We start from the raw sequence: 263,745 nt of genomic DNA, 5'->3' as shown, positions 1-263,745 counted from the left end.
GTTGAAAGGAATTAAAGAAGATCTAAGTAAATGGAATAATATCCCACGTTCATAGATCTTATGATTGTCAAGCTGACAGTTCTCCCCTAATTCACCTACAGATTCAATGAAATTCTATTTTTTTTCTGGTGTGTATGAGATATTTGATTACAATTAGAAATCATTTCCGATACTTGCTTCTATGCCTGTTGCTCCATGCACCAGACAGGGGGGTTGGATCCAGGACAGGGTGTGGTCCTGCCCGGGGGTGGGTCCCAAACAGATGATCAGACGGGACCTCCCCTCCTTGCCAATGCCAGGGATGCTGCTGAGGAGAACCACAAGTTCCATAATAAAATAATGATTTTATTGGAATAAGCCACAGTGGAGGGTGGCTCATTCCTTGTAGGTAGCTGCTTTCCTCATGGCAGTAAGGATGTTGCTCAGCTCCTCTTGCTTCCTGTTGGCACAGATACGTGTCCCCACCCTTTTCTTGATGAACTTAAGGGCCCAATTGTCCTTGGAAACCTCAAGCAACTCCATGGCATTCTGCTTGTTTGGGGCAAAGCCATATCCCTCTCAGGCCAGGTCCACACAATCTCAGTGTGCTTGGTGAGGTGCCCATGGTGGTAGCAGCTGAGTCTGGGCTTTCTCCTGCACCCCATCATTATGTGGACCCTTGCTGAGACCCCAGTCATGGGGTGGCACAGAGCTGTGGCTGCTACCTTTCAATCTCAATGAAAGTCTTACAAGAATCCTAACTGGTTTCTTTATAGAAATTGACAAGCTGATTGTAAAGTTTACATAGAATTTCAGTGGGTGAGGAATAGTCAAAACAACCTTGTAAAAGAAGAACAAAGTTGGAGGACTCAAACTTCCTGATTTCAAAACATTATCGCAAAGCAACAGCAACTAAGACAGAGTGGTAGTAGCATAAGAATAAGCAGAGAGATCAATGGAATAGAAGTGAGAATTCAGAAATAAGCCCATGTGTCTATGAGAAACTGATTTTGGCAAGGTATCAAGAACAGCTAATGAGGATACACTAGTTTCTACTAATGGCAAAGGGACACCTGGATATCCATATGCAGATGCATGAAGTTGGACCCTTATCTCAAATCATATACAAAAATTAATTTCATATTAACTGATTACCTAAATGTAAGAGCCAAAGTTATAAACTCTTAGAAGGAAACAGAGGAACTAATCTTTGTGGCCTCTGATTTATCAGTGGATTATTAGATATAACTCCAAAAGCCTGAGCAACAAAATAAATAATAATAAACCGCACTTCCACAAAATTAAAAACTTTCATACATCAAAAGGCATTGCCAAATAAAGTGAAAAGACAACCTACAAAATGGAAGAAAATGTTGCAAATTATACATTGGTAATGGTTTACTATCCAGAGTATATAGAGGATTCTTACAACTTGGCAACAAAAAGACAAAGAAATCAAGTAAAAAATGGGAATAGGGCTTGAATAGCCATTTCTCCAAAAATACACAAATGCCTGAAAGTACATGAAAAGATGCTCAACATTATTATCCATTAATAAAATGCCAAAAACAAACACCCAAATTAAAACCTGAGCAAAGAATTTGACTGAACATTGCCACAAAGAAGCTATAGAAATGCCTAACAAACATAAGAAAAGATGCTCAAAATCATTGCCCATTAAGGTAATGAAAATCAAAAACAGAGAGAGGCTAGGCACCGTGGCCACACATGTAATCCCAGCACTTTTGGAGGCTGAGTTGGGCGGATCATTTGAGGTCAGGAGTTTGAGATCAGCCTGGCCAAAACAACGAAACCCTGTCTTTACTAAAAGTGCAGAAATTAGCCAGGCATGGTGGTGGGTGCCTATAATCCCAGCTACTTTGGAGGCTGAGGCAGGAGAATCGCTTGAGCCTGAGAAGCAGAGATTGCAGTGAACCGAGATCATGCCACTGCACTCCAGCCTGGGTGACAGAGCAAGACCCTGTCTCAAAAAAAAAAAAAAACCCACAATGAGATACCACTTCACACTCACTAGTATAGCTCAACAACAACAACACACACACACACACACACACATAAAATGGAAACAATTGTTGGCAAGAAGGTAGAGAAAGAGGAACCCTCATAATTTGTTGGTAGGAATGTGATATGGTGCAGCCACAGTGGAAAACAGTTTGGCGGTTCACCAAAAAGTTAAATTTATTGTTGTACTGGCCCGAGCATAGAAAGTCAACACCAAGACAAAAGTATGCCAAATTGCAGGGTCTTTATTGCCGGCAGCCACGGAGGACTCACGTCTCTCCAACCCGTGGCCCCGAAGGAGGGTGTCAAGACCGTAAAAATCACCTTGGGAGTGAGGGTGAGGGGCGGAGGTTGGGGTGAGGGGCTTCAGACATTCCGAGGGCTAGTGGATTCTGTAAATCACTTTCTGGATGGAGATGAGGGTGAAGGGTTCCGGACATTCCAGTGGATTCCTGGGCGAAGATGAGGGTGAGGGGCTCCAGACATTCTGAGGGCCAGGGGACTTTCTGACATTCTGATTGTTACTTACAAAAGTCAGGATTAGCATTTGTTTACACATTGTCTGGGTAGGGTGGCGATTACAGCCCTTAATTACGTATTCACATCTGGATTATAGAAAGCAGTTTCAACAGAAAGCTGAGGTATGGTTGAGGTATGCGGTTTTATGGGGCTTTTTACCATGTCACAATATAATTATTTTTTTCATATAATCCAATAATTGTACTCCTCATTATATACCCAAAAGAATTGGAAAGGCATATCCAAACAAAATCTTGTACCAAAATGTTCATTATCAACACTATGCCCTCTAGCTAAAACATAGAAATGATTCAAGTGTCCACGAGTGGATAAATGGATAAACAAAATGTGGTCTACACATACAATGGACTATTATTTAGCCACAGAAAGTAATGACCTCTGATACATGTTACAACATAGATAAACCTTGACACCATTATGCTAAGTGAAATAAGCCAGACACAAAAGGGCAAATATTGTATGATTCTGCTTGAGTATCTATAATAGGCAAGTTCACTGAGACAGTAAGTAGATTAAAGGTTAACAGGGTCTAGCAGGAGAGGAGAGAGGGAGTTATTTCATAATGAGTATGGAGTTTCTGTTTAGGATGATGAAAAGCATTGAAAATAGTAGCTATGGTTGCACAATACTGTGAATGCAATTAATGCCACTGTATTTATTATACACTTAAAAATGCTCAAAATGGCAAATTTTATTTTAAACAGTAGTCTATAAGGTTTTTTCTATTATATATATATATTTTTTTACTTTTTAAGCTTCTTTGTTAAAAACTAAGACACAACTACACACATAAGCCTAGGTCTACACACAGTCAAGCTCATCAACCTCATTGTATTCCACCACCACATCCTGTCCCACTGGAAGGTCTTCCAGGGGCAATTAACAAGTATGGAGCTGTCATCTTCGTGATAAAAATGCCCTGAAGGACATGCCTGAGGCTGTTTTATGGTTAACATTTTTTCTATGTAAATAGAAGGGACACACTCTAAAATAACAGTAGAAAGTACAGTAGGCTGGGCTCAGTGGCTCACATCTGTAATCCCAGAAGTTTGGGAGGCCAGAGATGGTGGATCCCCTTAGTCCAGAAGTTCAAGACTAGCCTGGATTACATAGTGAAACCCCATCTCTAAAAAAAAAATATACAAATTAGCTGGGTATGGTGGCATGCACCCGTAATCTCAGCGACTTGGGAGACTGAGGTGGAAGGATCGCTTGGGCCTGGGAGGCAGAGGTTGTAGTAAGCTGAGATCATGCCATTTCACTCTAGCCTGGGCAACAGAGTGCAATCCTGTCTCAAAAAAAATAGAGTGAATGCATAAACTAGTAACATAGTCATTTATTATCATTATCGGGAATTATGTACAGTACATAATTGCATGTGCTATAACTGCACTTTTATTCAACTTGCAGAGCAGTGAGTTTGTTTACACTAGCATCACCACAAACACTGAGTAATGCATGCACTATGATGTTACAACAGCTATGATGTCACTGGGCAATAAGGATTTTGTTTTGTTTTGTTTTTTGTTTTTTAGAGATGAAGTCTCTGTCACCCAAGCTGGAGTGCAGTGGCATGATCTTGGCTCGTTGATTTAAGCAATGATCTCCACCTCCCAGGTTTAAGCAATTCTCCTGCCTCAGCCTCCCAAGTGGCTGGGACTACAGGCGCACGTTGCCACACCCAGCTAATTTCTTTTGTATTTTAGTAGAGTCAGGGTCTTTTTTTTTGAGACGGAGTTTCGCTCTTGTTACCCAGGCTGGAGTGCAATGGCGCAATCTCGGCTCACCGCAGCTTCCGCCTCCTGGGTTCAGGCAATTCTCCTGCCTCAGCCTCCTGAGTAGCTGGGATTACAGGCACGCGCCACTATGCCTAGCTAATTTTTTGTACTTGTAGTAGAGATGGGGTTTCACCATGTTGACGAGGATGGTCTCGATCTCTTGACCTCGTGATCCACCCTCCTCGGCCTCCCAAAGTGCTGGGATTACAGGCATGAGCCACCATGCCCAGCCTAACTATAGACTATTTTTTCATAAATATGAATGCAAAAGTTCTCTACAAAATACTAGCAAACTGAATTCAAAAGCACATTAAAAGGATTATACACAATACCAAGTGGGATTCATCTCAGAAATGCAAATGTGGCTTAAAATAAGACAATCAATCAAGGTAATATACCACATCAGTAGAACAAAGAGGAAAAACACATGAATATCTCAATAGATGCAGAAAAATCATTTAACAAAATCAAACATCCTTTCACAATAAGAACATTCAGCAAAATTGGAATGGAGGGAAACTTCCTTTAATGATAAAAAAACATTAATGAGAAACACACAGCTAACATCATATTCAGTAATGAAGGACTGAAAGCTATTTCTTTAAGATCAGAAACAAATCTAGGATGTCACTTTTTTTTTCTTTTTCTTTTCTTTTTTTTTTTTTGAGACAGAGTCTCGCTCTGTCATCCAGGCTGGAGTGCAATGGTAAGATCTCAGCTCATTGCAACCTCTGCCTTCCAGGATTCAAGCGATTCTCCTACCCCAACCTCCCAAGTAGCTGGGATTACAGGTGCCTACCACCATGCCCAGATAATTTCTGTATTTTTAGTATAGGCAGGGTTTCACCATATTGGTCAGGCAGGTCTCGAACTCCTGGCCTCAGGTGATCCACCTGCTTTGGCCTCCCAAAGTGCTGGGATTACAGGAGTGAGCCACCATGCCCAGCCTAAGGATGCCACTTTTACCACTTCTATTTACTACTGTACCAGAAGTTTTAGCCAGAGAAACTAGGCAAGAAAAATAAATAAATAAAGGCATCTAATTTGGAAAGGAAGAAGTAAAACTGTATTTGCGTATGATATGATTCTATAAATAGAAAATCTCATAGAATTCACAAAAACACTATTAGGGATAATAAACAATCAGGCAGTGTCAGACTATAAGATCAACATACAAAAATTAGTTGTTTCGCCGGGCGCGGTGGCTCACGCCTGTAATCCCAGCACTTTGGGAGGCCGAGGCGGGTGGATCACGAGGTCAAGAGATCAAGACCATCCTGGTCAACATGGTGAAACCCCGTCTCTACTAAAAATACAAAAAATTAGCTGGGCATGGTGGCGCGTGCCTGTAATCTCAGCTACTCAGGAGGTTGAGGCAGGAGAATTGCCTGAACCCAGGAGGCGGAAGTTGCGGTGAGCCGAGATCGCGCCATTGCACTCCAGCCTGGGTAACAAGAGCGAAACTCCAGCTAAAAAAAAAAAAAAAAAAATTAGTTGTTTCTATGTAATAGCAACTTAAAATCCAGAAAGGAAATTATGAAAATAATTCCATTTACATGTTTCAAAAAGAATAAAATACCTTGGAATACAATTATCAAAGAGATTAAAGCCTTATTAAATGAAAACTAGAAAACATTGCTGAAATAAATTAAAGAACACCTAAATAAATGGAAAGACATCCTTTCAATGTTTATGCATTGGATGACTTAATATTGACACAGAACAATTGCATAGAATTAGAGCCCAGAAATAACCCAACATCTATAACTGATTGATTTTTAATAAGAAAGCCAAGATCATTCAGTGGAAAAAAAGAAATATCTTCAAAAATAATGCTGAGACAACTGGATAACTAATATGCAAAAAAAATTACATTGGACCCCTACCTCTCTCCACATACAAAAATTAACTCATAATAGATTAACAACCTAAATATTAGAGCTAAAACTATGGAACTATTAGAAGAAACCCTAGGGATTAATCTTCATGACCTCTGATTTGGCAATGAACTCTTAGATGTGACACCAAAAGCATGAGCAACAACAAAAAAGTTGATAAATTGGACTGCATAAAAATTAAAAACTTTGGTGTTTCAAAGGACATTATCAAGAAAGTAAAAAGATAATCTATAGGGTAAGAGAAAATTATGAAAGTTAAATATTTGATAAGGGTGTAGTATACAGCATATATAAAGAGCTTTTACAACTCAACAACAAAAAAGACAATCCAATTTTATTTATTTATTTTTTTGAGACAGAATCTTACTCTGTCACCCAGGCTAAAGTGCAGTGGCATGATCACAGCTCATGCAGCCTCCACCTCCTGGGCTCAAGCAATCCTCCTGCCTCAGCCTCCTGAGTGCTGGTACTACAGGTGCACTCTAACACATGCAGCTAATTGTTTTTATTTTTAGTAGAGACAAGGTATAGCTATGTTGTTCAGGCTGGTCTCAATCCAGTTTTTAAAAAGACAAGCAACTTGAATGGCCAGTCCGCCACATAGGCTATTCAAATGGCTAACAAGCATGTGAAAAGATGTTCAACATCATTAGTCATAAAGGAAACACAAATTAAAGGCAAAATGAGATATTACTACACACTCACCATGCTGCTATAATGATGATTTTTTCTGAATAAAATAACAAGTATTGGTGAGGATGTGGAAAAACAGGAACTCTCATACCTTGCTATTGGGAATGTAAAATGGTGCAGCCACTCTGGAAACAGCTGGAAGTTCCTCAAAAAGTTAAACATACAATTACCATATAACCCATCAATTCCACTCCTTAGTATATACTCGAGAGAAATGAAAACATATATCTACACAGAAACTTACACACAAATGTTTATAGCAGCATTATTAATAATAACCATAAGGTGAAAATAACCCAAATGTTCACCAATGAATGATGGATAGACTGTGATATGTACATTTAATGGAATATTATTCAGCCAAAATAATGATACATGCCACAACTTGGATGAAACTTAAACTAATGCTAAATAAAGTCAGACACTGGCCAGCCGTGGTGGTTCATGCCTGTAATCTCAGCACTTTGGGAGGCCGAGGCAAGTGGATCACCTGAGGTCAGGAGTTCAAGAACAGCCTGGCCAACATGGTGAAACCCCATCTCTACTAAAAATACAAAAATTAGCTGGATGTGGTGACTGACATCTGTTATTTCAGCTACTTGGGAGGCTGAGGCACGAGGATCACTTGAACCTGGGAGATGGAGGTTGTAGTAAGCCAAGATCATGTCACTGTACTCCAGCTTGGGTGATAGAGTGAGACTCTGTCTCAAAAAAATAAAAATAAAATAAAATAAGCCAAACACTAAAAGTCACATACTGTTATTGTTTGGTTTATTTTATATAATATATCCAGAATAGGGAAATACATAAAGCCAGGAAGCTGCTTAGTGGTTATCTGGGGAGGGCAGTGGGAGGAATGGGAAGTGATTACTTAATAGGTATGACATGTATTTTGTGCATGATGGAAAAGTTTTGAAACTAGAAAGAAGGGATGGTTGCACAACAGTGTGAATACACTAAATGCCACTGAATTATACCCTTTTTTTTTTCCTTTTGTAACGGAGTTTCTCTCTTGTTGCCCAGACTGGAGTGCAGTGGCACTATCTTGGCTCACTGCAACCTCTACCTCCTGGGTTCAAGTGATTCTCCTGCATCAGCCTCCCAAGTAGCTGGAATTATAGGCATCCACCACCATGCCTAATTTTTATATTTTTAGTAGAGTCAGGGTTTCATCATGTGGCCAGGCTATTCTAGAACTCCTGAACTCAGGTGATCCCACCTCGGCCTCCCAAAGTGCTGGGATTACAGGCGTGAGCCACTGTGCCCGCCTTGTCGCACAGGCTGGAGTGCAGTGGCACGATGTTGACTCACTGTAACCTCCACCTCCCGGGTTTAAGCTATTCTCCTGCCTCAGGCTCCCAAGTAGCTGAGATTACAGGCACACACCACCACACCTGGCTACTTTTTGTATTTTTGTAGAGACAGGTTTTCACCATGTTGGCCAGGCTGGTGTCAAACTCCTGGCTCAAGTGATCTACCTGTCTTGGCCTCCGAAATTGCTGGGATTACAGGTGTAAACCACTGCTCTTGGCCACACTTTAAAATGATTAATTATGGCCGGGCGCGGTGGCTCAAGCCTGTAATCCCAGCACTTTGGGAAGCCGAGGCGGGTGGATCACGAGGTTAAGAGATCAAGACCATCCTGGTCAACATGGTGAAACCCCGTCTCTACTAATACAAAAAATTAGCTGGGCATGGTGGCGCGTGCCTGTAATCCCAGCTACTCAGGAGGCTGAGGCAGGAGAATTGCCTGAACTCAGGAGTCGGAGGTTGCGGTGAGCCGAGATCGCGCCATTGCACTCCAGCCTGGGTAACGAGCGAAACTCCATCTCAAAAAAAAAAATGATTAATTATATGTAACATGAATTTCACTTCAATTAAAAAATTCAAAAAGAGGAAATGAAACTGTGAACAGTTACAAACTCCTCTAAGTACTACAAGCAGGATGTGTAGGGAGATGTTGAGGCTTAGCAAATGCCTGGCTCAGACTAGACAGCAGTGGGATCATCACAGAGGTGACACTGGAGCTGGGTTTTGAGGAATATGTAGGAATTCAGGAGATTGTAAGTGCAGGAAGTGAGAGAAAAGAGGTTCTTTTTTTGTAATCCCAGCACTTTGGGAGGCCGAGGCGGGTGGACCATGAGGTCAAGAGATCGAGACCATCCTGGTCAACATGGTGAAATCCCGTCTCTACTAATACAAAAAATTAGCTGGGCATGGTGGCGCGTGCCTGTAATCCCAGCTACCCAGGAGGCTGAGGCAGGAGAATTGCCTGAACCCAGGAGGCGGAGGTTATGGTGAGCCGAGATTGCGCCATTGCACTCCAGCCTGGGTAACAAGAACGAAACTCCGTCTCAAAAAAAAAAAAAAAAAAAAAAAGAGGTTCTTTTTTAAAAAGAAAGAAAAGGAATAAGCAATGTTTCCATGCAGAGGAAAAGAATAGGCAAAGCCTTGGAGGTGCAAGTAAGCAATTCCCATACTGAGTACTAGGAAAGTTGGAGACCTAGTATATATGGAGAACAGAAATAGTAGAAAGGAAGGCGGAAGCCACACGATGAGGGGTCGGCAGTCCATGCTGATGCCTTCGGACAAGGAATTAAGCCGGATTTATTTCTTGTGGGAACAGCATGGCAACATCTTCTTGCCTAAATTAAACTTTCTATATGTTGACCATATTTTATTGTATTCAGTTAAAAATATTCATTAATTTACTGCTTACTATGTGCCAGACACTGACCTAATGCTTATTATTAACTCACTTAATCTCATCAACAGTTGTTCTCAAGCTCTAAACTCCATTGGAATCTCCTAGAAGTCTTAAAACACAGAAACCAGAGTTTCTGATTCAACAGGTATGATGAGGCCTGAAATTTGCTTTTTAATTCAATTATTGGGAGATGCTGAGACTGCTGGCACAAGGAATATACTTTGAGAAACAGCTTTAAGTCATCCTTATAAGGAAGGCAGCATTATCATCACCATAGTTTCCATTTTACAGACATGGAAACTAACACATAGAAGATTGAGCCACTCGCCAAAGGCAATACAGCTCCTTGCAGTGCTGCTGGGATTAAACACTGGTAACCCTAGCATATCCCCAGTTCAGAGGCTGCAAATAAGCAGACTTTAAGGCTGGCATTTTAAATCCTTGTTTGCAACCATCATATATGTTACACGAATGCACATGCATACAGACACACAAAATCAAAACTGACATCTGAGATGAAAGAATTAGAGATATGAGCTGATGCTATCGGTGTGGCAAGGGAAAGTCCATAAGGAATTCTTTAGGCCCTTTAATGAAGTTTTATTTTGGTCCTATTGGTATAAAGCTAGGATTTAGAAATATATATATATATATCTCAACATACAAAATGACTGCTAAATGTATAAAGAAAATGACATTGTGTAAAACCAGACGCAGTGGCTCATGCTTATAATACCAGCACTTTGGGAGGGTGAGGCGGCTGGATCACTTGAGGTCAGGAGTTCGAGACCAGCCTGGCCATCATGGTGAAATCCTGTCTCTACTAAAAATACAAAAATTAGCCGGGCATGGTGGCAGGCACCTGTAATCCCAGCTACTCTGGAGGCTGAGGCAGGAGAATTGCCTGAACTCAGGGGGCAACGGTTGCAGTGAGCTGAGATCGCACCATTGCACTCCAGCCTGGGCAACAGAGCAAGACTCTGTCTCAAAAAAAGAAAAGAAAACGATATAAGTAAAAAGGGGCAAGATTATATTGCACATGAATAGTCAATATCTGTTATTTTAAATTTTTATAAGTGATGAAAATTAACAGTATCTAGATAAGACAACCTTGTTATACATGCTGTTTTAGATATGCACTAAGATGGAAATGACAGTTCTTTGATACGCTCACTTTTCACAACTTGATCTACTTTGTAGCACCTTCCTGGTTTCCTCTCAATAAAGAACTTCTTTCTTTGAAAAAGTATAAGCTAAACACAGAGTTACCATATGACCCAGCAATTACACTTCTATGTCCAAGAGAAATGAAAACATGTACACCCAAAAACTTGTACCCAAAGCTTATAGCAGCATTCTTCATAATAGCCAAAAGGTAGAGTCAACTCGGATATTCATCAAATGAAGAATGAATGAACAAAATGTATGTCCATTCGTGTGTAACAAAGAATTTGGCCAGCCACTGTCCCTGGTTCCTGGCAGGTTTTGTCTCTTTGGCTTTTTCAGATTTCTATCCTTTCCTATAATAAAACTGTAATTGTAAGTTCAGAACATTCCTGAGTTCTGTGAGTTGTTCTAGTGAATTGTTGACTTGAAGTGGGCAGTGAGAACCTCCAAATTTATATCTGCTGGTCAGAAATGAGAGTAGCCCGGGAACCCCCAAGCTTGTGGCTGGTGTCTGTAATGAGGGCAGTCTTGTGGAGAGTTGTATCCTTATCCTGCAAAGCTTGGTCCAACTCGAGTTTGTCAGTGTCTGAAGCCATTGGAGCTGGTGTGAGGAGAACTACAATTGGCCAAACCAGCCTGGACTCACTGAAATATGTACTTTGTGGGGAAAAAGACTGGGGGGCGTAGAATAAATAACCTGTGATTCCTGGGTGGGTGGCCACAGGGTTACCAATAGTATGGAACAGCAGCTGTGCTGTCATCAATTATGGGAGGTAAAAGTTACCAGTGGAATTTAGAAATAATTTATTCAACTCCTGGATGCATAAGGAACTATAAATCAACAAGAAGAAAACTAAGTATACAATCCCTTGGTTATTGTTATCTGTAATAGCTAAAATGACAATAAGAGACAAGCCAAGGTGATATTCTGGCCAGTCCAAGCTATAGCCTCTAGTCTCTGGGTCTTACCAAAGGAATGTGTTGGGGAAGATCCTGATGCTAGGCTGTTAGATTCTGGCTGGCCTGAGGTATAGCCGTTAGCCTGAGGGCCATTTTCAGAGGGAAAAGTTATGCTGAAATAGCAGATAACAAACAGCACTAGACTGATTCTCAAGAGAATGGGGAAAGAACAGAGGGAGGAGTGAAGGACTCCTCCCAGCCCAGTGGAAATCTGTAAGCAGTTGTTAAAAAAATAAAATAAAGGCCTGGGTGTGGTGGCTCTTGCCTGTAATCCCAACACTTTGGGAGGTTGAGGGGGGTGCGGATCACCTGAGGTCAGGAGTTCGAGGTCAGCCTGGCCAACATGGTGAAACACTGTCTCTACTAAAAATATAAAAATTAGTTGGGCGTGGTAGAGTGTGCCCATAGTCTCAGCTACTCGAGAGAATGACGCAGGAGAATCACCTGAACCTGGGAGGCGGAGGTTGCAGTGAGCCAAGATTGTGCCACTGCACACTAGCCTGGGCGACGGAGAGAGACTGTGTCTCAAAAAAATAAATGGAAATAAAGCTGACGTGAATGGGGTCAAAACAACAGTCTTAGAGCAGTACTCTGAGAGGCTGAGGTGGACCAAGGGGGGACCCTGCTGGTGTCCCAACATGAAGGGCCCTGGACACATGATTTATCCAACCTAATGTTGAGGAATTCAAGAAACCTTACCTTGAATCAGCTGGGGCAAGAGTCCCATAACCAAATCAGTATAATGATTGATGACAAATGGATCAGGGTCCTGTGGTTCACCCCCATCACCATCCCACACCCCCACCACCATTGTAGACCCAAGGCCTTATCCACATCAGTGAGAAAAACCATCAGGGTGGAAAAGGGGCATTTGTAGGACTCCTTAACATAGGAGCCACATACACCACAGTACCCTGCTAATAAGCCCTCACTAGGACCACAATTAGGACAAAAGTGTATAGAAATCAAGGGTGGATGGGACTAAGGGAGAAAAATAGAACGTTTAGATGGGATTTATGTGAAGTGGTTGTAGCTCCTATACATGATGTTTTAAGAGAATGAATATTATGTCTTAATGGGGCACACTTTCCCTATCTCGTTTTTTTTTTAATTTTTTTATTTTTGAGACAGAGTCTTGTTCTGTCGCCAGGCGCCAGGCTGGAGTGCAGTGCAGGATCTCGGCTCACTGCAACCTCCGCCTCTCAGGTTCAAGTGATTCTTCTGCCTCAGCCTGCCGAGTAGCTGGGACTACAGGCACCAGCCACCACACCCGATTAATTTTTGTATTTTTTGTAGAGACAGGGTTTCACCATATTGGCCAGGATGGTCTCAAACTCCTGACCTTGTGATCCACCCACCTCGGCCTCCCAAAGTGCTGGGATTACAGGCGTGAGCCACTGTGCCCGGCCCGTAGTATTAATAAAATGAAAATCTGTTGGTAAAGTCCTAGTGGAAGCTTCAGTCAGGGATGCAAGTGTTGATGAAACTGTGAAAAAAGTTTGGATTAAAATTCATGTGTTTGAACAGTTTTTGTATGTGAATAGCATATCTTTTTGTTGACTGCAGTATGGGATATTGTAGTATTGAATGTTTGCGGGAATATTGTAGTATTGAATGTTTACGGGGACATTGTATCTGACAGGGGAATATCTCCCTTTCCTACTATTGTAAACAGAAGGCACATAAATTCACCCTTTGGGCCTGGGTGCTGTGGCTCACTCCTGTAATCTGAGCACTTCGGAAGCCCGAGGCAGGTGGATCATGAAATCAGGAGTTTGAGACCAGCCTGGCCAAGACAGTGAAACCCTGTCTCTACTGAAAATACAAAAATTAGCCGGCAGTGGCGAGCACTTGTAATCCCAGCTACCTGAGAGGCTGAGGCAGGAGAATCGCTTGAACCCGGGAGCGGGAGGTTGCAGTGAGCCCAGCCAAGATCGCACCACTGCACTCTAGCCTGAGCAACACAGCAAGATTGTCTTAAAAAAAAAAAATCACCTTTCGGCAATATTAATTTAATATGCTAAAATGGGAACAAATAACATGGCCCAGGTCACACAGATTATTAATTTCAAACAAACAGTATGAAATAGAAGCTGAAGTGCCAGTAGGGACAAATTCTCTGTACAATAGCCCTGTGTGAAGTATAGGCTGGGGCTTATGGCAAAAGTCTGTGGGTGCCAACCAGCAATAACTGCTGGAAATTTGGACCAGAGAATTTCCATTTGTGGGAAATTACTTATTTGCTATCAGACCTTAAGTAAAACTTCCACTGTAACTGAAAAATATAAAATAATCTTAAACATAAAATACCCATAACATTTTGGATGATGTTGGAGAAATTATCCAATGGGGAGAGAAGTGCCTAGAAGAGCTCTATGACAAAATGGAAGTTCTTTGTGCCAGAACATACTACTGGGGGAATGCCAGGAGAGATTCACCATATTTCCAAGCAGATAGACTTTTTCCCCTAGAATTGACTTTCGAACCATCTGAGGAGCTGCCAGCTTATTTTATTTATTTATTTATTTATTTATTTCGAGATGCAGTCTCACTCTGTCATCTAGGCTGGGGTGCAGTGATGCGATCTCAGCTCACTGTAACTTTTGCCTCCCGAGTTCCAGCGATTCTCCTGCCTCAGCCTCCCGAGAAGCTGGGATTACAGGTGCACACCACCACGCCTGGCTAATTTTTGTATTTTTAGTAGAGACAGAGTTTCTCCATGTTAACCAGGTTGGTCTCGAACTCCCGACCCCACTCATTTCATGGACCCAGGTGGCCACCTCAAGTGAGCACACTGGGAAATTCACTCACTGGTGCCAATCACTTTCCAATCCAGGAAAGTGATTCTTCTATTGGGCATCAATATGTCCTACTTTAATGCATCCCTCAAATTTCCATAGTGATTTTCTTAGGGAATCCCTTTAAGAGGCCAATTTTCTATTGCTCTTCAGCCTGACCATATGACCAGGTCGGTATCCACCACCCATGAGTCAGTAAAAACCCAAATGTAGTGGCAAACAGAATGCAATTTAGCCTATAAGCTAAGTTGTTTTTACCTTCTTAGCCTTCCAAACAAGATGCTGCACATTCACCTTGGAACTGCCATTATAAACCAAGAAGCTCTTTGCTGTTCATAGGACACTCTCCAGGTGGTGATAGATCTGGCAGCTACTGCTAGGCACAGTGGCTCGCACCTGTAATCCCAGCACTTTGGGAAGCCAAGGCAGGCAGATCACCTGGGGTCAGGAGTTCGAGATCAACCTGGTTAACAACCCACCTCCCAACTGCAGCCTCGGCTGGAGGAGGCTGCCCCACTCCTCCCCTTAAGAGAGGCACCACCCCCACCAGGCAGCAATCATTCTGCCCCGTTTTTGGTCTATGTCCCTTTTTCTACTTCTAACCTGTACAACTGGAAGGCTCAAAAACGCACCTTTCTCTGAGAAACCTCAGGTCCTAACCTCACTGGTTGAGTCCATATTCCAGACTCACCAGCCCACCTGGGATAATTGTCAACGGCTTCTCCTAACCCTTTTTACATCTAAGAAAAGGGACCATATTTGAAGGGAGGCCAGAAAGTTTTTTCCTCAGTTCAGCCAGTATGCCAGAGGAGGGAGCCTGAGACCTCGTAGAGGAAGTTTTTTCCTTCTACTCAGCCTGACTGGGACCCAAATACCTTGGGGGCGCGGAGTGGGGGGAGTAGAGCTTTGAACAATTTCCACCGGTATCTCCTTGCGGATATTAAAGGAGCCTCTTGAAAACCCATGAATCTGTCTAAGACAACTGAAGTTGTCCAGGGGCCCAATAAGTCACCTGGAGTGTTTTTGAAATGCCTCCAGGAGGCCTATTGAATTTACACCCTGTTTAATCCAGCAGCTCCCAAAAATAGCCGTGCTATTAAGTTGGCATTTGTGGCCCAGGTAGCACCTGCCATTCAAAAAAAATTACAAAAACTTGAAGGATTTGCTGGGATAAATATCATCCAGCTCCTAGAAGTAGCTCAGAAGGTTTTTAACAATCGAAACCATAAGAAACAGAAACTGGCTGCTCTGGCAGCTGAAAAGGCAGCTAAAAAGGTTTCAAAAAGGCAGGCAAAAAAATCTTAGTGGGTACACTAAGTTAAAGTTAAACACAAGCATTCCAAGTTGTCTATGAGCCGTGACAGCAACTGCAAGTCTGGTCCAGAAGGCTAATAAACTAACCCTGGGCCAAAACTTAACCCTCATGGCTCCTCATGCCGTTAAGACATTGCTGCACAGTGCCTCTGGTAAATAAACGTCAAATGCTCACATATTACAGTACCAGAGTCTGCTGTTGGATCAGCCTCACCTAACTTTCTCCCTCACAAGGTGTTTAAATCCAGCCACTCTACTCCCTAATCCAAATTTAACTGTACCTGTCCATGACTGCCAAGAGCTGTTAAAGACTACGAAAACTGGCCAACCTAATCTCCAGGATGTTCCCCTGGAGAAGGCAGATGCCACCATATTTACAAACGATAGCAGCTTCCTTAAGTAGGGAGTGCAAAAAGCCGGTGCTGCTGTCACCACAAAAACAGACCCACTGTGGGCCCAGGCTCTGCCAGCTGGAACTTCTGCACAAGAGGCTAAATTAATTGCCCTCACTGAGGCCCTCCAGTGGGGTAAGGACAAATGCATTAACATCTATACCTACAGCCAGTATGCTCTTGCCACTGTACATGTTCATGGAACTATTTACCAGGAGAGCGGGCTACTAAACTCTGGCCCTGCTCAAGGCCGTTTGGCTTCCCCTCTAGATGACTGTAATCCACTGCAGAGGGCATCAAAAGGAAACACAGCCATTGCCCAAGGAAACCAAACGGCCGACTCCGCTGCCCAAGAGGCAGCCTGGTTTCCAGTCACCCCTTTAACCCTATTACCTACTGTATCTTTCTCACAGCCTAATTTACCTGATCATTTTTCAAAATTAAAAAAAGCAAGCGTCAAATCTTCAGGCTAGTAAAAACTGGGATGGATGGTGGATTCTCCCGGATTCCAAAATTTTCTCACCCCGTGCCCTCGGTGAAGCCTTGGTTGGTCACCTCCGGGCATGCAGCCCAGAAGAAAGATGGGAAATAAACTTCACAGAAATAAAGCCACACCAGGCGGGATACAAGTTTCTCCTGGTAACGGTAAACACTTTTTCTGAATGGACTAAAGCATTTGCCACCAGAAACAAAACTGCCTCTACCGTAGTTAAATTTCTTATTCAATAAAATCACCCCTCAATATGGGCTGCCATTTGCTACAAAATCTAATAATGGGCCAGCCTTCACCTTGCTCATAGCTCAATACCTCAGAGCTCTGGACAGGTAGAATGCATAAATCAAACCTTAAAACGTACTCTTACAAAATTAATCTTGGAAACTGGTAAAGGTTAAACAAACCTCCTTCTTTTAGCCCTTCTTAAAGTTAAATGCACCTCTTGCAAGGCGGGGTTTTCCCCTTTTAAAATCACGTGTGGGAGGGCTCTGCCTATCTTGCCTAAGCTAAGGAATATCCATCTAGCAGAAACATCCCAAGCTAATTTGTTATAGTACCTGCAGTTTCTCCAACAGGTTCAAGACATCCCAGCCACTTGTCCAGGGAGCACATCCTAATCCAGTTCCTGACCAAACTGGGCCCTGCCACAGTTTCCATCCTGGTAACCTGGTGTATGTCAAAAAGCTCCCCAAAAGAGAACTCACTCTTGCTTGGGAAGGACACTCCCCCGTTCCCTTCCACTAGGGGACGTTGCAGGAAATGCCATCTGTCTAATTAGCAATGGGTATAATCTATCTGCTTCTCCTTTTAACCAGTCTCTACTTACTTCCCTAAACCCCTCAGACTCCTACCAGGCACCTAACAATACCTGGCTGGCCTGTACCTCAGGCCTCACCCGCTGCATCAATGGGACTGAACCTGAACCTCTTCTATGCGTGTTGGTTCATGTGCTTCCCCAGGTCTATGTGTACAGTGGACCAGAGAAACAACTTCTCATCTCTCCCTACGAACTGCATTCCAGGACCCGACGAGCTGGTCCACTCCTTGTATCCCTCCTGGCCAGCATCAGCGTAGCTGGGTCAGCAACTATCGGCACTGCTGCCCTGGTCTGAGAAGAAACTGGACTAATGTCCCTATCTCAATAACTAAATGCTGATTTAAAAAATCTCCAGTCAGCCATAAATATGTTACATATCCAGGTAAAATCCCTAACTAAAGTTGCTCTCCAGAAGCACCGTGGACAGCGTTGGGGGAAAGCTGTTGTTTTTATGCTAACCAGTCTGGAGTCATAAAGGACACCCTTCACAGATTCAAAGGAGTTTAAATAAACGCCAACAAAAGCGGGAAAAAAACAAAACAAAACACTCCATGGTACCAAAACATGTTTAACTGAAGCCCTTAACTAACTACTTTAATAACTGGGCTAGCAAAACCTCTTCTTCTCCTCCTGTTAGGCTTAATCTTTGGGCCCTGTATACTAAACTGGCTCCTTGCTTTCATAAGGCAGCATGTAAATTCTGTCAAACTTATGGATCTCAAAAGCCACTGTAACCTCCTTGTTGTAACTGAAGAGTTAATGCTTTGACTCTCCAAAAACACAAGTGGGGAATGTAATAACCTAACTGACTCCATCTTGGTGGTAGGCTCCAGCTTGGCTTCCCCCTCCCTGCCTCAGCCCCCTCAGGTGCATTACTGGGTCACGCCACACTCAAAGCTTTAAACTGTTAAGAGTGGTTCACACTGTTCACAGTACCTGTAACCACTGTAACCGCATCCTGCTTGGCAAGTCTGCCTGCTATTGTGAATACCTTCCTTGGTGATTGATTGTATGAAAAGTTCCCCCTGCTATCCCCCTTGATAATTGTATAAAAATACCCTTAGCAACCAACAATCCTGGGTACCTGCTGCCCCCTGGTTCTAACTTGCTTGTTCTGCTTCTGTAAAATTCCGCTTCAGCTAGGCTCCCCCTCCCCTACCTAAATCAAGGTCTAAAAGATAAGCCACTTCCTCTGGGCCAAAAGAATTTTAAGCGTTAGCCGGTCTTGGTCTCCGGCTATAAAGGACTCTCAATTTAAAACTCAGAGCATGGCGTTTCTTCTATAACTCACTTAAATACAACAATATGACTATTCATTTGTATCCTTTATAATAAAAAGGTAATGGTAAGTAATCACTTTTCTGAGTTCTGTGAGTCATTCAAGTGAATTGCTCAATCTGGGGTGAGGTCGTGGGAAACCCCTGAATTTGTAGCCAAGTCAGACAAACTTGTGAATAACCTGATGATCCCACTTGCGGCTGGCATTTGAATTAAGGGCAGTCTTGTTGGGGATGTTTTGTTTTAATTCATGGGACCTGACACTAACTCCACGTAGTGTCAGAGTTGAATTGAATCATAAAACACTCAGCTGGTGTCAGAGAATTAGTGTCAGACACAGTAAGTGTAGCACTTACTTGAGTTCTGCAAGCTGTTCTAGTGAATTATCAAGCCTGAAGGAGTAGTGGGGACACCAAAACCTGCAGACAGCTGGAGTGAGGAAGGCCTGGGGACCCCTTAACTTGAGACTGCTCTCATGGAGGATGATGCCCTTTGTGGTGAAACTTGGCCAAACTCCAGGCAGTTGGTGACAGAGCTCTATTGTGGAACATTATCCACCATAGAAAGGGAAGAAGTACTGAGACACGCTACAACTGAAAACATTATGTTAAGTGGAAAAAAACAGACACAAAAGGCCACTCAGTATATGATTCTATTTATATGAAATGTCTAGAATTGGCAAATCTGTAAAGGCAGAAAATAGATGAGTGATTGCTTAGGGTTGCAGGGTGCAGTGGGTTTGGGTTAGGGAGCTAATAGCTAAAGGGAACCAAATTTCCTTATGATGTGATGAAAACATTCTAAAATTAACTGTGGTATACTGAACTAGTTATAGATGAAATACTAGGATGTCTGAGATTTGCTTCAAAATAATCCGCTAGGGACGGGAGGAGAACAAAAGAAATAAGACTGGCCAGAATTTGGTAATTGCTGAAGCTGGGTACCTGGAGGCTGATGATACTATTCTCTCTCTCTCTCTCTTTTTTTTTTTAATGAGAGAAAGAAAGAAAGAGAAAGAAAAAGGGGGAGAGAGAACAGGATTATTGCTCTATTGCCTGGGCTGGAATGCAATCTAAAAATAGGTATTAAAAACCTCTTTCATGCCAATAATTGTGCTTAACAACGGAGACAGGAAGGAATAAGGGAAGAAAATAACAAACAAATAGCCAACCAATATTTCATGTAAGTCTGTGAAATGCTATGCAAATGCTGAAAAATGATTTACTTCCAATTTTCCAATTATGTGGTCACTTTCAAAATAGGTGTAATGTGATACTGAGAAAAATGTATGTTCTGTGGACCTGGGGTGGAGAATTCTATACATATTCACCAAGTTTACTTATTCCAGGTCTAAGTTCAAATCATAGATGGCCCTATTAATTTTCTATGTCGTTGATCCGTCAAATATTAACAATGCGGTGTCAAAATCTCCCGCTATTATTGTGTGGGAGTCCAGGTCTCTTTATAAGTCATTAAGAACTTGTCTTATGTATCTGGGTGCTCCTGTATTGGGTTGCATATATATTTATAATGATTAATTCCTGTTGTTGCATTGATCCTTTTACCATTATGTAATATGTAATGTCTTTCTTTGTTTCTTTTAGTCTTTGTTACTATTAAAGTCTATTTTGTGAGAGAACAAAAGTTACAACTCCTGTTTTTTCTTTTTCTTTTTTTTTTTTTTTGCTCTCCATTTAATTGGTGAATCTTCCTCCATCCCTTTGTTTTGAGTCTTTGTATGTTGTTGCTTGTGAAATAGATCTGGATACAGCATACCGATAGGTTTTGACTTTTTATTCAATTTACCTGTCTGTGTCTTTGATTGGAGCATTTAATCCATTTAAATTTAGAATTAATATTAATATTTATGAGTTCAATATTGTCATTTAATGCTAGCTGGCTATTTTGCCCATTAGTTGATGTAGATTCTTCATTATAGAGATACTCTTTATGTTTTGGTAAGTTTTTGGGATGACTGATACTGGTTGTTCCTTTCTGTTTGTAGTGCTTCTTTCAGAAGCTCTTGTAAAGCAGGCCTGGTGGTGATGAAATCGCTAAGTGCTTGCTTGTTCGTGAAAAATGTTCTTTTTCCTTCGCTTATAAAGCTTAGTTTGGCGGGATATGAGATTCTGGGTTGAAAATTCTTTTCTTAGAGGATATTGAATATTGACCCCCACTCTCTTCTAGTTTGTAGGGTTTCTGGTGAGAGGTCTGCTGTGAGTCTGATAGGCTTCCCTTTATGGGTAACATGACCTTTCTCTCTAGCTGCCCTTAGAATTTTCTCCTTTATTTCAACCCTAGTGAATCTAGCGATTATGTGTCTTGGAGTTGCTCTACTTGAGAAATATCTTTGTAGTGTTCTCTGGATTAACTGGAGTTGAGTATTGTCCTGCCTTACTAGATTAGGAAAGTTTTCCTGAATAATATCCTGAAGAATATTTTCCAACTTGGATTCATTCTCTTCGTGACATTCAGGTACACCTATCAATAATAAATTAGGTCTTTTCACATAGTCCCATATTTCTTGGAGACTTTGCTCATTCCTTTTTACTCTTTCTTCTCTAATCTTGTCTTCTCGTTTCATTTCATTAAGTTGGTCTTCGACCTCTGATATCCTTTCTTCTGCTTGATCAATTCGACTGTTAAAACCTGTGCATACTTCACGGAGTTCTCGTATTGTATTCGTCAGTTCCATTAATTCACTTATATTCCTTTCTAAATTGTCTATTCTCATTAGAATTTTGTCAAACCTTTTTTCAAGGTTCTTAGTTTCTTTACATTGGGATAGAACACGTTCTTTCAGTTCACTAAAGTTCCTTATTATCTACTTTCTGAAGCCTAAATCTGTTATTGGAACACACTCGTTCTCCATCAGGCCTTGTTCTCTTGTTGATGAGGAACTGTGATCACCTGTAGAAGGAGAGGCATTCTGATCTTGGGTATTCTCAGCCTTTTTACGCTGGTTTCTTCCTATCATTGTGAGTTCATCCACCTGTCGTCTTTGTAATTGCCTACTTTCAAATTAGGTCTCTGAGTGGACCTCCAACTTGTTGATTCCCAGCGCCGAAATCTGAGCAACCCACTGCCCAGCCAAAACAGCGGCATCAAGATTCCTGGTGCTTTTCTGCCCAGGAATCTCCAGTCTGGCTTCCCTCTTGAGTCCCTTCTTCAATCAGGTAAATGGGCGACTCTGCCTTCCCGGAGCTCCAAACATTGATCAGTCCCGTTTACTCTGCACCAAGAACCGCCGCACCGGGGGGCCAGCAAAACCGTGACTCCAGCCACAAGAGTTGCCCTGGAGACCCATGGGACTCCTCTGCTGGGAATCTTCTGGTCCGTGGGTAAGAAAAATTCGTCTGAAAGTGTGGCATCCTCTCGTTCTGTGCGTTTTCTCTGGGAGCTACAATCCCGAGCTGCTAGTGATCAGCCATCTTGGATCTCTCTCTGATGATACTATTCTCTCCAGTGTTATACATGTTTGAACATTTTCATAAAAGGAAAAAAAATGAAAGAACCCTATGCAATGTTCTCTCACAAGAGAAGGGAATGTCACTTCCCTTAGTAGGTTACCAGGTCCAGAGCCACCCCTCCCGAGTCCTCAGATGGGATTCATGAATTATTGAGGGGAAGCTGAGAGGTTGAGAGGCCATGTACTGTGGAGAGGTGGTGACCACAGGGTCTGGTTTGAGCCAGGCAGCTCAGCCTCCCTGATGGGCCCTCATGGTCTCTCGCAACTCACATGCCATGCTGACTGTGGTGGTAGAAGTGGAGTCGGGGAAGGGATCAGGTAAGAAGCCCTCCACATTTGTACTCCGAGGGAGTGCAGCCCAGGAAAGCCTCTTGGAAGAGGGGAGGGCTGGGCCTGCTTGGGTTGGGAAACTGAAGCAAAGGTTGAGGGCAGGACTCAGGAATCCTGGAGCCAGTTTTCCTTATGACAGCTGATATGAAGTCCTCCTTTCTCAGGCCCTGTGGGTACCTGTAGCCCCACACTCCTGGTGGAGCCCACAAACATCCGTTTGCTTCAACTTGGGACTCTGGAGACTCAGGTGGATGGGCAGTGTGTGTTGGGGGCCGGGGGCTGAAGGGGTGGGGCGGAGGGTGCAGGGGAAGATGGGAATATCACAGTTGACCCCAGCCCTGCCCACAGGAACAAAGCTTCACCTTTGACAGAGTCCTGGGCCCTGATGCTGCTCAGGTAGGGAGGTCTGGGAGGGTGATGAGAGGAGATTGGGAGCCCTCAGGCCCCTGGATCCTGGGGTACCAGCTGCCTCCAGAGCTCCTTTGCTCAGGGCACCTGAGTCAGTGGAATGTGCCTGTATTTCCCTGTAGGAGGCAGAGCAGGAGCTGCTGGCACGTGTCCAATCCACACTGGGCTCTGTGGGCTGAGGGTACAGTGTGGCCCTGTTGCTCCGAGGCAGGGAAACAGAGGCACCTCGACTCGTGCCTCAGGTGAGTCCCAGAGGAGCCACCAGGGCACAGGCCGCATGCGGCACAGGGATTACCTCTCCCAGAGACTTCTGAGAATCTTCCCTCTCCACATCAGCTCTCAGTAGGGCTCCTACAGCAAGCACCCTGTTGATCAAGGCAGGATGTTTTGCCAGGGTCAATTTACGCAGCTATTGGGAAGTCAAAGAAGGTGGAAAGGAGCCAGGTGTGGTGGCTCACACCTGTTATCCCAGCTCTTTGGGAGGCAGAGGTGGGTGGATCACCTGAGTTCAGGAGTTTGAGACCAGTCTGGCCAACATGGCAAAAACCCATATCTACTAAAAATTTAAAAAATTAGCTGGGTGTGGTGGTGGGCAACTGTAATCCCAGCTTCTTGGGAGACTGAGGCAGGAGAATCACTTGAATCCGGGAGGCAGAGGTTGCAGTGAGCTGAGATCATGCCACTGCACTCCAGCCTGGGTGATGAGAGCAAAACTCTGCCTCAAAAAGAAAAAGCAAAAACAAAAAATAATTTTTTTCCTTGTTACTGATATCCTTCCAAGGAAAAAAATTTTTTAATTAAAATAAAGGAAGGTGGGAAGCTGGCGCTAATAGGTTGAGGGTTAGAGAGGGGTTGCATGAAAACATCAAATATCCAAGAAGATCTGATTTTCACATTTCCTGGTAATACTAATGGTAAGCTTGGAAGTTTTATTGTGGGGACTTCATCAGAATGCCCCCAAATCAAAATAGCTGCCTCAGAACATGTCGTGAATCCCTGTGCAGCAAACAGCAGGTCCCACTGAGAATGTCTGCTCACTTTCCGGCTTGCTGTGAACATGAAGACTGGTGCTCTTTCTATCCTGGATGCCATGTCCCCAGTATAGGGCATGACACGGACTTCACTCTCAGGAAATGCTGAAGGACAGATTTATGCTTTCTTAATCCTCGTTGAACGCTTCTCCACTTTAGCTGCTGCAGATGCTGTTTGAGGAAGCTCTGCCCCAAAGCTGTTCTGATCCTGTGCTTAGCACTCTTAGCCTGGTGCAGGTGAGACCCTTGCAGGAGGGGAGAGAGTGGGATCTGGGAACCAGGGCCAGGGCGATGCTGCAGAAGGAGCCCGAGGTTTATGGGGAGCCAGAAAGCGTGGGTCCAGCCTCACTCTGCTGCTTACCAGCATGGGTGTACCTCTCTGAGTTCTCCTCTCCTCTGACTGTGAAAAGGCTGAATTCTTGGTGCCCTGTTTGGTCCCCAGGAGGATCATGTGAGCTGAAGGTAGGGAAAGGCTCAGTTTGTAACATGTGTGCTTGTGTGACCCCCAGTTCAGCCCCAGAGGAAGGACCCAGGACTTGCTCTCTCCAGGGGTGGAGAACCTGTCAGTACTGGATGTGGCCCCTCTGGGCTTGTGAGTGTTCAGGGCCCAGTGGAGTCTGAGGGTGCTTGTCTTAAGGCAGGGCTGCCTCTCCCAAGCTGAGCCTTTGTGGGTCTTCGCCAACTGCCACCTCAGGGAAAGGAAGCTCTGAGTTTGGGGTCATGCTTACAGGGTGAGGGACTGCTCTCAGGATCACCCTCGACCCTCTTCCTTCATCCCATGTGCCCATTCCTTTCACTCCCTTCACCCCACTTAACGCCTCTTCAACTCACACCACCTCAATTCTATTCCCAGCCCCATGTCCCGACTCTGTCATTGTCATACCGGGTAATTTTGAGCATCTCACTGAGCAGGACTTCAGTTTCTCCATCTATAAAATGGGAGTGATCCCAACTACCCTATTCGCAGGAAGGAAAATAAAATCATGAGGATGAGAAACGTTTAGAGAAGTAGACTGAACCTGGAGCCTTTGGTTGATTCTTACAGGCTACGGGGATCTCCATGGGCTCCCCATGTAGAGGTTCTGGGGGGCTGGGGAGAACCCTGTTACTTAGGAGCTGAGCTCAGCCTCCCCTTCCTCTAGGGTGGTAGAAGATGCCACTGAAGTGGAGGTGTCTGACTTAAGAGCTTCCTCAGAGCTGTACTTGCAGGCCACAGCGGGTGAAGGCAGGTGAGGACAGGAGAGTATTTGTCACCCCACCCCACTAGGCATTTGGCCTGAGTCCACCCTCTCCTCCACAGGGCCTGCTGTCTGCTCACTCTCACCGTGTCCTGCCGAGGGCCTGACCCTCCTGAGGGTCCCAGGACCCAGGGCATGTGGTGAGGGGTGCTACGGATCCTGCAGCTCCCAGAAGCCCCGTAAGTCTGAGGGAGCCTTCTGACTGCATTGAGGGGTGAGGTGGGGAGCTGAATTATAGATGTAAAGGCCCAGGGTAGCATCAGTCTCTCCTATCCTCAACTCCATAATAAGAGCATTCCAGAACACAAGTTAAGCCCCATTGTTGGCAGATGATGTGGTCAAAAGCAACTGGTTAGAGAAGTGAAACCAATAAATAAAAATAAATATTTCCTAGCCTGGCCAACATGCCAAAACCCCATCTCTACAAAAAATACCAAAAAAATTAGCCGGGCATGGTGGCGCACATCTGTAGACCCAGCTACTCAGGAGGCTGAGATGGGAGGACTGCTTGAGCCCAGGAGGTTAAGGCTGCAATGAGCCATGATCGCGCTATTGTACTACAGCCTGGGCGACAGAGTGAGACTCAAATAAATAAATAAGTAAATAAATATCTCCAGGCACTGTATTTTTTTTCATATGTTGATAAGTGCACTAGGGACAGTTTTGCAAATAGCATCTTCAAGCATTTTTCAGATTTTTTGTTTTCTACCACTTTTTAATTTTTACATTACTAATTCCTTTTCAGCTACTTATATCTCTTTTGATCTATCAGACTGAAAACTTGGAAAGAACCTAAATATTCAAAGCCAAGACTGGGAAATTCCCAAAAAATCATATCTTCATGTCCCACATTACATCCTTTGCTCAAAAGTTATGAAAATATGAAGTAATAACAGGAAATAGTTATTTCAAACCAGCTCATGAATTTGGTAATATCATGGAAATGTTGCCAAGTTCAGAAGTGCCTGAAAACAAATTACAGTAAAATAGAAAAGAATAGGAAAATGTATCCTAAATTCCAAACTATTCTAAAGTCTTTTCTTTTATCATGTATGTTTATTTTTTAAAAAATAACAGCTTTATTAACATATAACTTATACACCCTGAAGTTCACTCTTTTGAAATGTACAATTTGGTGGTTTTTGGTATATTCACAAGGTTGTGCATTGATCAGCACTGTCTAATTTTAGAACATTTCATCACCTCAGAAAGGAAACCTGTTCCCATTTGCAGGTATTCCTCAATCTGCCCCCAACTCCTGGCCCAAGGCAATCACTAATCTATTTTCTGTCTCTGTAGATTTGCTACTCCGGGCTTTTCATGTCAATGAAGCCATACAATATGTGGTCTTTCTCTCTGGCTTCTTTCACTTAGCATAATGTTTAGGTTTATCCACTTGGGTGAATCAGAACTTTATTATTTTTTATTGACAAATAATATTCCATTGTATGGCTATACCACATTTTGTTTATCCATTCATCCATTGATAGGCATTAGGGTTGTTTCCTACTTTTGGCTATTATATGTATTTTTTATTTTTCTTTTTTTCTTTCTTTTTTTTTTTTTTTGAGACAGAGTCTCGCTCTGTCACTCAGGCTGCAACCTCTGCCTCCTGGGTTCAAGTGATTCTCCTGCCTCAGCCTCCCAAGTAGCTGAGATGACAGGAGCCCACCACCATGCCCAGCTAATTTTTGTATTTTTAGTAGAGACAGGGTTTCACCCTATTGGCCAGGCTGGTCTCAAACTCCTGACCTCAGGTGATCTACCCGCCCCAGTCTCCCAAAGTGCTGGGATTACATGCATGAGCCACCACGCCTGGCCATCTTTTATTTTCTTTCTTTCTCTCTTTATTAGAGATGTGGTCTCACTTTTTTGCCAAGGTTGCTCTCAAACTTCTGGCCTCAAGCGATTCTCCCATCTCAGATTCCCAGGCACTGGGATTACAGGCATGAACCATTAAACCTAGCTACACTTTTGGTATTTTAAAATAATGATGCTATGAACATTCACATGTAAGTTTTTATTTGGACATGTGTTTTCAATTATCTCAGACATATACCAGAAGCGGTATTGCTGGGTCATATGGTAACTGTTTTAAAAGTTGTTTGTATGTTTGTCTTTGTTGAGATAAAGTCCATATAATATAAAATTAACCATTAACCATTTTATAATGTACAATTTAGTGATGTCTAGTACATTCACAATGTTGTGGAACCATCTAGTTCCATCATTTGGCTATTGTGAATACTGCTGCTATGAACATTCATGTACAAGTATTTGTTTGAATACTTCTTTTCAATTCTTTTGGGTATTTACCTAGGAGTGGAATGGCTGGGCCATATGGATATGGTAAGTCTATGGTTAACTTTTGAAGAACTACCATGCTGCTTTCTTTCTTTCTTTTTTTTTTTTTTTTTGAGACGAAATTTCGCTCGTTACCCAGGCTGGAGTGCAATGGCGTGATTTCGGCTCACCACAACCTCCGCCTCCTGGGTTCAGGCAATTCTCCTGCCTCAGCCTCCTGAGTAGCTGGGATTACAGGCACGCGCCACCGTGCCCAGCTAATTTTTTGTATTTTTAGTAGAGACGGGATTTCACCATGTTGACCAGGATGGTCTCGATCTCTTGACCTTGTGATCCACCTGCCTCGGCCTCCCAAAGTGCTGGGATTACAGGCGTGAGCCACCGCACCCGGCTACTATGCTGCTTTCTACAGCACTGCACCATTTTGTATTTTTTCCAGCAATGTACAATGGTTTCAACTTCTCCACAATTACCAACATTCGTTATTTTCCGTGTTTTCTATTATGGTCAACCTAGTAGTTATGAAGTGGCATCTCATTTTTATTTGATTTGCATTTCTCTAATGACTAATTATATTGAACATCTACTCACGTGCTTGTTGGCCATCTCTAGATCTTCTTTGGAGAAATGTCTGTTCAAATCCTTTGCCCATTTTTAAATTGGGTTATCTGTGTTTTTCTTGTTATGAGTTCTTTATATATTCTGTATACTAGACCCTTATCGGATATGTGATTTGCAAATATTTTCTTCTGTTTTATAGGTTATCTTTTCCCTTTCTTTCTTTTTCTCTTCTCTCTCTCTTCTCTTTCTCTTCTTTCTTTCCAGGTGCCTGCCACCACGCCTATCTTTTCACTTTCTTGATAGCGTCCTTTGATAGAGCAAAAGTTTAAAATTTTTATGAAGCCTAGTTTATCTGTTTTTCTAAGCAACCACTGCAAAATCCAAGGTCAGGAAGATTCACCCCTAAGTTTTCTTCTAATAGTGTTATAGCTTGATCTCTTACATTTAGGGCATTGATCCATTTTGAGTTAATTTTTTGTATTAGTATGGAGTAATGGTCCAACTTCATTCTACCCATTTCTCCCAGCACCATTGGCTGAAGAGATTATTCTTTCCAATTAACTGGTCCTGGCTCCCTTGTGAAAAATCAGTTGGCCACATATGTATGAATTTATGTCAAGACTCTCAATTATATTACATTGATTATATAGCCTTTATCATATTGTGAAACTTCCCTTTCCCTTTTATTTTTATGTTGTTGACTATTTTTAATCATGAAAACGTGTTAGTCTTTTTTTTTTTTTTTTTTTTTTTGAGAAGGAGTTTCGCTCTTGTTACCCAGGCTGGAGTGCAATGGCACAATCTCAGCTCAGGCAACCTCCGCCTCTTGGGTTCAAGCAATTCTCCTGCCTCAGCCTCTCCAGTAGCTGGGACTACAGGCGCGCGCCACCATGCCGAGCTAATTTTTGTATTTTTAGTAGAGACGGGGTTTCACCATGTTGACCAGGATGGTCTTGATCTCTTGACCTCGTGATCCACCCACCTCGGCCTCCCAAAGTGCTGGGATTAAAGGCTTGAGCCACCACGCCTGGCCACGTGTTTGTCCTTGTCAAAGGCTATCCTTATGGCAATGCCACACTGTATTAATTTAATATAATTTTGTTTTATAGACAGGGTCTCCCTCTGCCACCTAGGCTGGACTGCAGTGATGCAATCAAGGCTCACTGTAGCCTTGACCTCTCAGGCTCAAGTGATCCTCCTGCCTCAGCCATCCAAGTAGCTGGGAGTACCGGTGCACCACCACACTTAGCTAATTTTTAAAAATTCCTTTTTTTTTTTTTTTTTGGTAGAAACAAGGGCTCACTATTTTGCCCATGCTTGTCTCAAACTCCTGGGCTCAAGCTTCAAGCTATCCTCCCACCTCAGCCTTCCAAAGTATTGGGATTACAGGCATGAACCACTGGGCCCAGCCTGACACTATTTTATTTACTGTAGCTTTGTAGTAAGCTTTGAAATGGGAAAGTGTAATTCCTTCATCTTTGTTCTTTTCAACATTGCTTTGGCTATTCAGGGCTCCTTGCAATTCCACAGGAATTTTAGGATTTGGCTTTTCCATTTCTTAAAAAAAAAAAAAAAAAGGCCATCATTGGGATTTTGATAGACATTGTATTGAATCTCTAGATTTGTTAGGGGAATACTGCCATCTTCATGGTATTAAGTCTTCCAATTCATGAACAATGAACACAGGCTGTTTTTTCATATATGTAAATTCTCTTTAATTTATTTCAGCAGTGTTTTGCAGTTTTCAGGGTATAAGGTTTACACCTCCTTGGTTAAATTTATTTCTTAGTATTTTATTATTTTTGTGGAATTTAAACAATTTCCTTTTTAGACTGTTCATTTCTAGTGTATAGAAATGCAACTATTTTTGGCTGGGCACTGTGGCTCATGCCTGCAATCCCAGCACTTTGAGAAGCCATGCTGGGAAAATCGCCTGAGCCCAGGAGTTGGACACCAACCTTGGCAATACAGTGAGACCCTTTCTCTACAAACAAATAAAAAAATTAGATGAGCATGATGGTGTGTGCCTGTAGTCCCGTCTACTCAGTAGGCTGACATGGGAGGATCACTTGAGCCTGGGAGGTCTAGGCTGCAGTGAACCTTGATCACATCACTGCACACCAGCCTGGGCAACAGAGCTAGACCCTATCTCAAAAAACAGAAAAAAAATACAACTGATTTTTGCGTGTTGATTTTGTATTCTGCAACTTTACTAAATTTGTTTATTAGTTCTCATAGTTCCTTTTGGATATGAATTTTTTAGGATTTTCTGTGTATAAAATTATATCATTTGCAAATTGAGATAGTTTTATTTCTTCCTTTCCCATTTCAATAATTTTGTTTCTTTTTCTTGCCTGATTGTTCTGGCTAGAACTTTTATTACAAGGCTGAATGGCAGTGGTGATAGTAGCCATACTTATATCGTTCTTTTTATTTATTTATTTATTTTTGCATCTCTCCCTCCCATTTCACTTATATTGTTCTTGATCTGAGGGGAAAGATTTTAATCTTTCATGATTGCTTATGATATTCGTTGTGGGTTTTTCTATATGTGCCCTTAATTATGTTATGAAATTTCCCTTTTATTCCTGTTTTGTTGAGTATTTTTCTCATGAAAGGATGTTGGATACTGTCAAAGGCTTTTCTGTATCTGTTGAAATTATCCTCAGATTTTTTCTTCATTCTATTAACGTGGTATATTATATATTGATTTATTTTCATGTTGAACTACCCTTGCATTCCTGGGATAAATCTCAGTTGATCATGATGTATAATTCTTCTAATATTCAGCGGATTTCATTGGCTAGTATTTTATTGAGGGCTTTTGCATCTACATTCAGAAGGATATTAGTGTGTAATTTTATTTTCTTGTGTTGTCTTTGGTTTTGGTATTGGGGCAATGTATGTTGGTCTCATAGGATGAGTTAGAAAGTCTTCCTTTTTCTTCTATTTTTTGGAGCAGTTTAAGAGGATTTGATGTTACTTTTTCTTCAACTGTTTGCTAGAATTCACCAGTGAAGCCATTTGGTCCTGGGTTTTTCTTTGTTGGGAGGTTTTTGATTACTGATTCAATCTCTTTACCTGGTATAGGTCTATTCAGAATTTCTATTTCTTCTGGAGTCAGTTTTGATCATTTGTGTCTTTCTAGGAATTTGTCTATTTCATCTAGGTTCTCTAATTTGTTGATATATAATTGTTTGTGGCATTCTCTTGTAATCCTTTTTATTTCTGTAAGGTTGGTAGCAATGTCCTCACTTTCATTTCTAATGTTAGTAATATGAGTCTTCTGTCTTTCTTAGTCAATCTAGCTAAAGGTTTGTCCATTTTAAATTTTTTTAAGAGAAAAGGATATGAAAACTATGTATTTGGGCACAAAAATGCAATGAGCAGTAAGAAACCATATTCTATCAATTATGACATTCTGTAATCTAGGAACACAGAAAATTTTGTTATTAAGACATGCCAAGAGGAAAAAGAACTCTGTAAAGTCCTATTCAATTTACTTTGTTAGGGAAAAGATGTTTATTTGGCTCTTGTCACAGTTCTATTATGTCTACTCTCCTTCTAAGTTCAGCTTCAATTCTATCTAATTCTCACTTTGCTTCTTCAATTTTCACCTGAGCAAGAGATGGATTAGGTATTAAGTCTAAAAAGGACTTCAATTTTTTCTTCAAAGGTATAGTCTATTATAATTTTGCCAGTTTCTCTGACAATGCTACTAGGGACTGATGAGACAGAGAAGCATCCATGCCTCTGGCTGAAAGTTGCTCCTCTGCAGCTTTGATTCCAAATCTGAATTCCTCTGACTTTGCTTTTAGAAAGTCCATATTCTGACGATGATGATCAACTTTGGCCCTTTCTGTAGAAAGAAGTAACTCTGCTTTCTTGAAATCCTCTTGTAGACATTTTCTAATACTAAAGTTGCAGTTAGATTTTTTTCAAGTTTTTCCAGTTCAATCTTGATTTCTTCACTTTTGGATTTGGTATGAAAGACATCGGAGGTCCAATCATTCACTGCAGAGATAAAACTAGCTAGTGGGGTCTCCTTTGTTTCAAAGACCACCACACTGTCAGCCAAAGAGTTCATATACCTGGAACCAGTGCTAGACAGACTGGCAGGGGAAAAATTCACACTCTCCATGAAAAGATCTTGAAGATACTTCTGACTCGTATTCACTTGCTTTCTGCTTCAAGTCCTCTATTATCAGATAGACATCCCTGTCCCAGACCCTGTTGTGTTCTGAAAGGTGATGTAAAATCTCTGTGGTTCATGGGTTCACCTCATACTGTGGAATGGTGTGATCTTCAATTTTTTTTTTTTTTTGAGACAGAGTCTCACTCTGTCGCCAGGTGCCAGGCTGGAGTGCAGTGGCACAATCTTGGCTCACTGCAACTTCTGCCTCCCCGGTTCAAGCAATTCTCCTGCCTCAGCTTCCCGAGTAGCTGGGACTACAGGCGCACGCCACCATGCCCAGCTAATTTTTGTATTTTTAGTAGAGACGAGGTTTCACCATGTTGGCCAGGATGGTCTTGATCTCTTGACCTCGTGATCTGCCTGCCTCGGCCTCCCAAAGTGCTGGGATTACAGGCTTGAGCCACCATGCCCGGCCCTCTTCAAATATTTTTTAAACCATGCAGCAACCTGCATTTCTCTCTCCTCCAGTGGATCCGTAGTTGCCGCTCCCACCCATTTTAAAATATTTTTCAAGAAATCAACTTTGGTTTCATTGATTTTCTATTATTTTATATTCTCTTTTTCATTTATCTCTGTTTGGATCTCTATTCTTTTCTTTATTCTGTTAGCTTTGAGTTTATTTCTCTTTTTTTTTCTAGTTTATTTTTTTGAGGTGTCTAGTTAAATTATTGGTTACAGAGCTTCCTTTTTAATGTAGGCATTTACACTTACACATTTCTCTCTGAGCACTACTTTTACTTCATCCCATAAGTATTGATATGTTGTGTTTTTGTTTTCATTCTTCTGAAAGTATTTTCTGATTTTCCATGTGATTTCTTTTCTCATCCATTGGTGGTTTGATTTCTACATATTTGTGAATTTTCCAGTTTCTCTTCTGTTACTCATTTCTAGTTTATTCCACTATGGCCAGAGAAGATACTTGGTGTGATTTTAACTTTTAAATATGATTGACACTTGCTTTGTGGCCTAGCATATGGTCTACCTTGGGGAATGTTCTGTGCATTTGAGAAGAATAACATTCTGTTATTTTGGGATTGAGTGTTCTAAATATGTCTTTTAGGTCTAAATGGTTTAGTGTTACTTAAGTCCTCTACTTCCTTATTGATCATTTGTCTACTTGTTCTGCTTAGTATTGAAACTGGGGAAGCTGGGTGTAGTGACATGTACCTGTAATCTCAACTACTCAGAAGGCTGAGGCAGGAGGATTGCTTGAGCCTAGGAGTTCAAGACCAGCCTGGGCAATATAGTGAGATCTTATCTCAAAAAAAGAAAAAGAAAAGCAAGTAGAGTACTGAAGTCTCCAATACTCTAGAACTATCTATTTCTCCCTTCATTTCTGTCAACTTTTGCTTCACATAGTTGCTCTATTGTCAGGTGCATACATGTTTATGTTTGTTTTATCTTTTTGATGAATCGAACCTTTTATGAATATGTAACGTGCTTCTTTGTCTCTTGTAACAGTTTTTGACTTGCAGTCTATTTGGTGTCATATTTACATAGCCACCACAGACTCTTTTAGTTGCTATTTGCATGGAATATCTTTTTCCATTTTCTTACTTTTAACTTATTTGTGTCTTTGGATCTAAAGTGGGTCTTGGCTGCCATGGCAGCTGATGCCTATAATCTCAACACGTTGGGAGGCCAAAGTGGAAGAATCACTTGAGTCCAGAAGATTGAAACCAGCCTGGGCAACAGAGTAAGATCCCATCTCTACCAAAAAATAAAAATATCTAGATATGGTGGCACACACCTGTAGTTCCAGCTACTTGGAGGCTGAGGCAGGAGGATCACCTGAGCCTGGGAGGTTGAGGCTGCAGTGAGCCTTGATCACATCACCATACTCTAGCCTGGGCAACAGTGAGAACTTGTCTCTTAAAAAAATAAAGAAAATAAAATGAGCCTCTTGTAGACAACACATAGATAAATTATGGGCTTTTTTTTGAGATGGAGTTTCGATCTTGTTATCCAGGCTGGAGTGCAATGGCGCAATCTTGGCTCACTGCAACCTCTGCCTCCTGGGTTCAGGCAAGTCTCCTGCCTCAGCCTCCTGAGTAGCTGGGATTACAGGCACGCGCCATCATGTCCATCTAATTTTTTTGTATTTTTAGTAGAGACGGGGTTTCACCATGTTGACCAGGATGGTCTCGATCTCTTGACCTCGTGATCCACCTGCCTCAGCCTCCCAAAGTGCTGGGATTACAGGTGTGAGCCACCGCACCCAGCAATTATGGGCTTTTAAAAAAACCTATTCTTCCAAACTCTGTTATTTAATTGGGGAGTTTATTCCATTTACCTTTAAAGTAATCACTGATAACAAGGACTTACTTCTGCCATTTTGCTATTTGGCTATATATTTTTGTTTCTTAAATCTTCTAATATTGCCTTTTGTATTAATTGATTTTTTGCAATGTGCTGTATTGATTTTTTTCTCATTACCTTTTTGATATTTTTTTCCTTCTTTTTTCCTTTTTTAATTTCTTTCCTCTGACAGGATACAAGACACTCAATTTGCTTGAGTTTTAAAATGATACTTCCTTTGCCCCAGTTAATGAGCAATAAAGACGTAAATCCATTTGGCCAAGTGAACAGGGTTTTTTTCTCATATTTTAAAAAGTTCTTTTTCTATTGGCCAGGGATAGTGGCGCAGACCTGTGGTCCTGGCTACTCAGGAGGCTGAAGTGGGAGAATTGCTGGAGCCTGGAAAGTTGAGGCTGCAGTGAGCAGTGATCATGCCACTGCACTCTAGCCTGGGTGACAGAGTGAGACTCTGTCTTAAAAACAAAACAAAGGGCTGGGCACGGTGGCTCATGCCTATGATCCCAGCACTTTGGGAGGCCAAGGCGGGTGGATCACAAGGTCAAGAGATCGAGACCATCCTGGTCAATAAGGTGAAACCCCGTCTCTACTAAAAATACAAAAATTAGCTGGGCATGGTGGTGCGCACCTGTAATCCCAGCTACTCGGGAGGCTGAGGCAGGAGAATTGCCTGAACCCAGGAGGCGGAGGTTGCGGTGAGCCTGGATCGCGCCATTGCACTCCAGTCTGGGTAATAACAGCGAAACTCCGCCTCAAAACAAACAAACAAACAAAAAAAAAACCCAAAAAAAACTGATTTTCCTTGTGGCCACCTTGGAGATTACAATTAATATCTTAAATTTAAAACAATCTCTCTAGGCACAATGGTATCCACCTGTAATCCCAGCTACTCAGGAGGCTGAGGCAGGAGGATCTTTTGAACCCAGGAGTTTGAAACCAGCATGGGCAATACAGTGAAACCTCATCTAAAAAAAAAAAAGCCATGCACAGTGGTTCACACCTGTAATGCCAGCACTCTGGGAGACTGAGGCGGGCAGATCATGAGGTCAGGAGATCAAGACCATCCTGGCTAACACGGTGAAACCCTGTCTATACTAAAAATACAAAAAATTAGCAGGGCGTGGTGACACACACCTGTAGTCCCAGCTACTGGGTAGGCTGAGGCAGGAGAATCACTTGAACCCGGGAGGCAGAGGTTGCAGTGAGCCGAGATCACACCACTGCACTCCAGCCTGAGTGACAGAGCAAGACTCTATCTTAAAACAAACAAACAGAAAACATCTAGCAATCTAGCTTGAATTAATACCAACGTAGCCTCAATATTTATAAAGATTTTACCCCATATATCTGCATCTTTTCTTGTTATGTTGCTAATGTCACAAATTATATCTGTATACATTGTATGCCCATTATCATAGGTTTACAATTATTATTTTATGCATTTGTTTTTTAAATCATATAGACAAAAAACAGGAGTTACAAACCAAAAATGCAATAACACAGGCTTTTATATTTACACATGTAGTTACCTTATTATTGTTCCTTATTTCTTTATATGGCTTCAAGTTACGTCTACTGTCCTTTCATTTCAGGCCGATGGACTCTCTTTAGCATTTTTGGTAAGGCAAGTCTACTAGCGGGAATTACTTCAGCTTTGATTTATCTGGAAGTGTCATAATTTTGCCTTCATTTTTGAAGGATAGTTTTGCCAGATATATAATTCTTGATTGGCAGCGTTTTTTTTAAGCACTTTAAATACCATTGTCTCTTGGTATCTTTTTGGGGATTGGTTCCAGGACCCCCCTGCGGATATCAACATTCACAGACATTCAAGTATCTTATATAAAATGGTTTGGGCGAGGCACGGTGGCTCACGCCTGTAATTCCAGCCTTTGGGATGCCAAAGCAGAAGGATTGCTTGAGCCCAGGAGTTTGAAACCAGCCTGGGCAACATAGTGAGATCTTGTCACTACAAAAAAATAAAAATTAAAAAAGACTGTAAAAAAAATAATAGTAGCTACTCGAGAGGCTGAAGCAATAGCTTGAGTCCAGAAGGTGAACGCTTCAGTGAGCCATGATCACACCACTAGCCTGGGTGACAGAGCAAGACCCTACCTAAAAAAAAATACTAATAAAAATAGCCAGACATGGTGGCTCACACCTGTAATCTCAGCACTTTGGGAGGCCAACGCGGGCAGATCACTTGAAATCAGGAATTTGAGACCAGCCTGGCCAACATGGTGAACCCCTGTCTCTACTAAAAATACAAAAATCAGCTGTGAGTGGTGGTGCATGCCTGTAACTCCAGCTACTGGAGAGGCCGAGGCAGGAAAATTGCTCAAACCCAGGAGGTGGAGGTTGCAGTGAGCTGAGATCACGCTACTGCACTCCAGCTTGGGTGACAGAGTGAGACTCCATCTAAAAAGAAAAACAACACATACAAACTAATAAAAATAAAAAATAGAATGTTATAATATCCGCCCAAAACCTACGTACATCCTCCTACATACTTTAAATCATCTCTAGATTACTTATAATTCCTAATGCAATGTAAATGCTATGTAAATTGTTGTTATACTATACTGTTTAGGGAATCATGACAAGAAAAAGTCTGTACATGCTCAGTACAGACAAAATCATTTTTCTCCCAAATATTTTTGATTCATGCTTGGTGGAATCCACAGATGCAGAGCCTATGGATATAAAGGGCCAACTTTATGTTATCTCCATGGTTTCTGGGGATAAATCTGTTTTTAGTATTATTGAAGATCCATTGCACATAATAAGCTGCTTCTGTCTTGCTGTTTTCAAGATTCTCTCTTTATCTTTGTGGGTTTTTTTGTTTTTTCTCTTTCTTTTTTTTTTTTTTTCCAAAGACGGTATCCTTTATATTCACGGAAGCCTTCATTTTGTTATTCTGGTGGTTAGCCAGTGACCTAACATATAATTACTTAAATTCCTGGGACCAAAAAAGAAGTTTTGTTTTGTTTTTTAAAAAAGAAGAAGAAAGAAACAAATAAAAAGAAGAAAGAAGAAAATGAAAATTAAAAAAAGGAAGGAAGGAAAAAAGAAAAAATTCTCCATTTCCTTGCAGATTGGCTCTGTACGGAGTCACTCCTAAGCTTAGCTAGGCACTTTACAGCTCTGTTTTAGCCTTCACTTCCTGCTTGTGCTGAGCCCAAAGACCAGACAGAGATGAAAGTTTATTGCCTTACTGGGCCTTTTCTGCACATGAGTCCTACCCTGGGTGTGCTTTCTAGGATCTCTAGTACACATGGAAACTTTTTGAAGCCCTTAGTCTCCCAAAAACATCACTTTCAAATTTTTCCCAGTTTTTCAGGGTGTCAGTTGTTTGCCGCGACTGTTATTTTTGCTCCAGGTAGCAGTGCCTTGTTCTTTTGTTCTTCAGCAATTTTCAGGAAACAACCTCTGTGTAGCGGCTCTGCCTTGAGAGAGTTCTGAGATAGGTGAAGCAAAGAGAATTCCCTTTCATCAGTTCTTCAGGGGAAAACTCCAGACAATCAAAAAGACAAACACTATTCATTGGGAACAAGATCTTCTCTGCCTCCTCCCTAACTAGGAACCCCCACCAGAAATTTGAGCTGCTGTCTTCAAGACTAGCTCTGTGCTGGGGAAGGGGTTGGAGCTAGGGTAAGTTAAAACACCAGGCTGGGAGTGGTGGCTCACTCCTGTAATCCAAGCACTTTGGAGGCCAAGGCAGGCAGATCACCTAAGGTTGGGAGTTCAAGACCAGCCTGACCAACATGGAGAAACCCCATCTTTAAAAACAATACAAAACAAAAAACACCATAGAGATCTCTTCTGTATTTAAGTTGCCTTTCTCCTGGTTAAGCATTGGTTGCTGTAAACCTCTATCTTTCAGAGTTAAAATAAAGTTGTTTCTGGCATTTTTGCTAGGTGATTTTGGGGATGGATGGATTCTTGGAATTCTTTCACTGATGTCATCTTCTTTTGCTCATTTTATTTTATTTTATTTTATTTTTATTTATTTATTTTTTTGAGATGGAGTTTCACTCTTGTTACCCAGGCTGGAGTGCAATGGCGCGATCTTGGCTCACTGCAACCTCCACCTCCTGGTTTCAGGCAATTCTCCTGCCTCAGTCTCCTGAGTAGCTGGGATTACAGGCATGCACCACCGTGCCCAGCTAATTTTTTGTATTTTTAGTAGAGACGGGGTTTCACCATGAGGCAGGATGGTCTCGATCTCTTGACCTCGTGATCCACCCGCCTCGGCCTCCCAAAGTGCTGGGATTACAGGCGTGAGCCACCGCGCCTGGCTTGCTCATTTTAAAATTGGGTTATTTGTCTTTTTATTATTGAGTTGTAAGAGCTCTTTATATATTCTGGGTACAAGTTACTTGTCAGGTACATAATTTAAAATTTTTTAGCATGAGAATGTATTACTTCTTTTTTTTTTTTTTTTGAGACAGAGTCTTGCATTGTTGACTAGGCTGGAGTTCTGCCCTATGGGTTCAAGCAATTCTCCTGCCTCAGCCTCCCTAGTAGCTGGAATTACAGGTGTGTGCTACTACACCCGGCAACTTTTTGTATTTTTTGCAGAGATGGGGTTTCACCATGTTGGTCAAGCTGGTCTCAAACTCCTAACCTCAAGTGATCTTCCATTCTCCTCGGACTCCCAAAGTGCTGGGATTACAGGCGTGAGTCACCATGCCCGGCAAGAACGTATTACTTCTGTAATTGAAAAAATGATATTAATAAAATAAAGATCTACACAATGTTGCAGATCTGTCTAGTGATGCACAAACGTTTCTGGAAATAGTTGCCCTTTTTATCAGAGTGTAATTCTGTCCAATTTCTTTCCCCATCCACCAGAGGATATCGTCTTTCTTCCTCTCTCCCTCTTGCAGAGACTGCCCCCTGCTGCGGGTGTTGGCTGGTGAAGTCGTTGGTGAGGAGGCGGAGGGCTCTTTGCCCTGGATTGTCTCACGGCTCTTGGAAGGTAACAACTACAGTGGCCTCCTTCTTCATCTGGACCCTCAAGGTGGCCGGGGGGAGTGTGGGGTTCTTTGGGAAGCTCTGAGATCTGTCCTTGGGCCTGCCTCTCCCATCACCCAACCAGCCTCAGCCCCAACCCCAGCCCAGAGAGAGAGTCTGACCCTTCAAGAGGGCCTCAGAGTGCCTAGGCTGACAGAAACTGGAAAGGCAAAGCAAGGTCAATAGTGAAAGTAACTCCTCACTCTTCAGAGGCCTTACACCACTTACCAAGCATTTTTGCACAAATACCTTTGATTCTTACCACAACCCCATGAGGCACATATAATTTACAAATGAGGAAAGAGAGGCAGGCCTAATTTATAGATGAGGAGAGAGAAGATAAGAGAAGGGAAGGCACTCTCCTATTTTCACACATTCATTAAAAATCAAGCCTTAGCTGAGCACAGTGGCCCATGTCTGCCTGCAATCCCAGCATTTTGGGAGGCCGAGGCAGGTGGATCACTTGAGGTCAGAAGTTGGAGACCAGCCTGGCCAACATGGTGAAACCCTGTCTCTACTAAAAATACAAAAATTGGCTAGGCATGGTGGTAGGCACCTGTAGTCCCAGCTACTTGGGAGGCTGAGGCAGGAGAATTGCTTGAACCTGGGAGGCAGAGGTTGCAGTGAGCCGAGATCATGCCACTGTACTCCAGCCTGGGCGACAGAGCGAGACTTCATCTCAAAATAAATAAATAAATAAATAAATAAAGCCTTTGTGTCCTTAATGTAGATGCTAGAGAAAGAAAAGAAAAAAAAATCAACCCTCTGAAATGTTATGATGTCAGGGATTTGGGGGAGGTTATGGTGGAGGTATTGATCAACAGAAATGGCATGAGTTGATAACTATCAAAACTGGGTGACAGGTAGATGGCATTTCCTATACTTTGTATATGTTTGAAATTTTCCATAATAAAAGAGTAAAAATATGCCTGGCTCTTGTCTCCAAAATCAACAAACACACATTCATTTGGCTAGCAAGTTCCCAGACCTTCCCCTGTGCTAGGCCCCTTGGAATGAGGAAGATACATTAGAGTAGTTCACACCCACAAGGATAAAGCAGTGAGGGCCAGACATGTTTATCTTCAGGCTAGTTTGGTATCATGATGAAGGGCATGGGCTTGAGTTTCGGTTATGCCACTTGCCAAGAAGTAGCTTGACCTCTTTGAGCTTCCATTGCCTCATCTGGAAAGTGTCGGGGGAGGCAGGAGAGATTAGAGCTTTGGCCTGATTGGAGTGTTGTGTGGATAAAAGAGGCAATCCATGAACAGCCTTAGTGAAGTGCCATCAAGCACGTGTAAAAGCCTGGTGGGGGTTAGATATTTTTATGAATAATACTACTAATAAAAACTAAAAGTATTATAGTCCACAAGAAGGTGTAATTCACTTGGAGTGTCCCCTTACCAGGTAGCTCTCTGAGTTTGCTCCAGGCTGCTCTGTTGGGGGCCTCAGGAAGAAGGATGCAGGTGAAACAGGTGAGGCCCACCCTGTGGGATGCAGTAGAAGAGGCTGCCCTGAGGCCCCTGCGTTTAGGCCTCCTTGGGGACACCCTGACGGACAGTGGGCTAAGTCAGCTGGGCAGGGCACTGCGGGAGCTACAGGTAAGCAAGGTGAGGCCTGAGGGCACCTGGGCCTGCCATGGCCAGTGCCTACCTTGAACCCTTTCTCCATAGGTGGTAAAAGTGTGAAGCCAGTGCCCAAAAAGCCAGATGCTCAAAGGAGCCAGAACTGAGGTGGTGGGGCTTCCAGAACCGCAGGTATGTCTTCTCATTCACCCTTTTAGGAGCCTCGTTTGTGTCTGCCTTCCTGTCGTCTTTCCAGAGCACTTTGAGGAAGACCTCCATCCATTCATTGACTTATTGATTCCCAAACACTTATTGACCACCCACTGTGTGCTGGGCACAGTGCCACATAGGCCCTGGGAATTCCCTGTACTCATAGAGCTTATAATCTCCTGGGAAGAAACAATTACACCACCATAATCGGTGCTCTGAAAGGCTTATAAACACAGAGTTCTATGGGGCATCTAAGTTAGCCTTGGCAAGAGAGAGAAGGAAGACTTCATGGAGGAAGCGATCCCTGAAGGAGGTCAATAAAGATGAGTGAGGAACATTGCAGGCAGAGAGAATGACAGGCAAAGACTCAGAGGCAAGAAAGTGCTTGGTCCCCTTGGGGAAGTGCAAGCAGCTGATTTATTGGAGAAAGAACTTGAGGAAGAGTCAGGAGGGAAGGACTGGAGAGGGCAGCAGGGGGCAGGTCACACAGGGCTTTGTAAAACAGAGACATTTGGACTTTGTCTTAAAGGTCACAGGTGAGCCACAGAAGTATTCTAAGCAGGAAAGATAACACTGTGCCCACTTTTCAGATGAGCAAACTGAGCCTTCAAAAAAAGATATGAGGCCAGGCACAGTGGCTCATGTCTGTAATCCCAGCACCGAGGTGAGTGGATCACCTGAGGTCAGGAATTCGAGACCAGCCTGGCTAACATGGAGAAATCCCATCTCTACAAAAATACAAAAATTATCCCTGTGTGGTGGCACACGCTTGTAGCCGCAGCTACTCAGGAGGCTGAGGCAGGAGAGTTGCTTGAACTTGGGAGGTGGAGATTGCACTGAACCGAGATTGTGCCATTGCACTACAGCCTGGGCAACAAGAGTGAAACTCCATCTGAAAAAAGGAAAATAGAAGAAAAGAAAAGGAAAGATGTGAGAGGGCTGGGCACGGTGGCTCATGCCTTTACGTAATCCCAGCACTTCGGGAGGCTGAGGTGGGTGGATCACCTGAAGCCAGGAGTTCGAGACTAGCCTGGCCAACATGGTGAAACCCCATCTCTACTCAAAAACACAAAAATTAGCCAGGCGTGGTGGCGCATGCCTGTAGTCCCAGCTACTCAGGAGGCTGAGGCAGGAGAATCACTTGAACCCAGGAGGTGGAGATTGCAGTGAGCGGAGATTGCACCATTGCACTCCAGCCTGGGTGATACAGTGAGACTCTGTCATAAAAAAGAAAGAAAAGATGCAAGACCCATGAGCCTGGGTCACAGGTGTAATCAGAGGCAGCAGAAGTACAATCCCACTCAAGTCCTTAGACTCCTAATCTAGTCCTCTTTCATCTCCTTAGGCTGCATGGCCTTTCTGCTCTTCCATGATTTATCACAGGGTGGTTGAAACCCTGCCCCTGTCCAGCCTCTCCTGGTCTTTCTCTTTTTTTTTTTTTTTCATAATTGCTTACAACTTGTTTTTACAGCCTTAGGCCTTGGGAGTCGGGCATGGTGGCTCCCACTTATTGAGCAAGTGCTTACTGCTCAGTGCTCTCGGCGCAGTGCTTCATTTCATGCTGTTTACAACTTTTATCAGCTCAATTTGATAGAGAAGAACATGGAGACTAGGCTGATCACCTGCTCGAGGTCATACAGCTAAGAAGAGGAGGGACTGGGACCTGTGATCTGTGTGATTTTCAAGCCCTGATCTTAACCTACACTGTCCTGGGAGGAAAGGTATGGAACTGTCACTCCTAATATCTTCTCTGCAGGTGACAGATTCACCAGCAAGCCAGAGCCCATGCCTCGAGGGAGAGCCCCAGGGTGGGTCTGGGACTTGGGGGTGAGTTGGGAGTGGGAGGTCTCCTCCACCTTTAGTGTGATTAATTACGTTTTCCTCTAGTGGCAGGAACAACAGCATCCCTAAGCTGTGAGCTCCACCAAAAGAATCCTCTCAGGCAGCCTAAGGAACAGGTAATACCTCATGTACCCCAGGAACAACTGGAAGCTGTAGGGGGAGTGAAGAGCCACAGAGCCCAGCTAATGTGTCCCTGCTTACCCTGCCCCAATGTCAGGGAGAAATGTGAAGCTTTTGACAAATAAAGGACCTGAGGGTGACTGGACCCCTAAGGGAGGGCCATGGGGAGGGGCTGTTTTCCTGTTGATTGGATTAAGGGTACAGGATCCTGAGGACCACTATGGCACCTCTTGGCAGAGCCACTACCTTCCCCTCCCCACCATGGCCTCCTGAGTCTCTGCCCAGGCTACAGGCTCTTCCAGCTCAGTTAGGTCCTGGATGTTGTTCTGGGAGCAGCTCTGGTGATGAGATTCCATTGGAAAAGCTGGGCCCTGGTCCTAAAGCTGTGCACGCACATGGACTTCTGACTGAGCCCAGCAGGTACCAGATGTGGCCATGCGGTTCTTCTTGGCCCAGGCCCAGAGGCAGAGACTGAGGGAGCAGCACCAAATTTGGATTTGAGAGAAGCTGAAGCATTTGGAACATAAGGAGGAGGTGGCAGATGACCAGGTCAAAGGCCTGGTGGCTGAAGAGAAGGTGAGGAGGGTCAACTAAGGGTTTGAGGTTCTAATTGGTCCAGGTACTGTGCTAGGGGCTGGGAATCCATCATCAATCACAACAAACTGGTTCATACCCTCTCTCACGGCCCTCACAGCCTTGTCAGGGATAGATGAGGCAATTCTCAGTGCTAAGTGCCGGGATGGGGTAGCTAGGGGCTTGTGGGACCAAAAAGGCATATCTGACCCAGGCTGGAGCAGATCAGAGGAGATGGCATGTAAGCTGAGCCTTAAAGAACAGGCAGAAATCAGCCAGGGGAATTCACTGGACACTGAGCTTCACAAGGGCAGTTACTGCTCATCACATCAAGGCACTCATAGACACAACTTATTTGAACAAATTAAGAAACATAACATGGATATGTGGTGGGGGTGGGTGGAGTGGGGACATGTTCTCAGAGAAGACAAAACAGTATGAGCAAAGGTTCAGAGGGAAGCACTGGCAAAGTGGGTCTGGGAACTGCAAATTCTCCAGTCTGGCTGGAGCTGAACAGGTGTGTAGTCAGAAGCAAGGCTAAAGAGACAAGTGTGTACCACATCTCCGGCTTTAGACTTTACCCCAAGGATAGTTGCAAACCATTGAAAGGCATGTGCCATGTCAGCTCTGACCTTCACTAGCCATGAGAATTTGGGCAAATTAGGTCACTTCTCTGATTCACTGTTGCCATATCTGTAAGATGGCAGAGTCACACATGGTTGTTTATTAGATAAAATAATACACTTGAAGTATTTAGCACAGAGCCTGGCACATGGGTGGCACTCAGCAAAGAGTATGTGTTATCACTGAAGGTCTGCGAGGAGAGGCAGAGATGGCAGCAGGAACAGATGGTGCTGAGATTCCAGCTGCAGGCCCTTCACGAAGAGCGGGACATGGCAGAACAGGACCTGGCAGCCCTCTATGACCTGCATGTGCAGGCCACCCGAGCTCAGACACACCGTGTGCTGTGGGTGAGTGGGGATGGAGGGCAGGCCTCAAGCTGGCTCCAAGGCTGGCCGAGTGACAGACACCTCTGAATCTGGTCACAGGTATTCCAAGCCTGGCAGGGCCTGTGGGAGAAGCGGGCCATGACCACAGAGCATCGTCACCGCAGCCTGCTGGCTGGCATCCTGGAAGATACCATCAACCTGGCCACACAGAATCAGGAGCTCCAAGCTCAGAACCAGCAGCTTCAGCAGGGTGCAGACTAGGCTGGGAGCAGTCATGCTGGACCTCTGCCCTGGGGAGAAATGTGATCAGGAGCCCTATAGAGGAAGCTTCCTCTCTCCTAATGTTTGAGGCTCATAGAAGGGAGAGAAAGGTGGGACAAAACCAAGCTGATCCTCAGTATGGAGAATTAATAACATGAACCATGTCTCATTGTTCTAGTCCTCACTAAGTGCCTAATATTAATTTATTTAGCCTCTACAGCTACCACATATAGTAGGTACCACTTGATCCTCATTTCAGGGATAAGGCAACTAAAGCTGGGAGAGGTTAAGCAACTGCCCAAGAACACTCAGCTAAGTGGCAGAGCCAGAATTCAAATTCAAGTCTGTCCATAGTCCTACACTGCATAGTAGTGGCTCACAAGCTTCTGTGTGCATCAGAACCACCTAGGGAGCTTCAGAGAAGAAAGAAAAAGATTCCTAAACACTGCTCCCCCCGTCCCCCCAGGCTTTTTTTTTAAGAAACTCACCATGTATTCTACCATAGAAGCAGGGTCTGACATTCCCCTGGCCATGACTTTAAGACAGATGACAGGCAGGAATTGTCTGTGAGGGAGCCAGAGGGAATGAAAACCACATCAGCTTCTAGAGTCTCGTTCATCCTGCTGGGCCCAGTACCTTCTGTTCCCAACTCCCTCCGTGTTCCCCAGGACTCAAATTCTGTGCTCCAGGGAAATTTCAAAAGCTCTGTGACACGGAAATGTCTCAGCTCCAAGGAGCTCTCAAAGGAAATAAAGCCACTGGTAATAGCCTGGAGAAAACAATTTTCTTAGTCTAAAAGTTACCCCAGAATTAAGATACTCAGGACCCCAGAGGAACAAAATTGTTTGAGGGGAGTTGTGTAAATAGAAGACACAAGACAATCATGGCTGTGGTTGTAGGAAGCACCCTACAGCCTAGAACACTTTATTAAGACCTTATTGCTTATGCAGTTAAAGAGACACTGATTGAGCTACAGGTTTCCTGTACCCTGTCCCAGGTCACTCTGTGCAGAGCTTCCCCAGGCTGTTGGGAGCTGGGAGACTGCTAGGCAGGGGCAGGCCCCAGAGTGGGAAGCATGGTACCTCCCAGGAGCCTCAGAGTGGGTAGCGGGATTCAAGACGGCCCTCAGGGTGAGCAGAGAGGTCAGGAGTGTAGGCTTAAGCCAGGGCCCAGGGGCTACATTCCCTGAGATGAATCAAGTCCAGCCCTCTCTGGGGTTTCCAGAACAAAGGCTAGGTGTGGGGAGCAGCACTGTGGGGAGGGCAGGAGGCATGTCTCTAGGCATTGCTGGAACTGGGGGAAAATTGTCAGAATGGCTGGGGTAATGTTTGTATAATCTGTGGCAACTGGGCATGAAAGTGGGAGGTTGAGTATCCTTTATGGAAGAGTCACGCACCAAGGCTAGGCTGGAGTAGCCAGCTCCGGTGGCTCTACTGGGGTGACCAAAGTAGGCAAGGAATGCCACATGTTGCCCACACCCCACCTTCATCAACCGTGTTCATGCAGGATGAGGCAGTGAGCTGCCCAACAGGAATGGGGTCATTTCTCAGGCCTAGGTATTGATGTTATCTTAATTCTTTAGTCTGGAAGAACTTGGTTGCGGATGGGGAATGGTAAGCATTTCCTTAACCAAACCCACTCTTCGCATCTCCTAGGGGTATCTTTTCATCGACCTATCTCCAGAGAATAACCTGGCTGCTCTCACTTCTCCAGCTTTTCCCAAAAGGCACTTGTTACAGGGCTGCTGAGGGGAGGGGGAGGGTCGCCTGGGAGGGGGGTCTGGTGGTGGCACCCAATATACGGGGTCCAGAGTCAGGGTGGAAGTAGTCAGGGACTAGCGGCTGCCATAGTACAGGCGCATGGCCAGGCCAATGAGCAATGTGGCCAGGAAGAAGGTGGCTGTGAGCTGCAGCCGCAGCAGGACTGCTGAGAGCACGGCGTTGACCACCAGTGAGCAGGACACCACAAAGAGGCGCGTGATGCTGCTGCCGTGCTTCATGACAGCAGACATGAGCAGTCCATTTAGCGCCTGGCTCAGCACCACGAGTGCTGCCCATCCTGAGAAACCTTCCAGGAGGCCTGGGCCGGGGCCGCCGCCAGCATGCAGACCTAGATTCAAGAGCACACCAAAAGTGTAGAGGAAGAGGTTCTGAAGTGCCAGGGGCAGCCGCTGTCGCTTCATGAGCAGCTCTGTGTACACTGAAGACAAGCCTGAGATGAGGCAGTACAGGATGAGAAGCAGCAGGCCCAGTGGAGTGATATGCAGGGGCATGGGGCTGGCACCAGCTGCTGGAGGGGGACTGGGAAAGGTGTTCCCAGGAACTTGAAGGCCCCCTGCTGCATAGCAGGCTCCTGCAGCCATCAGCAGCAGCAGCGCTAACCCCTGACGCACAGAGAGGCGGTGCCGGAGGCAGAGGCAGTAGAGCAGGGCTGTGCTTCCAATCTTGAGATTGCTCAGCACCTGGTAGGTGCTGGGGTCCATGTAACGCTGAAGATAGATCACCAGGTTGTTGTTAGCGCCATAGAGCAGGGCTGATAATGCGAAGGGAGCAGCCTGGCGCCAGGGTGGGGCCCCCTGGGGCCATGCTTGCCAGCCCACCAGAAGGGAGAAGGCGCATAACAGTAGTTTGGTCAGTTCAGTCAGCAGCACGGCTGAGGAGGGCCGGAAGGGCACACGGCCGTTCACATGGCACAGCGCCAGCAATGGGGCATGGGCACCATACATAGCAGTGGACAGGAGTAGCATTAAGGTCCAGCGGGCCTGCCTAGGACGGCCCAGGCCCTGCATACCCCCATCTTCTACACTCATACCCACACCAGACCCTGGGTGGCCAAGGGGCAGTGGGGATTACAACACATTTGGGGAAAATCAAGTGACGAAGCCAGCTCCCTGGAAGGAGGAGCTATGGAACATCGCCAGAGAGAATAAGGATCAGAGTCATCTACCAACTCCGCAGTCAGGGCTTGAAAAGTAAGGGGCTGGTGGCCCTTGAAGCCGCAGTCTTGGGGCCAATCCCATGGAGTTGGGAAAGGGAAGAAGGAATCCAGGGTGCAGGCTGTGGAACTACTGTCCACACTCTGCAGGAAGGGAGGCAAGGATAAAGGTGGCAGGAAAGTTGGAGACAGCAAATGGATGACAGCTGGGGAATCCAGATAAAGTGTCTCCACCTGCAGGTCAAGCTGCTCATTCTGCCTCTTCCATGCCACCCAGAGCTAGTCAGGACCCTTGCGTAGCGACTGCAAATAGTCCTTTAATGTCTTCTCCACGTTGGGCACAGCATATGCCTGAGCTGCATAGATGCCAGTGCAGGTGCCCACAGCAAAACCCAATACTGCTGATGCCCTCAGTTTGGCCACCACATAGCCAGCCAGGAATCCCTTGAGGAATGGGGAGGACAATAGCGAGCCATCCTGCAGAGAAAAATGCAAAAGGAAACTCAGCTAGGCTCTTTCCTGACTCTGTTCAGGGGCTACTCAAGCTGGGATTACAGCATTCCACCACTTGCTCCTCTTCACCCTGGACAACCGTGGTATTATCTCCAGATTTTCCCCAAGGTTCTGGGACCAGAAAAAGAACCTAGCAGTTCTGATCACACAATCTCAGAACCCTGGGGTCAGAAAGCTCCAATCATAGAACTCTACTGCCACACAAGGTCAGAGATGCCCCTAGCCCTGCTGGTTTCTCTAGCCTCATTTCCTAGCATGCTCCCTGACTACTGTAGCCAAGTGGACCTCCTTTCACCCCTCATGTTGATAATGCTACTCCTATCACAATTACATATGCTGTTCTATCTGCCTGGAATGTTCTTTCCTCCCCTCTTCACCTACTTAACCACTATTTAAGATGTTAGTTCATGTGCCATTCAGAAAAAACTGTCCTTAGGGTGACTGAAAATAGGCCTTCAATAATCATTTGCTGAATAAATCTCTACCATTCATTCAACACTCTCAACAGCGTGTTGGGCAATAAAGCCTAAGGCAGGGGTGGAGTGAGACAGTCTTTACCTGGCCCACTCCAGTGTTGACTTCATCTTCCACACGTCGCTGCAGGCGTTCCAGCTGGTTCTTGAGAAATGCCAGGTCCTTAAGCTTAGGCAGAGAATCCTAGGACAAGGGAGAGGCTGGCTCCAGCAATCTGACTCAGCCCCACCCCTTGCTCAATTCCATCAGAAGCTGGGAATTGGGAGGGGATGGGATGAGCCAGAAAGACCTTTCCCTATAAAGGCTTCCTGAGATGGCAGTGGCACAGGAAGAAAAGCATTGAAAAGCACAGAGTTCAAATCGGGGCCAGGAAGGGACTGACAGATGGGATCTGAATTTTATATAGCAAGCAGTATGTAGGAAAGGTAGGAAGGTCCATCAGAAAAGCACTACTGACTCCATTATGAGCTCCTTGAAAGTCGTGACCAGTCTGTTTTGGCTACTATGTCCTAGTGCCTGACATTTTGTAAATGTGTGGGTAATGCTGAGATTCTAGATCAATGGTGAGTACTGGATCGAGGCGGCTTCCTGGACAATTTGATTGTCTTGGTTCCTGCCTGGGTTTTACCTCTTTCTTCCCAAGGCCATCCCAAACTGAATGTGAGTGACTGGATGCAAGTGAGAATGACAAAAAAAAAAAAAAAAAAAAAAAAAGAGAGAGAATGACTGTTGACATGTGTGTAAGTAAATGAATTGGGTGATTCTGATCGCATATAAGTATGAAATTTAGAGTGTATGCAAGGGAGTGTTTGAATGAGGGTGGTGTGAGTGTCTGTGTGATTGGAAACATCATGTCACTGGGAAGGAAATTTCAGGGGCTAGGGAATGGGGTAAAGTGAAGAGTGTTTCAGGGTGAATGTGTTTGAGTATGTGCTAGTTACTTGGGTTCGTGATGGTTCCCAAGAGGGGACATCGGGGGGATCCACGGTTCCTCCCGCCTTGTCGAATGCTCTCCCCACACCACTCCACACTGTTAAGACAACTGACAGGAGCCTCAGAAGAAGCAAGTGCATCCTCACTCCTGAGCCGCTCCAGAGTCGCTTCTACTTGGAACTATAAAAGTCAAGGAGAGTGAAGACCACGCCCGGCTGCAGATCACCCCCAAGGCCACTCACCTTGTCATCCGCCATCTTCCCCGCCGAACTTGTTGCGCAGGCGCAGCCCCGCCTCCCTAGTGCCGACTACTCCGGCCATATTTACTGAGGGCGAAGGCACTTCCGGAGCATTTTTGTAAAGGATGAGGTGCTTTCCTAGTAACCAAGCCCGCCTCTCCCAGATACTTCCACGTGACCCCGTCCATCGAGTCCCCGGCTGCGTGTGAGCTTATTCACGACGCGAGCGCGATGATCTCACTCGAGCGTGCGACGCATGTTCGCCTTGGCGGTCTTCGGGCGCCTGATGAGCTCATAGTTGCGCGGTGGTGTCAGCGGGTTCGCTGGCGTTCGTGCGCCTCCCCCGGACCCACACACGGAAACACGCACCCATTCGGAGTTCCAGACGCCTGTTTACACGCACCACCCCTCAGCGGGCGGTGCGGCTCAGGCCCGCCCCCAGGACCGGCCTGTGTCCCGCCCAGTATTTGTGCGGCGCCAGCTGGCCCGGCAGCTTCCGGTGCAGAGAGGCTGGGCTTGCAGGCGCAGTAGCTCCGGAGGTCACGCTGGGCTGAGAGTGCCGGCCGGCAAAGGCCGGCGGAGAGCGGCAGGGGTTATGCTGGGCAAGGATTACATGCTGGCCATCATTCTGGTCAACTGCGATGGTGTGCACGGAGGGGCCTGGTGGGAAGACCAGGAGCTGAGGGAGGACGAGGGAATGCGAAAGGCTACTCTGGGGCTCAAAGACAGGGTGGGGGATACGTCTCTGAGTAGGGACCGGGGGAAACGAATGAACCCGATCTTTATGTGTTATGCCTTCAAGATTGGGGAGCTTGGATCTTCAGCCTAAGAACTGACCCATTTTGTGGATGGAGAGTGGATTATGATAACATATTATTGTGAATTCACAAATAATATGCTCCCTTTTTTCTAACCCGGTGTTCCTGTAGATGACTTGTGGGGGGACCAGAGTCTGGAGGGGGAGCCTGGCCTGCCCCCGGGCTGGAGGAAGATCCACGATGCTGCAGGTACTTACTACTGGCATGTACCCAGCGGTAGCACCCAGTGGCAGCGCCCAACCTGGGAACTAGGAGATGCGGAGAACCCAGGCACGGTAGGTGGACTGTGAGGATGAAGTCTGAGTCCGTATGTGGACCTAGGTCTGCTGCTACACTAACTAACCCCCACTCCACAGGAAACGGAGGGGATTTGGGGACTGCGGCCCCCCAAAGGGAGATCCTTCTCCAGCCTGGAGAGCTCACTGGACCGGAGGTAACAGGGGTGGCCCAGGCAAAATGAAAGGCTTGGGGTTCCATGGCATTCAAAAATGCAGCTGGACCCACGGCCTGCTTTCCAGCCTAGGGTCTGGATTCTGTCCCATGTTTTGGGTTCTGTTGTGTTCTCGACTCTGACCCATGTTCTTAACTGTCAGTATTTTGAGTTTTATTCCTTGTTCTAAGCTCTTTTTTGTAGCTACGTGTTTTTCATATTCTTGGTCCTAAGCTATCATGTTCTAGACCTTGGACATTAAGTCCGCGTTCTAGGGTCTCTTGTCCTAGTTTGGGGTTCTGGTCCACATATTGGACCCTGCTCCATTTTGTGACTTTTATTCTTTTTTTTTTTCTTTTGAGATGGAGTCTCGCTCTGTCACCCAGGCTGGAGTGCAGTGGCGCAATTTCGGCTCACTAAAACCTCTGCCTCCCGGGTACAAGCGATTCTCCTGCGTCAGTCTCCCAAGTAGCTGGGATTACAGGCACACGTCACCATACCAGGCTAATTTTTGTATTTTTAGTAGAGATGGGGTTTCACCATGTTGGCCAGGATGCTCTCAATCTCCTGACCTCTTGATCCACCCGCCTTGGCCTCCCAAAGTGCTGGGATTACAGACATGAGCCACTGTGCCTGGCCTTGGTGACTTTTATTCTATGTCCTATGTCTGGGTCCTCTGTCTTGAATTTTCCCTCAAATTCTAAGCCACATTTTATGTTCTGTTAATATGTCCTGGGCTCTACCATGTCCTGGTTTTATATTTCTGGGGCTGTATTCTGGGTCTTGCCCCTAAGCCTGTGCTCATCAAGTAGTCTAGGCCTCACAAGTGTCTCTACTGTAGGAAATGTGGTCCTCTTAACAGCTCTGCTCTGTTTCAGTAACTCTCTGTCCTGGTATGGTGAAGAATCCTACATCCAGAGCATGGAGCCAGGGGCTAAGGTAGTGACTTGGGCCTCAGGGCATTGGGAGGTCCCAAGGGAAAGACCAAGGGTGGGATTGGACTGAGTAGAGGTCATCAAGGATGAAGGCAGGGCGTTTGTATTGTGGCACCTGCCACCTTACTCCATCCCTATTCCTTTCCCTTCTCCCAACCCATCAGTGCTTTGCAGTTCGCTCTCTGGGCTGGGTAGAGGTACCTGAAGAGGACCTGGCACCGGGGAAGAGCAGTATTGCAGTCAATAACTGCATCCAGCAGCTGGCCCAGACCCGCAGCCGGAGCCAGCCCCCAGATGGTGCCTGGGGTGAGGTAAGTTGGCTGGGCCCCACGGTGGGTTTCGCCCAGGGCCCAGCAGAGGTAGTTGTCCCTGAATTGCCTGTTTCCCATGGCAGTGACCTTTATCTGAGCTCTGGACTGACCTCTGTCCTTGGCAGGGCCAGAACATGCTGATGATCCTGAAGAAGGATGCCATGAGCCTGGTGAATCCCCTGGACCACAGTCTGATCCACTGCCAGCCTCTGGTGCACATCCGAGTGTGGGGCGTGGGGAGCTCCAAGGGTCGGTGAGGACTCCTACTTTCCCCCAAGCGAGAGCTACTTCTCCCTCCCTACTGCAGGCTGTGATCCCCACTGATGCTGATCCCCAGTACTTGAACCCCTGGACACAGACCCTCTGATGTGGACCCAGGACTGCCTCCCCTGCCTGGTCCAGCCCTGGTTGGGGAGGGTGGGCCCAGCTCAGCAGGGACAGATGGGGGAGAGCCCGAGAGGCTGGGCTGATTCCCTTCTGTGCTCCTACATGCTTCCGGAACAGTGACAGGTGAGTGAAAACCAGGTACCCTGAGCCCCAACCCTGACCTCCCTACTCCATCCCTGCCATATCCCTAGCCTGACTTTCCAGCCTCCTGCAGGCTCCTGCCTCTAACCAGCCTCTACCCCAGCCCCATCTCTGCCCCTGCTAGGGACTTCGCTTTTGTGGCGAGTGACAAAGACAGCTGTATGCTCAAGTGCCATGTGTTTCGCTGTGATGTTCCTGCCAAGGCCATTGCCAGTGTCCTACATGGGCTTTGTGCCCAGGTAAGGGTCAGGGGTGGGGCAGGGAATGTGGGTAAGGGATTGGGTCTGAAGCTTCCAAGGTAGTTGGAGGGGTATTGGCCCTTTTACCCTAATATCCCTCTCTCCCTATGGGTCATGCTGGCTTCATTGTGTTTTAGATCTTGTCAGAGCGAGTAGGGGTCAGTGGTGATGCCTCTTGCTGCTCCCCAGATCCTATCTCCCCTGAAGACCTGCCACGGCAAGGTATGGGGAGGGGAGTCCTGCATTGCTGCATCGGGCTGCTTTGGTGCTGCTTTGTGGATGGGTGATTTCTGGTTCTTTAGTACTTCTGTGGAGAAATTTCTGAGGTGTCTGGTCTCAGGGATCCCAAGCTGTGAGTTGGAGGAGCATCTATGAGTCTTTCTTCTAACAGGACCAGCTTCGACCTGAGTCCTGGCCCCATCAGAAGGGTGGGGAAAAGGGTAATTGAGAGAGCTGCCAGGCCAACTTTATGTTTATATTTCAGTGGAGTTGCTGGATGCAGTGAGCCAGGCTGCTCAGAAGTATGAGGCACTGTACATGGGGACACTGCCAGTCACCAAAGCCATGGGTGAGGACTGAGGGGGCTGCATATGGTGGGTTGTGTAAGGCAAGGGAAAGGTGAATGAGGTGGGTCTCACTACCATTTCTCAGAGTCCTCCCATGGCCTTGTTATGGCCTGGAATGTACCAGCCTTCCCAACTCGGAATTCTAAGGCTTGCCCCAGCTATCCTGTTCCCATATCTCTGAATCCCAAGTCAGTGAGAGGGGCCTAGACACTCCCTGCAGACTCTTTGTTTCTTTACAACTGGGAGACATGCTGGGCATGTTCCCCTAGGCATGGATGTGCTGAACGAGGCCATTGGTGCCCTCACTGCCAGGGGGGACCGGAATGCCTGGGTCCCCACCACGCTCAGTGTGTCTGACTCTCTCATGACTGCATACCCTGTTCAGGTACAAGAAGAGGGTGAAGTTGGGGGCTTTGGAGGGGTGAGCAGGGATGCTGAGGGGTCACTGCTTGCTGCCAGAAAAGTTCAGTGGGTCTGGCCAGTGCTTGGCCCTCTAGTGACTAGGCCTGGTGTGGGCAGGCAGAGGCCAGTACAGAGGAGGAGCCATTGTGGCAGTGCCCTGTGCGCCTTGTGACATTTATTGGTGTTGGCCGCGACCCACACACCTTTGGCCTCATCGCTGACCTGGGCCGTCAGAGCTTCCAGTGCGCAGCCTTCTGGTGCCAGCCCCATGCAGGGGGACTCTCCGAAGCTGTGCAGGCTGCCTGTATGGTGAGTCAGGGGTGGGAATGGGTGGGTGGGATTGCCCTGCAGGTGCTCTCCGCTATTTACTGGGGCTCAGGGTCGGCAGCCTCTTCAGAGATCATAAACCTGGGCTGATTCTGGTTCATTAATGTTTTGGCCCTCATGCTGTTTTTAGTAAGTTTTAATTAGTTGCCAATACTTACAGGCCAGGACATTTCACATAATAATCACTGTCTTCTTTTTGTTAAAATATCAAGAGCTCTGGCACTGGGTTCACACGTATAAATGTCAGCATGCAGCCAGAATTGTGCAGAAGCTGTGCTCTAAAGAGTGGACATTGTTGATCCTGTTTGTCTTATTTAGGTTTATTTCCTGGCACCTGTGGGCATTTGAGTGTGGGTTGCTTACACTTTGTTAGTTCAGTTCACTCATTCATTCAACAAATTTGAGTGCTTATAGGGTCCCACGCACCATAGTTGACCCTGAGAATTTAGTGCTATAAAGGGCACAGTCCTTGTCTTCACAAAACACTTAGGATAGAGCCAAGATAGACCAGAAATAAGTTGTACACCACTGGTTGATGGAAGAGGTGGTCCTTTTAGGGGTCAGGAAGGTTACCTGTAAGAGCCGATAGAAAACCAAGAGTCTCAGATATAGGTGAAGGGGAGGAAGGTAGCAAATCACACTGCCGCGTATGCACCTATGCAACAATTTTGCATATTCTTCACATGTACCCCAAAACCTAAAATACAATTAAAAAACAAAGAAAACCGAGAGTCCAAGAAGGAAGTTAGCCAGGTGAAAGGGAGTAGAGCAGGTGTGCCAAGCACGGGAGCCTTAGGTGTGAAGGCAAGAGATACTGGTGGATGAGAGTATCTGAAAGAATCTAGTGTATCTGGCATGCAAGGGGGATGTAGTGAGATAGGAGATCAGAGAGAATGACAGAAACCAGGTTATGGGGAACCTCACAGGTCAGGGTGATGAGTTCATCTGGAGGCACCAGGAATCATTGAAGTTGGACAGTGAAGTCAGGTTTATGAATTAGGATGACCACTTAAGCTATGGTATGGCTAAAACATTTGGAGGACGCGAGAGGAGGTAGGAAGGATAATTAGGACACCTTTGAACCTTTCAGATGAGATGACTGGGGGCAGTTGCATTGGGGCTGGAGTTTGAGTTGTAGACCCTTACCCTTGACTAGGGAATCTGCTTTGGCAGGGACTAGTCCACACCAGTGAGAGATGGAAAAGAGGCAGCATAGTGGTACATGTAATTGGGAGTTCAGGCTCTGTAATCAGAAAGAACTAGGTTGAATGCCATTTCTGCCTTTCTCTGGCTGTGTGACATTGGGCAAGTCATATAGTCTCTGAATCTCAATTTCCTCAATTTGCAAAACAGGGATAACACCTCATAAATAACTGAATTATACAAAGCGCTTAGCAGTGTCCAGCCCTCCTTAAGTTCTTGATACACGTTTTATGATTTTTGAGCTACCTGGAATGCTCTAGAAACTTCACATGTAGCCAACTACCAACCTTGTTATCAGATAGAAGATTTGGCCAGTTCTCTGTCCAGCAGAAGCTTTTAGGGAGTCTAGGGGCAGAAAGTAGCTGGATCCTCAAATTCCCCTTCTCCCTAGGTTCAGTACCAGAAGTGTCTTGTGGCCTCTGCAGCTCGAGGCAAGGCCTGGGGTACCCAGGCCCGTACCCGCCTGCGGCTCAAGCGGACCAGCTCCATGGATTCCCCAGGAGGACCCCTGCCCCTCCCTCTGCTCAAAGGAGGGGTTGGCAGTGCAGGGGCAACCCCTCGAAAGCGGGGTGTCTTCTCTTTCCTTGATGCCTTCCGGCTGAAACCCTCTCTGCTCCATATGCCCTAAACTTACCTGGGAAGGCTGGGGAAGGAGGCTCTGGGTCCATGCCTAACACGGTACCCCTTTATTCCCCAAGGCCTATAGCCTGTCACCCCTTGGCGCCTTCTCTGTCTGTCCCTCTGATCCTTGTCCACCGTCTATTTATTGTCCAATTTATTGTTTATATGGATGACTGGGAGGCACTGCCCCACAACCTAGGACCTTGGCTCCCCTTTCCTTGGGTCCTTGTGTTCCTTGCCCGTCCAACCCTGGACAATTGGCTCTACCTCAGTAACACTTTATAGCAAAATCAGTGCAAATAAAAATCCCTCAGTGACCTCACTGGGTATGAATATATTGGGCCTGGGACAGGGCTGGGGGCTAACAGCCTGTGTGAGATCAGTGTCTTTGTGTCTGTGCTTGATATTGGTGGCTCTCTGTAGTCACATGACAGTATGGGTGTGATGGAGATCTGACTTCATTCATTCAACAAACATATTTTCTAAGGACTTCTCTGTGCCAGGCACTAAGCTAGGCACTGGGGATGTAATAAAATAGTCAGGGTCCCACCTTTTGAGACTGTCAGACAGGGAGATGAACAAGAGTCAAGACAGATGTGATGTAATTCAACTAGGAAATCTCAGCGGGTTGTAGGGTTGTGGGAGCTCAAGTGAGACACTTAACCTGGCCTGAGACATTCCAGAAGGCCTCCTGAAGAACTGACATCTGAGCTAAGTACTGAAGGAAGATGAGTACTAGTTAGTGAGGCTACAAGACGTGAATATGTAGATTGTGCAGGGCAATGCACAGAGGAGGCTGTAGAAGTCAACCTTGCTAGATCACAGTGGGGCGTATGTGGGAGCGTCTGGTTGTTTGAACTTGCTCCAGTGAGGATGAGGGCTCCTAGAGCGCTGGCTCCTGGACAACAACCTCTGATGCCTTGAGACCAGGGCCCCAATACATTAGATAGAGCCTTCGAGTCTTGGGGAGTTTGGCACAGGGTCCCCACGGCGCCTCCCGCCGGTTGTGAACTCCAGGCAATCGCCTGGCCCAGGACGCGGCTCACCTGGCCCTTGTGAGCGGCCGCCCCGGAAATGACGCGCTGCCCTGCTGGCCAACCGGAAGTGGAGATGGCGGAGCTGTACGTGAAGCCGGGTGAGCACAGCCGGCGGGCTAGGGCGTTAGGTCCTCGCCCCGGCCTAAGCTAGGGGAGGTGGCGGCGCGGGCTATGGACCCTCTATCTCCCAGCCCTAATATAAGCTAACGGTGGAGTTCTGGGCTCGCTTCACACATCCCTCGCCTCCGTAGGCAACAAGGAGCGCGGTTGGAACGACCCACCGCAGTTCTCATACGGGCTGCAGACCCAGGCCGGCGGACCGAGGCGCACGCTACTCACCAAGAGGGTCGCCGCACCCCAGGATGGATCTCCCAGAGGTGCGTGGGGCCCCTGTGCTGGAAGACCGGCGGAGAATGGGCGGTGTAAGGGATAAGCCTGTCCTCAAGGCTTTTTTCTCTTCGCCGAGGACTCCTTAAGTTAAGAAGAGAGGTTTTGGGGCTCCAGTAACGGTCTCAGGGCAGGTGCTTTTCCGAGCCGCTTCTCTGCTGCTTAGATTAATAAATGGTATATTGATTTAAAAAGACTATATTTTCATCCTAGGTGATCTCATCCAGACCCCGTGGCTTTTAATATAGTTTTTATCCTCAAGTTATTTTGTTAACCTGTATCTCTTCCCAGAAGTTCATAGTAGCATATCAGTTTGTTGATTCCGTCTTCACTTGGGTATATGATAATCGTCTCAGACTTCACAGTGATTCATTTATTTAATCACTGTTATTTACTGAGCACTTAACTGTGAGTCAGACATCGTTTGAGGGCTAACTAGGCAGCAGTGAGTAAAACATAAGATCTCTGCTTTCAGGGAGTACACGTTGTAGCACTGGAGATGGACTGAAAGATGAAATAGTGGTGAGGGTGTACAGAGAAATAAGCAGTGATGTAATATGACTGGGTAACTAGGTGTCTGAGGGGCTGACATTTAAGCCACACAAAGATCATGTACAAGAGCATTCCAAGCAAAAGAAACAGCTGCAACAGGAACAAGTTTGGCCAATTCAGAGACTGATGAAATATAGAGTGGCTGGCTACAGCATTGTGGGCTTTGTACACCAGGATAAGAAGTTTGTATTTTAATCTACGTAAAGTTGGAAACCATTGAAAAGTTTAAAGTAGAGGAGAGCCACTTTTTCCCCTGAGAATTTTCCAGGCCATTAAATGGACTGTGCTGTGGCCCCCAGAAAGGGACTCAGGTTTGGTTCTTTCAGTTGCCCTCCATTCTCCACACCCTTTTTGCTGCAGAAGAATGATACAGGGCTTGTTTTTTTTTTTGTTTTGTTTTGTTTGTTTGTTTGTTTGTTTTTGAGACAGAGTCTCACTCTGTGGTCCAGGCTGGAGTACAGTCGGGTGATCTTGGCTCCCTGCAACCTCCGCCTCCCCAGTTCAAGGGATTCCCCTGCCCCAGCCTCCTGTGTAACTGGGATTACAGGCATGCGCCACCACACCCGTCTAATTTTTGTATTTTTAGTAGAGACGGGGTTTCACCAGGTTGGCCAGGCTGGTCTCAATCTTCTGACCTCTTGAGCCACCCACCTCAGCCTCCCAAAGTGCTGGGAATACATGTGTGAGCCACTGCGCCCGGCCCAAGGCTTGGTTCCTTAAACTCAGCAGTATTGATAGGTTGTGGCCAGATAATTCTTTGTGAGAGACTCTCCTGTGTGTTATAGGATGTTTATCAGCAACTCTGACTTCCACCAATAGATGTCAGTAGCATCCACCCAGTTGTGACAGCCCAAAGTGTTTCCAGACATTTGATATTGTGGGCACTATCTTCCTAGCTTGAGAACCAGGGACTGATTTACATTCTGGAAGGATCACTGTGTCTGCTCTGTGAAGACAAGATTTTAGGGGAGTGGAAAGACAAATTACAGCTATTATGGTAATATAGGCAAGATTTAATGATTTGCATAAGGGTGGGAGTCAGAGTGTTAGGAGTTGAATGGATATGAGATGGAGAAAGTCAGTAGGAATGAGTAGATATATGAGGAACCCATATAACTAAAATGTTTTGCTTGATATAGGAAGACTCGGGGATAGTGGTTTTGGGGAGAGGGGAGTTTTTTATGGGCGGGGGGCTCTGCTAAGTTAGGCTATTATTTTTGGGGAAAGGTCTAGGCTAGAATTAGAGAAATAAGTCACCATTATGGGGATGGCATTTGATGTCATGGGCTTGAATAAGGCCAGGGACAGAGCCCTAGGGCTTTCTAGCATTTCAAGGTTGAGTAGAGAAGGAATAAGCAAAGGAGACTGAGAAATGGCCAAAGAAGAAAACAGGAGAGGCCAGGCACGGTGGGTCACGCCTGTAATCCTAGCACTTTAGGAGGCCAAGGCGGGCAGATCACCTGAGGTCAGAAGTTCAAGACCAGTCTGGCCAACATGGCGAAAATGTCTCTACTAAAAATACAAAAATTAGCTGTGTGTGATGGTAGGCACCTGTAATCCCAGCTACTTGGGAGGCAGAGAATCTCTTAAACCTGGGAGGCGGAGGTTGCAGTGAGCTGACATTGCGCCATTGCACTCCAGCCTTGACAACAGAGCGAGATTCCGTCTCAAAAACAAAACCAAAACCAAAATTAAAAAAAAGAAAATAGGAGAATGTAAAGTCATGAATCAGTAGTGATGAATGCTGCTGAGACATCAAGATAGAGACAAGGAACCACTAGATTTTAAAAACATAGCAGTCACTAGTGATCATAAGAGCAGTCTCTGCAGTAGTGAGGATAGAAACTCAGCCGGAATGGGCTAAGAAGAGAATGTGAAAAGTAGAGAGAGTGACTATAAACAGCTCACTCAAATTCTGCTGTGAAGTGAATATAAGAAATGGGACAGTATCTGAAAATGGATTGTGAAGTAAGGGAGTGTTTTGATAGTAATATACTACAGCATGTTTGTATGCTGATGGGATGACTCAGGAGAGAGGGAGAACTGATTATGTAAGAGAAGAGAGAGAATTACAGTAGGGAAGTCTAGAGAAGACAAGAGAGGCTAGGATGCAGGGTACAGGTAGAAAGATGGCTTTTGATAAGAGCAGGAACCTTTTCATCTATTAATAGAGGAAGAAAAGTGGCCACCAATGCAGGTGGGTTAGGAGGACTGGTGGTTTCTGTTTAATGAGAGAGTTTCTGTTTAATGACCTCTACTTTCTCGGTGCAACATCAGGCAGTGTCAGAAGTAGATAGCAGGGAAAGGAAGAGAAATTCTGAAGAGTGGAAAAAATGAGGCAAAATATCCAGGCAGTGTTTGGTGCCTTTTAAAATCTAGTAAAACCATGCTGATAATAAAGTATCAGCATGTTTCTGTTTTTCCTCCCAAGTGCAGGCAAGTTGGGTTCAATCAGGAAAGTGGGACAATGGGAGGAGATAAAGGAGGTAAGAATATTTATAAGGGAGTGATTTTAATGTACATTGAAATCAAAGTAGCTGAGCTGGAAGGGGTAGGAAGGGATGATGAGATTTTAGAGGTAACAGTGTTGTGAACAAGGCAGGGGGATGAGAGGCTGACATAGGGTTGGAAAAAATGATAACTGGAGGTGAACAGGTCAACTGAAACGACAAATTACTAAATGAATTAATCATCCTTGTGGATATTGATACCTAAAAGTAAATTTTTGACTTTTCTCCTCCAGTCTTCTTTCTGTTAGTGGTTCCCATTACTAAAGTCAGAAACTAAGAGTCAACTTGACTTCTCTCTTCCTCACTCCCAATCCACTCCTGTTGCTACTTCCTCCTAAGTAAATCTCAGACTACTCCATTCCCCTCATCTACTCTTTTACCCTAGTCCACACTAGCATTATCTCTTTCCTGGACTACTCAACCTCCCAACTGGTGTTCCTGCCACCATTGTTGACCTGTTTCCATCAGTTTTTCACAGAGCAGGCATGTGTAAAAATAAGTCTGGTCACATTGCCCCTTGCTTTTATAAACCTGCAGTGGCTTCTCAGTACCCCTGACTCAAGACCAAACACTCCTAAAGTCCTGCCGGGTCTGGACTCCCTGCTTAACCTCTCTAGTGATAGCTCATACTACTTTCTTCAGTGATAATTTTTAGCCGTACAGGCCTCATTTCAGTCTCTTGAATAAGTCAAGACTTTTCCTGCTTCTTGGGCACTGCTCTCACCTCTACCTAGTACCTGTTCCTTCAGCTCTCTCTTTTTTTTTTTTTAAAGACAAGAGTCTTGAACTGTTGCTCAGGCTGGAGTGCAGTGGCACGATTTCTGCTGACTGCAATCTTCACCTTCCAGGTTCAAGCAATTCTCCTGCCTCAGCCTCCCAAGTAGCTGGGATTACAGGCTCCCACCACCACGCCCGGCTAAATTTTTTTTTTAGTAGAGATGGGGCTTCACTATGTTGGCCAGGCTGGTCTTGAACTCCTAACCTCGTGATCTGCTCACCTTAGCCTCCCAAAAGTGCTGGGATTACAAGCGTGAGCCACCACGCCTGGCTCCTTCAACTCTTCATAGCTGCATCTATCCCATCCATTAGTTCTTAATTTAATAAAAACAGCTCAGTTTGTACTTTTTGCTACATACTAGTCTAGCAGCTGTATTTTTTTTTTTTTTTTTGTAAGAGACAGGATCTTACTGTGTTGCTCAGGCTGCTCTCAAACTCTTGGGCTCAAGCTATCCTCCTGCCTCATCCTCCCAATTTGCTGGGCACCACACTCAACCTGTACCTATATTCTGAATCTTCACTGCAACCCTGTAAAATAAGTGGCATTATATACATCCCCATTTTAAAGAAGAGGAACCCAAGCTCTGGTTGAAAGTAACTTGCTAAAAGTCACATAGCAAGTGAGCTCAGATAAACTTAAATGTACCTCAGAAGGCCTTCCTTGAACACTTTAGATAGGCTCTCCCATAAACCATTTTCTTTGTAGCATGTAACATAATTTCATAGTTTTCTTGTGTTTTTTTCCTCCCTCTAGAATTAAACTCTCTAAGGTCAGGAAATTAATCTGTCTGGTTTACTTCCTCCTGAGTAGCAAGGACTACAAGTGTGTGCCACCACACTCAGATAATTTTAAAATTTTTTTGTAGAGACGAGATCTCACTATATTGCCCAGGTTGGTCTTGAACTCCTGAGCTCAGGCAATCCTCCTACCTTGGCCTCTCGAAGTGTTAGTATTACAGGCGTGAGCCACTGCACCCAGGCCTGGTTTACTATTCTAATCTTTTAGTGCCTAGCACATTGTCTGGCATAGAGTGGGGACTTCATAAATGTGTATTTTTGAATGAGTAAGTTGTCTCAGAGAGTAGGCCTTCTTAAGAGTTAGGCTTCTTACCCATTTAAGCCACGTTGCTTGATCCTGCTGTACCTTTTCAGTCCCCGCCTCAGAGACTTCTCCTGGGCCTCCCCCAATGGGGCCTCCACCTCCTTCAAGTAAGGCTCCCAGGTCCCCACCTGTGGGGAGTGGTCCTGCCTCTGGTGTGGAGCCCACAAGTTTCCCAGTTGAGTCTGAGGCTCTGATGGAAGATGTGCTGAGACCTTTGGAACAGGCATTGGAAGATTGTCGTGGCCACACAAAGGTAAGCCCTAGCACATCAGAGGTTAGAGAGGGCTCCCATCCACAGCCAAATCCAGAATGGCTCCCAGAGATAGACACTCTGACCCAATGGACAATAGCTCCTAATCCTTTGAGAGTTATGGACTTCTTCAGAATCTGCTAAGGCCTTCTCAGTGAAATGAACACAGGATTTCAGGAGCATTAACAAGACTTTTGAAGACCAATCAGTAGAAGTTGCTGTGGGAACAAGAGTTGAATTCAGCTCCTATTAGTGAACAACCTGATTTTCTGTACTTCCATGCCATTCAGAGCAGATGTTGCTGATTTTGTGCTCAGGAAATTTATGTCGTGCCCATTTAGGGAGAAATAAACCTCTTCTAGGTACAGTGTTTTCTTAGTTCTTAGAAAAAGAGATCTGAAGAATGTCAAAAGAAAGGGAAAGTAGCATGGCAATTTCACCTTTTTGGCTCTTAGTTTTCTTATTTGTGAAGTAACACTATAGGATGAGCTTCTGAGAGTCTGAGAAGCCCCTAAAATTTTAAAATTCTAGTCACAGGAGGAGCTCCATAGGTTTCATCAGCTTCTCAGTGGGGTCTCTAATCTTTGGGTAAAGAACCAGAACTCTAAAGACTAAAGTATGGGCCAGAGAAAGCAGGTGCTTCCTATATGGTGCTGCCTTTCCCTCTCCTCCCCTCATTGGGCTGGCAGCACTGAATCGGAGGCCGTCTCTTAGAAACAGGTATGTGATGACATCAGCCGACGCCTGGCACTGCTGCAGGAACAGTGGGCTGGAGGAAAGTTGTCAATACCTGTAAAGAAGAGAATGGCTCTACTGGTGCAAGGTATGGGTGGGTTCTTTGGTATAGCCTAAATCCCTTGTCCTGCTGTGGTTGGCTGTGCTGGAGCAGGTGCTGAGATTATGATCGACTGGGAGGGGAGACATGGAAGCTCTTTTACCCCAGGCTGCTTGCTTAACCCCCATCTGTCTTCAGAGCTTTCAACCCACCAGTGGGATGCAGCAGATGACATCCACCGCTCACTCATGGTTGACCATGTGACTGAGGTCAGTCAGTGGATGGTAGGAGTTAAAAGATTAATTGCGGAAAAGAGGAGTCTGTTTTCAGAGGAGGCAGCCAATGAAGAGAAATCTGCAGCCACAGCTGAGGAGAACCAGACCATACCGGGCTTCCAGCAGGCGCCATAATCGTCAATTCCCCAGACTCACCTGACACCATCTCCTACGCCTTGGAGGCCTTCTCTTACTTGGCTCCCTCTTACCATCAACGAGACTGTCCCACTGGGCCTGACCCACCTATGAGGGAAGAGGTCCCACCTGGGCCAGAGGGAGTTCATGTGTTACTCATAACATGCATTTCAATAAAAACATCTCAGTGGTGGGTCTTGGATAGATGAACCCTTCCTAGGCCAAGCCAGTCCCCTCTGGTGTCCTTGACTGCGCTGCTCCCTGTGCATCTGCAAACTACTGTTTTCCCTTCTCCATTCATCAGGAAGGGATCTGCTGGGTACAACCAGACTACTGCCTACCACTTTTTCCCAAATTAGACTAAAAGCACATCCTGTGCTGGGCAGAACAGCTCTGTCTTTGGATGGTTTCATTTCAGCGTGAGAATAGACTCAAATAGAACAGGGAGATTTCCCCCTCAACAAAAGGAAAGTCCTGTTTGCACTGTATCACCCTTGAGATATAGGTGCTACAGAGATTGGAACCACATTGAGTGGGGTTTTTGCTGTATAAATTGAAGGAAAAAAATACCAGATTACTGAGATTTAGGATTGTAACTGACCAGACAAGCTGCTGCCTCATTTTGGGCTTCAGTGTGAACTCTAAGGTCTCCTAAAGGTGCTTGGTGGATTCTCATGCTGTGAGAAGTGAGGGTACAAGGTTTTTGGTGTTGGAATAGAGGAACTGGTACTTAGAGGTGGGAAGCAGAAAAGGCATGGGGAGAGGCTGGGACAGCACCTCTTTTCCAAGAGTCCTGCTTTGGAATGGATAGGGGAGGGGCTGCTGGGAAGGCCTGGTTCCAGGAAGGCTGCTTCCTGGAAAGACAGGAACAGCCCTTGGCAGAGGCCAGGCTATTGCTGTTTGTGGTTTGGAGGCTCATGTAACCTGCCACTGTAGTCTCTAATTGTCGCTGGAAGTGGGCCTGGTGGGAGCTGGGAATGGACCTGGGCCCTCTGAACTTGACCAGGCCTGCCAGGGCCCTCAGCTGTGTGGCTGAGATGAGAAAATCCGGAGTCAAGGCATTTCTTTGAATGTTTACTAAGCAGCCAGAAGGTGACTTACTCCATTCCCCGGTTCCAGCCCCTGAATATAGAGGGTTTAGGGCTGGGAGAAGTACGCACAGACCAAAGAGGAAGTAGAGTTAAGGGCTTGGCAAGTTGCCCACTCCTATCCCTGGTCTATGCCTCATAACTAAAGAGGCCTGGAACTAACAAGTCACTCCCAGATTAGATGAGGCCAGCTGGCCTTTGGATGCCCCAGGAAGAGTGAGGCCAGCTGGCCTTTGGATGCCCCAGGAAGAGGTGGTGGCAGCAGGGATTCCTCTGTAACTCCACACACAGGGTCATCTGCACAGGATTAGATGTCCATTTCAAATTGTGCGTCATCTGGAGAGAGAAAAGGCAGGAGGACTGGTTGCTGGTCTGAGGATCTGCAGGCTCAGCATCAGTGCAGAAACCCCTCTTGGACTTGAACCCCCACACTGTGTCACGGGGGCATTTGAAAATAAGAGGCTGGGACGATTCTTAATTCCTGCTTTCCTTACCGGGTATCTCTTCCTCTGTCTCCTGCTCCTTTAGCTCCTCCAGCTTGCAGGGTGGGGCTGTTGGAGGAGTTGTGACCCCGGGAATCTGAGGGAGGCAGCAGGGGGGTGTCCGGGCAATGGGTGAGTTCTTGCACTCCAGCAGGAACTTTCGGTCGTAGATGATCCTGGTGCCTGTCAAGGGGTTGGGACTGAGGTAAGAATCAGGAGCTTGGGTACAGAGGTGATGGGTCCCAGACTCAGGCCTTTTGGGGCTTGGAGGTGAGGGGGTTGTTGAACTTTCCTGTGTATCAAAGGACTTCTGCTCTGAAGCCCAGCTAGGTTCTCAGCAGACAAGCCTTCATAGTGCTTAAAATCTTCCATGCCTAACCAAGATGTGGGTATAAAGCAAGTGGGCCATCCCAGCTGGTACAGGCAGGGGCTTTATGTTTGGGGGAGCTTCAGATCTTGGCTGGAACACTAAACTTCGAGTTCCGGTACTTCATGCTGCTCCTCTACCACTCTGGAACCTCCTTGCTTTGGTTCACAAGGTGAGACCTAGACAACAGCCTCAGGTGGTTCAAGAAGTGAGACAGTTGTGAAGGGTTTCACCCTGCAGGGAGGAGGAACATACTATTCTAATCCTGATCCCTCACAGGTCCTATAAGGCTCATACTAGCTCAGAGGAACTTGGCCCACATAATGTCCTCGAAGGTCCCTGCCCTGTTCCTCCCCTTCGCTTCGTGTGGCAGGAATACCTGGGTCGGGAGCCCAGCAGCTTGTGATCCTAGGCTGCTCGCCCACCAACCAACCAGACGCCACGCAGCAGCACATAAACGGAGCAATGGCCTCAAATGTTCTAGCCACTCCACTTCTCAAGACCCGGTGCTTCCGGCTGAGGTCACTCTTGGTTGGGGGCCCTGGCTCCTTTTCCTAGGCAGCAAAGTCGCAAGGGGTGGGAGCGTATGTAAGACGCCAAGAACCCAGGCCACAGTGAAGGATTACAGCCCAAACACCCGGAAGCTAGGCTCTTGGCCTTGCTGCATCACTTAAAAGTTTTTGGGAACTGAGCCGCAGCTCCAAACAATCTCCCCCTAAGCTGCAAACTGTAGAGGGGCCTACAGACGAGTCCTAGGCCCGTACCTCCCTTACCCCCGCCCCTCAACAACACGTGTCCGCAGTCTGCCGACCCCTGCCCAGCCCGCTGACCTCCCGGGGTAGTGGCGTATAGCGTGCCCCCCGGCGTGGTGCTGTAGCAGTCGGGCAGCTGGTGCCGGCCCCCGGGAATCGGGAAGCTAGACGACGTTGACATAGCGAGCGGGAGGAGCAGCAACGTAACCGCCTGGCGTTGAGGTCGAGGAGCTCAGCTCCGAGTCTGAGGCGGACTCAGCCGACCACGTGCAGCCGCTGGCAACAACACTAGGCCCACGTCACGCCCGGGGCGGGCCACCGGCCCGTCACTCAACCCGACGGTCCCGCCCTAACTGCTAGGAAACCAGCCCGGTTCAGAGAAAGCTGGAAATGCGTCCAAAGTCCCAGGCCCCCCACTGGCTTCCAGTTCCTGCTGGCCCAACGCTGGCCAACCTGCCTCTCAGTGCTGCAGCAGCTCAGCTATTTACTGTTTATAGCTGGAAGCTGGGGGCAGGTGAAGTGGGGCAAGAGTTTTTATCCTGTATTAGTTAACCCATTCCTCTCAATAGTTTTGGATAGTAAAGCACTGTGATTAGCCAAAGTCACACATCTTGTAGGAAGGGAAACTGGGATTCAAACCTGACTGCATCTGATTCCAGGACTGTGCTCTTTAGCCCAGTTGTGTACTGCTTTCTTTTTCTTTTTTTTTTTTTTGAGACGGAGTTTTGCTCTTGTTACCCAGGCTGGAGTGCAATGGCGCGGTCTCGGCTCACCACAACCTCCGCCTCCCGGGTTCAAGCAATTCTCCTGCCTTAGCATCCCGAGTAGCTGGGACTACAGGCGCACGCCACCATGCCCAGCTAATTTTTCTATTTTTTAGTAGAGACGGGGTTTCATCATGTTGACCAGGATGGTCTCGATCTCTTGACCTCGTGATCCACCCGCCTCGGCCTCCCAAAGTGCTGGAATTATATGCGTGAGCCACCGCACCTGGCCCGTGTACTGCTTTCTATAAACAGTAACAGTACAAGGCTGAGCGCGGTGGCTCACGCCTATAATCCCAACACTTCGGGAGGCTGAGGCAGGTGGATCTCTTGAGCCCAAGAGTCTGAGACCGGCCTAGGCAACATGGTGAAACCTTGTCTCTACTAAAAATACAAAAATTAGCCAGGTGTGGCAGCATGCACCTATAGTCCCAGCTACTCAGGAAGCTGAGGTGGGAGGATGGGTTGAACGCAGGAGTCGGAGGTTGCAGTGAGCCAAGATTGCGCCACTGCACTCCAGCCTGGGAGACAGAGCTAGATCCTGTCTCAAAACAAATAAAACAGTACGGGGTGAAACATGCCTTGATGGCCTGGAGCACAGCAGGAAGGGGAAGGTCAGGCAGGGCTGGCTGGCTTTCTGAAGAAATGGTACCTGGACTAATAAAAGGATGAGTCAAATTTGGGGGGTACAATTGAGGCATCACCTGTCGGGAGGCCTGCCCTTTGATATCTCTGCCAGTTAACTCAGGAAGGGCAGGGGGCTAATGAGGAAGACTTGGTCTTTAGCTGATGGGAAAGAAAGGTCAGAGAGTTTGGCCTTGGAAATAAGAGTTTTTTTATGTAGACACAGTGATATGAGAGGCTGGAATGAGGTGGTGGTGTTGGTACGTACTTAGCTGAAGACATACATACACTGAAAATCTTGAACTCATCCGGCTGTCCTCTGTTTGGCTTCCTCAAAATCAGTACTGCCTCCACTCTCCTTTTCCCTCACCAAAAATTAAGTATAGACCACCTGACTTACATCCATTTATCAATATTACCTCAGCTCTGGCTTCATCAGATTTCCCCTTAGCTCTGATTTATTCACTCATTTAAAAATATATTGCTTCTCAAACTATTTATTTTTTGAGATAGGGTTTTGCTCTGCTGCCCAGGCTAGAGTGCAGTGGTGTAATCTCGGCTCACTGTAACCTCTGCCTCCTGGGCTCAGGCCATCCTCCCACCTCAGCCTCTTGCGGTGGCACCTGCCACCACATCTGGCTAATTTCTGTATTTTTTGTAGAGACAAGGTTTCACTATGTTGTCCAGGCTGGTTTCAAACTACTGAGCCCAAGTAACCTACCTGCCTCAGTCTCCCAAAGTGCTGGTATTATATTATATATTCTCAAACTTTCATGTGCATATAAATCATCCGGAGATATTGTTAAAATGAGAATTCTGATACAGTATTGATCTGAGGTGAGATTTTTTTTTTTTTTTTTTTTTTTTTTTTAGACAAGATCTCACTGTCACCCAGGCTGTAGTGTAGTGGTACATCATGCTCACTGCACCCTTGACCTCCTGGGCTCAGGTGACCCTCCCACTTCAGTGTCCTAAATAGCTGGGACTACAGGTGCATGCCACTGTACCTGAAAAATTTTTAAATTTTTTCTAAAGATGGGAGTTCTCACTGTGTTGCCCAGGCTGGTCTCAAACTCCTGGGCTCAAGCGATCCTCCCACCTTGGCCTCCCAAAATGTTGGGATTATAGGTATGAGCCACCGAGCCCAGACAATTGTGGACTTTTTTTTTTTCTTTTTTGAGACACAGTTTCATTCTTCTTGCCCAGGCTGGAGTGCAATGGCATGATCTTGGCTCATGGCAACCTCCGCCTCCCATGTTCAAGTGATTCTCTTGCCTCAGGCTCCCGAGTAGCTGGGATTACAGGCATGAACCGCCACACCCAGCTAATTTTGTATTTTTAGTAGAGACAGAGTTTCTCCATATTGGTCAGGCTGGTCTCAAACTCCCAACCTCAGGTGACCTGCCCACCATGACCTCCCAAAGTGCTGGGATTACAGGCATGAGCCACTGCACCCAGCCAATTTTTGTGGGGTTTGTTTTTTTCTTTTTTTGAGACAGAGTCTTGCTCTGTCATCCAGTCTAGAGAGCAGTGGCACAATCTTGGCTCACTGCAACCTCTGCCTCCTGGGTTCAAGTGATTCTCCTGCCTTAACCTCCCAAGTAGCTGGGATTACAGGCACTCACCATCACACCCGGCTAATTTTTTGTATTTTTAGTAGAGACAGGGTTTCACTATCTTGGCCAAATTGGTCTTGAACTCCTGACCTCAAGTGATCTGCCTGCTTTGGCCTCCCAAAGTGCTGGAATTACAGGCATGAGCCACCAGTCCCGGCTGCAATTGTGAATTTTTAATACAGTAATGCAAATGCTTCAGGGCCTCAGAAACACACTTCAGGTAGCAAGGGTATGTATATTTTATTGTTCCCCAAAGGTTTTCTAGCATCTTACAAAGTGGTGCATGCCAAAATGAAGTTTTAGCAGTGCTGGAGGGTAAAGCTTGGGAGCAGACTGTAGTGAATCACTTATAATAACTCACCTTTTATGCAAGGTGAGGAAGTGTCTGACAGGGGGAATGGGAGAAAAGGGTGGAGGATGATGAGATTTGAGGGTGGAGACTCCAGCCTAGTGAAACCAGGTGGGCAAAAGGGTGGTGGCTGTGAGGATGGAGAGAAGTGGATGAGATTCAGATATACAGAGGAAGAATAAAATGACTGATTAAGAGTAGGGTGAGGAAAAGTGAGTTAAACTAGAATAATTCTCAGTCTTTGGCTTGAAAGTCTTGGTGGCTAGTAGCACCAACTAATATGATAGGGAAAATAAGAAGAGCAGCATATCTTATATGAAGGAATGAGTATGTATCCAGATGAAGCACAGTAGGAAGCTAGATATACTGGTCTGAAGCCATGAGGAGAACTCTGGATTAGTGGCTCAAATTTGGGTGGTGTGAAATTCAAGAGTGTGGGGATGGGCTGGGATCGGTGGCTCACACCTGTAATTCCAGCATTTTGGGAGGCCGAGGTGGGAGGACTGCTTGAGCCCAGGAATTCAAGACCTGGGCAACACAGCAAGATCCTATCTCTATTTATAAATAAATAAATGAGTGTGGGATGAGATCATCTGGGGAGAAGATACAGTGTAGAAGCCTGGGCACATCAACATTTACTTATTTAAAAGGTAGTGGAGAAAAAGAATTCACCAAAAGAGACTGAGAAAGATGAGTCAGAAATAGGAGAATCAGGAGAAAAGTGTCAAAGGTTTTCAAGAAGGGTCATTGGGAAGTGAGGTCATCCTTCTACTAATCTCTATCACAAAATAATAGCCACAGTTACTACTACTGTAATGACTACTGCTTGCAGGTAACTCTTTGGGAGTCACTGTGTTCTATAAGGGCTGGAGAATAGGTAGTTGGCTTTAGAGAGAAAGCCAGATTCATCATCCATGCAACCTGGATGAAGAAACAAGAATTTAAATCTGAGGGTCAATACTAATTACTGGTTGGGCAAGGTGGCTCATGCCTGTAATCCCAGCACTCTGGGAGGCTGAGGCAGGCAGATCACTTGAAGTCAGGAGTTCAAGACCACCCCGGGAAACGTGGAGAAACCCCATTCTACTAAAAGTACAAAAATTAGCCAAGTGTGGTGATAAGCACCTGTAATCCCAACTACTTGGGAGGCTGAGGCAGGAGAATTGCTTGAACCCGGGAGGCAAAGGTTGCAGTGAGCCAATATCATGCCACTGCACTCCAGCCTGGGCCACAGAGTGAGATTCCGTCTCATTAAAACAAAACAAAAAAACTAATTACCTATTAGAATATGAAAGTGTTTAAAAAAATACCTATGCCCAGTCCCCACTCCCAGAGATCTGTTTAAACCTGTAAGGAAATACCAGGCCTCTGTTATCAGGCAAATTGCTTTGGATTCACACTAATACACCATTAAGATCAAATAGGATGTGACAAGTAATCACAAAATAGGTTTGCAAACAGATAATTTGATTCATGATCTTCTTTTCTAAATTAGGTGTTGAAGCCCAGGGTCATGCCTTTTATTGGAGGTGGTCTTAACACATTTAAGTTTTTGATACTTAAAACTACCTTTCTCTCACCCATTGCCTAAAGGAGAGGATGGAGGCCCATGAACCTGCCTGCTAGCAAATGACAAATCACTGGGGATAAATAGAAAATGCAGCACTACCAGAGCCCCTCACTATAGCAAAGGGTCCACTGGGAAGACATCGTAACCAGCTATATGTCTTGGTAGAAATGCTTCTTGCTAGTCAGAGAACAAGATGTTCATTCAGAAGCTGTTTTCCTACAGGCTTGTTTTCCTTTTCTTGGGTTTACAATGTGGTCCAAAGGTCTTAAACAGTAGGACAGAACCACATATATAGTAAGTACTCCTCTCTCTGGCTTGAAATTATAATGTAGCCAGACTTTCCCCTTCTATAAGTTAACTAAAACTGAGGATGGTCCGCTCTTGCACTAGTTTTGGGATTGGGAGGAGGACTTGGCCAGAAGCTACATGAAGAGAGGGAAACCATAGTTCCAAGTCCTGAAATTTCTTACCTCTGGTTAGGAGAGGCCACCATTGGCCGTCCAACTCTCTTCTTCGGTCTGGTTAGCTGAGGTGATGGGATTTCCCCTTTAAGAGCAGGGACTGAAGGAAGCAGACTGGCCTATAAAAGGGCAAGTCAGCACACTGTAGCCATAATAGGTTTAAAGGGTCTTAAAACATCAATAATTTTATTGGTAGTGGAATTTTATTACATTGAACACAAGCTGAAATAAGTGGGTCCAGAAATAGTTTCATTTCTTGAAAGAGATGTTATTTTCACTGGATTTGATCTAAGCCTTAGCAGGATGTTTCTTCATGACTTGAAGGCTCACTAAGGATGTGCAAGGTTTTTTTCTGTCTCCACTAAAATCTCAATATTGGCCCCCATAATAATAGCAGGATTCATTTTGATTCCTTATCAGAACCAATGCTAGGGGCTCTCAAACCTCAGCACTGTAAACATTCTAATGGCTTCTAATATTTCCATATCTTATATTCTCATTCACAAGAAGAAATCCTGTGTTAGAACTAGAAGGCTCTTGAGTTCAATTTCAGATGAGAAAAGTGAAGCCCAGAAAGGTGAGATGATTTGCCTAAGGTCATAAAGCTTCAAATGGCAGAAATGAAAATAGAATTTAGGCTCTGACTATTGTTCCACTGTACCCACGCTGTCTCCTCCCCATATCCCTTGTATATTTTCAAAGTAATTCAATTCTTACCTGAGCTAGGTTTTATCCAAATGTTCAGGTTGGTAAAATAGCAGTAAAGTAGTGCCAGAAAGAAGCAGGCAGAGGAAGAAGAGATTTAGCGGACGAAATGAGGTTGGGAGCAGGCTACTGGGATCCAAATAGTCAGAAAGAAAGGAAGGAAGCGCTGGTAAGAGGGAAGGGAGGAGCGTATCCTAAAGAACTACTCCCAAATGCACAACTGTTGTTTTCCTCCCAATTCTCCTAGGGATTCCTCATAATTGCCTCCTTTCTCTTCATGAATTCTAGTTACTGACCCGAAATAAAATTTCTCATTTGGTTGTCCTCAAGATACAGAATATGGACTTAAGGGTTCCTCCAGACAATTCAAATGTATTACAGATAGTTAAGATAGAATAAAACTCACCTTTCTGTCCCACTGAATAATTTATTTAATATTATTTCTCACTAGTCTATATTTTATCAAGAGTAGTTTCATTAATTTCACCAATTTTAGGTGATTTTTCTTGTTGCTGTTAATGGTAAGTGGAAACACCAAGTTTTGCAGGTGATCCAAGGAGTCTTTTGTGCACCCCCAACTGCCCCTCACAAAGGTCAGGGGACCTCTTAATGATACTTGATATGGCAATCAATCACTACAAAGGTAGTAGCTTCAATATAAACAACGCTTTCAAAATACATTCAAAACAGAAAACAAGAAATGAACTTAATTAAAGAAGCTTTCTTATATGTAAGATGATATAAAAGATAAAAGAAGCAGGTATATCTGACATAGAACAAACATGGTGTGTCTAATGTGGTCTTGGCTTTAGGACCTGGGCAGAGAAAATTAAGAATTCCTGTTGGCATGAGGGTAGAAAAGTGCTGCCAATATAGTTCTGTCCCTAGTTACTATTTTTCTGTGCAACCTTCTTTGCCTTGATAATGAGTTTTGGCTTCTCTATTAGCTGCAAACATTTTCTCATTTTCTTTTTTGTACTGCCTATACAGACCAGGAAAAAATTCAGCTATATTAAAACACAAATAAGTTGATGACTGTACTTTTCAGTGGGATAACTTTTCCTTCTCTATGCATCCAATTCTTGGCATGGCCTATGATTTGGCCAAAGCAGCCCATTCCACGGTTCCTCTGTTTAGCTTGTTAAACATATTGGCTCTCCATGTTTAGGGCCATGGAACTAAGCCCAGAATTACTCACATATTTATAAATATTACTCGGCTGATTCAATAATACAACAGAATGACAGGTGTCACCTCCCTCTTATGTCCCAACTCAAATAAAGCTTAAAATATCTATAACTGGATAAATCTTTCAGATAAAAAAGGTCAGGAAGCACGGAAGGAACCTGAAGTTGATAATTTGGGTGTTCCTACATTTATTTAGTGCCATTTGATTTAAATCCAATTGTTCTTATTGACATTCTCATGATCCATAAAGAATAAAACCTGCCGGGTACGGTGGCTCATGCCTGTAATCCCAGCACTTTGGGAGGCCGAGGCGGGTGGATCACGAGGTCAAGAGATCAAGACCATCCTGGTCAACATGGTGAAACCCCGTCTCTACTAAAAATACAAAAAATTAGCTGGGCATGGTGGCGTGTGCCTGTAATCCCAGCTACTCAGGAGGCTGAGGCAGGAGAATTGCCTGAACCCAGGAGGTGGAGGTTGTGGTGAGCTGAGATCATGCCATTGTACTCCAGCCTGGGTAACGAGCAAAACTCCGTCTCCAAAAAAAAAAGAACAAAACCTATCAGTGGCCTATCTGCTAGCTAGCTAAAGTCAGATAAGACACATTGCCAGAGCTTGAAACTTTCTCATATATTAAAGGAGATGAAAGACAACAAGGGAACAGGGAATGTTTAACACAGAATAAATAGGTAAATAGTCTTAAAAGTGCTTTTTCAAGGCAGTCTAAGAAGGGACTCAAGTGTTAAATGTGAGAAGCCTTTTACAAATATAGTATTAACCATCTGGTTCAATATAATGTGGATTGGGTGGTACCTGCATGACCACTGAAAGGATCACACCCCACTTCTAAACACTGTTCATCTTTTTATTGAATATTCTGGTAAATATTTCACATTAATACAGGCTACATTAAGTAGAGCCACTATATGACAAGAAATTTACTCAACTCTTTTAAGTATGTAAACAATTATACATGTATTTATCACCCTAAAAGGTTGAAACATGTAATCAACTAATTATCTTCTGCATACAAGTAGTATTCAGTATGTTTAGCCAAAAGCACTAAGGTCATATGATCTTAAGTTCAAAATGGCTAAACTAACCAGAGAACATAATCAGGTGGATAGGAAATCAATTTGTTCTTATACAATGGGCAATCAAATTTCCATTGCTAAAGCCTCAGAGAAAATTTCTTAGGCACATTTAAAAAAAAATCCCCATGTTTCTTCCAAGGTCATAGGTTTCTCAAACAAGGCTAAAGAGTAAAGACCTTCTAACTTAGTTGACATATTTGAGATGCATGTTTCCAATATGAGGTGCCCACGTGCCAGGCCAAATCTGGAAAGGGGGAGGAAAAATTGGAATTTCTAATTAGGAATCTTTAGACATTTACAAAACGAATATATAAATGCAATGGCAATTCACTGTTTCTGCCTAGGAAGAATACACATATATGAAATAAAGTGTTTATAGTAGCATCATCTTGATATTGAAAAATGCAATCCAGATCAAAATGGTTAGATATGACTTTCGATATTCAGTACTTGCACTATTCACAAAAGAAAAAGAATGACGTGACAAATCTAAAAAATAAAAGAGCATTAAGCCCATTTTACCTGCTGGGCATCAGTGCATTCAGTTGAATTTTGGATAACTTTTATCATAGGGTTCCAAGCAGGATCTGGGTTGTGAAGTCCATTAAACAGAGGGCCTCCTGGAACATCAGCAAGCTGAGGATGAGAGGGTATTATGGTGCCTCCATACATGGAAATTGGCAGACCCTAAAACAGCAGAAAAAAAGATTTAATCATAACATTACTATAAATTATCCCATAATACCAGCTTAGACTTCTCTAATTTGCCTCATTTAAAGAACTCCAAAAGATCCTATAAATACAGTATGGCAGTGTTGAGAAAAAATAATGTTTATCTGCATCTACAAGACTTTTCAACGAAAAGGAGAGAAAAAAACTAAATCCAATATGAACTCATCAGGAAATTTCTCATCTTTGATAAAAATATCCTCAACTTTCCCATATTTTAGTTTCTGAATAAGCTTATGCTAAGAAGAAAATGGGAACTCTACATGATTGCTGGCTGACAAAGCTGTCAGAGCAGACAAGAAAGCATCAGCTTTTTTTTTTTTTTGAGACAGAGTCTCTCTCTGTCACTCAGGCTGGAGTGCAGTGCACAATCTCAGCTCACTGCAACCTCCGCCTCCTGGGTACAAGCGATTCTCCTGCCTCAGCCTCCCAAGTAGCTGGGACTACAGGCATGCGCCACTATACCTGGCTAATTTTTGTATTTTAGTAGAGACGGATTTTCACTATGTTAGCCAGGATGATCTTGATCTCCTGATCTCATGATCTGCCCACCTTGGCCTCCTAAATTGCTGGGATTACAGGTGCGAGCCACTGCGCCTGCATAGCCAGCTTTTAAGAGCGGTAGAGGGCTCCCTCAAAGCTGTGGCAGCAGAACACAAAGCAGCAAAACTCAAATCCATCAGATGTTTTTGGGAGATGGGGACATCTTCAGGACAAATGACTGTGGATGCTACCCATTCTTGAAATTGAGCAAAAGATCTGGCAAAGCCACAGAAACAAAAGGGAGCATTAATTCAATACAAAGTATCCCTTAACATGTGACTACACTGGCTAACAAAGTGTCAAACAAGTTACAGTGATGTTTGTCAACTCACTTTAGAAAAATCCACAAAACCGCTTGCCATAGGCTGATGAAAAATGTTAGAGGGGGCTACCATTCCAGAATCATCTCTCTCCATTGGTTGATGTTGGGAGAATGTGCTTGGGTCTGATAATTGTTGATGCATTGGATGGTTCCCCATCACAGATTGTGACCAACCTGATAAGCCTTCTGGAAAGAATAATTGAAAACAAAGTTTGATATTTATTTGGATAAAACAATAAAACATTACCACTGTTATTACCAAATGTAATTAAAACCTTTCCTCTGAAGAGTTCAGAGCATGTTTATCACAGTTTTGCAAGCCAAAAAAAAAAAAAAAGTTCCTGAAAAACCAGGTAAAGTCCTCTGAATACTCCACTTTACCCTGTCTTTCAAAAGATGAAGTGCTCTCTGAAAGAACTCAAATGATTACTTAAGAGAGAAAGGACACACACTTGGAATCTTTTGTTTCTGGTCAACTCTATATATTACCTCAACCAATATTCCAGACTCTGAGATTGGATTGAACTCCTCAAAGCTGTAAACACCCTTCCCTGATTGAGTGTTAAACACAGGAATTAAGTTTTTTTGTTTGTTTTTCTAAGGAACTAAGTTTTAATGGCAAACCCACAACTTACTTAAGATATCCTTCCAGAGAGAGAGAGCAAGGCAATTGTACCTGACACAGCATTGACACCAAATGACCAGATTCCACTGTGTCCAACAGGAGCGACAAAACTGGTCCCCACCGGGGCTTGTGCAACAGACCCTCCTTGCCGAATCCGGGCCAGTCTCTCTGTTCCAATTGGGGGAGGTATCTTTCGATCCTGACTGGCACTGCCTCCTTTTGGTTGGCCCAATGTTGGTGGGGCAGAAGTGGCTGAAAGAGGTGAAGATGATCCCGAAGAAACAGATGGAATAGGAGAGTCACCTGGTGGCAAAATATTTCTCTATTGTTTTATTACATATAAAAACTATTAAGAATATGAGAAACCTTGTTGGAAAGATCTATTCCACACGTAGGTTCTGTAAAGAAAATTTTCATTTTAAAAGAACATTTAAATAAAATATCATTTCTATAAATATTATTCTATGTTACTTCTGCCTATAGTAAGTATAAAACAGTAGTCTAAAAAATGTTTTCCCAATTGAACTAAACAATGCTAGAAAGGAAGTGGGCCACATTTGCTTTTATTCTCGCTCTAAATAATCTTCTCAAAACACATATTGTCACATTTTTAAATTAACTAAAATGTGGCAATATTTGGACAATACCTAGCATATTTTCTAGAAAACATCTGGTGACCCTCTATACTTGTTAGTCTTTTCTTTTTTCCCTTCCCATAGTCCTTTTTTTCCCATAAGGAAGTAAGGTCAAATGTTAGCAAAGCATTACATTATTTTGATTCACAGCTTTGTTTCTTAATGGAACTCTTGGGTGATTTGGGTAATTTTCCTTGTCAAAAAAGTCAATAGTCACTGAATACCTCATAATGCTCATTAAAAAAAAAAAAAATTCAATTCTGTTCAATTCCACATACTTCATCTGTTCTAAACATTGAAACAAATAGAATAAAGGGGCCAGGCACAGTGGCTCATGCCTGTAATCCCAGCACTTTGGGAGGTTGAGGTGGGCAGATCACCTGAGGTTAGGAGTTCGAGACCAGCCTGGCCAACGTGGTGAATACTAAAAATACAAAAATTAGGCAGGCATGGTGGCAGGCACCTGTAATCCCAACTGCTCCGGAGGCTGAAGCAAGAGAATCGCTTGAACCTGGGAGGTGGAAGCTGCAGTGAGCCAAGATCACACCACTGTACTCCAGCCTGGGAGACAGAGCGAGACACTCTGTCTCAATCAATCAATCAAAAAAACAAAGAATACTTTAACTTATAAAAGGCAATACCGTTTCATAAAATGTAAAAATACATGAGAAATCATACCAAACTGACCATACATATAAATTTAACTTTTTTCAGATTTAAGAAATAATTTCACAACACCACTTCCAAAGGGGTCCTTTTGTAAAACTACTTGTAATACATCATTTTTTTTTTTTTTTTAAATAGAGACAAGGTCTCACTTTGTTGCCCAGGCTGGTCTCCAACTGCTGGGCTCAAGTAATCCTCTCTCCTAGGCTTCCCAAAGTGCTGGGATTACAGGTGTGAGCCACTGCACACAACCTAGTACCTCTTTTCTTGACCCAAGTCCTAGGGTAAAACATTTTTAGCTTGAAAGAATAGTTTGACCATTCTCAAGTTTTCTATCCTACAGATGACTGACAATTTTTTCATATGATCACAGAACAAACCTTGGGCATCTGTATACCATCTAGTTTACTAAATTTACATGGTGTTTTAACTGAAATAAATGATTTAATAACTTATTCAAAACTCTTTGAGAAGAGTTCCTCCAGGATTCCTACATGAGTTTGAGGCGCTTGTCCAAGGATGGGGAGAAAAATGTTGTCTGTTGAAACTAGGAGTCCCAACAGGAGCTGGCCCTTGCAGGAAAACCCTTGTTCCTGGTATGCCGGAAAAACTTGTCAGAGGAGCAGAAGAGGAAGATGGGGAGCTGCCTGATGGGTCAATGGATGGTAACCCTGAAATAAAACAGGTCCAAGACATTCAATTAGCCAAAACTTTAAAATCGAAAGCCCAAGATTTCCACCAAGGTGAGATAAGCTGTAAAAATAACCAAACAAAGAACTAAAAGATAGCATGTGGCTCATTTTCGTAGCCCACAGCAAAAATCATCCATCCATGTGATACCATATGGCCAAATCCAGTTTTTTCTTACATTGCAGAAGAATATTGCCAAACAGCACTAGATACAGAAAAATGGGCTCAATGTTTAAGAATGTCAGTCACCTGGAGTAATGTTCTAAATGAATCTCAAAGCTTTTAACTGGAGGGGATATGAAATGAGAGTATGTTCTAACTAAAAGTGGCACCCAACAATAACTTCTGCATTCCCTTTTGTAGTCAATCTCAAAGTACAGCTTTTCATCTATATAACTATAGTCACTTCCTATAGAAGATGAGTAACAAAACCTACCAATATTTCCTTCTTCACAAGGAGGAAAAGCATACTACTAAAGATAATTTCAGTATTTTATCTGATAAAAAATAACAGTTGCAAACTATATCAAAGTTTCTATCTAGTTTGTATAAATCTGAACTTAGCCATCTTCTCAAATTCCATTGCTTTCTCTGGAGAATGTATTAGGAAAAGAGGACGAGGGTCTGGAAAAGGATTATGGTTTCATGTTTCAGGAAAAAGTTGTCAATATCAATATCAACTGTCAAAATTTCTTTCAAGCAGGTCTTATTTTCAGAGTTTGATTTCCCCATCATTAAAAAATATGATTTTAAGCTATAATTCACATACCATATAATTCACCCATTTAAAGCATATTAAAATTCAATGGATTTTAGTATATTCACAGGATTATCATTCACTGGCCCCTCATGCTCATATTTCCATTTCTAAGCAATCTTTCTTTCTCTATAGATTTGCCTACTCTGGACATGTGGGTAACTTAATGCATTTCCTACTTATTTCAGACTTTCATTATTGTTGTAGGCAATGGCAGGCAATGATTACCTTGTGCTTTCCTGGAAAAAAAAAATTAAATTTTCTAGTGCTAACCAAAGTAGATGTTAGCAAAACCTAGAAGTAGTGAGAATTCTGAATATGGCTTTAAAAAGTCTATAAAGTAGGAAATGAATCATTACTTTCTTTTTTTAATGAAAATGAATCATTTCCATAATAGCCTCTTTTTTTTTTTAAGACAGGGTCTCGCTTTGTCACTCAGGCTACAGTGCCATTGTGTGATCATGGCTCACTGCAGCCTGGACCTCTGGGCTCAAGCAATCCTCCTGCCTAGGCCCAAGTAGCTGGGACTACAGCGAGTGCCACCACACTCAGCTATTTTTTTTTGAGATGGAGTCTCTCTGTCACCCAGGCTGGAGTGCAATGGCGCGATCTCGGCTCACTGCAACCTCTGCCTCCAGGGTTCCAGCGATCCTCCTGCCTCAGTCTCCCGAGTAGCTGGGACTACAGGCATGCACCACCATGCCCGGCTAATTTTTGTATTTTTAGTAGAGACAGGGTTTCACTATGTTGGCCAGGCTGGTCTTGTACTCCTGACCTTGTGATCGGCCCTTACAGGCGTGATCTGAGCCACCGCACCCGGCCCTCATTTTTTAAATTTATTTTTTTATAGAGATGGGGTCCCACTATGCTGCCTAGGGTGGTTTTGAACTCCTGGGTTCAAATGATTCCCCTGAGCTGGCCTTCCAAAGTGCTCAAATTACAGGTGTGAGCTACCACACCTGGCCACTGCCAATATTTTTACAGTGAAATCCATCGGTCTTTTGTAAAGATCAGGATAGCTTTTTTTTTTTTGAGACAGAGTCTCACCCTGTTGCCCAGGCTGGAGTGCAGTGGCACAATCTTGGCTCACTGCAACCTCTGCCACCTGGGTTCAAGTGATTCTCCTGCCTCAACCTCCTGAGTCACTGGGATTACAGGCACCCGCTACCACGCCCGGCTAAATTTTGCATTTTTGGTAGAGATGGCATTTCACCATGTTGGCCAGGCTGGTTTTGAACTCGTGACTTCAAGTGATCCACCCCACTCAGCCTCCCAAAGTGCTGGGATTACAGGCACGAGCCACCGTGCCCAGCCGATCATGATGGCTTTTAAAGAACATGATGTGCATTTTAGGGACATAAATGTAGATGCCATATAAATGTACTTTTTAACAGCTTTACTGAGATTTAATTCATAAACCATACAATTTACTCATTTAAAGTTATACAATTTAGTAGCTTTTAGTATATTCACAGAATTGTGCATTATTGACCACAATCAATTTTAGAACATTTCCATTATCCTAAAAATAAACTCTGAAGCCAGGTGTGGTGGCTCACACCTGCAATGCGATCACTTTGGGAGGCCAAGGTAGAAAAACTGCTTGAAGCCCAGGAGGTTGGGGCTGCAGTGAACCATGATCATGCCACTGCACTCCAGCCAGGGCAACAGAGTGAGGTCCTGTCCCCTGCTCTTCCCCCGAAAAAAGAAACTCTGCACCCCTAAGCTACCCACCTTCCAATCATCCATCCATCCTAGGTAACCACTAATCTACTTTCTGTCTCTATGGATTTGCTAATCTGGATGTTTCACATAAAAAGAATCATAAAATAAATATTTGGTCTTTTGTGACTGGCTTCTTTTATTTAGCAAATGTTTTCAAAGTTCATCCAAGTTATAGCATGAATCAGTACTTTATTTCTTTTTATACCAAATACAAAATATTATGTTTTACAGTTATACTACATTTTGTTTATCTGCTTGTCAGTTAATGAACATTCGTCTGTTTCTACATTTTGGCTATTATGAATAATGCTGCTATGAACATTAGTGTGCCAGTTTTTGTACAGACATATGTCTTCCCTAGGAGAAGAATTACAGGATCATATGATCACTCTTATGTTTAACTTTCTGAGGAACTGTTTTTCCAAAACAGACGTACCATTTCACATTCCTATCTACAGTGCATGATGGTTTCAATTTCTCTATATCTTTTCCTATCTTCTTAAGTATTACTTTTTTTTTTTTTAAGTAGTTTTGCTCTTTTGTACAGGCTGGAGTGTTGTGGCATGATTTCAGCTTACTGCAACCTCTGTCCTCTGGGTTCAAGTGATTCTTGTGCCTCAGCCTCCCAAGTACCTGGGACTATAGTTGTGCACCACTACGCCTGGCTAATTTTTATATTTTTAGTAGAGAAGGGGTTTCATAACATGTTGGCCAGGTTGGTCTCAAACTCCTGACCTCATGTAAACCACTCGCCTCAGCTTCCCAAACTGCTAGGATTACAGGCATGAGTCACCACACTTGGTCAGTATTACTACTTCTTACTTGAAAACTAGGAAAGTAAACTATATTCATGAAAAGAGCATCAACAAAACAAACCATACAAGCAGTTAAGAAATGGGGCTAAGCTTATTAATCCCAGGCCCTAGAAGGAAAGTCAAGGATTAATGCTCTCTATCACATCCTGGGTACTGGCAATGAGCTCTTCTTTCACCCTGGGGCTTCTCAAAGTCTACACTAGTTTCCCCTAATGAAAAGTCATAATAGATGTCTATTTACAGAGAGGAAGAGAAAAAAATCTAGAGAACATTTTGGACCATAGATAGTCATATGCAGGCTTCTATTTCTATTTGAAATATAACATAACAGCTATGTTTTCCTGAAAAGAGAAGTCAATGGAAACACATCTGAAATGAAAGCTAAGGCTATGGCATATCCATAACTCACAAATAATTAGCAACAAGGTGGCATGGACTATGGGGGAGTTTTCCAAATGGAAGAGAAATGCTAAGAGGCAATAGTTCCACATTCTGGGTCAGCCGCGTTTTTAATTTGTTTTTCAGAACAGTGCAGATTAGACTAAATTTTGGCTCCTAAACTATGAAAAATAGATTCTGGTTCTCCAAATATCTCCAAGCCAAAACTGACCTCAAATCTGTCTATATCTTTCTCATAAAGCCTCGGCAGCTAATTTATAATTTCAAAGAAGCAATAGCTAAATCTATGTTGGTTTTTCAAAAATAAGAGCCTGACTGGGTCTCTTCAAACAGCTATATTTAGGCCAGGTGCGGTGGCTCATGCCTGTAATCCTAGCACTTTGGAAGGCCAAGGCAGGAAGATTGCCTGAGCTCAGGAGTTCTAGACCAGCCTGGGCAACATGGCGAAACCCTTTCTCTACTAAAAATACAAAAAATTAGTTGGGCATGGTGGCACATGTCTGTAGTCCCGGATACTTGGGAGGCTGAGGCATGAGAAATGCTTGAGCCTAGGAGGTGGAGGTTGTAATGAGCCAAGATTGCATCACTGCACTCCAGCCTGGGCAACAGAGTGAGACCCTGTTTCAAAAAATAAAATAAAATAATAAAATACATAAAAAATAAACAAATAGCTATACCTAAAGTAGATAACAGAGTACTATTAAACAATGTAAATTATGGACTGGTGCCTAAACACCTTTACAATTTCGATTTTTTTAATCTAAGAAATGCCAACAATCACTATGTTTTTTTTTTGAGACGGTCTCGCTCTGTTGCCTAGGCTGGAGACCAGTGGCACAATTTCAGCTCACTGCAACCTCTGCCTCCCAGGTTCAAGCAATTCTCCTGCCTCAGCCTCCTGAGTAGCTGGGATTACAGGCATGCGCCACCAAGCCTGGCTAATTTCTATATTTTTAGTAGAGACGAGGTTTTACCATGTTGGCCAGGCTGGTCTTAATCTCCACCCACCTTGGCCTCCCAAAGTGTGGGGATTACAGGATTTTCTTTTTTTAAGTCTGTAAATTTAGAATCCTGCAAACATCCCTGGAGTCTTTTTTATTAATAGGAATAGACACCAATTCCAAGAAAATAGACTGACACCATTGTTATAACTTCCTTACTATGAGGGACAGAAAGATCATAGAGAGAATATAAAGCAGCTCATTATATATGAGTTATTTATTACCTCTTGCTACTTTTTTTGCCCACTTAAGGTGAGATTAGGGCATAAGAGCTCCGAAGTGAGCTGCAGCATAGTTAATAACTTACCAACTGGACTAGTAGAAACTCGCTGGGAAGGTGGTCTGAAGCCAGGTGCTTTAGAGTTGTCAGGGTGCACGTTTTCCAAGTGTCCAAGCACTGAATTACCCAGGAACGCTGACTGAACAGTGAAAGAGGCATCTGCAGCAACTCGTGAAGACAGTGGACCATCTCCCCAACCCTGGTTAGCTGGCACCTGACTACTATCAAAAAGACTGCTGAAGTGATTGAAAAGTGTGGCTGGGCCAAATGCAGGTGGCAAAGATTTATTTGCTGGATTTATGTGCATCTGAGAACCATTCATAATGTTCACAGCTGAAGAAAGCTGCACTGCAGCTGGTGGGCCTTGAGGTGGTGTTAAAGGAACTGGATTTGTAACAAAAATAGACTGGGGATCCTGGTGTATAGTTGCATTTGGTACCACGGAGTAAAAAGAACCTCTGGGCTGCATTCGATGAGAAACTCGAGGTGCTGGTGCAGCTAACTGAGGTAAATTACTGGTGTCCTGATTATCAGCAGCAACCATTCTGGGTGATGTCAAACTCAATGGAGCAGGTTCTGAGTTAGATGCAAAAGGCATTGATGTAGGACTTACATCAGACACATTGGATGGCTGTGCCTCCTCTTGTGTGTTACTGGAAGGAGGAGTGGGACTACTGGAGGGGTGAATTTCAGGAGCTCCTGGGGTGTTGCTGGCAGAGTTACTGCAACTATTTGCAGTTGAAGATGGGGTGCATAGGTGTGCCATGGGCTGGTCCTGTATGGACACTTTCTCTTTGGTGGGTGGCACAGCAGAGAAAGACTCCATCTTTTGTGAAGAAAGCTGTGCTTGAGAAGTACTTGTAGATAAAAATGTAGTGGGCGCCTGCCCGCTAGTGATAGGTGCAGAGGAGACAGAAGGCAAGGAACTACAAGTGCTTGTCACAGAAGAAATCACTGTTGCTGGAGGACTCGTCTTAGGCACACAGGCAAACAACTGCTTTCTGACTGATGAAGGAGTCCGGGTATTAGTCATACATAGTTGCTGATTGGCACCAACTACAGAAGAGACAGTGATAGGACAACTGGCAGTAGCTAGTCCAGCAGACTCTGAGGGTAAAACAGTCCCATTCTGGTTAGGTAGACGGCTTGTGTTATTATGCTTTGGAGAGCTATTTGTGTTGCCAGGATTCACAGGTCTCACTGGGAATGGTCCCCATGTGTTAGGAGAAGGTGAGAAGGTTCCTCCAAACTGGGCCATGGGTAAGCGAGGATGCCGAATCTGTTGCATAGTTTGAGCAGCCAGCAGGGCAAAATGAGGGTGAGGATAAGCCAAGGGGAGAGAAACTGGGAAAGAAGAACGTACATTTGTTGGAACATTCTTATTAAGTTTATTAGTGGGCTGGAACGTAGATAATGTTGTTGCCTGTGAAGTTACAAGAGTTGGAGCACCCAAAGGAAATGCATTTTTACTTGAAGCTGCTGTGGTACCTACTCCAGATGAGAAGTTAGCATGAATAGATTTGGTGCTAGCAGGTGTTCTGATATGATTTTTAGGAATCAAGTCTTCTAATTCCTTAGCAGGGTCTTGAATAAGAGCATTGATGAGTTGAACTGCATATCTTGTTGATTCTGTACCACCCCTGGGAAAAATTTAAAAAAACGAAAACAAAAACAGAAACAAGACCAAAAACATTAAAAAAATAAACAACCAGGTAATTTTAACCATTAAATAAAGTTCTTCATTATACCATACCTAACAAAGGTATGCTTCTTATAATTTCTACTCAAAACTAGCAGTATACATTTTGCACAATTACCTTATTGTGATCATTCTCTCGCCATTCTTATCTTTTTGTTTATCTACATCAATATGGGCACCAGTAACATCTTGTATTGCAGTGATGTTGCATCCTCCTCTTCCCATTATCCTCGACACCACTGAGGCTGGAACAGACAATTTTTTTGACCTATAAAATGAAGAATACATACGAGCTTATGAAATTAAATGTCTCCTTATTAAAAAAGATGTCTCATTAATATGTCCATGGACATTTTGTAGAATAACATTTCTCAAATGCTAAAGAGGAAATTATTAAAAGTTTTTATTTTAGAAACTGATCTCTTATGGTATTGAATTGAATTTAGTAAAGTTAAAAATTACATTGCCTCTGCAGTTTCAGAGAACCTAATTTAAAACAAAAATTATATTTAAATCACTCACAATCTAAGCATTCAAATCTGCCCAAAATATTACACATCAACTAAACTGCAATGACCATGTGTGTTGACTCTTTCTAAATTAAAATAATGAATACTATATTATTAAAATCCACACAGAATAACTATGCTAGCTTATTCATTTTAAACCAGTATCAATAGCTCATACTTAGCAATAAAAAATAAAGCCTCAGGTTAATGATGAGCTGACTTGTACTCTGAATCTAAACTTGATTATTAGTACTTTAGTTCTAGAATTATTGAGACATAAAAAAGAAATAAAGAAAGAGAGAAAGTCTTTACATTTGAACTATATAAAAAGCAACTTAGGTTATCCAAAAAAAGCCAAAATTTCTTATGTCATATAAATATGCTTGCAAAATGTATATACTGCTTCTAATTGAGCTTTAGCATATTCTGGATTTAGTATGGCATTGTAGTTTAAAATAATAACCACATGCAAATTATTCATTTATTAACTAGGTAGCCATCTCACATGAGAAAGAGAAAATTTATGAAAGTTAAAAAGATGGAACTAATTTTATTTACCTTCGTACAACTTCTTTCCACCCTTCTTCTCTTTTCTGACCCCTTTTAGGGCTAGTGAGATTCAGCTTTATGTTTGGAGAGCTTAATGGCAATGACACTGACTTGTAGCTGGTTGACAAGGAATTAGGATTCACTTCACCTTCAAGTCTAAGTAGAGACAAATAGCAAGTACAATAAAAGATAAGTTTTAAGATAGAAACTCAAGAGACTATTCCTTTATAGCCAGAGTTACAGTGAAATATTCGTATTAAACTTTGGCATATCAAATAATCAAAAGTCAGAAAAACAGAAATAGAGCAAAGAGAGCCCATCATTTATTTTAGTATTAAAATGGATTCAGACATCAAAAATTAGACCATAATCAATAAAAATGACATAGTTAGATAAAATCAAAGCGTGCAAATATTTTCAACTTCAGACTTTGAATCCTATAAAAATTTCTAATAATCTCATTTCCTAACTAGCACATGATGAAAAGGACATGGGTGAATTTCAGTTTTGAATATTGAAGACAGATAATGTGGTAGACTTAAATTGTTTAACACAACATGTACTTGGGTAATATACTTCAAATTCTTGTGCCAGGCATGCAGGAAAGGTGGAGGTAGAATTAACAAATCAGAAAAATTTACCGTGTCTGAGTTTTGGAAATAGCAGTACTCGTCTTTTCTTCTTGGGAATGAAGGAGCAGTGAGGGGTATTTAGAGGAGTTCACATCCATCACAAAATTTAACTCTTGGCTTTTACCACCACTGCTACTCTCACTGTTGCAATCTGTGCTGTCCAAGTTATCTGAATCACTATTCCCACCTGTACCACCACCTCTAGGTTCTCCATTTATTTTATTTTTATCTGCCTTTTGTTGTGCTAAAGACATATGTTGTTCTGGTAAAATTAAATGTGCTGTAGGAGGGGTTTCTTTCGTTTTGTTCTTCTTATTTTTCCGATTGGTGCTGGGAGTTGTCACCACATTGGCCCTTTTTTTCCCAAACACATTTGTAAATGTTGCAGATGTTGCAGAGATTCCAATTGTGGTGGTGGTGGTTGCACTAGGAGGTTCTATGGGAACTTCTTGCTCCACTGAAATTATTAAAAAGAATAAAAGTCATACTGAGAGTCACAGAACTCAAATTCTGACAGAATATATTTGACAATTCATAATAACTCAGTCTTTTTTTCCTTTTGAGACACAGTCTCGCATTGTTGCCCAGGCTGTAGCACAGAGGTGAGATTTAGGCTTACTGCAATCTCTGCTTCCTGGGTTCAAGCAATTCTCCTGCCCCAGCATCCTGAGTAGCTGGGACTACAGGCATGCACCACCATGCCCAGCTAATTTTTGTTGTGTTTTCAGTAGAGACAGCGTTTCACCATGTTGGCCAGGATAGTTTTGATCTCCTGACCTCGTGCCGCCTGCCTTGGTCTCCCAAAGAGCTGGGATTACAGGCGTGAGCCACCGTGCCCGGCCATATTAACTCAGTCTTTAATATCATATTTTCCTTTCACCAGTATTCACTAAGACATTAAGAAAATACCCCCTTTTTTTTTTTTTTTTTTAGATGGAGTCTTGCTCTGTTGCCCAGGCTGGAGTGCAGTGGCACGATCTTGGTTCACTACAACCTCTAACTCCTGGGTTCAAGCGATTCTCCTGCCTCAGCTTACCAGATAGCTCAGACTATAGGTGCACCCCACCATGCCAAGCTAATTTTTGTATTTTTAGTAGAGACAGGGTTTTACCATCTTGGCCAGGCTGGTCTCAAACTCCTGACCTCATGATCTTCCTGCCTCACCCTCCCAAAGTGCTGGGATTATAGGTGTGAGCCACTGTACCCAGCTGAAATAAAGAAATCTTTACTGTGGCCAGGCACAGTGGCTCACGCCTGTAATTCCAGCACTTCGGGAGGCCAAGGCAGGTGGCTTACTTGAGCTCAGGAGTTCAAGACCAGCCTGGGTAACATGGCAAAATCTTGTTTCTACAAAAAATGCAAAAATTAGCAGCGGGTAGTGGTGAGTGCCTGTGGTCCCATCTACTCGGGAGGGTGAGGTGGGAGGATCACCTGAGCCTGGGAGGCATAGATTGCAGTGACTTGAGATTGCGCCACTGCATTCCAGCCTGGGCAGCAGAGGGAGACTGTCTCAAAAAAAAAAAAAATCTTTACTGTTGTTAGCCTAACAAATATTTACTATTATTTGTTATCAGAACAAATATACACTATTATATTTTATTGTCTAAGGTGGTATAGGACATGCATACTAGCAATATTCTTAATTCTAGTCTCATGAACTAACCAAAACCACAATATAGTTTGAATTTAGGACATTTTTCAAATAGTATTTTAGAATTAGAATTCAAGTAGAACAAAATTATTTGCCTACTATAAGCACTGCCAGACAGTACAATAAACAACTCTTTGAGAGTACTAAACCCATCTCTACTGAAATTTCAGGCCTCTATATCCTTGAGCCTGAATCTCAGCTGAAAATAAACTGAGAAACTGTACTTCTAATCAGGGGAGGAAAAGTTAGAGAAAACCTTGAAAAAAGCTGGCAAACCTCTTACTATATTGCTTTTAGTATACATGCAATGTTTTATAAGATGATTTAAATTACAGCTGAATTTCTTCAAATTACGTGCTTGGTTTACAATGCAAACCACTTTTCAGATTAATAAAGTAATCAAATGTTTAGAGTTAACTAGAGCAAAAAAGACTCAAAATGAAGTTGATAAAGGAGAATTTTATCACCAATTCAGGTGGTTCGTTTCTCACCATCTTCATCATTCTCTTCATCTTCATCCTCTGGTAGTTCTGAATTCTCCTTAGGTTTGTTTTCTTCATCTTCTTCCTGTTTCCTTTTCTGTTCCTCTTTTTTCTTTTTTCTCTTTTCTTTTCTTTTCTCTCTTTTAGCGGCAAGAGCCTGCTTTCTGCTCTCTTCTCTTGACTGCAAATAAAGTAGATTTCTAATTTTAACAATAAGGCAGTAATGTAAAATAAAGAATGAAATGATATTTTTGTTTATGATATACAGGAATTTTCATGGATGTTACTCTCAAAACACATTTATAAATGTCACCAAGAAAAAATAAACTGGACACCATCAAAATTAAAAACTTTTGTACTTCAAAGGAATCATCAAGAAAGTAAAAAGTTGGCTGGGTGTGGTGGCTCATACCTGTAATCCCAGCACTTTGAGAGGCTGAGGCCGGTGGATCACCTGAGGTCAAGAGTTCGAGACTAGCCTGGTCAACATGGCAAAACCCCATCTCTACTAAAAATACAAAAATTAGCTGGATGTGGTAGCACATACCTGTAGTCCCAGCTAATGGAGAGGCTGAGGCAAGAGAATCACTTGAACCTGGGGTCCTGGGAGGTGGAGGTTGCAGTGAGCTGAGATCGCACCACTGCACTCCAGCCTAGGAGACAGAGTGAGACTCTGTCCTTAAAAAAAAAAAAAAAAAAAAAAAGAAAGAAAGAAAGAAAGCAAAAAGTCCATGTTTAAAATGGGAAAAATATTTTTGCAAATCATACAACTGATAAAGGACTTGTATCTACAATATATAAAAAAATCTTAACTCACTAATGAAAAGACAATCCATTTAAAAAATAGATTGGGCCGGGCGCGGTGGCTCACGCCTGTAATCCCAGCACTTTGGGAGGCTGAGGCGGGTGGATCACCAGGTCAAGAGATAGAGACCATCCTGGTCAACATGGTGAAATCCCGTCTCTACTAAAAATACAAAAAATTAGCTGGGCATGGTGGCGCGTGCCTGTAATCCCAGCTACTCAAGAGGCTGAGGCAGGAGAATTGCCTGAACCCAGGAGGTGGAGGTTGCGGTGAGCCGAGATAGCGCCATTGCACTCCAGCCTGGGTAACAAGAGTGAAACTCTGTCTCAAAAAAAAAAAAAAATAGATTATGGAAACATGAAGTTATATATAGGTTGGGTGTGGTGGCTCACACCTATAATACAAGCAAGAACTTTGGGAGACTGAGGAGGGAAGAGGGAAGACTGCCTAAGGCCAGGAGTTTAAGACCAGCCTGGGCAATATAGCAAGATCCCACCCTCTATAAAAAATAAGAAAATTAGCTGGGCATGGTGACCTATGCCTATAGTCCCAGCTACTTGGGAGGCAGGAGGATTGCATGTGCCCAGGAGTTTGAGGCTCTGGTGAGCTATAATCATGCCACTGCACTCAGCCTTGGCAACAGAGTAAGACCCTGTCTCTAAAAAAAAAAAAAAAAAATTAATTAAAAAAAAAAAGTTATACACTTCAAATATACACAAAATTTTTATTTGTCAAACATACCTCAATAAAGCTATTTTTTTTTAAATAGAAAAAGGATCTGAATAGACATTTATCCAAAGAAAATATACAAATGACCAATAAGCACAGAAAGAGATAGATGTTCAATTAGCTATCAGGGAAAATAAAATCCAAGTTACAAGATATCCACTTCACACCCACTAGGATGGCTACAACCAAAAAGACAGATAATAATATCGGTGAGGGTGTGGAGAAACTGAAACCTTCATATACTGCAGGTAGGAATGTAAAATGATACAGCCACTTTGGAAAATAGTCTGGCACTGCCTTAAATAGTTAAACACAGAACTAGCATATGATTCAGTAATTCCATTCATAGGTACATACTCCAGAGAAATGAAAACATTTTCTTACAAAAACCTGTATACTTATATTCATAGTAGCATTATTTATACTTGCCCAAAAGTGGAAACAACCCAATGTCCATTAACTGATAAGCAGATAAACAAAATGTGGTCTATCTAGAGAACAGAATTGTTTTTGTATTTGTCAATAAAAAGAAATAAAGCACTCATTTGGGCTACAACATAGATGAATTTTGAAAACATTTCACTAAGTGAAAAAGCCAGACACAAAAGACCAAATATTGTATGATTTCATTTATGTGAAAAGTCCAGAACTGGCAAATCTATAGAGATAGAAAGTAGATTAGTAGTTACCTAGGACAGAGGGATTGCAGCAGGGGAATAGGAATGTGATAGCTATGGAGTGCAGGGTTTCTTTTTACAATAGTCATAATGTTCCAAAATTAACTGTGCTGATAAATGTACAATTCTGTGAATATACTAAACACCACTGAATTACATAACCTATTTTATTATTTTATTTTATTTTATTTATTTTAGAGATAGACTCTTGCTCTGTCACCCAGGCTGTAGTGCAGTGGTGCGATGTTGGCTCACTGCAGCCTCCACATGCATGACAGGTTCCAGTGATTCTCCTACCTCAGCCTCCTAGGTAGCTGGGATTACAGGCATGTGCTACTATGCCTGGCTAATTTTTTTATTCTTAGTAGAGATGGGGTTTCACCATGTTAGTCAGGCTGGTCTCGAACTCCTGACCTCAGGTGATCTGCTCACTTTGGCCTCCCAAAGTGCTAGGATTACAGGTGTGTACGTAACTTTATATGGATAAATTGTATTGTTTGTGGAGTGAATTTCACTAATGCTATTTAACAAAAACATTTATGTGGCATCTATTTATGTGCCTAAAATGCAGCTATCATGATCTTTACAAAAGACTGATAAGTCTCACTGTAAAAACACAGATAATGCTGGGCGTGATAGCTCAGGCCTGTAATCCTAGCACTTTGGGAGGCTGAGGTGGGTGGATCACCTGAGGTCAGGAGTTCAAGAAGCTATTAGAGAGATGATTCTTTCCTACTTTATAGAATTTATTTTTATTTATTTGCATTTTTTTTTAAGTAGAGACAGGGTCCCACTATGTTGCCCAGGCTGGTCTTGAACTCCTTGGTTCCAGTGATCCTGTTGCCTCAGCCTCCCAAAGTACTGGGATGACAGGCATGAGCCACAACACATACCCAGCCTGTATTTCTTTTTCTGTGAATTGCCTATTCACATGATCATTTTTTGTTAGGGGTAAGTTATCTTTTTTTTTTCTCCTCAGTGATTATAAGCAATATTTTCTTCTTTCTTTAGCTTACTAAATTTTTTAAGCCAAAATTTGCTATCAAAATTTTATCATCTCTCAATGATCATACTTTTTCTCTTCCTTTAATCATCAACAAAATATTTTCATGTTAAGCTATCTCTTGCATTCCTAGAATAACTCTACTTGATTGTGATTTTTTTGTTTTGTTTTGTTTTTTCCTTTTAATATAATTTCTGAACTCAATATCAACACTCTCATTTTCCAAGTGAGCAGACTGAGCCTCAGAAAGGCAAAGTTATAGTTTCTTTTAATTTTTCCATTATACCGCACATCCTAGGATACTAGACGGTCTTTAATTGAGAATCTAATAAATCACTTGTAACCCAGATCTTAAGATAAACAAATGATTTCCAATGCTTTACAAAATTTCTCTGCAGACCAATGTTAAAACAACGTAAGTTTTTTTTTTTTTTTTTGAGACAGAGTCTAGCTCTGTCACCCAGGATGGAGTGCAGTGGTGCAATCTTGGCTCACTGCAACCTCTTTGTCCTGGGTTCAAGCAATTCTCCTGCCTCAGCCCCATGAGTAGCTGGGACTAAAGGTGTGTGCCACCATGCCCAGCTCATTTTTATATTTTCAGTAGAGATAGGGTTTCACCACGTTGGCCCGGTTGGTCTTAAACTCCTAACCTCACGTGATCCGACTGCCTTGGCCTCCCAAAGTGCTGGGACTACAGGTATGAGCCACTGCGCCCAGATAGGATCTTTTTTTTTTTTTTTTTGGTGCCAGGGTCTCGCTCTGTCACCCAGGCTGGAGTGCAGTGCCAAAATCATAGCTCATTGCAGCCTCAACCTCCCAGGGCCAAGTGATCCTCTCGCCTCAGCCTCCTGAGTAGCTGGGACTACAGGTGTGCACCACCATGCCCAGTGAAGTTTTTAAACTTTTAGTAGAGATAAAGTTTCACTATGGCCTATCCTGGTCTCCAATCCTGAGCTCAAGCCATCCTCCCTCTTAGGCCTCCCAAAATGCTGAGATGACAGGTGTGAGGTACCGCACCTAGCCATAAATTGGGATCTTGCTCAAAATCTAGTCCCTCACTTATATTTGGGCTCAAAATATATTTTTTTGAATGACAGGTCAGAATCAAGAAATTGATGGTGGTACAAGAATCTATTACCCATTATCTTTGCATCATATATTGTTAAGAGTATTGGTCATACAGGTGACAAGTTTATTCTAGCAGATTTTCTTTTTGTCTGAGACAGGGTCTCTGTCACCCAGGCTAGAGCGCAGTGGCACAATCACAGCTCACTACAACCTCTGCCTCCTGGGTTCAAGCCATCCTCCCATCAAGGCCTCCCAAGTAGATGGGACTCTAGGTGCCTGCCACGATGCCTGGCTAATTTTTGTTTTTTGTAGAGATGGGGTTTTGCCATGTTGCCCAGGCTGGTCTCAAACTCTGAGGCTCAAGCAATCTACCCTCCTCAGCCTCCCAAAGTGATGGGATTACAGGCATGAGCCATGACATCTGGCAATTTCTTTTTTTTTTTTTTAAAGTAGAGACAGAGTCTTGAACTGTTGTCTAGGCTGGACTGCAGTGGTACAATCATGGCTCACTGGAGCCTCGACCTCCTGGACTCAAAGTGATCCTTCCACTTCAGCCTCCTGAGTAGGTAGGACTGCAGGCATGCACCACCATACCCAGCTGTTTATTAAAAATTTTTTTTGTAGAGACGAGGTCTCACTCTGTCACCCAGGCTAGAGTGCAATGGCAGAATCACAGCTCACTGCAACCTCTGCCTCCTGGGCTCAGTCCTACCTCTCTTCCTCATTATGTTGCCCAAATTGGTCTTGAATCCCTGGGCTCAAGAGATCCTCCTGCCTCAGCCTCCCAAATTGTTGGGATTACAGGTGTGAGCTACCATGCCTAGCTGTAGGGGAGAGATCCCATAAGCGCCAAGACAGGAGCAAAAGGCCTCAACCTATTTCCATATAAATAATGAAGAAGAAAGTAACTAGAAATATAACCATAGTAGTTATTAGTTATTCATATGTGATCTTAGTTATTCATAGGTGATCTTAGTTATTCATAGGTGATCTTAATTCCTTTACTAATGCCTATCAGGTAAGAAGTGTGAACCTGGGGTGACACTGTGAAATGAATGACACTAAGGCAAGATGCTTTAAGCCCTCTGTCACGCCCTGCTGGAGAGTGCCTTGGCTGTGCCACAGCGCCAGTGCTGTGAAAGCGCCCGCTGTTTAGCCAGCTAGGGAAGGAGATGTCCAAAATGACCAAGACATCTCCTTCCTGGGGAAGTTTGGAGAAAACTCCGCTTCTCCAAGCTCTTGTGGTAAGGCCTGGCGGCTGTCAGGTAGGCCCACAGACATCCAGGGGCTTAACTGTCTCTACGTGATGCTGTGCTTCAGTGGTCACGTCCCATGTCTACTCTCATGTTCTACTTCTGCACTTGGTTCCTCTGTTTTAGAAAAGATAATCAGTAATAGTAACATAAATCTTAATGTTTTAGTTCTTTCTTGATAAGTATGGAAAAAGTGCTGATGCATTATGCTCCTTACCTCAATTCGGGTGCCAGAAATTCCTAAGCCTCTACCTGAACGACACGTGATATACTTGACCCTATCACTGCCATGCCCTATCTAGCCTGCCCCCAGTTACTGACCACCAAGGCCATGTCCTACCTACCCTGCCTCCTAGATTTGCAACTCAATAAAAGTGAGAGCGCGTCCCGCGGGGCCACTTCTGGTCCCCCGATTTGGGTAGCAGTGGACCCCTGGACCCAAACTCTCTTTTTTCTATCTCTGTGTCTTGTGTCTTTTATTTCTACAATTTCTCATCTCCGCACCAGCCGGGAGCGGCTCACAGAACCCTGTAGGACTGGACCCTACACCTAGCCTCAAAAATTTCTAAAAAGGACATTATTTTTCCCACTCACCTTTTCCAGATCAAGTTCCTTTAAAAGAATACTTGCATTCTTATTTGCTTCTGCAGCTTGCTGGTCTTTGGCCTTCACAATTGTCTCAACACATTGATGACATTTTTTCAATAGTTCCTATAGCAGACAGTAGAATTATGTAAATATATAATGTAACATAATATAAAGAGGCCAAATAAAACTTAAGCTGATGAGCACCTTTAAAGTCCAGAGGTTAAAGCTCAAACTGAAAAGTCACTAAACCAAATTAAGCTATCCTTTGAGTCCAGGCATGTATCAATCTTTCACAAAAATAAGGCACCATTTCCCTAAAAACCTGCACGTCCTTAAGAAGCCTTCTAATCAGGCTAATAGTTTAGTACCTTAGCTGTAGTCACTGTGACTATGGTCCACAGTAGAAATCTCAAAACAGTTTATCAAAAGTATTATACCCATCTATTTTGCAAATGGAGAAACAAAAGCATAAAGAGATCTGGTGATTAACCTTTCAGCATATAAAAAGAACAAGTTCCTAAATGCACACTTTGGCATATCATTCCACAAAGAACAAAAATGTGCTTCAGTAGCATATTAAACTTACCTTATCTGTAATTGTTGCTATGTATCTCATGCATTCTATATCAGAAGGGAATTGATTTACTTCCTTTACCAAATATTGAACAACTTTTACATGACCCTGTAAGAAGTACAACAATCTTAGACAAGGTAGCAGGAAAATATATTATTTTTAAGAATAAAAATAAAAGAAAGTACACAACAACAAAAAATACAAAGGAATCCCTTGAAATTTGGCATATATGCTTACCAATTTAAGAATAAAAAGGCAGATTATAATCCCAGATAGTTTACTAAATTTAAAATTAAAATTATGAAAATAAGATCAGTGTTCAGTTTATAAACAGAAAAGCATAAATACAAGAATGTGTGCTCAGGAATGCATGCTGGACTAGAAGACACTTATCCTGAATTTAATTCCACTGTAAGTAGAAAAAGGTTTTGTAGAAAAACAGTATCTCCTAGAATAAATCTATTAATAAAACAAACATTGGTAATGTAAAATGAACCTCAGTGTAAAAGGGTAATAAGTCCTAAAACAAAGGATTTTTTTAAATTTCAAAGCCTCACTAACTAAACAAGATGAACTATCACATCTTTCTGAGTCTTAGGACTTGAATCTAAATAAAATACTTTATAAACGCCATTATCAAGGGCTGAAAGATATGTAACCAATTCTAAGCATATCTTTTTTTTTTGAGACCGAGTTTTGCTGTTGTCGCCCAGGCTGGAGGGCAATGGTGCAATCTTGGTTCACTGCAACCTCCACCTCCCGGGTTCCAGGAATTCTCCTGCCTCAGCCTACGGAGTAGCCGAGATTACAGCACCTGCCACCATGCCTGGCTAATTTTTATATTTTTAGTAGAGATGGGGTTTCACTATGTCAGCCAGGCTGGTCTTGAACTCCTGACCTCAGGTGATCCACCCACCTTGGCCTCGCAAAGTGCTGGGATTACAGGCATGAGCCACTGTGCCCAGCCAGTATATCTATTTTAATATAACCAAACTTGCATAGGTTCTCTTCCTACTAAGGTTCTAAAACATCCTCAAGAATTAGTGTGATGGAGATAAAAATCTGAGAAATGCTTGCCTCTGAGGCAGGAAAGTGACTAAAAGTGGGCAAGAAGGAACCTTCTAGGGTTACAGAAATAATTTGTATCTTTATGGGGTAGGGGTTACATGTATGTATACATTTATCAAAACTAATTAAGCCACATACCTTGAGATTCATGCACTTCACTATATGTAAATTGCACTGTGCTAAACAACTGGGTATATACACAGTGCTGAAAAAGATAGTCATGACTTGTCCTCATGGACCTACCAGTCTAGTTGGCTAGATAGGCATTAAAATGGTAAGTATATATTTGAAGATATAATCACAAATTGGGATAAGGAAAATCAAAACTCAACTATAAAAGAGAACCAGAGGGACCTTTTGTGGATCAGGTGTTAGGGAAGTACTCTTTGAGAAGTGACATGTAAAATTGGAGCTAACGGACGAGTAGAGAGGTGAGCTAGGTGAAGAGCAAGGGAAAACATGTTAGCAAAAGAAAACCAGTGAGCACATGCCCGAGGCAGTTGAAAATTTAGTGCATTCTAGGCCAGCATCTATATAACCCTGTAGTGAGCAAAGGGGGATACTATCATAAATGATAGATTGGCCTGGAGAGGTTGACATGAACCTTATTATGCAGGTCTTTACAGGTCCTAATAAGTAGTTTATAGTTTGGGAAGCTATAGCAATGGGAAGGCTTTTAAATATATAGCAGATAAGTGAACTTTAATATATATAAGAGGAGCTGGGCATGGTAGCTCACGCCCATATGTCAGTACTTTGGGAGGCAGAGATGGGAGGATCGTTTGAGACCAGCCTGGGCAACATAGCAAGACCTCATCTCTACAAAACATAAAAATAAAAAGATCTGAGCATGGTGGTGCACGCCTATGGTCCCAGCTACTCGGGAGGCTGAGGCGATAGGATCACTTGAGCCTGGGAGGCTGAGGCTATAGTGAGCAATGATCATGCCACTGCACTCCAGCCTAGGTGATAGAGTGAGAACCTGTTTCTCTCTCTCTCTCTCTCTCTCTCTCTCACACACACACACACACACAAGATACAGTAACTTTTTATGAAAGTCTACTCCTTTTTAGGTAGGAAAAAAAATCTATCTGCATATAATACATTTCCTTAAATCTTCTATTTTATGAACAACATATCACAAATAGTCAAGACACCAAGTGATTTAACAACCAAGTTGCTTATAGTGAACTACCACATAGCTCTTAGATTTGGCCACAAAAGAATGGAAAGAAGGCCGGGCCCAGTGGCTCATGCCTGTAGTCCCAGCCTTTGAGAGGCAAAGGCAGGTGGATCACTTGAAGTCGGGAGTTTGAGATCAGCCTGACTAACATGGAGAAACCCCATCTCTACTAAAAATACAAAATTAGCTGGGCGTGGTGGCACATGCCTGTAAATCCCAGCTACTCAGGAGGCTAAGGCAGGAGAATCGCTTGAACCCAAGAGGCAGAGGTTATGGTGAGCCGAGATCATGCCACTGTACTCCAGCCTGGGCAACAAAAGCAAAACTCTGTCTCAAAAATAAAAAAAAGAATGAAAAGATAACAGTGATTTTTGTATGGAAATATATTCAATTCTCCAACATCAACTTATCTTTCTCACATGGTTTCAACTTAGAATTGGCTGGAAATTACTAAATTTGACCTTTCTTCCCCCATATCAAATTACCTTGCGAAATGCTGACATAAGGGGTGTGATTTTCCGGTTATCTGCTGCATCTACATCAGCACCTGCTTGTACTAGCAACTGTACAACATCAAAATGACCTCCGTTGGATGCCAGCCAAAGTGGTGTATTTCCCTTTTTGTTACGAACATCAATGTGGGCTCCCCTGTAAACAAAGAATATTAATACAGTTTGTTTCCTGTAAGAAGAGGTTGGCTTTTTCTAGTTTTTTCTATCATCTTCTATCTTTTACAAAATAACATGCAAATAATCTTAACAATGTCAATAAAGTAAAATAATGTTATTAACTTTAAAAGCACTGAAACATGAAAAGGACTATGAGAAGTTCTATGTATAATAGGAAATTACTCACCTATGAATCAGGAGTTCACAAAATTTGTAGTGACCTTTGTCTGCTGCTATTGTTAAAGCAGTGTCTCTTGAGGAAGGCACAGGGGGAGCATTAACATCTGCTCCTTTATCAAGAAGAACTCTTCCAACCTCTGCATACCCTCCAGAAGCTGCTTCCATCAAAGGGGTAAGACCAGTCTGTTTAAACCAATAAATTATGCAATTAAGTTACATAATTTCTTTTTTCCTTTTTAACTATTCCATGGACCAAAACTAAGTTATATAATTTCTCTAAAAAATTGAAGCAATTAACTTTTAAGACAATTCGAATTCTGATTAGCTCTCAAAAGAGCTAAGCAATATTCAGCTTTGAATTTTACTAAACAGCAGTAAAAATTGTTAGATTCAGTAAGACATGCTAGAATGAACTTAAAACATGTTATCTCAAGCTAAAATAAATCCCATAATTTCTATACTTTTATGAATTTACTCAGCTAATTTCCTTGCACAATGAATAGAGACATTAAAAATAAAGAGATTAAAATCACTTTATAAATTTTTTGCATATGTGCCTTTGGTATATTAGTCTCTAACATTTTTTTCGAAGGACATTTCGTATTGGTACCATCCAAAATAATGTAGATTTCTCTAGGACTTTTAATGGTTAAGTGGCACACAATGAATACTTGTAACAGAAAATGACAAACTGAGTAACAGGAAAAACTCATTTCTCTTTGTGTGGTAAAAAAAAACAAAAAAAAAACAAAAAAAAAAACAAGAAAAAACTACATTTCCTCATTATTTAGATTAAAAGAATGTAAATGTCACATTAAACTTTAAGAAGTAAAAGGAGGCTGGGTGCAGTGGCTCATGCCTGTGATCCCAGCACTTTGGGAGGCTGAGGTGGGTGGATCACCTGAGGTCGGGAGTTTGAGACCAGCCTAACCAACATGGAGAAACCCCATCTCTACTAAAAATACAAAATTAGCTGGGTGTGGTGGTGCATGCCTGTAATCCCAGCTACTCAGGAGGCTGAGGCAGGAGAATCGCTTGAACCCATGAGGCAGAGGTTGCCATGAGCCAAGATCGCGTCAACGTACTCCAGCCTGGATGGGCAACAAGAGCAAAAAGATTTCTGTCTCAAAAAAATTTCAGGGAAAAAATATAGGATTTCCAGTCAAACCTTTCTAATTTGAAATGGCCATTAGATTTGCTGTTGGCTGATTATTAAAAATTCTACCCAACTTACATTTTCCCAGAGTTCTAAGAACCTTGCAGTTCTAAGCAAAGAAATTCAAGTCAATGACATACTAATTCCTATTTTCTTAATATCAAATAGTCATGAAACTGTCAAAATCTGCCATGGTCAAATTAGATGTTAGCTGCCTTAATTTTATAACTTATGAACTGAAGTTTTGCTTGGAATTTTTACAATAATAAGCACATGCCTCATTAAAGGAGTTCTTTAAAAGTCTACAGTGTAAGAGTTAATACAAAATAATCTTACTACATTCAAAAGTTGTAAGCTATAGTATTAATAGAAAGCTATTCAAGGCTGAGTTGGGAAAAGTACTAATTCTGTTTTCTTCACTGTCCTTAATAAAAGTCATGATAGTGACGGGATGTCACTCACTACTACATAGCATAATCCCCCAATTCTGCATTGGGGTATCAGTTTTAACTTATGACAATTTAAAATATTACATTCAATTTGAGTTAAACTGCCATATTTTTTCCATTAGAAATGTATCTGAAATAGTTGACAAGTTATAAAATGCTTACCTTTGCCCTATGTTCAACATTGGCTTTTCGGTCCAGAAGCAAACTCACTACTTCTGCTCGGCCCTGGAAACAGGCCAGGGTGAGAGCCGTGTTCCGATTGGTCTCTATCTGGGCATTAATGTCTGAACCCATATCAAGCAGCAGTTTTACTGCAGGAACATGTCCATTCATTGCAGCCAACATCAGGGGAGAAATACCTAGTTTACTCCCAGTCCTAAGGGGGGAAATGTGCTTAGAAAATTAAAATAATATGTTGCCTATTATTTTAGAAAAGCATTAAAGATGAAAATGTTTCACTAAAAAGAGAGGTTTCTAATATCAATTAATAGATTTTATTTGTTTTGACCAATAATAAAGAATAAGAAAATGCCACAATTTAAAACATAATTTCTGGCTGGGTGCAGTGGCTCACACCTGTAATCCCAACACTTTGGGAGGCCAAGGTGGGTGGATCACCTGAGGTCGGGAGTTTGAGACCAGCCTGACCAACATGGAGAAACCCTGCCTCTACTAAAAATACAAAGTTAGCTGGGCGTGGAGGCGCATGCTTGTAATCCCAGCTATTCGAGAGGCCAAGGCAGGAGAATCACTTGAACCAGGGAGGTGGAGGTTGCAGTGAGCCGAGATCATGCCAATGCACTCCAGCCTGGGCAACAAAGTGAAACTCCACCTCAAAAAAAATAAATAAATAATAAAACATAATTTCTATTTAGGGATTATAAATTTCCAACTACATATATAAAGTACTGTTTCTGAGATCAGATGAGATTGGGTAAGTTTAGGGTGGTAGGGCCACAGAACAAAATACTTTTTGAAAAGAGACCTCTTTATAAGCAGCCACATTACTGAGATAAGCTGAGATTACTTATAAACATATTATAGGTCTAATTGTTGGCTTTGCAACTTTAGTACTATCTTAATTTAAAATGGTATCTGTCTAAACGCTTAGAGGTAGACATTTATCTCCAAAGTAGTAACTTAAGAGTAACTTACAAAACATGAAAAATAAAATTAACAGGTTAATACCTTGAATTAATTTCTGCCCCAGCATTAAGCAGAATCTTAATGATATTAACATATCCTCCAGATGCAGCTAGACTCAGTGGTGTATAATCAGATACATTCCTATGTTCTTTATTTGCACCTCGAGCCAGAAGCAAGTCTACCACCTACAAAGTAAAATATGGATAGAGAAGAGTGTTTACACCAAGGGCTCAACTTATAATGAAGGAAACACAAAGAAACAGGATTTATAACTTCCTTATCTAAATATATGATATTTTAATTACATTTCATTAGGCCCTAAATATTGAAATGTCAGCACTAGATAAATGGATTCAATTTCAGGAATTCCGAGCTTTGAAATCCCAATTATACTGCAATAACAAGACGTTCCCCTTTCTATTTGTCATTTATTGGGCAATAAATTTGCATCTCATGTGTTAGAATTGTGATTCATTCAATCCAAATAAATGTAAGGATTAAGATAATTTTTATTTGGCTTTAAGGGCAAGAAACAGATTCTTTAAAACAGCATTTGGGGCCAGGCATGGTGGCTCATCCCTGTAATCCCAGCACTTTGGGAGGCCAAGGCAGGAAGATCCCTTGAGGCCAGGAGTTCAAGGCCAGCCTGGGCAACATAATGAGACCTGATCTCCACCCTTCTGTTCTCCCCACTACCCCCTGCCAGAAAAGGGCATTTACATTCCCATAAAATGTAACAGAAGTATCCCTTTCCTCAGAAAGTATATGGAACATGTCAAAACATGTGCAGGGTCAGGCATGCTGGCCCATAACTATAATCCCTGTACTTTGGGAAGCCAGGAGTTTGAAACCAGCCTGGGCAACATTACATGACCCCATCTCTACAAAATAGCCCTAGCTGCGTAGGAGGCTGAGGACTGCTTGAGCCCCAGAGATCAAGGTTATAGTGAGCTATGACTGCGCCACTGCACTCTAGCCTGGGAGACAGAGCAAGACCCTGTCTCAGAAAAACAAATACACAAAATACATGCAAATTTTATTCATGTAGCTAAAATACTAATCATATGCATATTTTAAAATACAAGCAAAATATGTACAAAATGAAAATTAAATTAACATTAACACACCTCCTGACGTCCACCAGAACATGCCAATGAAAGTGGAGTATCCTTAGTTCGTTCAGACTGTGCTTCTATATCTCCACCTTTATCCAAAAGAATTTCAACAACTCCAACATGCCCTGCTGTTGCTGCCAGGATTAGTGGTGTGAAACCTAAATCAGAAATGAAAATCTTAAACAAATTTATGTTTCTTGTTTTATTTTAAAGCCACTGTTTTCCATTCTCTAGCATTTTAGCAAAATAAAGCCTTCAGGGCAGATACTGATAACAATTTAACATAGAACTACTCTAAATCCTAATTTGTTATCAACTAAAAACCCATAAACACCTAATTAAAAAACTAAGTCAGTAAAAATTATTAAAGTTTATACTCATAATTAACTTTGATGCCTCTGTATGAAATACCTTTGGATTAAGAAGGGCAACCACAACTTGCTGTTTTTCACTAATGATCTATAGTCTAACTTTTGGAGAATTATTTGGCTCTGCAGAATAATGAATCTGGATATTCCTAATTGAAATATTCTTATCTATCTTATCACTAAGATAGTCTAGGAACTATTTATCAATAATAAAATTTACAATTGTTTTCTGATGTAATTACACTCAGATTTTATTTCTGACTTTTACCTTTTTTGTCTCTGTGTTCAATTTTGGCATCCCGTGCAATGAGCACAGATACAAGTTCTTCATGACCACCTGCACAAGCTAGTGTTAATGCTGTGTCATGATTGCTCTCAGTCTAGGAGAAGAAAAAAATAAGTTAAATTTTTTTTTAACAGAAGTTATCAATTGAAGAGCAAATAATAATTCTTTTCACAATAAATGTAGAATGATAATTTTCCTTTCCAAGGAAAATTAGAATGTGCAAAATAAGTTTAAATAAAGCAATCTACTCACATGTGCATCAATGTCAACTGAAGGATATACAGGAGGCATAGACTGGGAAGCCACATTGCTTGTAGTCTGTGAACAGGATTCAGGTGTAAGACACTCTGTGGTCTGAGAAGAACTGTTGGAAGCAGTGGGCACTCTGGTACTTACAGCTGAAAAACAATATTCATATTGCTAAATTTCACTTTAAAGAGTAAGGTTATTTGTACACAAAAAAAACACAGAAAACAGAAATTTCCATAGCAGTAATATATAGTAATAGTAATATCACAAGTTTTGGAATCAGACAGACCTACATTTGAATATTAGTTCCAACACTGACTTTCAGATCTTGGGCAAGTTATTTAATTTCTCTGAACCTCAATTTTCCTTATGTGTAGAATGGGGATAATAATGATACCTGCCTTGGAAGGTTATAGGAAAGACCTCTTGAGACAATGCAGATAAGATGCTTAACACAGCGCCTGATATTTAGTGCATATACTAAATATAAATAGTAGCTTTTTACATTGTCAGTAGGGAGGAAAAAGTTTTTTCTAAAAATAAAAAGAAATAAAAGGAGCTCTATATTTTAGTTTGTAAAAGTCAATTGGATAAAAATATCCTGTGTACAATTCAAAAAAAGTGGGCCGGTCATGGTGGCTCACGCCTGTAATCCCAGCACTTTGGGAGGCAGAGGGCGGGAGGATCACCTGAGGTCAGGAGTTCAAGACCAGCCTGGCCAACATGGCAAAACCTCATCTCTACTAAAAAAACAAAAAGTTAGCCAGGCATGGTGGTGCATGCTTGTAATCCCAGCTACTTGGGAGGCTGAGGCAGGAGAATCGCTTGAACCCGGGAGATGGAGGTTGCAGTGAGCTGAGATCATACCACTGCACTCCAGCCTGGGTGACAGAGCTAGACTCAATCTCAAAAAAAAAAAAGGTGGGGGAGGGGGAGGGAGACATGTATTTCTCACATAAATAGCATAGAGTATGTGTTTTCAAAATTCAATATTTATTTTGAAAATCTGTCTAAAAATCAGTATCTGAAAGCCCCAATATTTTTTAAATGAACATTGAAGTTCTATTTGAGATCTCAAAATGTAGTTTGAAAACTGAGTTAAGGCTGGGTGCAATGGCTCATGCCTATAATCCCAGCACTTTTGGAGGCTGAGGTGGACAGATCATCTCAGGTCGGGAAATCGAGACCAGCCTGGACAGCATGGTGAAATCCCATCTTTACTAAAAATACAAAATTAGCTGGGTGTGGTGGTGCGTGCCTATAATCCCAGATACTTGGGAGGCTGAGGCAGTAGAATTGCTTGAACCCGGGAGGTGGAGGTTGCAGTGAGCCAGGATCATGCCACTACATTCCAGCCTGAGCGACAGAGGGAGACACTGTCTCATAAAAAAAAGAAAAGAAAACTGAGTTAATTGAAATTATGTATTTTATCTCTCTGAATATTTATGTTTCATAAGAGATGGAGTTTGACCATAGGGGGAAATAGGAATGTTGTGAGTAGTATGTGAGATACTATCTCAGATCCCTATCTCAGGGATGTTGTGAGTAGTATGTGAGATATTGTATATAAAGCATTTAACACAGTGTAACACAGTGTTTGGCACATGGGGTGAGTGCTCAATAGATGTAACTATCAGATATTTTATAGGATTGTCAGTACTATTATTCACTGTATTGAAAAATAAAAACATTACTATTCACTCAAGAAAGGAAAAACTCAGAAAAAACATACAATCATTAATAATACACAAAAAATCAATAAAACATCAGTGATGGCAATAATCTTACATCCGGATTAAGAGTCAGTCAAAAACATACAAGACTTAAAGAAAAATGTAAATATTTTAAGTGTTGGAAAATATTTCCTGTCTAGAATTTTTGATATGACTAGATTCCATTCAAAGATACTATTCACAAGTGTGAATGACTCAGTTTAGTAGGCTACTAGTTTAATTAACTTAGCAAAGTTTAAGATTCCCAGATATGTTTCCACATGAGCTACCCCAGCTCATGCCCACCAACATATATAACCATCTTGGCAATACAAATTCCTCCAGCTTCTGTCATCACATAAATAATATAACTATTTAGTTACAAATAGGAATAATTACTACACGTTTGTTTCACCAATAAGAATATGCAAAATAGAAACAAAGCCTTAAAAATTTTTGTCATTTTTTTCCTGGAAGAAGCAGCCAAGAAAAAATAATAGTAATAATGAAAAATTGTTGTCATTTGATAAGTTAAAAGTATATAGTATTTTGTTACACCTCCTAGAAATAGCTGATGTTTAGAAAACTGCTTGAAAAAACAAGACACTGAAGATTAATGTTACAGAACTTTTCTAACAGTAAGACTTTGACAGTGGTCCCACAATTATTAACATATACTTTAGTAAAGAACTACTTTTCTATCAGTATTTTATTTATGTTACCTCATTTCTCTTTTTTATTATGAAAAACAGGTATATAAAATTTTTTTTTGAATAGGTGATTAGAGTGCTATGCCAGAATGTGATGGTTATAAGAAATTTCTTTACAGAGTTGGCTTTTAAAAAGTAGTTGTGCATTTAACAGCTTTGTTAACAAAAATGTGTTGTTACAATAATTACTATACATTTTTGTACTACATTATCCTAGAAGCATTTTCTCACTCCATGTAATAATGACAATAAAAAACATTCCATAGCAAGTGCTTTTAACAGGACTAATTACAAATGGAAAATTATAAAACTAGAAAGTAGCAAGAGATTTAAAAGGTGCATGTGGAATAAAGGTTGTATTAAGAGAAAATTATACCAAGACTATGACATTTTCATAAATCCTAAAATATTTCCTACCTCTGAATGAAATATCTCTGAAAGTGCCTAAGACAGACTGCTATCACAAATTCCTACATATAATTCAAATTAAACTTATACGGTATGCTTTTTGTTTTTTTTTAAAGAGACAGGGTCTCTATGTGTTGCTCAGGCTGGTCTTGAACTCCTGGCTTCAAGCAATCCTCCTACCTTAGCCACCTAAGTAGCTGGGATTACAGGCGCAGAGTCACTGTGTCTAACAATTTATACACTATTTTTAAAATGAGGTGGGAGAAGAACTAAGTGCAATATTCTACTTGACTTTTTATGAAGTTGAAAAAAGTTTTGTAGGCAATATGGAAGATAATAAATCTTATTATTAAAAAATCTCACCGATACTAAGTCTACATAAAATACTTTGTGAGTTTTTAAGAAATCTAATTGTTATAATCTGTTTTATGTATTAGTAACTTTATTAAATAGTTCCATGTAAATAAAAACCTATGGCTGGGTGTAGTGGCTCAACGCCTGTAATCCCAAAACTTTGGGAGGCCAAGGTGGATGGATCATGAGGTCAAGAGTTCGAGACCAGCCTGGCCAACACAGTGAAACCCTGTCTCTACTAAAAATACCAAAAACTTAGCCAGGCATGGTGGCGGGCTACTGTAATCCCAGCTACTTGGGAGGCTGAGGCAAGGAGAATCGCTTGACCCTGGGAGGTAGAGGTTGCAGTGAGTGGAGATCACAACACTACACTCCAGCCTGGGTAACAGTGTAAGACTCCATATCCAAAAATATATATATATATATGTATTAAAAGTTACATGTACATCAAGTCTTAATATACAAATAATAGAAATGATTAATGGAATTTCAAAATCTAAGGAAACAACAATACTTAAGGATAAATCAGAACTTTATAAGTTGACACATATGCATGCATATTACATCTTAAGTTCTTAAACTTGGCTGAACTGAGTTTGAATCTTGGTACTTACTAGCAACTTAATTTCCCTAAGCTTCAGTTTTTCTTTTTTTTTGAGACAGAGTTTCGCTCTGTTGCCCAGGCTGAAGTGCAGTGGTGTGATCTTGGCTCACTGTGACCTCCGCCTCTTGGGTTCAAGCAATTCTCCTGCTTCAGCCTCCCAAGTAGCTGGGATTATAGGCATGCGCCACCATGCCTATATTTTTGTATTTTTAGTAGAGATGGGGTTTCACCATAATAGCCAGGCTGGTCTTGAATTCCTGATCTCAAGTGATCCGCCTGCCTCTGCCTGCCAAGGTGTGAGATTACAGGCGTAAGCCACCATGCCTGGCCAGCTTCAGTTTTTCAACAGAAAAACAGAGGTAGGAAAAGGACTTACCTAAAGTATTATAATTAGCCCATGAGATAAAGTATATTTAGCATTTAACACATAAGTTGGTGCATAGTAAATGCTCAATAAATGTAACTAATTGATATTAGTTGATTTTTAACCAATCTTCTTTCTATATTAGAAATGAAAATTGTGGCCAGGCATGGTGGCTCACACCTGTAAAACCAGCACTTTGAGAGGCCGATGCAGGTGGATCACTTAAGGTCAGGAATTTGAGACCAGCCTGGTCAACATGGTGAAACCCCGTCTCTACTAAAAATACAAAAATCAGCCATGTGTGGTGGCAGGTGCCTGTAATCCCAGCTACTCAGGAGGCTGAGGCAGGAGAACTGCTTGAACCCAGGAGGTGGAGGTTGCAGTAAGCCGAGATAGAGCCAATGCACTCCAGCCTGGACAACTGAGTGAGACTCTGTCTCAAAATAAAATAAAATAAAATAAAATTTTACTGAATATTTCTAGAACTGCTCAATGGTAAAAGCTATTTTGAATTTCTTTAAATTACTTTATATTCCTAGACATTTGAATTTTGAGAATAACTTGCTATTATGGTAACTGCTAAAAATCCAATGCTCACTTTCAGAAGGACATGAGGAACCATGCTCCTAATCAAGAGTTTATATAGTCTGTTTGGAACTATATCATGTATGACACATATCAAACAACACACTAAAGGGCTAAGTTAGTCAGCTAATCAAGTCGCAAAATTAATAACTTATATATGTAAACAACTCATTATCACACAAATATTTTTACAGAACAGCAATAAGGAAATAATACTCCTATATTTAATGAGTGAAATGTATTGTTATCATACATAGGTATTCTCTAAAGTAGAATTTTAAGATGTACAGTATTCTCTCCTTTACTACTATGAGGGGTAAGAACTAAAGTAAAATTAATTTTACCTTTGTCCTACTCTATAATCTTACCAATATGTTAATATATTTTACAATTGTAGGATTAGGTATTAACCTAATTCACCCTTGCCTAATTTCTTTTACCTTCAACTAAGAAAATTAAGACAAATCTGGACTTAGAAAAATATATTTAAATTTTAAAACAGGTCCATCATGTTGAATAAAGAAAATACAATTATTGCCATATCGTTCAAAACACATAACCTTCATAAAAATGGAAATTTTTACATGAAGATAATTTTGTACTTGTTGGCTGATTTAAAAGTTAAAACATTAATAAAAGAATATTGTACAATGTGGTAGGTATTAATGTCTAACACAAATTAAATTTTGTTTATATTAATATTATATATAATTAAAAGATAATTTCTAAGCCAATTTTCTAAGTTTCATGCAAAAGACTAATTCAACAAATACTTTAGTGAAATAAAATGTGATGTTCCTTAACACCTACAAGCTCCCTTTAGAGCTGTTTCTACATTATTTTAAAAAAAGTTGTAACATAACTGAACTGATCAGTAATATAGGTTTCATAACTGCAAACTGTGCACTTAATAAGGAACATTATAATGCTAGTTACAGAACCCTACATCTTAAAAATGTTATTCCCAGTTTACCCGTTTCATCATTATTATTCATAATCATACTTCACATTCCAAAATCTGTTTTTACCCAGATTATAAATTAGAATTGCAAATGAACTACAAGAGTTTATTCGTAATTTATAACTTTCAATGCTAATAAATACAAAATTAATTTGTGTCTACCAGCTGAAGATATAAAAACCCAAATTAAAGAACAAAGAGTCTAACTCCTTAAAACATTTCCCAGCATTTTAATTTTCTTTAAGGAAACTAAGACATTCCTCCTCTGCACAATGATACTTATTACATATCAGAGGAGCCTCAAAGGCAATATCACAATTATATAACCACTGGAAGTCATACACATGCCCAATAAAATTCCTGATTTCAGTAATCTTATTCCACATTTAAAAAGACTCAGTAAAGATCAGGAAGACTAAAGGCTCACAAAAGAAGAAAGGAAACTGAAATAGGATAATTGGGATGGGAGAAGGGGAGGAGAATATGACAAGAGGCAACAGACAACAGTAAGGAAAAAAATGTTGCAATCAAGAGACAGAGGACTGGCCTGCCTTTGAATATCACTCCAGCTACATCTTAGTTCTTGGTCTTCATCCACTGTCAACAGCCATTCTGGCTGCATTTCTGAACTGGGCTCTCATGGAGGTGATACATTCACCAGCCATCTTTAGGAAGGTAAATGATTAATTGCACTGTTTTCCCACTGCTGCAAGGACAATGAAAGGGAAAGTAAACTTGTGCACCTCATTTCATATCTAGTTGTAATTTTCCACACAACAATAAACAGAAACATATACTTCAAGGTTATCAGGCCTTTCTTTTTTCTCTCTCTCTGTGTGTGTGTGTGTGTGTGTGTGTGTGTGTCTGTGTATGTGTGATGTGGCTGTGTGCTTTAAGAGACTTAATGCAAAAATTCCAATCTTCAAATCATCAAGTGACAATAATTTTAATGTACCTTAATCTTCTAACCACAAATATTATAACATGGAAAACTTAGTTTTCTCTGAACATCCCATTTAATTGGAAATACGTAAGTTAATCTAATAAAATTATAAATAACAAAGCAGTGTGATTTAAAATTTCCAGACATGAAAATCACCAGCAGCAAAATTTTAATTATAATCTTATGTGAATACCTCTAAAGCCTACAAAGCAATTCCACTTTGAGACCTCCTTACCCAAGTCACAGCACAGGGTGGTTTCAATATCAAAGGCTTAAAATAAAGGATTATGGCAATTTTATTTATTTGCCTTTGCAATATGATAAAAAAGAAGAGGGGAAACACACTTTTGTGTGTTAGTGCTATTGAATTTAGTTAATTCACTTCCAAAAGACCTCAAGAAATGAGTAATTTTACAAAGATAATTCTAAAATGGAAAAGTACAAAGTCTGTTTTTGGAGGGGTGTATAAAGAAGTTGAGCACACAGATTACAGAGAAATTATTACAGATATATTTCTTAACCCACCTGCTATCAGGTCATCAAGAGTGTCGGTAAGCGTCTGAGCTGGAGTTGCAACCATTAGTCCATCTGGTTCTTGAACTAACAGCCCCTGATCATGTCCAGTAATAGCAATCTGAGGCTGTCCTACAATCTGCTGATTACCTGATACTTTCTGAAGTTCAAGAGAATTTGTTCCATTAGAACCTAAGTCACTGGAAAAGTTACACTGTGGAGATGATAAAGGCTGGACTGGGACAAAATCAATCTTTTCTGCCGATGGTGGAGATTGTTGCTCATCATCAACATCATTATCTTTAAATAAGATTGTGTCAACCTGTGGTAACTCTGAAAAGTGATCCTCTGGGAGACTACCATCTCCTTCCCCTTCTGGGAAGACTCCTCTATGAGAACACTGCTGGTGTAGAGACACTGTGTCTTTCTGACCTTTGGTTTCCAAGTATTCTTTGGTAAATTGCTGCTGTGTTTTCATCTGCAGCTGCCTTTCCACTTTCTGCAGTTCTTTTAATATTTTCTTCTTCTTCTGGACTTGCTCTTCTCTGTTCTTTTTAAGTTCTTCTATCTTATCTTTGTTCAGAGGTTCACCTTGAATTAACTCCAGTGACTTAAGCTGTGCTTTTTCAATAGCACTAATTCTTTGTCCCAGTTCATTGAGCTTGCCTTCAGTCTCCTCTACTATGCACTCCAAAGGCTGGTATGGGTGAAAAGATGGCAGTAGGTCCTGATCTGCTACCTGGAGGGAACTGGACTTCTGCTTGGATGTACCTAAGCACATGAAAAATGTTTGAAAAAGTGCCATGCTAAAAAAAATAAAATAAAAAGAAAGACAGAAAAAAAAGAAGAAAAAAGAAAACCAGCCTCCCCTCCCACACACACAGACCTCCCTCCCAAAACCCTTATAACTAATGTTATAGAATGAATGTTCAGAGTCACACCAGGGTTAGTCAGGTTAAAACCTATACTCATCTATTTCACACAGCACAAACTAGGATGCTGCTAATTCAAAAACTGTTAAGTTTTAAAAATCTACTCTTTAGGATATGCAAGTTTTAGAAATTAAGTCAGGGGCAGGGAAAAGGAAAACAAAGAGGCAAGAATCTCAAAATTCTGCTGATTAGATTGGACTTTTTAAAGAACACCAAATCCAAAGCAGTATCAAAATCATGTTGAAAATACCAGAAATGTTAACTACCCATTTAGAACAATCGTTCTTTTAGAAATATTAACTCTGCAAGCAATGCAAAGTTAATGCAAAAGACCAAAACTTACAGATCAAAATAGGGGAAAGTGTTTTGCAAATAGTCAAAATATTTTTCTTCTTATATTGAAATATAATGTGAAATCAGTTTTTTCAAGACATGTCTTTCTAAAATTCTCCATTAAATATACCTTTGACACGTTTGTACCAGAACACTGTTAAACTTACTACATTGCATTTAAATGAACACTTCAAGAAAATTCTACGAGAGAAACAATAAATGATCCTAGGAGAAAAATCAGACTTCCCATTTAGGGTTACTCATACTGACAGTATATGTTAACAAACAATGGCAATGTATATTATTTTAAAGTTTTAAATTACACTTAAGTTACATCCTTCCTAACAAATCAGCTGAAAAATAACTATCAATATTAATAATCCTAACATATGGACATAAAATGAAGGACACAAATTTTTTGATGTACGATACCTACTCTGAGGCAAATCCAAGGCTTAATCTTGTTTAGAAGAAGCAGGACTATTCAGCAACAAAAAGGAAAAAACTACTGATTCATGCTACAACATGGATGAACCTCAAAAACATTATATTAAGTGAAAGAAGCCAGACACAAAAGACCACATATTGTGCAATTCCACTTATATCACATCTACAGAGAAAAGGCAAATCTATAGACAGGGACAGTAGTGGTTGCCTGAGGTTATAACAGTGAGAATGAGGATCAATTGAAAACAGGCATAAGAGATCTTTTTGGGGAGATGGAAAAGTTCTAAAACTAGATAGTGGCAATGGTTACACAACTCAATAAATCTACTAAAATTCATTGCATTGTACATTTAAAACAAGTAAACTTTATGGTATGTAAATTAAATATAAAGCTGTTTGAAAAAAGGAAAGAGCTGGGTAAAAAAGTAATCTATTATTTTGAATTGCAGTCAGTATATATGAAAAATATAGGTAATTTGGGAATTTTTAAAATAAAATCATGCATTGTATTCAAAATGATTCTCAAGTCCAAAGGAAAAAAGGTCATTCAGAGATATAAAATGTTCTGAATTGCAAGGGGGTGACAAAACTACTGAAGAAAAAAAAAATTAGAGCTTCATCTACTTTTTTTGCTAGAATAGAGATCTCAAAACTGCAGGTAGCTCAAACATATGCAACATGTGTCATTACTAAAAAAGTCTCAGTTTTTCTCCTATATACTGTCTTTAATAGGTAAGATGACCACAATTTCAATACCACTGCAATCACTTTCAGAGGCTTATTCCTTAAATTGCAAAGCAATTGTCTATATTCAATTTTATATTCATATATATATATATATATATATATATATATATATATATAAAAAGAGATGGGGTCTTGTATTCCGCTCAGGCTGGTCTTGAACTCCTGGCCTCAAGTAATTCTCCAGCCTCAGCCTTTCTCAATTTATATTTCTATCTGAGCAAAATGATAGAAAAAGACTATTCTTTCAGAGCAAAAGCTATTAGATTTGTGAGCTAATTTTATTACTACTTTCCTAACACCATATAGGAGTCCCTGTTTTGATTTACAGTATTTGTTTAAAGTGCCTAATGACAACAAGGAAGGCAAATGGTCACAAATAGCAATGTACAAATCCACAACAATAACAAGGAAATATTTAGTCATGTAATAAATTCAATGACATCATTCGAGTACATTTAGAAGTTCTACAAAGACTGAATGGTCCTTTAAATATCCATTAGTTTCAAAACGCCCTTGTATAGCTACTAAGTAATTTATATTTAATATTCAGGAAAACTAGGTAAGAGTTTAACACCAACCAGACTGGTTAGTAATTGTGTTATGACCCTGCTGGACATTCACAGATTTAAAATCTTTATAAATAGTATAATCCAAAATAAGAGTAGAATTTTGAAGACAGTAACAGATAGGAATGGCCCTATCTTGTTAACAAATAATATGCAAGAAGCATGGAACACAAGATTACTGAGTAACTTATTTAACTCAATAGACGAACTATAAGCCCAGAATGTATGTAGCATTAAAAATGGAAGATGGCAAAAATGATGCATAAAAAGTGGTTCATCTCAAAATAGCCATTGGCTGAGTGTCTGTAACCATGGAGTTAGTGGAATTACCTAGATACACGTCAAAGCACTAACAGAAGCTATAACATCAAGAATAAAACAGATTGGTGAAAAAGATAATGTCGCCTAATTTTTCCTAGAAGCTAAAGCAGTATCTACACTTTTTGTGTAGAGATTATGTCAAGTATTCTTTTAGCAACAAAATTTTCAATAGTTAGTAAGCAGTATTATAAGATACCAGAATATAAAAAGAGTTCTATCTCCTTCAAATATCTTACATTGTCAGATACAAAGAAATCTATTCACTATTATCAGTGAATGATATCATAAAGTACTGTTCAGAAATATAGGTGGCCAGGTGCAGTGGCTCACACCTGTAATCCCAGCACTTTGGAGACAGAGGCAGGTGGATCACCTGAGGTTGGGAGTTCGAGACCAGCCAGACCAACATGGAGAAACCCCATCTCTACTAAAAATACAAAATTAGCTGGGCATGGTGGTGCATGACTACAGTCTCAGCTTCTTAGGAGGCCGAGACAGGAGAATTGCTTAACCTGGAAGACAGAGGTTGCGGTGAGCTGAGACTGCACCCATTGCACTCCAGCCTGGGCAACAAGAACAAAACTCCATCTCAAAAAAGAAAAAAAATATATAGGCAAAGTCACCATTTCATCTTTTTGGTTTGGTTTCTGTCCTATTCCTTTGCCTCTCACTTTCCCTCCATTAACAAAACTAGAAAAGGTCTGTAGTAGTAGATGCCATGATCTAATGACAGCTTAAACATGACCTTTATTTTTTTATTGGCAGAGAGGGAATGAGGTGGACATACATTTGCCAAATATTTAGTTTTTATTGCAACGAGCTTAATTCTATCAATCATTTTTGTGTCTAAAATAATTAGTGAATTGTACAATAGAAAAATAATGGTCAATGGAAAAAATACATGATATACAAAAGTATCTAGACTAGATTCCATATTTCCTTACTTGCTTTTATCTATAAAACTTAAACCTTGTTCTGCAATTCCCTTGCTTACATCATTACACAGCACCCTAGTAGAATGATTTTTAAACAGCATTCCTAACTGGGTCTCAAATAGAAAATCAGGTTGAAAAAGTAAACTGAAAGTAACACAGTGCATCAAATGTAGTAGAGTGTTTATTATCCACTGGAATTTGTTTTGATAAACAGATGTATGATGTGTCCTGGGCGTCAATATAAAACGTTTCTGTGAGATACAGCAAGGTTTCTCTTCAAACAGCCTAATTCTTTTCTTTTCTTTTCTTTTTTTTTGAGACAGAGTTTTGCTCTGTCGCCCAGGCTGCAGTGCAATGGTGTGATCTCGGCTCACTGCAACCTTCACCTCCTGGGTCAAATGATTCTCCTGCCTCAGCCTTCCGAGTAGCTGGGATTACAGGCATGTGCCACCATGCCCAGCTAATTTTTGTATTTTTAGTAGAGATGGGGTTTCACCATGTTGGCCAGGCTGGTCTCGAACTCCTGGCCTCAGGTAATCCATCTGCCTCTGCCTCCCAAAGTGCTGAGATTACAGGCGTGAGCCACCGTGCCTGGCCAGCCTCATTATTTAATACCCAGTACTCCTTCCACCCTTTCTTTTTCTTTCCTTCTTTCCACTTTTACTACATGCCCAAGCAGGCCACAGCACCAATAGCATTATCAGCACCAGCTAACGCTCCTTTCCTTATTTAAGAAAAGACTGGCCCTCTAGCTCACCGCAGACAACCCCTTTTCCCTCTCCCCTCTCTCCCTTATGTGCCCACCTTAACTGAGAAAAAGTTTAAATGTCTAGACAATCAAGTCTAGTTCAGATTGTACGGCCCGACCCCAGCCAATGGGGAAAGGGCACAAGAGCAGGATTTGCAACAATAAAAAAACTTGCGCTCTCCTTTGTTCTATGTGCTGCTCTCTTAGTGATATGAGGGGCACCCCTCTGCGCAGAAGTAAATTTGTTTTGCTAAGAAATCCTTTGCCTTAGTGCTCATTTTCCTTACGACTCCGAGCTTTATAACAGTTTCTTATTGTGGTCATAGTCAAAAATGAAAGCCATTAACCTAGAATTGACTCATTTTTCCTTTATGTCTAAATATTTGTCTAAAAATTTCCCAAACTAACAGGACACATTATACAGCTTTAACACAGCAATCTCTTAACCAAGGGTGTCCAAAGAAACAGCATCTGTGTTACATGTTAAGAAAGTAATTCAATCTTCTTCCTTTTACTATAAGAAGTTATATGTTAAAAGAGATTACCAAATTTGGGCATGTGTAAATCCATATAGGAATTATTATATAATGGAAAGTGACTAAAGAATATTAGCAGTAAAGTTTCCAGAGGAATACTCAATACTATTCATTGTATATACGATTTTTCTATATAAGTTTAATGATTTGATAGAAAAATATGAGAACTTTTCATGTCACCTACTCCAAAAAACAACTCTAACATATAAAAGCGGCATGCTAATTTAATTCTTACTTTACATTTACACTCAGATATCCTATCTCTTTTCCAACATTCTGGAATGCTACTTCTTAATTACTCTTTTTAAACATCTCTTTAATCTAAATGTCTATCTTAAAAATTCTTAAGAATTTTCTTCTGCCTTCAAAATAATCTATATTCTTAGCCTAGCACTCATTAATTTATTCAATAAGTACTTGAACATCTATACAGCAAAGCATGGTGGACCATATAAAGATGAGCAACATAAACCACCCTTAAGGAGCTTACAGTCTAAGAGGGGAGATGATGTTCCAAATAAATTCTTATACAGGGACTTTACAAAGATTTTCATCAAAGCATTGTTAGTAGAGGTGAGAAAATAGAGGCAATCTGGATATTCATCACTGGGAGAAAGGACACATAAAACATGGAAGATACACAGGGTAAAGCACTATGCTATAGGTATAAACAATCTAGAGATAGACATGTGGATAAATCTTAAAAACAGTGTTGAGTAAACAAAGGTAAAAAACAATTTGCTGAGATTAGCTCCTTTGCTTCTTGGAAATCCACAGCCAATAGTGATGTGACCGTGTCTGGTGGTGAACCTACCCTGATACATGACTTCTGCACAAAAAACGCGACCAAACATCAAAGCTAAAGCAATGTTTATAAAGTTTTATGGTATAAGTAGGGGGAAATGAGCTGCACAAACCTCAGTGTATTTTAAATCTGTTGCTGTCATCATTAACATTATGTGATATATAAAAGTTAAAATTTACTTTTGTAAATAAAGTTTTTGGTTTGTTTAAAAAAAAAACGGGATCTATACCAGCATACTATTTATGTAAATTAAAAATACAAAGTAATGGCTGAGTGCAGTGATTCACATCTGTAATCCTAGCACTTTGGGAGGCTGAAGTGGGCAGATCACTTGAGCTCAGGACTTTGAGACCAGCCTGGGCAACATGTCAAAACCCTGTCTCTAACAAAAATACAAAAAATTAGCCAAATGGAGTGGCAGGGCACCTGCAGTCCCAACTACTTGCAAGACTGAGGCAGGAGGATTGCTTGAACCTCGGAGGTTGGGTGGGGCTAAGGTTGAAGGAATGAGCTGAGATCACACCACTGTACTCCAGCCTGGGTGATAAAGTGAGACCCTATCTCAAAAAAAAAAAACATACATACACACACACACATAATATATATACACACATACACATATATGTATGTATGTGTGTGTATATGTACATATATGTATGTGTGTATATATATGTATGTGTGTGTATGTATGTTTTTTTTGAGATAGGGTCTCACATATATATGTATATATATATTTGTGTGTGTATATATATACACACACATATATATATACACACACACACACACATACAAAACAAAAAGAAAAAAACAAACATAGAAAATAAACAACCTCGCCCCCCCGCCATCAACACAGTGGCCTGTAAGTGTTCAATTGAAAGGTAGTCACACATCTCTCACTTTAAATCAAAAGCTAGAAATGATTAAGCTTAGTGAGGAAGGCATGTTGAAAGCCAAGATAGACCAAAAGCTAGGCCTCTTGTGCCAAAATTTAGTCAAGTTGTGAATGCAAAACAAAATTTCTTTAAGGAAATTAAAAGTGGTATTCCAGTGAACACACAAATGATGAAAGTCAAACAGCCTAATTGCTGATATGGAGAAAGTTTAGTGGTCTGGAGAGAAGATCAAACCAGTCACAGCATTCTCTTAAGGCAAAGCCTAACCTAGAGCAAGGCCCTTACTCTTTTCAATTCTGTGAAGGCTGAGAGAGGTGAAGAAGCTGCAGAAGAAAAGTCTGAAGCTAGGAGTAGTTAGTTCATGAGATTTAAGAGAAGAAGTATATATACATATAAAATAAATATTTTATAATAATTTGTTAAGAATAAAAGAATATACACATCAAACACATTAAAATGATTACCTATAGGGGAAGCAAGGAAATGGAAAAAGAAATAAAAGGGAATAAATGAAGCAAGAGAGAAGTCATGGTGATAAAGCACCAGAAATTGAGTATGATTAACTCAATCCTCCACACTTGAGGTCCCAAGGGGAGGGGAGCAAGCAAAGTGAGAAGAACTGGAAGGAAGATCCAATGAAGTACTCTAGAAGTTCAAAGAAATTACTTCTCAGGAGGGCTTGAGGTATACACAAAAGATGTGTTTTGTTTATCCTGACATAATTTTAAATGCTTTGCAGCAGATTAATTCTAAGTTACACAACTTGCAGATCAAAATGAATCTTCTCTTAAAACCTCTGTAGAACCAGTTATAAGAAGGCAAAGGATTTACATTACTTATGTATTCTTTCCCATCTGAATATTTGTAACTGCAGATAATAAAGTTAAATAATGCCAGAAAACTGAGCATGTCACTCTGAGTTTCATATTTTGTTTACAGACATGATTCTGAGGCCTCTGTTAGATGCCACCTAGAATCTTGACTTCTTGAAAACCAACAACAGACAAATGAGATCAAGTTGTCTAAATCAGGAGACTATAAATCAAGATGGACGGAGCCTGTACAACTAGTACATATGGGGCATGAAAAAAAGAATATCTGAGTAGAACATATATCAAAAACCTGGGTAAGATTTATGGGTATAAATACATTTTTTAAAGGATGAGGATATGAAAAATAAAAAGATTTATTGAAAACAGACAGCAGTAAAATGTTACAAGAACTTGAAAAGATGATTGCTGGAAGATGGAAGAGGAAAAGAAGAGAGACCTAGAGAATAACTCTTTGTCCATCCCTAATCACATACACTACACAGTAGTAATATATGGACTTAGAGGAAACAAAAACAAAAGGGTCAAACAGCAATTTCATCACTCAAGGGAGCTTTTTCAGAGACATAAAAGAGAAGCTTTAAGAAGAAAAAGCAGCTTTAAGTATAAAAAAAAATTTTGTCTTTAATTGTATAAGATAGGTTTTCCTATCTTGGTAGGAACTTCAGTGTGCGCTTTTCCATAAATGATTTTTCCTAATTCACAGTAACATAATATTCTATCATATGTGTGGTTTATACTAACATGACATTAACACAATGCATTATCACAGTTTGATCCTGCATAAACAAGTGTCAGATTGGCAATGCCATTTGATTGCTAGCAATAGCAAGTCCCCAAGTGTCTAAACACAGTGTTAATTAGGGATAACCCTAGTAATTTAGTAAAATGAAAGATTCCTTAGAAAGGCAGTTCATGTTTACACTATTTAGTAAGTAATAAAACAACAAAATGCAGAAAATAACTAAATAGTCCAAGATATTTCAGTAAGCAAAAATATGGTTACTCACTAGAGTAAAAATTTTAAAAATCACTAACTAAACATCTCAGATTACTTACATATTAAATCTAAATTTAAAATTTTTTAACTTTATTTCCTCTTGGCATACATTCTGTCCAGCTTATTTCTCGACTGTTTTGTGGATCTACATTATTTATTTATTTATTTATTGAGACTATCATCCATGCTGGAGTGCAGTGGTACAATCATAGCTCAATGTCTGCTGCCTAGACTTCCTGGGTGCAAGTGATCTTTCTGCCTCAGCTTCCAGAGTAGCTGGGACTACAGGCACAGGTAACCATGCCTAGCTAATTTCTAAATTTTTTGTTTATAGAGACAGGTTATCTCTATGCTGGGCAAGCTGGTTGATCATTCTGCCTCAGCCTCCCAAAGCACTGGGATTACAGGTATGAGCCACCGTGCATGGCCTAATTTTTTTCTTTTTCCTTTTTTTTTTTTTTTGGAGACTGGGTCTCGCTCTGTGGCCCACACTGGGGTACAGTGGCACACTCATGACTCACTGCAGCCTTGGCCTCCCAAGCTCAAGTGATCTTCTCACTAGAGTCACCCTAGCAGCAGGGACTATAGGCATGTGCCACCATGTCTGGTTAATTTCTGTACTTTTTTGTAGAGATAGGGTTTCGACAAGTTGTCCAGGCTGGTCTCAAACTCCTGGGCTCAAGTAATCTGCCTGCCTGGGCCTGCTAAAGTGCTGGGATTATAGGTGTAAAAGCCACTGTGCCTGGCCCTAATTTTTTTTTTTTTTTCTGAGACAGAGTCTAACTGTCACTCTGGCTGACTGCAACCTCTGCCTCCTGGGTTCAAGTGATTCTCATGCCTCAGCCTCCCCAGTAGCTGGAATTATAAGCATGCACCACCACACCTGGCTAATTTTTGTATTTTTAGTAGAGACAGGGTTTTGCCATATTGGCCAGCCTGGTCTCAAACTCCTGTCCTCAAGTGATTCACTTGCTTTAGCCTCCCAAAGTGCTGAGATTATAGGCGTGAGCCATCACATGTGGCCTATATTTTCTAAATAATTCTTTTCTTTTCTTATTTAATTTAATTTTTTTTTTTTTTGAGACAGGAGTTTTACCCTTGTTGCCCAGGCTGGAGTACAATGGCATCACCTTGGCTCACTGCAACCTCTGCCTCCTGGGTTCAAGCCATTCTCCTGCTTCAACCTCCCAAGTAGCTGGGATTACAGGCACCCACCACCACCACGCCCAGCTAATTTTTTGTATTTCTAGTAGAGACAGGGTTTCACCATGTTGGTCAGGCTGGTGTCGAACTCCTAATCTCAGGTGATCCACCCACCTCAGCCTCCCAAAGTGCTGGGATTACAGGCGTGAGCCACTGTGCCCGGTCAGTAGTTCTTATTTAGTATTTCCAAAGCCAAAGTTACTACAGTCCTCTACAGGGTGTAGCCAAATAAAAACAAAACACCAAAACCAAAACCAAAAAACAACAACAACAAAAACAGAGGCATTTAGCTTTAAATATTTGACTGAAGGTTAAATATCCGCTGATTATGATATTTATGAATGCATGTTTGATTTTTAATTATTAACATTAAAAACAGGAAATTTTTGAATAACTAAGTGTTCCATGAAAAACTGCTAGAATTAGCTTATGTCAGAGAAACTACAGATATTTCATCTCTGAAATTAATAGCTTAGCCTTGGCGAAGGCCCCTGATACTTTCAATTACTAAAATTGGTATAATTTGAAAGAAGCTTCTGCTTGCTGCTGTAATAGTCAACCCAAACCAACTTTTCATAAATCACAGTGTTATAGGTATTAATATACACTTACATACCTCGTTGTTATTTCAGTATCTATGACTTGATCATATTCTAAATGAACTATGTTCGTAAGTTTGTTTTTATATAGTTTTAAACATCCTACATATTAACTATTTTCTTTATTTCAGATAACTCAGATATTACAACTATACATAATTATCAAGTGAAGGTACATTTATCCATGAAGGTACTTTTCACTTACAAATGTAAAGATAGGAGAAAAATATCAGAACTCATAAACTTGAGTTTTTTAAGTAGAATACTCTCCTTCTTAATAGTCATTTGGATATTACTTATATATATTTTATTTTGATGGTTATTTGTCTAGGTTCACATAGTGACAGACAATAATCTATATTCAGCATTGCATGAATGAAACTGAATGCAATTCTTAAACTTCTCACTCATTATCTGAATCAATGCTATAAAGACTTAACTAGATAGCAAATATACATTTTCATTCTTCATATACTAATGGATAGCTAAAGAATTGTCAAATGAAAAATGAATGTCTGATAAACTTGGTTACTTTAATATAATCAAGAACTTGGCTTGTTAAGTATTTTCATCTATGTGAGATGAAAGCTACATCTATCAGTATGTTAACAGGAAAATAATAAAAAGTCATTTTTCCTAACACTTAACGTCTTTTTGGCTTTAGATAGTAAGACTATTTGCATTTGTCAGAATTATCTAACTCAATTAACCATGGGTACACAGTAACCCTGTACCATTAAAGTACATTTCTAGATTTATCAATTAGGTGAAAAAATACCCATTTTAAGAAAAATAATTCAATAACTAACCTTTTTGGACTCCTAAAAGGGCAGGAGAGTTCTCCTGTGAAGTTCTGTCAGGTTCCTGGGGAGGTACAACCATGGCAAGCGTATGCATTGGTACACGTGGAACCTAAAAAGTCAACTCAGAAAAAAATCATCTCAGATCAAAGAATAGGACAAAGGCTCATAAATGAAACAGATATCCTGTTTTAGGGTACCAAATGCACTTTTGTTTCCTAAAGCTTTTTTTAAAAAAAGCTTTTACCCAGCAATAATTTTTGAGACTACTGATCAGACAGTCAGGCAATCTACAAGTAGTCAACGATTTTAAGCTAAACAGAAATAATATAACTTCCTTGCCGAATAGAACGGCTTGCTGGTTCCAATTATAGCTAGAGGTACAATTCACATATTCACTATCCAGTAGCCAGTTTACCCTTGTTCAAATTCTACATGGATCAAAAGAAAACAAAAATCTAATATATTTCTTCAATTGGGGTATGCTAGCAGTTCTCAGGATGACTTCGTAGAAAAGAATTTAGGACTTCACCAACTTAATATTCTTAGTAAAATCTCTATATTTTCTCCATAATTTAAGATAGGTTTAAAAGTTACTTTAATGAATTTTTAGTGCTTATGTTACCTATACTTTCATGGTTGACAAAAGTCACTATCTCTAGGATAATTAATACTACCTTGGGAGGTATTAAGAAAATGATTTCTTGGCTAGGCATGGTTGCTCACGCCTGTAATTCCAGTACTTCCGGAGGCTGAGGTGGGCAGACTGCCTGAGTTCAGGAGTTTGAGACCACCATGGGAAACATGGTGAAACCCTGCCTCCACTAAAATACCAAAATTAGCTGGGCATGGTGGCGCGCGCCTGTAGTCCCAGCTACCCGGTAGGCCAAGGCAGGAGAATTACTTAAACCTGGGAGGCAGAGGTTGCAGTGAGCTAAGATCGCGCCACTGCACTCCAGCCTGGGTGACAAACCAAGACTCTGTGTCAAAAAAGAAAAAGCTTTCTCTTGATTCTCTTGTTAAAAAACAAGCAAAAAACCTGAAAAACCTAGTTGTAATAACAACTTGGAATAGTCATGTTTATATTTAATATTAAGTGGTTTTTAAAAACCACTATTTTCAATAAATAAGGCAATAAAAAATTTCAGTGTACCTTTAAAGAAAACAAATCCTAAACAATTTAGAATCATGATTTTCACAATATATAACAGAAAATAAAAACCAGCCCATTTTGCTTAAAACAGATTTTAAACAAAAACTTCTAATCACTTTGAAGAATATTTATATTAACAAATAAGCTCCATTTTACTTTACCTGAGACTGATCTTGAGAAGGTGGGGTGAGCTGAGACACATCTGTGGTGGGAACTGACAGAACATTATTTGGATAATCCAACAGATAAGAAACTACGTTAGTATGGCCACCCTTTGCAGCTTCAATGAGCATTGTTGAACCATCCTGAGAAAGAATTGCCATGACAATTAATTCTTTGTAGTTTCTTAGCAGCTCATATAAAATCAAAATTCATTTGTATTAAATATTAAGCACTAAGATAGATCAAACATATTTTATAACTATATAGGTATTATTTATTTACTTATATAAATTATTTCCTATAAAAACATATATTGTATCTGTGTGTGTGTGTGTGTGTGTGTGTGTGTGTGTGTGTGTGTTTTTCCCCCTAGCGATGGGGTCTCCTTATGTTGGGCACAAGTGATTCACCCACCTCAGTCTTCCAAAGTGCTGCGATTATAGGCATGAGCTACTATGCACAGCCTATTTATTTATTTTTAAGTAGACTACCTTGAGTCGATGAGTAGGGTCAGCCCCATGAGCCAAGAGTAGCTCAACAACTGCCAGGTGGCCTCCTGCACATGCCAGCGACACTACTGTATGATCATTATTGGCTGTAGCCCTGTTAACATTGGCACCTTTGAAGAAAAATAAAAAAAATCTTAGCAAAGATTGAAATCAAGCCAGTTCACACTCAATATTATTTAAAAAATTTTTGTGAAGTATAATGTAGATACAAAAAAGTATATAAATCATAAGTGTACAGTTTGACATTTTTTCACAAAATCAACACACCTGTGTAACCAGCACCCAGAGCAAGAAACAGAACATTATCCACATACCAGAAGCCCCATCTTGTGCTCTCTTTCAGTCACTACCCAGCCTCCCAATGGTAACCACTACCCTGACTTCCAAACTGGTTTTACTTTTTGAACTTTATATGAATGGAATCATACAATGTACTCTTTTGCGTCTGGCTTCTTTCACTCATTATTATATTTGTGAGATTCATCCACAATGTTGCATGAAGCTGTAGTTCGGTCATTCAATATCACTTTTAAAATGGAAAATCTAGAAGACTAAGATTAATAAATATATATAGGTTAATGTAAGCATCAAATAACACCACTGTATATAACTCAAAATGTTTGAAAGACATTTTTGATCTACTTCTATAAAGTGGCAATATAGCCAGGTCTCAAAGTAGAGAAACCAGATTTTCTTAAGCAATGTTTAAGAAACATGTCATTCTTTATATTGTGTATTTTAAGAGTCAGGGCATCTGGATATGGAGAGAAGACAGAATATTATCCAGATATGTTATTTGAAAGGCTACTTCATAAGTTGTTCAATAGCTTTGTATAATATGACCTGGAAAATGTCTAATTACAAAGTCTTAATTTCTTAGCTTCTTTTTTGATAAATTATTTTTGAACCCTGGAAAAAATAACTTCAGTTCAGCTACTTTTAACAATTCCAAAAGATCCCAACTAGAAAGTTAAGACTATAGAAATATTCATTCTTCCTTCAATTCTACCTATTTTATTTAAGAGAAAAATAAGTCAATGGGTAAAACCACTACTGTTAATTTGTCTAATTTTCAGAAAATATTCAGCTGAATCTAATCCTAATTTGCATAAAAGTACTTTCTGGGAAAGGTAAAACACAGCAATAAAAATCCTGAGATTAGCAACATGAAATTATCTTAGATGACAGGATTATTTAACCTAGAAAGGATATAATCAATGTGTTCCTATTCCTGACAAGCCTGATTATATTCTTAGCAGGTTGTTGGGTATGATTAGGATTCTCTTTAGTAAAGAAGCATAAGAGAACTCCAGAGGTTATCCATCTACTTATTTCTGTGTGGTTGAGCTTTTACAGACTATATTATATAAATACATGACTTACTTGGCGGCAAAAATGCAATATGAAGAAAATAAACCTAGTTTTATCAAATTCAGAAGAAAACAAATACATTTAAAATGATAAGATCTGGCCAGGGGTGGTAGCTCATGCCTGTAATCCCAGCACTTTGGGAGGCCAAGATGGGCAGATCACCTGAGGCCAGGAGTTTGAGACCAGCCTGACCAACATGGTGAAACCCTGTCTCTACTAAAAATACAAAATTAGCCGAGTGTGGTGGTACGTGCCTGTAATCCCAGCTACTGGGGAGGCTGAGGCAAGAGAACCACTTGAACCCCAGAGGCAGAGGTTGCAGTGAGCCAAGACAGTAGCATTAGACTCCAGCCTGGGCAAAAAGAATGAAACTCCATCTCAAAATGAAATAAAATAAAATGATAAAACCTTACCCTGCATTTTTAATGTCACTAAATGTCAGAAATCTATTAGAATATAAATATGATTTTTATCTTAATAACATTAACACTACCTGAATGAATCTTCGTTACATTTTTATCATCCTATCCCAGGATGTTTCATCAGCTGCCACAGTATTTCTGACACCATATGAAGAGTTACACTAAACCAAATGAAACTGCTGACATTACCATTTTTGATTCATAATATGACAATTATATATGGTTAAACTAACACTGGCTCCACAGCATTTTATTTTTCTGCAGTAAACAGTCTTAAACTAATTCTTCATCCATCAGTTGAAATTTTTTGCCTAAATATATAATTCTAATAATAGAATTTCTAAGGGAATATAAAAATTATAAATAAGAACCTTACAGACTCAGTTAATTCAACTGTACCACAGACAAGTACCACAGTAGCAGACTTCCTCTCTGTCCTCCACCCACATCTCCAGGAGAACAGACATCATAAAGCTGCTGAATATCCACCTAATCATAGTCAGACATTTTACATCTGGTTTTTCTAACTTTTGGGAGCAACCACATGTTGTCTGGTTAATGAAAACTTAAAATTCAAAACTAATAAAGAAAATTCTCAGTAAGCAATTCACAAACTCCATGCTTACTAAATAAAATACAACAATAAAAGGCAAAAATACTTTACTATATGTAAAGTAGCCATAACATAAATTGCAACAGTTTAGGATTTTTTTTTTTTCATAAACTGTAGCCTCTTGGAAATGATAACTTGCTCTTTCTTTACCTTTGCTAATAAGAAACTGCACAGTGCACAAATGACCAGCTCTTGCAGCTTTCATCAAAGGTGTTCTTCCACCTTCAGATTCATGTTCCTGTTAAAGAAATGGAAAAAATAATCCATTAATACCAACTGTCTAACCAACTATTTTAAAAACTTAGTACGGATAAAATGAGAAATAATGAGTATTTAATATACTTACTCAATGTAGACACTTATACCACCTACCTCAATTCCCCCAATACACAGGATTTTCAGTCCACACTAGATAATGTAACTTTTTAAGGGCAAGTTCAGTTTTCCACAGCAAATAATAACCATTAAAGATAATGTTTAGTTTGGTTCCCAAAGAGAAATCACTGAATTTTTCTAAGTTTTAAAAGATGTTTCCTATTTATCTGGACTATGAAAAAGGAACCTCAGTCCTGTGAAGTGATTAGAAGAATCTTGATCTTATAGCAGAAGTCAATAAAAGCTCTATAAAAGGATGCAAATGAATCCCTGAGGAAAAACACTATGGTATTTTAGGAGTAAAGGAAAAATAAAGAAGGAAAATACACCAATGGGTAGATTTTTGTTTTAAGTAGAAATTAAATACATGAATAGTCAAAGGCAAAAGATACAAATCCTAATAGCAGAAAGACTGTTCTTTCTAGGAAGTTTGCCATCGAGAGGAATGAATGATAAAACAGCTTCTAACCATGCATGCCTCATATCAAATGCCACTAAAAAGAGCTTGCTTATATGGTGAGTAATACTATTTGTTGGGAGAATTATGAACTCATTACATTCATCTAAGTATTAAAATGTAGCTTATAAATTGCTTCTTCGAAAAGTTCTCTTACCTATCCCTTCTTTCACTATGTATGTAAACACAAATTTCTATTGTTCTGGTTCTCTTTTGTTACTAGGAAAAACCTGATACAGACTGGTGGTTAAGTTAAGGCTTTATTTCAGCTATATTATTCTAATTAACTTTGAAAATCTAATTAAATCTGAAAATTCTTTAATTACCATATGATCAATTCAAAAAATATGCTCTCTCAATAGAATACAATTTAGTTTATTTACATGTTAACTATACATGTTAACTGATCTACAAAAGGCAAAATAATAATGAGAAATAAGTAGACTGTCAACCCAATGGAAACCTCACAGAAAAGTGATAGGAATCCCTCCCTAAAATAGGTTTTAAAAAAATCTTGATAGTGTCGTAATAACCTGCTTAAAAAACTACCTTATGCTTTGACTTTTTAATTGTTATACATGTTAATTAAATAAGAATCTTTTAACTGTAGGTTACAGAAAAATGAATAATTATAGATAATGCCAAAATAAATTGGCTTTAGAATAGATCTTGAACTTACATTCAAATTTAGGTAAATCTAACATTCTGCCAATTTGCTTCAAATAAAACATAATACATATCACAAAGACCTCACTCAGAAACACCTAAAAAGTTGTTTGTCCAGTTTTTCTATCCAATTTATTTCTGAACTATCATTACAAGCAACCACATCCTGGAAATAAATTCCCCATTTAGCAACTTGTTTTTCCCCTTCCTGTCTCACAACTGTTGCACATACTGGTACTGGTCTCTCTTCTCTGTAATGCTTTTTCTCCACTAACTCATTTTCATCTTTTACATCTCAAGTCAAGTGTTATTTCCTCAAGGAAGACTTCCCTGAACTTCCTGATGAGATAATTCTTCCTATTATGGACATACATCTCTATAAACCAGTCCTTCATAAACTGCAATTACATTTTAGTCTGTGTAAGATAATTAGCTAACCTGTCTCCTCCACTAAATGGTAAGCTCCATGAGAGCAATGATCTTGTCTTTTCTGGCTCGCCACTGTACACATAATGCCTAAAACAATGGAGTGATTAAATATTGTTTAATCATGCAGGAAACTAAGCATAACTGAACTCTCAAATCTTCCCTCTCATAGCACTAAGGTTTGAAGTTTTTATTATTTTCTACTAGGTAAATAAGAGAAAGGAAAGTCAATTAAACAAGAAATTAAGAGCAGTAGTTAAAACCTGAGAGTAAGACATTTATTATGCTATTATGAGTAAGACATTGATTATGTTATTATTAGAACATAGTTGGGCAATATTAATGTCACTTATCCTTTCTTTACCCTTTTCCTTTTGTTATTTCTTAAGCCTGGCAGTGACATATATCAACATAATTAGGTCCCATAAGTAAAGCCAAAGACAAACTATTTCAAAGCTTTCAGCCCTGATTTAGAATAAATTTTTAAAAATAACTGTTAATTCTGTATATTTAAAATATCAGTTGTTAAAAGACAAGAAATCAGAAAGTATAGTCTCAATATCCTCACACCAAGTCGTTTCAAAATTCAACATATTAATTCCTTAAATAAAAGGGGTGAAAAGCTATCTATTTTATTTCCTCTCTATAAATAAATATACATTAATTCCTTTGGTTTTGAATAACATAATTACATTTAAAAAAATAGTTGATAAAACAATGCCACAACTCTGAATTCACAACATTTTATGTGTTAAAATGAATAATGTATATCCCACAACACACAATATTTGCCTCAAAATATCTGACTACTAAATCCTTCTTTTAAAATGGGAATCGGGCTACTCTGGGCACACTCCCTATGGGTTAGCCCTGCTCTGAAGCAAGAAAAAGAAAAAAACAAACAAATAAAAAATATGCGTGTGTGTATATACATATACATGGAAAATCCCCATTATATACATACACGTGTATATGTATATACATATATATTCCCATGATTGATTCTCATATACATATATGTGTTCCTATTATATGTATGTATTCCTGTTATACAGATATATTCCTATCATATGTATATAATGGGAATCAATAATGGGAATATATGTGTATTGTATGTGTATATAATGGGAATCAGTGTATATATGTATATAATGGAATCAAATTTGTATACATCATATTACTTACGCACATTGGATTTAGTCATATAGCCACTAATTGTTCGATAACAATAAAATTTTAGGAAACAAATTGTTTCTGATTTTTTTCCCTTCATAAACACAGAAAATTATTTTCCAAGGCTACAAACTTAAATATTGTACAGTTTAATGTTTCTTTTTCTGTTCTTGAGAACAGCTAAAATAATACACATTACCTATTTCTTGAACATTTGGTAAAATTGTCAACCTTTCCTTGTCACTTTGCATTAGATTTGTCTCCTGCAAACAGCATTTGCTACATTTCGATTCTGACTCTAATTCAGAAGTCTCTTCCCTGAACAATTGAGTTAAATAGGTTTATATTTGTTCTGATAACTATTCTATTTTTCTTTAAAAAAAAAAAAAGCTTTATTCAGTACCTTTTCCTTCTGAACAACAAAAAAAGACTCTAGCATGGCTTTTAAACTAACACATCCTTCTGAATTTCCTGCTATTGTTTTCTAGAATTTTAGTACTACTTTGGTTTTAAACATTAAATTCGGGTTTTTAAACTCAAACATTTGTATTTGTGTTTTATCAATTTCTTTGCTTACCGTAGTTTCTTGTATCCCACGCCTTCCTCCAGGACTCACTTTTCTTCTTCTTGATGTATGTATCTTTTAGTAGTTCTTTTGGCAAGGGTCTAATAGCGGTATACTTATTTATTCTTTGTAGATTTGAAAATGTTTACTTTTTCCTTTTCTGGAATAATACTTAAGTACAGAATTCTGTATTGTGTTATTTTATCTTGGTATTTTGAGGATATTACTTCCCATCTTCTGTAATTTATTATTGCTGATGAGAATGTCAAAAATTTGATGATTGTTCTTTTATAGGTAATGCGTTTTTTCCTCTGATAGCTTTTAAGACATTTTTCATCATCCTTAAAGTTCCAGAGTTTCATCTGTTTTGCTTAGTGACAGATATGATTCTTCACTCAAGGATTCATGTCTAGCTACAATGTTAGAAAATTCTCCACCATTATCTCTTCAAACATTTCCTCTACCCTCCATTTCTATCCTCTCATTCAGGAACTTCTAACAGATATATGGTAGAGCTTCTTACTCTATTCTCTTTCTCTCAGTTTCTTTTTCATATTTTCTATTATAAATATATTTTACTGTATTATTTATCACTCACTTACTCATTCACTAGTTTATTCAACTTTGTCTAATATGCTGTTTTACCCTATATATTGAGGTTCCCCCCAAAAAATTTTCCTTTGTTTTATTCTAAATCCACCTGTTCTTAACACATAATTATCAGCTTTTGCTTTATTATCTCATATTGTTTTATGGCTTTTGGTCATAGTTTAAAAGAAACATGTTTAAAATTCTCAAGATTAAAGTTTATTTCAATTTCCTTGAGTATGTATTTTATTTTGCTTTTTGTTTGTTTGCTTATATTTTGGCTATCTTTCTTGATACAAGATTTGCTCTTTGGCTTTGTTATTTTTTATTTGAGAAAACTCATTTTGATGGGAGTTGTTTTGTTTTGGTTTCTTTCCATCCACAAATGTACCCATTCTCATCAGATGTTTTGGAAGTTGCCTCAGTCTGGCTCTTGGGAGTCCAATTCAGAGGTAGATCTTTTGCTTCTGAACACTTAAGGTTCTTGTCCCATAGAGATATTTCACTTCTGTTCCCTAAGTCAAGAATGTTGTCCTCCAAGTTTTCAGTTACACAGTTGTCTCTACTTCTTCCCTCTACTAACAACCATTTGCTAATGTCTTTTTTCCCCTTCTTTTAGCTTTTTGGGTTTATTTTTTACATACAACCTGGATGTGACAATTTGCTAATTTCTAACCATAACCCTAAATAGTTGCTCAGTTTTTTTAATCAATTTTAGTTCACAAGTAGGGCAGTAAGATCCCAGTTCCTTGCTTTATCCAAGTAGACTAGATCTACTGACCTACTATATGTGAAATGCATTCATTCTCTATTCCCCTGTACATGTTGAAATCTCAGCCCCCATTGTGTATTTTTTTTAGCCCTTAATTCTCCTTGGGACTATAGCTTAAACTGTGTTTATGGGCACAACTACATAGTTTTAGATTCATTTTTCTATATACTAACAATGACTATTTTTTTGACTAGAAGTCATTTATACATATATTTAAACAACCTGGAGAGAGCTGAAAAGAATTCATTCAATACATAATAACACAGAAAGAAAGAACTTTGCTTAAAAAGAAATGTATTAGGAGTTTTGTGTATTCCGTAGGTAGTTTCCGATTTTTAACAAATTGACAAAATTTCCTAGTTTTAAGTAGTAAAAATTAACAATATGTATATATGCTATTCCTTAATTAAAAAGTTTGTATTTAAAAAGTGGAAGGTAAGGTCACATTTAAAATTGATTAATATAAGGTAATTACTAATAGTTGAAATATATTGATAAGTGGATTACTAGAGCTCATAAGCCCCCTAAAAATGTATCTATGAAAAATATACTACAAGCCTGGGCAAGATACCAAGACTCTGTTTCTGAAAAAAATTTAAAAATTGGCCAGGCATTACGGTGCATATCTGTAGTCCCAGCTTCTAAGGAGGCTGAGGCAGGGGGATGCCATGAGCCCAGGAATTCAAAGCTGCAGTGAGCTATAATCACACTATTGTATTCTAGAGCCTGAGCAACAGGGTGAGACCATGTCCAAAAAAAGAAAAAAAAAGGTTCTGATGAATGAGCACTATAAGAAAAAATGTGGAATTTCTTTCTATTTGGCTTTAGATAACAAAATTTTATTTTAAATTAAGTTTATTTTAGTTAAAATAAGTTAATTTCCCTTAAAAAAAGAATCACAGCCACAGGGCACCCAAGACATATATTTAAGGATTCCAACTATACCACAAGGCAATGTCTTTTGGAGTTGGAGGGAGGGCATTCTCTAGAGAGAATGACCAAAATCATAGAGAAAAGGAGGGAGCCTGTTGAATACTGTATGTACTAGAGGATTCTGATACTCCTCCATGGGGAGTATGTTCTTTCAACCCACTAGAGTATATTAATCATTACCTTAGTGATCTACTATTACTGATTGGATTCATATCCCTCAGGAGAACTAACATGGCAAAAAGGTTAAAAGGCACTGTTTCTAAGGCTTGTGTTTAGCACGTTTTCTAAAAATCACAAGTAACCGAGAAAAACAAGTTTATTCAATTTGGATGAAGGAAGAATGACTAATTATAAACCAAACATGGAAAAAGAACAGAACTCGACAATGATGCAGAATAATCTGTATAGCCTCTAGCAATGTCTCAAAGTGTAAAATATGGAGAACTGGTTGTGACAATCTCCTGAGATATTAGTTCAAATGCAGACTCCCCATTTCAGATCTATGGAATCTGAACCTGTAAACATGGGGCTGCAAAACTAATTTTTTAAAAAATCCTAAGTTTTGAGACTTGCAGCTAGAAAGACTGACAATTACACTTCCTCTAACAAATCCAGGAAAAAAATAATTACTTTTATCTGAAATAACACTCAGCTTTACATTCTTGTTAAGTGCCTGTAATATCATACAAACTGAGTAGAAGCTCACATGTTCACACCATATTTTGTGAAACAAATTACTTACTTACTTCAAAATATAATAAATATACCCAGCCTGGACAGTACAGTGAGACCTCATCTCTACAAAAATTTAAAAAAATTAGTTGGGCATGGTGGCACACGCCTGTAGTCCCAGCTACTTCGGAGGCTGATGAAGGAAGATCATTTGAGCTCGGGATGGGGAGGTTGCAGTGAACTGAGAGCGTGCCACTGCATTCCAGCCTGAGCAACAGAGTAAAACCCTGTCTCAAAGAAAAGAAATTAAAAAAACCTAAACAGAATAAATAAAACAGCTTCGTATTTAACAAGCAAATGATAAAGACACTTAATAAGCATCATGATTAAGAGGGATTTAGTATTAAGAAATTTAGATGGCCTAAGTTATTTGTGATCCAATCACAATTCATTCCTAACTTTAAAATTAAAAACTGCTCCTGACTTTAAATACATCTCTTTGGATTATCATGGATATTAAATTTTTTTGACTTTTAAAACCACTAGGCACAAACTTCACATATTTTTTTCATAAGAAATGTTTCCTATGAAAAAATATCCACCTTCACTGGGTGCAGTGGCTCACACCTGTAATGCCAGCACTTTGGGAGGCCAAGGCGGGCCTATCACGAGGTCAGGAGATCGAGATCGGCCTGACTAACACGGTGAAACCCCATCTCTACTAAAAATACAAAAATTAGCTGGGCGTGGTGGTGCACGCCTGTGATCCCAGCTACTCAGGAGGCTGAGGCAGGAGAACTACCTGAACCTGGGAGGTGGAGGTTATAGTGAGCCAAGATTGTGCCACTGCACTAGCCTGGGCGACAGAGTGAGACTTCGTCTCAAAAAAAAAAAAAAAAAAGAAAAAATAACCACCTTCTAAAAAACCAATTTCAGAATGAGATAATAGGAGACAATTTTAAGAAGAAAATTTTAAACTTCTAGTTTATAGAAATTAGGGCATAAGCGATACAGTAAATGTTCCGCTAAACTCAATTTTTTTGTTTATTTGAGGATTATTTTTAAAACAATACAATATATTAATATCACTCTAAGTCTGAATTTCAGATTTTTGATGAACAAAGTTGAATCAAAAAACTTTATTACTGAGACTTTCTCTCTGCAGTATACTAACTCTCCCAGTAAAGGAGAATGCAAAGGAACTATCTGAATAAGAAAATCTATTTTCACCTAAGAAACTTTTTTTTTTTTTTCGGAATACCACGTAGAAAGAAGACTAAGGAAACAAACTACCAGTAATACAAATCTCTTTTTATTGGGACTTCATAATCTTTTTTAATTGAAGAAGATTTCCTTTGTCACCCAGCAGGGTCCTGGAACTTCTTGGCTGGAATCAGATATCCAGAGTTCTGGTTACCTACAACATCTATTGTTTATGTAGTAGCTTACAAGCATCAAAGGCCACCCTCACCTGATGCTTGGCCGGATCTATGCCCTCCAAAATAGTCTTCATGTCCTCCTGCTTGTCCTGCGAAAGGAAAAAGAAGAACTCACGGATCTTATTCCAAAAATGAAAATCACATTTGGCCATGAAGACCTTGTGACTGATACTTGAGATGCTGGGCTTTGTTAACTCAGGATCTTCAACTAAAAAGACTCTCATCTGTAAAGACCATAATATCAGGAGCTGAGTATAAATTTTTTAAGAGGATGATAATATGGTTTTTTACAAAAAAAAAAAACTTTAACATAAACCTTAATATATGTAGAAATATTTTTGCAGAATTATTTAAATTCATGCCTTTGTCTCAAAATACAACTAAAGCCACAAAAACAGAGCAACATTAAAAAATATCTAACCAAGGAAAATAATGAAATCAAGAGATTTGGGAATATCAGAAGCTGGGAAGACAGAGGAAAACACTGTAAGATAAATAGTGAAACAGCTTTTCCCCTCATTATAAATGTAATTAGTGTTTACACTTTTCAACTAAAACAAAAACCTTCAAAGAACTCGAGTGAAGGAATGTTTGTATTTTCTCTAGATCTAGACTCTTAACAAAAGAGAGAAACTATCCAAAGGTGAGACAGGGATACAACTTAGAAAACAGTAATAAGCTTTTCAGTCATTGACCAGGGTCAACTAAGTCTCCAAATAAAGAAATGTGGCCTAGAGAAGGATTCACTGTAAGTCATTCCAATTTCCTACCTACATGATGTTCTTACCCGAGGAGAGTGCATGCTTTTATGGTATAGATTCAGTAAGAAAGTATCTCGAGACAACTATATGATATGAAAAAGCTAACTGTTAAGGCTCACTTCCTCTTCCCTGCCACCTCACCTCATATTTCAATAGCAAGCCCCATTCAAATACGAATAAAAAGCACAAAGTATCCAAAGTGGAACCTATCAAGAAGTTCCTACAAAACAAACAATAAAATTTTAGTAAAATATTCCCCATTATCCTCAAATAATTAAAGAGAACGGGGATCTTTACTTAAATAGCTGAACAAAGTGATATAACAAAAGACTGGAAAGTGAGTTAGAAGAATAGAAGAAACAAAATACAGGGTGAGCATCACTAATCCAAAAACTTGAAATCTGAAATGCTCCTAAATCTGAAACTTTTTGACTGACATGACACTGAAAAGAAATGCTCATGGATCATTTCAGATTTTGGATTTACAGATTAGGAATGCTCAGTGGGTATATATTCTGCAAATATTCCAAAATAAAAAAAAAAAATCTGAAATCCAAAACACTTCTGGTCCCAAGCTTTGCAGATAAGGGACCTGTAACAGTGAAGCCATGAAAACCACATTAGAAGTAGAAACAGGCCAGTCATGGTGGCTCACGCTTGTAATCCCAGTAACTTGGAAGGCCAAGGTGGGCAGATAGATCGCTTGAGCCCAAGAGTTCAGGACTAGCCTGGGCAACATGGTGAAACCCCGTCTCTACAAAAAATAAAAATAAAAAATTAGCTGGGTGTGGTAGTGTGCGCCTGTAGTTCCAACCATTCAGGAGGCTGAAGTGGGAGGATTGCTTAAGCCTGAGAGGTCAAGGCTGTAGTGAGCTGTGATCATGCCACTGCACTCCAGCTGAGGGACAGAGCAAGACCCCATCTCTTTTAATGAGAAGGGGGAAAAAAAAAAAGCAAACACAAGCATACAGACAAAAAAAAATAGTGACCTGGATAACAGGCTTAAGAAATAATGCAGAAGAAAAGGACAAAGAAATGTAATAGACATAAAGACAATACAAATACAAATAAGGGAGATGAGGGAGACCATACATATGAATAGTAAATATCTTAAAGGACATTAACAGAATAGAAAAATAAACAGTCAAAAACACAGCAGAAAAAACCCTTCTGTTAAAAAAAGAAAGTATTACCCCACAGTGGCCACTAAAAAAATAAAAATTAAGCCAGGTGCGGTGGCTCACGCCTGTAATCCCAGCACTTTGAGAGGCTGAGGTGGGCGGATCACCTGAGATCAGGAGTTCAAGACCAGCCTGATCAATATGGTGAAACCTCGTTTTATAAAAATAAATAAATAAAAATTAAAAAAATAAAAGACGATGACAGCTTATTAAAGACTATGACTTAGTAAAATCTTTAGACAGAAAGTATTCAGTTTCCCAACAAAAATTAATATAGGATAATTAACAAGATATATTCTGATGAAATCACAGATGTTTAAATATAATGAAAGAATCTTATGATAATCCAGACAGAAAAAGGAGTCAGTTACATATAATGGGGAGTAATCTAGCAGGCTTTGACAATATTCAGTACCAGAAGACACTAATATAGTGGGTTTAAAATTTTGAGGGGAAAGAACAAGTGATTCAATAATTTCATACATGAGCTACATTCATTTATAAATACAATATACAGTATTCTAAAATATGCAAGCACCTATTTACTCCTTTTTTGAGGGGGAGAATAAATTCAAATCAAAATACCAATACTAGCCGCCAACAGATAAGTCAAGTTGAGAACTCAGGAATCATGAAGCTATATAGTAAGAAAGACTAGCAATGTACAAACTGAATTCACTTAAATATTATATATATATATATACACACATATATATATTTAAAGTTAAATAACTATGAGAAATAGTTATTTCATAACTATTTCATAAATCAGAATGTAAATGTATAACCAAGAGAATATTAAAATAATTCATGAAAATTCTGTGGTGGAAGATGTATTACTCTCCGTGTCCTTCAGAATGAAGTCAATAGATACTGATTAAATATTCGATTTTTAAAAATCTGTTTCTAAATGGTGTCTTCACACACTGCCAGAAAGTAATTTTACTCCTGTGTTTTCTATAGTTCACCAAAGCTTTGGGAACAATTAATAGGGCTAATTGTAGCACACTATGTTGTTGTTGTTGTTGTTTTTGAAATAGGGTCTCCCTCTATTGCCCCAGCTGGAGTACAGTAATGCAATCTCAGTTTACTCTGCCGCCTGGGCTCAAGCAATCCATCTTAGCCTCCTGAGTAGCTGGGACTACAGGCACATACAACCATACCCCGATAATTTTTGTATTTTTTTTTTTTTTTGGTAGAGAAGGGGTTTCACCATGTTGGCCAGGCTGGTCTTAAACTCCTGGGCTCAAGCAATCTGCCCACCTTGGCCTCCCAAAGAGCTGGGATTATAGACACGAGCTACTGCACCAGGCAAGAAGATTTTTGTAGATAATGCAAACGTAGGAACTGTGATCAGAAATTAGAAAATTAAACCGTTTTAAAAAAGAAAAAAAGGAGGAAGGGAGGGAGGGAAAAAAGGAGAGGAGAAAAATTTACATTTGTGAGAATGTGGGAGAGTCAGGAGGGCTCAATTGTTAACAGAGATGTAAACTGGTTCACCATTTTTGAACAGTCTGACAACAGCTATCAAAATTTGAGATGTGGACCTTCCTAAACAACAAAATTTTAGTCAAATATTCCCTTATAACCAGCAATTTCACTTCTAGGAATTTATCCCTATTATATATATTCACAAAAGTAGCAAGGATACATAAATATGCCTAGCAATATTTACTGCAGCACCATTTGCAATATTTAAAATCTGTTAACTCAGGTGTTTATGAGTAGATAGTTAATAAATTATACAGAACACTGGGTACCTATGAAAAAGAACGAGAAATCTATTGGAACACAGAAAGATGTTATATCATATATATGTATTTTGGGTATACAGAAATGTCTAGAGAGATACACAACATATTCTTTAAATTTTTTTAAAAACCTTATAAAAGAGGACTTAGTCTACATTTTCTTCTTACAAGATTTAATATAGATGGCCGCTTAGGAGGAAGTCGGGATTGCAGCTCCCAGAGAAGGCGCAGAGGGTGAGTGGACGCCGCATTTCCAGATGGATTTTTACTGCCCACAGACCAGGAGATTCACAGCAGGAGAAGCCCCACGGGTCGCCAGCACCGCTGGTTTGAGTGGCGTGGCCGCTCAGCCTACGCCCTGGGGCAGGGGGCAGTGGCTTCTTATGCAGAGCGAGAGAGACAGAGTTCCCTCTGAGCCAGCAAGGGGAGCTGAAGCAGGGAGCCAAGCCAGGAGACCCTGGGCAAGGGAGCGCCACGAATCTCAGAGCCGCTGCTTCAGCTGAGGCAGCAGCACACAGGGCAGCAGATTTTAACTGCCCACAGACCAGGAGATTCACAGGCAGAGAAGCTCCACGAGTTCCCAGCTCCGCTGGTTGGACCGGAGCAGCCGCTCGGCCTGCACCGGGGGCGGGGAGCAGCGGCTCCTTGAGCAAAGTGAACGAGACTGTGTCCCCTCTGGGCCAGCAAGGGGAGCTGTGGCAAGGAGACAAGCCAAGAGATTACCGGGCAAAGAGGGCCCCTCTGGAAACACGGCTGAACCCGGGACGGTCCAGCTCTGTATGGGAGGGGCGTCCTCCATCGGGAAACACCCTGCAGTTCCCGGGGCAATTTTCCGTAACCAAGACAACCCGCCACTACAGAGACTCCGTCACTACAGGGGCGGGCCAGCATAGCGGAAGCAGTTCTAACTACACCCACAGGACTGCAGGGAAGCTCACATGGAAGCTCGGCGGAGCCCAAAACAGCTCAGCGAAGCCTCTGCAGGCTGAGTGTGACTAGACTGCCACCTTGTGGGCAGGGAAAACGGTAGCAACACAGCTGAAAAGCATAAAGCGCTAACCCCCTGGGCCAGAACACCTGGGGAGAAGAAAAGGGGGCTTATGAGTTCAGCTGCTGCAGACTTAAAATTACCAAAATCAGAAAGACAGCAACTACAAAGTCAATAGGCGGATAAATCCACAAAGATGGGAAGAAACCAGCGCAAAAAGGATGAAAACACCCAAAACCAGAACACCTCTCCCCCTACAAGGCAGCATAACTCCTCACCAGCACGGGAACAAGACTGGACGGAGAATGAGTGTGATGAAATGACAGAATCAGCTTTCAGAAAATGGATAAGAAACTTCTGTGAGCTAAAAGAACATGTTCTAACCCAATGCAAAGAAACTAAGAACCTTGAAAAAAGACTTGATGAAATGCTAACGAGAATGGACAACTTAGAGAGGAATATGAGTGAATTGATGGAGCTGAAAAACACAACACGAGAACTTCGTGAAGCATGCACAAGTTTCAACAGCAGAATTGACCAAGCAGAAGAAAGGATATCAGAAGTCGAAGATCAACTCAATGAAATAAAACGAGAAGGGAAGATTAGAGAAAACAAGGTAAAAAGGAATGAACAGAGTCAACAGGAAATACGGGACTACGTGAAAAGACCTAATCTACGTTTGATAGGTGTACCTGAATGTGACGAAGAGAATGCATCCAAGCTGGAAAATACTCTTCAGGATATTATCCAGGAAAACTTCCCCAACCTAGCAAGGCAGGCCAATATTCAAGTCCAGGAAATACAGAGAACACCACAAAGATATTCCTCTAGAAGAGCAACCCCAAGGCACATAATCATCAGATTCACCAGGGTTGAAATGAAGGAGAAAATACTAAGGGCAGCCAGAGAGAAAGGTCGGGTTACCCACAAAGGGAAACCCATCAGACTCACAGCAGATCTCTCAGCAGAAACCCTACAGGCCAGAAGAGAGTGGGGGCCGATATTCAACATCCTTAAAGAAAAGAACTTTCAACCCAGAATTTCATATCCAGCCAAACTAAGCTTCATAAGTGAAGGAAAAATAAAATCCTTTGTGAACAAGCAAGTACTCACAGATTTCATCACCACCAGACCGGCTTTACAAGAGCTCCTGAAGGAGACACTACACATAGAAAAAAACAACCAGCACCAGCCACTCCAAAAACGCACGAAATGGTAAAGAGCAGCAACACAATGAAGAATCTGCATCAACCAATGGGAAAAACAGCCAGCTAGCATCAAAATGACAGGATCAAACTCACACATAACAATATTAACCCTAAATGTAAATGGACTAAATGCCCCAATCAAAAGACACAGACTGGCAAATTGGATAAAAAGCCAAAACCCATCAGTGTGCTGTATCCAGGAAACCCACCTCACATGCAAGGATACACAAAGGCTCAAAATAAAGGGATGGAGGAAGATTTACCAAGCAAATGGAGAGCAAAAAAAAGCAGGAGTTGCAATTCTCATCTCTGATAAAATAGACTTTAAAGCAACGAAGATCAAAAGAGACAAAGAAGGACATTACATAATGGTAAAAGGATCAATGCAACAAGAAGAGCTAACGATCCTAAATATAAATGCACCTAATACAGGAGCACCCAGATACATAAGGCAAGTTCTTAAAGACTTGAAAAGAGACTTAGACTCCCACACATTAATAGTGGGAGACTTCAACACACCATTGTCAATATTAGACAGATCAACGAGACAGAAAATTAATAAGGATATCCAGGACTTGAACTCAGACCTGGAACAAGCAAACCTAATAGACATTTACAGAACTCTCCAGCCCAAATCCACAGAATATACATTCTTCTCAGCACCACATCACACCTACTCTAAAATTGACCACATAATTGGAAGTAAATCACTCCTCAGCAAATGCAAAAGAACGGAAACCATAACAAACAGTCTCTCAGACCACAGTGCAATCAAGTTAGAACTCAGAATTCAGAAGCCAACCCAGAATCGCACAGCCTCATGGAAATTGAACAACTTCCTCCTGAATGTTGACTGGATAAACACTGAAATGAAGGCAGAAATAAAGATGTTCTTCGAAACCAACGAGAACGAAGCCACCACATACCAGAATCTCTGGGACACATTTAAAGCAGTCTCTAGAGGAAAATATATAGCAATAAGTGCCCACATGAGAAGAAAGGAGAGAACTAAAATTGACACCCTCTCATCAAAATTGAAAGAGCTAGAGGAGCAAGATCAAAAAAACTCAAAACCTAGCAGAAGACAAGAAATAACTAAGATCAAAGCAGAATTGAAGGAGATAGAGACACGAAAAACCCTACAAAAAAATCAATAAATCCAGGAGCTGGTTTTTTGAAAAGATCAACAAAATAGACAGACCACTAGCCAAACTAATAAAAAAGAAAAGAGAGAATAACCAAATAGATGCAATAAAAAATGATAAATGGGATATCACCACAGATAACACAGAAATTCAAACCATCATCAGAGATTATTACAAACAACTCTATGCACATAAATTAGAAAACTTGGAAGAAATGGATAAATTCCTGGACAGTAGCCTCCTCCCATGTCTAAACCAGGAAGAAGTCGAAACCCTGAATAGACCAATAACAAGGTCTGAAGTCGAGGCAGCAATTAAGAGCCTACCACCCAAAAAAAGCCCAGGCCCAGATGGTTTCACAGCCGAATTCTACCAGACATACAAAGAGGAACTGGTACCATTCCTACTGAAACTATTCCAAATAATCCAAAAAGAGGGAATCCTTCCCAAATCATTTTATGAGACCAACATCATCCTAATACCAAAACCCGGCAGAGACTCAACAAGAAAAGAAAACTACAGGCCAATATCCATGATGAACATAGATGCAAAAATCTTCAATAAAATACTGGCAAGCCGATTACAACAACACATCAAAAAGCTTATCCACCATGATCAAGTAGGATTCATCCCAGGAATGCAAGGCTGGTTCAATATACGCAAGTCTATAAATGTAATTCACCATATAAACAGAACCAAAAACAAAAACCACATGATTATCTCAATTGATGCAGAGAAGGCCTTCGACAAAATTCAACAGCCCTTTATGCTAAAAACTCTCAATAAACTAGGTATCGACGGAACGTATCTCAAAATAATAAAAGCTATTTATGACAAACCGACAGCCAATATTATACTGAATGGGCAAAAACTGAAAGCATTCCCTTTGAAATCTGGCACTAGACAAGGATGCCCTCTCTCACCACTCCTATTCAATATAGTACTGGAAGTTCTAGCCAGAGCAATCAGGCAAGAAAAAGAAATAAAGGGTATTCGATTAGAAAAGGAGGAAGTCAAATTGTCTCTATTTGCAGACGACAGGATTGTATATCTAGAAGACCCTATCACCTCAGCCCAAAATCTCCTGAAACTGATAAGCAACTTCAGCAAAGTCTCAGGATACAAAATCAATGTGCAAAAATCACAAGCATTCCTATACACCAATAACAGACTTAAAGAGAGCCAAATCAAGAACGAACTGCCATTCACAATTGCTACAAAGAGAATAAAATACCTAGGAATACAACTAACAAGGAACGTAAAGGACCTCTTCAAGGAGAACTACAAATCACTGCTCAACGAAATAAGAGAGGATACAAACAGATGGAGAAACATTCCATGTTCATGGTTAGGAAGAATTAATATCGTGAAAATGGCCATACTGCCCAAAGTAATTTACAGATTCAACGCTATCCCCATCAAGCTACCGATGACCTTCCTCACAGAACTGGAAAAAACCACCTTAAACTTCATATGGAACCAAAAGAGAGCCCGCATAGCCAAGTCAATTCTAAGCAAAAAGACCAAAGCGGGAGGCATCACACTACCGGACATCAAACTCTACTACAAGGCTACAGTAATCAAAACAGCATGGTAGTGGTACCAAAACAGAGATATAGACCAATGGAACAGAACAGAGGCGTCGGAGGCGACACAACATATCTACAACCACCTGATCTTTGACAAACCTGAAAAAAACAAGCAATGGGGAAAGGATTCCCTGTTCAATAAGTGGTGTTGGGAAAACTGGCTAGCCATATGCAGAAAGCAGAAACTCGACCCCTTCCTGACACCTTACACTAAAATTGACTCCAGATGGATTAAAGACTTAAACATAAGACGTAACACCGTAAAAACACTAGAAGGAAACCTAGGCAAAACCATTCAGGACATAGGCGTAGGCAAGGACTTTATGACCAAAACACCAAAAGCATTGGCAACAAAAGCCAAAATAGACAAATGGGACCTAATCAAACTCCACAGCTTTTGCACGGCAAAAGAAACAGTCAATAGAGTGAATCGGCAACCAACACAATGGGAAAAAATCTTTGCAGCCTACCCGTCTGACAAAGGGCTGATATCCAGAATTTACAATGAACTAAAAAAGATTTACAAGAAAAAAACAAACAAGCCCATTCAAAAATGGGCGAAGGATATGAACAGATATTTTACAAAAGAAGACATACATGAGGCCAACAAACATATGAAAAAATGCTCACCATCACTGGTCATTAGAGAAATGCAAATCAAAACTACATTGAGATACCATCTCACGCCAGTTAGAATGGCGATCATTAAAAAATCTGGAGAAAACAGATGCTGGAGAGGATGTGGAGAAATAGGAACACTTTTACACTGTTGGTGGGAGTGTAAATTAGTTCAACCACTGTGGAAAACAGTGTGGCGATTCCTCAAGGACCTAGAAATAGAAATTCCATTTGACCCAGCAATCCCATTACTGGGCATATATCCAAAGGATTATAAATCGTTCTACTATAAGGACACATGCACACGAATGTTCACTGCAGCACAGTTTACAATAGCAAAGACCTGGAACCAGCCCAAATGCCCATTGATGATAGACTGCACAGGAAAAATGTGGCACATATACACCATGGAATTTTATGCAGCCATTAAAAACGAGGAGTTCACATCCTTCGTAGGGACATGGATGAACCTGGAAAACATCATTCTCAGCAAACTGACACAAGAACACAAAATCAAACACCACATGTTCTCACTCATAGGTGGGTGTTGAACAAGGAGAACACATGGACACAGGGAGGGGAGCACTATACACGGGGGTCTGTTGGGGGGAGGGGGGATAGCGGGGGGGTGGGGAGTTGGGGAGGGATAGCATGGGGAGAAATGCCAGATATAGGTGAAGGGGAGGGAGGCAGCAAATCATACTGCCACGTATGCACCTATGCAATAACCTTGCATGTTTTTCACATGTACCCCAAAACCTAAAATGCAATAAAAAAAATAAAATAAAATAAAATAAATAAATAAAAAAAATAAATAAATAAAAAAAGATTTAATATAGATAGTAAACTGATCCTGAAGATATTTTTCTTTCTATTAAGGGAGGTCCATATCAAATCTTATTTTAAAGGAAATAAATTCCAGGAAGAACTACAGAATACTAATGTATCTATGTCTAAATTACCTAGTTTCCAATTGCTTAACTATTTTCTGAAAATGCCCAATATAGTTCACTCAGTCAGCAGAATACAGTCCAAAGAAAGCAACAAAGGTCAGAGAGCTTACTTTATGGTTAGGGAAGAAAGTCAGTGATAAAATACTATTTTTTTTTTTCTGAGACGGAGTCTCGCCCCGTAACCCAAATGCAATGGCGTGATCTGGGCTCACTGCAACCTCCGCTTCCTGGGTTCAAACGATTCTCCTGCCTCAGCCTCCCAAGTAGCTGGGATTATAGATACATGCCACTACGCCCGGCTAACTTTTTGTATCTTTAGTAGAGATGAGGTTTCACCATGTTGGCCAGGTTGGTCTCGAACTCCTGACCTCGTGATCTGCCCACCTCATCCTCCCAAAGTGCTGGGATTACAGGCATGAGCCACTGTGCCCAGCCCTACTACACTTTAGAATGAAAAGTCTTAAAACTTCTCGGTTTCATCTCAGGAAACAATACAAGAAAACGGAATTGCTGCATTAAAATATTTTAAAACCATAATCAATATCTGAACTGATTCTAATGCAGAATATTCTAAAGAATGGGAAACAACGGTTTTTAATCTCCTTTAAAAATAAAAATATACTATCAAAAACAATAAAATTATGGCAAAAGGTAAACTTTATAATCTAACAAAGCACAGAGGTTGATCCAGATTGTGTTCCAAAGACCGATTTATATATTATTTAAAACTGAGGGTAAAAAGAATTTCCAAAAAATAAAGCTTCTCAAACAACCAACAAAAGAAATCTTTTAAAGAATTAGAACATACGGCCAGGTGCAGTGGCTCATGCCTGTAATCTCAGCACTTTGGGTTGCCTAGGTGGGTGGATCACCTGAGGTCAGGTTTAAGACCAGCCTAGCTAACACTGTGAAACTCTGTCTCTACTAAAAATACAACAATTAACCAGGTGTGGTGGCACACACCTGTAATCCTAGCTACTCTTGAGGTTAAGGCAGGAGAACAGTTTGAACCCAGCAGGTGGAGATTGCAGTGAGCTGAGACAGAGCCACTGTACTCCAGCCTGAGCGATAGGGCCAGACTCCGCAACAACAACAACAAAAAAAATTAGTACACTTAAACATCAACAACACACCTATAAGATGCCAGAAATTAAATACATCTCCACTGCATGTGATGGGAGTGGACAGTCCTCTATCTGTAAACTGCTGGAGAAAATTATTATAGCCCAAAACAGGTATCAGAAGATAGCAGCAAAGAATGGAGGACAAGTAAGATGGTACTGCCTTGTAAGTTAAAGTTAGTAAGAAATACCAGTCGCTTTTTCTCAGGACTCAGGGAATAATCTGCCTGCTTTACTCTCTGAGGTTTCCCTGTTTTTGACTAGAACTTTTACTTTCCTCTGGCCTACGATAAAGTCTGAAATTATAAAATTTATTCATAGATTTTATATTTTTTTACTGTGACAAATTTTACTCACAAATATTCATAGGTTTTAAATATAAAAATTATTGTTCTTTCCTATACGCTCCACATTTTCTTTTCCCCTTAAAATTTTTTTTTTCCTTTATAGCAATGTGAGAACAAAAAAATTTTTTTTTTTTTGGTTGAGGGTGGTAGCTCACGCCTATAATCCCAGCATTTTGGGAGGCCAAGGTGGGTGGATCACAAGGTCAAGAGTTCAAGACCAGCCTAGCCAACACAGTGAAACCCTGTCTCTACTAAAAATACAAAAAAATTAGCTGGGCGTAGTGGCGTGCACCTGTAGTTCCAGCTACTCAGGAGGCTGAGGCAGCAGAATCACTTGAACCCGGAGGCAGAGGTTGCAGTGAGCTGAGATCATGCCATTGTACTCCAGCCAGGGTGACAGAGTGAGACTTGGTCTCAAAAAAAAAAAAAATTTTTTTTAAGAGAAAGGTCTCACTATGTTGCCCAGGCTGGCATACAGTGGCTATTCACAGGCATGATCATTGTGCAATACAGCCCTGAACTCTTGGGCTCATGCAATCCTCCCAACTCAGCCTCCTTAGTATCTAGGACTACATGACCAGCATTTCCACATTTTATATGAAGAACAGTATTGCTTTTCATAATGAGGAAAAGAAATAGTATTAAAATTAATATATCAGTCCATAGATAGCAAAAACATGGAATAGGCTATATATTTTTAAAATTTAAAATCGGCCAGGCATGGTGGCTCACACCTGTAATCCCAGGGAGGCCGAGGTGGGCGGATCACCTGAGGCCAGGAGTTCAAGACCAGCCTGTCCAACATGATAAAACCCCATCTCTACAAAAAAATACAAAAATGAGCTGGGCATGGTGGTACACACCTGAGGCAGAAGAATTGCTTGAACCCAAAAGGCAGAGGTTGCAGTGAGCCAAGATTGTGCCACTGCACTCCAGCCTGGGTGACAGACTCCGTCTTGGAAAAAAAAAAAAAAAAAACAACTTAAAAACAATAATATAAAATAATTCAAAATAATAAAAAGTAAAAAGTTATACATATAAAGTTATTAAATCTAATAGAATTTATAACAGTGAAAAACAAAAAGCAAAAGTTCCATAATTAATGAATATGGTTCATCAATCTGATGAACTATGATGCAAGAGTTATAAATGTAGACTATATAGTAATATGGTAAAGATTATGATAGAACACATAGTGAAAAAATAGAAAACAACTGTATTATATACTGTGTCTATAATTTTGTGTAAATATGAATATAAAAAGATTGTAAAATAAAAAATAATGTTAGAACAATAGCATTACTTCTGTATTGAATAATTAAGATATGTATTTATCTGAGCCTTTTTTTTTTTGAGATGGAGTTTCACTCTTGTTGCCCAGGCTGGAGTGTAATGGCACAATCTTGGTTCACTGTAACCTCCGCCTCCTGGGCTCAAATGATTCTCCTGCCTCAGCCTCCCAAGTAGCTGGGATTACAGGTACCCGCCACCACGCCTGGCTAATTTTTTTGTATTTTTAGTAGAGACGGCATTTCACAATGTTGGCCAGGCTGGTCTTGAACTCCTGACCTCAAGTGATCCACTCGCCTCTGCCTCCCAAAGTGCTGGGATTACAGGCGTGAGCCACCACGCCCAGCCTGAGCCATATTTTAATCTTACATTTTGAATGTAAGTAAATATGGTAAGTTCAAATAGTTCTATCTGTTCAATTAACGTAGTTTTTCTAAGGAACTAAATAACACTCTATTTCAACTAATTCCAGAAGACGGTAAAAATAAAACATTTAGGCCGGGTGCGGTGGCTCACATCTGTAATCCCAGCACTTTGGGAGGCCGAGGTGGGTGGATCACAAGGTCAAGAGATCAAGACCATCCTGGCCAACATGGTGAAACCGCATCTCTACTAAAATATACAAAAATTAGCTGGGCGTGGTGGCGTGCGCCTGTAGTCCCAGCTACTTGGGAGGCTGAGGCAGGAGAATTGCTTGAACCTAGGAGGCAGAGATTGCAGTGAGCTGAAATTAAGCCACTGCACTCCAGACTGGTATCTGGCAACAGAACAAGACTCTGTCTCAAAAAAAAAAAAAAAAAAAAAAAAAAAAAAAATTAAAAACATAACATTTTTAACTCAGTCATAATCAGTATGGTTTTGTTATACATTAGAGTACATTTACCAGATAGTTCCTCTTTTTTCCTATTTTTTTTTTTTTTAAGACAGGGTTTCACCATGTTGATTAGGCTGGTCTTCAACTCCCGACCTCAGGTGATCCGCCTGCCTTGGCCTCCAAAGTGCTTGGATTACAGGCATGAGCCACTACGCCTGGCCTATTTTTTTTTTTAAGACGGTGTTTTCACTCTTGTTCCCAGGCTGGAGTGCAATGGCGCAATCTAGACTCACTGCAACCTCCACCTCCTGGGTTCAAGTGATTCTCCTGCCTCAGCCTCCCAAGTATCTGGGATTACAGGCATGTGCTATCATACCTGACTAATTTTTCTGTATTTAGTAGAGACAGGGTTTTACCATGTTAGTCAAGCTGGTCTCGAACTGCTGACCTCAGGTAGATCCACCCACCTCGGCCTCCCAAAGTGCTGGGATTACAGGCATGAGCCACTGCACCCAATCCTATTTAATTTTTTAGCAGAACTCGCAACGGGTTAAGAGAGTGACTTTGTTGTAGAAAATACAAGGAAGAAAGAATCCAGATAAGAATTCAGAGGATAAGAGTATTAAATTTTGCTTATATTATCAAAGCTTTTAAGTTCTACTCTATTTCTTTATTTTGAATGAAGAAAGAACTTCAATTCCTAATTTTTATAGATGACCAAAAGCAACTCTAAAAACGGAAAAAGATACAGAAAGAAGTCAAAAGACTAAGATGTACTTAACATATCCTGCTGTCATGATTCTCAGACAAAAAGCATACCTCCCAAAAATTGTAACTGATAGGGCAGGTCCTAATTAATAAGAATGAATGATAGTGTTATCATTACAGTATTTAGTATTATTAGAAATGATAATAAACAGCATAATCATACTGTACATTTATTTTGGTCAATAATTATTTTCCAACAATGTCCTAAGGTATTCAAGTAAATTGGATACCAGATTGGAAATGATTTAAAAGGCAATATTGGAAATGATTTAAAAGGCAATACTTTTCAGAGTTTTTTCTAAATAAGCGAAACCAAGAAATCTAATTCTCTATAACATTTACAGCTATATATGTCACACATAGGTTTTTAAGAAATATGTAAGAGAATTCTGGGAAAAACTCTAGAAAGCAGTTTAAAGTACTCTCACAAAATCAAAGCTAGGCAAATGACACATTTCAGCAAGGGAATATTATTTACAGATAGATTATTACATATATGAACCTCCCATCTAATTTGAAATTTTGAAAAGCTAAAACAGAACACATAAAAAGAATAGAATTTGTAGTAATGTACTAGGGGGATGATTAACAACAGTAGCTTTGTTTTTAAATGTCTAATCAGAGAAACAACAGAAATAACTCAAAGTCATGATAGATGTACTACTTACTCTGATTACTGATTACACATTATATACATTATTGAAATATTGCTCTGTACCCCATTAATATGTTCAATTATCCTGTGTCAATTAAAATAATAAGAAATCACTCAAAATACTTGACTTGTTACTCTATTCTATAAACACATCATTGAATTTATGATATGTCTAACAAAGCGCAGTTTAAAAAGCAGAGGAATGTCAAATGGGGGTGGAGTGAAAGGAAGAAACAGACTAATAATTTTACCTAGGAAAAGAAACATTATGCCCTATTCAACACTAAGTATTTTCAAATACATTTAATACATACAGTAACTAGAACAGGTAGCCGAGCTTTTTTTTTTTAAATTATTGTATACAAAGTATGTAAACTATTGATCTTTACTAGTGTTTTCTAAACATTAAGTATGAATGGATATTAACATTCACGCAAAAATATTTGAAATTTAAAGTATCTTACTAAATCAGCCCCTGCTTGAAGTAAAACATCTGCAACATCCGTATGTCCATTTTCACAAGCATAGGTTAAGGCTGTGTCTCCTGTTGCTGTTGTAGCATGCACATTAGCGCCTAGCAAACAAAAAAGCATACATTTACTTTGTGAACTGTAAAATTCTATTAGATAGTCCAATTTTGCAATCTAGTGAAACTGAAGAATTCAAAAATGAAAATATCAAAATGCATTGAAGTATACTAGTATTCCTTTAAATACGCTTTATAAAAATACTTCGAGCCACACAGAAAATAACTAAACCAAGTAATTTTAAAACACACTAATTTGCCCATACATCACTAGTAAGTATACCCTAAGGAATAAAAGAGCTGCAAAACCAAAAATTATAAGCATTTTTCAGAAATTATATTGGTGGTACGTCTTGTTTGTATTTAGAGATAGTTCTATGGATAGTGCAGTATAAATCAAATAAGCAATTATTTTGTGAGAACAGAAGTTTTGGGCATGGTTAAGAGAAAACACAGATAAAAGATTTTTTTTTTTTTTTTTTGAGACACAGTCTCACTTTGTTACCCAGGCTGGAGTACAGTGGCATGATCTCGGCTCACTGGAACCTCCACCTCCTGGTGAGAAAACACAGATATAAGATATATATATATATATATATATATATATATATTTTTTTTTTTTTTTTTTTGAGACATAGTCTCACTCTGTTGCCCAGGCTGAAGTGCAGTGGCATGATCTCTCAGCTCACTGCAACCTCCGCCTCCTGGGTTCAAGTAATTCTTGTGGCTCAGCCTCTTGAGCAGCTGGGATCACAGGTACATGCCACCACGCCTGGCTAATTTTTGTATTTGTAGTAGAGATGGGGTTTCACCATGTTGGCCAGGCTGGTCTTGAACTCCCAACCTCAGGTGAGATATAAGATTGCTGAACTTAAGTAAAAATCTTGTTCTGTCCAGGTCTGGTGGCTCACACCTGTAATCCTTATACTTTGGGAGGCTGAGGCGGGTGGATCACTTGAGCCCAGGAGTTTGAGATTAACCTGGGTAACATGGTGAAACCCTGTTTCGACCAAAAAAAAAAAAGGCACATGCCTGTTGTCCCAGCCACTTGGGAGGCTGAGGTGGGAGAATCACTTGAGCCCAGTAGGCAGAGATTACAGTGAGCTCAGATCATACCACTGCACTCCAGCCTGGGCAACAGAGCAAGACTCAGTCTCAAAAACAAAACAAAACGAAACCTTCTGGTTCTGAATTAGAAGTACGGAGGTGGTCCCTTAGCATCTGAAGGTGACCAACGAATTCCTGATATATTTAATCTATAAGAAAAATACATATTTCCCAGCCCTGACCAACTACAGCCTAGACACAATGCTAGTAAACTAAGCAGAAATAGCATCTCTAGCTTAGATCATGGTCTCTAAGTACTATTTACTACTAAATGAAATTAGAGTTTCTTAGAAAAATGACTGATCCCAAGGCGGGAGCAGGAACTGTATAAGATGAGCCTGGAAAATCCTTGCCATATCAGGAAGCAAGAAAACTATCAGAGACTACAATGAGGTCATGACAAAAGGATTTAGGTGCTAACCTTATTGATCAAAGATATTCAGACAGTCCCATCTTCTGACGATTTTTGCATCAAAAAGAATAATGACAGCGATGAAGTAAAAGCCATCTTATATATTTAAATCCAAAAGTTCAAAATGATATTCAAATAAAAAACAAAACAACAGGGCCAGACATAGTGGCTCATACTTGTAATCCCAGTGTTTTGGGAGGCCAAAGTGAGAGGACTGCTTGAGGCCAAGACTCAAGATCAGCCTATGCAACAAGCAAGACCCCACCTCTACAAAAAAATAAATAAATAAATTAGCCAGGCACGGTGGTGCATGTCTGTAGTCCCAGCTACCTGGGAGGCTGAGGCAGGAAGATCCCCTGAGTCCAGGAGCCTGAAGTTTCAGTGAGCCACGATCACACCACTGCATTCCAGCCTGGGTAACAGAACAAGAGTCTGTTTCAAAACAAAACTAAACAAAAAAACACTTCACTGATCACCTTTGAAAGATGCTAAGGGGCTGCCTCATCACTTCAGAAACTGGTAGATAAAGGGGAAAAAAAGAGACAAACATTTTTCTTACCATTCCTATATGATAATTTGTACTTAATTTAAGGGCAAATCGTTGAGGGGAAGTTTCTCTTTGTAGATATTCAAGGAAGGTATAAAAAGACGGAATAAAAGAACTTAGAATATCACCTCTTTGTAACCCCTAATGAATTAATGGATCTAAGCAATGCTCATCAATGGCTAATAATATCACAAAAAGAGAGACAACTATATGCTTATTACCTCCTGAAGAAAGTATACAAATACTACCTATGAAGTAGTCCCATTAAAAAACAAAAAAGTCAAACCTGAATACAATCAAGATTCTAGATCTAACTACTAATTTATAGAAAATCCAAAGGATAGAAAAACAAGTTAAACAAAATCATGGGGATATCATCAGCAAAATCCATACTCTGAGAAGCCTAAAGGACAAACATTCCATTTCTTCAACCAAAAATTCCAAGAAAAAAGATAAGAAAAATGAAATGTAGCCCATCGATTAAGAGACTTAAGAGACATAATGATTAATAGTGATTGTATGAATCTTATTTGAATCCTAATTCAAACAAGTCACTAAATACACACATACAGATTTATAAAACTATCAGAGAAATATGAAAATGGCTTGGATATTTGCTAAGGAACTCATTAAAATTTTTTAGGTAGGAAAATTGTATTGTGGTTATTTTTTAAATTATCTTTTAAATACTGAATATTAACATTTTTATAAAAGAATACTTTTAATCATTAATTTTTAATTTTTAAAAATAAAAAGTTAAAAATGTTTCTTTAAGTAAAAATAATTTTATAAGAATGGGAATGTGGAGAAGTACAGATGAAATAAGATTGGCCATGAATTTAGGACTCGAATACTACATTCTCTATATGTTTGAAAAAATGCCATAACAAAAAGATTGTTAAATTTGTTTTAATTTTATAGCCCTTATATGAGTTTTCTTTAGTGCCACACTATAAGAAGAGCTTCATGTAAATAAATCACACTTAAAACTGGGGAGAAAAAAACACCTTTAGGTAGTGATCACATAAAAGTGATTCTCAAACCCTGGGATAGTTCTTCGAGCTATCTACTTCAAATAAGCAAAAGGAGATAAATCAATGGTAATGCGGTAGAAAAAACAATGTCAAGAGTTCTAAGTTTCAATGCTGGCTCTGTCCCTATTAGCTTGGTTACCTTAAAGGGTGTTAGTTATATAACATCACTGTGCATCAGTTCCCTCATCTATAAGAATGCATTTAATATTACTCACTACACAGGAACCAGTGGCAATTAATAAAGATAACACAAAAGCTAAGCAAAATGTCTGTATTCAAGAATTTCTTAATAAACATTTATTCCTTCTTTTAAAAACATGTTACAATAGCATGACTTTAGCTTAAGAGAGGGATGAGGGAAGAATGGACAAAGATAACCACTAGCAGAGAAAGACACTTGAATAGGACACAGTCACTAAAAATGATAGGGGCAAAATGACTGAATATATATAATTTGGTACCTTTAACTAGAGTGACTAGCAGTATTTGATTCAGGAAAGAAGTTAGCTTTTATGATTGGTTTGTCCAAATCATAATCATCCAAACCATTCACAATCTGCTTTAAGGCCAGGAGTGGTAGTTCACACCTGTAACCCTAGCACTTTGACAGGCTGAGGCAGAAGAACTGCTCGAGCCCAGGAGTTTGAGACCAGCCTTGGCAACATGGCGAAACCCTGTCTCTACAAAAAATATAAAACTTAGCCAGGCATGCTGGTACACGCCTATGGTCCTAGCTACTTGGGAGGCTGAGGCGGAAGGATCACTTGAGCCCAGGAGGCTAAGGTTGCAGTGGAACATATTCACACCACTATACTCCAGCCTGGGTGACAAAGCACAACCCTGTCATAAAAAAAAAAAAAGAAAGAAAGAAATCTGATTTAACAAATTATTTCAATAATAATTCAAAGAAAAAACTGAGGTTGAGCTATATTAAAATTAATGTTAACAATGAAAGCCCAAAAGGATAAAATTTTGCTAAATATTTTATTTTCTTTTACATATTAACTTTTCTATATATTAATTTTTAAACAATGTATCAGACCTAGAAGAAAAGAAAAATCCTACTATTACTTTCAAAGAATATATTTACATCTGTTGGGACTAATTTTTTTTTTTAATATGTTCTATAAAACTACAAATATTCTTTTTTTGTTTTTTTTTTGAGATGGAGTTTTGGTTTTGTTGCCCAGGCTGGAATGCAATGGCACGATCTCGGCTCACTGTAAACTCTGCCTCCCAGGTTCAAGCAATTCTCCTGGCTCAGCCTCCCAAGTAGCTGGGACTACAGGCACCTGCCACCACGCCCGGCTAATTCCTTTTGTATTTTTAGTAGAGACGGGGTTTCACTATGTTGGCCAGGCTGGTCTTGAACTCCTGACCCCATGATCTGCCCGCCTTGGCCTCCCAAAGTGCTGGCATTACAGGCGTGAGCCACCATGCCCAGCCAAAACTATAAATATTCTATGTAAAAGTACTTACTGTTTACCACAGCTTAACAATTAATAAGGCAAAAATATTTTTAAAATTAGTACTCTGCAAAAAAAATTAATTCCCTCTTTTTTCAGATGACTTAAAAATGTCAAGAAATGAACAGACTTAAAGGTACCAAATTATACCCTCAATAATATCATTATCCCCACCTCCTCTTATTGAGAGACTAGGAGAAACTAACATCTCCCTTCCACAAGCCACAAACAATTAAATGGAGAAAGAAGGTGAACAAAATGTCTTATGGTCACTATGTAAACGTTAGTAACAGTACGAAATCTTTTTAAAAATGAGTTTTAAAGACTAATGAGTGTAAGACCAGTTAAATTATTGAGCTGTCTTTCAACTCTTATAGAAATGAAACAGTTAACAGTTAATCGTTAAAGTTAAGAAAGCAATGTAAGTCTTTTTCTAAAAGGCATTTTAAATTTTTAAATTTTTATGTTTTATTTTTAACTGACAAATAATAATTGCATATATTGATGGGGTACAATGTGATGTTATGATATATGTATATGTTGTGTAATGATTAGATCAAGCTAACAAACATTCATCACCTCACATATTTATTTGTGGTGAGAACATTTAAATCTACTCTTTCAGCAATTTTGAGATATACATTATTGTCAACTATAGTGACCTTACTATGCAATATATCATTAAAACTTACTCCACCTATCTAAGTGAAACTCTGTACCCTTTGATCAACGATTCCCCTTTCCTTGTGTATCCTCCTCCCACCCTCATTCCCACACTCTAGTAACCTATGAGCACAACGTTTTTAGATTCCACATATAAGTAAACTATTATTTGTATTTGTCTTTCTGAGCAATAAGGCATTTTAAAGCCACATACCAGAAGCCAGCAAATATTTAACCAACTCCAGGTGTCCCTCCTGAGATGCCTCCATCAGAGGTGTCGAGCAGCCAAGTTCTATATCAGCTCCTGCCTTAATCAGGAAGTCTGCAACTTCAGAAAATCCTCCACAGCAAGCCAAAGTAAGAGCAGTTTCTTGAGTTTCTTCTGTCTGGGCATTTATATTTGCTCCTAGGAAAGTATAAAAATAGATAAAGCTAGTTGCAAGAGACTTATAATAAAGATACTATTTTTCTGAATTGCAATAATCATCTCTGTCTTCTCTACTTCTATGGCCCTGCAGAGTGTTCAGAAATTATCATCAATGCAAAATACACACACACACACACACACATATATATGCACTAGTTGCAGTAAACTAAACCAGTACTAACATGAAACATCTAAAGAAAACTGACTTTTTCAAAAGAAAGAAAACTGCTTTACCTTGTGCTAAGAGCAGTGCCACCATCTCTTCGTGTCCTTCCCGAGCAGCTTCCATCAAGGGAGTGTATCCTTCATCATTAACTTCTTCAAGATTTGCTCCCCTTTCAATAAGTAGAGCTGCCAGTTCAACATGTCCTCCACAGGCAGCTAGCGTCAATGGAGATTCAAATGAATCTGCAGGCATGTTCACTTGAGCACCACTATCCAAAAGCAAACGTGCCACCTCTACATGTCCATCCTGCAGATTTTCAGATGTAAAGCAAGGAGAGAAATTTTTTGTTTAGAGATTTTTTAAGTGGGAGAGAAGAAAGCAAGAGATTGGAAAACAATAGGAAGAAAAAAGACAAGATTAGAAGATTTAGCACAGACAGCATATATATTATCATGCTCATCTGAGCCTTATCAAAAGATCATCAATATTGTTTTAAAATATTTTTAAAATTATTTTAACCAACTTTCGAGCAAGCCCAAAATTCTCCAAAAGAATGAGACTTGGTGACATTAACAGTCACAAATCCAAATAATTTTAAATTTCCATATTTTTTGAAGTTCAAAAAACTGAAATCTATAGTCATCAGGACCTCAAAATAATCAGGTTATACTACTGCCAGGACAACTATAGCCATATACTCAAATTCAGGTTTCATATTCAAATGCAGAAACTGTATGAGATCTATTTCAGAAACAAAGGCATGGCAAAAAATAACACAACAAATTATGTGAAGTCATTACCACTTGGGATTATGTCACCAACATAAACATCTCTGGATTGACACTATCCTATATTTTTCCTAATCACAATGCCTTGTTGCAATGAGGTAAAGACATAAAAATAAAGATTCATTTGGAAAAAACTTTTACCATAGGCTATCTGCATAGATAGTAAGGCAATTAACAATAAAATATTCTCATGGTGGGTATCAATTCTACTTACCACCATAAATATCCTTCTTTAATTTCAAATTCTTAATGTCAAGATTTATGTAGGTCTTAATGCTTGTTGTGGCACATAAGGTCAGAGGCTATGTTGTACTATATTTCAAAAATGACCAAAATGTTGCTAAGGAAAAATAAATACTGAGTAGAAAAATAAGGTTCAGTAGTTCTTTTATTAAAGAAATAAGGCTGGGCATGGTGGCTCACACCTGTAACCCCACCACTTTGGGAAACAGAGGCAGGCAGATAGCTTGAGCCCAGATGTTCGAGGCCACCCTGGGCAACAGGGTGTAACCATGTTTCTACAAAAAATACAAAAATTAGTTAAGCTAATGGTGTGCACCTGTAGCCACAGCTACTTGGGAGGCTGAGGCAGGAGAACTGTTTGAGCACAGGAGGCAGAGGTTGCAGTGAGCCAAGATCACGCCACTGTACTGCAGCCTGAGTGACAGAGACCCTGTCTCAAAACCAAAAAAGAATTAAATAAAGAAACCTTAATTGTTAAATTTCAATATCCATCAAGACTTTTATTATACTTAACTAAATGACTAGCCCAGCTTTAATCACCTTTGATATAATGCCAAAAACAGATGACTTCACATTAAAATTTTAGTTTTACTAATACTTCAAATACATGTAAAATAAAATATTTTAACCAAATTACTGTACTGAGTTATTTGGTAGTTGAAATGTATTTCTAATTGAAAAGAAAACAAGGATTTTTAAGTGTCTACAGATCACGGAATTGCTTTTGTGCCTGTCTCCTCTAGGCTCTCAACAAATTGTTTTACTTGAATTTACTTGAATTCTTTTTTTATTTAAAGAAAGAGTCTTGCTCTGTCACCCAGGCTGGAGTACAGTGGTGTGATCTCAGCTCACTGCAATCTCCACCTCCCAGATTCAAGTGATTCTCGTGTCTCAGCCTCCCAAGTAGCTGAGATTACAGGTGCACACCACCATGCCTGGCTAAGTTTTGTATTTTTAGTAGAGATGGGGTTTCACCATGTTGGCCAGGCTAGTCTTGAACTCCTGGCCTAAAGTGATCCACCCGCCTCAGCCTCTCAAAGTGCTAGGATTACAGGCATGAGCCACCACACGAAGCTGAAGTTTGAAGATTTTTTTTTATAGATTCTGCTAACATATCTTCGGTACGTATACTAAGAGAGGAATTGTTAAAAAAAAAAAAAAAGTAAATAAATAAATACAACTCTTTTCTTAAAGCCTAGGCAACATAGTGAGATATCATCTCTACAAAAAACGTAAAAGCTGGGCATGGTGACATGTCCCTCTAGTCTCAGGTACTTGGGAAGCTGAGGTGAGAGGACTGCTTGAGTACAGGGGGTACAGGCTGTAGTGAGCCATGACAGTGCCACTGCACTCTAGCCTGGGCAACAGAGTGAGAGTCTGTCTTCAAAAGAGAGAGAGAGAGACAGAGAGAGAGAGATCAACAGAAAAACCACCCAATCAACCGACAGAATCATATGAGATATAAGATAGTGTGAGATATACGTGGGAGGTTTGGGAAGCTGAGGCACGAAAATCACTTGAATCTACTTGGGAGGCTTAGGCACAAGAATCACTTGAACCTAGGAGGCAGAGGTTGCAGTGAGCTAAGGTCATACCACTGCACTCCAGCCTGGGCAACAGAGCAAGATTCTGTCTCAAAAAAAAAATAGCGATAATACGTGGCTGCTGCATTAAGCCACTATGTTTTGAGTGATTTGTTACACAGCAATAGTCAACAAAATAGAAATTAACATATGTAATGATGAGCTTATTTAATCACATCTGAAAAACGTATCTGTATTTCCAGGTAATTTTCTTGCCATTAAATCTGTCTTAAATATTTATCAGAATGCGTTGAGTTTCTCTGTATTTGCACTCTCTTTTAGATGCATATATGCATAATATATATGTGTTGACAGAAGTAGAAAAAGGATTTCTGGATTGACAGCACTAAAGGTGATTATTATTCTCTGTGACACACAAGGTTTGTATTAAAAATATTCTAGATTATCCCTAAAAAAAAAAACCAGTTAAATGTTTCATAGGCTATCCATATAATTTGAGTCAATATATTTTGAAGTTAATTTGCTATATATGATTTTAATATGAAACTGTAAAAACACTAGAACTATGTCTACTACCTGCAAAATTAAAGTTTTATTAATAACAACCCTAAGGCCAAATACTTTACTGTTCTCTTCCAAAAGCAGAGGCATTCAAGCATTAACTGTGTTTAATTTAGCATCAAGTTAAGAAATTATACAAACCCAACACCAATTAATAACTCTCAAAGGCTTAAACACATATGAACTTTTCTTCCAATAAAATCTCAAGTGAGTGTAATTTAAAATTACCATGCAGGCCTCCATTAAGGCAGTGTGCATCTCATCTGTTTTGTGCTCTTGATCTGCACCAGCTTCAAGTAGAAAGCGAACCATATCCAAATGGCCTTGAAAAGAGGAATAGAAATTTTAAAATAATTGACTATCAGTTTAATACTTAAGTATCGAAGCATGGATTCTTTTTCTTCAGATGTCTATCCAAGAATTTGACAACTTATTTTGCATTCAATAAATGAATCAGTTAACAGTTTTACAAAGCCCATTCAAAGCAATATATAGGCTTTTTTCAAGGTCTTATTATCTAAGCTTTAAAGACTACATTAGTCTAAGGCACATAATTCAAGGTAAGTAAAGCAATAATGCTTTTACCTTGGTTGAATATACATAATTATTTAGCTAATGAAAACACTGAGATCAACAGAAAGCCAAGTAAAGTATCTTTGGATCATATATTCCAGAAAAACAGCTTTAAAGTAACCATAAACCCACTGTGGCAATAAGCAGGCACAGAAAACTCCATTTAAAATAATTTCAATCTTCTTGATACAGTCAATAAGTAAAAAGCCTTGATGGTCAATAAGAAAAAGACAAACCCTCCAGTAGAATAACGGGTGAAGGATATGAAATGATAATTCAAGAAAGAAATGCAAGTGAATATTAAACTGATGAAAACGACCTTCCTATTAAAGAAATGCAAATTAAAATAAGACACCATTTTTTTTTTACTATCAAAATGGCAAATATTAAAAAGAATGATAATACCCAGTGTTGGTAGGGGTGTAGGGTGGGGTAAAGGGCACTCTCAAACATTGCTGGTGGGAGTATAACTTGGTTGAACCTTTCTAGAAGGCAATTTGGCAATATGTATTAAAAGCCTTAAAAATGTCCATACCCTTTGACCCAGCAATTCCACTTCCAGGAATTTATCCTAAGGAAATAATCAGAGATTAGGCAAAAATGTCTGCACAAGGATGTTATCACAGTGTTTTAAATAATACTGAAAACCTGGAAACAATTCAAGTGTCCAACAATAGGCAATTATGTGCATCTACCTGATGTATTTGGCAGAGACTGCTAGTTCCCTACCCAGTATCCATTCTTTTATTCTTTCTCTTTTATAAAGACGGGGTCTCTATTAACCAGGCTATAGTGCAGTGGCATGATCATAGCTGACTGCAGCCTCGAACTCCAAGACTCAAGGGATCCTCCCACCTCAGCCACCCGAGTAGCTAGGACTGATCTAGGCCTCAAGAGACCCTCCTGCCTCAGCCTCCCAAAGTGCTGTGATTATAGGTGTGAGCTACTGCACCCAGCATTCTCTTATTGTTTTTAAATAACAGAACTCCAATTTCATCTGGGCAACTTACCTGACTAGAAGACTGTATTTCTCTGCCCCTCTTGCAGCTATGTGTAGCCAATGAGATTTAAGTGGTAGTTATAAGGCTGCACACCTAGGAAGACTCTTTAAAGGAAGCTTGCTAAATTGAGAGGCACTCCTTATTTTGCCCTTAACATCTTTATCATTCCTAGAATGTGAACTGCTGGGGTCCTAGCTATCATCTTGGTTTATAGGTTTATTGTAACCTTGAGGATACAAACCACATTATAGGATAGTAGAGAAAAAAAACAGAATTATGAGCTCTTGATGACAATGGAACTGCCATACTAGCGCTAAACAGCTTACCCTTCTAATTCTCTTTTGTTCAAATCATTATTAATTTAGAATCTGTGATATATGCAACCAATTTTAATCCTAAATGAAATAGTAAAATAGTACATGATCATCAAAAGTTACAGTGTACAAATATTTATTCAGGCCAGGCATGGTGGCTTATACCTATAATCCTAACAGTTTGGGAGTCTGGGGTAGAAAGATTGCTTGAGGCCTGGAGGTTCAGACCAGCCTGGGCAATAGAGTGAGACTTCCATCTCTACAAAAAAATAAAAATAAAATTAGCTGGGTATGGTGACATGAGCCTGTAATCCTAGTTATTCAGGAGGCTGAGGCAGGAGGATCACTTGAACCCAGGAGTTTGAGGCTACAGTGAACTCTGACAGTGCCACTGCACTCCATCCTGGGCAACAGAGCAAAACCCTATCTCTAAAAATAATAAAAAAAAATAGGCCAGCTGCAATGGCTCATGCCTATAATCCCAGCACTTTGGGAGACCGAGGTGGATGAATCACCTGCAGTCGGGAGTTCAAGATCAGCCTGACCAATATGATGAAACCCTGTCTCTACTAAAAAAACAAAAATTAGCCGAGCGTGGTGGCATGCGCCCGTAATCCCAGCTACTCGGGAGGCTGAGACAGGAGAATTGCCTGAACCCAGGAGGCAGAGGTTGCAGTGAGTTGAGATCATGCCATTGTACTCCAGCCCGGGCAATAAGCACGAAACTCCGTCTCAAAAAAATAAAAATAAAAAATAAAGACTATTTATTGAGATGAAAAATGTCTATGATATACTGCTAAATAAAAGAAGTAGACTATAAAACTGTTGTATAACTTTTGTTTAAAATATATATGTTTGCATATAAACATACTTAAAAACACACCAGAAATATGTACACTAAAATATTGTTTACATGCTTCTTTATCTTTAGATGGTAGCATTACACGTCATTTTAAAATTTCTTTTCTTTAGCTGGGTGTGGTGATGCATGCCTGTAATCCCAGCTCTTTGGAAGGCTGAAGCAGAAGGATCATTTGAGGTCAGGAATTCAAGACCAACCTGGTCAACATAGTGAACAGCTTTAAAGTAACCATAAACTAAAACACAAAAATTAGCTAGGCATGGTGGCGCATGCCTGTAGTCCCAGTTACCTGGGAGGCCAAGGCACGAGAATTACATGAGCCCAGGAGGCAGAGGTTGCAGTGAGCTGAGATTGCACCATTGCACTCCAGCCTGAATGGCAGAGTGACACTCTGTCTCAAATAAAAGAAAAAAGAAAAAAAGAAAAGTTTCTTTTCTTTGTGTTATTCTGTTTTTCAGGTTTTCAGTATTGTGTGTATTACTTTGGCATGTACTATTTTTTAAATAAACACTGGAAAAAGCATATAAAACAAAACATTAAATAACGGAAACCTTCTAAATCTATGCTAAGTGTTTGGGTTAACTTCACAGTTAACCCAGTAACTATGAATTAAAATAATAAACATACACTGGAAAACTATATTATAGGCAATATAGGCTAAAACAGACTTTCTATATAATCTCTTTTAAACTAGGCAATTTTATAGTACAGGGAAAACATAAGCAATATAAAGTTAACTCAAATATTCAAAGTGGTTATGAAAAACATTATAAATATTCATACATATGTTAAGTACCTTTATAGCATGCAAGCGTAAGAGCACTTTCTTTGAATTCATTAGAATGGGTGTTGATGCCTGCGCCATGATCTAAAAGAACTCTTGCAACTTCCACATGACCTGCACTGGCTGCTTCCATTAAGGGAGTATGTCCATTTTCATTATGATCTTCTATATTTGCACCTTCATTAAGGAGCACTTTAACAATGTCAACAAATCCTCCAGCACAGGCGTAAGTTAGTGCAGTGTTTCCTAAAAAGAACAAAGAGAAATATAATACATAAGCAGAATACATATTAAAAAAATAAAAGATTAAAAAAGAACATTATAAAAAGAAATAAAATCAGAACAGATACAATTATGATTATACTAATGCGCTAGGTATGCCTCTTCAATTCCCTTACACAAATCACTACAACTACTATCTCAACTTTTTCTCATTATCATTGGTTAGAAGCATCACCTTAATTTTCTTTTTCTTTTTTTTTGTTTCACCTTGTTGGTCAGGGTGGTTTCAAACTCCTGACCTCAGGTGATCCACCCACCTCGGCCTCCCAAAGTGCTGGATTTCAGGCGCCCACCACCAGGCCTGGCTAATTTTTGTATTTTTAATAGAGAAGGGTTTTCACCATGTTGGCCAGGCTGGTCTCAAACTCCTGACTTCAGGTGTTCCACCTGCCTCAAGCTCCCAAAGTGCTGTGATTACAGGCATGAGCCACCTCAACCAGTCAATTTTCTTACTAATTAAAAGATTTTCTGACCAGGTGCGATGGCTCACAACTGTAATCCCAGCACTTTAGGAGGCCAAGGTGGGAGGACTGCTTGATCCCCAGGAGTTTGAGACCAGTCTGGGCAACACAATATCTCTACTAAAAAGAACTGAGCCAGGCATGGTGGCATACACCTGTAGTCCCAGCTACTCTGGAGGCAGGAGATGGGAGGATCACTAGAGCCCAGGAGTTTAAGGCCGCAGTGAGCTACGATCACATTACTGCACTCTTATCTGGGAAACAGAGCAAGACCTTGTCTCCAAAAAAAAAAAGACTTTCAGGGAAGCCCAATACAAAAGACTATATACTATAAAGGTTTGGACAACGAAAAATATCCAGAAAAGCAAATCTATAGAGGCAGAAAGTAGATTAGTAGCTGTCTTGAGACTGAGGTGATGGAAATATTCTATAATTATATTGTACTGACAATTGTACAACTATAAATGTACTAAAAATCATTATTGTATATTTAAGTGAATTTTACTGTGCATGAATTATGTCAATAAAACTGGAATTGTTTGTTTTTTTAAAAAGCAGCAGTAGCTACATTTGGATTGGGCCTCAAAAGTTAAGTAGGATTCCTAAAGGCAGAAAAGGATATCTGGCATCAAACAAAATGCATTAAGTAAAAGTAGGTGACCAGAATAGCGACCACATCCCCTCACAGAGCTGCAATATAGAGCTGTGGTTTATCAGCCCTGGTCTCTCCTGATACTGACTGCTTTGGAGTACAGAAGGAAGACTCCTGGGAACCTATATTTTTAATAAGCTCTCAAGTGATTCTGACATGCAGGCAGTAGGTGCAGCTTACTGAACAAAGTGATGAATGAATTAATTAAAATATGAACTTGACTAGAAATTACTGGTGAGAAGATGACCCAATTTCCTTCTGGAAACTTCTGTTTTCCCAATGAAGTATGAGTTAAGGCAATCAGTGGAAGTGGCAGTGATTTCTGTGCCACAGAGATTATGGAAGTAATTTTTTATTCTTCCTACTTCTCTGCATTTCTCAAATGTTCTTTCAATGAGCATATATTATTTTCATAATCAGACAAAAAAATTAAGTAAATCAATCTGGTGGTTCACCAACATGCTCTAAAATTAACTGTTTTCTTTTATGCAAATGTAAGAGATATTTTCTATATTTAATTAATACAGAAAGAACCACTTTCAAGGTTTCCAACTATAGTATGTACAAAGCTGCTCAGTTCAAATAAATGATGGGCGAGGGATCTAGGTTGCATGCTCCTTATGAGACAACTGCCTATCTGAGGTGAAATAGTTTCATTCCAAAAACATCCCCCCCACACTTATGTGTGGAAAAATTGTCTTCCAATTGTCCTTGATGTCAAAAAGGTTGAGGACTGTTGCTATACAAGAATACCTTGGCAAGGCTTGGTGACTCACATCTGTAATCCCAGCACTGAGGCCGAGGCAGGCAGATCACCTGAGATCAGGAGTTCAAGACCAGCCTGGCCAACATGGTGAAACCCTATCTCTACTAAAAAAGTTACAAAAAATTAGCCAGGTGTGATGGTATGCACCTATAATCCCAGCTACTTGGGAAGCTGAGGCAGGAGAATCTCTTGAACCTGGGAGGCAAAGGTTACAGTGAGCAGAGATAGCGCCACTGCAATCGAGCCTGGGTGACAGAGCAAGACTCCATCTCAAAAAAAAAAAAAAAAAAATTTATCTTAATTAGTAAATGTATTCAGCACACTCAACATGTAAAAGCCTATAGGGTAAACACTCAGGTTTATCTATAATCTAAAGTGTTTTGTATTGAAGATAAAGAATTATAAGAAACACAGTTTATAATTTTGCCTCCATATATATTATTTACATAAGGCATGTAATATGTTGTTATAAGACGCATATATAGTAAAACAGTTACTACAGTAGAACAAATTAACATATTCTTCTCACATAGTTATCCAATTTTGCCCCCTGTGGCAAGAGCAGCATAATCTACTCATTTAGCAAAAATCCTGAATATAATACACTATTATTAATTATAGTCCTCATGTTGTACATCAGATTTTTTGACTTATTCATTCCATATATTCACTACTCTGTATCCTTTGACCTATTTCTTCCATTTCTTCTCCCCACTCCTGACCTGGTAACCAATGTCTTATCTCTATATATTCGACCCTTTTTGTACATTTTCAATATTCCACATGTAAGTGAGATCATGCATATATACATCCACAAGACTGTCGGGGGGAAAAAAGTGAAATCATGCAATACTTTTCTTTCTGTGTCTGGCTTATTTCAGTAGCATAATGTCCTTCAGGTCCATCCATGTTGTTGCTAATGGCAGGATCTCTCCCTTCAAGTCTGAATAATGTTCATTATGTTTATACCACAAAAACTCAATCTTGACTAAAGAGAATCTAAGTGTTTTAAGGACTTTTGAGGATATCAGATTAATTTGTATTTTACTCAAAGATTCCACAGAAGGGCTAAGATTTTTCTGTAGGTTTACACTGGTTTTTCTCAGAAATCTAATTTTTCTCTCAGGTAACAATTAATTATGTCAATTTTTTTCTCCCAACTAAGACATCATTTTCTACATACCTGTTGCAGACTGGGAGTTGACATCGGCATCATGAAGAAGTAATAATTTCACAATATCTAAGTAACCTCCACTGGAAGCTGCCATCAGGGGAGTTATGTCTCCTTTATTCCCTCTATCTTCAACATTAGCATGCATAGCAAGCAATACCTTTAAAACACATATACACACAAAGAAATTGTAAATTCTTACTATACAATAGTATTTCTAGAGAATATGCTGAATCTATGAAGATATTCTTCTAGAATAGGGGTGACGAAAAATCAATAATGACCTTTTGAAAAAATATACCAATTTTCACTGCTCAACATGCCTGGTTACGTGCTATATTTTACAATATCATTACATGTTAATCTTAAAGTAGGCAATCATATTAGCCATCCTACTATAAAATGTGATTGCTCTTGTCAAAGTATGTTATGCTTGAGGTTATCTAGAGCTAAAGAACAGCAAAACTATACTCACAAGACAGAAACTGGTAAAAACATGGTTAATTTCCAGTACTGCTCTAACACAGAAGAAAAAAAAAATTAAAAGAATTGGGGTAACCTGAATGTGATAAAAATAATGACTACTTTCCATTATAGTTGTATATTATTTCTAAGGACAAATTTAAAATTATTATTTCCATTTGTTTCTTATTAGGATTAGCTTTGAGTAAGTGGCAGAAAAATGAACCATTCTCAGTTGCATGTACAGGCAACAAAATAAACCATGTAACCATTTCTACTTTACCTACTGCCAAAAAGGGAAGTGAGGTGGGGGAAGAGAAGACTCTGACCTCTAATTATAATCTATCTTATAAGTGACAAAAATAAATAAAACATCAAAACCATTCCACAATTTTAATCACTAAAGATTATTTCTGCTTACTTGTGCTAATTCATAATACCCTGCTGAACAAGCCAAACACAGCAGGCTTTCTCCTTCTTCTGTATGTTCATTTACACTTCTGCCTTCATCTAGCAATTTACGAACAGCATTAACATCCCCATCGGAACAAGCTTCTGCTAGACTGCGACTGGAAACAAAATCATTCAACAATTAACCAAAACAAAAAGACTCAGGGGTCCTATGATAAATTATATTAAATATAAAGAGTTACTCACACACAGAAAAATGTTAATATAGTAAGAGATAAAATTATACGAACATATTATTTGCTGAGTATCTTTTCTGCAACTTCAATTATTCATGTTTATCAACCAAGCCAGAAAGCCAGTGAGTGAATCTGAAACCAGCTATCATTTTTATCTTTTAAAATCTCCTAACATAACAAATTTTAAATGAAGTTTTTTAAAGCATTAGACCAAGCATGTTCAACTCATGGCCTAGGACAGCTTTGAAAGCAGCCCAACACAAATTCATAAACTTTCTTAAAACATTATAAAATTCTTTTGCAATTTTTTTCTTTTTGTTCATCAGCTATCATTAGTGTTTGTATTTTGTTTTGTTTTGTTTTGAGACAGTCTCACTCCGTCTCTGAGGCAGGAATGCAGTGGTGCAATCTTGGCTCACTGCAACCTCCACCTCCCAAGTTCAAGGGATTCTTGTGTCTTAGTCTCCTGAGTAGCTGGGATTACAGGTGTGTGCCACCGCACCTGGCTAATTTTTATATTTTTAGTAGAGATGAGTTTTCGCCATGTTGGCCAGGCTGGTCTCGAACTCCTGGTCTCAAGTGATCCTTCCACCTTGGCCTCCCAAAGTGCTTGGTTACAGAAATGGGCCACCATGCCTGGCTTTTAGTGTTTGTATTTTATGTATGGCCCAAGACAATTATTCTTCCAATGTAGCCCAGGGAAACCAAAAAATTGGACACCCCTGTATTAGATACACAAGTTTTTAAACTCTACTTCTATAATGATTCCCAAAGACATGTTGGGATATAATCCTATAGCTGAAATTTTTATTTAGTAATAGTGAAGGTGAAAACCTCTTTTACCACAGAATGACTAACTAGACAACTGAGTCTCAAACATTAATGTGCATACGATTTACTCATATTTTTTGTTAAAATGCAGATTCTGATTCAGCGGATCTGGAGTAGGGCCCGAGATTCTGCATATCTCATAAGGTCTGAGGTGATGCTGATACTGATAGCCCATGGACCATATTTGAGTAGTAAGCAACTAGCCTACTGCATTAGTAACTCATTTCATGTATCAGTATTCAAGCAGTCACAGAAGTCAGTTTAGAGTTTACTATAACCACCTTTGGAATAAGTAACTTCCTTATAACTGAAAACCAGATCTTATTCAGTTTGGATTTCTCATAGACTCTAGTGTTATACATTCCACAGAATGCTAAATGAATAAAAGCTGAATGAAGAAACAATAATATCCACTTTTATAGCTACATAATATACATTTATGTATCCACTTAAAATATAATATCCATTCAGCTAAAGTGTATAAGCTCCACCAAAAAATATATTTAACCAAAACTGGCTACTTCCCTAAAATCTACTCAAGAAAACGTTTAACACCCAAAAGTCATTAAACACATACGTGTCCACTTGTCCTGCATTGTGGCTGTTTTCTATTTTCATCCGTGTCAGTGCAGCAGCAGCTTCATCCAGTGCACAACTAACTGAGGATGTCAGTCTCCGGAGTACCTCAGGATCTGCAAAAGCTTTACCATCAGCAGTTGACAATTTGCCAATCCCTTCAGTGTGCATCAATCAATCAGGTAGTGCAGGACAAAAAAAAAGTATAAAAGTGCAAATTGTAATTATATTTCTAAACACTAGTATCTAGGGAAAAGAAATGGTACAGAATCCATAGGTTAAGTTAACAAAAGAAGATAAGGTTGAGCATTTCAATTCTGCCACTAATATCAAAGGCCATGGCATAACCACCTATGTTTCAGTCTTTCTACCTTTATAATGCACATAATATTAATTTATCCTTTACCTTACTCAACATATAACTTCATATGATGCTAACTGTATCAAATAAATGAGATTTCTTTCAAAATACACAGTCACACCATAAGCGCTCTAGTATAGGATATCTGTCTATACTATTTTCAGTAGTATTTTCAGAAGGGAGATAGTCTGTAATATTATAACAAACAATTCAATTCAATTGTTTCTTCCTTTGGTCAAATACCCACTGACAACCATCTTCTGGGACAACATTTTAAATTAAATTCATTCTTACAAATAAAATTAGAATTTAAAAATTATATATACAACATCCAATGAATTTATATCATTTACAAAGAGCTGCCAACACAATTTACTAATAACAAAATGAATGCAAATTTAAATGGTGAGGTATTTTTCATTTATGAAATTGACAAAACAACGTCTGAAGTGTGAGGTCCTCTCAAAAATTGTTGATAGGAATAAATACAAACACAAACTTGAAAAACTAATTTAACAATAGTTGTCAAAATTTTATTTCACTTATTTATTTTCTGAGACAGTCTTGCTCTGTCACTCAGACTAGACTACAGTGGCAAAATCTCAGCTCACTGCAACCTTCACCTCCCAGATTCAAGCAATTCTCTTGCCTCAGCTTCCTGAGTAGCTGGGATTAAAGGTATGCGCCACCATGCCCAGTTAATTTTTGTATTTTTTTTTTTAGTAAAGATGAGTTTTCACCATGTTGGCCAGGCTGGTCTCAAACTCCTGACCTCAAGTGATCCACCTGCCTCAGCCTCCCAAAGTTCTGGGATTATAGGCATGGGCCACCATGCCCAGCTGGTTACCAAAATTTTAAATGCAAATATATTCTTACCCATTGATACCACTTTCTAAAAATCTGTCCTAAAGAGATACTTGCACAAGTAAGAAAAGTTACAGATATATAAGCCTATAAACTATAGCATTATTTGTGATATTAAAAAACTGGATATAAGCTAAAATTGGTAAAATTAATTACGGTACATCCAAGTAACAGACTATTATTGTACCCTTTAATAAAAAAAGAAAGATCAACATAAACTGTCATGGAAGGATGCCCACAAATTATGTGGGAAAAAAAGTTGTATTTTGTGTATTATGATCCTACTTCATTTTTAACAATCATGTATATTCAAACATGCAGATGTATTTATATTACCACAAGGGGAAAAGTCCAGCAGTATATGTAAACCTTGACAGACAGTGGGAAGGTTTTATAATCTACTTACTATATTTAACATTGCTTTAGCTATTTTATAATACATATTACATTTATAATTTAGAAAAGAATTTTTTAAAGTTCTTGATATGGCCTAATTCTTAATTTTCTCTAAAAATTTCAAAGAACCTTAAAGAAAAAAATATTTTCAACTTTATTTTGTTTAAATTAAAATAGTGTCAAGAACTATCTTCCTAGGCTGGTTGCAATGGCTCATGCCTATAAATCATAGTTTTCATCTTCAATATGAAATACAGTCATGCACTGCATAACAATGTTTGGGTTAAAGACAGACTGTATGTACAATGATGGTCCCCAAAGATGATAATGGAGCTGAAAAATTCCTATCACATAGTGATGCCCTGCCATCATAGCACATGGGTTTGTGGTAATGCCAGTGTAAACAAACCTACCGTACTGCCAGTTGCATAAAGTGTGGGACGTACAATTATGTACAGTGTCATGTATAGTAGTTGATAATAAACAACTGTTACTGATTTATGCACTTACTATATACATAATACTACACAAAAAAACAACAGAAATACATACTTTTTATCATTATTTTAGAATGTACTTCTGCTTATTAAAATAAAAAAAGAGTAGTTGGTCATGGTGGCTCATGCCTGTAATCCCAGCACCTTAGGAAGCCGAGGCGGAAGGATCATGAGATCAGAAGTTCGAGACCAGCCTGGCCAACATAGTAAAACCCCATCTCTACTAAAAATACAAAAAATTAGCCAGGCATGGTGGCAGGCGCCTGTAATCCTAGCTACTTGGGAGGCAAAGGCAGGAGAAGAGCTTGAACCTAGGAGGCGGAGGTTGCAGAGAGCCGAGACTGTACCACTGCATACCAGACTGGGTGATAGTGCGAGACTCCATCTCAAAAAAAAAAAGTTTAAAAAGTTAACTATAAAACTTACCTGTTAGCAACTACATTACAAAATAAAAATGTGGGAGATAAATTTAATGAATTTATGACTTCTTTATCTGTACTGATTTAGGGAGCTGCATGTTAATTACTTGACTTGATTTTAAATAGCTAATTTTTTTTTTTTTTGAGACAAAGTCTTGCACTGTCACCCAAGCCAGAGCACAATGATGCAATCTCAGCTCAGGCAAGTCCTTCAGGAGGTATTCCAGGGCCAGGTGCAGTGACTCACACCTCTAATCCCAGCACTTTGGGAGGCTAAGGTGGGTGGATTGCCTGAAGCCAGGAGTTTGAGACCAGCCTGGCCAACATGGTGAAATCCCGTCTCTACTACAAATGCAAAATTTAGCCCGGCATGGTGGGGCACGCCTGTAGTCCCAGCTACTCAGGAGGTTGAGGCAGGAGAATTGCTTGAACCCAGTAGTCAGAGGTTGCACTCCAGCCTGGGTGACAGAGCAAGACTCTGTCTCAAAAAAAATTAGCTATTTAAAATCAAGTTACGCATAGATTAAAGTGAATACACAAGTAATCACATGCAGCTCCCCAAATCAGTACAGATAAAGAGTCATAAATTGATTATTTTATTTTATTTATTTTATTTTGAGATGGAGTCTTGCTCAGTAGCCCAGGCTGGAGTGCAGCGGCGCGATCTTAGCTCACTTCAACCTCCACCTCTCAGGTCCCAGTTCAAGCAATTCTCTTGCCTCAGCCTCCCGAGTAACTGGGATTACAGGTACGCCACCATGCCCAGCTAATTTTTGTATTTTTAGTACAGACAGGGTTTCACCATGTTAATCAGGCTCGTTTTCAACTCCTGACCTTGTGATCCACCTGCCTCAGCATTCCAAAATGGTGGGATTACAGGCGTGAGCCACCGCGGCCAACCAACACATTTTAATTTTATAATGTAATTACTAACAGGTAAGTTTTCCTTGATACCTAGCTAATTATCGTTTGTGTTGTTTTTTTTTTTTTTTGAGATAGAGTCTCGCTCTGTTGCTCAGGATGGAGTGCAATGGTGTGCTCTTGGTTCACTGCAACCTCCACCTCCCAGGTTCAAGCAGTTCCCCAGCCTCAGCCTCCTGAGTAGCTGGGACTACAAGGACATGCTGCCACACCTGGCTAATTTTTTGTATTTTAGTAGAGACAGGGTTTCACCATGTTGCCCAGGTTGGTCTCGAACTCTGGAGCTCAGGCAATCCGCCTGCCTCAGCCTTCCAAAGTGCTGGGATTACAGGCGTGAGCCACTGTACCCAGCTGCTGATTATCTTAATACCTTAAAAATATAATAGTTGAACCCAGAAATCCAAAATGTGAACATTTTCTTTGGGAAATAAAAAGTAAAATAAATTTTAGAGATTTTAAATTTTGTATAATGTTATAGAATTTTGGGATAACCCCATGTAACTCTGTAAAGAGATCTAGACTTGACCGGGCGCGGTGGCTCACGCCTGTAATCCCAGCACTTTGAGAGGCTGAGGCAGGTGATCAGGAGGTCAGGAGTTTGAGACCAGCCTGGCCAATATGGTGAAACCGCATCTTTACTAAAAATATAAAAATTAGACAGACATGGTGGTGCATGCCTGTAGTCCCAGTTACTCAGGAGGCTGAGGCAGAAGAATCGCTTGAATCCAGGAGGGGGAGGTTGTAGTGAGCTGAGATCATGCCATTGCACTCCATCCTGGACAACAGAGTGAGGCTGCGTCTCAAAAAAAAAACAAAAAACCCAATAGATCTAGACTTTTAAAGAGGCGAAAAAGAGAAAACAAAAAGTAAAGTACCTGCTGCTTCTAGCAATGCTTCTAGCCGTGCCTGTGTCTCTGGATCCACAGTGCGTAAGTCTGCTCCTTCTGCAGTACTTGATAAGAATATCTCTGATGTTGTTTTAAGCACTGGGTTATCCAGATCTTCTTGGTCCAAAATAAATGATTCAACCTGTTAATGAAATAAAGATGCAATATCCATCAAACTGATATCAATATGATTAGAATAACTATAATTTAAGGTAATATGACTTTTTAATTGGAACTTAAATATAAGCAGAAAGATTATGGGAGTATGGTAATGGACTTTGAAGGACACTGTGACAGTCTTGTTTACCTTCAGACATGACTGCAGGCATAACACAGATACACTAAAGTTTCCTCAAAAGCACTGTATCTTCTGTGACTAATACAGAGCATGTGTGTATTTTCTGTGACTAATACAGAGCATGAAAAGCAGTATTTAGGCAGTCATAGTGGCCCATGCCTGTGATCCTAGCACTCTGGGAGGCCCAGATAGGCAGACTGCTTGAGCTAAGGAGTTGGAGACCAGCCTGAGCAACCAGGCGAAATCCCGTCTCTATTTAAAAAAAAAAAAAAAAATTAATACTGAAAAAAGAAAAGCAGGGGCTGGGCACAGTGGCTCATGCCTGTAATCCTAGCACTTTGGGAGGCCAACGCGGGGATTTACCTGAGGTCAGGAGTTCGAGACCATCCTGGCTAACATGGTAAAACCTAATCTCTACTAAAAAGACAAAACTTAGCTGGGTGTGGTAGCAGGTGCCTATAATCCCAGCTACTCCAGAGGCTGAGGCAGGAGAATCACTTGAACCCAGGAGAAGATGGAGGTTGCAGTGAGACAAGATCGTGCCACTGCACTACAGCCTGGGCAACAGAGCAAAAACTCCATCTCAAAAATAAAAAAACATTTACTTTTTATTGATACAAGTACATGAACATAACCCTGAGAAAAATCTACATAGACTAGATAGAAAAAAAAATTGATAGCATAGATAGGATATTAGGAGAAAGTTTTCCTTTTTTCTAAATAATTTATTCAATTCTGACTCTGAAATAAGGGAAAATAAGAACTAACCCACTGACAAATACCTGGAGTCCTCTAGACAGGAACACTCCATGAGGTTAGAAACTCTAGTTTGTTTACGGTGCTATACTTTGGGCCTACAAATTCCTGGCACATAGTATGAACTTAATACATACTTGTTGAATGAATGGTATAAGCAAAAATCAACTTCCAAAAATAAACAAGTAACCCTCCAATTTCAAATCAAATTAATTCAAAATGAATTTTCTTAAATAAAATATATACAACCCTTCTGGGAAGCAATTTGGAAATGTGTATCAAAATACCTTAAAAAGCTCATTAACAAATTATTGGAAAGCCAGACAAAAATTAATGTGCAAGTTTGTTCACTGCAGCATTAACTGAAATTCCAAAAATGAGGAAAAATTAACTACAATACAGAATTTGGTAAATACAAGTTGTACATTTACATGATGGACTACTATGCAGTCATCATTAAAAACAGTTTTTGTGACCACTGGCTCAGCTGTGAGAAAAAATAAAAAAATTTTTAAAAATGTTTTTGAAGCATATTTAATGGCATATGAGAATATTCATAAAATTAAGTGAAATGCACAAGACTCAAAACAGTATGATTCTTATTTTACTAAAAATATATGTGTATATATGTAAATATGAACATGAGTACTCATGAGTAATATGTATATTATTTACATATTACATAAAAGGACCACAGTATCTGGACTACATTATTTGGCATATCTAGCTAGTTGGTCATCAGTTTTCACTGGACACCAAATAAATATATACTAATAAAGATAGTAAAGTTAAAATAATTTACATTTATTTTATTATCTAATGATGTACTATAATTTTACAAAATGAATCTTTAACTTCAGACCTAAAAGAAGCTGTACTGTAACACAACTTCTTTAACATGTAACTACAGACAAAGATGCCATTCTAGATCCAATGGATAAATGCAGGCAACCAGTTGTCAAATGACCTTGAAAGGCAACTGCTCATACAACAGCTTAATGCAAGGCCAAGAAATTAGGAGACAGTTGCAGAATACATACCTGCCAGTTGGGAGGAGAGGTAAAAACATCATTCCAGTAATGGTATTTAGATATTACCATTCCTATTTTATAAATATGATACATTTCATGCAACATTTTAAAAAGCCAAGTTAAGGATTTCCAGTAGTCTCTAATTCATTTATCCTATATTTACTAAAGGCACACTTAAAAAATTTACATATATATATTATATATATATAATGGAGGTTGCACTCCATTATATATATATATATATATATATATATATATATATAATATATATATCACTATGATAATACAAAAATGTGGTAGAAGAAATAAGAAAGACTCCAACAACTATTACAAAAGGCCCCAAAGAGAAATAAATGATATAACCTTATGCACTAATGAGGGACAAATCACTTCCAGCCCTAGTAATCTGTGAAGACTTTGCATAAGAAGCTGCATTTGAACTAGGCTTTGAAGGATGCACAGAATTGCAACAGGTGGTCAGACACAGGCAGAGGTGGGAAGTATATTTCAGATAGAGGGAGAAAATAAAAAATTGGCTTGGAGGCTGAGTGTGGTGGCTCATGCCTATAATCCTCCACTTTGGGAAGCCAAGGCAGACAGATCACTTGAGGTCAGGAGTTCGAGACTAGCTTGGCCAACGTGGTGAAACCCTGTCACTACTAAAAATACAAAATTAGCCAGGTATGGTGGAATATGATTGTAATTCCAGCTATTTGGGAGGCTAAGGCACAAGAATTGCTTGAATCCAGGAGGCAGAGGTTGCAGTGAACTGAGATTGCATCACTACACTCCAGCCTGGGTGACACAGTGAGACTGCTTCCAAAAAAATTGGGGAGTGGGGGTGGGCCTTGGAGATGAATGGTCCACTCAAAAAAATTAAGGTATGAGCCAAGCACAGTGGCTCATGCCTATAAACCTAGCACTTTGGGAGGCCAAGGTGGGGAGATCATTTGAGGCCAGGAGATCAAGACCAGCCTGGGAACCTAGTGAGACCTTATCTCTATAAAAAAATTTTAAAATTAGCCTAGCATCATGGCATAAAACTAGTCTCAGCTACTCAGGAGGCTGAGGTAGGAGGATCACTTGAGCCCAGGAGTTCAAGGTTACACTGAGCTATAATTGTACCACTGCACTCCACCTGGATGACACAGCAAGACACTGTCTCAAAGAAAAAAAGATTTAATACAAGGTCCTTCTGCATTGCTGGTGGAAATATAGTGGCACAGTCACTGTGAAAACAGTTTGACAGTTCTTCAAAAGTTAAACATAGAATTACCATATGACCCAATAATTTTACTTCTTAGGTATATACCTAGGAGAATTAAAAATATACATGTTCATACAAAAACTTTAACACAAATGTTCATACTGCAATCTTTGTAACTGCCAAAAAGTAGAAACAACCCAAATATCCATCAGTAAATGAATGGATAAACAAAATGTGATATATATCCATGCAATTGGATATAATGCAGCCATCAAACAGAGTAAGTAGATGAACCTTGAAAACATCATTTTTAGTGAAAGAAGGCAGACATGAAAGTTCCCATTATATGATCCCATTTATATGAAATGTCCAGCATAGGCAAAGCCATAAAGACAATAGGTTGCCTAGGGAGTGAAGAAGGGAAGAACTGGAGTTACTGTAAATGAGTCTGAAAGTTTCTTTTTGGATTGATGAAAATGTTCTGGCATTAGATAGTAGTGATTGCTACACAACCTTAATAGATTTGAGTGGACCATGTAAAAGGTGACAGATTGTTCATTGCCTGACTGATCTCCACCAGTAGAAAGAGAAAGAACCAGTAGCAATGACCTCCTGGGTGTCAATAATGTTAATATCACATATATAAGATGGCACATTCCTAAGTGCTTGGGAAGAATCAATTTCAGAGGAAAAATACAAAATGGTGATGTGTCCCTTGCTTCAGAGGCTTATAACTCCTCTTTGAAAAATACAATGCATAAGACAATTTACTGCATTAATTCTATGTCTTACAGTAGATGTAAACTCAAGTTTCAATTAGGCAACAAGACATAATGGAGAGAATATTACAATGGAGATCAGGAGAATTAGGTTCAAGTACCAGTTCTATCAGGCATTGTGTGTAAATTCAGACATAATACTCAACCTTTCTGACATTCAATTTCTTCCTCAATAAACAAAGACACTCTCTGCCCTGCCTACCTTATCATGCTATTGAATTCACGAGGTAATGAAGGTAAAAGCATTTTGAAACAATAAACCACCATATAATTTCTAGAACATGATTCTAGAAATTACAATTCTTTTGTCCTGTCCCTCACCACAGTATCTATTTTCTCTACCTTTTCAAAGTGGAAGAATGGTACTGAGAATCTAACATGATGCATTTTATCAGTGTTCACTTGAACTTTTGAGTGTGGTTTTAGGCATTTTATATCTAAGATCTGACCCACATGGTCAAATTTTAAATATATGCAATTCTTGTAGGGAAAAAAAAAAAACAGAATGAGTTATAGTTAATACAAAACCACACAGATAAATGATATGAATACATTTGTGTCAATCAGATTTCCCAAAATGCACTACTGCTTCCTTTGTCCTACCCTCTCTATAACTTTATAAATGTCTGTCTCACTATGGAATCAATAAAACGACAAAATATCCCATTATGCCTATTATTTTGGAAATATTTGAGAGATTACTTTTGGCAGTTCACAAATATCTTACCTAATAACTCTGCTGAAATATATTCTTACAATTCAGATTTCATTAGCCTTACTTCAAAATATAGCTGGCTGGGTGCATGTGGCCCATGCCTGTAATCCCAACACTTTGGGAGACTGAGGGAGGAGGACTGCTTGTGCCCAGGAGTTCAAGATCAGCCTGGGCAACATAGTGAGCCCTTGTCTCTACCAAAAATAATTTTTAAAAATTAGGCAGGCATGGTGGCTGTGTGCCTGTGGTCCCAGCTACTCAGGAAACTGAGGTGAGAGGATCGCCTGAGCCCAGGAGGTTGAGGCTGCTGTAAGCCGTGATCAGGTCATTGCTTGCACTTCAACTTGGGCCCTGGGCGACAGAGTGAGACTCTGTCAAAGAAAAAAAGAAAAAAAAAAGATGGCAACCATTTATAGCTACATGGAGATGTATTAAATATGATAAATTCTATATACATTCTGTATACTTAATATAAATGGTTTGGTGACAGTACAGAAACCAGGTCTATATATAACAGATAAGCCCAAAATAATAGTATATCTAATGAAATTAGTCTTCAAATGCAAATGAATATAAAAGTCTTATAGTTTCTTACATATAGCTAAAACATCACAGCAATGTTCTTATTGCCTAATGATATTGTTACATAGCTCATCTCTATTCAGTAGCTACGTTCAGCAGCAAATAAAACATCCACCTATCGTAGTATGATTTTTTTACCAAAGGCAAGAAAGTTTCTTTTAAGTCCTAAACACTGAAGAATCTTTTTTCCTACTTGCTGATTGGGTACAAAAATAAAGGGTGGAAGAAAAATAGTAGTCAGGAATATGGCCCATCAAAAACTACCTGTTTTTCCCTTACATCTCCTGAAATATTAAAGGCAAAAACCTTTGTCTTCCTCCTCAAAAGGTTATTTTTCCTTTCGACCTAAAAAAAAAAGAAGTGTGGGAGTGTGGTTTTTAGTTTCAACTAAAACAAACAAGAGTGAGGAGTGAGGAGAAGGGGAACAAGCATTTTGTCTCATTTTTATTCCATTTTGATATTTCAGAAATGAACCACTGGATGGCAACAGTTACCAAGGGAGATTACCACAGACTCAGCTATTATCACCACAGACTCAGCTATTATCACCAGAGTGAAGTCAGTCACTATGGTCAAAGTCTAATTTGAAAAATCATTTATTAATCCAGCTATGATTTAACCAAAACTCACTTCCACATTTTTTTTTTTTTTTCAGACGGAGTTTCGCTCTTGTTACCCAGGCTGGAGTGCAATGGCGCGATCTCGGCTCACTGCAACCTCCGCCTCCTGGCTTCAGGCAATTCTCCTGCCTCAGCCTCCGGAGTAGTTGGGATTACAGGCACGCGCCATCGTGCCCAGCTAATTTTTTGTATTTTTAGTAGAGACGGGGTTTCACCATGTTGACCAGGATGGTTTCGATCTCTTGACCTCGTGATCCACCCGCCTCGGCCTCCCAAAGTGCTGGGATTACAGGTGTGAGCCACCGCGCCCGGCCACTTCCACTTTAAATCAATTTCTAAGTAGCGCTATAATTAAAACTTTCAATAACAGTAATATGCTTTAAATCTTATACTGTAATAATAAAATAATAAAGTCTATTATATTGGTCAACAACTAAATGTTAACTTCTTTCAGACTGTATTTCTAGAAATAGCAATTGCTAGCTAACAGAAAAAAATGTTATTAATAGTAAAAAATAATATTCTATCATAAAACATGTCCATTACATATTTTTGTTTATGTATTCTATGGTCATGCAATGCAGGGAAGAAAAAAACAACACCCAAGCTCTTTTTTTTTTTCATTTTAAAAAATTTATTAATTTTGATTCAAGCTCTTACATATAAATGAAAAATACATTGTTTTCCACAGAGCCCTTGGAATTGGATTAGAAAATTTTCATTTTAACACGTTAAATAAATTTGTATTTTAAGTTAGAGAGTCAAATGTTAGCAACCACAAATTTCATTTCAGGTATCCTTTAAGAATATTCTAGGCCAGGTGTGGTAGCTCACGCCTGTAATCCCTGCACTTCGGGAGGCTGAGACAAATGGGTCACCTGAGGTCAGAAGTTCGAGACCAGCCTGGCCAACATGGTGAAACCTCATCTTTACTAAAGATACAAAAAAATTTGCCAGACTTAGTGGCACCTGCCTGTAGTCCCCTAGCTACTCAGGAGGCTGACGAACGAGAATCACTTGAACCCAGGCAGCAGAGGTTGAGTGAGCCTACATTGTACCACTGCACTCCAACCTGGGCAACAGAACAAGATTCCATGTCAATAAAAATAAAAATAAAAATAATATTCTAGTCTGTCTGGTTAATTTAAAAAACAAAACAAAGAATTATCACTCTCATGAATTTCAACTGCAGCTATGAGAAAGTTCAAGGAAGACTAAACCTTTATTTCACACCATCTCTCCTCACCAACCTTCAAAAATGAAGCTCCCAGCTGGGTCAGTGGCTCACACCTTAGCATTTGGGGAGGCTGAGGCCTGGGCAACATGGCAAACCCTGTCTCTACCAAAAACACAAAAAGTAGATGGGCGTGGGAGTGTGTGCCTGTAGTCCCAGATACTTGGGGGTCTGAGGCAGGAGGATCCCTGGAGCCTGGGAGGCGGAAGTTGCAGTGAGCCAAGATCATGCCACTGTACTCCAGCCTGGGCAGCAGAGCGAGACTCTGTCTCCAAAAAAATAAATAAATAAAATAAAAAATGAAGCTCCTTTAAGAAATTCAGATTGATCATTTAAAACAGGAAAATAAAACATTTTAAACATCCAAAATACACATTTTTAAAACATGTACTCGCTAGTCCTCTTTTTCTTTCTTATGTATATTTGAATAGGCCAACGAGTCTTATCCTTCCCCCACCCAATGTGGGCTACTTTAAGTCAGGATCAGCACCATTTTGGAATGCTTATTGTTGATCTCCACTCATAACACCAAAAAGGATGAGCCAGTGTTCCAAGAGGTATTACTGAAGGACATAACAATTCCTTTTTGCAAAATACACAGTACTCCAAAATTCCAGAAGTAGCAACCACCATAACCATGCCTTAAGATCCACTCAAAGGAAGAAAGTAATACTGTTGTAATTTAGGACCAAATAATGACAAATTTGGAAGTGAGTTTTTTTTTACAAAAAGAGCTAATATACTCAGCAACAAAATCTTGAAATACTGGAATAAAAAGGCTACATTCACTAACATAAAAGCTTTTCAAGGCTCCTTCTACAAGGAAAACTTTATTCCCAATCTCAGATTCACAATCCCTCCTTCTCAAAAAAACATAAAAGAGGCCAGAGGCAGGGGCTCATGCCTGTAATCCCAGCACTTAGCGAGGCTAAGGTGGGTAGATTGCTTGAGCACAGGAGTTAGAAACCAGCCTGGGCAACAGGGTAAAACCCTGTCTCTACAAAAAATACAAAAATTGATGGACATGATGGTACACACCTATAGTCCCAGATACCTGGGAGGCTGAGGTGGCAGGATCACTTGAGCTGGAGAAGGTGGAGGCTGCATGAGCCATGATCACGCCACGGCACTCCAGCCTGAGCAAAAGTGCAAGACCTTGTCTTAATAAAAAATATTAACAATTTTAAAAAATCATATATTGGGTTTTCTGAAATTGGTTAGCTTCACGTAGACCAAGAAAGGACCATCATGCGTTTCCTAATTCTAAGTTAAAGCTGAAGAAAATTATCCCCACTTTGCACAAACACAAAAACTTCATTTTCAAACTATAGCTTTAATGCAGAGTCTATTATCTTTTGAAGTCTGTAACTGAAAACAGGAGAAGGAAAAATCTTTTTAAAAATCTGCTATAAGCTGGGCATGGTGGCTCACGCCTGTAATCCCAGCACTTTGGGAGGCCAAGGCAGGTGGATCATAAGGTCAGGATATCTAGACCATCCTGGCCAACACGGTGAAACCCCCATCTCTACCAGAAATACAAAAATTAGCCGGGCATGGTGGCGCATGCCTGTAATCCCAGCTACTTGGGAGGCTGAGGCAGGAGAATCATTTCAACCAGGGAGTTGGAGGCTGCAGTGAGCTAAGATGGCACCACTGCACTCCAGCCTGGCGACAGAGGGAAATTCCGTCTCAAAAAAAATCTACTGTTTAGTGCCTTTAAAAACATAAAAGGCTACCATTAATAAAATGTCTCATATGTATCAGTCTTTTCCATGTATCATTTTATTCAACTGCCTTAACTACTTAATGTTAACTGACTTGCTCAAGATTACGTAACCATGTGAGGCTCTGAAGCCATGTGTTTCAGACAACAAAGCTTACACCCTTTTCACTACACCACCTGGATGAAGTGAATTTTCTAAACAACAGAGTATAACTAAAACAAATACTAATCAGTGTAGTGAACAGAAAATCTGCAGCTGTCCTAACAATCATATTGTCAGAAAATAACTTTGGAATTTAAATTAAATGTAACAGATTATCAAGCCCAGTAACTCTAATGTCAGTTCAATTATGTCACTCCTTTGGCCAAAATCCTTCCCACTCCTTAGGTAAAAGATCCAAATTTCTTGGTAAGGCATACATAGTTATTTAGAATTTGGCTTTGTCTATCTTTCCAACTATATTCTTGCTGCATTCTATTTGGCTTTTATATTCTAGCCATACCAAATTGCTGTGGTTCTTTGAACGTATCATCTCTACAAAAAATAAAATTAAAAATTAAAAATAGCCAGACATACTAGCATGCACTGGTGGTAGTCAGAGCTACTTGAGAGGCTGGGGCGGAAGGATCACTTGAACCCAGGAGTTCAAGGCTACAGTGAACCAAGATTGAGCCACTACATTCCAGCCTGGATGACAGAACAAGATCTTGTCTTGTCTTGATGAGTGTGCGTGTGTATATACAGATGTGTGTATGTGTGTGATACATCTCTCTCTATATATATATATGTGTGTGTGTGTGTATATATATATATATATATATATATTTTAAAAAGCTATTATTATTCTAGATGCCAAAGTATATATACCAGGGTATATAATAGTTTGACATATTCAAAGAAGTACAGCAATTTGGAATGGCTAGAACATAAAAAGCAAATAGAGTATAAGGATATAGTTGGAAAGCTAGATAAAGCCAAATCCTAAATAACTATGTCTGCCATACCAAGGAATTTGGATCCTTCACCTAAGAAATGGGAAGGATTTTGGCCAAAGGAGAGACAAAAGGGCAAGAAAGCATGGGAAACAGCACCAAAGAAAAGAGGACGCCAAATGTGCTTTATAATAAAGCCACTCATGATAGTTAACCAACTCCTGTGAGAAGCCCTAATGACTCAGTCACCTCTTATTAGGCCCAACCTCCTAACACTGTTGCACTAGGAACTAAGTTTCCAACACATGAACTTTGGGGGACACATTCAATTCATAGTAGGGTCCAAGGGGAAATGATTAGTTCAGTTTTAGAATTAATGAGGCTGAGATGTTTATGGAATATACATAGAGTAGGTATTAATAGTTGGGAAGGTCTCTCAAACGAAATGTAATAGAAGTGAGAGGGATCACACCCGTAATCCCAGTACTTTGGGAGGCTGAGGCAGGTGGATCACAAGGTCAGGAGATCAAGATCATCCTGGCCAACATGGTGAAACCCTGTCTCTACTAAAAATACAAAAATTAGCCGGGCATGGTGGCTTGCGCCTGTAGTCCCAGGTACTCAGGAAACTGAGGCAGGAGAATTGCTTGAATCCAGGAGGCAGAGGTTGCAGTGAGCCAAGATTACAAGAACATAAGGAGCAGTTGTGGTTTTGCTTCAAAATAAGCACAAGAACAATCTTATGCTGATGGACTATGCATTCTTCCTTTTTAAATTATTGCTCCTTTAAACCTGTCACTTAGAGCCCATCAATCTCCTGAAGTTAAGACACTCAAATATTAACCTTTAGAGTAATCATCCAAAACTAACACAGGGCAATGATCCACACATTGAATCTGGTATCCTGCATTGTCACAGAACCATGAGAAAATTAAATGAAGTGATGCAATTAAAGTGCACAATGCCTAGACCACTCAAATACAATTTATCAATATCTAAAAGGAGTTCAGAAGGACAAATATAATTTGAATAAGTAGGCTGGGCATGGTGGCTCATGCTTGTAATCCCAGCACTTTGGAAGGCCAAGGCAGGAGGATCACTTAAGGCCAGGAGTTCCAGATCAGCCTAGGTATTGAGACCTCACCTGTACCAAAAAATTTTTAAAAATTAGCTGAGTGTGGCAGCAGATGCCTGTAGTCACAGCTGCAGGGGTCGGGGGTGGAAGAGGAGGTTTGAGGTGAAAGGATTGCTTGAATCCAGGAGGTTGAGTTTGCAGTGAGCCATGATCGCGCCACTGCACTCCAGCCTAGATAAAAGAGCGAGACCCTGTCTCAAAAAATAAGTTACCTTGTGTTTTCATTTCCAGAAATGTTCATATTCCTGAAAAGACTGATGTTTTTAAGGGAAGAGAACATATTTTTTCATCTTTGGAGTTCCAAAGCCTAGCACAGAGCTTGACCAACAGTAGGCTCTAAATAAATAATTGTGAATAAATAAATCCATTCTAGGCCAGGCACAGTGGCTCACGCCTATAATTCCAGCACTTTGAGAGGCACAGGTGGGCAGATCACCTGAGGTCAGGAGTTCGAGACCAGCCTTACCAACATGGTGAAATCCCGTCTCTACTAAAAAATACAAAATATTAGCTGGGCATGGTGGTGGGCACCTGAAATCCCAGCTACGCGGGAGGCTGAGGCATGAGAAATTGCTTGAACCTGGGAGGCAGAGGTTGCAGTGGGCCAAGATCGTACCACTGCACTCCACCTGGGTGACAAGAGCAAAACTTTATCTCAAATAAATAAATCCACTCTAAAATACCATTCAGAATTCTTAAACTACCAAGGAATCTAACCTTTAAAGGACATAATTCTATTATGCAAAATGTGAGTTCATGAAGAAGTCCTACCCCAAATTAACCAGAATTTTCTTCTGTAGAGAATGAGTGAATAATTTCAACAGATCAGCAACAAGGAGATAATACACAATAGTCCCTATGATACTATATCATCATATTATTCTAAATTCTGTTGAGGGGTTGGTAAATAGGTCAAATCCATGATTTTAAGTATAGCCTCAAATACTAAACTAAAAGAAAATAAACTTTTCTTTTCTTTCTTTTTTTTTTTTTTTTGAGACAGGGTCTCCCTCCATTGCCAGTCTAGAGTCCAGTGGCACAATCTCAGCTCACCGCAACCTCCGCCTCCCAGGTTCAAGTGATTCTCCTGTCTCACCCTCTCGAATAGCTGGATTACAGGTGTCCACCACCACGCCCAGCTAATTTTTGCATTTTTAGTCAAGACAGTGTTTCACCATGTTGGCCAGGACAGTCTGGATCTCCTGACCTTGTTATCTGTCTGCCTTGGCCTCCCAAAGTCCTGAGATTACAGGCGTGAGCCACTGTGCCTGGCCAAGAAAAGAAACTTTTCATTGCTAACCTGTCAGTTAAGTCCCAAGTAAAACAGGTACCAAAATATAATACAGACTCTCATTGTTTCTCGAGTCAAAATAATTAGTAACCTAACAAAACTAGAAGCATTAGAGCAAGTGATAAGACTGTGATAATACTGGCTTGGGAGTCAAATTGTACATTACTTAAACACTGAATTTACACCTCCTTAAACAAGTGTTACAAGATGCAAAAACTCGGCTGGGCACAGTGGCTCACACCTGTAATCCCAGCACTTTGGGAGGCTGAGGTGGGCAGATCACCTGAGGTCAGGAGTTCAAGACCTGCCTGGCTAACATGGCGAAACCTCGTCTCTACTAAAAATAGAAAACTTAGCTGAGTATGGTGGCTGACACCTGTAATCCCAGCTACTTGGGAGGCTGAGGCAGGAGAATCACTTGAACCCGGGAGGCGGAGGTTGCAGTGGGCCAAGATTGCACCATTCCACTCCAGCCTGGGTGACAAAAGCAAAATTGCGTCTCAGAAAAAAAAAAAAGATTAAAAACTCTAATTACCATGTTTTATATTTTATTCCAAATATCCATTTGTTTATTGCCCTGGAAAAAGAAATTCTGTCCATATTATTCTTGGAGACTAGTCCACTCAGATGACTACTACCCAAACCAACCATCTCCTTCTTCTTGGTTTTATCTCTTCTCAAACATATACCCAGGCTTTGCAAGACAGGGGATGCATGGGGGGAAAAAAAAAGAAAAACAAACACTGATACCACAACTTGCTCTCCTAGCAGTCTGGCAAAACACAGGTTTAAATTACATGAATTCCTCCCATATAGAGAGTGACAGAAATTTCAAGAGCTAGAATGTTTCGGCATGGGGGAGGAGGGGTTGAATCATTTATTACCACAAATTCTGTATCATATTAAAAACCTCCTATTATACCTCTCCTAAAGACCACATCAACAGAACAAAAATATAATCAATAACCCAGAATAACCAAAACAACCATGAAAAATAACAAAGTCAGAAGACTTACACTTTCCCATTTCAAAACTTAACTTCAAAAAGCTATAGTAATCAAGACAGTGTGTAACTGGCATAGGGAGATATATAGATCAATGAATAGACTAGACAGTTCAGAAATAAACCCTCACATGTCATCTACTGATTTTTGAAAAGGGTGCCAAGACAATTCAATGGGTAAAGAAATAGTCTTTTCAACAAATTATGCTGAAAAATCTATACAAGTCTCAGAAGAAAACAGGCATAAATCATAAATCTTTGTAATCTTGGATTACCCAATGGTTTCTCAGACATGACAACACAAGCACAAGCAAAAAAAAACCAAAGATAATATAAGGCCAGGCACGGTGGCTCACGCCTGTAATCCTAGCACTTTGGGAGGCCAAGGTGGGCGAATCACAAGGTCAAGAGATCAAGACCATCCTGGCCAACATGGTGAAACCCTGTCTCTATTAAAAATACAAAAATTAGCCAGGCATGGTGGCACGTGACTGTAGTCCCAGCTACTCGGGAGGCTCAGGTAGGAAGATCACCTGAACCCGGGAGGCGGAGCTTGCAGTGAGTTGAGATTGCACCACTGTGCTCCAGCCTGGCGACAGATCAAGACTACATCTCCAAAGTAAATAAATAAATAAATAAATAGGGCATCATCAAAATTTTAAAACTTTAAATGACACAATCAAGAAAGTGAAGACAAGACTGGGTGCGGTGGCTCATGCTTGTAATCCCAGCACTTTGAGAGGCCAAGGCAAGAGGACTGCTTGAGGCCAGGAGCTTGAGACCAGCCTGGGCAACATGGTGAGACCTTGTCTGTACAAAAAGTAAAAAATTAGCTAGGCATGGTGGTATCCACCTGTAGCCCCAGCTATTTGGAAGGCTTGGGGTAGAACTGCTTGAGCCTGAAAGGTTGAGAGACTACAGCAAGCCATGATGGCACCACTGTACTCCAGCCTGGCCAACAGAGGGAGACCCCGTCTTAAAAAAAAAAAAAAAAAAAAAAAGAGAGAAGACAGGCAGGAGGATCACTTGAGCATAGGAGGCTCATGCCTGTAATCCCAGCACTTTGGGAGGCTGAGGTAGGTGGATCAAGAGGTCAAGAGATCGAGATCATCCTGGCCAACACAGTGAAACCCTGCCTCTACTAAAAAATACAAAAATTAGCTGTGTGTAGTGGCAGGAACCTGTAGTCCCAGCTACTCAGGAGGCTGAGGCAGGAGAATCGCCTGAATCCGGGAGGTGGAGCTTGCAGTGAGCCGAGATTGCGCCACTGCACTCCAGCCTGAAGACAGAGCAAGACTTCATCTCAAAAAAAAAAAAGGAGCAAATTTGAAGGACTAACACTTCCTAATTTCAAAACTTACTACAAGGCTACAGTAATCAAGATGATGGTAGCAAAGGGACAGACATAGAGACCAATGGAATAGATCAGAGAGTCAAGAAAGTAAACCCACCTACATATAGTCAAGTGATTTTTGACAAGGGTGCCAAGACCATTCAATGGGAAAATAATGGTCTTTAACAAATGGTGCCAAAAAACTGGATATCCACAAGCAAAGCATGAAATTGGACCTCCACCTTATACCACATACAAAAATTAACTCAAAATGTATCAAAGGCGGCTGGGCGCGGTGGCTCAGGCCTGTAATCCCAGCACCTTCGGAGGCAGAGGCAGGCGGATCACTTGAGGTCAGGAGTTCAAGACTAGCCTGGCCAACATGGTGAAACCCCATCCCTACTAAAAATACAAAAATAGCCAGGCATGGTGGCATGCACCTGTAATCCCAGCTACTTAGGAGGCTGAGGCAGGAGAATCGCTTGAACATGAGAGGTGGAGGTTACAGTGACCGGAGATTGCATCACTGTACTCCTGCCGAGGCGACAGAGCAAGACTCCATCTAAAAAATAAAAAAAAGTATCAAAGGCATAAATTTAAAAGCCTAGACTATAAAACTCTTAGAAGAAAACACAGGAAAAAAATCTTTATGACATTGGATATAGCAATAATTTTATGACATCATAAGCATATAACAAGAGAAAAAAAATAAATTAGGCTTCATCAAAATTAGAAACTTTTGTTCATGAAAGGACACTACAGCAACAGAATGAAAAGGCAAGCCACAGAATGACAGCAAATATTTGTTAATTATGTATTTTATATATAGAATATATATACAGAATATATATAGAATTATATATATAGAATATATAGAATATATATAGAATTCCTACAACTAAATAATAAAAAACAATTTTTTTTTTCCAAGACAGGGTCTCACTCTTGTCACCCAGGCTGGAGTACAGTGGCAGTCACAGCTCATTGCAGCCTTGACCTCCCAGGCCCAAGTGATCCTCCCACCTCAACCTCTTGAGTCACTGGGACTACAGGCATGTGCCACCACACCTGGCTAATTTTTTTTACTTTTTGTAGAGACACGGTTCCTACATTGCCCAGGCTGGTTTTTAACTCCTGGTCTCAGGTGATCCTCCTGCCTCAGCCTCCCAAAGTGCTGGAATTACAGGCATGAGCCACTGTGCCTAATTGGCAATAACAGTTTTTTTTTAATGTACAAAGGATTTGAATAGACATTTCTCCAGATGCACAGATGGCCAATAAGCCATCTTATATGAAAAGATGCTTAACACTACTAATCATTAGGGAAATACAAATCAAAACCACAATGAGATATCACTTCATACCAATTAGAATGGCTATTATCAAAAAACAAACAAACATAAATAACTGTTAGCTAGAATATGGGGACATTAGAACCCTTCCTCATGCACTGCTGCTAGGAATGTCAAATGATATAGTTGCTCAAAAAGTTAAAAATAGAATTACCATATGATCCAGCAATTCTGTTTCTGGGTATAAACCTAAAAGAACTGAATGCAGGCCTCAAAGAGATATTTGTATAGCTATATTCATAACAGCATTATTCATAATAGCCCAAAGGTGGAAGCAATCCAAGTGTCCATCAACAGATGAACAGATAGGCCGGGCACAGTGGCACACACCTGTAATCCCAGCACTTTGGGAGGAAGAGGTGGGTGGATCACATGAGGTCAGGAGTTTGAGACCAGCCTGGCTGGCCAACATGGCAAAACCCCGTCTCTACTAAAAATACAAAAATTAGCCAGGCATAGTGGCACACTTCTGTAGTCCCAGCTACTCAGGAGGCTGAGGCAGAAGAATCACTTGAACCAGGGAGGTGGAGGTTGCAGTGAGCCGAGATGCTGCCACTACACTCCAGCCTGGGCAACAGAGCAAGACTTCATCTCCAAAAAAACAAAACAAACAGGAAAAAAAAAAAAACAGATGAACAGATAAAATATGGGGAGTGTGTGTATACACACACACACACAATTGATTATTTAACTTAAAAAGAATGAAATTTTTACACAAGCAACAACTAGATTAACCCTGAAGACATTGTACTAAGTGAACAAAGCCAGTCACAGAAGGACAATTACTGCAGGATTCCAATTATATGAGTAGCAAAATTCATAGAGACAAAATGTAGAATGGTAGTTGCTAGGGGTTGGGGGAAGGAAGAATGGGAGAATTATTGTTCAACACATACAGAGTTTCAGTTTGGAAGATGAAAAAGTTCTGGAGATGGTTGGTGGTGAAGGTTGCATAACAATGTAAATACACTTAATGCCACTGAACTGTACATTTCATATAAGTGTACAGTGGTTAAAGTATAAATGTGTTTAAAATGATAAAGTTTATGTCATATATACATATTTTACCACAATTTTAAAACAAAAAAAATCATTAAAATGATAGATTTTATGTTACGAATATTTTACCAAAATCTAAAAAACAAACTCGTTCTCAGTCTAACTGTTCTCATTGGAAACTTTTAAGAATATCAAACTTACCTTGGCAACTTAATAAACTGTTCAATTCTTTAGTTCTTAGGGGTAATCTCTAGGGGTATACTTGCCTTTCTCTTTTCAAAATTGCATACTAATACAGGTGAATCAATCACTAGGATACAGTGGGATATCCACATTAAAAAAAAATCCTTTCTACTACTGAAAACAGTATCTATTTAGTAAGGGGAAATTTTTGTGAGAACAGAAGTGTATGTAGCAGAGGAAGAGCAAAATGTGCTCTTTCACAAACAGTTGCTAAATTTCAGTCCAACAAATAAAAAAGAGTTTTATATACAAATTTTCTTCCTGGTTTAGGTAAACTTGACAGTAAGAAAGATAAACTAGTCAATCATCATAAGTCAATTGATCTTTACTCACTGGAACCATGTACTGTCTTTAACTATCAATAGAAAAGCACAGATTACAATTTTTACAAAATAATTAGAATATAACAATATTATAAAACAAATATTTCCCATATTGGCAAAGGTGCAAAGTTGGGCATATGCCTTTCTATTTCAGTGGTTTTATTTCTTAATCCTTTTCAAATGAGTAATCAAAGGCCTGAACTTTCCAGTTAAGTTCATTACAAAATTTCTTTAGAATAGTGTTCCTCCTAGACTCTAGTGATACACTCTCTTATGTTGATCTACGTGACAGTAATTTAATTAAATAATGTAAAACTTTTCTGGCTGGGCGTGGCAGCTCATGCCTCCCTTTGGGAGGTCACAGCAGGAGGATCACTTGAGCCCAGGAGTTTGAGACCAGCTGGACAACATAATGAGATCTTGTAACTACAAAAAAAAAAAAAAAATAGCCAGGTGTGGTGGCAGGCGCCTATAATCCCAGCTACTCGAGAGGCTGAGGCAAGAGAATTGCTTGAACCCTGGAGGCAGAGGTTGCAGTGAGCTGAGATCACGCCACTGCACTCCAGCCTGAGCAACAGAGTGAGACTCCATCTCAAAAAACAACAACAACGAAAAACCAGCCAAAAAAAACTTTTCCAACAAGATTAACTATGGATTATAAACTAGTTTAAAACAGGCATTTCTAAGCAACTAATCAACTCATTGGTATAACACATCAGAAGAAAGTTAGGAGAATCTAGAAGGTAAACTAGAATGGGAATCAGATGGCCTATTTTCTAGTCTTGACTGCTACACATTAACTGTGTGATCCTGGGCAAGTCATTTATTTAGCTCAGCAGTTCCCAGACTTCTGAGGGTTTTATCCAGGATCCTGACTGAAGTTTCCAGTTGATATTGTGTCAAGTACAGATATTTTTAAAATTCATTTTGTAAAAGTAGGAACAGCATTTGTCAAAACAGAAAAAAAGTGGAAAAAATAGCTTCAATAGAAACTCACTACATCCTGCTTATTTTCTCCATTTTACTTTACATCTGTGAAAACTTCAACATGAACTATTTAAGAAACAGCATTTGGTAACCAAAAACTGCATATTTCTTTTCTTTTTTTTTTTTTTTTGAGATGGAGTTTTGCTCGTTACCCAGGCTGGAGTGCAATGGCGCGATCTCGGCTCACCGCAACCTCCGCCTCCTGGGTTCAGGCAATTCTCCTGCCTCAGCCTCCTGAGTAGCTGGGATTACAGGCACGCGCCACCATGCCCAGCTAATTTTTTTGTATTAGTAGAGACGGGGTTTCACCATGTTGACCAGGATGGTCTCGATCTCTTGACCTAGTGATCCAACCGCCTCGGCCTCCCAAAGTGCTGGGATTACAGGCTTGAGCCACCGCGCCCGGCCAAACTGCATATTTCTTAATTTGAAGAAGCAAAATAACAACAGTATGGGCTCTCAATTCAGTATCACATTGAAATCCCACCTGTACCAGTCACTAGCCATGTAACATTTTAACCATTTTTTTTGTTTTTTAGATTCATTACTTCGTTTCTCTGAGCCTACACTTATTCATCTATAAAAATGTAGATAATACCTACCTCAAAGGGGTGATGAAACGATTAAATAAAATAACGAAAGTATCTAGTACGGTACTGGCATATAATAAGCATTCAATAAATGGTAGCAGTTACCTAAAAATGAGATGAGATAGGATTATCACCAAGATTCTTTGACTCTATAGACAAGCAACAGGAGAGGGAAATATGATCAATAAGGTCTGTGAAGACAGATACATTGAAACAGTTCATTTATAGTGGGTTTAAAAAAAGAATTGATTTCATTTCTTACAACTTTAGTTCTGATAAAGTAAATTTGGCCAAAACAACAAATGGTAAACTTGTCATTAATTTTGTTTACTTGCTAATTCAAGGTTAAAACTGTTTAAAACTGTTTTGCTTTTCTTTAAAGCAACATATTTTATTTATGTTAGTGATTATCAAATCAGAAGGCCAGAACTGATTTTGAGTTCATCTAGTCAATCAGCATTCTACTAACAAACAGAAAGGAATGTGCTTAAACTCACCTCCATGCTTCAGTCATAACATGATTTATCACTTTAATTTTTTTAAAAAGTCTAAATCTCTCTCAAATTTACCATTTAAAAATTTTACCTGAGTAGCATGTTACTGTCTGTGTAAAAATAAGGAAAATACACATAGTTGTATTTTCTTTTTTTTTCTTACATAGTTGTATTTTCATAAAGAAATTCTGAAAGGCTATATAATACATTAAAAGTATAAAGAGCAAGATATGTGGGAGCAGGGTTGAGACTGAGACTTCACTGTATCTGCCTTTATATTACTTTGACTTATGAACCATATGAATATAATTATCTACTGAAAATGTACTAAGTAATAACAACAAAAACCTCTCATACTTAAAGTTTCCCAAAAAGTTTTCTTCCACCCATACTCTGCATCAACCCCATCATTCACATAAATATACTTAACAGTGCATCATTTTATATATAAAGTCTTAAGGCTTTACATAATGAAGCTTGTGAAAGGTTGGTATCTGTGCACTATACAAAAAATTGTTACAGTAATAACATATAACTTTTTCTTCAATAAACATTTCCAAAGTCTCCAAAATTTGCCCACTAGAATACAAAGTTATATTTCCTATGTTATCACTACAAATGATAATTTATGGAATAAATGATTTCTACCTTGAAAAAACTGGAAGTCCCCATAAGTTTTTTTTTGTTTTGTTTTGTTTTTTGAGATGGAGCCTTGCTCTGTCGCCAGGCTGGAGTGCAATGGCATGATCGGCTCACTGCAGTCTCCGCCTCCCAGGTTCAAGCAATTCCCCTGCCCCAGCCTCCCAAGTAGCTGGGACTACAGGCGCACACCACCATGCCTGGCTAATTTTTTGTATTTTAGTAGAGACAGGGTTTCACCATGTTGGCCAGGATGGTCTTCATCTCCAGATCTTGTGATCCACCCACCTCAGCCTCCCAAAGTGCTGCGACTACAGGTGTGAGCCACTGCGCCTGGCCCCCATAAAAGTTTTTTAAAATTTCATTTTCATGGACAACTGAACTTTTTGAAAAATAATGTATTTTAAGTGAAAGTTCTCCAAAATGATAAATTTACCACAGAAAATTTACAGCAGTTTGTGCTAGTTTTATAGTAAACCTTTTTGTACCTTCTTTCTGTTTCTCCCTTGTTCAGGTTATAAGTGTAAGCCCTGAGATGCTATTAAAAGCAGTGACTCACCTTGTTTACCTGAAGTTTGAATACAGAGTATTTAACAAAACTACCATTCCTTACAAGACTGGCCTCTAGACCAATGGTTCTCAACCAGGAGTGATTTTTGTCCCCAGGAGACATTTGGCAACATCTGAACAATTTTTGGCTATCATAATTGGGTGGGTTCTACTGGCATCTAGTGGGTAGAGGCCAGGGATACTCCTAATGTACAAGAGAACCCCCACAACAAAGAATTCTCTTTCGCAAAATGTCTATATGTTGCTCTTGAGAAACCCTGCTCTAGATTATAGATCATATTAGCCAAGTATGGTGGCGCAAACCTATAGTCCCCTGTAGTCCTGACTAGTTGGGAGGCTGAAGCAGAAGGATTGCTTGAGCCCAGGAGTTGGAGACCATAGAGAGTTATGACCATGCCACTGCACAACAGCCAGCCTAGGCAAAAAAGTGAGACCCCCATCTCTCAAAATACATAATAGTAAAAAAAAAAAAAAAAAAAAAAAAAAAAATTTAATTAAACATTTAAAAATAGATTATATGTAGATCATAAGCAATCTTAAAGGATATGACCCATCTCCTTACTTACTGGAGAAAATCAGGATGGGATTTCTGTATGGCTTTTGCTTTTAACATTAAAAAAATATTTTTCAGGAAAAAGGAATCCCTACAAATCTTGTGCTATATTTTCAGAGCTAAATACAATTTCTGTGTGCCTTTATATAACTGTAAATACACCTCAAGAAAAAAACCTCAGTGTGATATAAAGCTATGCTTTTTAATTTGTCTTTAATATGTCTTTAAAGTATGTGTATATGAACATATATACACATATACATAGAAATATAGGCCTAGAAAATTTACTAAAAGAAAAATTTTAATATTGGTTACCTCGAAGGGTAGAATTTGAAGGGTTAATGGGAGTGGGAAGAAGCACTTTTACTTTTCACCTTATATCTATTATCTATATTGTTGAGTTTTTCAACAAGAGACTATTACTTTTGCAATAATTTTAATTTTAAAAAAATTTTTGAGATGGAGTCTTGCCCTGTCACCCAGACTAGAGTGCAGTGGTGTGATCTCAGCTCACTGCAGCCTCCATCTCCTGGGTTCAAGCTATTCTCCTGCCTCTGCCTCCCAAGTAGCTGGGATTACAGGTGCATGCCACCATGCCCAGCTAATTTTTGTATTTTTAATAGAGATAGGCTTTCACCATGTTGGCCGGGCTGGTTTCAAACTCCTGACCTCAGGTGATCCATCCGCCTCAACCTCCCAAAATGCTGAGATTATATAGGCGTGAGCCACCGTGCCTGGCCACTTTTGTAATAATTTTAAAAGGAGGCTGTCACATATATACATATATATACATTCATTCTTATGATAAAAATTAAAAATCATATGTCTGACACAATCTTTTTTTTTTTTTAATTGTACCTTAGGTTCTGGGGTACATGTGCAGATCATGCAGGGTTGTTGCATAGGTACATACATGGCAAGGTGGTCTGCTGCCTCCATTCCCCCATCATCTATATCTGGCATTTCTCCCCCTCAACCCTCCCCACCCCCTGCTGTCCCTCCCCTAGCCCACACCAACTGACTCCAGTGTGTGATGCTCCCCTCCCTGTGTCCACGTGTTCTCATTGTTCAACACCCGCCTATAAGTGAGAACATGTGGTCACACAATCTTTTCTTTAGAAATTGTATTTTTCTTTCAATTTGCTAAAAAAATTAAAAGACCACAATTCTAAAATTAACATTTAAAAATTGGTTTTTCAGTTAGGCACAGTGGCTTATGACTGTAATCGCTGCATTTTGGGAGTCCAAGGCAGGAGGATCACTTGAGGCCAGGAGTTCAAGACAAGCCTGGGCAACATTTTTTTTTTTTTTTAATTAGCTGGGAGTGGTGGAGTACACCTGTAGTTAGACCTAGCTACTTGAGAGACTGAGGCGGTAGGATTGTTTGAGCCCAGGAGTTCAAGATTGCAGTGAGCTATGATCATGCCACTGTATTCCAGCCTATGTGACAAATAGAAAGCCCATCTCTAAAAATAAATAAATAAATAAAAATAGGCTGGGTGTGGTGGCTCACACCTATAATCCTAATCTCAAAAAAATAAGTAAATAAATAAAAAGTAAAAATAAAAACCATTTTTTAAAAGTGGTTTTTAAGAAATTTTTAACCCCTTGCACCGGTGTTCCCTCGTGCGGCGTGCACCTGAGGGCGTCACGTTATGAAGAAATGGGGGGTTTGGCAATTCGCGGGATCAGGAATTTCAAAGTACAAAACCAAGCGGAACGGGAAATCAGCAAGATGAAGCCCTCTCCTGCTCCCAGGCACCCCTCTACCAACAGCCTCCTGCAAAAGCAGATGAGTGTCAATCCAGAAATTAAGGGAGAGATTGCTCATAAAGATGACAAACTACTATCGTTTCTAAAAGATGTGTATGTTGATTCCAAAGATCCTGTGTCTTCCGTGCAGGTAAAAGTTGCTGAAACACATCAAGAGCCAGAGGAATTCAGATTGCCAAAAGGCCAACACTTTGATATGACAAATATTAAGAGCGTTCCCAAAGGCAAAATTTCTATTGTGGAAGCATTGACACTTCTCAATAATCATAAACTTTATCCAGAAACATGGACTGCTGAGAAAATAGTGCAAGAGTACCTTTTAGAACAGAAAGATGTGAATTCCCTTCTTAAATATTTTGTTACTTTTGAAGTCAAAGTCTTCTCTCCTGAAGACAAGAAAGCTATATAACCAAAATGAAGAAAATCACAAAAATTTCCTATGTGTACTCCTCATCTTTCATCCTGTATATTTTCTCATTTTTTGCATATTAAATTATGTTAATTACCAAAAAAAAAAGAAATTTTTAACCCGACTTCTATTCTGAACATGGATACATTTCTCAACAAAATTCAATGCAGTGCTGACTCTTCTAATCAAGTCCGTAGATAGCTAAGAAACATGCCAAGAATGTCTGAAAATATACAAAACAGGTATTTACCCCAATGTTTAAAATAACAAGAGGGCTGGGTGCGGTGGCTCACACCTATAATCCCAGCACTTTGGGAGACCGAGGCGGGCAGATCACCTGAGGTCAGGAGTTCGAGACCAGCCTGGCCAACATGGTGAAACCCCATCTCTACTAAAAATAAAAAATACAAAAAAATTAGCCAGGCGTGGTTGCAGGCGCCTGTAATTCCAGCTACTCGGGAGGCTGAGGCAAGAGAATTTCTTGAACCTGGGAGATGGAGGCTGCAGTGAGCCAAGATCACATCATTGCACTCCAGTCTGGGCAACAAGAGCAAAACTCTATCTCAAAAAAAAAAATAAATAAATAAATAAAATAAAATAATAAGAGCCAAGACCAAAATGGTGGCATTCCCTAACACAGCACAATTCTAATATTAAAAATTTACTGAAAAATAGCTGGGCACACTGGCCCATGCCTGCAATCCCAGCACTTTGGGAGGCTGAGGAGGGTGAATCACTTGAGGCCAGGAGCTCAAGACCAACCTGGCCAACATGGTGAAAGCCCATCTCTACTAAAAATACAAAAATTAGCTGGGCATGGTGGCACACACCTGTAATCCCACTACTCTGGAGGGAGAGGCAGAAGAATCGCTTGAACCCAGGAAGCAGAGGTTGCAGTGAGCTGGGATCGTGCCAGCCTAGGCAATGGCGCCAGACTCCATCTCAAAAAAAAAAAAAAATGTACTGAAAGACATGAGTCCCTTTCTTGAACCAAAAGTTCCTTTGCTTGGCCAGCAAGAAAGAGCAGCTTGTTTTTTCTCTGCTCTTGGCTCTGATATTAAATATAAAATAGGTCCTTAGAGTGTCTACTCCTCTGTACACAAAATGTCGAAGACCAGCTAATTATAGAGCAAAAACACTAGGTCTCCAAATTTCTTATTTCTCACCTAATCCTGCTCCATTTGAGGAACAAGATAAACTTAATTCCCAAACTACATAACAATTCATCATATTTCTGGATGTCTAGGTACTTAGCTCTAAAATTTTAATTTTTTAAATTAAAAAAATTTTTTTTTTTAGACAGAGTCTCGCTCTGTCACTCCGGCTGGAGTGCAGTGGGGTGATCTCAGCTCACTGCAACCTCTGCCTCCTGGGTTCAAGTGATTCTCTGGCCTTAGCCTCCCAAGTAGTTGGAATTACAGACGCCCACCACCAAGCCCGACTAATTTTTTGTTTTATTAGAGACAGAGTTTTGCCACGTTGGCCAGGCTGGTTTCTAACTCCTGACCTCAGGTGATTCACCAGCCTTGGCCTCCCAAAGTGCTGGAATTACAGGTGTGAGCCACCATACCCGGCGGTTTTAAAATATTTAGGAAAAATGAAGGCCAGGCATGGTAGCTCCTGCTTGTAATCCCAGCACTTTGGGAGGCCAAGGTGGGAGGATCACTTGAGGCCAGGAGTTCGAGACCAGCATGGCCAACGTGACAGAACCCCATCTCTACCAAAAATACAAAAATTACCTGGGCGTGGTGGTGGACGCCTGTAATCCCAGCTACTCGGGAGGCTGAGGCAGGAGAATCACTTCAACCCAGGAGGCAGAGGTTGCAGTGAGCCAAGATCACATCACTGCACTCCAGCCTGGGTGATAAAGTGAGACCCTGTCTCAAAAAAATAAATAAAAATAAACATATTTAGGAAAGATAAAACTGAGGATTTTAGTATTATTCATCAAATGCCAGTTACATGAGTATTTTTTGAAGAACACTGTTATCTTTACACACTGAAAATTCAAAGGCAATAATATAGAAGAAGACAGCTCATCTTGTCAAACAGAAAAAGAAGAGGCAAATTTTTTGCTTGGCCAAAACACATCATTTCATTCACAAAGGCACAAACTATACTCTGTCACACATACTACAGAGACTAGACACTCCAAGAATTTCCTCTCTATGTGATACGGGAGAAACAGGACCAAAAAAAATTTCTTACCTACAAGATTAAGAAAGCATCTATATACACACTAAGCACCATCTTAGATTAGGCTAAAGTGGGTATCCTAGAAACTTCCATTCCAAAAATGAGATCTATATGTACTCTTAACATTTAAATCCTTTCAGACACAGAAAACATAAGTAAACAGGAGAATATGGTGTTCTTCTAACATCAGCCATCACTAAACGGGTGTAGGAATTGTCAGTACATGACTTCTACAATAATCTTCAGAAACACAAAAGGTATGGATTCTGCCCATAGCTTTAACCACATGGTATGAAGCCTTCAAATAAAATTTTACATATACACACACACACACACACACACACGCACACATATATAAATATACACAGAGAGAGAGAGAAAGAGAGAAATTTATGACTTTATGACTTTTGGGACACACTAGTACTCTATCTGTGAAGAAATTTAAGAATATTACTTACATAAAAGCAAACTGGCAGGGTGCGGTAGCTCACGCCTGTAATCTCAGCACTTTGGGAGGCTGAGGTGGGTGGATCATCTGAGGTCAGGAGTTCAAGACCAGACTGACCAATATGGTGAAACCCTGTCTCTACTAAAAATACAAAAATTAGCTGGGCGCGATGGCAGGGGCCTGTAGCCCTAGCCACTCTGGAGGCTGAGAAAGGAGAATTGCTTGAACCTGGGAGGCAGAGGTTACAGTGAGGCGAGATTGTGCCACTACTAACTACACTCCAGCCTGGGCGACAGAGAGAGACCCCATCTCAAAAAAAAAAAAACATGCAAATGGGTGCCAGGTACAGTGGCATGTGCCTGTAGTCCCAGCTAATTAGGAAGCTGAGGTAGGAGGACCACTTGAGCCCAGGAGTTTGAGGCTAGCCTGGACAACATAGCAAAACGCTGTCTAAAAAAAAAAAAACGAAGACCGGGCATGGTGGATGACACCTGTAATCCCAGCACTCTGGGAGGCTGAGGCAGATGATCACCTGAGGTCAGGAGTTAGAGACCAGCCTTGCCAACAAGGTGAAACCCTGTCTCTACTAAAAATACAAAAAAAATTAGCCAGGCATGGTGTCAGGCACCTGGAATCCCAGTTAGGAGGCTGAGGCAGGAGAGTTGCTTGAACCCAGGAGGCAGAGGTTGCAGTGAGCCAAAATCACACCGCTGCACTCCAGCCTGAGTGACAAGAGGGAAATAGTCTCAAAAAGAAAAAATAATTAAATTTTAAAAAGGCAAATGAGTGACCTTTCACTTCACCTGTGACAATTATGTAAAAATGGTCAAGAAAATCAAGGACACCCTCCTTCTATCACATTCAAACCAAAGCAAACTCTTTCAGATTCTCATTTACAAGTTTCAAAGAAAGATAAGCTCTAATCTTTAGTCTAAGGATATCCCCTATACTTCATTTACTAGCTAAAAAGTACTGTGTTCTAGCTTAATCTCTCACATCTCACTGAAAGGATAAGCCTTCCACAAGACCAAGAGTAGGGATGTTCCAGAGTCTCTTCCACAACTGCCTACTCAAACAAAACATTTTCCCTCACCTTGGCTTAGAAATTATTTCCCTTACAGTGAAATCCAAAGATACAGACATTCAAAGGACTACCTGCCTTAAAACCCACACACTGTTCTTCCCAAAGCAAAATGTCAGGGTCAGAATGTACTAAGGTTTTAAATCCTAAATAAAACCCTGTTCAGACCTAGAATAATAAGACATGTACTAACTGCATTCTGCAACTCACAAATAATTTCTCCTTATTCCTCTCAAATCCAAGAGCCAGAATTGAAAGTACACACAGAGAAATTCCTGTGTTTTAACACCAAGAACAGAGGTTAAAGTAACTGGTCACAGGTGACAAACCAGGCACCTCAGAACCAAAATAGAAGAAATACTCTGAGCACTTAAAACAATCACGGTACAGTACTCTATACAAGCCACAGCCAAGAGAAAAACATATACACAAAAAATGCCACCCCTTCAGATCACAAGGTCAGGAGATGGAAATCATCCCGGCGAACATGGTGAAACCCCGTCTCTACTAAAAATACAAAAAATTAGCCGAGTGTGGTGGCACACGCCTGTAATGCCAGCTACTCGAGAGGCTGAGGCATGGGAATCGCTTGAACCCGCTAGGTGGAGGTTGCAGTGAGCCACGATCACGATTGCGCCACTGCACTCCAGCCTGGTGACAGAACAAGAGTCTGTCTTAAAAAAAAAAAAAAAGAAAGAAAGAAAAGAAAATATTGCCCCTTTTTCCCCAGAGCCCAAAAGAAGATAATGCCTACCGTCCTACGTTGCTCAATCCTAAAAATGTGTACACACAAGAGTACATACAGAAGCGTTAAAGAAATGAAGGACTTCACTGCCAAGGAAGAGGTGTCTGGCCTGGTGCGGTGGCTCAAGCCTGTAATCTCAGCACTTTGGGAGGCCGAGGCGGGTGGATCACCTGAGGTCAGGAGTTTGAGACCAGACTGACCAACATGGTGAAACTCCGTCTCTTTTAAAAATACAAAATTAGCCGGGCGTGATGGCGCACGCCTGTAATCCCAACTACTTGGGAGGCTGAAGCAAGAGAATCGCTTGAACCCTAGAGGCAGAGGTTGCAGTGAGCTGAGATCGCACCATTGTACTCTAGCCTGGGCAACAAAAGCGAAACTCCTTCTCAAACAAAAAAAAAAAAAAAAAAAAATTTGTCCAGAGGTTGCTTCACCTTCTCCAAGCCTAAAACCTCCGAGTTCAGCTACCCGGCTATTCCGAAGCTCAGAGATGCCCTGGAACTTAACTTCCTTTTCCTGTCTGACTTCACAAAAGGTCCCAGAAGGAGGAGTCACGTGATTTTTCAGGGTAAGAGCCAAGAGATTCCTAATACTTACCTGTCTCAAACTGAAGAGGGAAAATAAGAACCCTCCTTAAGCACACAGGTAAGACACACACACAAGGCAGAAGGCAAATAAACATACCCCTCAACTCTGAAGAGAGGCTCAGAAGAGAAACGATCTTTGCGTCAGCTCCGTCTCTGTCTCTGTTTGTCTCTCTCAGTACCAAGGGCAGGGACTCTGGCAAGACCCCGCCCCGCCCCCCAACTCCAAAGCAGGGTGGGCGGGAGGCAGCCTGAGTAGTTCCCGTTCCCGCGCGAAGCTCAGAGACCAAAGGATTCCCTATTGTGGGTCCACGGATGGTGACGGGAACGCGTCCCGCTCGAGCTGAAGAGTAAGCCGAGGGCTCACTAGGCCCTTACCGCGGCCACCGCCGCCATGGAGCCGACCGCTGTCACAGAAGGACTCCCGCAGGGAAAAAGGAGGGTGGCCCCAGCCCAGAGCCGACCCAAAGATAATTCATGCCTCACACTGAGTGGGAGGCGAGGGTCCCGGAGCCTTACCTCGGACACTTCGTCCTCGTCACTACCAGAGGCACCACCTCCACCCCCGGTCCTCAGCACTGCAGCCGCCAACTTGAAATCCAGCGCCGCGTCCCCTCCGCCTGCACCGCCGCCGCCGCCGACTCCCGGCGCTGGCCCGGCCTCCCCAAAGAGCCTCACGGTGCGGATCCCCAGACCGACCCCTCCCGGCGGAGGCGGCTCCGAGGCCCCAGCTGGGGCGGATCGCGGAGCCACAGAGTCCAGATCCTCCTCAAAGGAGGTGCCGCCGCCTCCGCCATCAGTCAGCATGGTTCGCACGCGGAGCCGGTGCCGAGCCACTCGCGGCCACCGCCGCCGCTGATTCCCGGGAACTAGAAGAGCAGCAGGAGGAAGAAGCGTCTCCTTTACCCCGTCCCAGCAGCGCCACTAACTTCTCACTGCCTAACCTGCTGCCTCCCGCCCCCTCGACTCGCCACTGGCTGCAACTTCCTGGCAGCTGCAGATCATTGGCCAAAGTGACCCGTCGCTCAGGCTCTTCGTCACGCGCCACTCGCTGGCTTGCAGCCGCCAAGCTGCGTTGACCCGCGCAGGCCTAGGCGGTTGCTAACACCCGCCTCCCACCCCTCACGAGTCGACTTCCGGTCTTTTCCTATGTCTATTGGCCAAACCCTCTGATTATCGCGTCACGACCTTAAAGTGGATTAGTTGGCCTTGTGATCAGTCATAGTGACCCCGAACAATGGGAGAATTCATTGGCGCCATAAGTGTCGGTCACTTTGTCGCGGGACGTCGCGCGGTACAATTGGTCAGTGAGAGTACCATTCATCCCGCCCTCATCTGAGGTGACGGGAAAGGCCGGGAAATTTCCACTTCTGAATAAAATGCCTGCTGAAGTGACGACCCGCAAGAATTGGTCAAATTTGGAGTAGACTTCACCCTACGCTTGGTGAAACTTGTATGTCAAGGATGCAAGAGGCGCCGAAGTAACGCGCCTCCTACCTGTCGCTCTCCACTGGGCGTGCAGACTGCGGCCGGAGAGTAGCTGTACCGGGATTGGAGAAAGGAAGCCATCAGTCTTAGCGAGGCTCCACCTTCCTGCCATTGCACGGTTGGAGGAGCAAAACGTCAGTCACTAGAGCGGTCACCACCTCTGGGACAGGTGAAGATGCGTAACCTGTTTGCCTCTGGCTGTTTGGGAGGGACTAGGGGACAGGGAGCGGTGAGGGGACAGTCGAGGGGCAGGGCCGATCCCGCTTCGCGCCTTCCGCCTTTCCGATGAGCCCAGCGTGCGGGTCTGAAGAGATCCGGGGAGCTGCTTCGGATGGCCGCCTTGAGGCGACTTGACCCGCCCGCGTGCCGGGACGTGGCCACGCGCCGCAGTTATACAGCCTTCGGGCGGGATCGCCCCGCGGGGCTGCGTTCTCCTGCTTGCAGACAGCTGCGGGCCTGAGGGCTGGACAGCGCCATGCCTCAGTACCGGGAACTGTCCCACGTAGGAAGGTGGGAATGCCGCGAATAGCGCGCGGAATCCGACCTCAGGGTGGAACCCGGTGGTGAAGAGTGCGTGCTCCGTGGCAGTTTCAAGTTCTGATTGCTGCCACTTATTTGCTAGCTGACTTCGGCGCGTTTGCTGTTTTATTTTTGTGACTTTCAACTCGCTCCTCTGCGTAATGGGAGTAATAGTACCTTCCTCGTTGCGATGTTATGAATAAATTAGATGATAACAGGGCGCTTAGCAAAGTCCCAAACTTACAGGAAAGACTCACTTTTGCTAGTTATTGCCTCCTTTTCCTTCAGGAACTCTCTGCTCGCCCTTGGGTCCTGCCAGCCCAACTAATTCTAGTTCTAATCACATCTGTATGGTGCAAAACAAGGCTAGCTGCCGTGGTCTTCCCTCTTCTAAGCTCTCCCTCCCTCCCTTCCTATATCCATCTCTCTTTCTTTGTCTTTATCTCCTTTGTCAATAAAGAGGGGAGTTAAAAAATGCCCAGGTTCTATACCGGGTGCGGTGGCTCACGCCTGTAATCCCAGCACTTTGGGAGGCCGAGATGGGCGGATCACTTGAGGTCAGGAGTTCGAGACCAGCCTGGCCAACATGGTGAAACCCTGCCTCTACTAAAAGTGCAAAAATTAGCCGGACGTGGTGGTGCGTGCCTGTAATCCCAGCTACTGGGAAGGCTGAGGCAGGAGAATCGCTTGAACCCAGGCGGCAGAGGTTGCAGTGAGCCTAGATCATGCCATTACACTCCAGATTGGGCAACAGAGCAAGACTGTGTCATAAAAAAAAAAAAAAAAAAAAAAAAAAAAAAAAAATCAGCCCAGCGTGGTGGTGTATGCCTGTAATCCCAGCAACTCAGTGAGCCGAAATTGTGCCACTGAACTCCAGCCTGAGCAACAAAGCAGTGCCTTGTCTCAAAAAAAAAAAAAAAAAGCTTAGTTTCCAACTAATCCTTTGATCAGAGACCACCAAAAAAGGAAAAAAAGAATTCTGGTGGTTTGTATGGAAAATGTCCTTTGACCCAGAGAATGTCCATATTTTAACAGAGTTTGGCACACACACACAAAAAATTGGACAGGTACAGTGGCTCATGCCTTTAATCCCAGCACTTTGGGAGGCCAAGGCGGTGGGATCACGAGTTCAGGAGATTGAGACCATCCTGGCCAACATGGTAAAACCCCATCTCTACTAAAAATACAATAATTAGCTGGGCGTGGTGGCGTGTGCCTGTAATACCAGCTACTCAAGAGGCTGAGGCACAAGGATCGCTTGAACCCAGGAGGCGGAGGTTGCAGTGAGCTAAGATGGTGCCACTGCACTCCATCCTGGTGACAGAGCGAGATTCTGTCTCAAAAAATAAAAATAATAAAAAATTGTCATTTTCTTCTCTCTTACAGCTTTAACAAGGGCTTTATATATCTCGACTGTGCAATATTTAATATTTCATTATCCTTAAACTGGGATCTGAAAATTCCATAAGAATATAATGATTTTTTTAATGATTTTAAAAATTGATTCTTCCAAACATTTATTTTAAAAACATTTGAAGATCAGAAACATTTCTTTGGCTTGGTAATTGCTCATTTTGACATTTCACATGTAAAGGTTAGTGTTTTCAATGAGCAGAACATGTTAGTTAAATTTCTTCCTAGATAATAATTAAGTTGTAGAAAATGTTAAAAAAAAAAAAAAAGTATTGTACCTATTCTGGAGAACTATTTTGATGTACACTGGCTTTAGTTAGCATTTGTGGAATTTAATTAGCCTATATCATCAGTGCTGTTAAATTTTCAAGGCATGTGTGACTAGGTCACAACCCAAACTAATAACACCAACAAAAGAAACCTAGAACTGCCCAATCCACTTCAAAGCTGGATTATCCAGAATTGGTATGGATACATCCTTAGGCAAAAACAGGTATTGACTGGTACAGCATTACAAAGGAACTACTTGTCATTCTTACTACTGATACAAAAATAATTTCTGATGCAACTCCCTGAACAAACTCATTAAATTCTTTAAACAAATACAATGACTCTCAAGGACCCAGGGAAAGGAAATCTGGATATATACATTTTTCTCAATTTATTTGAGAGGAAAGAAAACACTCTTTATTCAGTGCCTAGCAACCAACCCTGAGTATAGCTAAAGAAATGTGATTTAGCAATAATCTTTGTTTCACCAGGACCTTTACCTGAGATATTTGTCAGTAGTTTGTCAGTATGGGAATTGGGAATTCCAAGTCTCCTAGATTTTGGGGACTGCTATATAGAGTCTCTACTAAATGTGATTTAATGGCTGGGCGCGGTGGCTCACACCTGTAATCCCAGCTCTTTGGGAGGCCAAGGCAGGTAGATCACCTAAGGTTAGGAGTTCAAGACCAGCCTGGCCAACATAATGAAACCCCATCTCTACTAAAAATACAAAAAATTAGTCAGGTGTGGTGATAGGGGCCTATAATCCCAGCTACTCGTGAGGCTTAGGCAGGATAATTGCTTGCACCTGGGAGGCAGAGGTTGCAGTGAGCCAAGATCACATAATGGCACTTCAGGTGGGCAAGAAGAGTGAAACTCTGTCTCAAAAGTGATTTAATAGTGCCATATATACTACATTCCTATGGTTTTAAAATTTGAAAACTCGGGCCAGGTGTGGTGGCTCAGGCCTGTAATCCCAGCACTTTGGGAGGCCAAGGTGGGCAGATCACTTGAAGTCAGGAGTTCAAGACCAGCCTGGCCAACGTAGTGAAACCCCATCTCTACTAAAAATACAAAAATTAGCTGGGCATGTTGGTGCACACCTGTAATCCCAGCTACTCAGGAGGCTAAGGCAGGAGAATCACCAGGCAGAGGCTGCAGTGAGCCAAGATCACGCCACTGCACTCCAGCCTAGGCAACAGAGCTAGACTCTGCCTCAAATAAAGAAATACAAAAATCACTGAGGCGTGGTGGTGCCGGCTGCAATCCCAGCTACTCGGAGGCTGAAGCAGGAGAATCACTCAAACCGGGGACATGGAGGTTGCAGTGAGCCAAGATCATGCCACTGCACTCCAGCCTAAGCGACAGAACGAGACTCCATCTCAAAAAAGAAAAAAAAAACCACACTCAATGTATTCAATGTAAAATATCAGTAAGTATTATTGTGAGTTAGTGTGTAATCTTGATTTTGATAAACCTTAAGATGGTATTTACTACTAAAGTAATACACTGATTTTTCAAAACCTGGATGACTGGCTGCCCCAAATTTTACTTTAAAATGTGTTTATTAGAATATAATGTCTTCCCACAGAAATGCAGTGAAGATTTTGCTCAGTGGCAGTATCACAGCCAGAGGCATGATTATTGCTAATTGAAAACTTTTCCCAATACCCTGCCATGATGACTTGAAATATAGTCAGCATTGGCAATTTTTGAGTCTCTATGGAATAAAGAAAAAAATAAAAAAAAAAGATAGTGGGAATATTTAGAGTCTACTTATAATGTGTTTCAAAGCACTCTGTTTTGACTATCTTTCAGATTGAGAAGGAGAAAAAAATAGAAACTGTATAGCAAATGGATTTTTATTTTGTTATTTTATTTTTTGAGGCAGGGTCTCACTCTCACCAGGGCTGGAGTGCAGTGGTGCCATCACCTGCTCACTGCAGCCTCGACCTCTCTGGCTCAAGTGATCCTCCCACCTTAGCTTCCCAAATAGCTGCCACCACAGGAGTGGGACACCATGCCTGGCTATTATTTTTTCTTAATTATTTGTGGAGACGGGGGTTCTCCCTATGTTGCTCAGGCTTCTGGCCTCTAACCCCTGGGCTCAAGCAGTCCTCCCGCCTCGGCCTCCCACAGTGCTGTAATTATAGGTGTGAGCCACTGCGCCCAGCTAGCCCAAGGGTTTCTAAAACTTCTGAGATAATAAGAGGCTTCAAATCCCATGAGACTGAAAACTAAATTATAGACACAGGGACTTTAGCTACATGAAGTTCTTTCACATGCAACCTACATTTTCTCATGACATTTAATTTTTATATGCCAGTCCATCTCAGTTCAGCCCATCTATATAAGGAAAGAAGTAAACCAACATATTTGTTGCACTTGGAGGTCATTTAACCTTTATAATGATCCTATTCAGATTTTACCCATTTTATAGATGAGGAAGTTGAAACTTCAAAATTATTAAATAACTTGCCCAAGGTTATAAGGCCAGTATATAGAAAAGCTGGGATTTGAGTTTATTGCTGCTTGATCCCAAAACCCACACTCTTCCCACTATATCACATTGATTTATAGCACCCTCCAAGGCAGAGGAAATTCATCAATCACGTAAACATGCTTCAACCATTATATCCTTCTCATAAACCTGCTAATCAGCACCCTAGGTGAAGTTATCCCTGACGACCATCAAATATATCTTCCTCCCTTATAATAGTTGGAAACTTTTAAAACTTGTCTTCTGGTTTCTCCAACTATATTGTTAGTTTCTTAGACCATGTAATTTCACCCTAAAAAATCTAACGGTTTGCAAAAATTAGCCAGATATGGTGGTGGGTGCCTGTAATCCCAGCTACTAGGAAGGCTAAGGCAGGAGAATTGCTTGAGCCCAGGAGATGGAGGTTGCAGTCAGGAGGGATCATGCCACTGCACTCCAGCGTAGGCAACAGAGTGAGACTGTGTCTCAAAAAAAAAAAAAAAAAAGAATAGTTAATACATTCACATGGTTCAGGACAAAACAATTTGACACAGCAGGCATATGGAAAAAAGAATAAAATGAATATAAAATGAGGAAAAAGGTCTTTTTACTTTGCCCACTAAATACCTAGACCCCCTCTCATATACACCATGTTACTAGGTTTTTAAATATTCTTCTCAGGCCAGGAGCAGTGGCTCACACTTGTAATCCCAGCACTTTGAGAGGCCAACACAGGAGGATTGCTTGAGCCCAAAAGTTTGAGACCAGCCTGGGCAAAATAACAAGACCCCCATCTCTACAAAACTGAAAATAAATACATAAATTTGGTTTAATAGGCCACCCACCATAGTTATTGAAAAGCAAAGTTATCAAGATAAAAATTGTTAGGCCAGGCGTGGTGGCTCATGCCTGTAATCCAAGCACTTTGGAGGCCAAGGCAGGCGGACTACCTGAGATCGGGAGTTCATGACCAGCCTGACCAACATGGTGAAACCCCGTCTTTATAAAAATAAATAAATAAATAAATAAAGATAAAAATTGTTAAAGGAAGATTACAAGCTTTTTTTGTTTTACCTGAATTGTGTAAATTGGGTTAGAACAAGGAGATGCTGGCATGTAGGAAACAAGCAGTCTTGCTGCAGCTATTTGCCCAGGTGTGAGATAATGAAGACCTGGATTAGGGAAGTGGCTGTCAGAATAGAGAAAAAGAAACTGTCAATAAGTGTAATCATCATGAAGGTCAGGTACAGTGGCTCTTCTTCGGGGTAACACTTTGGGGTAACAAGTGGATCACTTGAGGATCACTTGAGCCCAGGAGTTTGAGACCAGCCTAGGAAACAATGAAAGACTCCCTATCTCTACCAAAAATTAAAAAAAAAAAAATTAGCCAAGTATGGAGGTGTATACCTGTAGTCTCAGCTACTTAGGAGGTGAGTTGGGAGGATTGCTTGAGCCCAGGAAGTCAAGGCTGCAGTGAACTATGATCGTGCCCCTACTCACCAGCCTGGAGTGAGACTTTGTCTTGACGACGACAACAACAACAAAAAGAGTCAGTAAAACCTTTGCACCTGATTAAATGTGGGAAACAAAAGAGTATAGGAACAAAAATTACTCCAGATTTATACAAACTTTCTGAAGATAAATGTGACATTGTGCATCAAGATCCTTTCTTTAAAATTTTATTCCCACCTATTAGAATGCCTAAAATCCAAATAAGTGGCAATACCAATTACTGGCAAGAAGGCAGAGCAGCAAGAACTCATTCATTGCTGGTGAGAATGCAAAACAGTATAGCCACTTTGGAAGAAAGTTTGAAAGTTTATTCAAAGCTAAACTTGTCTTAGGCCAGGCACAATGGCTCATGCCTGTAATCCCAGCACTTTGCACAGCTGAGGTGAATCACTTGAGTTCAGGAGTTCAAAACCAGCCTGGCCAACATAGTGAAACCCTGTCTCTACTAAAATAATAATAAAAATAATAAAATAATACGAAACTTAGCCAGGCATGGTTGTGGGTGCTGTAATCCCAGCTACTTTTGAGGCTGAGGCAGGAGAATCCCTTGAACCTGGGAGGCAGAGGTTGCAGTGAGCTGAGATCATGCCACTGCACTCCAGCCTGGGCAACAGAGTAAGACTCCATCTCAAAAAAAAAAAAAAAAAAAAAAAAACCCAAACAACAGCAAAGCTAAACATGATGGATTTACCCTATGTGTTTGGTTTCAGGCAGCAATGAGAAGAACTTAGCCTAGGTAGAATATTACTTGCTGAGTCAGCCAGAAACCTTTAAACCTTCAACTGGACAGAAACACAGATAGATTTACTGTAATTCTGTAACTGGAACCTTTTTTTTTTTTTTTCGGGACAGGGTTTTGCTCTATTACCCAGGCTGGAGTGTAGTGGTGTAGTATCACTACAGCTTCAGCCTCCCGACCTCAAGCCATCCTCCCACCTCAACCTCCCAAGTAGCTGGAACTACAGGCATGCACACCACCATGCTTAGCTAATTTTTGTTTTGTTTTGTTTTGCTTTTCGTATTTTTTGTAGAGACGGGGTTTTTGCCATGTTACCCAGGCTGGTATCAAACTCCTGGGCTCCAGCGATCCACCTGCCTTGGCCTCCCAAAGTGCTGGGATTATAGGTGTGAGCCACCATACCTGGCCCAAATTCTTAAAAGACATCATGCTGTAGCTTTGCTTTTTGCAAAAGTTAAACATCTCTCTGCAAAATTGTCATATTGATGGCAATGAAGATTAATCTGCTCTTCCCCCAGGTGCATTCTTGAATATTTTTGTGTATTGTTTGTACTGAAAATATGAATTCTAGCAGCAATTCTGTGCGCTTTCACACCTCAGTACTAATTAAAAGGAAAAGCCAAGAATCACACTGAGAAATAAATACCAGCAAGTGTGTAGTTCAGCCCAGATGCCCTGGTCTACAGTTGTACAAGCTCTTTGACAAGAATAAGCTTCTAAGAGCCAACAATCAATAGATTACTTCAAGAAATCCAGAACTCTACTGTGTGCATTACAGTGAACCCGCTGCTTCTCCTATCCCACACTTGGTAAACCTGAAGCTTGTGACCCCAAACATCCTCTTTCACATGTCCTCTTACTACTACAACTTAGGCAGCCACACCCACCTTCTCTAGAAGCTCTCCTTGGCTGGTACCATGTCCTTTTGCCACAGACTTTAGAAGATCCCAGAATTGGTAAAAAGTTTTGCACCTTATGGTCTAAGCACTTTTCCTGATGACAGAACAGCTAGATAACAAACCCAGCAGCAAGAATCTACTTATTTTATAGGTTATGGTGGCCTGGCATTTAGTGAATCAGCACTTTGGAATCAGAAGAACCCTTGAAGGGTCTTCTTGTTTTTCACAATTGCTTTTTTTTCCACTTTTTTTTTTTTTTTTTTTTTGAGACGGAGTTTTACTCTTCCTGCCCAGACTGGTGTGCAATGTCGTGATTTCGGCTCACTGCAATCTTTGCCTCCCAAGTTCAAGCAATTCTCCTGCCTCAGCCTCCAAGTAGCTGGGATTACAGGCATGTGTCACCACACCCAGCTAATTTTGTATTTTTAGTAGAGATGGGGTTTCACCATGTTGGCCAGGCTGGTCTGGAACTCCTGACCTAAGGTGATCCACCTGCCTCAGCCTCCCAAAGTGCTAGGATTATAGGCGATAGCCACTGCGCCCAGCCTCACAATCCTATTTTAATAGAGGAGTAACTTGAGGAGTGGGCCTTAGGGTCAATATCGCCCAGTAAAATCTCTGAAGTGATTTTGTATAACCCATCCATTACCCTCTGATATTTCCTGTGAGAACCTGAAGTACTTCCTTGCTTACCACAATGAGGAAGGAGCAGACCCAGAACTCCAATTCAAAGAGCAATTTGGGCTCATAAGTGAGGACTGAGTCACTCTGAAGGCTGATCTTGGAGACTCTTGTGCAGTGTTTGAACTCAACTCAATTTGCCACACCCCTTTTTCATCAAGACAGGCCCATAAATCAGGAGACACAGCATGGCATTCACCTGCAGGGCAAGTAACAGTGCCACCTACCAGGTGTTCTTTCCCAAGGAAGTGGCTATGGTCCCAAAAGGACACCTGTAGAAAATCTAGGCTAGACATGAGTCTAATATAAGCTCATGGAAGCTATTAAGAAATACAGTGGTCAGGACTCTGCTCTTAAACTTTTCACCTAGAAGCCCTTCTTAGACCCTGGCATTGACAACACTGGTGTCAAAGGGGGAAAAAAAAAACAGCCAAAGTTGGACTTCTCCAGCAGAGATTTAGTCAATGCAAAAGGTTCGTCAGTTAAAGAATTGCCTCACCATTACAGAGTTTTGTAGGACACATGGGCAGGCCTGTCTGTGGCCTCTGGAGTTTGGTTAAACTGTCCCAATGCCTCCACCCATAAGCTGGCAACATTTTTAATCAAGATTGAGCCATACTAGAGAGTCCAAAGAAAACAGTAATACTTTTCTGTACACCAGGGATTCCAAATGAATGTTAGAATTACTGGAGAGTGACTGAAGGTCTCAGAAATATTTAAAAACCCTTCAGAGCACTGGTTGACCACTGTTTGGAACCTGGTAATCTTCATGCCTAGCAATTACTCCCACAAGTTCCCTGCTGCACTCTATATACCATTAGCAGTAGTGTAATTGATACAATCTTTAGGGAAATAAGTTTGGAGGTGCCTTCGTTTTACTTTTTTAAGACAGAGTCTCTTTCACCCAGGCTGGAGTACAGAGGCATGATCTCAGCTCACTGCAACCTCCATCTCCTGGGTTCAAGCAATTCTCCTGTCTCAGCCTCCCAAGTAGCTGGGATAACAGACATGTGCCACCACACTCGGCTAATTTTTGTATTTTTAGTAGAGACGGGGTTTCACCATGTTTGGCAGTCTGGTCTGGAACTCCTGACTTCAAGTGATCCACCCACCTTGGCCCTGCAAAGTACTGGAATTACAGGCATGAGCGACTGTGCCCAGCCCTTCATTTTTTTTTTTTTTTTTTTTTAGTGCACATATCCTTTGATTTAGCAAATCCATTTCCAATTCTGGGGGAAAAGTGGCACAGAAACACTCACACATTAGCTTAAAAAAATATGTTTACAAGGATATTAATTAAAACCTTACTTGTCAGGGCCAGGCACAGTGGTTCACTCCTATAATCCCAGCACTTTGGGAGACTGAGGCGGGCAGATCACTTGAGGTCAGGAGTTCAAGACCAACCTGTCCAATATGGTGAAAACCCATCTCTACTTGAAAAAAAAAATACAAAGTCTGGGCAGGGTGGGTCATGCCTGTAATCCCAGCACTTTGGGAGGCCAAGGCGGGTGGATCACTTGAGGTCAGGAGTTTGAAACCAGCCTGGCCAACATGATGAAACCTAGTCTACTAAAAAATACAAAAATTAGTCAGGCGTGGTGACAGATGCCTGTAATCCCAGCTCTGGGTGACAGAGCAAGACTCTGTCTCAAAAGTAAACAAAAATTATCCAGGGGTGGTGGTGCACACCTGTAGTCCCAGCTACTTGGGAGGCATGAGAATCACTTGAAGCTGGAAAGTGGAGGTTACAGCATGCGAGATCATGCCACGTCACTCCAGCATGGGCAAAACTGAGTGAGACTCCATCTCAAAAACAAACAACAAAAAAGAAAAACTTACTTGCCCATCAATGAGGAAGTGGTTAAATAAGCTGTAGTTCAGTTATAACATGACCTACAATATATCTGTTAAGAAGAATGAAGAGGCCCGGCACGGTGGCTCATGCCTGTAATCCCAGCACTTTGGGAGGCCGAGGCAGGTGGATCACAAGATCAGGAGATCGAGACCATCTTGGCCAACATGAAACCTCGTCTCTATAAAAATACAAAAATAAGCCTGGCGTGGTGGCATGTGCCTGTATTCCCAGCTACTCAGGAGGCTAAGGCAAGAGAATAGCTTGAACCTGGGAGGCAGATGTTGCAGTGGGCCGAGATTGCGCCACTGCACTCCAGCCTGGGCAACAGAGTGAGACTCTGTCTCAAAAAAAAAAAAGAATGAAGAAAATCAGAAGGTTGACTGTGCATGGTACACTGCCAAGTGGGGAAAAAATTGCAATTTCAGTTTTTCAGTAGAAAAACTGATATTTGCACATATATTGTTTAAATTTGTTTACAATGAATATGTAAAGCCTTTGTAACAAACAACTATTTTCCAAAAGCATCCCAGTTATTACCTTAAAACCAAACTTTAGAGAGTTGGTAGATTTTTTTTTTTGTTTTTTAAATTTTTTATTATTAATATGTTTATCCAACAATTTAAGAAGAAAAATAAAATTTTAAAAATTTAAAATGTACTTTTTTGGGTGAAATCTAGGAAGTTACATTTAACTCAGAGAAATGTGAACTTAGGGAGGAAATATTTTACTTACACTTCAACATACACACACACATGGGTATATTACCAGAATTTTGTTGTTGTTGAGACAGAGTCTTGCTGTGATGCCCAGGCTGGAGTGCAATGGTGCAATCTTGGCTCATTGCAGCCTCTGATTCCCAGGTTTAAGCAATTCTCCTCTTGCCTTAGCCTCTGGAATAGCTGGGATTACAGGTGTGCGTCATCACACCTGGCCTTTTTTTTTTTTTTTTTTTTTGTATTTTTAGTAGAGACTGGGTTTTGCCACATTGACCAGGTTGGTCTTAAACTCCTGACCTCAAGTAATCCACTCGCCTCAGCCTCCCAAAGTGCTGGGATTACAGGTGTGAGTCACCATGACTGGCCAATTCTCCCCTTTCCCCACCCCTGACCAGACGGAATCTAACTTTATCACCCAGACTGGAGACTGGAGTGCAGTGGCTCTCAGCTCACTGCAACCTCCACCTCCTGGGTTCAAGGGATTCTCGTGCCTCAGCTTCCCTAGTAGCTGGGATTACAGGCATGCGCTACTATACCCGGCTAACTTTTATTTTATTTTATTTTATTTTATTTTATTTTATTTTATTGTGAGACAGAGTCTCACTCTGTCACCCGGTCTGGAGTGCAGTGGCTTGATCTCAGCTCACTGCAACCCCTGGCTCTGGGTTCAAGCGATTCTTCTGCCTCAACCTCCCAAGTAGCTAGGACTATAGGTACACGCCACCACGCCCAGCTAATTTTGTATTTTTTTTTTTTTTAACCTCAGACCTTTGACTCTATTAACTCTTAGTTTTGATGTGGGCTGCAAAAGGCCATATAAGCCCAATTTTTTTTTTTTTTATGAGAGAAAGAAAGAAAGAGAAAGAAAAAGGGGGAGAGAGAACAGGATTCTTGCTCTATTGCCCGGGCTGGAATGCAGTCTAAAAATAGGTATTAAAAACCTCTTTTATGCCAATAATTGTGCTTAACAATGGAGATAGGAAGGAATAGGGGAAGAAAAAAACAAACAGACAACCAGTATTTCATGTAAGTCTGTGAAATGCTATGCAAATGCTGAAGAATGATTTACTTCCAATTTTCCAATTATGTGGTCACTTTCAAAATAGGTGTAATGTGATACTGAGAAAAATGTATGTTCTGTGGACCTGGGGTGGAGAATTCTATACATATTCACTAAGTTTACTTATTCTAGGTCTAAGTTCAAATCATAGATGTCCCTATTAATTTTCTATGTCGTTGATCTGTCGAATATTAACAATGTGGTGTCAAAATCTCCCGCTATTATTATTCGGGAATCCAGGTCTCTTTATAAGTCATTAAGAACTTGTCTTATGTATCTGGGTGCTCCTGTATTGGGTTCATATATATTTATAATCATTAACTCCTGTTGTTGCATTGATCCTTTTACCATTATGTAATGTCCTTCTTTGTTTCTTTTCGTCTTTGTTACTATTAAAGTCTATTTTGTGAGAGATGAAAGTGATAACTCCTGTTTTTTTGTTTGTTTGTTTGTTTTTGTTTTTCATTTAATTCGTGAATCTTCCTCCATCCCTTTGAGTCTTTGTATGTTGTTGCTTGTGAAATGGATCTGGATACAGCATACTGATGGGTTTTGACTTTTTATTCAATTTACCTGTCTGTGTCTTTGATTGGAGCATTTAATCCATTTAAATTTAGAATTAATATTAATATTTGTGAGTTCAATATTGTCATTTAATGCTAGCTGGCTATTTTGCCCATCAGTTGATGTAGATTCTTCATTATAAAGATACTCTTTATGTTTTGGTAAGTTTTTGGGATAACTGATACTAGTTCTTCCTTTCTGTTTGTAGTGCTTCTTTCAGAAGTTCTTGTAAAGCAGGCCTGGTGGTGATGAAATCGCTGAGTGCTTGCTTATTCACGAAAAATGTTCTTTTTCCTTCACTTATAAAGCTTGGTTTGGCGGGATATGAGATTCTGGGTTGAAAATTCTTTTCTTTGAGGATATTGATTATTGACCTCCACTCTCTTCTAGTTTGTAGGGTTTCTGGTGAGAGGTCTGCTGTGAGTCTGATAGGCTTCCCTTTATGGGTAACGTGACCTTTCTCTCTAGCTGCCCTTAGAATTTTCTCCTTTATTTCAACCCTAGTGAATCTAGTGATTATGTGTCTTGGAGTTGCTCTACTTGAGAAATATCTTTGTGGTGTTCTCTGGATTAGCTGGAGTTGAGTATTGTCCTGCCTTACTAGATTAGGAAAGTTTTCCTGAGTAATATCCTGAAGAATATTTTCCAACTTGGATTCATTCTCTTCATGGCATTCAGGTATACCTATCAATCGTAAATTAGGTCTTTTCACATAGTCCCATATTTCTTGGAGACTTTGCTCATTCCTTTTTACTCTTTCTTCTCTAATCTTGTCTTCTCGTTTCATTTCATTGAGTTGGTCTTCGACCTCTGATATCCTTTCTTCTGCTTGATCAATTCGACTGTTAAAACCTATGTATACTTCATGGAGTTCTCGTATTCTATTCTTCAGTTCCATTAATTCACTTATATTCCTCTCTAAATTGTCTATTCTCGTTAGAATTTCGTCAAACCTTTTTTCAAGGTTCTTAGTTTCTTTACATTGGGCTAGAACATGTTCTTTTAGCTCACTAAAGTTCCTTATTATCCACTTTCTGAAGCCTAAATCTGTTATTGGAACACATTCGTTCTCCATCAGGCCTTGTTCTCTTGTTGATGAGGAACTGTGATCACCTGTAGAAGGAGAGGCATTCTGATCTTGGGTATTCTCAGCCTTTTTACGCTGGTTTCTTCCCTTCATTGTGAGTTCATCCCCCTGTCATCTTTGTAATTGCCTACTTTCAAATTAGGTCTCTGAGTGGACGTCCAACTTGTTGATTCCCAGCACCGAAATCTGAGCAACCCACTGCGCCGGCCAAAACAGCAGCATCAAGATTCCTGGTGCTTTTCTGCCCGGGAATCTCCAGTCTGGCTTCCCTCTTAAGTCCCTTCTTCAAGGAGGTAAATGGGCAACTCTGCCTTCCTGGAGCTTCAAACATCGATCAATCCCGTTTACTCTGCACCAAGAACCGCCGCGCAGGGTGGGCTGGCAAAACCGTGACGCCGGCCACAAGAGTCGCCCTGGCGACCCGTGGGGCTCCTCTGCTGGGAATCTTCCGGTCCGTGGGTAACAAAAATTCGTCTGAAAGTGCGGTGTCCTCTCGTTCTGTGCGTTTTCTCTGGGAGCTACAATCCCAAGCTGCTAGTGATCAGCCATCTTGGATCTCCTAATTTTGTATTTTTAGTAGAGATGAGGTTTCACCATGTTGGCCGGCTGGTCTTGAACTCCAAACCTAAGGTGATCCACCCACCTCAGCCTCTCAATGTGCTGAGATTACAGGTGTGAGCCACCATGGCTGGCTAACTTTTGTGTTTTTAATAGAAACGGGGTTTCATCATGTTGGCCAGGCTGGTCCCAAACTCCTGACCTCAGATGATCCACCCATAGGTGTGAGCCACCACACCCAGCCATATTGCCACAATTCTTAAAGTATGGTCTATAGATTTCTGCAGCCCTTAAGACCTTTCCAGGGGAATCCATGAAGTCAAAACTATTTTCATTACAATTCTAATATATTATCTTTCACTATATTGACTTTTGCACTGATGTACAAAAGCAATGGGGGATAAAAATTTGCTGGTACTGCTGGGTGTGGCAGTGAATACCTGTAGTCACTGTTACTCAAGAGGCCAAGGCAGGAGGATTGCTTGAGCCCAGGATTTTAAGGCTACAGTGAGCTATGATCTCACCACTACAATCCAGCCTGGGCAACAGGGTGAGTTCCTCTTTCTAAAACACACACAAAAATTGCTGGTACCTCAGCATAGTATTAGGCAATGGTATCAAACTGTACTAGCAGTAAATGTATTCTTCCTCCCAGGCACTCAAAACAGGGAAAAGGCCAGTTTTATTAAGAATCCTTGATGAAACAGTAAAAATTTATTTTATTAAAACTTGACCCTTGAGTACAAATGTTTTTAATAGTCTATGTGAGGAAATTAGAAGGATACACAGAGCACTTCTGCTGTATATAAAAGTATGTTGGTTATCTCAAGGAGCACAGTTATTTTGGTTGCAAGCTGCACTGACCTTTTTTGCTTTCATGGAACACTATTATTACTTGAAAATAGCACTGACAGGCAAATGTTGGTAATTCGGAGTGGATATTTGGCAGACATTCTCTGGAGCCTGTCACTTGAAGGAAAACACCTGACAATATTTATTTCCAAAGATAAAATTCAAATCTTTGAGTGAAACCGAGAATTTTGGAAAATTGTATATATTCCTGGTTGACAGTTTCCGAAAAGTTTTAAAGACTTTGTTGATGAGATAGATCATGGTATTAATAAATGTGTTTTTATGTTATATAATAAAAATGTGTCTATATTTAAAAGATCTTCATGGTTCAGTGAACCAATGTTTTCCAAATGACCAATCATGATGCTACAAAATCATACAGGTGTAAAAGATCCATTGAAAGTACATTAGACCAGGCATGGTGGCTCACGCCTGTAATCCCAACATTTTGGGAGGCCGAGGTGGGTGGATCACTTGAGGTCAGCAGTTCAAGACCAGACTAGCCAACATGGTGAAACCTCATCTCTATTAAAAATACAAAAATTAGACAGGCATAGTGGCAAGCACCTGTAGTCCCAGCTACTCAGGAGGCTAAGGCATGATGATTGCTTGAACCCAGGAGGCAGAGGCTGCAGTGAGCCAAGATTGCACCACTGCACTCCAGCTTGGGTAACAGAGAAGACTCCTTTTTTTTTTTTTTTTTTTTTTTTGAGATGGAGTTTCACTCTTGTTGCTTAGGCTGAAGTGCAATGGCACAATTTTGGCTCACCACAACCTCCACCTCCCGGGTTTAAGCGATTCTCCTGCCTCAGCCTCCAGAGTAGCTAGGATTACAGGCATGAGCCACCATGCCCAGCTAATTTTGTATTTTTAGTAGAGACAGGGTTTCTCCATGTTGGTTAGGCTGATCTTGAACTCCCGACCTCAGGTGATCCACCCACCTCAGACTCCCAAAGTGCTGGGATTACAGGCGTAAGCCACCGAGCTCAGCTTGAGACTCTGTCTTAAAAACAAAAACCAAAAAAAAGAAAGTACATGATAGGCCAGGTATGGTGGCTCATTCCTGTAATCCCACCACTTTGGGAGGCTAAGCAAGAGGACTGCTTGCGCTCATGAGTTCCAGACCACCCTGGGCAACATAAGGAGACCCTGTATCTACAAATAATTTTTTTAAATTGGGGCCAGGCACAGTGACTTATGCCTGTAATCCTGCACTTTGGGAGGCCATGGCTGGAGGATCACTTGAGCCCAGGAGTTCAAGATCAGCCGAGGCAACATGGCGAAACCCAGTCTCTACTAAAAACCCTAACTCCTGAACTCAGGTGATCTCCCCCCCGCAGCCTCCCAAAGTGCGAGGATTACAGGCATGAGGCACCTCACCCGGCCGGAAGACATTTTTTAATTCCCAGTTTTAACTTCTGACACGGTAAATATTGATAGATATAACCCACATACATATACAAGAGCTCTTTGGGTATTTAATAACTTTAAAAGGCATAAAGGAATTCTGAGACCAAAAGACTTCAGAGCTGCTGCAGTACTATATAGCAGTTCTATTGGAGGCAGAAGAATGGAGGAGATGATGTATGGAGACTCTACTGGGTTTGCTGTCATTTTCACTTAGCCAACTCTCATTTTTTAGCCCAGCAGTCAAAGCTTGGAGCTAGAGCTTTGTACTGTGCTCAGGATGTTTCTGATGTGAATCTGTGAAGGGGAAAATTTACTTGTTTCCCTCTTCCTCCCTCTCTACAACTCCAGGTAGGACGTGGGGATGCACAGGGCAAAGAGAGAGAAACTAGAATAGGGCAGGTGGGACTGAAGGACCTTCCCAGCCATAAGGAGTTTATTCAGAAACTTTGAAGTTAGATGGTTAGGACAAGTTATTAGGACCACAGCCTGTCCACTCTGGCTCAATATCAGGAACTGATGTGAGTCAGGGAAATGACCAAAGCCTTTCAGTGACCTTTAAAAACCAACCAATTCTTCTAGGCCACAGTGCAACATGGTTAATTAGAATAAGTCCACATGGAAATAAATAAAGCTTAAAGAAAAAAAAATGTAAACTCCAATAGTAACAATCTCTAGTTTACCATTTACTTCCCCTTCCACCTCTACATCCACCTATTCCTTTCTCTCCTACCATCCATACCCTCCCTGTGGCCTGAGCCCTGTCTTTCCATAGGCTATTACTGATTGATTAAAAATGTTGTCACTTGGATGGAGAATTTAGGAGTAAGACACTTCACCATGATTTGTTTCCCCTCTATGTCGTTTTTCACCATGATTTGAGTCCTCTCTATACCATCATACCCTCTGGCTATGATGATCTGGTATGGTCTTTAGCAAGCAACTCCCCTCTCTCCTCTAGACCCTTAGTTTCTATATTTTTAAAATGAGATTACCTTTCAGCTCTGTGATCCTATGGTTATCAATAATCAGAAGACATGTCCAGGTTGGAACTAACATCTCGGAAATAAATGTAGTGTCATTGAAAATAGCAGAGGAAGCCAGGCACAGTGGCTCACACCTATAATCCCAGCACTTTGGGAGACTGAGGGAGGCAGATTACTTGAGCTCAGGAGTTTGAGACCAGCCTGGCCAACATGGCGAAACTCCATCTCTGCAAAAGATATAAAAATTAAACAAGCATGGTTGCAGTCGCTTGTAGTCCCAGCTACTTGGGAGGCTAGGGTAGGCGGATCACCTGAACCCAGGAAGCAGAGGTTGCAGTGAGCTGAGATCCTACCACTGCACTTGAGCCTGGGTGATGCAGCAAGACTCTGTCTCAAAAATAAACAAATAAGGGCCGGGCGCGGTGGCTCACGCCTATAATCCCAGCACTTTGGGAGGCCGAGGCGGGTGGATTATGAGGTCAAGAGATCGAGACCATCCTGGTCAACAAGGTGAAACCCCATCTCTACTAAAAAATACAAAAATTAGCTGGGCATGGTGGCGCACACCTGTAGTCCCAGCTACTCGGGAGGCTGAGGCAGGAGAATTGCTTGAACCCAGGAGGCAGAGGTTGCAGTGAGAAGAGATCGCGCCATTGCACTCCAGCCTGGGTAACAAGAGCGAAACACCGTCTCAAAAAATAAATAAATAAATAAAATAAACAAATAAAGAGAAAATAGCAGAGGATCTAGTGAAGGAACATGGTCTAGTTTGCATCACTGCACATTATCCCCTTTGTACATGGATATATTAATGGGAGGTGAACAAACATGTCTCTGAAAACAACCTAGAGAAACCTCCCAAGGCCATGATTCTTCCCTTGAGTTCACTTAGCTAGTAGGTTCCTGGAATTGGTAGTGGAAAATTCCCCAGTTATTGCCCAGCAGTGGTAATTCCTTTGGTTTTAGAGGCCCTAGAGGTTTTCAACATCCCTGTTGTAACCTTGCTGATAGGCTCTGGCACCTACTATTCTTTTTGTTTTTTAACAGTTTTATTTTTTATTATTATTAATTTTTTTAGAGACAGAGTCTTGCTCTGTTGCCCAGGATGGAGTGCAGTGGTACAACCATGGCTCACTGTAGCATGAAATTCCTGGGCTCAAGCAGTCCTCCTACCTTGGCCTCCCAAAGTTCTGGGATCACAGGCATGAGCCCACTGCATGCCACCTTAATAGCTTTCTTAAAATATAACTCACATAGCACAGAATTCACTCAAAGTGTTCAAGTCAATAACCTTTATTATATGCAGAGCTGTGTAACCACATCTATTTTTTTTTTTTACTTTTAGAAATGGGATCTTGTTATGTTGCCCAGGCTAGAGTGCAGTGGCTGTTCACATACGAGATCGTAGCACACTGTGGCCTCTAACTCCTGGCCTCAGCCTCCTAAATAGCAGGGACTACAGGTGCATGCCACCATGCCTTGCTTATCACATCTACTTTAGAACATTTTCATCACCCCTAAAAAGAAGTCCTGTACCCCATATCCATTATCCCTAGCCCCCAGCCCTAGGCAATCTCTAGTTCATTTTATGACTATAGATTTTCCTATTATGGATATTTCAATAAGTGGAGTCATACAATATGTGATCCTTTGTAATTGGCTTCATTCACTTAGAGTGATGTTTTCAAGGTTCATTCTTGTTGTAGCATGTATGGTTGCTTCATTTCATTTTATGACCAAATAATATTCCACTGTGTGGATATAACACATTATCCACTCATCAGTTTGGGTTGGTGACTCATTTGGGTTATTTCCACTTTCTGGCTATCATAAATAATGCTGCTATGAACATTTGTGTATGTCTTTATGTGGACATAAGTTTTCAATTCTCTTGGGTCCCTTGTCAGTTTTATATTTGGAATAATATTTTCTCCTATTCTGTGGGTTGTCTCTTCACTTTCTAGGCAGTGTCATTTGGTGCAGTTTTTTATTTTGATGATGTCTGTTTTATTTTTTTTCTTTTGTTGCTTGTGCTTTTGGTATCATATCTAAGAAACAATTGCCAAATCCAAGGTCATAAAGATTTATACCTACGTTTTCTTCTAAGAAGTATTTTAGCTCTTACATTTAGGTTGTTGATCCATTTTGAGTTAATTTTTATGTATGATGTGAAGTAGGTGTTCAGCTTCATTCTTTTGCGTGTGGATATCTAGTTTTCTCAGCACCATGTATCAAAAAGACTGTTCTTTCAGTCAGGAATAGTGGCTCATGCCTGTAATCCCAGGAGGCATGAGGTGGGCATGAGGCGGGCAGATCACCTGAGATAAGGAGTTTGAGACTAGCCTGACCAACATGGTGAAACCCTGTCTCTACTAAAAATACAAAAATTAGCCAAGTGTGGTGGTGCCCACCTGTAGTCCTAGCTACTTGGGAGGCCGAGGTGGGAGGATTGCTTGAACCTGGGAGGCAGAGGTTGCAGTGAGCCAAGATCATGCCACTGCACTCCAGCCTGGGCAACAGAGACTCCATCTCAAAAAAAGAAGAAAGAAAAAAAAGAAAGAAAGAGAGAAAGAAAGAAAGAAGGAAAGAAGGAAGGAAAGAAGGAAAGAAGGAGAGAAGGAAGGGAGGAAAGGAAGGGAGGAAAGAAAGGAAAAAGAAAGGCCGAGCACGGTGGCTCACACTTTTAATCCCAGCACTTTAGGAGGTGGAGGCAGGTGGATCACGAGGTCAAGAGTTCAAGACCAGCCTGGCCAACATAGTGAAACCCCATCTCTGCTTTAAAAAACTACAAAAATTAGCCAGGCATAGTGGTGTGTGCCTGTAGTCCCAGCTACTCAGGAGGCTGAGACAGGAGAATCACCTGACCCAGGAGGCAGAGATTGTGGTGAGCCAAGATCATGCCATTGCATTCCAGTCTGGGCAACAGAGCGAGACTCCATCTCAAAAAAAAAAAAAAATTAGGGAGCCACGGTGGCTCCGGCCAGATGTCCTGGCACTTGAGGAGGCGAGGCTATGAGTTCAATGCCAAGCTAGGCAATATGAGAACCTCTCATACATTAAAAAAAATAAATAAATAAAATTAAATTAAAAGAAAATGAAAAAAGACTATTCTTTCACCATTGAATTGTCTTGGTAACCTTATCAAAAATTAATTGTGAGGGTTTGTTTCTGGACTGTCAATTCTACTTATCTATATGTCCATCCTTATGACAGTACCACACACTGTCTTATTATAGCTTTGTAGTAAGTTCTGAAATCAGAAACTGTGAGTCCTCCAACTTGGTTCTTCATTTTCAAGGTTGTTTTGGCTATTCTGGGTTGGCCCCTACATTCTTACTCCAAGTGGCAAGGCTTCCTTGCCCACACTGCTTTTTCCAAGGCATTCATTATGGTAATCTATAAACCCTAATCCTCACCCTCTCCAACCTCATCCTGCAATATTCTTTCTATCACTCCTCCACTCTAGTGAGATAGTCCTTCTTTCAGTTTCTAAACATTCCAAAGTCTTTCCTGCCTGTTGGCCTTTGAACTCATATTCCCTTTGCCAAGAATGTTTCCCTCCACCCCCCACTTCCTCCCTCCTTTTATTAAGGCTGACTTCTTTTTTTTTTTTTTTTTTTTTTTCATTGAGACAGAGTCTCACTCTGTTGCTCAGGCTGGAGGACAGTGCAGCAGTCTAATCATGGCTCACTGCAGCCTCAAACTCCTAGGCTTGAGCCATCTTTCCATCTCACCCTCTCTCATAGCTGGACTACAGGCATGTACCACTACACCCAGTTTAAATGTATTTTTCTACTAGAATGTCTCCATTCTAGTAGGGGAGACAGAAACATACAGGAGAGCAGAGATCCTGTCTTAACACTGAATTCCTGCTACCTGGCATATAATAGTTATTTAATATGCATTTGTTGAATGGATGAATGAATGAAAGACCAGTCAATTCCTGGACAGCCCTTTAGTAGGATTCAGCACCAGGAAGAGAAGAAAGAGGCAATGAACTTGGCCCTCTAACCAGGATTGCTTTCCTTGTATTCACCTTCTCTCATTTTGTGCCAATCAGCAGTTCCTCCCTCTTTTCATTCAAATAATTATCCCAAACTCTCCTCCTAATGAATGTTTAGGTACATTTGAGAAGTAGATACAGACATATTTCTGCCTTCCCCAATCTCTGCTCTGGATTGACTTCACTGGGTAAAAAAAAAGCCAAAACTGTCTCTGACAATAGTATATATGGACAAGTACACTCTCAGATCCATTTGCAGAGACAAAAATCTAGAGTATTGGGAAAATGAGACACCAAACAAGGGTACAGAAGAATACAGAACTAAGAAGGTAAGAATTCAGAACTTCAGGGAGAATCAGAATCTCAGGCAGAGAGCCTGGGAATTCACATCACAACCTTTGATTTTAATGCTAGCAAAAGTTTGAGAACCATTGTCCCACAGCTACAGACTGGTGAGGAAAGGCCTGGGTTACTGATAGATATGAAGGGATTTTCCCCGGGGCTTGGAAGGGAAGAGCTCCCAAGTCCTTGGTAATCCTATATACAGCCCCAAGTCTTTCATCTGAAGATCTTAAAGAATGTTATGGGCATCAATTAACCTTTCCAGCACCATAGACTGAAAACCCAGGCTCTTGGCCCTATTTTACTGACAAAAACTCAAGCCTATGGTTTAGAGCCAAGAAAGAAATATCTTGGCTCATATGACTTTAACTGAACAAGCTAAAGAGACTAGAGGTACGCATCACCATGCCTAGCTTATTTTTTATTATTTTTTTAGAGATGGAGTCTCACCATCTTGCCCAGGCTGGTCTCAAACTCCTTGGCCTCCCATAGTGCTGAGATTACAGGCATGAGTCACTGCTCCTGGTTGACAGTGGTTCTTAATCTGGGAACTGTAGTGCACTTACATTTATGTGTATGTGTGTCACTCCTTGACTGTAGGCAGATGATGCTTTCACTTCTTGTCACGCAAGTCTTAGCTTAACAGCAATCCCCTCAGGTCTTCCCTGAACACCCATCTTAAGTAATGTTTTCTATCATATCCTATTTTAATTTCTTCAGAGTACTTGTCATTATCTGAAATAATCTTCATTTTTCTTTCTTCATGAAATCAGAACCCTATCTGACAGTACATGTTGATTTTCAATAAGTGTTTGTTGAATGCTTAAATAAGTCTAAATGAAGATGTTTTCAACAACATGTAGATGCTGTTGAAATTAGTAAGATATACATTTATTTTCAAAGTCTAAATTTAGACTGGGCACAATGGCTCATCCTTGTAATCCCAGCACTTTGGAAGGCCAAGGTGAGAGGATTGCTTGAGTTCAGGAGTTCGAGACCATCCTGGGCAATGCAGCGAGACCCCTTCCCTACAAATAATTTAAAAAATTAACCAGGCATGGTGGTGTGCACCTGTAGACCCAGCTGCACTCTAGCCCTGTAGCCCCTCAGCCTTGGGAGGCTGAGACAAGAGGATTGCTAGAGCCTGGGAGATTGAGGCTGCAGTGAGCCATGATTGCACCACTGCACTCCAGTCTGGGCAACAGAGCAAGACCCTATCTCAAAAAATAAATTAAATAAAATCAGTAAATAAATAGAAAGAAAGAAAAACCCTAACATGATAGTCTAAGTATCCACTGATTGAGAGAAATACATACCTAGATCCAAGATGGCTGATCACTAGCAGCTCAGGATTGTAGCTCTCAGTGAAAGTGCAGAGAACGAGAGGACGCCACACTTTCAGATGAATTTTTGTTGCTCATGGAGCAGGAGATTCCCAGCGGAGGAGCCCCACGGGTCGCCAGCACGACTCTTGTGGCCAGTGCAGCGGTTTTGCTGGTGCCTTGGCATGGCAGTTCTTGGCGCAGAGTGAGTGGGACTGGGTCCCCTTTTGGCTGATGTTGTTTGGAGCTCCGGGAAGACAGAGTCGCCTATTCAGCTGATTGAAGGACGGACTCAAGAAGGGAGCTAGACCCGAGATTCCCAGGCAGAAAAGCACCATCAATCTTAACACCACTGTTTTGGCTGGCACAGTGGATTGCTCAGATTTCAGCGCTGGGAATCAACAAGTTGGACGTCCACTCAGAGACCTAATTTGAAAGTCGGTAATCACAAAGACGACAGGTGGATAAATTTACAATGATGGGAAGAAACCAGCGTAAAAAGGCTGAGAATACCCCAAATCAGAATGTCTCTCCCTCTACAGGGGATCACAGTTCCTCATCAGCAATGGAACAAGGCCTGATGGAGAACGAGTGCGTTCCATTAATAGAAGTAGGCTTCAGAAGGTGGATGATAAGAAACTTCTGTGAATTAAAAGAACTTGTTCTAACCCAATGCAAAGAAACTAAGAACTTTGAAAAAAGGTTTGACGAAATCCTAACGAGAATAGACAATTTAGAGAGGAATATAAGTGAATTAATGGAGCTGAAAAACACAACACGAGAACTTCTCGAAGTATGCACAAGTTTTAACAGTCGAACTGATCAAGCAGAAGAAAGGATATCAGAGGTCGAAGACCAACTTAATGAAATAAAACGAGAAGTAAAGATTAGAGAAAAAAGGATAAAAAGGAATGAGCAAAGTCTCCAAGAAATATGGGACTATGTGAAAAGACCTAATCTACGTTTGATAGGTGTACCTGAAAGTGACAAAGAGAATGAATCCAAGTTGGAAAATACTCTTCAGGATATTATTCAGGAAAACTTTCCCAACCTAGTGAGACAGGACAATATTCAACTCCAGGCAATACAGAGAACACCACAAAGATATTCCTCAAGAAGAGCAACCCCAAGGCACATAATCGTCAGATTCATTAGGGTTGAAATGAAGGAGAAAATATTAAGAGCAGCCAGAGAGAAAGGTCAGGTTACCCACAAAGGGAAGCCTATCAGACTTACAGCAGATCTCTCAGCAGAAACCCTACAAGCCAGAGAAGAGTAGGGGCCAATATTCAACATCCTTAAAGAAAAGAACTTTCAATCCAGAATTTCATATCCAGCCAAACTAAGCTTCACAAGCGAAGGAAAAATAAAATCTTTTGTGAACAAGCAAGTACTTAGAGATTTCACCATCACCAGGCCTGCTTTACAAGAGCTTCTGAAAGAAGCACTACACATAGAAAGGAACAACCAGTATCAGCCTTTCCAAAACTATATCAAAAAGTAAACAGCATTAACATAATGAAGAACTTACATCAACTAATGGGCAAAACAGCCAGATAGCATCAAATGGCAGTATTAAACTCATATATATTATTAACTGGATAAAAAGCCAAAACCCATCGGTATGCTGTATCCTGACCCATCTCACATGCAACGATACACAAAGACTCAAAACAAAAGGACGGAGGAAGATTTACCAACCAAACAGAGAGCAAAAATAAATAAATAAATAAAAAGCAGGAGTTGCAATTCTCACCTCTGATAAAATAGACTTCAAAGCAACAAAGATCAAAAGAGGCAAAGAAGGACATTACATAATGGTAAAAGGATCAATGCAACAAGAAGAGCTAACGATCCTATATATACATGCACCCAATACAGGAGCACCCAGATACATAAGACAAGTTCTTAATGAATTATAAAGAGACTTAGCCTCCCACACAATAATAGTGGGAGACTGTAACATCACATTGTCAATATTAGACTGATCAACGAGATAGAAAATTAACAAGGACATCCAGGACTTGAACTTAGACCCGGAACAAGTAAACTTAATAAACATTTATAGAACTCTCCACTTCAAATACACAAAACACACATTCTTATCAGTACCATATCACACCTATTCCAAAAGTGACTACATAATTGGAAGTAAATCACTCCTCAATAATGGCATAGCATTTCATAGGTTTAAGAAATATTGGTTGGCTGCTTGTTTGTTATTTTCTTCCCTTATTCTTTTCTGTCTCCATTGTTAAGCACAATTATTGGCATAAAAGAGGTTTTCAATTCCCATTTTTAGACTGCATTCTAGCCTGGGCAATAAAGCAATACTCCCATTCTCTCTCCGTCTTTCTCTTCCTTTTTCTTCCTCTTCTTCATTCTTCTTTTTTCTCTTTCTTTCTTCCTTTTTTTTTTCTTAAAAAAAAAAAAAAGAGAGAAATACATGCCTAAAGTATCATTTGGCTGGGCACAGTGCCTCATCCCATAATCACAGCACTTTAGGAGGCTGAGACAGGGACTGCTTGAGCCCAGGAGCTTGAAACCATTCTGAGCAACATAGCAAGACCCTATCTCTAAAAAAAATTCTGGCCAGGCGTGGTGGCTCAAGCCTGTAATCCTAGCACTTTGGGAGGCCAAAGTGAGTGGATCACGAAGTCAGGAGTTTGAGACCAGCCTGACCAACATGGTGAAACCCCATCTCTACTAAAAATACAAAAATTAGCCGGGTGTAGTGACGTGCACCTGTAATCTCAGCTACTGAGAAGGCTGAGGCAGGAGAATTGCTTGAACCCAGGAGGTTGCAGTGAGCCGAGATTATGCCACTGCACTCCAGCCTTGGTGACAAAGTGAGACTCCATCTCAAAAAAAAAATAAAATTCTTGGCTGGACATGGTGGCTCATGCCTGTAATCTGAGCACTTTGGGAAGCTGAGGCGGGTAGATCACCTGAGGTCAGGATTTGGAGACCAGCCTGGCTAACATGATGAAACCCCATCTCTACTAAAAATACAAAAAAAAAAAAAAAATTAGACGGGTGTGGTGGCAGGTGCCTGTAGTCCCAGCTACTCAGGAGGCTGAGGCAGGATAATCACTTGAACCCAGGAGGCAGAGGTTGCAGTGAACTGAGATCGTGCCACTGCATTATAGCCTGGGCAACAAGAGTGAAACTCCACCTCAAAAAAAAAGAAATTCTTCACTTGATCTTAGCCAAAAGGCCAAGAAGCGATAAAAGAGAAATTCTAAAGTAATTTTTTAAAAGTATCATTTAAATTTAGACTTTATTTTGAGAGAGGATCTCTCTCTGTCACTCAGGCTGGAGTGCAGTGGTGCAATCACAGCTCACTATAGCTTCAAACTCCTGGGCTCAAATTATCCTCCCACCTTAGCACATCCCTTACCCCATGCTTACCCTCGCTCTGAGTAGCAGGGACTACAGGATGTGCTACCATGTCCAGCTAATTTTTTATGTTTTTTTTTTTGTAGAGACAGGGTCTCACTATGTTTCCCAGGCTGGTCTTGAACTCCTGAGGGCTCAGGTGATCCTCCCTTCTCAGCTACCCAAAATGCTGGGATTATAGGAATGAGGCACTGTGCTCAGCCAGGGTTTTTCTTTGTAACATTTAAAAAATGGTTGGCACGATTTCCATTTCTGACATTGTATGGATTATAATTTCTGAACAATCTTCCCAAAAAACAACTAAAATGATAGGTTAAATATAATTTTTAAGATTCATCATGAGATGACACAAAAGTAGAGTTAGAATGACCCCAAGACAAAGTAACCAAAAACAATTTTCCTTGAAACGTTTTCTTAACTTCTGGTTTTGATTCCATGTCACTGGCCACTCCTCAGTCTTCTCATTTTCTGGTTGCTCCTCTACCTCCTAACCTTTTAACAGTGAAGTGTTCTAAGACTTGGTTCTTGGATCTCTTCTCTGGTTGTACTCCCTTGGCAATCTTATATAGTCTGTGTTTTCAATATAATTTGTATGCTAATAAAATTATAAATTTTATCTCTCACTCAGATTTCCTCCTGTACTTCAGATTTGCATGTCTAGCAGCCTATTTGACATCTTTGCTTGATTGTCTAAAAGGCATCATATGGCCAGGTGCAGTGGCTCACGCCTGTAATCCCAACACTTTGGGAGGCCGAGGCTGGTGGATTGCTTGAGGTCAGGAATTCGAGACCAGCCTGGCCAACATGGTGAAACCCCATCTCTACTAAAAATACAAATAAATAAATAAAGGCATCATAATGTCCAAATATGAACTTAAGTCAATGGCAATTTATTCTTCCTGTTGCTGAGGCCCAAAACACTGGAGTCATCTTTGACCTCTCTTTTTCTCATATCCCAAGCAAGTAGGGGGAGGAAAGTGAAAAAGAAAAAGAAAGGACAAGAATAGCTCAATCCATCTAAAACAAGGTAAGAAAAGGAGAAAAGAGAACAGAAAAATAGGAAATAAAAACCAAATAAAACAAAATCAAATGTATTAGTAATTACTCTAAATGTAAATGTACTAAATTTTCTAGCTAAAGGATGGATTGTCAAATTGCATTTAAAAACAAAAAACCGGCAGGGCGCGGTGGCTCACGCCTGTAATCCTAGCAATTTGGGAGGCCAAGGTGGGTGGATCACCTGAGGTCAGGAGTTCAAGACCAGCCTGGCCATCATGGTGAAACCTCATCTTTAAAAAAAAAACAAACCGGGCGGAATGGCGGTGGCTGCGGACTCGTTCTCAGGCGGCCCCACGGCGGTGCGGCTGCCTAGGTCGCCGCCGCTCAAGGTGCTGGCAGAGCAGCTGCGGCGCGATGCGGAGGGTGGCCCGGGCGCCTGGCGGCTGTCTCGGGCGGCGGGGGGCCGCGGGCCGCTGGAGCTGGCGGTCGTGTGGATGCAGGGCACGGTGGTGATGGCGGACCGCGGCGAGGCGCGGCTGCGGGACCTGAGCGGGGCCTTCTTGGTCCGCGACCTGGAGCAGGTGCCGCGCGGGCGGCCCTGCCTCGTCCCAGGAAAGTATGTGATGGTGATGGGAGTGGTGCAGGCCTGCAGCCCCGAGCCATACCTGCAGGCTGTGAAGATGACAGACCTTTCTGATAATCCCATCCATGTACGGATGTGGGAACTGGAAGTGGAAGATCTACACAGGAATATTCCTTAGATGATGTTGGAATTGTCATTAAAAAAACCCAAAATCCTGGAACGATTTAGAAGCTTATAATGACGTGGATTTCATGGACATTTTTCAATGTGTATTTTTCAAAAGTTTCTCAGAGAGCCTTGCTTTGGTTGACCAAGGAGTCTGGATGTAGGAATGTTTAAATCCTGGGATACTTCAGTGACAGCCTCTGCTGCCCCTTGCTTTGCCTGTGTTTGCTGATGAAAAGCAGATACTTTTTGTTTTCCTGGTGTATGTGTGTTAATTCTCTCTCTTTTTCTCTCGGACACAGGTCTCATGTTGCATTTTCCAAATTTTATGCCTGATGATACTTTTTCCATTACTGCTGCGTCCCTGTTTTATGATGCAAAATTTATCTCAGTCATTGCCCGTGGTGATTTAAATGTGGTTATAGGCAGGAAGACAGACTGTGTAAAAAAGGAATGACATGGCTCCTCATCTTCTTCATCAGCAACTACCATAACCAGTTTGCAAGTCAAATGGCATTTCCTAACAGCAGGCACGGTGGCCCCGGAAAGACAACAGCTCCCTTTCTGCTTTGGACACCACACAAACATTTAGATACCACTCTATCCATTTCCCTCGGCTAGAGAAGGTGATACCTACTTCCATCACTCAGAGATGTTGAGACGTTTTCAGAATTTCTTGTTGAAATGAAAAACATCAAGATTAAGGATGCCTTTCAGGCCTTAGCTAAACTTCCACTTCATAACTTTGGGAGAGACATGGCAAGCCTCCTGGTTTAGAGTTCTTTTGTCTTTTTGTATGGAATGACTTTGCTGTGATTTGAATGTTGGGTTTTTGCTGTCTGCTTAGTACCCATGCCTGATTTTTTGAGATTGTACATATCAAGGAAGTTAGGTTGTGTTCTGACATAGTTGTAGACTTTCACCAGGATTATTGATATTCTAGTTCTAATAAATTGTTTAATATGCCGGAAAAAAAAAAAAAACAAAACTGGCCAAGCGTGGTGGCTCACGCCTGTAATCCCAGCACTTTGGGAGCCCAAAGCGGGCAGATCAAGAGGTCAGGAGATTGAGACCATCCTGGCCAACATGGTGAAACCCTATCTCTACTAAAAATACAAAAATTAGCCGGGCACAATGGCACATGCCTGTAATCCCAGCTACTTGGGAGGCTGAGGCAGGACAATCACTTGAACCAGGGAGTCGGAGGTTGCTGTCAGCTGAGATAGCTCCACTGCACTCCAGCCTGATGATAGAGTGAAACTCTGTCTCAAAAACAAAAACAAAAACAAAAAAACCCTTGCCAGACATGGTGGCTGGCACCTGCAATCCCAGCACTTTTAGAGGCCAAAGCAGGAGGATTGCTTGAGCCCAGGAGGTTGTGACCATCCTGGGCAACATAGTGAGACCCCAAATCTACAAAAATTTTTAAAAAGTAGCATGTACCTGTTCTCCCAGCTACTCAGGAGGCTGAGGTGGGAGGATCACTTGAGCTGAGTAGTTCAAGGCTGCAGTGAGCCATATTTGTGCCACTGCACTCCAGGCTGGGTAACAGGTGAGACTGTATCTCAAAAAAAAAAAAAAAAATTAGCCAGATGTGGTGGCACATGCCTGTAATATAAGCTACTTGGGAGGCTGAGGCAGGAGAATTGCTTGAACCCGGGAGGCAGAGGTTGCAGTGAGCCCAAATCTTGCCATTGTACTCCAGCATGGGCAACAAAAGTGAAACTCTGTCTCAAAAACATTAATTAATTAATTAATTTTAAAAAACAAAAAACAAAAAAAAACTCTGGGGCCAGTGCAGTGGTTCACACCTATAATCTCATCACTTTGGGAGGCCAAGGTAGGAGGATCACTTGAGGCCAGGAGTTTGAGACCAGACTGGGCAACATAGTGAGACCCTGGACCCTTCTATAAAAATTAAAAAATAAAAATAAGCAAGGGGGCCAGGCATGATGGCTCACACCTGTAATCCCAGTACTGTGGGAAGCTGAGGCAGGCAGATTGCCTGAACTCAGGAGTTTGAAACCATCCTGGGCAACACAGTTAAACCTGGTCTCTACTAAAACACCAAAATATTAACCGGGCATGGTGGCGCGTGCCTGTAATCCCGGCTACTCAGGAGGCTAAGGTGGGAGAATCTCTTGAGCCCGGGAGGTGGAGGTTGCAGTGAGCTGAGATGGCACCACTGCACTCCAGCTTGGGCAACAGAGTGAGACGCTGTCTCAAAATAAATAAATAAATAGGCCAGGCGCGGTGGTTCACGCCTATAATCCCAGCACTTTGGGAGGCCGAGGCAGGTGGATCGTGAGGTCAAGAGATCGAGACCATCCTGGTCAACAAGGTGAAACCCCGTCTCTACTAAAAATACAAAAATTAGCTGGGCATGGTGGCGCGCGCCTGTAGTCCCAGCTACTCGGGAGGCTGAGGCAGGAGAATTGCTTGAACCCAGGAGGCAGAGGTTGCAGTGAGCCAAGATCGCGCCATTGCACTCCAGCCTGGGTAACAAGAGTGAAACTCCGTATCAAAATAAATAAATAAATAAATAAAAATAAGCAGGGCGTGGAGGTGTGTGCTTGTAGTCCTAGCTACTCAGGAGACTGAGGCAGGAAGATCTCTTCAGCCTAGGAGGTTGAAGCCACAGTGAGCCAAGATCGTGCCACTACACTCCAGCCTGGGTGACATGAGACCTTGCCTCTAAAAGTTGTTTTATATAAATTAAAATAAGAATAAATACAAAAAAACTAAATCTGACCACATGGTGATTACAAAAGATACATGTAAAATATAGGAACACAGAAAGGCTAAAATTCAAAGAATATAAATATATAATAAAGGTAAATTCTAATCACAAGAAAGCTAATTTAACTATATTTCTAGCAGACAAAATAACTTTTAAGCAGAAAGAATTACTAATCACTACAAAATAAAATTATTACAAAATAATAAAAGGATCAATTAACCAGGAAGATATAACAATTCTAAACTAGAAAGCACCTCAATAACACAGCATTTAAAAATACATAAAAGCAAAACTTGACAGATCTTTAAGAGATAATGACAAATTCATTATCATAATAGATTTATTAAAATATCTTTCCCAGTACTAGATAGTTCAAACAGGCCAAAGAAAGTCATGCCATATGTAGAACATCTTGAACAGCACAATTAGTAGGCTGGCCTAATAGAAATAGAAAATTGGAGAATAAGCGTTATTTTCAAGTATACATGGAATATTACAAAAATTAACAACCTTCCAGGCCATAAGGTTAGCCTCTCAAGTGTCTAAATGCAATTAACTTAGAAATCAGTTACAAAAAGATAAAGGGAAAAAAAAAGTTTGGAAATTTTTTAAATGCACTTTTCAACAACTTGTGGATCAAAGGAGAAATCAGTAGAAATCAGAAAATACTTAGAAGAAATAAATGGTAATGAGAATATTAGGTATCAAAACCTGTAAGATACAAGTGGTACTTAGGAGGAAATTCATAGCAGTATTGTTTACATTAGGAAACAAATAAGGCTCAAAATAAAGAGGTAAGAAATTAGAAAAACAACAATAAACACAAAGAAAATAGAAGGAAATAAGAGCAGAAATTAATGAAGTAGAGAAACATTTAGTAGAGAAGATCAACAAAGCCAAAAGGTAGTTATTTAAAAAGACTAATAGCCTAACTTGCAAGAGTAACCAAGAATCAAAAAAAGAGAAATAAGAAAACCATTAACTAAATGTGCTACAGATATTAAGCAGGTAAGAGTTATAATAACTTTTTGTCAATAAATATGAAAAATTAGATAAAATGAATAGATTCCCAGAAAAATACAATTCACCAAAAATGGCTGAAGAAGAAATAAACAGCCTGAAAATTAAAGAATTTGAACCAACTTAAACTTTCCACAAAGCAACCTCCAGGCCCCAATGGCTTCACCAGTGAATTATTTGAGTCAATAGAAAACTGGATAATTGAACTGTGATAGAGTTATACAATGGAGTGCTTCCTAGCAATGAAGACAAACTACAACTACATGCATCAACATCATTTTTTAGTTTTTATTTTTATTTTTTTGGAGATAGAGTCTTACTCTGTCATCCAGGCTGGAGTGCAGTGGTATAATCTTGGCTCACTGCAACTTCTGTCTCCTGGTTCAAGCGATTCTCCTGCCTCAGCCTCCCGAGTAGCTGGCATCACAGGCACATGCCACCATGCTCAGCTAATATTTGTATTTTTAGTAGATATGGGTTTTCGCCATGCTGGCCAGGCTGGTCTCAAACTCCTGACCTCATGTGATCTGCCCGCCTCGGCCTCCCAAGGTGCTGGGATTACAGGTGTAAACCACCATGCCTGGCCCAATATTTTTTTTTTGTCTTGCTTCTTCTTCTACTTCTTTTTTTTTTTTTTTTTTTTTTTTTTGGAAATGACTACTGCAGTATGTCTTGCTTCTTTTAAAAAAAAAAATTTTTTTTTTGAGACAGGTTCTTGCTCTGTTGCCGAGTCTGGAGTGCAGTGGCATGATCGTGGCTCACCGCAGCCTCAACCTCCTGGGTTCAAGCAATCCTCCAGGCTCAAGCGATCCTCCTGCCTCAGCTTCCTGAGTAGCTGGGACCACAGATGTGCACCACCACACCTAGCTAATTTTTGTTGTTGTTGTTGTTTTTGTGTGAAAATGAGGTTTCACTGTGTTGTTCAGGCTGCTCTCCAACTCCTGGGCTCAAGCAATACTCCCACCTCAGCCTCCCCATATGTGTAAAAAACAATTTCAAACAGAAGAATAATTATTCTGGAAAGACTTGTCTTTTTCTGTTTGCAAGCTGAAAAGAGTTCCCTGATAGCCATTAAATTCTGTAAAAGAGAATCTGTGAGGACAGAAAGTTCAAAATGGGAAGCACTTTGTGGCTCAGGACCTTTTAATGAGTAGAGAGTGTATAGGGCCTGATCAGTCCTTCTGGCTCACCAGCCTTTCCTAAGCGCACAGCAAACATGCTTGCTTCCTGCCACTCTCCACCCTCAGGTCAGGAGGTAACTAAGGTCTTGGCAGCTGCCCTTCAGTCCTGCCCCAAACCAACTGAGCATCTGGAAGTTAAACCAAAGGCCAGCAATGTCCTGACTTCTTGAGTAAGCTCCTGTGAACTGAGAGAAGACATGGTGAGGCCAAAACAAGTGCTCATGGGACATACTACTGCAAAGAACAGAGCAAAAAGAGTGATAAGAGATAAGGAAAGCCCAGGAAATTTTGTTTAGGGCCAGCCAGTGAATTCCCCTTTCTCTCTCCAGTCCCCCAAATTTCCCATTGCTCTTAGTGTCAGAGGCTCTTAGGCTCTTGGGCTTGGAGAAGCATGAAGAGGAGGGTGTTCTATGGCCCAAAAGAGAGTTTGTTTTTGTTGTTGTTGCCGTTTTTTTTTTGAGACAGAGTCTTGCTCTGTGGCCGAGGCTGGAGTGCAGTGGCACAATCTCAGCTCACTGCAACCTCTGCCTCCTGGGTTCAAACAATTCTCTGGCCTCAGCCTCCTGAGTGGCTGGTACTACAGGCGCGTGCCACCATGCCCTGCTAATTTTTTGTATTTTTAGTAGAGACAGGGTTTCACCGTGTTAGCTAGGATTGTCTCTATCTCTTGACCTTGTGATCCGCCCGCCTTGGCCTCCCAAAGTGCTGAGATTACAGGCGTGAGCCACCACGTCCGGCCTTGTTTTTGGTTTTTTTGTTTTGAGACAGAGTTTCTCTGTCTCCCAGGCTGGAGTGCAGTGGTGCAATCTCAGCTCACTGCAACCTCCAAACCTCTGCCTCCCCAGTTCAAGCGATTCTCCTGCCTCAGCCTCTTACAGGCATGCACCACTACACCCAGCTAATTTTTGTATTTTTAGTAGAAACGGGGTTTCACTATGTTGGGCAGCCTGGTCTCAAACTCCTGACCTTGGATAATCTGCCCACATCCGCCTCCCAAAGTGCTGGGATTACAGGCATGAGCCACTGTACCCAGCCCCAAAAGAGAGTTCAGCTTACTAAGGGCAACCAGTTCCAGGCTTTTGTACATGCTGTGGCCTCTGCTTAGAATATTTCCCCTTCAGCCGGGCACAGTGGCTCAAGCCTGTAATCCCAGCACTTTGGGAGGCCGAGGCGGGTGGTTCATGAGGTCAAGAGATCGAGACCATCCTGGTCAACATAGTGAAACCCCATCTCTACTAAAAATAGAAAAAATTAGCTGGGCATGGTGGCGCGTGCCTGTAATCCCAGCTACTCAGGAGGCTGAGGCAGGAGAATTGCCTGAACCCAGGAGGCGGAGGTTGCAGTGAGCCGAGATCGTGCCATTGCACTCCAGCCTGGGTAACAAGAGCGAAACTCCGTCTCAAAAAAAAAAAAAAAAGAATATTTCCCCTTCCTCTTGTTCTGGCTTGCTCCTTTTTAAAAAAAAAAAATTAGAGACAGGATCTTACTGTGTTGCCCAGGCTGGAGTGCAGTGGCTATTCACAGGCATGATCGTTGCACACTACAGCTTAAACTCCTGGACTCAAAGAATCCTGTTGGCTCAGCCTCCCTAGTAGCTGGGACTACAATTGTGTGCCACTGTGCCCAGTTACCTGGCTAGCTTCTATTCCTTCTTTGGATTTCAAATTATGGACCATTTCCTCTTAGAAGTGGAACTCCCACCATCCAGCCACCACCACCCTACCTTCACCAACTCTTACCACTCCACCTTACTGCTCTCCAAGAAGAGGTTAGAAGCCCTGCTCCCATGGCCTGTTCTTCCTTTATCAGAACTATCCCATTCTAACAGTTGTCTATTTATTTATCTACTTTCCCACTGGGATTTAAGCTTCCTGAGGCAAGGGACCATGACTGTCTTACTACTGTATCTCTGGTACCAAGATATGCATGATAGGTCCTCAGAAAATGCTTGATATATGGATGAATAAAATGAAGGAATGGCAGAGAGGACAATTGGCTCCACATGTCTAGAGTGTGGTTCTCAGCAGCCTAAGGGAGGAGCCTTCCGGAAAGGAGCACCAGGCTTTCTCCCTTCCTCTCCTTCCAGATCCTTCCCATTTCTTTTGCCATGGCACCACCCACCCCCAACCAACACCCATCTCCACTTCCCATTTGGTGTGAGTTTGAGCTCCCTCTACTGACCAAACTTCAGAACCACAGGTAGGCAAGCCCAGGCACCCTTGCCAGTTATTCTTCGCTAGGAAAAGACCCTTCTACACCCCAGCACTCCCAATCTAGGATTCCTAAGCGACTGGAGTAAGGAGAAAACAGGGCTTGTCAACACACTGGAGAGTTCCAAGGTCTAAGCCCACACCTCCCATCCTCAACATCAGCAGCACTTCACTCACACCCTCACCTCATGCTGTTTCCTGGGGTCTCCACTCCCAGACTCCTACTCCAGCTAATTCACAGAAATGTTGATTTCTGGAGCCTTTGGCCGATACATCAGCTCTGACTGTGGAAGATAGATCCCAAGACAGATTGAGGATAAACAGAAAAACAGATAATGAGAGACAACATAGAGGAAGGGACCCACTGACCGGATATAAACCCACAGTGAGACAAAGATCAGAGTTGAGAAAGACAGCCCGCTTGAGCTGAAGCCTCAGCCCTTTCCACCCATATCGAGGGCCCGTGTCCTATGAAGAAAGATTTCCCTCACCCCTTCAGTCTGCCTATGTCCATACACAGCTAAGGGAAGTGACTGTTGATCAGATCTGCAGGCTTAATGGAGATATTATTTAGGGACAGCTCCTGGACAAGAACACTCTCCCAAGCCCTGCCATGTTCCCCTGAGAGGACCCAGTCCAGAGCTCACATCTTCACTGTCATTTCCACTGAACGAGTGCTCTGACTCCAGCCTCTTCTCAGGGATGCTTCTTTCCTCCTCTGGCATCAGCTCATCCAGCCAGAGGAGTTCCTGTGGTGAGAAGACCCTCTCCAGGGCCTTTCGGACCCCCACAAGGCCCAACAGCTGCAGGAATAAAAACACAGCCCAGGCCTGTCAGCAACAGCAATAGGAACATTAACAATAGTAACATGTATTGAGCATTTCCTATGTGCTAGGCATTGTGTATCAATTTCACTGAATGCTAACACATTCCTATGAGGTAGATAGAATAATTATTCCCATTGTACAGAGAAGGAAACTGAGGCCCTGAGTGATTAGTTACTTCCCAGAGGTCACACATCTGGGATGTAGTAAGCAGACTGGTTCTACTGCAAAGCCTATGATTCTTAACTTCCTCACTAAGAACAAGGCTAGAAGCCACCTATGTTATCACTTCACTGAGTAACAAAAGTGTCACGATTTCCTCTCCCAAGACCTCAGATTTCTTCTGAGTTTTATATTCCTACCTGTGGTTGATCATTCCAAAGAGGCTGGGAAAAGGGGTGACTCAGGTGTCTCATGACTAGCCTAAACCTGGGTATCACTCTGCCATCTTTTTCTTTGTCTTAGTATTCCCAACCAGGGAGAGCCACAGCGAGTGAGAGGGGAGATTCTTCCTCTTGTGGAGGCCTTGGCCACCCTTCCAGACTCAAAGTCCCCCATGACCCTCTAGGACACAGCCCAACCCTGCCTCAGATTACCATGAGGGGGAAAATGATGGCTGCAGGGGTAGACTTGATTATCCAAAGCAGCCCCAGACAGGCAAGCTGGATGGCTGTGAAGAGGTGGACCCTGGTCAGAGGCACATGCCGTAAGAGTAGCAGGTCTGGCTGGTGTTTTGCTGGCATCAACAACAGCTTTACTCTCTTAGTGAACTAGGGGAACAAGAGGAAGAAGAAAGCAAGGCACTCAGGTAGCCTGACAGGAGGGTGTCACTGATAGCTATCTTAGCCCAGCACAGGGAGCAGGGGTAGGAGCATGGCAGCCGAGTCCCTGAGCCCAGGAGAGACAGGAAAAAGAGGACAAGAGGGGAATTGGCAAGTGTAGGCAGGAGATGCCAGCATAAAAGAAAAAAGGAGTGGGGTTGCTAAGTAATTTTTTTTTTTTTTTTTTTTTTGGCTAGGTGATTTTAATGGGCTCACCTGAATGCTGCTAAGTGCTGCCACCCCCATGTACAGGAAGATGCCATAGAGCACAGGCATTGGGATGAACTGGCAGAAAGAAGCAGAGAATTGGCAAAGTTTACCTCTGCCAACCTCCCAGATGCCCCAGGATGCCTAGATGCCCTAGATGCCTCTAGTATCTAGGATCTAGGTCTGCCCAGGTCTTGCCTTTCCTTTCACACTTTGCATACCTAATCTTATTGAATCCTCAGATCAATCAGATGAAGTAAATGTTATTATTGCCTTCATTTTACAGATGGGGAAATTGAATTTCAGAGGGACTAAGTAACTTTGTCCATTACCTGGCCTACCACTCCAATCTTATCTATCACATTTCCCTCTGTTCTTTATGTTCCTACTATACTAACCTCCTTTCCTTCCCTCAACATGCCCAAGTTTGTTCCTACCCCTTGCAAAGCCTTTTGTTTTGCTGTTCCCTCCACCTAAAAGGCTCTTCCCCCAGACTTTCTCATGACCAGTTTCTTCTTACTACTCATGCCTCATCTCGTGATACCCGCAAGGGTCTTCATTGACTTTTTGACTTCAGGCCCAATCTTAAGTAGCCCCTGGCACTCTTAATCATCTTATCCTCTTTTATTTTTCATAGAAGTGATCACTATCTAAAGTTATCCTATTTTCTTGTTTTATTTTTATTTTATTTTATTTTTTGAGACAAAGTTTCACTCTTTCACCCACGCTGGAGTGAAGTGGCGTGATCTCACATCACTGCAACCTCCACCCACCAGGTTCAAGCAATTCTCATGCCTCAGCCTCCCATGTAGCTGGGATTATAGGCGCTTGCCACCATGCCCAGCTAACTTTTATATTTTTAGTAGAGACGAGCTTTTGCCATGTTGGCCAGGCTGGTCTCATGGCAACTCCTGACCCCAGGTGATATACCTGCCTTGACCTCCCAAAGTGCTGGGATTACAGGCATGAGCCACCATGCCCAGCTCCTTGTTTTAATTTTTTGAAATCTGTCTCCTTTCACCATATTGCAAGGTTGGAAAAATGATCTCTTTTGACCACCATTGTATCCCCAGTACCTAGAACAGTGCTTGGCATATGGGTTTTTGTTTGTTTTTTGTGTGTGTGTTTTTGTTTTTTGCTTTTTGAGACAGGATCTCACTCTGTTGTTCAGGCTGGAGTACAGTGTCACAAACATGGTTTATTGCAGCCTAGACCACCTGGGCTCAAGTAATGCTCCCACCTTAGCCTCCCAAGTAGCTGGGACTACAGGTGCACACCACCACGCCCAGCTAATTTTTGTATTTTTTGTAGAGATGGAGTTTCGCCATGTTGCACAGGCTGGTCTCAAACTCCTGAGCTCAAGCAATCCGCCTACCTTGGCCTCCCAAAGTGCTGGGATTACAGGTGTGAGCCACCGCACCTGGCCTGGCATATGGTTTATGCTCTAAATGTCTATGAATGAGAGTCACCCAGTTAGTAAGTGGCTGATCCAGTTCATCTGGCTCTTTCCCTACTCCACTGTCACCCAGCTTTCATGACCTTTCCCTTCCCTAACCTCTTGTCGTCCTGCCAGTGACTCTTGTCTGACATTCTTCACACCCTCCTTGACTGCTTTGCTATCTTGGCTCGTTGAACCTTTCTGCTATTACTTGTTACTTAATTTTTCCTTGTGTGTGTGTTGCTGGTAGGGGCTTGGTTCCATGTTTCTTTTCAATATTCCCCTAAGCCCCACTTCTCCCAGGTGCCTAGCAGTCTTGCATATGGCACATATTCTATATACCTCTGGTGAAGGAGAAGTGAAGGCTTTTCGCCTCAAAGTTTTTCTGGGGTATGACAATCACACCTTTTTTTTCTTTTTTTTTTTTTTGAGACAGTCTTGCTCTTGTCATCCAGTGATCACCACTCACTGCACCCTCAAATTCCTGGGCTCAAGTGATCCTTCTACCTCAGGCACGCACCACCATGCCCAGCTACGTTTTTTAGTTTTTGTTTGTTTGTTTGTTTGTTTGTTTTTAAGATGGGGTTTCACCATGTTGGTCAGGCTGGTCTTGAACTCCCGACCTCAGGTGATCCACCCACCTTGGCCTCCAAAGTGCTTGGATTACAGGCATGAGCCACCACGCCCGGCCCTTTTTTCAGTTTTTGTAGAGGCAGGGTCTCCTTATGTTGCCCACTCTCAAACTCCTGCACTCAAGTGATCCTCCCACCTTAGCCTCCCAAAGTGCTGGGATTACAGGTCTGAGCCACCACACCTGGCCTGATCATACTCTTAGTCTCAGGTTTGTTGGGAGGCTAGAGCAAGGATGGCACTTAGACCATAGGGGACGGTGGTGGCACACTCACACCTTGCTCCTCTGGGTAGAAAGCCCACTGGATACAAGTTTGGGTTCTCAGACAGATCTGAAAAACCGGCCCTTCTGATGGGCTCTTGCAAGTTACTTTGCCTCTTCAACCTTCAGCTGCCTCATTTGTAAAGTACAAATTCCTCTCAGGATCAATGTGAGGATTAAATGAGACCACATATGGAGAAAACTTAACAGAGCACCTGGCACACTGTAAGTGTTCAACTAGTGTCAGTTCTTGCTGTGCTTCCTATTATTACTGCATTGACCCTGACCCTGGCTTGTCTAACAAAGGTACCTTGAGCACAGGTGCCAGGAAGATGGAGACTCCTGTAAGGATGAACACCACCAGGCCTGTCAGCCTCTGCTCTCTGTAGGAAGAGGGAGGAGTTAGCTGGGGTCTGGGAGAGGGAGAGCCCCTGGGGTACACAGACTGGAGATCCTGGCTGAACATCAGTATGCACCCTGGCAGCAAGAGGAAACTAGAGGAATACCCCAGCAGGTCACCTGGAGGGATGGGCCCTTAACTTGATGTGAAAAATTGGTGGAGAGGAAGGGGCAGAGCACTTCAAGGTGAGAATCCCAGACCTCTCCATCAATTCAAGTTCATAATTGCTCCTCATTTTTATTTTGATGGAAAATTAGCAATTTTTACACTGCCATAAAGACTTACATTTCACAATTTATAAAGTTGATTTCACATACTTTAGATACTTAGACTGTTTCCAACAGTTCCAAAATTGCTTTTAGGATAGATTCCTTTGTAACTTCTACATTGAGTGAGGATTCTTAGGTGGCACCCGACCCTCCACTTCAGCCCTGGCTGCCTCTAGCTTTGCATGGATGATGCTCCTCTTGAGGCCCCTCCCCGTCCCCATGGCTGAGGGAAGAGGGGAAGATCTGACTCACCCATCTCAGAGCCCAGAACACACTCATTCTGCCACTGCAGTGCTTGTGGGACACCAGCTTAGAATTTAAGCTGCCCAAGTAACTCTGTCATGTTCCCCATTGCCCTACCTTGCTACCTACCTCTTACTCTGCTTCCTAAATACTACCCTCACCTGATACCCAGGAAGTTGGGGAGCTCCCCGGGAGCACAGGCTCTGCTCTCTCTCCGAAGACTGTCCATGTGAGCCAGGGAGATGACAGTGGCTGAGACATACCAAGGCAGTCCAAGCGCTGATGTGAGTAACATCAGCATAGCCACACAGAAGAGGTCCAGGTGGAAGCCAGCTCCCTTCTGCAGGTAGTGGTGGGGGCAATGAGGATGAAGCTAGCCCAGGCCTGGGCCCTCTGTCCTCTGAGGCAGGAGATGGGGAGCCTAGACCCTCCCCTGGAGCTTCTGTTCCTTGGTCTAGGGCCTTACCTTCAGTCTGTATTCTACACGGTTGAGGATGACTGCTGTGATCTGCTGGTCCATGAAGATGAGGATAGACAGCAGCAGGGCAGGCAGGGCAGCTGCCACACTCCACCACCAGCGGTTGGCTCCAAAAGGTGACACCAGCCAGCCACGCCCAGGGAGTGTGGGCTGGGGGAAGGCATTTCATGGACAGGTTGGAGAGGGTCTCCGAAGAGCATGTCACCTGCACACCTCAACCTTGGCATTTTTCCACTATCTGCCCCCACCCCAAGACATTAGATGCTAGTGAGGTATGTGTGCACAGGTGGTTCAAAGCATCCTAGTGCCTTAAAAGACAGCAGAATAAGGGCCGGGCGCGGTGGCTCAAGCCTGTAATCCCAGCACTTTGGGAGGCCGAGGCGGGTGGATCACGAGGTCAAGAGATCGAGACCATCCTGGTCAACATGGTGAAACCCCATCTCTACTAAAAATACAAAAAATTAGCTGGGCATAGTGGTGCGTGCCTACAATCCCAGCTACTCCGGAGGCTGAGGCAGGAGAATTGCCTGAACCCAGGAGGCGGAGGTTGCAGTGAGCCGAGATCGCACCATTGCACTCCAGCCTGGGTAACAAGAGCGAAACTCCATCTCAAAAAAAATAAAAAAGACAGCAGAATAAAGGAAACCAGCCCTGAGGTCGGGCTGGAACCAGGCGCTCTGGACTTTGGTTCAGGGTCCCTCCCTCCCTGGAAGAGAAGGAGGTGGCAGATGTGGCCTGCATACACTTCTTGATGTACTCCTTAGAGATCTCTCTCCCCCTCTCCAGGGTGGGGCAACTCAGGCTCAGACCTGCCTTGATCTGGGGCAGGGACGGGGCTGGGTGTGTCAGCGTCAACTCTGATTACTAGCGTTTGTGTGGGGGAAGGGGCCCTAGTTGCTGCCCTAGTTGAAGTGACCCCGCTCTCCTGTCTTGGGGAAATTTGGAGAGGCGGTCTCCAAATGCACCGACAAAGTCTAGAAGTCAGTGCTAAGCTTTGTCCTGCACACCATCATGCCCTGGAAAGGGAGCTCCAGCTTTCCGGGATCAGAGCAGGCAATAAGGGGTGTGAAGAAGAGAGTGAGGAGTAGTGGGGTGGGCAGGGCCACGCCAAGGGTAGGGCGAACCCATAACAACAATATCTAACTAAGCACGTGGTGAGTGCTTTCCACTATGATCTTCTGTAAACCTCAAAACTATAGGGTAGTAACTATTGTCATTTTATTATTTCCATTTTATAGATGAAGAAATTGAGCTCAGAAATGTGCATTAACTTGCCTAATGCATAGCTGGGAAGTGGACGAACTGGAACTCAAACCCAGAGCTGGCTGACCAGAACCCATTCTCTTAACCCATACCCTGTAATAATAGCTACTATGTATTCTCTGTACTCAGGTGTCTGCTGCAATACCTCATTTAATCCTCACAGCAATCCTGTGAGGCCATTATTATTACTATCTCTAGCTTATGAGTGAAGAAAAAAGCTTAGCTAAGAGAAGTGTGGGATTTATGCATTTTCCTTCCCCATAGTCTGCTGGCCCTGCTTTCCCCTCTGGTCCCCCAACCTTCTTCCCTTGCTCTCACCTTGAACTCTCTGGGCACCATGAGCTTTGGTGTGGCTAGGCCCAGGAAAGCATCAAGGCCACAGCCCAGCAGGATGGCCAGGACTGAGGAGAAGTCACTGAGCCCTCTGCGTACCTGGCACACAGTGGACACTCAGTCAGGTCCAGGCCTGCCATCCCCCTTTATCCATACCACTTCCCCTTCACAGATAGGACCCAAAGCCTAGAGTCAGGCCTCTCCCACAGAAAGGTGACACTCACCACAGAGGGGAAGAAGCGGCTGGTCTTTACACATTTGAGGGCCATGGCAAAGAAGAAGGAAGTAAGGAAGAGGAGGAGGGAGAAGAAGGCAATGTCTGGGACTGTATAACAGCCAGGGCCACGAGGGTGGCCTCCCTGCCGTGTGCACTCAGGTGGCGGCAGCAAGGATGCATTGATCAGGCCTAGGTCCTGTACAGAGGAGGGTCAGGGAGCGGGTTATAGGCAACAGAGTAAATGTCCTGCTGTCTTGGACCCACCTCAAGGGAGGAGGGACCTACAGAGATTCCAAGGGCCCAGGATGGGAAGCTCCCAGCTGTAGGAAATGGCTAAGCCTCACAGACCCATGAAAATTTCCTTAGTCTATGGGTAGGAAGAGCTAGGAACCACTGCCTGCCTTGGCCTCTTCCCTTTCCTTCCTAGAACCTCCAGGAGCAGTCCCTCACCATGCTCAAGGTGTCAGCTCTGTCTTTTGGCCTTGTCCTTGTCCACTGAGACTCATTTCCTGGGAAGCAGAGAATAATTCAGGTGTATGTTCCCTCCCCGGGAACCTTCTCCAGCCCCATAAAATTCTAATCTGATGGGTCCAGCTGAACCAGAGTTCTTAATTTCGACTCATCTGTCTGCCGACTCCGTCATTACCAAGTGTGTACTTCTCAGGACATTGTCTCATGCCCTTGTCCTCTCAAGTTCTTTTCCCATCTGCATCCCTGGTACCAAGCACAGGACCTGGCCACAGCAGATGCTCAGCAAATGTTGGCTGAATGGAGGAGTATACAAATCTGTGTGTTTCCACCAGGGCTAGAACTGGTCTTGTTCATGCCTAGCACTGATAGAAGAACATGTAGAGAGGCCACTTCTTACCAGTGTGGTGTTGCCTTCCATGTGGAAGGATATATGCAAGTGTAATACTCCAAGCCTCTCTCCACCTGGCCGCCCACTTTCACCAAGAAGACCAGTGATTTATTTGATTGGTGATTTCCGGAGATGAAGCTGGGCATACCTGGCCCTGCCCCTTTCTCTCCCCTCTCTCAAGTATAAGTTGCCTGCTTGACGAATGTGTTTAGCTGTCCTCCTCTGGGGCAAGATAGTCTCAACCCAATGCTTCCATGACTGGTGGGTAAGTCAATCTAATTTTGGCTTCATCATTAGGAAGCCCATTCACCCATAGATATAACCCATGTATGTTCCTCTATCAGTGTTGTCAGAAAGGAAGATGACATTGGGCCTTCTGTTGTCTTATTTCTCAACTGATTCAGAACCAGAGTGGAAATAGTACTGCCGGTTATTAGGTGAGTAAGTACGAAGCATTTTGCTGAACTTAATCGGGGGGATAGTAAGGGTGCAACCCCTCCCCTTCCCTTCATCCTTCTTCACCTGACCAAGGTCCCTGTTTCCGTTACCCACCTCCTGGACCTGGGTATTGGCAGAGGCACCCATAGGCAGAGGATCCAGGCTTCTGGATAGGATAGGTATGGGTCAAGTTCAGCATTTTGCCCACAGCATCATAAATGAAGATGAGGCTGATGAGGGCACAGAAACCTTCCTCAGTGAAGCGGGTGAAGTAGCGCACCAGCACGCTGGCCTCTGTGGCCACCAGCACCAGGCAAAAGGTAGCCACCCAGATGCCCACCCATAGGCGGAAGGGCAGGTAGTCCAGGCTGTAATCTCTGTGGGAATGAGAGACAGGCAAGGCTTAGCAGGGCTTTCTGCTTCCCACCAAACCCAGGTCAGGTGTCCCTCAACCCAAACAGGTAGCTCCCACCCTCTCATATTCACCCAACCAGGAGCAGGCTGACCATGGCACTAGTGGGAGTCTGGTGATGGTGGGGAGCTCTCCTACCTGCTGAAAGAGAAGAGCAGGCGCTCAAAGACCAGCACTGGCCCAGTGCTGCTCAGGATGGTGAGCGGCTGGCCTGCCATCAGGCAGAAGGCAGCTCCAGCCACTGCTGTGCCCAGGAAACTTTCCATCACTCCCTGGAAGCCAACAGGGACTCAGCACAGAACCCTGGAGTTCTCAGGATGGGACCCCAAGCTTTGGGAGACCCTCCTTAACTTACCCATAGTCCCAGGGGAAGGGACGGACTGGGGGACACCAAAGCTTGTGCCTGCCCCCTTCACAGAACCCTACCCACCTGGGCACCATCAGTGGCGTCTCCCAGCAGACCCCCGAAAGTGATGGCATTAGTGACAGTGGCCAGGTAAATGTAGAGTACAGCCGAGAAGCACTGGAGATGCAGGGCGTCCAAGAAATCGCTGGGGTACCACGGAGCCTTCCTGCGCACGTCCTGAATAAGGCCCCCAAACAGCCTCCCGCCCGAGGGTCGTCAGTGATCCAGGTTTTCACACTCCACACCCTCATCCCTGCTACTTTCCCTGTAGCTGGGTGAGCCCCTCCCACAGTGAGCAGACACCTCTTGTTTCCCTGTGACTCCTCCCCTCCCCCAGGTCCCGTACCCTTGCTTCCTCCCAGCTCGCCTCACCTGCCAGTCCGCTGCAACTCAGGGCTGGGGGCCTGCGGGTCCTGGCGGTGCCTGTCCTCAGCCGAGGTCAGGCACGGGACTGCGGGACCTTTGATCTCCCGCTGTTGCGAGGGAAGCCTGAGGAGGAAGGAGGGAAACGCCAGGTTGTCTGAGGCTCTCCGCCAGTCCGCGACTCAGTCCAGAGCTCGTGGAGCCCTGCCCCCTGGCGGCTCCTCGTGTCTCTGCCGGCGAGGGAACCATGGCGACACATGGGCCTCAAGAAGATCCAGGTCATATTGCGACTTGTGAAAGCCAGACTCAGGCAGGGAAGGTCTTTGTTTAGGTCTCTTAGCGAGAGGTTAGTCCAGCAGAACTCAGAGTTAGGTCTGCCTGACTCTAAATCCAAAGATAGGTCCCTATCTCTTTCCTCGGACCCCGTCCCTCCTCAACAATGGAACTAGACCCAGGGCCTATGGGCAGGAATCTGTATGGGATGATGGCTCCCAGGTACCTTTTGTGCTGAGATGGCAGACATTTGGGCGGGGGAATCCGGGCTGTTGGGTCCCACCGACCTGGGGGAAGCACTGTCACCTCCTCTAGGAAGGCATCTAGGGCTGCCAGAACGTCATGAAGGTTGCTGGCCCGACGAACTGACCACTGGAATTGCTGGGGATGGGGGCACAGAATGGGTGGTAAGTGCGAATCTGGTTTCTTACATGCATTTTCGTAGTCTCAAAACTAGACACAAGTCACGTAAGCAGACAAGTCATTCACATTTTCATTTATGCATGCATTCATTCATTCATTCATTCAGTGGGTATCTATTGAGTGTCTACAGTGTGCCAGCATTCAGCCAGTAATGGGGCTGCACTAGGAGCCAAGGAAACTTCAGTCTCAATGCTCACTCTGCCTCATTGATGTACTTAGGCAGACACACAGAGTCCACACACACACACTCTCATAAGCCTATGCATGCATGCGTGCATGTGTACACACACAGTTATACATGCACACACCCACCCCTGCCCAGCTCACCGGGTCACTGAGGAGGACAGCTGCTGCCCGGGCCATCTCATGGTAGCCTTTTCCCAGCATAGGGGGGCCCAGGAGAAGGCAGAAAAACCTGAGGAGGGAACCAGGCCCCAGAGATTCACAAGCTGCTTTCCCACAGGGCAGCCCTAGCCTCTGACGCTCAGCTCTGACCTATCAGCTCCCATACACACACATATTTGCCTACCTACCCTGCAGTCCTGACTACTACTTCTTCTCCAAACCCCTGACTACCATCTTCCCTACAGCCTCAGAGAATGAACTGAGATCCTCCTTCCCCTCCCCAGTAAAGACCCTCCTAGGCTCCATGATCCCTGACTCCCACTCAGTAGCCTCACCTGCTTGGGAGGGACACCTCAGTAAGGGACCCCAGTACCACAGGGTCCCGCAGTCGAACAAAGGCTCCCAGTGGCTGTGCCAGGAAGCCCAGCTCCCCTGCCAGCACAGTCCCTGCCTCAGCCCCTGGAGGCAGCTTCTGTCTCAGAGGGTTCTGACGCTGGGTGGGGGTTCAAGGAGACACAGAGTATGAAAGGTTATTTGGGGAGGGTAAGATCTCAACTGATGAGAAATCCAGTCGAAAGTAGACTTTTGTTAATTCCTAACCCCTCTCCCAGCCAGTAGAGAGGGAGCCCAAGGAAGGGCCACAAACCTGTTCCCTCAGGGGGGCTTCCTCATCGTCAGAAGCCTTTCTTGGATGAGTAGAGGCTACAAAACAGGATTCTGCAGTGATTAAGAGCACAGGCTTTGGGGGTGGATCCACCAGGACTCCCTAACCAGTTTTGCACTGACAAGCTGTAAGAATTAGAGTACACCTTTCTCCACTCTGAGCCTCAGTTTTCTCATCACTAAAATGTGGATAATTGTGGTACTACTTACAGGGCGGTTGTGAAGATCAAATGAGATACTGTGCGTAAAGTTCTTGGCATAGTGCCTAGTACATCCCTTCACAGAACTCTTACGATTGTAGCCCCCTGAATCTTCTCCCCACAACATTACCACCAGTTTCTTCTTGCTCTCGAATACTGGGTTGGGGTCTGAACTAAGCCTGGGCTACTTCTAGCCCTGGAAGGTTCAGGGGAGATCTGAGACCCTGCCACACCAGGGTCTTGGTCCTGGGCCCAGGGAGGGGCTCTCACCCCAGCAGGGCCTGGTGCCTGTGGTCTGGTTGTAGTGCTGGGGTCTCTGCAGCAGCAAGGCCTGCAACTGTCCTCTCAGCTCTGGGCTCAGCGATTCCACCCTGGTCACCTGCTCTGGAGAATGGATAGGGGGTGTCATCTCCCTCCTGAGCATTCCCTGCCCCCACACACTTCCCCTTCTCCCTCTGCCCAGACCCCTTTCCCTTCTGGGAGTCTAGGAATGCCAGGGCCAATGGACTTGCTCCTCCACCCTGTTTTGCCATGTCCATGCTGTGACAAGGGTAAACAATCCTAGGAGGGGTGGGGGTGGGTTTTAGAAGATTCCAAGACTTTGGAGGGGAAATCCTGGGGAAAAGGCATGGCTACCCAGGGTCTTCCTGCAAAGGCTCTCCGCCTACCCACAAGCTCCAGGAGGCTCTGAGCTGGGCAGTCCAGCAGTACAAGACCCTCGGCCAGCAGGCTGCGGAGCTTCTGGAGGCTGGGCAGTGCCAGGGTGGGCACGTGGGGGGCACTCCACCGGCCTGCAGCCACTTCCAACTTCTCCTCAAACAGTACCCACCTGCAATGGAAGTGGGTAGACAGCGTTATTGGGGGCATTTCTCCCATGTCCAGGAGCTGGGATGTAGAGGAGCTAGGGAAGGGAAGGCAATGAGGCCATCCTGGGCCCAGTGGTGTGAAGTATACCCCCACCCCTGGCAATCACCCCTCATCTTGGGTCTTGGGGATCTCAAAACTAGACCACAGAAGAGGCTGAGCATCACGGAATGTAAGACCCTGAAATAAGGAAACACAGCTGGGAAAATCCTAATTTTGGGCAGCCCCACAAGAAGAGCTGGGGGGCATGTAGGAGGCTGTATCTGGGGAAGGGGAAGGATCCCACAGAACTGGCTTGCATCCCACTTACCTGCCTGTCTCTCTCCACTCCAGTGCCTGGGGCCAGCCCAGTAGCTCATTCAGCTGAATGAAGAGCAGAGGGTCTTTGGGTACCCCCAGTTCCTTGCTCTCTGTGTCTGAGGGGCCATCAGGGCTGGGGCCGGGGCCGGGACCAAGGTCGCTGTCCAGCTCCCCTGCAGAAACATTTGTAGGAGCACTGGAAGCTTCAAACCCCTCCTGGCCTGGCAGCTTCATTTCCGTGAGGCTGGCACAGAATCTCAGAACCAGTACAGTCCTAGGTTCTGAAGCCAGGGGCCCTCTGGCTGGTTGCATTTATAAGGCATCCCCCACTGCAGCACAACACAAACAGAACAAGGCCTGCTGGCGCCAGAGCCTGCCAGTCACCTACTCCCCTACTTGCTTGCCCCACCCCCTGCTGGCATAAAGAGTACTTGTAAGACTAGCCTGGCCTTTCCCAGGCTCTCCAGAAATGCCCAACCTGGGGCCAAAATGTGTATGTGCATTTCCTGTGGTATCAGGTCTGATCCCACTGTGTTTTGTGTAAAGAAATGGGAGTAAATGATTAGCCTGGGTCTGAGGACTGGTACCCCAGATTTTGCTATCCCCTAACTTGTATCAAATAAAAACACCAAACACCCAGGACTGTTTTTGGTGTCACCAACACACTCCTGGAGCCACAGACACACCCATTTGGACAAACAGGCACCTAATAAATAATTGGGTCTATGGAAGCCAGACAGGGTAAGGGAGATAGCAGGCAGAGGCTCTGCTCATTAAATGGGCTAATGATGGAAGACATAGTGCCTGAGTCTTTCTTTTCTTTCTTTCTTTCTTTCTTTTTTTAGACAGGGTCTCGCTCTGTCACCCAGTCTGGAGTGTAGTGGCACAATCATAGCTCACTGTACCTTTGACCTCCTAGGCTTAAGTGATCCTCCCACCCCAGCCTCCCAGGTAGCTGGGACTACAGGTGCACACCACTACACTAATAAGTATATATATATTTTTGTTTGAGATGGAGTCTCGCTCTGTCACCCAGACTGGAGTGCAGTGGCACCATCTGGGCTCACTGTAACTTCCACCTCCTGGGTTCAAGTGATTCTCCTGCCTCAGCTTTCAAATAGCTGGAATTACAGACATGTGCCACCACACCTGGCTAATTTTTATATTTTTAGTAGAGACAGAGTTTCACCACATTGGCCAGGCTGATCTCAAATTCCTGACCTCAGGTAATCCACCCACCTCAGCCTCCCAAAGTGCTGGGATTACAGGTGTGAGCCATTGCGCCTGGCCACCTGGCTAATGAGTCTTAAATTCTTTTGTCCAACAACACCTAGGAATTCCCCAATTTAGCTGTGTCCCTGGGATATGCCCTTGTAACTCAACCTTCCAGTGAGGATGGAGGAGCCCACTAGCGGGGTGTGAGTGAAGCAGTTCCTGGAGCTAAATGAGCAAAGGAAAATGTGGTCCATTATTAGTAAATCTTCTTGACTCTATTTTCAGAATATACCCATAATCCAACCACATCTCCCCACCTCCATCACTGCTACCCTGATCCAAACGACCATCATTTCTCACCTGAATTATTTCAGTATCTTTTTAGCCTTTTGAAATAACCCTCCTGCTTCCACTCTTCCTTCCTTGCCCAAAGTCCATCCTCCACACTGCAGCATACATGTCCTTTCAAAAGGCAGTCGAGCCACATTACTCTTTGGTTCAATACTCTCCTAACACATTCCCATTACTCCTAGAAGAAAAAAATCAAACTCCTTGTCATGGCCTGCAAGATTCACAGCCTGGCCCCAGCCCACCTCTCTGACCGCATCTCCCACCAATCTCCCCTTGCTCACTCCTTTTTAACCACACTGGCCTTCGTCTGTTCTGCAAAACCTGTTCCTGAGGGTCTTTGCAGGATCTATTTTCTCTGCAGGGAAAGATTTCCCCCCAGATCCTCACATGACAATCTGTCACCTACGTCTCATTTCAGACGTTAGCTACTCCAGAAAACCTTCCTTTTCCATCCTGTCCTAAGTTTCTCTCTTGGGTCACTCTCCATCACATTTCTCTGTTTTAGTTTCTTCCTAGCAGTTACCACTACTAGTAACTGCCTCATTTATGTATTTGTTTACCGTTTATTGCCTGACTCTCTACACACGCACTCACACGCTGAAATGCACAGTCCGTGCAGCAGGTATCTGTTTTCGCCGGTGCCTGGCACGTAGTGGCTCTCAATAAGTGTTTGTTCAATGAGAACATACAAAGGACAGGGCTGAGGAAAGAGCCGCGCTTCTCCTGGAGGCCACACGAGGGCGCTGCTTCCCACAGACCGGATTGCTAGGGCCGCTCCCTTAGGCCAAGTGGCCGCGTTTCGGGGCGCCGAGATGGCGAGATGGCAGCGAGAGATCCTAGATCCTCCGCGGAGTGGCCCGGAGGGATGGTGGGGTGGGGGAAGCACAACAGGATGGGGAAGGGAGGGCCAATCAGGCTCATCTGAATGTAGGTCAGGCACGCCCCACACACTGAATACTAAGAATTCATCCCCTGAGAAAGGGGACCCAGGCTGGCCCTCCCACCAACCTCACGTCTGGTCCAGGGAGGTCCCAGGGCAGGAATTAGAAGAGCATGTCACTATATTTCCAGTTGGAGAGGGGTGCTAAGTCTGAGTGGGGAGGTGGTTTCAGTCCCAGGAGGAATAGAAACTGGCCTAGGGCCTGAACGGGCCTGGAACCCCTGTGACCACTCCCTTCAAGAATGTGCCCCAACCTTAGGGACGAGTGACTCAAAGGAGCCTGAAAAGAATGGGAGCAAGGATTTGGCGTGAATACCTCCCCTACATGCACATACACACGTTCCCTTCCCACCCAACTCCTGCCAAAGTTCAGAGTGTCTATCCTTGCCCTTTCTGTGTGGCCCCAGCTACCCTGGCTCCCAGGGCTGCCTGGAGTAGTGGGCCACCATGCCGCCACCCTTCCCGGGTCCCACTTCTACCTCTGGGCCTGAGTGCCCTGAGTTGGGCAGGCTGGTGAGGGTTGGCCTGTGGATACCAGTGGTCTCCCAGATAGGGCCCAGGGAAGGTGTGCTGTGTGGGGTGAGCAGCCCTGGGTGTGAGCACTGGAAAAAATCCTGGCCTAGGAGTTCAAAGACTGGGTTCTCATCCTGGCTTAGTCACAGACTTATTGGGTGTCCTTGAGCACGACCCTTCCCTTCTCCAAGACTCCATTTTCTTACATGTAAGTGGAGACAATTGGGGTAGATTATTTCCAAGGTTCGAAGCATACTTTCATGCAGTCCACTGGACCTTAAGGGAGAGGCAGTAGCCCCAGGAATAGGTTGCCTGGCTGTAAATCCTGGCTTGCTCACTTTTGGCAAGTGGAAAAGAGGTTTATCTTTGCTGAATCTAAACTTTCTTTCTTTCTTCGTTTCTTTTTTTTGACACAGCGTCTTACTCTGCCATCCAGGTTGGCGTGCAGTAGCAATCATAGCTCACTGCAACCTCAAACTCCTGAGCTCAAGTGACCCTGCTGCCTCAGTCTCCTAAGTAGCTGGGACTACAGGCACGTGCCACCAAGTCTGGCTAATTTTTAAATATTTTGTAGAGGCAGGGGCTCATATATTGCCCAGGCTGATCTCAAACTCCTGGGTGCAAGCAGTGGCTTCCAACAGTGTTAGGATCACAGGCATGAGCCTCCATGCCCAGCCCCTTACAAGATTTTTAGCACTTTAAAAAAACAAAACAAAATCTTATTGGCTGGGCATGATGGTTCACACCTGTAATCCCAGCATGTTGGGAGGCTGAGGCTGGTGGATCACTTGAGCTCAGGAGGTCGAGACCAGCCTGAGCAATATGACAAAACCCCATCTCTACAAAAAATACAAAAAACTAGCTGGGCATGTTGGCGCATACATGTGCTCCTAGCTACTTGAGGGGCTGTGGTGGAAGGAGCGCTTGAGCCTGAGAGAGGTTTCGGCTATAGCGAGCCCGGATCGTGCCACTGTACTCCAGCCTGAGCAATAGAGTGAGACCCTGTCTCAAAACAAAACAGAAACAAACTTACTGTTTAACTCATTTCAAAATAAATATATACATAAATGTAAATTAAAAGATTTATTAATGTGAGTCTAATTATAGATTCACAGGAAATTGCAGATCTCCAGCTTTCATCCAACTTCCTCTGGTGATAACTTCTTTCATTACAGTACTACAACATAAAAACCAGAACAATGACATAGGTACTATATTGTTAAATAGACTACAGGCCTTAATCAGATTTCACCAATTTCTATATGCACTCATTTGTGTGTGTGTGTAGTTTTATAAAATTTTATCACATTTATAGGTATACTTACAACAAACAGAGCAAATTGTTCAATCTCCTTAAGCCCAATTTATAAAACTGGGGTAATAATACTAACTTCCTCAGAGGAATATTGTGAGAATTAGATATAATGTGTATAAAGTGCTTAGAGTCTGAACTTGGTGGCTCACGCCTGTAATCCCAGCACATTGGGAGGCTGAGGTGGGCGGATCACCTGAGGTCAGGAGTTCAAGACCAGCCTGGCCAACATGGTGAAACCCTGTCTCTACTAAAAATACAAAAATTAACCAGGTGTGGTGGCACATGCCTGTAGTCCCAGCTACTCAGGAGGTTGAGGCAGAAGAATCACTTGAACCGGGGAAGTGGAGGTTGCAGTGAGCCAAGATCATGCCACTGCACTCCAGCCTGGGTGACAAGAACAAGACTCAAAAAAAAAGAAGTGCTGGCCAGGCATGGTGGCTCACACCTGTAATCCCAGCACTTTGGGAGGCCGAGGCAGGCGGATCACTAAATCAAGAGATCGAGACCATTCTGGCCAACATGGTGAAACCTCGTCTCTACTAAAAAATACAAAAATTAGCTGGGCATGGTGGTACGCACCTGTAGTCCCAGCTACTTGGGAGGTTGAGGCAAGAGCATTGCTTGAACCCAGGAGGCAGAGGTTGCAGTGAGCTGAGATTGTGCCAGTGCACTCCAGCCTGGCACCTGGCGACAGAGCAAGACTGTTTCAAAAAAAAAAAAAAAAAAAGTGCTTAGAGCAATGCCTAAAATATAATGAGCACTCAATACATTTAAGGTTTTTTTTTTTTTTTTTTTGAAGACTGGGTCTTGCTTTGTTGACCAGGCTAGGGTATAAGTGTCGCAAACACAGTTTACTGCAGTCTCTACCACTTGGGCTCAAGCTCTTCCCACCTCAGCCTCCCAAAGTGCTAAAATCACAAGTGTGAGCCACCATGCCCAGTGACTTTCTTAAGAAAAAGCATATTTTGAAAAGTAACTTAAAATACACAAATATTTCATGTTTGTTACAGAAGAAAAAAACAGAAAATGCCCATAGGAGAAAAATGCTTACAAAACATAAAATAATGTTTTTCATCATGCCCTTACCCAGAAATAACCACTGTTAATAGTTTTACTCACACCAAAAATTTTAAGTATATTTCATTATCCCTATTTTACTAGTAAGAACACTGAGGCTCAGAAACATTAAGCGGTTTGCCATGGTCCCTGAGCTTGTGAGCCAGGAGCTGAGGTTTAATGCACACTCTTGCCTGCAGGAGCTCCCTACTGGGGAAAGCAAACAGGCATATGAGAATTACCAACTCAAGGTAGACTGGGACACCAAGCTGCTGCCAGGTACTAAGCACTTGCTGTGTTCTAGGTACTGCCTTAGCCCTGCACAGATTATCTTAGTGAGATAATCCTAATAGTGAAGCCCTCTGAGGTAAGTATCATTCCTACCTCTTTTTTTTGAGACAGAGTCACGGTCTGTCGCCCAGACTGGAGTGCAGTGGCGTGAACTCGGCTCACGGCAACATTTGCCTCCCAGGTTCAAGTGATTCTTCTGCCTCAGCTTCCTGAGTAGTTGGGATTACAGGCATGCGTCACCACACCCAGCTAATTTTTATATTTTTAATAGAGACAGGGTTTCACCATGTTGGTCAGGGTGGTTTCAAACTTCTGACCTTGTGATTTGCCTGCCTCAGCCTCCCAAATTGCTGGGATTACAGGCGTGAGCCACCATGCCCAGCCATCATTCCTACTTCTGAAGGAGGAAACTGAGGCTCAGAGAGGTGTCCTGCCCAAAGCAGAGCTAGGGGCGAGTGCACCCAGGGATCAAAACGGGGTCAGTCTGATGCCTCCGCCTGAGCTTCAGAGCCTCTGCTCTGAGGGATGCAGACAGCGTGCTAGGGGGGTGTATGTTGTGTGGAAGGAGTCTCTCCACTTTTAGCTTTGGACTTCTGTGACCATAGAGCTAGGGTGCCCTTCCCTGACCCACTCTGAACCAAGGCCACCAAGATCCAACCAAGACTTGGAGTGGGCTCTGATAGCTGGAACCTTCGGCTCCTCACAGTACCCACACTCCCTCACAAAGGTGAAGGCTGTTGAAGGAAAAGGGAATGAGGTGTCAGAGACATCAAGTCTGCAGGATGAGACCCCCTGAGCCCACCATCATCTGCTCTGACTCAGGCCTTCCAGGCCCCTCCAACCTAGACTTCCAGACTCAGAAAGTACTGGCAAGGAAACTGCAGGTGCATGATATTTGAGTTTCACATTCATTATTTATGCTCCCCCTCCTTCCAGAAAAGATTTAAAGGTGGCTTACAACAAAAGACATAGATAACAAGTAAATATTTAAAGAATGGGCTGGGTGAGGTGGCTCATGCCTGTAATTCTAGCACTTTGAGGGGGCTGAGGCATGAAGATCACTTGCCGCCAGGAGTTTGAGACCAGCCTGGCCAACAGCAGGACTCAGCCTCTACCAAAAACAAACAAACAAACAAACAAACAACATCAACAAAAAAAACCCCTCACACCTGTAATCCCAGCACTTTGGGAGGCCAAGGAAGGAGGATCACTGGCGTTCAGGAGTTGGAGACCAGCCCATAGTGATATGTTATCTCTACTAAAAAACCAAAAAAATTAACTGGGCATGGTTATGCACCTGTAGTCCCAGCTACTCGGGCGGCTGAGGTGGCATGATCACTTGAACCTGGGAGGTCAAGGCCACAGTGAGTTGTGGTTGTGCCACTGCACTCCAGCGTGGATGACAGAGTAAGACCCTATTCTAAAAAAAAAAAAATGATCTTCAAAATGCTGGGCTAAGGATAATCACTGCAACTGAGGCCCAAAACTTAACTGTAAGCTTTCTGGCAGTTGAGGCAAAAATGGAACATATGAGTTCCACACCTGTTATTATTTAATAATAAAAATAAGTACCTATACCAGATAGTCATGATAGTCAAGACTACATTACAAGAGGAATTTATTACATGGGACCTTATATGGAATAGTATCTGGAAGAGCACTTTTACAAAGGATAGATAGAAAAGCTTTTTTTTTTTTTCTTTTAGACAGAGTTTTGCTCTGTAGCCCAGTCTGGAAGTGCAGTGACACAATCATGGCTCACACCAGCCTCAACTTCCACCTCCTGAGCTTAAGCAATCCTCCTACCTCAGCATAGTTGGGACTACAGGCACATGCCACCACGCCCAGCTAATTTTTGTCTTTTTTTGTAGAGACAAGGTCCCATTATGTTGCCCAGGCTGGTCTCGAACTCCTGGGTTAAAGTGATCCTCCCACCTCAGCCTCGCAAAGTATTGAGATTATAGGAATGAGCCACTGCATCCAGCCATAGAAAGGCTTTTCACATGAGTATCTCTTGTGTCAGTGGTTCTCAATCCTTTCAGAATCAATGTTTCCTTTTTTAATGACAAATATGTTGTTAACACCTCTTTACTATTCTGAAATGAAGTTTAAAGATAATATATTATGTGTACATTTACTCTAAAGAAATTAATACTGGCCGAGTGTGGTGGCTCCCACCATTAATCCCAACAATTTGGGAGGCCAAGGTGGGAGAATTGCTTGAGCCTGGGAGTTTCAGACCAGCCTAGGCACACAGTGAGACCCCATCTCTACAAAAAATTTAAAATTAGCTGAGTGTGGTGGTGCCTGCCTGTAGTCCTAGCTACTTAGGAGGCTGAGGCAGGAGGATCGCTTGAACCCAGGAGGTCGAGGCTGCAGTGAGTTATGATGGTGCTACTGCATCCCAGCCTGGGCAACAGAGTGAGACCCTCTCTCTACAAAATAAAAAATAAAAATAAATTAATTAATATAAAAGATAAAATGATTTTTAAAATAACATTATTTCAATTGGCAAATGCCTGCTCACAACTACTCAGAAATCCCAATGAAGTAGCCCATCGATTCCAACCACACAGACTCACCTTGAATGTCGCCGCTATAAATACTGACTGATAACAGGTGCATTGTACTGGTAGCTCAGATATCACCAAAATGAACAACTCACACTCATTTCATTCCTGGAAGTCAGTGTAAAAACTCTTGTTATATTTTTGTGTAAATTAAAGATGATTCTAGGCTCGTTATTACAATCAAGCTTTTTACTGATATAAATGTCTGGTAGGACACTCAAAAGCAGTCAGGTAATTTCCTGACCCCTTTTTCTCCCAAATGCCTGAGGACTGGTCAGTCAGTGACAACTAAATTCCTGGAATGTCCACTAAGGGGCAGTATCTCTTTCTTTGTGAACCATTGTCTTAGACCAATCCTTGGTTATAAAAATGAACAAATGGGTAACGTGAAATTGTTAAATTGCAGCTCTGTGACTGCATTTCTAAGAGGAACTGAACTTGTACATTCCTGGTACAGAATGTGATGTGACCACATTCCAAGGTTAAGCACCGGAAAAGTTAACAGGAGCTCTGACCTATTTATATTGGGCTTTTCATTTTGCCAAGCACTTCAGAGATGCTATCTCCTTCAGTTGTCACAGGAACCTCCTAAGTAAATTGTTCTTCTCCCCACTTATAGATGAAGAAGCTGAGGCACAGAGAGAAAGTTTGTCACGCCCTGTAAGTCAGGCACTGTTGATTGTTATAGAATTGTCTGTCCAAGTTTTTTTTTTTTTTTTTTTTTTTTTGAGACAGAGTCTCACTCTGTCTCCCAGGCTGGAGTGCAGTGCTGAGATCTTGGCCCACCGCAACCTCCGCCTCCCGGGTTCACATGATTCTCCTACCTTATCCTCCTGAGTAGCTGGAATAACAGGCGCCCGCCACCATGCTTGGCTAATTTTTGTATTTTTCGTAGAGATGGAGTTTCGCCATGTTGGCCAAGCTGGTCTGGAACTCCTGACTTCAGGTGATTTGCCCACCTCAGCCTCCCAAAGTGCTGGGATTACAGGCGTAAGCCACTGTGCTCAGCCTCCTCAAGTCTTCTTTCGGCAAACAATTCATGATGGACATCACTGACCAGTGCCTGAATGCAGGGTAATTGTTTCAAGCTCTCATTTTTCACATGAGGAATCTGAGGCTTGAAGAGAGAGGTGGGTTGTGTACTGAGGGAGGAATCACTTCCTCTCTGTGCTGGCAGACAGCCATCTCTGTTAGGCGATGGCTGTAGGTGCAAAGTCCTGGGTCTGGAGATGTTAATCATTCAGAGTCACAAAAATGGGCCCCAAAATAGAGAAGGATGGTTTGGGATCCAGCACATTATAAATATTCCTTCCTCAACATCTTCTGGAGATGGCAGGGATTCCTGAAACCCCCTCACCTCCAAAAGCCTCTCCCTGTCTCATCCATTCCTATCCATCCTATTCAAATGGATCCTAGCCCCAAACAATCAGACAGCAGAGCCTGTCCATCCCTGAGTGTGCATGAAGCACGCTACTTCCAGGTGCCCTGCCAGCATAAGGAGGTACACAGGGACTCCAAAAGGCACGGCTGAGTTCTAATCTAACCCAGTTGTATGTCCCAAACTGCTTGATTAACTGACTCAGATAGGGTGAGAGAAGCTAGCCTGGGGCAAGGAGCAAGGACCCCTCATCCTGACTTTCTAAGTTTGGGTAACTCTGGGCTCATGGTCAGATCTACCCTCAATGGAGGTGCCCTTCTTTGCCCGTCTCCCCAACCCAGCAGAGCTCAGGGGCTGTGCAGGACTCACTTCTGGTCAGAGGGGAATGAGCAGGCAGCTGAATTCTCTCCCTCAGGGGGCAAATACTTCCCTCTGAGCTCTGAGCCTGAGTTGCTTTTTTGGGTTGAGGTTTCCAAAACTCTGGGGGGCCTTGCAGATCTAGCATCTCTTCAATAACCATGGCCAGCTCCCAGAAGGGACCACTTCATCTCTGAGGGTGGCTAGCTCATGATACACCAACATTTTATTCAAATTCCCACTTAAAAAGAAAAAGGAAAGAATTTGGTCATAATAACAGCTGTCATTGAGTAAGTACCTACTATGTGCCAGGCATTATATTCTGCTTTACACACATGATCGGATTGAATCATCACAAGAGCCCTATAATAATAACTACTATTATGATTCCCATTTTTCAGATGAGCAAACTGTAGGTAAGAGAAACTGAATAACATGTTCAAAGTTAGAAAGGAAAAAAAACCCAAAATTTGAGCCCCCAAGTATCTGACTCCCAAGAGTGTATCCATTTCACTAGCTGCCCTGCTATCCTTACCTAATTCTTCCAGCCTAGTGAGGCAGAGATTCTTATCGTTATCCCTCAGGACAGATAAAGGACTGAACCTCAGTAAAACTGATAATATTACTGAGCATAACATTATGCAGAAGCATAGAGAGGGCGGCTGTCATCTCATCCATTTGAGTGTTGACCTTAGGATAGCACAAGCCCAAGTGAACTAGGAGGTTTCAAATTGAGGCTGAGACACTTACTAGCTGGGTAACCTTGGGATGTTACC

General features: G+C 41.6%; 9 protein-coding genes, 2 non-coding genes and 2 pseudogenes across 30 annotated transcripts; 7 read left to right on the top strand and 6 right to left on the bottom strand.

Annotated features, from left to right (window-relative positions):
- The first annotated feature begins 22,559 nt into the window (after positions 1–22,559).
- On the top strand, positions 22,560–45,313 carry LOC110569596 (uncharacterized). The gene is given in 14 exon segments (XM_064366266.1): positions 22,560–22,626; positions 22,803–22,885; positions 23,169–23,288; positions 24,237–24,325; positions 24,598–24,669; positions 25,220–25,306; positions 39,581–39,714; positions 41,112–41,305; positions 43,236–43,287; positions 43,367–43,437; positions 43,898–44,026; positions 44,839–44,985; positions 45,064–45,252; positions 45,254–45,313. Coding segments are annotated over 14 exon segments (1,494 nt in total).
- On the bottom strand, positions 31,717–32,321 carry LOC105715540 (HAUS augmin-like complex subunit 1; annotated as a pseudogene).
- Positions 34,849–34,970, bottom strand: LOC135270671 (small nucleolar RNA SNORA27). The gene has a single exon (XR_010338814.1). It is a non-coding gene; the product is annotated as a small nucleolar RNA SNORA27 (small nucleolar RNA).
- A 796-nt stretch (positions 45,314–46,109) lies between the features above and the next one.
- Positions 46,110–50,703, bottom strand: LOC105729800 (SLC35A4 upstream open reading frame protein). The gene is made up of 3 exons (XM_012470758.2): positions 50,322–50,703; positions 49,231–49,329; positions 46,110–48,636 (listed from the first exon to the last, which is right to left on the bottom strand). Exons 1-3 carry the CDS (start codon positions 50,334–50,336, stop codon positions 48,439–48,441), a joined length of 312 nt encoding a protein of 103 aa, XP_012326181.2. The 5' UTR covers positions 50,337–50,703; the 3' UTR covers positions 46,110–48,438.
- Positions 47,060–48,034, bottom strand: SLC35A4 (solute carrier family 35 member A4). Its single transcript, XM_064366390.1, has one exon. It carries the CDS (start codon positions 48,032–48,034, stop codon positions 47,060–47,062), a length of 975 nt encoding a protein of 324 aa, XP_064222460.1.
- On the top strand, positions 50,573–57,020 carry APBB3 (amyloid beta precursor protein binding family B member 3). Of its 3 annotated transcripts, none has more exons than XM_012470603.2 (13): positions 50,573–50,962; positions 51,248–51,411; positions 51,493–51,569; positions 52,445–52,505; positions 52,666–52,812; positions 52,938–53,065; positions 53,317–53,322; positions 53,465–53,579; positions 53,717–53,801; positions 54,064–54,147; positions 54,415–54,530; positions 54,665–54,856; positions 56,469–57,020. In XM_012470603.2, exons 1-13 carry the CDS (start codon positions 50,914–50,916, stop codon positions 56,703–56,705), a joined length of 1,461 nt encoding a protein of 486 aa, XP_012326026.2. In that variant the 5' UTR covers positions 50,573–50,913; the 3' UTR covers positions 56,706–57,020. The 3 variants fall into 3 exon arrangements, with proteins under 3 accessions (XP_012326026.2, XP_012325951.2, XP_064222459.1); XM_012470528.2 differs by having other exon boundaries at positions 53,444–53,579; XM_064366389.1 differs by lacking the exon at positions 54,665–54,856 and having other exon boundaries at positions 50,823–50,962.
- An 83-nt stretch (positions 57,021–57,103) lies between these two features.
- SRA1 (steroid receptor RNA activator 1) lies at positions 57,104–64,723 on the top strand. Its single transcript, XM_012470853.3, has 5 exons — positions 57,104–57,833; positions 57,987–58,112; positions 63,114–63,316; positions 64,028–64,136; positions 64,287–64,723. Exons 1-5 carry the CDS (start codon positions 57,773–57,775, stop codon positions 64,496–64,498), a joined length of 711 nt encoding a protein of 236 aa, XP_012326276.1. The 5' UTR covers positions 57,104–57,772; the 3' UTR covers positions 64,499–64,723.
- Positions 64,724–65,541: 818 nt separating this feature from the next.
- Positions 65,542–203,940, bottom strand: ANKHD1 (ankyrin repeat and KH domain containing 1). Of its 13 annotated transcripts, none has more exons than XM_012469354.2 (37): positions 203,523–203,940; positions 174,366–174,519; positions 170,034–170,190; positions 168,400–168,547; positions 167,529–167,676; positions 164,197–164,430; positions 160,879–160,973; positions 157,583–157,820; positions 157,136–157,327; positions 151,631–151,740; positions 136,010–136,066; positions 128,062–128,149; positions 125,488–125,615; positions 124,996–125,139; positions 123,691–123,793; positions 111,999–112,757; positions 104,836–104,981; positions 104,566–104,677; positions 103,942–104,087; positions 102,857–102,999; positions 101,831–102,044; positions 100,071–100,246; positions 99,701–99,863; positions 96,977–97,072; positions 96,397–96,513; positions 90,277–90,448; positions 88,144–88,591; positions 87,512–87,658; positions 86,563–86,712; positions 84,773–86,385; positions 79,573–79,749; positions 77,829–78,080; positions 77,163–77,338; positions 76,081–76,245; positions 72,581–72,690; positions 66,081–66,251; positions 65,542–65,922 (listed from the first exon to the last, which is right to left on the bottom strand). In XM_012469354.2, exons 1-37 carry the CDS (start codon positions 203,808–203,810, stop codon positions 65,919–65,921), a joined length of 7,941 nt encoding a protein of 2,646 aa, XP_012324777.2. In that variant the 5' UTR covers positions 203,811–203,940; the 3' UTR covers positions 65,542–65,918. The 13 variants fall into 13 exon arrangements, 12 of the variants coding, with proteins under 12 accessions (XP_012324777.2, XP_012324954.2, XP_012324884.2 ...); XM_012469531.2 differs by having other exon boundaries at positions 77,829–78,029; XM_012469461.2 differs by having other exon boundaries at positions 123,691–123,745.
- On the top strand, positions 87,156–87,232 carry LOC135270667 (small nucleolar RNA SNORD45). Its single transcript, XR_010338810.1, has one exon. It is a non-coding gene; the product is annotated as a small nucleolar RNA SNORD45 (small nucleolar RNA).
- LOC105729949 (NADH dehydrogenase [ubiquinone] 1 alpha subcomplex assembly factor 4-like) lies at positions 197,431–197,949 on the top strand. Its single transcript, XM_064366391.1, has one exon. It carries the CDS (start codon positions 197,431–197,433, stop codon positions 197,947–197,949), a length of 519 nt encoding a protein of 172 aa, XP_064222461.1.
- Positions 203,941–208,296: 4,356 nt separating the features above from the next.
- Positions 208,297–208,427, top strand: LOC135270694 (U4 spliceosomal RNA; annotated as a pseudogene).
- A 24,043-nt stretch (positions 208,428–232,470) lies between these two features.
- Positions 232,471–234,018, top strand: LOC135270605 (recQ-mediated genome instability protein 2-like). Its single transcript, XM_064366245.1, has one exon. The coding sequence runs from the start codon at positions 232,471–232,473 to the stop codon at positions 232,912–232,914; it is 444 nt and encodes a 147-aa protein (XP_064222315.1). The 3' UTR covers positions 232,915–234,018.
- Positions 234,019–235,659: 1,641 nt separating this feature from the next.
- SLC4A9 (solute carrier family 4 member 9) lies at positions 235,660–253,266 on the bottom strand. 6 transcript variants are annotated; one of them, XM_012471124.3, is made up of 22 exons: positions 252,994–253,266; positions 252,488–252,648; positions 252,090–252,203; positions 251,603–251,658; positions 251,292–251,449; positions 250,939–251,026; positions 250,415–250,569; positions 249,925–250,041; positions 249,577–249,751; positions 249,285–249,418; positions 248,849–249,111; positions 247,888–247,946; positions 247,445–247,633; positions 247,206–247,319; positions 245,613–245,774; positions 245,308–245,486; positions 244,545–244,617; positions 241,914–241,982; positions 241,473–241,646; positions 240,700–240,855; positions 240,238–240,336; positions 235,660–238,027 (listed from the first exon to the last, which is right to left on the bottom strand). In XM_012471124.3, the coding sequence occupies exons 1-21, from the start codon at positions 253,215–253,217 to the stop codon at positions 240,283–240,285; spliced, it is 2,874 nt and encodes a 957-aa protein (XP_012326547.2). In that variant the 5' UTR covers positions 253,218–253,266; the 3' UTR covers positions 235,660–238,027; positions 240,238–240,282. The 6 variants fall into 6 exon arrangements, with proteins under 6 accessions (XP_012326547.2, XP_012326628.2, XP_012326696.2 ...); XM_012471205.3 differs by having other exon boundaries at positions 235,660–238,020; XM_012471273.2 differs by lacking the exon at positions 247,206–247,319 and having other exon boundaries at positions 252,994–253,250.
- Between the last annotated feature and the right edge of the window lie 10,479 nt (positions 253,267–263,745).

The sequence above is a fragment of the Aotus nancymaae genome, unplaced genomic scaffold (genome assembly GCF_030222135.1).
Source record: "Aotus nancymaae isolate 86718 unplaced genomic scaffold, 86718_ANA_hifiasm-v0.15.2.pri h1tg000064l_1, whole genome shotgun sequence".
NCBI lineage: Eukaryota > Metazoa > Chordata > Mammalia > Primates > Aotidae > Aotus > Aotus nancymaae.
The sequence above is the reverse complement of the archived record's forward strand: the minus strand, read 5'-3'. Positions and strand labels throughout refer to the sequence as shown.

What these genes read in the sequence shown, in the direction of transcription:
- SLC35A4 (XM_064366390.1), bottom strand. Translation starts at nt 48,034, where the DNA reads ATGAGTGTAGAAGATGGGGGTATGCAGGGCCTGGGCCGTCCTAGGCAG.
- LOC105729800 (XM_012470758.2), bottom strand. An exon ending in TCAACACTGGAGTGGGCCAG is followed by an intron (nt 48,637 to 49,230) that starts GTAAAGACTGTC and finishes TTTTCTCTGCAG; the next exon opens with GATGGCTCGCTATTGTCCTC.
- APBB3 (XM_012470528.2), top strand. Translation starts at nt 50,914, where the DNA reads ATGCTGGGCAAGGATTACATGCTGGCCATCATTCTGGTCAACTGCGAT. An exon ending in CAGATGGTGCCTGGGGTGAG is followed by an intron (nt 52,813 to 52,937) that starts GTAAGTTGGCTG and finishes TGTCCTTGGCAG; the next exon opens with GGCCAGAACATGCTGATGAT. An exon ending in GCCAGTCACCAAAGCCATGG is followed by an intron (nt 54,148 to 54,414) that starts GTGAGGACTGAG and finishes ATGTTCCCCTAG; the next exon opens with GCATGGATGTGCTGAACGAG.
- SRA1 (XM_012470853.3), top strand. Translation starts at nt 57,773, where the DNA reads ATGACGCGCTGCCCTGCTGGCCAACCGGAAGTGGAGATGGCGGAGCTG. An exon ending in ATTGTCGTGGCCACACAAAG is followed by an intron (nt 63,317 to 64,027) that starts GTAAGCCCTAGC and finishes GCCGTCTCTTAG; the next exon opens with AAACAGGTATGTGATGACAT. An exon ending in AATGGCTCTACTGGTGCAAG is followed by an intron (nt 64,137 to 64,286) that starts GTATGGGTGGGT and finishes ATCTGTCTTCAG; the next exon opens with AGCTTTCAACCCACCAGTGG.
- LOC105729949 (XM_064366391.1), top strand. Translation starts at nt 197,431, where the DNA reads ATGGGGGGTTTGGCAATTCGCGGGATCAGGAATTTCAAAGTACAAAAC.
- ANKHD1 (XM_012469354.2), bottom strand. Translation starts at nt 203,810, where the DNA reads ATGCTGACTGATGGCGGAGGCGGCGGCACCTCCTTTGAGGAGGATCTG. An exon ending in GGCACTGCTCTTAGCACAAG is followed by an intron (nt 157,328 to 157,582) that starts GTAAAGCAGTTT and finishes ATACTTTCCTAG; the next exon opens with GAGCAAATATAAATGCCCAG. An exon ending in ACCCTACTCATCGACTCAAG is followed by an intron (nt 125,140 to 125,487) that starts GTAGTCTACTTA and finishes ATTCTTTCTCAG; the next exon opens with GATGGTTCAACAATGCTCAT.
- LOC135270605 (XM_064366245.1), top strand. Translation starts at nt 232,471, where the DNA reads ATGGCGGTGGCTGCGGACTCGTTCTCAGGCGGCCCCACGGCGGTGCGG.
- SLC4A9 (XM_012471124.3), bottom strand. Translation starts at nt 253,217, where the DNA reads ATGAAGCTGCCAGGCCAGGAGGGGTTTGAAGCTTCCAGTGCTCCTACA. An exon ending in AAGCCCCCCTGAGGGAACAG is followed by an intron (nt 251,450 to 251,602) that starts GTTTGTGGCCCT and finishes ACCCCCACCCAG; the next exon opens with CGTCAGAACCCTCTGAGACA. An exon ending in ACGCCACTGATGGTGCCCAG is followed by an intron (nt 249,419 to 249,576) that starts GTGGGTAGGGTT and finishes GTTGGCTTCCAG; the next exon opens with GGAGTGATGGAAAGTTTCCT.